The 274,647-nt window shown below is 44.3% G+C and overlaps 11 protein-coding genes and 1 pseudogene across 16 annotated transcripts; 5 read left to right on the plus strand and 7 right to left on the minus strand.

Moving 5' to 3' along the window:
• Positions 1-26,298: 26,298 nt before the first annotated feature.
• LOC127197890 (U6 snRNA-associated Sm-like protein LSm6) lies at positions 26,299-26,543 on the plus strand (annotated as a pseudogene).
• A 3,066-nt stretch (positions 26,544-29,609) lies between these two features.
• Positions 29,610-41,478, plus strand: Plet1 (placenta expressed transcript 1). Its single transcript, XM_051155727.1, has 4 exons — positions 29,610-29,859; positions 34,882-35,083; positions 37,142-37,200; positions 40,282-41,478. The coding sequence occupies exons 1-4, from the start codon at positions 29,676-29,678 to the stop codon at positions 40,692-40,694; spliced, it is 858 nt and encodes a 285-aa protein (XP_051011684.1). The 5' UTR covers positions 29,610-29,675; the 3' UTR covers positions 40,695-41,478.
• Positions 41,479-57,600: 16,122 nt separating this feature from the next.
• On the minus strand, positions 57,601-64,585 carry Pts (6-pyruvoyltetrahydropterin synthase). Of its 3 annotated transcripts, XM_051156406.1 has the most exons (6): positions 64,461-64,548; positions 62,694-62,773; positions 61,383-61,405; positions 60,830-60,886; positions 58,018-58,088; positions 57,601-57,831 (listed from the first exon to the last, which is right to left on the minus strand). In XM_051156406.1, exons 1-6 carry the CDS (start codon positions 64,538-64,540, stop codon positions 57,702-57,704), a joined length of 441 nt encoding a protein of 146 aa, XP_051012363.1. In that variant the 5' UTR covers positions 64,541-64,548; the 3' UTR covers positions 57,601-57,701. The 3 variants fall into 3 exon arrangements, with proteins under 3 accessions (XP_051012363.1, XP_051012365.1, XP_051012364.1); XM_051156408.1 differs by lacking the exons at positions 61,383-61,405; positions 64,461-64,548 and adding an exon at positions 64,186-64,364 and having other exon boundaries at positions 57,604-57,831; XM_051156407.1 differs by lacking the exon at positions 61,383-61,405 and having other exon boundaries at positions 57,605-57,831; positions 64,461-64,585.
• Positions 64,586-68,928: 4,343 nt separating this feature from the next.
• Positions 68,929-94,242, minus strand: Bco2 (beta-carotene oxygenase 2). The gene is given in 13 exon segments (XM_051156411.1): positions 68,929-69,346; positions 70,407-70,517; positions 71,202-71,384; positions 71,934-72,071; positions 75,666-75,833; positions 76,743-76,903; positions 77,837-77,965; positions 80,508-80,610; positions 81,348-81,463; positions 81,863-82,028; positions 82,031-82,076; positions 87,764-87,965; positions 94,103-94,242. Coding segments are annotated over 13 exon segments (1,653 nt in total). The 5' UTR covers positions 94,119-94,242; the 3' UTR covers positions 68,929-69,232.
• A 910-nt stretch (positions 94,243-95,152) lies between these two features.
• Tex12 (testis expressed 12) lies at positions 95,153-100,550 on the minus strand. The gene is made up of 5 exons (XM_051156409.1): positions 100,143-100,550; positions 98,440-98,518; positions 97,450-97,561; positions 97,313-97,364; positions 95,153-96,439 (listed from the first exon to the last, which is right to left on the minus strand). Exons 2-5 carry the CDS (start codon positions 98,497-98,499, stop codon positions 96,295-96,297), a joined length of 369 nt encoding a protein of 122 aa, XP_051012366.1. The 5' UTR covers positions 98,500-98,518; positions 100,143-100,550; the 3' UTR covers positions 95,153-96,294.
• A 13,548-nt stretch (positions 100,551-114,098) lies between these two features.
• Il18 (interleukin 18) lies at positions 114,099-120,746 on the plus strand. Its single transcript, XM_051156412.1, has 5 exons — positions 114,099-114,177; positions 115,491-115,502; positions 116,955-117,089; positions 118,319-118,452; positions 120,492-120,746. The coding sequence occupies exons 1-5, from the start codon at positions 114,099-114,101 to the stop codon at positions 120,714-120,716; spliced, it is 585 nt and encodes a 194-aa protein (XP_051012369.1). The 3' UTR covers positions 120,717-120,746.
• Positions 120,747-133,857: 13,111 nt separating this feature from the next.
• On the minus strand, positions 133,858-143,974 carry Sdhd (succinate dehydrogenase complex subunit D). Its single transcript, XM_051156405.1, has 4 exons — positions 143,811-143,974; positions 140,438-140,554; positions 138,093-138,237; positions 133,858-134,230 (listed from the first exon to the last, which is right to left on the minus strand). Exons 1-4 carry the CDS (start codon positions 143,860-143,862, stop codon positions 134,065-134,067), a joined length of 480 nt encoding a protein of 159 aa, XP_051012362.1. The 5' UTR covers positions 143,863-143,974; the 3' UTR covers positions 133,858-134,064.
• Positions 143,975-144,008: 34 nt separating this feature from the next.
• Positions 144,009-145,191, plus strand: Timm8b (translocase of inner mitochondrial membrane 8 homolog B). The gene is made up of 2 exons (XM_051156410.1): positions 144,009-144,110; positions 145,015-145,191. Exons 1-2 carry the CDS (start codon positions 144,027-144,029, stop codon positions 145,180-145,182), a joined length of 252 nt encoding a protein of 83 aa, XP_051012367.1. The 5' UTR covers positions 144,009-144,026; the 3' UTR covers positions 145,183-145,191.
• A 2,210-nt stretch (positions 145,192-147,401) lies between these two features.
• On the minus strand, positions 147,402-157,233 carry Nkapd1 (NKAP domain containing 1). Of its 3 annotated transcripts, none has more exons than XM_051156414.1 (6): positions 157,070-157,233; positions 155,280-155,356; positions 152,508-152,608; positions 151,067-151,216; positions 149,907-149,960; positions 147,402-147,946 (listed from the first exon to the last, which is right to left on the minus strand). In XM_051156414.1, the coding sequence occupies exons 2-6, from the start codon at positions 155,346-155,348 to the stop codon at positions 147,442-147,444; spliced, it is 879 nt and encodes a 292-aa protein (XP_051012371.1). In that variant the 5' UTR covers positions 155,349-155,356; positions 157,070-157,233; the 3' UTR covers positions 147,402-147,441. The 3 variants fall into 3 exon arrangements, with proteins under 3 accessions (XP_051012371.1, XP_051012373.1, XP_051012370.1); XM_051156416.1 differs by lacking the exon at positions 157,070-157,233 and adding an exon at positions 156,510-157,063 and having other exon boundaries at positions 147,402-147,943; XM_051156413.1 differs by lacking the exon at positions 157,070-157,233 and adding an exon at positions 156,510-157,063.
• A 1,032-nt stretch (positions 157,234-158,265) lies between these two features.
• On the plus strand, positions 158,266-165,737 carry Pih1d2 (PIH1 domain containing 2). The gene is made up of 5 exons (XM_051156417.1): positions 158,266-158,798; positions 159,988-160,111; positions 161,380-161,625; positions 162,048-162,313; positions 165,398-165,737. Exons 1-5 carry the CDS (start codon positions 158,622-158,624, stop codon positions 165,530-165,532), a joined length of 948 nt encoding a protein of 315 aa, XP_051012374.1. The 5' UTR covers positions 158,266-158,621; the 3' UTR covers positions 165,533-165,737.
• Positions 165,738-171,571: 5,834 nt separating this feature from the next.
• Dlat (dihydrolipoamide S-acetyltransferase) lies at positions 171,572-197,363 on the minus strand. The gene is made up of 14 exons (XM_051156418.1): positions 196,994-197,363; positions 196,493-196,594; positions 195,747-195,871; positions 195,412-195,568; positions 191,568-191,694; positions 188,615-188,802; positions 188,189-188,330; positions 181,277-181,344; positions 180,552-180,644; positions 180,148-180,255; positions 175,623-175,738; positions 173,396-173,558; positions 172,937-173,073; positions 171,572-171,706 (listed from the first exon to the last, which is right to left on the minus strand). Exons 1-14 carry the CDS (start codon positions 197,267-197,269, stop codon positions 171,577-171,579), a joined length of 1,932 nt encoding a protein of 643 aa, XP_051012375.1. The 5' UTR covers positions 197,270-197,363; the 3' UTR covers positions 171,572-171,576.
• A 7,553-nt stretch (positions 197,364-204,916) lies between these two features.
• On the minus strand, positions 204,917-268,422 carry Dixdc1 (DIX domain containing 1). 2 transcript variants are annotated; one of them, XM_051156421.1, is made up of 20 exons: positions 268,047-268,422; positions 250,215-250,344; positions 245,272-245,397; positions 242,064-242,295; positions 240,910-241,017; positions 233,444-233,556; positions 231,114-231,262; positions 227,790-227,879; positions 226,180-226,233; positions 224,971-225,021; positions 222,895-222,999; positions 222,425-222,478; positions 221,373-221,465; positions 221,224-221,295; positions 219,919-220,008; positions 219,425-219,592; positions 218,929-218,995; positions 209,074-209,179; positions 207,681-207,789; positions 204,917-206,916 (listed from the first exon to the last, which is right to left on the minus strand). In XM_051156421.1, exons 1-20 carry the CDS (start codon positions 268,104-268,106, stop codon positions 206,836-206,838), a joined length of 2,058 nt encoding a protein of 685 aa, XP_051012378.1. In that variant the 5' UTR covers positions 268,107-268,422; the 3' UTR covers positions 204,917-206,835. The 2 variants fall into 2 exon arrangements, with proteins under 2 accessions (XP_051012378.1, XP_051012376.1); XM_051156419.1 differs by lacking the exons at positions 240,910-241,017; positions 242,064-242,295; positions 245,272-245,397; positions 250,215-250,344; positions 268,047-268,422 and adding an exon at positions 237,356-237,839.
• Between the last annotated feature and the right edge of the window lie 6,225 nt (positions 268,423-274,647).

Consider the following 274,647-nt stretch of genomic DNA (forward strand, 5'->3'; position numbering starts at 1 on the left):
TCTTCCGACCTCCATGTGCGTCAGGCATGCAAGCTGCGGTGCATACACATTCATGTAGGCAAAACAGTCAAACACACAAAATAAAATCAGTCTAAAAAAATAAATAAATAAAATGAGCCTACACTGATCTCTGTGAGTTCAAGGCCAGCCTGGCATACAAAGCAAGTCCAGGACAGCCACGGCTACATAGAGAAACCTTGTCTCAGAAATAAATAAATAAATAAAATAAAATAAAAAATGAGCCTACAAATTCTATCTCATACAAAGCATTAAGAGTCTGCCTACTAATGTAATACCCACCAGCAGCAGCAGCAGCAGCAGCAGCAGCAGCAGCAGCAGATAAACCAACCCAGATAAAGTGAGTTCCAGGAAGCAGCCTGCAAACAGACCCAAGTGTGATGGGGATGTCTGAGTCATAAATGAAGAATGAACCCAGTCATGCAAACAAAGGTGAACTGCTTCCTAGCAGCACTCACGGCTGGAGCAGCACCCATTGGCTGAGCCCACCCACTCTGAGGACTAGACACAAACACAGCCGGTACCCGTGGCCCATTTCTAGTTGGGGGGAGGGAGCATAGAGGGAGAAGCATGGCCTTAACTCTGAGTCTAGGAGCCTTTGAAGCTTTCGACTAGGCAAACACCAGTCTCTCCTGGAATAATTGGAGGTGGAGTGCAACATCCGTAGGAGAAGGCAGGACTGGGCCGCAGTGTTCTCAGTGTAGTGTAGTGCAAACGTTTCCTGCAGTGTGTAGATACTGAGGAACCAGACTTGTGGTTGCAGCTGCACGGTGGAGCAAGAGTGTGGCAAGGATGCAAGGCAGGAAAGGACATGGTTTCCCCTCCAGACATGATGGGCGTTGAGGGCATGGGGCAGGGTACAGTTCTTACTGTCACCTACAGCACAGCAGCACTTCCTGTGGCTTCCTGCCAGAAGCAAACCTAGAAAGGTCCATCTACAACCAAACTTAAGCAAACTGGTCTTCTGGCTTACCACCCTCTAAGGAAACAGACAGGCTTTCTTTGGTTGTTTTTGGTTTTTGAGACAGGGTTTCTCTGTGCAGCCCTGGCTGTCCTTGACTTGATTTGTAGACCAGGCTGGCCTCAAACTCACAGGGAGCTGCCTGCCTCTGCCTCCCTGAGTGCTGGATCACAGGCATGTGCCACTACACCCCGCTCAGGCAAACCTTTTTTATTAATTTTGGAAAAGAAAAAAAAAATGCCATTACATTTTTTTTTTTTAATGCTTGTTAAAATCTCTACAATGGCCGGGCATGGTGGTGCACACTTTTAATCCCAGCACTTCAGGAGGCTGAGGCAGGCGATCGCTGTGAGTTCGAGGCCAGCCTGGTCTACAAAGTGAGTCTAGGACGGCCAAGATAACATAGAGAAACCTTGTCTCAAAAACAAACAAACAAACAAACAAACAAACAAAAACCTCTACAATGGCCAAGCATGATGATGAACACTTATTCCCAGCACCCAGAAGGCAGAGGCAGGAGAATCTCTGTGAGTTCAAGGCAAGCCTGGTCTACATAGTGAGTTCCAGGACAGCCAAGGTTATTACACAGAAAAACCCTGTCTGGAAAAGAAAAATCCAAAATAAATCTCTACACTGGTCTGATTTGAGAGGCAATTGATATTTTTTTAGTAGGGCTAGAGAGATGGTTCAGTGGTTGAAGGCGAATGCTGGCCCTCCAGAGGACCTGAGTTCAGATCCCAGCTCCTACCTCGTTCAGTTCATATGGGGAACAGCTCTAGGGGATCTGAAGCCCTCTTCTGGCTTCTGAGGGTGTCCAAGCCTATGAGCACATAGTACACACCACACACACACACACACACACACACACACACACACACACACATATTAACAATAAAGTAAGTGAATAAATAAGATAGGCACTATAGAGCTCTGGGTAAAGCTCAAGCACAGCCTCAAGGAGGTGGGAGTGCGAACAATTAAGGTGGGGAATGTCACGCACATCTATAGTCCCAGCACCTGGGAGGCAGAGGTAAGTCATCCTGCTTTAGCGGGACTACATCGTAATACCCAGCCTCAAAAGAGAAGAAAAGGAAATCTAAAAGTGGCAGGTGGATTAAGAGGCTCTTCCCACCATCCAGTAGAAGTTCCAGAAGGAGACGAAAGGAATGTTGAAAGTCCTCACGCCCCACATCCAATCCACTAGCAGAGTTTCTTGCCTAACCTTTCAAAATACAGGACTTCAAAAAGCTGGACAGCTCCTTTGCACATCAGCTTCCACTTTAAAGAAGTAATTATCTTTCTAAAACATCATTGAAGAAGAAGAAAATTTAAACTCAAAACAACACTGACCGTAAAGTTAAGGATTAGAAATGTGATTGTGTGGGAATTAAAATGCTTATTCAAAAGCCTATGCCACAAAGTGAAGTAAAAATAAGCCACACTGATTTAAAATTTTTTTTTACAATGTCAAACACGAGTACTGTTTTTACACCACTTTTTTCCTCTTCCCCTCCAGCTCTTCCTGTGCCCACCTCACACCTTCATAAATCCATGACTTCTTCTTTATTAGCACTGTGGTACACACATCTCACACACACATCTATGTGTATGTGTGTGTGTGAGTGTGTGTGAGTGTGTGTGTGTGTGTGTGTGTGTGTGTGTGTGTGCGCGCGCGCGCGCGTGCTCACAACTTACTGAGTCCAGTTAGTGTTGTTCTGGCTGGCAGCAGACTTCCTGGATCTCTGGATTTTACAAATTAGCCACACTTTAAAGAAAGATATATAATTTTTAGTGGTTAGTATCCAAGTAGAAAAATAAACAAAGATATGTGCCTTAAAAAACAGAAATCCAAACTGTAACATCATATGGCAGAGAACATCCAAAGCGCGTATTCACTAATGTGAAGAAAATTCACTATAAACAATCAGTCTACTTTGCACAGGATTTCCGAAAATCAAAGCCTGACGATTCCAAGAATTAACAAAGCCATGAAGCACTGCAGTCGCTCCTGGGAGGAAGTAGCATTGAGGTCTGAAAACTGAGAAGCTGAGGGAAGAACTTCTAAGAACTCTGTATGGGGAGGCCTTGAGCTTTGGAGGAACCAAGAGAAGAGCCATGCAGCTGGTCAGCCACAAGAAACACTGCTGAACACAGTGAGGTGGGGAACACAGCACACAGAGAAGGTCTGTGACTGGATGACAGACCCATGACGTGTTAATGGAGCTGCTAGTGACATGCCCATCTAAGCATGTCCCTCGCCACTTCCTCATTCTCCATCTCACAGAGCCAGTATCATCCAGATGACATGAGACCTGAAGCTTATCCAAACAACCTGAAGGACCCTCCTTACTTTAGAAAAAGTTTCCATATCATTCAGCCATAAAGAATGGAATCCTGGTGTTCGTGGTTGTTTGGATGGAATTGAACAACACTGTACTGAGTGAAATAAGCCAAGCACGAAGATAAATAATGCATGATCTGTCTAATATGTGGAAGTTACAGATCCAGCTGGGTGCCATGGTGCACACCTGTGAACTTAGCACTCAGCATGCTGAGGCAGGTGGATGGAATGTTCGAGGCCGGCCTGGGCTACAAACATGCAGTAAAAAAGAAAAAAATAGAGTAGCTGAGTGAGATGGAATCATGATTTCTAGAGTCTGGGAACAGGAGTCTTACAAGACAAAAGGTGGCTGGATTTCAGGATTGCGCAGCACGTGCTGTGTGCGTGTGATGAACTCTCACACTGGACCTCACTGACACGTACAATTAGTCCCTGTGAGTAAAAAAAAAATCAAATAAGCCGGGCGTGGTGGCACATGCCTTTAAGTCCCAACACTCGGGGAGGCAGAGGCAGGCAGATCTCTGGGAGTTCGAGGCCAGCCTGGTCTACAAAGTAAGTCCAGGACACCCAAGGCTATACAGAGAAGCCCTGTCTCAATAAATAAATAAATATTTTTTTTTACATTCCAAAATCACACATTCAAAACAGTTGAGTCTGATGCAAGCGAACGCCCTGAAGACAAGGCAGTACTAGCTTCATGGTAAGTCTGTTTCTGTCTTTACACATCATGGGCTGTAATAAAAGGGTCATTTTGCCTGCCTATACCACTGCCCTGGATGGCCCTGTTGAGGAGCAGTTCAGTTTTGCTCCCCCACTAAGTGCTTACCACAGCACACTGATGGGTCTCGGGGGCTAAGTTACATGTATGGAGACCACCAGCTCCACAAAGTAAAAGTAAAAGCCTTTGGGACCCGTCTCTACCCTGCTGGCTCTTAGCCCCACCCTACTTTCCTCGGTTGTCTCCCATGATTGCCCCTACCTTCTCCCGGAAGACTTCCTGAACACTCTCCCACCACTGTCTTTTCACCGGTGTGCCCAGACCACGAGGGCCCAGGCCCTTGGAGCAACTCCAACATGGACTATATAATGGCCAAAGGCCCGCAGAGATCAGCCCAGCCACCCACTGTGGCTTTGATGGATTTGTAGTCCTTGTAGCTATCGCAGTTGTTTTCACTCCTGGCTTTGTGTCCAAAGCAGGAAACAAGAAACTCAAGCCCTTTCCACTTGCGAATTTGACAGTGAGGTGGGATGCTAGGCACTGTGCTTCTGTGCTCCTCTTACTCTGAAATTAAGTTATGCAAAATGAAGGAGACCACACGCGGAGATGCAGTCATTACTTCTCGGCAAGAGCAAATACTGAGATATGGGTCTGTAAATACAAGAGTCCCTCTCCCAAGGACAAGCTCCCTAAGGAAGGACCGGTTTCCTCCTACCTTAACCACTAGCCCTAGGGAGAGTCTTATCTCGAAGACTCTGGGAAGGCCTGAGTGAGAAAACCATCAAACAGATGGCTACTGATCTACCTGAGGGCCTGGCTATGTATTTGTTTCACAATATTTATTTAGGACCTACATATTTAAATTGGGTGCCAGAAAGCAATACAAGAAGGACATGCTTGTCCAGGAAACTGGGGAAAAGTTCTGAGAAAGGGCTTTAGTATAGACCTGGGACCTGGAGAAAAGCCTCAAGGACATGTCAGGGAACTGAGCTAGTGGGCCAAGGTGAAGCTGGGATTGCCTCAGGCAATAGCTCCTGAGGCCTATGTGCCTGTTGCCCTTTGGAACTTGAAACCACGATGGAGGAGAGTCCAGAAACGCAAAAAACTTCCTTACCACTCATCTGTTCCCTGGCCTTTCACCTCCCACATAGCACACCCTATAACCACCCCCCACAAGGTTCTAGCCAACAAGGAACCAGGAACCTAGAGTCTCTGGGTAAATTGTTGAGTTCCAAGGCCGGAACCACCTTCCCATCAATCAGAGTCTCCAACAGTGACCGTTGAGCCAGCCCACATGTGCTGAGGCCTCTGTAGCTTTAGGCCCCATTTTGCACCTTCCTTAGGACCACCCTGATACATGTAAGTCAAGCCATAGGAGGGAGACATGTTGGTTTGACAGAAGGGTCAGTCATTTCATCTACACCCTTAAGAGTTGAGTGCCAGCAAACAGTCAACAAGCAAGGCATGTTTGTCCAGGACACTGGGGAATGTATTGAGAAAGGGCTTTGTATAGGTCTGAGGTAAAGCTTCCGTGGCTTATCACTGAGCTGATCTGATGGGCCAAAGTGAGACTGGGAACATCCTGGTACGTGAGGGACCGAGAAGTCAAGCCACAGGAGTTCTGTCTGTTTGACCACTGAAACAGACAGGTAAATCATTTCATCTACACCCTTGAGAACCACACGTTTCTTCTGTTGATTTTTGCTAACTTATTTGGCTGCCACTTCCTGTTAGTGCGAAGGCAGAATTGAGCATATCCCTTTGGAGGAAGCAGGGCAGGGTTCTGCACGTATCGAATTCGATAACATCAGCAGACTCCCTCTTCGCCCCCTATCTTATATCAGGAAATGGCCAAACACATCGTCCACTCAGAACACTCATGATGGCTTACCTGAAGGCAAACACTGGCTAAGGCAGAGAGACACACGTGTGAATTACGTCATGCTTGGAGTAGCTCACCAATGCCAGAAAAACCCCTGGCTCTCCGAGGGTGAGAAAGCTGATGCTTTCCCAAGATGACTCAGTGATTATATACAAATATAATTTCCATGCATTAGTTTCTGCTATAAGACATGACTCTGCTTTTTCTGTTCTTAGAGAGACAGAGATCCTTGAGATTAAGAAGCTGGGGCAGCTGACCTAAAGACTAGATAAGGTTTATGTCACAAGGAGACACCCTGCTTGGTAAACACACTCAGCTGCCCTATTTCGAAAGAGCACTGGTGGGGAGATGTCTGAGCTGGGAGCTGAAGGGCAGGTAGGGGGAAGAGATCTCTGGCAGATGGGAGAGGCTGGGGGAATTAACTGATGGAGGGATTTGTTCACTCCATTCCAGCATCTGTGTGAGGCTGCAGAATGACTCACAGGGGTCTGTGCCATCAGCTTTGCCTCAAACCACGCTCTCTTCTTGGTCTGGATGGGAGACCAGCAGGGACAAAAGGCAGTGAGGCACGTTAGGAAACAGTGTCATGTAGGCTGAGCAAGAAGCACCAAATCCTAAAAACACCAAATATTACATAAAGTGCCTCCCGAGGTCAGCACTGTGACTCACTGCTCCCCAAGGTCTTAGACAGTGGAGGGTGGGGACAGCCGCCTGAATTCTGCAGCTGGCATTTCCCAGGGCTGAAGACAGGAGAAAAAACAGGTTTGGAAAGGAAGTTCATAACTGCCTCTTAGACACATGAAGTTGGTCACACGCATAGGACGCCTACCTCGGATGAACAGGTGGGGCTGGCCTGAAAACATCACAAAAAATTTTCAGTGATACAGTGTTCCCAAGTGGCTCACACCTATAATCCCAGCACTCTGGGAGGCAGAGGCAGGTGGATCTCTGGGAGTTCAAGGCCAGCCTGGTCTAAAAGTGAGTCCAGGAAAACCAGGACTATATAGAGAAACCCTGTCTCAAAAAACGGAAGAAAAAAAAAAAAAAAAAAAAAAAAAAAAGCAACCAGACACTGGAGTGGTAACTTGCTCAAACCTGTACAGAGTGCAGCTGTGGATTTTATCTGCCCTGCCTGGAGAAGGGAAGGAGGCAGCAGTCATTTCCTGGGAGAGGCAGGAAGAGACATGCCTCCAGGGACACAGGGTCATCAGGAAGTCTGCAGCCCCACACTCTAAAAGATAATGGGCAGGGGTGGGAGGACTGAGACACTAGCTCAAGAAACAAGCTTGAAACTTGCTGGTTATTTCCTTAGACAAGCCACTTTCCCTCCCAGAGTCTATAGAACTGTAAAACAAAGTTACACAGATGGTCCCTATAGTTTCATATCCTTAACACACACACACACACACACAAAAAAAAAAAAACAACTTGGCTCTTTAGTTCTTTCTTTCTTTTGAATGATTTTTTCCCCTTGCAGTACTGAGAGTAAAACCCAAGCCTTGCTCTAGGCAAACATTTGACATCAGCCCCAGCCTTAACTCTGTTGTTTTCTTAAAGTAAACCCAAGGACTATGTCTTTTCTAAATGCTTTGGTTTTGTTATATATTACATGTATTCGCTGTAAAAAAAAATTTTTTTTAATGGTAACAAGAGAGAACTCAAAGGAGAAAATAAAACTACTCGAGTAATAACCAGTTAGAGATGGCATGCTAACATCTTGCTGTGGTTGCTTCCTGTCTTTGGCTGTGCAAATATTCTTGCGCTCTGCTCCCTGCCCTCTCCAGAGAACTGGGGAATAACACCCAGAAGCAAGCACCTCTGCTGCCTACGCGACGCTGGACTAAATGCTGCACAAACAGCTGATCTTCAGAGCAACGGTGCAAGGGAGAGGTCAGCGCTCCTTTTAACAAGAACACTGAGCAGGGCAGTGGTGGCGGCGGCGGCGGCGGCGGTGGCGGCGGCACAGGCGGCGCACACCTTTAATCCCAGTACTAGGAAGGCAGAGGCAGGTCACAGCACCAAGTAAGAACAGACTAGCAGCCCTACCAGGCAGCTCTCTGTGCTGTCTTCTTTTGTAACATTTTCACATCATCTTCAACAACTTCTTACTTTTCAAATACTTGCATGCCATGTTATTACAAATGGCTTCAAGCTATCACCCACATAGTGCCTGACTGATACGCATTTGAGATATTTTCCACTTTCACCAAATTGGAGGGGGCTATGATTGTCTTCCCCCTGCGTCACTTTCTCCACTCAGCAATGGTTATTTCTTTAGAACAAACCCCAGAGAGTTTGAACACGTTGGCCAAAGGGTTTGTGCATTCTCAACACAGCTGACAAATACTAGCCACACAACGGAATGGACATTCTTCCTTTTACAATTCAAGTGTTCCATTTGTCTGCAATCCTACCAATGTTGAGAATTATCTTATTTGTATTAATATTCACTGAAGTTATGAAGTTCTTGATTTCTAGGATCAAGAAAGAGGTTTTTTTTTTTTAATTCTTGATTCCTGATGAAGTGGCAATTTTTTTCTAAAGTCATTAATAATTTCATAATTCATTTTAGTAAGCATGTATACACAATCCTTGAGGGATTCAAGAATTAAAGGAATATGATCTGAGAGAACAAAAATTAATTTCATTCATCTAATAGCAACAGAAAACCAGCCAGCTAGCACACACAGGGATTATTAAAATAAGTATAAACAAACAAATATTGGACACCTACAGTATACTGAATACTTACTCTAAACACCATAGGAGCTACAAAAGGAGACACGTTGTCTGTGCTCCAAGAATTTAAACAACAGTTGGGAAAGAAAACAAAGCAGCAATAGGAGATGTTTTAAACTCAGTTACCCTCTCCTGTCATCTTTCCTGGACTGAGTTTCCACCTCCCTTATGGCCTGGTTGGACCAACCTCAAACCACTGTTGTTATCCACAGGCCTCTCTGTTCACATCACCTGGAGCTCAGGACAGGGGTGGCATCTTACTCACAGCTATGTCACAGCATGCCCGTGAGCAGTTTCACTATGCCTTCCTAATTACTCAGTGATATACATGAGGAACAAGCTGCCACGTCCCCAACCCACTCCCTGCTGCCCACTCCCGTATTGTAAGTTCACTGTGCACCTGAAAGTACCCGGAGCACAGGCCAGACACTCAGACATTCTGTGATAGCAACAGACATCAAATTACCATCAACAGCATCCACCTTCAGCTTGGCCGAACCCTTTGCCCTGCCGAGTCAGGGGGTTTCCATCTGACAGGTGTTGATGCTGCAGATTCTGGGGGATTAAGAGTTCTGGTGTTTACTATTCTTATCTCTTGCTGATGTCACAGCCCCTAAAAAGCACGTGATTGCCACAAGAATGCTTAGGAAAGAAGTCCTCGGACCCAGTCCATTTCACTGCCTTCACCGTACTAGTATTAGTGCTTTCTCCTTTTCCTTGCTCAGCTTGTCCAGACACTTCACCAGCTCTATCCCTCTGCCCTCTCAGGTCCGCTGTGGCCCAGCCCCTTTGAGGTCTCCTTTTCTCTCAGTCATGTCTCCCATCACCACAGACAAGTTTCCTCTTAAGCACTTACTAATGCGTAGCCTCCAGGACCAGCCTGCGAAATAAACACCTACTTAACATGCACATATATTTAAAAAAAAAAAAAAGCTTTTTTAAGGGTAAATGTGCCTGAAAGCTAAATAATAATGTGAGCAGAAGGTTTTTTCCCAGCATCCCCTTCTTTCCTCCACTCTTCCACCTCCGTCTGAGAGGCCTTTCCATGTGGAGAGAGAGAAAGACACCAATCCCCGTTGGCAGCACAGTGCACCGAAGGATGTGAGGTGAGACAGGCAGGTCTGTGTGCCTTGCTTGTGGTGAGGGTAGCAAAGGGCCTGAGGTTCAAGACCTGTAAATGTCATGCATGTGATCCTATCCCTCTCCAGTATGGTAGAACCTTCCTTCTGGAGAAGAGTAAGAGGATAGAGGGAGAGGGGAAAAGAGAAGACCACTAGAGCAGGAAGCCAGTTCCCAGGGGTGTGACCCTGAGTTTAAAGAAAGGAGTGGAACTATATCAGTCCCCATCCCATAATGCATCTCAGCAGAAAATGAAGCCGTCTTTCAGATAACAGTCTTAGGCATCTTCCTGAGTGCCAGTGTGTATCACAGCCATCGCTGACCACACTAGCCCCACACAAGGCACTGTGTCCTCGGGACCTCACAGGACGGCCACTAGGCATCGTATGTCTTCAGTCCTTCCTTGATCCAGGCCAGGTCGGGCCTGTAATCTCCAGGCTTGGAACCGCTCTTCGTCACTTTTCATTTCTTATCTTTCCCGCCGCAATAAAGTGTTTTACACTCCAGTTTACGACATGTAAAAGCAAGTACGGAGCTGGAGAGCTGCCTTAGTGGTTACAAACACTTATTGCTCTTGCAGAGGACCCAAGTTTTGTTCCCAGCATCCACATAGTAATTGCACATCCATCTATAACTCCAGGTCCAGAGGATCCAGTGCTGTCTTCTGTCTTCCACAGCATGCACATACTGCACATGCATACATTCAGGCAAAATACTAATACACATAAAAGAAGCAAACCTTTTTTTTTATTATTAAAAAAAGCAAGTACAAACTTGCCACACCTATTATCCCAACATTCAGAACACTGAGGTAAGAGAATTATAAGTTTATGGTTAGCCTAGCATAGATAGCAAGACCCTATCTCAAAAATGGATGGATGGATGGATGGATGGATGGATGGATGGATGGATGGGCAGATAGGCATTCAGATCAAATATAAAACTTCCCTTTACATGGGAATGAAGGAAGAGAAATTAGGCAGTTAGGGACTGGTCCCAGTGTGACTCTGGCCCTAATCAACTGGAAAACTTCCCTGATGTCAATTTTAAATGCTCCACGGATCAAAGCCCTCTACTTAAGGTGCTCCACGGAGCAAGGCGCCTTGGCTCAATAGCCTTCAGATAGTATACTAGCTCATAAAAGAGCTCCAACACTGGGAAGGTATTCTTTCCCTGTCTTGTGCACCACAAGACAAAGCACCTTTTCACCAGCTACCCACCATTGTTTTCTTTGTTCTGTAACAAAGGACACATCGCCCTTTCCAGGTGAATGAAGTTCTCACTTGGAACCCCTCCTGCCTTGGGAGTGTCTCTTTCCCTTTCTTTTCTAATTAACTCCAACAGCTTCAACAGTGTTGGTTGAAACACTCAGCTCTAGAGGCTTCGGGGCTTCGTTCTTCATCATCCAGAGGACATGATCGAGCAGTCACAGTAGCTACAACCTCTGAAGTTTTCCATCTTCTCTGTTACATCCCCAATCCCACTTCATCAGCTGCCTCCCACACCTGCTCTCCCCACTCCCCTGCCTCAGTTTACCAGCTCAATCTGCTGCTGTCTGAGTTCATAATCACCCCAGGCGAGGCCAGCACCCACCACTGTCAGATCCAGTGGAAAAATTCACTGCTGTCAACAGTGTTTCTCACTTTTTCTGTCCTCAAACTGTCCACCCTCTAGTGAATGTAATGCTACTCTCTCTGTCACTATGGGTCCCTCTGGGACACTACATTCACGTGCCATTGGTCACGGGTCAATCAGTCCTTATACCACTGTTTTTTGTTTTGTTTTGTTTTGTTTCTTTTTGGGGGGGGGGCGGTTTTTTGAGACAAGGTTTCTCTGTGTAGCCTTGACTGTCCTGGACTAACTCTGTAGACCAGGCTAGACTCAAACTTACAGCGATCCACCTGCCTCTGCCTCCCGAGTGCTGGGATTAAAGGCGTGCGTCACCACTGCCTGGCTTGTTTTGTTTCTGGACAATAGCACTCTTGCTGAAGTTTTCCTTGTCACCTCTAACTCCCAGATTTATGTATCTAATTTGGACTTTCCTCTTAAATGACAAATTTGCATATGCAATTGCAAGCTGCACATCCCTGTCATATTTGCCAAGGTCACCTCAAACTAAACTACCTTGCTCCTCCCAGGATCCCTGTCTTACTCAGTGGCACTACTCATTACCCACCTATCCAGGAAAACTAGACAGCCTGAGTCATCCTTAATTTCACCCTCTGTTTGGCAGTCTTCCTCTAAGCTATGCTTCTTGAATAGCCCTATTCTTTTCCATCAGTTCCCAGTCTTGTGCTTGTCCCTGACTATTTCGTGATGCCTCATCCAGAGTATTGCTGCGCCCTCGTCATGAGAGCCACTGGTTCCAGAGGGAGCACCCTGTCACCCATTTCCTTATCCAGAGTCAGGAAGGTGATTGATTACCTGGTCCCAGATCTAGATATGTAATATTCTTACTTTAAAACTCCCTGCTGCCTGTGGACAGGATTCAACATCTTTAGCATGACTCTCCCGTGACTTGGTCCATCCCTCTCTGGCACCCGCACCAGCACCAGCCTCTCTTTGTCCTGAACACCTACCTACCCACCTGTTAGTCATTCCTGACTCACACTTCACTCTTCCACAACCCACACCTCTCTCTTCAGGAACACTCACCCTTTCTCTTCCATCCTTCAAACCAGCTCACCTACTCTTTATTCTAAAAAAGCCTCCCAGCCCTTCCCTCACACTCCTGAGGTGTTCTCTGCTTACCTCTACCCGAACGTTGGCCTGCTATTTTGAAATTACCTCTTGATAGGCCTGTGTTGCAACATCAAACCAAAAGCTATTGAAAAGGAGACTTACAGGGGCTGATATAGTACCTGCCATATGTTATGCCCTCAGAAATATGGAAGTGAGTAATTCTTACAGGAGGAAGATGGGGGGTGTGCACATGACGAGACTAAGTCTCCGACGGTCAGTGCACTTTCAACTATAGCCTGGGAAACATGAGCCAGGCACAAAGATAAAAATGAAAGTGAGATGGGCCCTCACTCAGGAAGATGGTCTCTAGGAAGAATCTAAGGAGGAAATGAAACAGGGAAGATTCTAGAGAAAATACAGACTTGTGGCTTTGGCATTGTTGGTTTCTTTGGGTTTTCCTCTTTCTTTCTTTTTTTTTTTCTTAAAGACAGGTTTTTAACCATGTATCCCCTAAGCAGGCATGGAACTGGTGATCCCCCTGCCTCAGCCTCTTGAGCATTGAGATTCCAAGAACGTGCCATCGCATCCAGCTAAGTTCATCCTTTCTAGGAAGAGCCCTGAGACACTAAACTACCAGACCAGACCTACTCACCTCCTAAGTCTAGATGCTGCCAGCTTGGACACAGCCAGTTTGCCTATGAACAGCCACTCTGAATCACAACCAGCTTCTCCCTTGCACTTACTCAATCTCTGCTTGCTGAACATGCAGCCGTCACCTCTCTGACACTAGCTTTCAGGAGATTCCTGGTTTATGTCATTACAGGGAGTGTCCACAGACTATCCAGGTGGATAGCAGGTGCATGCGCACCGACCTCTGTAGACAGGAGCTGCTGTCCTACCGCCTCTCCTGAGAAGACTCCATCTTCTCCTAACCTACTTCACAGCAGCCTTCCCCAGCAGGAAGACAACACAAGGGTTCAAGAGGCTGAGACATGAGACAGCCAAAGACAGCTGAAGCTCAAGACCTCAGAAAAATTAAGCAACATTGTGAGACAGCAGCAAAAGAGACAGAGCCAATAATCCCCACGCCAACACATGGCAGACCTCGGCCCTTCCCTGCACTCTTTCCTCAAGGTCCTATGGCAGAAGGTGTCGCTTCTGGATGAGTAAGACTAGGGTGCTAGGTTGGTATAACTACAGCTAAAGAAAACTAAAACTATCATCTTATCTCTACAGAACACAAAAGAAGGCAGGGGGTTATAGATGAGAAAGGATAAATATAAGGTGTCCTCCTTTTGTAAACCCCAACCCAAATGCAAATGAAGAGACAGAGGTCCTTGTGAGAACATGCTACCTACCCTCTGTCCTTACTTAATTCTCTGACAACCAATCGGATGTCTCACCTCCTCAAGATGTCATATTCTTGCCTTAAAGCCCAGGGTCCTAGGGACGGAGAAGGTGTTTCCCACCTGGGGAGGGGACTGATCAGAAGATTTCTATGCCCCCCTCTACTGCAAACAGCCTCAGCCCTGCTCATATTTTTCATATATTTTTCATTCATCTGTTGAGACCTTCAGACTCCTATCCACCCACCCTCGTTTTCCTCCAAGACTGAGATAATGGCCTTTTGTTGACAAAGTTTCACAAGAAAATGGAATTTGTTTTCCTCTCTTCCACCTCCCCTTTGCCAGATCCACCCCATGTCAGCTGCAACAGAGGACACCAGCTGGCTGGGCCACATCTGGGTGTCTGTGAGGAGGGTATGAGCCCTGACTCACCTTTCATTGCTCAAGAAGGGAAAGAAGTCTGGGAAACTTGGGGTTCCCCTCCAGGGAAGGAATAGGCAGCTCCCAGGCACCACCTCAGTAGAATCTCTCCAGTAATGAAAACAAACATTCGTTGAGTGTTTTCTCTTTGCATATGTTAGCTCACTAATAGCTCCCAACAAATGGGAAATCTCTGTGATAGAGGCAGGAACTAGACCATGAGATGCTTAGAGGCCACACAGGTAGCAAGCGAGTCACAGAGTCACAAACACACATCGACTTCAGAGATCCCACTGTCACCAACCACTCAGGGGCTATCCTTGCTCTGAAGAGGAACCTCATCCTCTTTTCATGGACGGTGATGGTGCTCCTGTTATCCCATGGGAGTATAACTCTCCCAAGATTCGAAACCACCTTGTGATAGTGTCTTGGGAACGGCAGCAATATACAATGCAGGCAAATCAAACCACATTTAATAAGTGTGATTTATTGACTGCTATTGAAATAGTATTTCGTCTGGTAATATTTTTCCTCTACAGCAAAATTTTATGATTGCAGGGTTACTGACATTTCAGTCCTTTGTCATAAGGACTGTTCTGTGTGTTGAAACACCCCTTGACCTCCACTCCCTAGATTACAGTGGTACCCTCAGATGCCACTTTTGTGACAGTTTCAAATACCCACAGACATCACCAGATACTCCCTCGGTGGCAAAAGTCACCTTCACAAGTGAGCACTTTTGCTCAAGAGTAAACAAATAAATAGACAAAGACAGCAAGAAAACTTACTTCTGCCTCTAACCAAACAGCCTTTACTACTCACAGTCAATAAATGAAAATTCCTGAGAGCCATTGTAAAAGCCCCAGGGTGTCAGTTCCAGAGAATGAAGACATATCTTCCTGCTGTTCCGAACCAAATTGTTTTCTGTCTTTGCAAAGTATCATGACAGGAAGTCACGAGCTACAGGAACGCATAGGCAGCTAACCCTGGGTACACATTCCACTCCATAGTCCCAAGTCACTCTGTAAGGAGGTGGAGCAGAAATAGCTATCCAATTCTCAGCCCTGCGCACGCTGGCTCTGCTCGGTTCACTGGGTGTCTGTCCCCTCACCTCCATCTCACAACAGCTCACAGCTGGGGGGGACCACATACAATGGGTGAAAGCAACTGTTTACTACAGTGTGTCTGAAGAAGTCTTGAAAATAATCACTTCTTTCCCTCCTCCCATTTGTCACCAGACCCTTGAGGTCATCAGGAACTTTGGTTTGTTTGGATCTTTCTTACATGAACTAAATCAGAATCTCTGGCTCGAGGGTACATAGCATAACTATCGATATATATATATATATTCATTCATAATAAAATAACATTATCTTTCATGTAATTTTATTGATGCCAAAAGTTGATAGTATAATATGCGCGTTAATTCTAAAAACGTGCTATTACATTAATCATTTTCTGCTTGAAAATTATATATTGCCTATGCGAATCAGTACATCTTCATACGCCGTCTACCATATTCTTAAGATGAGAATATTTTGTTAAAACGCTTGTATATTTGTATATCTATCTATCCATCCATCTATCTATCATCTATCTATCTATCTCTAGATGGGGTCTTATTTATTCACTGTGTTTGTGAGGATGACCTTGAACTTTTGATTCTCCTGCTTCCCCTCCCAAGTGGTGTTGGAATTATAGGCGTGCATCACCATGGTCAGTTTATTTGTTTGCTGAGGATCAAACCTAGGTCTTCTTAAGCAAGCACTCTACCAACTGAGTTACATCCTCAGCCGGAATGTTTAATGATTATTCAAAAATTTTATGATACTAGTGAGCAAAACCAGAAATGGGTTATATGGAAATGTTTATGAAATAATGCTATAAGTACATCAAAAATTATAAAGAAATGCTTTTAAATAAACAGATACTTTTAGGAAATTATTAAATTTTTATATGATATAAATAAAAACTTACTGTTAAGTGGTAAAGACAGCACAGAGCATGATTCTTCATTTAAGTCTTTCTCAGTAGTTGGGGGAAACAGTCCTACAAATAAGTCTGAAGTTAATGTATCAGTAACAAATTACATGCATAGCACAATTGCAGCTGTGCCTGTGTCTAAAAGAGGAGCTGTTTGTCATCAGGAGAGTAGATGCTGTCATTTGTTCTGGTTCACAGGATAGATAAGCTGGCATACAGTGATGACATTTGAATGCTCCTACACAGTATCACATCAGCACCAAGGGAAAAACCACAGTTGACCATTAATGGCAGTCACTAGTTGCATTGAAGGCAATAAAATGAATTCAACGGTCCTCCTGTGATTCTGTTCATGAGATGATACTTCACAGAGATGATTTGGGACTGGACTCAAGACTGCTCTCCATAGCCAAGTTGTGACTAATTGGAAGTGTGTGCACATGACATCACACAGCTCTTGGGACCAGGGCTTCTCTTCTTCTCCCAGAGCCAACGACGGCACCAAACCCAGAGACATTTGGCAAACACTTGACAGGATGAGTCCTGTTCTTCCCATGTATTCTTATCCCTCCTACCTTTCTCTTCCCTGTACTCTTAAGTTAACACGTTTTAATCTAGTGTTTCTCTAAGATATCCAAATACCACCTGTCCTAGGTAGGGTTTGGCCAAAGGCAAGTTGGGGTCTATTTTAATTTACAACTCACTGAGGGAAGTCAAGGCAGGAACCTGAAGGCAGGCACTAAAGCAGACGCCACGGAGCTGCTCACTGGCTTGCTCTCCTGGCTTGCTCAGTCTGATTTCTTATAAAACCCAGGCCCACATGCCTACGGATGGGACCACCCACAGCGGACAGGAACTAAGAGGAGCCTTGCGTTTTTGGTCCAACACCCCCACCCCGGTATGGTTTGCTTAGCTCTCTGCAAAGTGCTGCGACGAGCTTCTCACATTCTGGCCTCTAAAGGAGGAGGCCACATACAACTGGCCTGGGGTGTCCAAGCAACCACTCCCACCCTAACTCCTACTCCTCCTCTAATGGGTGACACCTGTCCTCCTTCCTCTTCTGTTTGGGAATGGGAAACACAGAGCCATGACTTCTCTTGTCTTATTTCACTTCCTCACCAGCCAACCCACACTCACCAGACCACCGGTGTCCTCAACGTTTCAATGTCTGCCTTAAAATGAATGAAATCAACTTCCTCTTTCAGGGAGGCTGTGGCATCTAACCTTGGGGAGACATGAGACAGTGAATATCCTTTCTGAGACACAGACTTCCAGCTCCTCCTTAAATGCCACACATTCCCTTTGCCACAGCAACACAGGGCGTTTCTGAATACTACACAAGGCAAACTTTTAGGTTCCTGGTTTCTAGACTGTGGATATCAAAGATCTAGATTTGGCACCAATTTTTCATTCTTTCAAGTTAGGACATTAAAAAATAAATAGCTAATTTAAAAGGGATGAGCATTCAGACAAAATTCTAAAAAGCTGAGATGAAGCATCAAATGGTCAACCCTGAAAATATGCATACAAGAACTCGACAGGTGATATTTAGTAACATATACACGTACATACACAAATGCAGTTTCCATGCCATAACAATTGCTGAAAAATGAGGCCATGAATTTGAAGAAGAGAGGGGGAGGGGTATATAGGAGAGTTTGGAGGAAATAAAGAAAAGAGAGAAATGTTGTAAGTGAATTATAATCTCAAAAATAAACATACAGAAAAACTGGGGAGAGCAAGATGGCTCAGCAGGGGAAGCTGGCTGACACCAAAACTGACGCCTGGAGTTTGATTCTTTGGACCCACAAGGTACAAGGTGAGCATGGGCTCCCCAAAGTTGACCTCTGACCTCCACATTTGTGCCATGGTCTGTGTGCCCACACAGCTACATATACACTTACTGGATAAACAAATAATTGCAACAAAAGAATTTTGAATGTCAAAAACCTTCAACTTCAGAGTTCCTTCAGACTTCTAGTGTAATCTAGCACTCGGGGAGACAGAGGCCAGACTGGTCTACAAAGTGAGTCCAGGGAAGCCAAGGTCACACAGAGAAACCCTGCCTTGAAAAACAAAACAAAATCCAGACTTCTAGTGTTGCTACATTACAGAACCTGTGTGGTCACTCCACAGAGACACCTGAGGACATCCAGACCCAAACCTAACTAATGAAGACAAAGAGGTGGAGACTTTTGCCTTTCAGCGGAAATTGTCCCATCCGTGTTATTGATCGTCAGTACTTTCCACTCAGAGAGATTTTCTTTTGGAGCTCATTTCTAGGTCATCAGACATTCTAGATAAAATCAGATATGAAAGTTTGATAGATCCCAGCCCTACACTCTGGGAAGGAGTCACACATTAATCTTGTTCTCAACAAACAAGTTTAAACCCTCACCACAGTGGATTCTAGAATTGGAGTATCTAAGGCCAATTTGGCTAATAACCTTGGCACTACCACTAAGCCTGGAACCACAGCCTTCAAGGAGACTTTGCAGGCTGGTGTAAACATCTGTATGATTAGCCCGTTGGGTGATGGTTTTTATTCTCTGTATTTGTTTGCTAGGGAAATGGCTATGATCATCAAACAGGATGATGGGCACCATGCCTGGGAACCCTCAGCTGGGGACCATTCGCAGTGAGGACTGGCCGAGGAGACTGTTCAGGTCTTGAAACTAAAGGTACCCTATATTTGAAAGAAGACCGGACAGAATACTAGCAGGAAAGAATTATCAAGGAGGTTGCAAAGAAACATTCTCAGGTAATCAACTGTCTCATTTCTCTTTTCAAGGAGAACAAACAGGATAAAGAAATCAATGGCCATGCGGTTGAAGAAAAGGCAGAGGGGTAGGGAGAAGAGAAGGAAGAGAAGGCTGGGAGGTCACCTGATTTAAACCAGAAATAGTGTTGGTTCTGAAGAAGGAGAAGGAGGAATGAAGGGAGAGAGAAAGAAGGGAGGATGAAGAGAGGAAGGTTACAAGAAAAATCGGATTACGGAAAAGTCCACTGATCAAGAGGAACTCAAGAAAACAAAACCTATTTGGGCCAGAAATGCTGATGACACGAGGTGCAGTGCCTGTAAGAGCCAGACCCACAGCTGAGTAGAGCCTCAGAAGGCGGAGCATTTTTCTGCTGAAGGATGTTGGAACCCTGAGTACTTTTTTGTTCCCAGATCCGATCCTTTTGATCCATTTGAAAAGAGAAGGGGGGAAGGGAAACATTTTAAGTTGTGTGTCCACAGGGTTCCTGTTGTGTATAAAATATGAGAAGCCAATCCTTGTGAGCCTGAATTTTATCAGAGGAGTGGTGGGTTCCAAGGAGTTCCTGCTAAGGAATTCCCATGAAACATTGGGAAAAAAAAAAAAAAAAAAAAAAAAAAAGCAAAAATTTGAAAGTTGTCAGAAAGGATTTAATGGGAAAATAAATGCTTAGAACTATCCATTGAAGTGGAGAAGATAAAAAGGATGGCAAGTCTGTGAGCATTTCTCTAAAGACCCTGGAAGTCCTGGAGACTCCTCATGTCAGAACAAGGTTTTAGAGCTGTGAGACTGTCTCGGGCTACACACCTAATACCGAGCTCACTGGTGAGTGCTGTGCTCAACAGCTGAGGAAATTTAAAGGGAAGACCTTAGAGTCAGTCGCCAACACAGCGACGAAGGGTAACCAGGCAGCAGAGACACCCTTTGCAGAGGCTGACAAGGACAAGTCGGTGAAGGACCTTGTCATCATGCCGTATAGAACTGCATTCTTGTCCACTGGCTTCAGTGTAGAAGCTCCCCAGGACCTTGCTGACAGGACAGTCAGAGCCGCTCTCAGACCACTGCACTGTGGGCAACTGACTGAAGGGTGGCAGCCCTTCACAAAGATGGCAAGACATCTCACATGAAGCAGGAGACTAAGATTCTCCAGGAGAAACAGTCACATACTTGTTCGGGGCTTACCTTTATTCCTTCTGATGATGTTTCCCAGAATGCTTTGCTCTGGTTTGTGCTGGCCTGCTAAGGTTCTCTGAGGCATGATACTTGAGAGGCAGATTGGATTTCTTTCTACTTTCAAGTAATACTCCAAGCCTTAGGCAATAAAGCAAAGCTAATAACACTTTTTCCAGTTTGATTTAGCTTACTTAATTTATAGCTTACTCTTTTAGAATTTTATATACAATATATTCTGATCACATCTGCTTACCTCCCTGAACTCCTCGTTTGTTGTACAACCTTTTTTGATAGCCTTATGCCATTGTATGAGCATTTTTGCCTGTAAGCATGTCTGTGCCTGTAGAGACCAGAAAGTATCAGACCCCCTAAAACTAGATTTACAAAGAGTTTTGAGCCATCATGTAGTTTCTAGACCCTTTATTGTAAAATTTAGTGTGCGATCTTATTTGCCTTGTGGTCGGAAGTGTTTTGGTACCAGTGGATTTCTTGGTAGATCAAATCTTTTGTCGCCAACATGTTCTGAAGTACATCTTAATTATTAGAAGAAAAAAATAATTGTTAAAATGGCTTGAGTCTTATCCTGTAGGATCCACTTGTTAAAGCTTCCACCTCCTGTGGTTAGTTTAGCATGGATGAGTACTTTAAGAATAAGTTAAACTGAAACAAGTTTGTGGGAGGGATTCCCCACAGCTTCTTTTCCTCAGTAAAGTATTGAGGAACAAAACCCTAACTCCCCCATGACCTGTCAAACTGGCCTGGGTGAGAAGTAGCTGAACCAGGCTTATGAGTGGAAATGTCCTGTCCAAGTCACATTCCACTTTTAAAAGGTAAATACAGCAGAGTTCAAGGAGAGAGAGACAGAAAAGAAATAAACTAGAAAAGGGGGCAGTCAAAAGTTGTCCATTTCAAATAAACAAAATACATTTTGCTTTCTTTAAAAAAAACAAAAACAAAAACAAAACAAAAAAACTCGCCACTGTGTTGTTGTTTTCATCATTCTACAAAGACAAGCGAAGAGCTTCCCAGGATGACTCTGGGGGGCGTGGCCAGCCTGGAGCCTGATAAGGGACTATAGTGTCTCCTTAGACACCGTGAACTTGAGCAGCTCACCTAACGCCCAAACCAAGGACCGCAGACACAAACCCAACTGTCAAAGTAGACCGTCATGTATATCACACTGTGCACTTAATTTGAAGTCACATAAAATGGAGACACAAATGCAATCAGAGAAATCCTTATAACAACTGGCTGTTGTAACAGCAAACATTATTAAGGCCTACAAACAGCAAGCAGGCTAGGTGAGAGTCTCAGATGTTCTAGAAAGCACATACATGGCAAGTTAAAATATGCTGTGGTTTTGGCTGTATTTGGGAATAAAAAATGCTAAGCAGAGCAGACATGTGCTAACTAAGCAACCAGCAGAGTTATTAGAAGAGGACCTGTGTGGTATGGAAGCTATACAGTATGAGAGCTATACCATAAGTGAGTTATATTGGAGCTATAACATATGGGAGCCATACAGTATTGGACTTATATCATAGGGAAGCTATACAGTATGAGAGCTATACCATAGCAATCTATACAGTAGAGGAGCTATCTAGTACAGGAGCTACATAGTAGAGGAACTCTGGCCAATAAGAAGAGTCCAGGATCCATGGACTTCTACCTGGGGCTTTCATCTTTCTGTGCAGTTTCCTCCATCACATAAAGGGGCAACACGACAATTATTCTTAGGAGAAGATGAGATGGAACTTGTTAATTGGCATAGAGAACTCTGTTGGGAAATGAGAAGTCTAGCCTGCATCTTCTAAAACACAGACTACTGCTAGCCTTGAAGTACAGAGGCCGCCCTCATGACCATAAATACCACCACCATAAAGCAACAAGGGCACAGTTAAGTCAGTAGCCATGGACTTGAAGGTAGAGGCTCTCTGCCTCTGTCCCCTCAGACCATTCTCCCTAGAGTGAGCACAGTGACCTGCTATGCTGAAAAAAAAAAAAAAAAAAAAAAGACAAAAAAACAAAACCACCTACCCCAGAGAGGGCCTCACTTGGAGCAAGCATATTGTGTTATGGCCTTTAAACCTGAATACTATTCTCAGGGAAAATATGGTATTCGCATAGGAATCAGACAAAAGGTTCAGGCAGGTTAACTGAAGCCTCATGTTCTCAGGCCTGTGTTCTTAGCCACGCCATGAGCACACTGTTGACATACTTAGGAGAAGAGATCAAAGCCCCAGGGCTCCTCAGTCCAGCAATCCCAGCCTCAACTATCAGCCACTTCCCATGGATTTAAGGGACTCCCTTTTTAAACTTTGACCTTGGAAGGATAGGTGCTCTCTAGTCCCTGATGGTGGTCTTTCCCAGAGGACCAGTGAGGTACTGCACCAACTCGTGAACTTCCTACAGAAAGAAGAGTGAGAGAGAGGAAAGAAAGGAGGAAGGAGGGGAAGGTGAGAAAGAAAGAAAAAGAAAATTAACTTGTTTAAAACTCTTAAAATACTGTTCTGACAGCCTACCCAACTCTTCAAAACAATTCACACATAGTTCTCATTAAGCATTCATAAAAGTATCCAGAATTGGTGTTATCACCCCAATTCCCAGAAAAAGAGATTTGAGCTGGAGGGATAGCTCAGGGCAAGATCCCCATCCTTATTACTAAGGCTCTGGGGTTAACTTCTAGACCTTACCTCACATGTAAACTACTGTCCAACACCTGCTACTAGCCCTGTCTCCATCATCACCCCAGCTCACCTACAAAGCACACAGTAAAAATGAAAATGTACATTGAGAGGAAATTCACAGGCCATAAAATTCACCCTGGAGGTTTTAGTTCACTCTCAGGGGTTTCAAAGTTATTACCAGTTCCAAAGAAGCAGCAATTAGCACCCACTTCACTTCCCTCTCACACCTTCCCTCAGGCCTGAGGACCCGGCCTGGCAACCACTTCCTGCTTCCTTATCTGCAGAGTTGCGTACTCTGGACATCTCACATAGGGAAATCATACAGCACGCAGCCTTCAGCATCTAGCTCTTCCAAAGTATAATGTACTCAAGCTTTCTCCTCTGGCAGTGCATGAATCTGTAGTCCAGTCCTGCTTTTAAGTGACAGTTCACTGTAAAAATATACCACATGTTGTTTATTTATTCAAAGTCAACTTGAAACTACTGGGGATAATGTTTCTTTCTTTCTTTCTTTCTTTCTTTTTCTTCTTTCTTTCTTTCTTTTTCTTCTTTCTTTTTTCTTCTCTTGTTCTTTCTTTTCTTTCTTTTATTTTGATTTTTGAAGACAGAGTTTCTCTGTGTAGCCTTAGTTTTCCTGGAACTTGCTCTGTAGATCAGGCTGGCCTTGAACTCACAGTGATCCTCCTGCCTCTGCCTCCCCAGTGCTAGGATTAAAGGCGTGTGCCACCACCACCCCCCACCACCTAGCTCACACACATTATTTCTATCAAGTATATAAGATTCATAAATATTTTTTTCCAATAATGTGAACTATCTTTTCACTTTCCTTTATAGTGTCCTTCAAAAAACAAAATATTTTAGTTCTGATAAAGTTCAATCTTTTTTTATTTTTTTTAATCTTTTCCTACTTTTGTCTTGGGCAGCCCATCTAAGGAGCTATTGTTCCAATGAATGCCAGAAAGATTATGCATTTTCTACACGTTTCATAGCTTTACATTTAGATATTTGGTTCATCAAGAGTTAATGTTTATATATGACCCACCTTCATTCTTTTGTACATGGATATCCAGTCAGTAACATTTGTTGAAAACACTGTTTTTCCCCCTTGAGCCATTTTGTTCCCTTTGTTTAAACAGTGGTTGGTCAAGGTTGGGAATACAACTCACTGTTCCAAACACACATATGCAAACCCTGGGTGTGGGTCTAAGGACCAGAAAACACTAAATAAGTCGTCTGCTCATAAACACGAGGGATGGCTTCTACTCTGCTGATCTACATGGCTATGTGTAGGTGATTACTGTCCTGTCCCATCATAGATTTGCCTTAAGTTTTCGCATCACTCAAACTGCTGTGTTTCGTTTTTCCAAGACCATCTTGGCTATCCTGGGTCCTTACAGTTTTTCCAGTATATAAATCTTGCACTCCTCTCGTTCACTCTATTCAGGTGAGCAACCTTACAGTTTACTAACACTTCCTACAGACAGTTGAGATCTGTTGTCCAAGCTTAGTAGTTTTTAAATAACTTATTATTAGGGGTTGTCTTAGTCAGGGTTCTATTGCTGTGAAGAGACACCATGACCGCGGCAACTCTTACAAAGGAAAACATCTAATTGGAGCTTGCTTACAGTTTCAGAGGTTTAGTCCACTTCCCTCTTGGCAGCACACAGGTGCTGGAGAGTAACTAAGAGTTCTACATCCGGATCTGCAGCCAGCAGGAAGAGAGAGACACTGGGCCTGGCTAGAGCATTTGAAACCTCAAAGCCCACCCCCAGTGACACACTTCCTCCAACAAGGCCACGCCTTCTAATCCCTGTCAAGGAGCATCATTCCCTAATGATCAAGCATTTAAATATATGCATCAAACACCACAGGAGCAGGTGGTTCTCTCTCTGCGAGCTCAAGGCCATCCAGGGCTATAAGTTAATTAATTAATAAATTTACTATTAGAATTTTAACTGCAGAACTTCTATTTGGTTCTCTGTGTTTTAAAAACCATCTCTATTAGCCTGGAGAGATGGCTCAGAGGTTTAGAGCACTGACTGCTCTTCCAGAGACCCTGAGTTCAATTCCCAGCAACCACAAGGTGGCTCACAACCTTCTATAATGTGATCTGACGCCCTCTTCTGGCCTGAAGGTGTACATGCTAGCAGAATACTGTATTCATAGTAAATAAATAAATACATTTTTTAAAAAAGAAAAGAAAAAAAAGCCAGTTGGGGTGGTGCACAGCTTTAATCCCAGCACTCGGGAGGCAGAGGAAGGTCTCACAAATCTCTGTGAGTTCAAGGCCAGTCTGCTCTACAAAGAGAGTTACAGGACAGCCAGGGTTATTAGAGAAACCTTGCCTTAAAAAAAAAAAAAAAAAAAAAAAAAAGAAAAGAAAAAACAGCTCTGTCTCTTTATTGTTACTCTATATTTGGTCAGACACGGTCTTATGTCCCTTCAACTCTTTAGACATAATTCCTAATTCTTTAAATATATTAATATTTTATCTACTAAATTCAACAACTGGATTTCTTCAAGTACGCTTTCTGCTTACGGGTATTTTTTCCCCTTCTTAATGGACCATAGTTTGGTTTTTATGTTTATGTGTATTGTAGTTTTCTTCATTTCTCCCCCCAGGGCCAAGAATCAGACCCAAGGCCTTGGGTATGTTACGCATGCGCTCTACCGCTGAGCGACACTCCCAGGCCCCATCTGGTAACTCTGCGCTCAAGAGTGAACATTCAAAACTATGCTGTGTCAACTCTTAAGTGCATGACTCCCTTCCCCTCCCTGCCGCTGTAGTAGGCTGCTGCTGCGGCTGCTGCTGTTTTGTTTCTGAGCTTCTTGAATTGAGTCTATGGTGCCCGGATTCTTTAGCATGCATGGCGGTGAGAGGCTCCATTTAGTTAGCTTACTGGTCAGCTAGTGAACCAACAGAAATTCCCTTCAATGTTTTAAACAAGATTACTCCCAGGCTAGCGCGGAGCTAGCTCTCTCCCACTCTCTGCATATGGGGCATGTCTTCTGTGGCCAGCTGCGCAGTTTTATGGCTCTACCTTAGCCTTTTCTTCCTGTTTGTGAAAGCCTCACGTGTGTCAAAGGTGAAAGAAGTTTCCCTGGCCCCTTCCTAGGCACACGTAGAGCCGTGTGTGCACGCAGCCTAGCTATCCGGGAATTTGTTGGAGCGTTCAATACTCTCTACGTATATCTTTTCCTTTTTTTTTTTTTTTAAATTCAATCCCTTGGTCCCAAAAGGAATCACTGCCTCGAGACAGTATTCAAAAATCCCCACGTGAGGTTTCGGTTTTCGCCAACTGCGCTGCTGCGTCAGCGGAGGGCCTGCCTTTGAGGGCTCAGGATCCAGCTGCAAGACCAGCCTGGGGCCGTGACAGGTGAAATGGTGAGGAGTTACCCAAAGGCGTACAGCCATTTAAGTAGCAGAGGAGATTAGAACTCAGGTTTCCTGCCTCCCAAGATTATTAAAAATGAGTCTGCGGAAGCAAACTCCCAGTGACTTCTTGAAGCAGACCATCTGGCGACCAGTTGTGGTGAAATTAAATTCTGGTGTGGATTATCGAGGTAGGGTCCTGGCCTGCCCTGATGGCTACATGAATATAGCACTGGAGCAGACGGAAGAGGATGTACACGGGTGTCTGAAGGGTAGGTAAAGGATGCGTCCATCCGAGGAAACAACGTGCTGTACATAAGTGCACAGCAGAGAAGGAGGTGAAGAACAGCAAGCAGTTCTATTCAAAGTTGGATTTTGTTTTGTTTTGTTTGTTTGTTTGTTTGTTTGTTTGTTGAGAAAGGGTTTCTCTGTGTAGCCTTGGCTGTCCTAGACTCCCTCTGTAGACCAGCCTGGCCTGGAACTCACAGACATCCACCTGCCTCTGCTTCCATGAGTGCTGGACGATATATTTTATTATGAAGTGGTTTTTCATTCTCTCATGACTTATCTGACCTATTTTCACAGTGGTTGGTGGGTTTGGTTTTGGTTTTGTTTTTGTTTTAATTGATATTGGAGTACGTTACAGATTGAATCTTAAACTTTTCACATTCTCCTCCTTTACTTCTGTCTTTACAGAACGCTAAAATTAAAAAAAAAAAAAAAAATAGTGTCTCCAGGATTATTTTACCTAAGGTTCAAAAAAAAAAAAAAATCCCCACTTTGACCAACACCCTATTAATAAGGTTGTTCATAGAGAAAGTTCTGAATCTAGTCACAATAATTGTAAGTTCCAAGGACGTAACTTTACAGGCAGATGCCAGAATTGTCACACAGACAATTCGCCAGAGATGCGATTATTTTGGAAGACCCATACCCTGATTCTTCCATCAGTTGCTAGTTTTCTGGTCTCCACACTGCCACAGTAGCTTTGTCTATTTCTGTGGCCGCCATGGAGATGAAGTAAGAGAGTGGGTCCGCACAAGATAATATGCCACTGCAGTCACTTTTTACAATGACATCCAACTACTCTGTTTACTTAAATACACTTCCAGATTATCCCACAAAAAGACCAACAGAGCCAACTAACCAGAGTTCTTCCCCAGGGGCAGGGGAGGAGGTGCAGAAACTAAAGCTCCAACCAAGGACCATACATGGACTGGACCTAGGTCCTCTACATAGATGTAGCTGACGGGCAGCTCAGTCTTCATGTGGGTCCCTTAGTAAGGAGAGCAGGGGCTGTGTCCGACATGGACTCTGTTGCTTGCTTTCGATCACTTCCCCCAATGTAACTTGATGTGTTGGGATGAGTTGTGGGGGGGGTTCCCCTTTTCTGAAGAGTAGAAGAGGGGGGATGGGGGAAGAGGGAGGGCATGTGGGACCAGGTGGAGAGGAGGGAGAGGCCTATAATCAGGATGTAAAGTGAATTAATTAATTAATTAATTAATTTTTAAAAGAAAACCTTTGATTAATTTCTAAAGGTTTCTGAAAAGCAGGTCTCAAACTTATTGCTGATATTCTCACTGCTAATGTTGAGCAGCTTTTTTTCAGAGGTCCTCAAGCCAAGACCTCATGTTTCTCTTAAAGGGACAGTTAAGAGTATAACTGTGACTCAAGACCTACAAATGCTTCTGCAGGTAAAGGGTACTTGCCACCAGGCTTGATGACCTGAGTTCAAGTCCGAGAACCCTGTGGAGGAAGGAAAGAACTAATTTCCACAAGTTCTTCTCTGATCTACGTGTGTGCACGCATGCGCGCGCGTGCACACACACACACACACACACACACACACACACATTAATTAACTAAAAATTTTTAAATTGTTGCCTTGTTTCAATAGTATTTTTATTTCTTTTCTACCCACAAACTAACCTACTTCTTCTCCTTCATCTCCTTCGGTGAGTAAATTATAAAATGTTAGGAGTAGTGGGGATATGAAGAGTTATTTTCTAACTTAAAAATAGTTTTCCTGTGCTCTGGCTCTATGAAGGGAAGTTTCAGGAACAATGTGGACCTAAGTGTTTCCTTCCAAATAAACAAATAAAAGTACAGGTGTTGAGTATGTGTCTCAATTCTTTCAAGAAGTCCTGGATCCCACCCTAGTACCTTATCAACTGGGTGTGATGGTGCACCCCAATAATCTCCAAACTTGGGATGCTGAAGCAGGAAGAACAGAAATACAAAGTCCTAGGCTGCAGCGATGACTCAGTAGTTAAGAGTTCACGCTGCCCTTACAACAAAAGACAGGAGGTCCGTGCTCAGAACCCATGTCACAACTGCCTATAACTCCAGTTCCAGGAGATCTGACACCTCTGGCCTTCCAGGGCAACTGCACCCCCTCTCCTCCATCTCTCTCTCTCTCTCTCTCTCTCTCTCTCTCTCTCTCTGTCCAAATACACATGCATGCACACACAAGCGTGCACACACACATAAATATGGAATTAAAAATAAAATAAATCTTGGGTATGGTCGTACACTCCTTTAATCCTAGCACTCAGGAGGCAGAGGCAGATAGATCTCTGAGAGTTAGAGGGCAGTGTGGGCTACATGGCAAGTTTCAGGCCAGCCAAAGCTACATAGTGAGAACCTCTCTCAAAAAATAAATAAAACAAATAAATATATATTTTTAAGATATCCAAGGCCATCCTCATGTACAGAGGACTCAAGGCAAGCCTAGAATGCATAAGACCCTCTATCTTAAATAAATAAATAAATGAGTAGGGCCGGCAGGAGTAGCCTTTGTGACGAAAAACATCTGCCACTAAACCTAACAGCCTGAGTTCGATTATAATGGCCCATATAATGAAAGGAAAGACATGACTCCTGAAAGTTGTTCTCTGACCTCCCCCGACACACTATCTCCTATCTCCTCAGCCGCCACACAAAGTCAACAAATGTAATTTAAACGTAAGTAAATAAATACCCAGCCATTCCAGCTCTAGGCTAGTCTTGAGGTGGTGTGGAAATTGGAGGAGATAACGAGGACACCCATGCCCGAGTTTCCGCAGAGAAAAAGCAGGGCTTCCAAACAGACCACCTACGTGTAAGTACTTCCACTTTCTGGCATCTACCACTTCTCGCCAGCCTTTTCCACTTCTTCAGATTATCAGGCGCTGAGCTGAGGGACATGTGAAATAATTTGCCAGTGTTCTTGAGCAAAACTGGAATTGGTAAAGTTGTATTGGTGACACAAAAGTGGAGGTTGGTGATTCATTCAGGTGATGTCTTGGGCCAAATTCCAGAAGGCAGTATTTTCAGGAGGGAGAGAGGGAGGGAGGGAGGGAGGGAGAGAAGGAAATTTGCATGCATGACCTCACCCAGAAGCCCCAGCCCCCGAGCATATAAACAGGAGAGTCTGCACTCCTAAGTCAGTCAGTCTTACTGCTCCCTGGCCCAGCAACCCAAACAGACAGGACCATGGTTGTGCTCCGTTCCTTACTCCCACACCTGGGGCTGTTCCTGTGCCTGGCTCTGTACTTTTCTCCTGCCTTCTCTGCAAGTAATAATGACTCCTGTGTGATCGTTGATAAAGCCTCCGCCTCCGACAACTTGGAAATCAGCACTAAGGCTAACGTCTCTGGTGGGAACACAGTCTATACAGGTGAGGCAAAGCCATTCATTCTGCCGTCCTTTGTTCTCTGAGGACCGACCGGTTAACCAGACTCTCAGGACAGAGGCCTCCTTCGCTGCTCTCAGTGTGTGTGTGTGTGTGTGTGTAAAAGATGGGAAATGAGGAGCGGTGATTACTATGTGAAAGAGCGGATTAGAAGGACAATTTCTGTATCCTGAGTCACGGGTGCTATAAAACCCAAGTGTTCAAATTAATAAGCGCCAGCCAGAGCACACCTGGGCAGATATGGGCTGCATTAAATGGGCACTGTGTTATTTTGCAGTCTACAGTCTTTTCGCATCCACTTGACAAAATGACTGTGCCCCACAGGACACCAGGAAGGACGATTTGCGTTTAGTGTATGGGGAAAGCCATGTGAGCTAGAGGAAAACATCTGTAGAGAAGCCTGGAGCCCAGAGGTGCTAACCGACTTGCTGGGGACCCACCGCCGGGAAGTGGCAGAGGCTCTGGGAACCTCAGTTGTTCAACCCTAATCTAATGTTTCTCTTACAAGTTTCTGAAAAGCATTTTATAACTTTCCCTTTTGGGATTCAACAAACCTACAAGTTAAAGAATATGCTTTCTAGCTGGACGTGGTGATGCACGCCTGTAGTCCCAGCACTCAGAGAGGCAGGGGCAGGCATATCTCTGTGAGTTCGAGACCAGCCTGGTCTACCAAAGGAGTCCAGGACAGCCAGGGCTACACAGAGAAACCCTGTTTGAGGGGTGGGGGTGGGGTGAGGGAATGCTTTCTAATTAGTCAAGGAATATGCTTTCTATATAGCTTTATTCTTTTTTTAATCTTCAATTGATTTTTTAATTTTTTTATAATGTGCATTCTTTTGTATATGTGTGTATTCGTGTGGAGTCAGAAGACAACTTTGTGGAGGTGTTTCTCTCCTTCCACTATCCTGTGGGTTCTGGGGCTTGAACTCAGGTCACCAGGTTTTGAAAGCAAGTGCCTTTACCCACTGAGCCCTCTCAGTTGCCCCCTACCATACACACACACACACACACACACACACACACACACACACACACACCTAGTTTAATTACAGTAGCAACATTTTCTTTGGCGTCTCACAGAGGAGAACATTTAGTCCTCATCCCGACCCCGGAGGCAGACCTGTTGCTATCCCCATTTGGTAGATGAGAAGCCAGACACAGACCCTGAGTGACTTGCTCCAGTCACAGAGCTGCGAAACAGTGGGACTAGGTGTCAATCCACATTATAATGCTAACACAGCTTGCTATGTGCTGGGCTTTGCTCCAGGGGAAAAATACTAATATTGACCTCCATGTTACAGAGGAGAAAGGCAGCGTATAGAAGCCAAAAATTTACCTGAGGTCACTAGGATGTAACCAAACTAACATTTGAGCCTCAGCACTGCCTTCTTGCCTCCTCTGTCACCCTTCCCCTCTTAAAAGTCTAAGCAAAACTTTGCAGAGATCACCATGGTAACAGCAGTAGTCCGCAGAGCCGCAGCCTCACAGGTGAATCACCACGCCATGCCTTCCCACACCCACCCTGCTTGTCTCTCTACTGTTTCCTGGGGGCTGTCACTAAGCAAGCGCTCCTGCTGTAACAGACCTAGGGGGCCCACTCCCTGGAGAAGTGGGGCTTTTCATGCCAGAGCAGGGAAGATAAGTCGGTAATTCAAGATGAACACCAGGTGAGTATGTGTGTGAATCCATTACTGCAAGAGCGAGTCCAGGCCTCTGATGAAAGATGGCAGGAGACAGACCGACAACGACGAAGGGTCTGCTGAAAGAAAGAGATGCAAAGTGGGGCAAGATAAGATGAAGACCTGGGAGCCTTTCTGAAGGGAGGGAGGCAGGAAGCAGGAAACACAGACTACGAGGACAGGGAGGAGGGGGAGGGCAACCACAGCAGTTCCAGCAGCCTCGGGGAAAGAGAAGTCAGCTTCCCTGCCTGCACTTTCCTCCTTATCAGATTCCATTTCAAACCAAAACGCATTTGAGGTAAATCTGACTCATACTGTAAATTGAGGGCCAAATGTCCATGAGGGTGAGAAGGGCCGAATGCCACACCTACAGTTACAAAGAAGGCCTTACAAATACCTTTGTAGAGCGCGCCTTGGCGTGTTGGCGTGGTGGCGGGGACTCAGGCCTCCTGGAGACCCTGCGTCAGCCACCATTCCTTGCTTTGGTTTGAAATCCTTTTCCATTTCAGCCTTGTGTCAACACTGGTAAGCAATGTATAAATGGCTTGGCAGACCTGAGAGGCAGCTGCAGCTTAGCCAGTGTCTCAGAGCACCTTCCAGACCTGTTAATGAAAGAAGCCTTTAATATTTATTTACACTGAGACACTGCTCGGTCAGCCTCTGCCCTGTTTGTTGGTCACTTCTATGGACATGAAGGATGTAATTTTCTACTTCCTGAACTTTCCAGCTTCAAGGACATTGAACTCCACTGGATAAAGGTTTTTGAGGGTTTTTTTGTTTTTGTTTTTGTTTTTGGTTTTTTGGGGTTTTTTTTTGTTTTTTGTTTTTTGTTTTTTGTTTTTTGTTTTTTGTTTTTTAGAGCTAGAGACAGAACTCCAGGCTTTGAACATTATAGATAAGTGCTCTACTACTAAGCTACACTCCACCCCAGCCCCAGGCCCGGCTTTAGAATCAATCAAAAGTAGTTGCTTAGTGACCAACACTGGACTACCCAGATGCTGGCCGACGAAGCTCTAAAATATAATTAAGTATTCAATTCTATAGAAAGGGTGTGAGATTTTTCAGCTATGAGGGGGAATAGATGTGAGCAAGATCTGGGTGTGAAAGTGGGGGTGGGATGAATGAAAGCAAAGGAGGAGAGCTCCAAACAGGCACCCAGACATGAACAAACACCGGGCGCAGGTGTGGGAAAGATACGACCAGCTGCATTGGCAGAACAGCTGGGAGTGGGGGAGGTGGGAAACAGCTGCTGACCTGAAAGTAGAAGGCAGATGCAGACAGAGGGAGGCTGGGTTCCTGGAGTCCTGAGATATGTGCTGGCTCTGATCTTTGATGGGGAAGAGACGGGAGTATGAAAGCAGAAATGTTTATATTCTCTCGATGGGCAGGCACACAGCCCACTTGACAGGTTATATGAGGAAGTCTGGTCTGACCACGGCATGTTGCAAGGCATCCTGAGGGAAACTGAGGCCACCGATCCAGAGAATGCAAGTGTTTAGGAAAGAAGGACAGCTAAGCCCACAGTGAAAGGGGGAAAGCAGAAAAGGACCAATCAGGAAAACACCATTGGAGAGCTGAGGGGATGGCTGACCGGCTATCTAAAAGACTCACCATTGTGCATCACCTTCCGGCACACGGTGATGCAAAAATGTAGGGCAAAAGTCAGCTCCTCTGAGTGAGTCAGGACATATGGGACTTGGGTCAGCTTCTTAGCAAAGCAAACTGGGGCAAGGAAATGCAATGTGCTTCAATTAGTAATTGCAATCACAATTTTTTCGATATGATCCACATGTTAGCATTTTCTCTTTTAATCCAATCAGGAGTCTTTACTGATAGTTAGCATCAACCCAGACGATGAGGGGTAATGTCATTCTCCAGACCCGGAGTTATGGCCAGCACAAAGTGGGAACTTCAAAAAAAAAAAAATGGTTAGAGGTCAGTGATTGAGTAAAGAGGATGAGCTAACTGGCAGTGAAGCTACAATATATAAATGCAGGCTTATTGGAAGCAGAATGGGAGGGGAAAAGGAAGGGGGAGCGCATGCTGGGGGTCGGGTGGAGGGGGCAGGGAAGAGGGAGTACGGAGGTTAGGGAAAAGGGGCGGGGCTGGAACCAAAATGTCTGGTTTATATAGTGAGTCTCTGGGAGAAGGGAAGCCCCGCCCCTAGGTAGAAGGCAGGCCATGCCAGCCACGCCCTGCAGCAGGACCTAACAGCCAGGGATGTAGCTTAATTAGCCAGAGTGCTTGCCCAGCACATACCAAGTTCTGGGTTCAGTTTTCTGCATTTCATAAACCAGGAATGTGCTACACATGTGGAATGTCTGCACATAAGACAGAGAATCGGGAGAACCAGGGGTTCAAGGTCACCCTCAGCTTAGGATAAGATCCTATTTCAAAACACACCGTGGTCACTGAGCAAGAAGCCAGAGCTGGAAGAGCCCTGTCCACTCCTGAGTAGTACAGCCAGGAGACAGACCCAGACAGTCTGACTGTTACGGTGCATGATGCACTCGCTTTGCCATGTGAACAAGTCTTAGAAGGAGTTTCAGAGATCTGAGGTGCCCCAATATTGAGGAATTTACTCATGCAGGTTCTTCTAAGGGAAAGAAGAAAAATAAAACAACAGAGAGTGAAATATCCTCATATTAAAATTAACAAAATGTCAGCAAAGTCCCCTGTAAATGCAGGCAGGCTGGGTCACATGGGAAGACAGAATGCCCCAAGTTGGTAATTTGGTCTCTGGGTTAGGACTCTGTAGCTCACACCTCATCACCATCCTCACCTTCCAAACCCAAGAGGCCAAGAGGATCAGTAATTCTGGGTCAGGAGCAGGGCTTTGCTTTTACTTAGCAACAATACTCCCTGTATACCTGGAGTACTTCCTAGGAGACCTCCTAACTCTTTGAGGGGTCCCTACCTTTGAGGAGAGGTTAAGCCACTCACTCTTAGGATCTGTCCCCGTGTAGAAAAACCAGGACCAGAGGATGGTCAGACTCATATCCACCTTTCACTGTAGTGTACTTGGGGGGGGGGGGGCGGGAAGGCATGAAGAGGAATATTAAATTTGTCGTAGCCCAGGCCGGCTTTAAGCTTCTTTGTAGCTGAGGAGGACACTGAAGTCATGGTCCTCCGTCCCCCACCTCCAAGTGCTGGAATTCCAGGCATGTGCTACACTGGGCTCCCAGTTAGTATCTTCATACTGTCTTCCAGGCCTTCTTCAAGTGTTTTGCTTTGTTTAGCAGAAACATGGCACTTTGCTCACGCTCTGCTCATACCTCATTCTGGTCTCACTCAGCTCAGCTAATAGCTTCTCACGCTCCCCTTCTAGTGAAGGTCCCTGTGAACGAGTCAGTCAGCGCCGTCATCCTGAAGGCAGTGAACCAGAGCAACGACTCAGTGGGCATCTGGACTGGAAAGTTCGAGAAATGCAATGACACCAGTGTCTATCGCTTGACACCCTCAAGCAGCACAGACTTCGAGGCGATGTTGCAACTTCCCAATTCCGAGGACGTGACTAAAATCAACCTGCAGTAAGATCTCATTTCACTTTGGGCTAGACTGCGGGTGCGAGTGGAAAAGCACTTCTTGTCTACCTCGGCTTCCTTTGTGGTGCCTTTCATGCACACACACACTCACACACACACACACACACACACCCCAGTGCACAGTGCTCTGCATAATCAGGAAGACTGTACACTGTTTCTCTTTCTAGTTCTCTGTATTCAAACTGGAGAATTCTTTTTTTCTTTGCTCCTAGTCACCCCCACTTTTTCTTGTTCCCCGTCTCCTTCAGTTATTCCCCCTTCTACTTTCATACGTGTGTGTGTGTGTGTGTGTGTGTGTGTGTGTGTATAATATGTAAATCTAGTGGATAATCATTTGTAAAACATACACTCACTTGGGAAATGGGTAGCTATGAGACAGCTGAGTAATGACACTAGTGTCTTCCTGTCCTAAAAAAACAGATGCCCTGAGGTTCTAAGAAAAGGTCACCTAGAGGCTAGCAATATACTTTCACAAATGTCTCTCACTTGGAGGACCTGGCATTGACTTTAGAAACCAATTGTTGTGAAGAACTTATGCTCCTGAAGGGGCAACCCTGACGAGTAGGCTGTGTCCACTGTCAGCATCCTTGTCTATCTGGAAGCTGGTGATGCTGTCAAACCTATTCCTCCCTCTCTTGCCACACTCTGGACCTAGCCAGGCCTCATCACTTTTGGAGGAGGAACGCTTATGCCCATAGAGGGATGAATGAAAGCAGAATCCAAAGGGAGCTACTATTAGCAACCCTACCACAGCAACAGTTGCTTAGAAACCAGCCAGATCTACTTAGAGTAAGGACCCTGACCACACCGTGCACCAGCAGGTACAGTCAGCGGTGACAAAGCAGAGACAGCCTACAGGAGAAATAACAAAATCTCGCTGACAGTGCGGGCTGCATCCTCACTTGTACACTATGAGACAGTAGTCTTTCTGTTTGTTCGTGCATACACTCACGGCCTTGATCAGCAAGGCTGACCCAAGGAGAGGGGACACAAGAAACCGGACCGGGGGGACACTAAGCTAAATAGGGTACAAAAGGATGTCAAAGGTCTCCGCCCATGGGCTTTACAGTGAGTTTGAGGAGCACTGGGTGAAATGCTTCCTCGGCTCTCCCTGAGCATGTAGATTCAGAACTGTTACGCACTCCCCAGCCTTCCTCTACTCCGTCACACACATCACAACTGTAAGTGTGATCTCCACAGCCCCTTTAATGAGCTCCTAGCAGCCTCAGCCACTGTCTCCACCATGAGTTTCCACCAGCTTTCCACAAAGTGCAAACTCCAGGCTCACACGTCCCCCCAGACTCTACCTCATTGCACATCCCACAACCGTAACTGACTCCTTGACTAGTTATCTGGCTAGTCACCAAAATGTGTCTCTGGAGACGCTATAAATGCCACGGGCATGAAAGCCATGACAGTTAGGTTCACTGCTGTCTGCTCACATCAGGCACAGTGTGTCCGTGTGCATATAGACTGTGTCCTTTCATTAGTGACTCACTGGATGTATAGACAAAGGGGCTAATATTCCAATGGACCCATTGGTTTAATAACATCAGAAGCATCTCTGAGGATAACCGAATGAACAATAAACACCTCCAATAATACGATAAGCATAATTCGCAACAGTACCCGCCCTCCAGGAGCCAACCCTGTAGTGGGTAGAGAAGCTCACTGCAATTCAGTGTAACAAAAAGGTGCGAGATCTGTCCAGGTTAACAATAAGGGAGACCATTGAGTTTCTGAACAGATGTGTCCAGGAAAGTTATTACAGACAGAGACACCCACCTGAACAAGAGCCAGCACTGTGGGAGTTCCTAATGATGAAGCTGGTGGGGGTGGGAGGCCTGTTTGGAGTTAAGACCCTGGAGGAGTTCAGTCAAGTCAATACAAACAAGTCAGTGTTTAATGGTCTGCTTATTGTGCCATATAAAAAATATGCTCAAAGGAGATTGACAGGATGGGGTGATGCAGAAAAGCAAAGATGGAGCCTGTAAGCTGCACGGACAAGATCCTCACCATTTCTCTCACCGATTTGTTCCCTAGAGTCTTCATCGTCGTCAACCGCACAGCTGCAATGGCATCTGTGAGACTGAATCAGTCAAGTAAGTTCTGTTGTGAAATCTTTGTATATCTGGCAGTAAACTCAGGCAGTCTGGAAAGTGATTTTACCCAGCTATTGGTTGATTGAGTTCCCCCACCCTCCTGGAACCTGTGTGAGACTTCCCCCATCCTCCTGTTTTATGCTGTGTGGAAGACAAAAGCCCTCTCAACGATTTGTGCAACTTTTCAGAAATCCCTGCGGTCACGTGCAGCTCCAAACCCCTGCTTCCCCAGGGGCTGTGTCTGTTCAGTGCTACACAGGCATCAGCATGAGAAAGCAGCACTACTCTGTTTCCACACACAACCTGAAACCCCACTCACACAAGGCCTTCACACGGTCAATTTTAACCAATGAATCTTAAGGGAATTTCTTGGGGGGGTGGGTGTCACTAGCTATACAAAAAGAGTTGGTATCACAGAAATATCAATAATGTCATCCTTGTTAGCACTTTCTATTTTTGGAAGGTAGATTGAATCTAGTGCCTTGGCACAAGCTAAGAGAGTACATTATCCCTAAGCTGCATCCTGACCCCCCCCCCTCTCTGTGTGTGTGTGTGTGTGTGTGTGTGTGTGTGTGTGTGTCTGTCTCTCTCTGTCTCTGTGTCTGTCTGTCTGTCTGTCTGTCTCTGTGTGTGTATGTGTCTGTGTGTGTGTGTGCGGTGTGTGTGTGTGTGTGTGTGCATGTGTGTATGTGTGCATGTGTGGTCAATCTCACCTCATTTTATGAGACGGGGTTTCTCATTGGCCTGAGACTCAGTGATTTCAGGGATCTCTATTCTTGGCTTTCCTGGTGCTATGATTACAAGCCTGTGCCATCACACCTAGAATGTTTGTGTGGGTTTAGGCAGAACAGAACAGACTCAGGTCCTCATGCTTGTGCAAAAGAGTTTTCCTGACTAAGCCAGCCCCAAAGCGCTTTCATGAGTTCCTAACAGCCTCTGCCATGGGCACCACCACCAGTTGTCCAAAGGGTACCAGCCCAGGCTCACACTTTTGCCACCAGCTGTCCGGAGGGTACTGGCTCGGGCTCACACTTTGCCACCAGCTGTCCGGAGGGTACTGGCCCGGGCTCACACTTTGCCCAGCTCCTTCTCTCTACTCTCTTTCTTCTTATCTCCTTGTAAGATGCCAAAGCATTCAAAACTGAAGTTCAGAAGGGGTAGTGAACTTGCCTAAGAACATGGAGAAAGGCTGTAGCAGAGCGAGGGCTCCGATTCTACGTCTTATCCATGCTTCTACTTTCCTTAGACTTACGTCAAAACTAAAACGATCGTTTTAAGGCCAGTTTTATTGTAAGATTTAGCCAAGAGCATTGTGAGGCCATGAATTCAAATCTTCAGTATGAAGAGGAGAGAGAGAGAGAGAGAGAGAGAGAGAGAGAGAGAGAGAGAGAGAGAGAGAGAGAACAGGCTTCCTGGTGTGCTGAAAGACAGGCAGCATGCTGTGAGTTTTCTGCAAGTCATTTACAACAAAATTCACATATTTATTTCCAACAGCAAATTTTAAAGTATGTATGCCTAATCAAACTATTACGAGACACTCTGAACTGTTCCCAATATGGTTTTCCCCTCTGTGAGGTTATTTTCTTCCTCAAGGACAATTTTGAGAAAAACACTTGCAGAAATGCTGCTAATAGTAGGGAAATGTTTCTCTCTAATCAGTTTAAAAATCAGGGAACATGGGTTTGGGAATTTAGCTCAGTGGTAGAGCGCTTGCCTAGCAAGAACAAGGCCCTGGGTTCGGTCCCCAACTCTGGCGTGGGGTGAGGGGATGGGGGGTAGGGGGGCGTGGAAGGGAGAATCAGGGAACAGGCCTATGTGCACCTATGTTCCCAGCAATTAGGAGGCCAAGGCCAGAAGATCCCAATTTGAAGGCCAGCATGGGCTACACAGAGAAAGACTCTTGTCTCAAACAAAACAAAAGAATAAAAGGAAGAGGAAAGCATGGCTATAATCTGCTCTCTAACTGCATGGAATGCCAGAGAAACACTTGTCCTGGAGAGATGCTGGAGAGAGCAGATAGTGTCTCCACCACGGGGGTTTCTTCCAAGGCAGGCAGAAGGAAGCCTGGGCCAGTAACAATTTCCTTCTTCCTCTTGTAACCAAGTATTAAAGGGGAAGAAAATGAGTGAGTGAATATATGAGTGTGTGTGTGTGTGTGTGTGTGTGTGTGTGTGTGGTGTGTTAAGAGTGTCATATAATAGTTTGATTAGGCATACACACTTTAAAATTTGCTGTTGGAAATAATTATTCCATCTGTGAATTTTGTAGTTGCCCTCCCAAAGGACCCAGGTTCAATTCCCAGCACCCACATGGCCCTCACAACTATCTGTAACTCCAGTCCCAGGGAACCCGATGCCCTCTTCTAGCCTCTGAGGGCACTGCATGTATGTGGTGCACATATATACATACATACATACATACATACATACATACATACATACATACACACACACACATACATACATACACACACATATACACACATACATACACACACACATACATACACACATACACACATACACACACATACATACACACACATACATACATACACACACACATACATACATACATACATACACACACATACATACATACACACACACATACATACATACACACACACATACATACATACATACATACATGCAACACATCTATATACATTTTTTAAATAAATAAGCAAAATAAAATGAAGGAACAAAGATCATGTAGACTTTAAGGACAGAGGCTCAGCTACTTTTATTGCTTAACAATCTGAACCTTCTAGCTGCCTACAGCTCCCTCCCCCCAGGTGGCCCTGGAGAAGTGTTGACTGATGTGTGCTCATGGTCTCTGGCTTTTCTGTCTTTAAAAATTAAAACCCTTATTATTATTGTGTGCGTATGCAAGCAACTTTTCTGTGAAGGTCAGAGATCAGTTTTCGTCTTTCACCTCTGTGTGAGACTGAATTCAATGACAAGTGCTTTCACTAGCTGAACCGTCTTGCCAGCCTTTAGCCTCTTTCTCTAATGCCAGCCACCTCTATACAAAAGTAAAATTGTTCGTTGTTCGTTTGCTTGTTTGTTTGTCCTCTAGTACCTGTAATCTTGACCCCCACCCCACCTACGATTTCTGAGACCAGCCAGACCACAGCTGAGACCATAGCCAAGACCACAGCCAAGACCACAGCCAAGACAATAGCCGAGACCACAGCCAAGACTACAGCCAAGACCATAGCTAAGACCATAGCCAAGACCATAGCCAAGACCACAGCCAAGACCATAGCCAAGACCACAGCCAATGCCACAGCCATGACCACAGCCAATGCCACAGCCATGACCACTGTCAAGACCACACCCATGGTCACAGGCAATGCCACAGTCAAGACTACTGCAAAGACCACACCTATGACCCCAACCAAAAGCCTGGCTATCAACATTCTCGCCAGCCCCCTCACAGGTGCCCTCCACATCCTGCTTGTTTTTCTCATCAGCAAACTCCTCTTCTGAAGGAAACTGAGGAAGCAAATCTCCAAGCTCCCAAACTCATTCCAGGCTAGTACTTAAACACATGTGAACGAAGGCTTTATGTTCTCAGTGTGCAACGCCACCACCTCTGACCGCAGACCTGTGACACTCACTGGTGCATTTGAAGGACACAAATGTTTTTCTGGACCTTTCAGGGAACAAATTCTGTTTTTTTGTAACTGCTTAGACCACCCTACTTGTGACCTGGAGTTCTGACTCTCAGGTTAACATGTTGACAGTCAATCTGAACTTGTGGTTCTTGCCAAAGGATTCCCATGAGCCTCCTGGGTTTCAGGGTGGGGAAGGAATATCCTTCTTTACTTTCAGGCTGACTTCAGATTTCTGGCCAAACCTACTCAGGTTACAAAGAACTTCTGTGACTTATGTGACTGAAGGAAAAAAAGAGAAATGAGTGATAATCCTGTGGCTGCTAGCAGATTCCCATTGTGCCCAGACCAGTAGGTTTTGAAGAGTGAAAGCATATGAAAACTATGCCTGAAAAGCCAATGACAGGACACATGACTTTTTTTTTCCTAAGTCAAATAAATGATACATTGAACAAGAATAATGAATGTGCTAAATTGAAAGTAAGCCTTGGGCATGGAGGGATGGCTCAGAGGTTAAGAACACTGTCTGCTCTTTCGAAGGGCCTGAGTTCAAGTCCCAGCAACCACTTTGGTGGCTCACAACCATCTATAATGCGATCTGGTGCCTTCTTCTGGTGTATGGGTGTACGTGCAAGAAGAATACTGCATATATAATGATAAATAAACAAATATTTTTTTAAAAGAAAAGAAAGTAAGCCTTAATGAGTGATTAAAAACACAGTGTTATCTAACTTGATGTTTTTAAAACTATGAATGAAGTATGTCTGTTTCCAAGGACAGATACAAGGTTAATTTATCTCAATTTGTTTTCCAGTCAAAGCTGGTTATTTCTTCCTAGCTGATAATTTCACAATAAAGAATAAAGTTTTCCTTTAATAATTAATTTCGCACACCATCCAGGACCACCTTCTCAGGGGTGGCACTGCCCACACCAATCAAGAAAATGTTCCAAGGATGTGTAGACATCAGGCCAATCTGATGGAGGAATCTCCTCAATTTAAGCTCTCTTCCCAGATGACCCTGGCCTGTGTCAGGTTGATATAAAACAAACCACCGCTCAATGTAAAAAAAGACTCCCTCATGACAGCGTTCTCCTCTGTGTGCCGACTCTGTAGCTGCTTTCATGTGTGCTGCATGTGCCAATCTCACAAAAAATGTGCCATCCTGAAAGTTTTCCAACATTCGTAAAGATAAGCTGGAGGGGTGAGAGAACGTGGGAAACCAGCCCTAAGCACAGCGCCGGGCACGGCAGCCTCCCCCTAACCCCAGCCCTCAGCAGGCAGGGGGAGAGGACTGTTGGTAAATTTGGGTACAATCTGGTCTCCTAGTAAATTCAAGGGATTACGTAGCTAGACCCTGTGAGAAAGGAGGAGGCCAGAAAAGGACTAAGAGGCCACAGAGATGGGGAGAGGCAGAGTAGGAACACAGATCTGCTCCAAACGCTTGCTTTCCCACATAACCACAAGGTTCTGAGCTGGCCCTGCCCTTTAACGAAAGTGCCTTTCATGGCAGAAACAGCAACCACAGAGGCAACAGAAGGTAAGATCACAATGTGTCTCAGCGAAGGCCCCTCTCTTTTTTCTTTCTTTTTCTTTTTTAATTTTAATTAATTAATTAATTAATTTTGAGACAGGCTTTCTCTGCCTGTGTAGCCCTGGCTGTCCTGAACTCGCTTTGTAGACCAGGCTGGCCTGGAACTCACAGAGATCAGCCTGCCTCTGCCTCCTGGATTGCTGGGATTAAAGGTGAGTGCCCCACGCCGAGCTTCCGTATATGCCTTTGTGTTTCCTCAAGTTTGCTATTTTCTGAATAGAGACAGACACTCATGTCTTCTTGGTTATTTTCCATCCATATTTCTTTGTTCTTTCCGCTTCCTCTTCTCCTTTCCTTCTGGAACTCCAGCTGTATATATGCCGGTGCATTTTTTTTTTCTTCGTTTTTTTTTTTCTTCCTCCTCCTCAAACTAGATCATTTCAACTGACCTGTTATCCTGCCTCTTCAAGTCTTCCAGTTAAACCTCAATTTTAAAATTTTACCTGTTACATTTTTCAGCTCCAATGTTTCTATTTGGCTTGTTGATATAATTTCTCTTTGCTCACCAGCATTCTCTGTTCAGAAATAATTTCCATGGTTTCAGTTCTTGTCAGGGTTTCCTTTCCACTCTGAGCATAATTAAGGTCGTTGGCATCAAGTCTTTGCCTATTAGGCCCAATGACTGGCCTTCCTTGGCAATAATATCTGCTTTTTTTGCCCCTTGAATTGGCCATACTCTTCAGTTCTTTTGTATGTTTTATAAATTTTTACTGAAAACTGGGTGTTTTGCCGAGCATGGTGGCACACACCTTTAATCCCAGCACTCCAGGAGGCAGAGGCAGGCAGATCTCTGTGAGTTTGAGGCCAGCCTGGTCTACAAAGGAAGTCCAGGACAGCCAGGGCTGCACAGAGAATCCCTGTCTCAAAACAAAAACAAAACAAAGAAAAGAAAACAAAACAAAACTGGGTGTTTTGAATATTACAATGTGGTGACTCTAGAAACCTGATTCCCTCAAGATCTCAATAAACTGGCGTTTGTTGCCAACTATAGCTGCAGACTGCGTTCCTGTGTGGTCACAAAACTTTCTGATTTCTCAGCAGTGAACCAGTGGCCTTGTAGATTTTGCTAATGCCAAAATTTAGCATTTTTACCCTGATAGCTGTTTTTTGTTTGCTTGTTCTTTTCTGTTTTGAATAGTTTGGCTGGCCTTGCTATCTTAATGCTTAGTCCAGTGGAGAGAGCATCGTGTGGAACCTCCTGCTCCTTGCTTTTCTCCTACGTCACCTGGTGTTGACTAGTGACTCTGCCAGCCCTTGTGCTGAGTGCTGTACATGAACCATCTCATTTAATCCTTACACCAAGGCAGGGGTGGACATTCTACTATGTTCCCAGCACTCCAGAGCCTAAAACAAGAGGATTGCCATGAATTTGAGGCCAATATAGGGTACATGAAATACCCTGAGCTACAGTGTAACACTTTGTCTCAAAATAAAAACAACAACAAAAATGAGAGAGAGAGAGAGAGAGAATATTGTCCAGTCAGCAAGAAAGTAGTGAAGCTGGCTTTTAAAAGGCTTGTCTCTCTCACTTCTGAGTCTGCCCTTAATCAGGACACCTTGGGGCTCCTGAATAGCTCCTAAATTACCAGGGATTCCCCCAGAATAACTAGCTGACTGGGTCATATGATGAGCAGGTGTAGGTGTCCCTTGCTGCCACATACGCTGTATTCTCTGACATGGTTTCCTCAGGCCCCACTGCCTGGTACCATCTCCAAAACAAACACTGGTGAGCACTGACCCAGCAAGCTGGGAGCAGTTTCATGTTTATCTTTTGTGGCTCAGCCTGTCCTTCATCTCGGGTTCAATGTGGAAGGTGTGACAGATGTTGACTTTGTTACAAGGTGCTGCAGTCCTGGCAAAAGAATTCTCTGAAGATTCTTAGACATGAAGAAATCTGAGTAGCAGAATTCAGCCAGGCAGCTGAGAAAAAAAAAAAAAAAGAAAAGAAAAGAAAAGAAAAGAAATGGGATTAGGCAGCCCGAGCCAACACGTCTGACCTTCTAATAAGTAGGAAGGTGAGCGAAGACAAACGGCTATGCCGCCTCGGCCTTGTTTTCCATCTGTCAGACATGGCTCGACCCTACAGTCTTAGCTCTCTCCACTTGGGTTTCTCTGTTGTACTCAATCCGAATTCTTCTTTAGAAAAAAGAAAAAGAAAAAGAAGAAAAAGAATTTCAATTTTTATTTTACTGTATGTATATAAGTGTTTGCCTGCGCAAATATGTGTGCGCCGTATGCATGCTTGGGACCTATAGAAGTCTCAGAGACCGTGGAGCTGAAACCATGGATGGTTGTGAACCACAATGTAAGTGATGAGAGCTACTGAGAGCTAGCTCTCCAGACCCTCGGTCCTAGTCAGGGAGAAATATAGGTGTTACCTTATGCCACATCTGGCCAGCTAACAAGGGCTGCGGGAGAACTGCTCAGGACCGTGAAGCAGGTTCAGAGGTTCAGAGGAATGCAGTCGTCCACAGGACTCGGGAGGCAGAACTGGAGCGGCCCAGGTTCTAGGCAACTGCCATGCTTGGTTGCTCTATAGTGGAGCTCGTATAAGCAGCAAGCGCAAGGCAACAGAGTTAAGTGCAAGTGCTGAAGTGCTATGAAAAGTTAATGTGGTGTGCGCATAGACAGTTTCAGGAACTGAGAATCCTGGTCTCCTATTTATATGCAATCTTCTGCCCCCCCCCACCCCTCCCGAGACAGGGTTTCTCTGTGTAGCCTTGACTGTCCTGGACTCGCTTTGTAGACCAGTGATCCACCTGCCTCTGCCTCCTGAGTGCTGGGATTAAAGATGTGCGCCACCACGCCCAGCTCTGATTCTCATTATCTGGAAACTGACACCTTGCAAATGCATGTACAGAGCTGCAAGGAAGCCCGAGGGCTGCAGCTCACCCACTGGAGGAAGAAAAGACAGGAAGTGAACAGTGGCCACTTCGCTGCCTCACCTTGCTTTCCCATCTGTGTGCTTTGCTTATAGCTTCATGCTTTATAAAGTCAATATAGTTCAATCAATCATCAGGAACAAATTGTGGACCCACCTAAAGGATGTGACCCTTCTTTCTGCGAAAGGAGGAAAAAAGAGTGATGTCTTCCAAACTTAGTTACTTCCAAGATCTTCAGAGAAAGTCCCAAACCAGATCAGCAGACCAATTGTTACACCAAGAATCCAAAGCAGGTAGAAAACCTAGCACCATGGATCATTAACCCTTAGTTTTTTATCCATCTGACCAAGGCTGGCCTTGGGCCCCTCATACACTTTCCTTCCTCCTCCTTTGTAGTGCTAGGATCACAGTGCACTGCCATATCAGGCTACTTTTCAAGAGAATGCTTAAAATACTAGTGATTAAGTGGAAATCTACTCTTTCATAGAATGGATGGCATGCTAAGTGGCTAAAAAAAAAAACACCTGAGTCCAGTCTGTGTGGTTCTAATTAACTGTCGGACTTGGCTTCTTTGCATCAGGACAGTCACAGCCACCCAAGAGGCGTCTGTGAAGGTGAAGTCACACACAGCAAGCACCTAAGACGTGGCTGGCACCCAGTGTACACCATCCAAATGTTGTTCTCTAATGCCTAAAAAGGTATCAAAGTAGATACTGGTACACAAGATGACCAAGTATTATAAACAATAAAATATGCACAAAATGATGTCTGAAACCAGGGCCAAAATTATAAATGTGTAACTTCTCAAAGAGCTGGCTAAGGCAGGATGCTGTGCCAGTCTTCCGGTCCTCCAGCCCCAGCTCCGCCTCTTCCCTCTTCTAAACAGAATGTTCTCCAGTTGTCTGGCTCAGCTCCTGGCCTCTGTCCTTTTATAGAGAATTCAAAGAATGGATAACGGGAAAAGAAGATTAAATTGTTCTACATAATTAAGAGCTGATGTGGGAAAGGGGTGGGGGGGCGGGGACAAGGCCAGGTGAAAAGAACAAAAGCAAACTTTAGACTGAGTATTTTGAGATGCAGAGTTCAGAGTCAGGGAAAGAGACCCCGGGGACTTCTCAGAGGCTGCCGTGGGTCACAGACTGGCTCTCCCCGGATGCCCTTCAATGGGTGCAAAGGAAAATGAAAACTACTTGACTTCTGATTGCTGAACTGTGTTTCCATGGATATGACTCAGTAAAAACCAGCACATATGCACTGTCCCACACTGATTTTATGTACATTACATCCATGTGAGTAGGTATAATGAAATTACATATATACTCGATAGAAGTGGAAAATGAATTAACATATGCAAAAATCTCCATATTCATTTCTGTTTCCACACACAGATCCTGTAAAAATAACTGTGGACAGAAGCTGTAGCCCAACGAACTCAAAAGGCCTTTAAAAAAAAAAATAAGATATGCACGTAATACATATTTAAACAGCTTGGAAAGTTTTTAAATAGTCATTTTAACTACTATGCTTGGAAGGCATGAGAGTGTGTGTGTGTGTGTGTGTGTGTGTGTGTGTGTGTGTGTGTGTGGTGTGATCATCCACATACACTTGTGCAACCTCACTCATGTTTTAAGCAAAAGAGACCCAAGTTCACACTTACAGGATGTCCTTCAGTAAGACTCTGAAGTTGGCAAGGTGCGGCGGCGGTTCACTGAGATTCCAGTGGTTGGGAGGGAGAGGCAGGAAACCCAGGACCTCAAAGCGCTCCAAAGCGACAGAGACCCTGTCTCAAACAAAGAGGTTCTTAATCTTCTTGAGCCTCAGATTCATCAATAAACTGGAGGTGACTGCTCCCCTAGAGAGCTGAAGTAATTGACTGAAGCATAGCAAATGCATCACGGATGGCACAAGACTCACACACACGCTGGCGTGCCAAATCCTGAAAGGGGCAACCTTGCAACAGCACAGTCTCAAGTGTCCTTATTACCCACACCTTGGCTTTCTTTTCTGTTTATTTTTTCTTTACATTGTATTTATTCAATGTATGCATCTTAGTAGGGAGCTCTTCGCAGGTGAATGGAGGTCAAAGGACAACTTTCAAGAGTCCATTTTTTCCTACAATCTATAGGTCCCACCATGTGGGTCCTGGGTATTGAGCTTAGATCATCAGGTTTGTTGGCAGAGTCCTTTACCCTCTGAGTCATCTCGAGAGCCCCATTTTCTTTCTTTTTTTCATTTCGTGTGTGTGTGTGTGTGTGTGTGTGTGTGTGTGTGTGTGTGTGTGTGTTCGGTGTGTGTATGTGTGTAAGCATGTTTGCATGTGTGTGGACACATGCAAGCATGGATGCACGGGCCTACGGAGGCCCAAGGTTGACATCAGGATCATCCCCAACTGCTCTTACTCACCTTAGCCACTGAGGCAAGGTCTCACAATCAAGCCAAAGCTTAGCCATATGGCTAGTCCCAGATTGCTCTGGGAATAGATTTTGTTCCAGATGGGCCACTATGACCACCCAGCATGGGTTCTAGGATCTGAAATCCAGTCCTCAAGCTTGTAAGCTCTCCAGTGAGCCACCCCACCTTAAACTCCACCTCTTTTCCTTCTTCAAGAATGGAGTCTTGAGCTGGTGGGATGGCTCAATGGTTAACTGCCCTCACTGACTGCTCCTCCAGAGGACTTGGATGTGGCTCTCAGCACCCACATGATGGCTTACAATCATCTGTAACTCCAGTTCCATGGAATCCAATGCCATATTTTGGCCACCACAGGTGCCAGGAACACATAGACATACATTCAGGCTGATACTAATACTAGTGCTAGAAAATCACTGAGGTGATGGTCATGGTCAGTATGGAAGAAGCCAGGCCCTTCTTTGCTGACAAAGCACATTGCCTTCAGCTCAGCGTTACACAAGACTCCTTGCTCTCTAGGCCAGGAATAGAGATTGTCCCAGGCTCAGCTAGAGCAAACCTACAAGAAGTTGGGCAAGAGCTTGCCAGTGCCACTGCTGAAGCCTTGCCACTGGATCCCGCGGTAAGAGGAGCCCTAAGTCAGGGCTGCTAAGGCTGGTGTGGATGTAAGGAGTGCGATGAAAGACAAGAGACTGAACACTCCAGATGGTTGTTGTCCACGTTGGTAGTTAAGGACCAGAAGAGGTTTGACTCAGAATGGAAATAGAAAATTCCCAGGCAGGTAGAGTGAGCTGGACAAACAGATTTGAAGGGACTCTTGGGGGCTGTTTTCTGAAGTACAGAAAAAGTATCAAAGGATGTTACCTACTGCTCGGGATGGTTCTCAAACACCTACCAAGCCAGGGTCAGCCAAGTTTTCAGACAAGGCAAGTGTGTTCATTATTCAGTAAATGAGTGGACTCGGGCCCTGTGTCTGTGGTCCCAAAACCATGGGTTTGACCAACTACTGATCAAAAAATGCCTTGGAGGAGGGGACTGCATCCCTTCTGAACATATACAGGCTCACTAAACAAAAACAGTGCAACAGCTACTCACCAAGGCCTTTGTGTTAGGTATTTTTTTTAAAACTTTTTTTTACATTTTATTTATTTATTTATTTATTTTTATTGCATATGAGTGCTTTACAGAAGAAGGCACCAGATCTCATTATAGATGGTTGTGAGCCACCATGTGGTTGCTAGGAATTGGACTCAGGACCTCTTGAAGAGCAGGTGGCACTCTTAACCACTGAGCCATCTCTCTAGCCCCCTTTGTGTTAGGTATTACAAGCCTACAGACAACTCAAAGGCTACCTGAGGGTACTCATAGGCCCTATGAAGCGCTGGGCTCTATAGACTTTGGGAGGCAGAGTGGAGTTTGTATTATATTCTGAAAGTAAGAGGGTGCTTTCAAGAGGGCCATGTGGGGGAGAGAGGAAGATCTGAATCACTTAAGTGGATGTGTGAGCCCCAGAAGAGGAAGTGGGAGCTCCTGGAGCTGGGGTTACAGACAATTATAACCCAAGCTGGGTACATGGGTGCTGGAGATCACTGTCTAGCCCTCTGGAAGAGCAGTACGTGCTCTTAACCCACATTGCTCCAGCCCCTGCACCACTCTTTAGAAAGGAGCATGAGAGAGAACCCAGTAAAAGCAGGCTAGGAGGCAATGTCAGAATCTAGGCAAGAAAGAACAGAGGTGGGTTCTGTTGTTTTGTCTTGTTTTTGGAACAGGGTCTCACTATGTAACACTGACCGACCAGAAACTTGCTACGGAAATGAGAGTGGCCTTGAACTCTCAGAGAACTGCCCGCCGTTCCTTCTGAGTGCTAAGATTAAAGGCATGTGTCAGGATGCCTGGTATGGTGACAGTTTTGACTAGGGTGACAGCACCAGCAAAGGACCACTAGACAAGAAGCATTATACATTTGGGAGGTAGAGCTAACAGTACTCTGATGGGTTAAGTGTAGGAGGTGAGACAGTGGCATGTGGTGGGAGGAGCGTCAGGACAATGCCCAGATTTCTGACCTGAGGAAAAGACTGGATGGCAGTGGCACTGGCAGACTGGCAGACAAGGAGAAATTAGAGTTCTGTGTTGGCAGAGGTTAAGTTTGACACATCTGTGAGATAGCCATCTGTAGTTTTGTGATCAGATAAAAATGGTAATGGTTAAGAAAATAATAACACCGTCTCTCCCATTTCTTCCAGGTGTTCTGACAATAGTCTTATTTATTAAAATACGATGAGAAGTAAAAGGAGTTTGAAATGTTGGCTCACGCTTATTATCCAACTGTGCTGGATTTTCCAGGGGGGGGGAAATCAATGTACTAAATGAAGATGAACTTGGGCAGAAGAAATGAGAACTTGATGTCATCTCTTAACATATGCGTACATAAGACATATAAGGGAGGAGAAAGCTGTCCCCATCACTGCTCTGACAGTGTTCCTGTGCACGGGGCCCCTTGCCTGCATCCCCTCTGTGTGCTGACAGATCTCTCTGCAGCTACATGGAGACTTGAACTGTTTGTCTGCAACATTTTCCAAAAATGCACTGCAACAGAACCTTGCTATAAAGTGAAACTAACAGTGGTTCCTCTGCATGGAAGGGAGGCTGGAAATACCTAATACCACAGCATCAAACCGAGCACAGTTTGTTTCCCGTCCTTAAGGTCCTTTTCGTTCCAGGAAGAATTTAAAAGCTAGCATGTTGCTGGTAGTTTAATGGTATGGCCTAATAAATGTTTATTATTAGGCTTATACTTATTATAGTAGTATTTGTTTACCCACGTTCACAATCAATAAAGACACAGATACCTGATATACTTAAGTCTAGCCCTATCCCCTGGGGCACGGCAGGTACTACCTCCTAAGCTACCTTCTATTATCTCCCAGCCTTCATCCCATGCCGTCTGCTTCTAATAATTTCTATTTCTGCTACCTCCCACTCATATCCCAAAACACTTGCTAAGGTTGTCCATCTGAGCCGTTTCCACGTGGAACTTCAGAGGGATTCTCCTCCTTCCTCCTCCTCCCATCTTCCTCCCACCTGCTTCTCCTTCCCAAGATCCTTCTCTCCCAGAGCCCCCATGAACTTTGGCCACATCCACTCCATTCTTCCCAGTCCAGGTTTTGGCCTTTTAATCAGTCAATCCGAAATAATTTCTTAGGCAAGGTTAAACACATAGTTGGGGTATGTGACATTTGTTCGTAAACAGTAAAAATCTCAGGGTCAAGCAATTAACAAATACAAAGCGGCAGACCATACTCCAACACCAGGAGTTTGAAAGTCAAAGCAGCTGTGTACTGGTGGCCACCTGTACAACACTGGTCAACACCCACCTGGTCTTGTTCCACTGTGCCCAGCCCTGTCTGGCTATTTTCATAACTTATTTGTGTTTGCTACAAAACAATACAAACCGTGGCGAAGCTCACTTATTATGCCCACAGCTATGGTAACAAGCCAGGCAGGGTGGCTCATACCTGCAGCCTCAGCCCTCCGGAGGAAAGCCATGAGTTTGAGACCAGCCTTGGCTACTGACAGACCCTGTCTCAAAAGGGGGCAGGGGTAGGAAAGGCATGAATAAATGGCTCTGTCTGTAAGGCACTTGCCACACAAGCATGAACAGCCAACCCAGAGCCCACATAGAAAAGTCCAGTGTGGTGGCACAGGTTTGTAATTCCAACTGGGGAGGAAGAGATGGGCAGATGGCTGGGTCTCACAGGTCTGGCCTACTTGACAAGCCCCAGTCAGTAAGAGACCTTGTTTCAGAAACAGTACTTGAGCTTGTCTTCTGGCTTCCACAAGTGTTCTTGCTCATGTGTGTGTATGCATGCACATGTACACACACACACACACACACACACAGACACACACACACACACACACACACACACACACACCTCTACCTCAAACAAAAAACAAAGATACAGTGATTACTTCTTCTCAGTTTCTCACTTTAGAGTTTTTGTTGTTGTTGCTGTTGCTGCTGCTGCTGCTGCTGCTGCTGCTGCTGCTGCTGCTGTCATCTCCTCTCCCAGCTCACCCACAACAACTGTTTCTCTGTATAGCCCTAGCTGGCCTGGAAGTTGCTCTGTAGACCAGGCTGGCCTCAAACTCATAGAGATCCATCTGCCTCTACCTCCCCAGTGCTGGGATTAAAGATGTGTACTAGAATGTTCAGTTTTGGAGTGTTTATTTCTAAGAATTGTGCTTTCAAAATTTTTGTTTCAAAATCTCCACAGTGGGAGCTGGAGAGATGGCTCAGAGGTTAAGAGCACTGTCTGTTCTTCCAAAGGTCCTGAGTTCAATTTCCAGCAACCACATGGTGGCTCATAACCATCTATCATGAGATCTGCTGCCCTCTTCTGGAGTGCAGGCACACATGCAGGCAGAATACTGTATACATAATAAAGAAATCTTAAAAAAAAAAAAAAAAATCTCCACAGTTTTCTTTGTAAGCAACCATTGCTGATGAGACTCCTACCCCACTGTCAAAAAGTCAGACTACACATCCTGACCACCTTTCCAAGCTCAGCCCTAATTATCTCTGTGTGATAGTTTGTTTACCCACTAGCAATGCGTGTGATTCCTTCCTCTCAACTGTAGGCTAGACCCAGTGACATGCTTGTAAAGAATAAAACACAGAAACAGTGTGAGATACACGCAATGGTGACTGGCTTTTTGACAGTCTCCCTTGCTCATTCTGAGGAAGCAGCCATCATGTTAGGAAATGCTTCAAAACAGGAAGTGCCTTAGGTCTAAGTTCAACCATCCTGAGGAGCTGGGCTCAGCCATCACTGCCTGAGTGAGCTGGGAAGTAGATCCCTCCAGGCTAGGCCATGTGATGCCTTGTATGGAACCCTGAGCCAGAAGTCACAAGCTAGCCATCCTTGGCCTGCTGGCCCACCGAAACTGAGATAACGACAGAGCACTGCGTTGAGTCATGTGTAAGCTATGCTATTTGTTATGCAACAGTAGATAACTAATATGTTAGCCCAACAGGGTGGTTACAAGGATAAAATAATACAAAGCACCTAGGCCAGGTAGTCACATGCCTGTGACTGGGGTTAGAGGATCCAGAGTTCAAGGCCATTCTTGACTACACGGGGAAGCCTTGTCACTTCCCTAAATTTTCAGTTTTGAAACAGGGTTTTAAAACCTGGGGGGGGGGGGGGATTGTCTAGATAAATACCTGACGCCACAGAAGGCACTTCACAGTGTCTGCTCCATTCTCTTCCCCCATCTGTATTACCAGCCACTACCACAGTACAGACACCCATAGCTTCACAGCTAGATCCCTACCGTGGCTTTGCACAGCTTTCTTGGCTTTGTTGACATCTAGTTATCTTTTTAAAATGTAATAATGAAATAAAAATTTCAAAGACTTTCTATTCCTGAAAGGAAATAGACAAAATTACCATTCAAAGCCCTGCAGGCTGCCCCATCCTATATTGTTGGGGGAAAAAAAAAAACTGATTCCTGAATGTATTTCTCTATCTTTCCATGCACACCATAGCATGTGTGCCCCAAAAACTGAATAAATGTGAAATAAATGATTATGTTTGTTGGAAATTCTAATCTTTGCAATAAAAGAAACAGAGGGGCTGAAGAGACGGTTCAATGGTTAAGAGCACTGGCTGCTCTTCCAGAAGGTCTGGGTTTGATTCCCAGCACCCACATGAGAATCCCAAACTCCAGTTCCATGGATCTGTCAGGAAATGGCCCTACTGAACAGCAGCACAGGCTAAGAAATAAAAAGCCTGGCGCCAGAGTGGCTTACCTCTTTTGTAGCTGTTGGCCAGTGACTTCCATTGCTAAACATCACAGGGTATTGTCACTGTTCTTGGTTATCCTCCAGAATTTGATGATAAAAGCCTATTGCTGAAGACACAACATGCTTGAGTCATAAAACATGATGAAACCAAACTGGTACTGACCTGGAAGCTTCATCGCTACGATCTAGCTTTCATAGTGCTAGAAAGCGCTATGCACACTGTCCGAGGGAGAAAAGTAATCCTCTCCAGCTGCAAACCCTGCAAGCTACAACAGTGACTGGCCTGCAAAGACATGCATTGGAGCAACCGCTGGTGCAATCACAGGAACTGTGGTGGTTTGAGTGAGAATGGGCCGTCACAGGCCCATGTATTTCATGCTTAGTCCCCAGTTGTTGAACTGTTGGAGACGGAGTAGTAGGTGTGGCCTTGTTGGAGGTGTGTCACTGGGAGTGGGCTTTGAGGTTTTAAAAGCCTGTGCCAAGCCTAATCTGTCTCTCTCTCTCTCTCTCGCCTGTCTCTCCCTCCTCCTCCCTCCCTCCCTCCCTCCCTCCCTCCCTCTCTCTCTCTCTCTCTCTCTCTCTCTCTCTCTCTCTCTCTCTCTCTCTCTCTCTCTCTGACTCTGTCCAGATCAGGATGTAGAGCCCTCAGTCCTCTGTCCGTTTGCCACCTGATCTGCAGGTAGGACAGAGAGACAGGACAGAAAGACTCGGCTTGGCATGGGCTTTTGAAACCTCAGGGGTTTCTCTTCATAGCAATAGAACAGTAACCAGGACAATAACCAACCACTTTCATATTGGATTTAAGTCCTGCTTCACAAGATGAAACCCATACCTGGTACCACTATCCAGCTACAGCTAGACAGGTCGTGGGCCCTAGGAGAGAACACACTACTTTTCTTCAGCAAGTCTGGGTCAAGTGAAGCTCAAATTGGCGCTTGAATTCCTGACTCTGAGATTAAAAGTCTCACACTCTACTGACTGAGCTATCCAAGCACCTGTCCTTTTGGTTGTGAACCTAGCCTTTATAATGGCTGAGCCATGTTTCTAGCCTTAGACTGGCCTTGTCAAGTCCACTCCCAGAGAAGAACACAGGACATAAGGAACTTTCATTAGGGCCCGTAAGAAAGTCTTGGGTTAGTCTGTCTCCCCACAGAAAAGCAAGCCACCTTGTAGTATCTTTGGTCCTTTCAATGAACATTCATTCACACACTCATTTGCTTTATAGAAAGTAGACAGACAGACTTTTGTTTTGGTTTGGTTTTGGTTTTTTCCAGACAGGGTTTCTCTGTGTAGCCTTGGCTGACATGGACTCTTTGTAGATCAGGCTGGCCTCAAACTCAAGAGATCCACCTGCCTCTGCCTCTGCCTCTGCCTCTCCAAGTGCTGGGATTACAGGCATGTGCCACCATGCTCAGCTCAGACAGATTTTAATGGGAGGGCAAACTGAAAAAGCAAATCTATCTTTGGGCCTGCAAGATCACTAAGTAAAAGCACTTGCTGCAAAGCCTGCCTTGAGGTCAGATGTCCACAGAGACTGGGAGGAGGCACATGGGTCCATGGAACTGGAGTTACAGGTTGTGGTGAGCTGCCTGATGTAGATGTGGGGACCAAACTCCAGTCCTCTGGAAGAGCAGCAAGTGCTCCTAACCGCTGAGCCACCTCTCCAGCCCCTAGAGACTAAATTTCTTAATAGATTGAGTGCCCTTAATTACTTGTAGTTATGTTAAAGGCACAGGTTTCTTCAGTGAAAACTGGACACACAAATTATGTGAGGCAAAGACTGATATACATAATGACAATACATCAAGGCTGGTGGAAATGCTGTCTTTACATGCATTACCCACTATAATCTTGAACAGGTTACTGAAAAGTGAATTTTGAACAGCTTAATGAAATGTGAGCTGCTACTGTGGAACCGCTTATCAAATATACCATCGCTGTCAGGAAACGACTTACTTAGATTTGTCTGGAATTCCAGATGTCATGGCCACCTGCACAATTTTAATTTAGAAGACTTCATAGTAACCACAAATTGTATGCCTTGTTTAAAAAAAAAAAGTCAACACAAAAGAGCTGTGCTACTCAGTAAAGCCTCTCCTAAGCACGCTCTTTTCCTGATTGACCCTGCTTTGCTCTGATCACTAAACTTACTCATAAGCTGAACTATATTCCTGGTATTCTTCACTATCTTTCTTCATGACCAAATTCTCAAGAATGTATTTGCTTGCTCTGCACAAGCAGCTCTTATCTTGCACCCTGTTTGTATTCTACATGTCTTAAACATAGGACTGTGTACATCTCTCCACATGACAACCAGTACACATTGGATTCTCAGAATGTTGCCGCCTAATGATTCCTGAGAAGACTTATGCACTGATTATGATTCTAGAAACATTTGCAGAAAAACAGACCTGTGGAGAATAAACAAAGGACTTTCATTGCAAATTTTGATTATTCCCTGCCCACTTAGCTAAGTTAGAGTATGTTTTAGTTGTCAAAAATGTTACTTATGTGCAACAGTTTGTATTGATTACTTGAAAGGCAGAATTGCTGCTATTACTTTGAAAGGTACTTTGTGTTTCAAATCTTACAAATATCATTTAGGGAAGGCATTTTTTCCCAATTTATTGATAAGAAGTTTAAATTTAAAAATATAAGCTATTTGTTTAAGACCACTTAACAAATAAATTGCAAACGGGCCATAACACCAGACTGAAAAAGAAAAAATATATATAATGTATATTACATATATCATCACACACAATTACAAGTAACTAAATATTTAAAAAGAAATATAGTCTCCAAACTTTGTTCCCCTCTAAATTTTTTTCTCCAAAATATTTTTATTGGTTATTTGGGAATGTTACATCATGAACCCTAAGCACACTCTCTTCCTAGTTCTCCAAGGTCCACCCCTACACCCTTATGACTTCCTATCCCACCCCACCCCCAAAAAAAGAAATAGAAAAATTACAAAAACAAAAAATAAGTTCAATTTTTGTTGCCTATATATTCACTGGAGCATGGTCAAACTCCGAGCAGACAACCCCTTTAAAAAATGAGTTCTTCCCCACCTGCACCCCCCAGACCCCTGCCAGGAGCCATCAACTGTGGAGAGCTACACTTCTGCATCCTTATAACAAGTTGGCTTTCTGTCTAAGCTGTTACTGTTTGGCGGGGGTGGGGAAGTGGGAGGGTGGGGGTGAGGGTAGAGGTTGTCACAAAAGCCTTCCATGTCCCTGTGAGTCTGCAGTCATCAAATACCATGGCACAAGTTTCCTTGTCCTTTACAGTCAGCAGGAGCTTGGATCATGGACTTCCACATGGTTTCTGGAGGCCGACATCCACATGGTCTCTTGAGTCATCATGTGCCATGGTCCTTAGCACAGTCTCCAGTGGCAGTGCAGACCACCAACATCAACACGGCCCTCTGCCACAGCAGGACCACAGACCCAGACATGGCCCTCAGTGACAGCACAGACCTGGTCATCACCAAGGCCTCAGGCAGCAGCAGAGGCCAGTAGATCATTACGCCCCACCACCACCACGACCACCACAGACCCATACAGCAGGCAGAGGCCCAGAGCAAGGACATCTGGATGGCCTTTGGTGGCACCTTGGGCCAGGGACATCAACACAGCTCCCAGCTGCTGTACGGACATGGACATTCTGTGGCCTGGCAAAACTGCATAAACATTTTTGTTATTTATAATACACAAAACAAACAAACAAGTGCTGAAAATAAGGTAGACACAGTGAATACAACAACAACAACACAACAACAACAACACAACAACAACAAAATGGGTTTATTTTACCTTTAAATAATTCCACACCAAAACATTTAGCTGAGATGAAATAAATTTGAACCTGTCAGTAAAAGATTCTCTAGCGGGCACGGAGAGGACTGGGATGCGTTTCAGAAGTCTATGCCTGCTCTGCGTGTGGGAGGCCCTGGCTCCAACCCTCAGCTCTACTCTGCTTCCTCATGAAAATTACATCCAGGATACACTGCAAGTTTGATTTTAAATACAATACATTTAAGTATGGACCTTACAGTTGTTTTAATGCTCAGGTACTCCAGACCACAACATGAAGACAAAAGTACGTGGTAACTGCTGTGTATTCTAAAATAATGAAGAATTTTTTCAAAAATGGAAAGAAATTAACCTTTCTGCAATACTAACCCTCAGATCTGTTCCCCTTTATAGACCACAATGTTGTTATCAGTTTCATACACTTTTACTTTATAAAGGGCTCCCATTGGAAGAAGTTTTTGGAGGTTTTCCCAGATATAGACGGCTACATTTTCTGTCGTGCTGAAGAAAAAGAATGAAAGAAGTTTAAAATACAAATAATGAACAAAATTTCAAGTTTAATATATAGAAAAAACAGGAACTCCAGTAACAAAACTTACCATTGCGCTGATACTTTAGAAATCACATGATAATTACAATGTTAATTTGTTTCATTTCTACTGCCCAAGGCGAGGCAGTGGCACTCACCTTACCACATCTGCAAAGTACGGCACATCCAGGTCCAGGTTCTTGTGATCAAGGGGCTTCATGATGGCCTCCTGCAGACAGAGAAAAGGAACTCCGCTGACATGGTTTAGGACTCAGACTTCAAATGGTCCCTTACCCCACAGTCTCTGAGCCTCCAACCACCCCTCCACACACACACCCTCCCCCTTCCCCTCCCCCTCCCCCCACTCAGCCAAGACTGGCCCCTGGGAAGCATCCCTTCCAGGCTCTACAGAGAACCCTTACAAGGTTGTGAAACAAGGTCAGAGCTAGTTCCCTGCGTTGACTTCGTGTCCTTGCTCCTGAATGCAGAGGGAAGAAACCACAAAAACAGGCAGTTCCTGCTCTTTCTAGAAACAACCACCATGAGTCACAGCTCAGTTCAGCACTTCTAAATCTGTCTTCAGTTACCGGACACATTCTTCCACAGCACAGTGCTACCTACAGAATGGTCCCGTGTCACTAAGACCTGGTCTGAAAGCCGGGCGCAATGGCACACACCTGTAACCCCAGCACTCGGGAGGCAGAGGCAAGTGGATCTCTGTGAGTTTGAAGCCAGCCTGGTCCACAAAGTGAGTCCAGAACAGCCAGGGAGACACAGAGAAACCCTGTCTCATAAAACCAAAGAAATAACAAAAATTTTTTTACTTTTTTTAATTAAAAAAAGACCTGGTCTGAAATGATGGATGTTTTCTACATTTCTGCTCTGAAGAATAATTTAACAATGATCTTCTGTCTTAGAAGAAAAAAGTAAACATGTAGAGATGATCACTTTCTAATGTTTACAAATATTAAATAATGTTCCTTTGTCATTATTCTTTCTAAATTTTTACCATTAGCTCTAGAACAAAAATTTAAGTATTTGTGAAACAAACTAATTTTCCACTTGGCATGATTTCAAGAAGGCACACTAATAACCAGTTTTCTTCATATAAAAAGAGTGAGTTTTTATAAACTCCTAAATCAACTAATCTTTAAAAACAAATCAAATGAGACATGTGAATACCAAGAAAATAAATATCTCTGCTCTATCTTGGATCCCAGTTCTGACCCCAACATCTCCATCGAAGTTTCTACAGGACTTTTAACTTCACTCTGTGGCCACAGAAGCCGCCTTTACTGGTAGGAGTGTTTAATAATTTAGGCTCCCAAAAGAGGAAGAAATCTCAAAAGCTTCCTAAGTATCTAATCCTTTGACTGCTGAGGCTCACTGTTGTCTTATACATAGTATTGTGTGTATATGTTCTGTGCCCCCCCATAAATGCAAAGCCTTTTACTTTAAAAGTTCTCTAAATTAATAAGCACAGAGCTATTCATCATTCCCTTATTTGTTTATGTAATAATTTTTGACCAATTACTATTCTTTACCTCCTAGGAAAGATAATGTATATATTCTATGGACTATGTCTCATTCACTCATCTTTGTATTTCAAATAATTAGCTTTTAAAATGATACAAAGAGACAAATCTGTTGACTATATGAGCAATATGAGACGTGGTCATTAGTAACCTGAGAATAAAGAAAGCTGAAATGAAGACTGAACAAGCAGGTTCAAATGGTGAGATGGTGGGAACAACCAGATGAGAAAAAAATTCCCAATTCTATGAACAAGAAAGACCACATAACCTGGGGCAAAGGTGCTGACTGTCTAGCATCCCTCATTTTAATCCATGGAATAAAGAAACTGGGATAAGTAATCTCTAAAATCTCTTACAGCACAAGAATTTTACAATGACACAGCCAAGAAACTCCGGTTTTTTGAGACAGGGTTTCTCTGTATAGCTTTGGCTATCCTAGAGTCACTCTGTACACCAGGCTGGCCTCGAACTCAGAGATCGCCTGCCTCTGCTTCTCGAGTGCTGGGATTAAAGGAGTGTGCCACCACACCCGGTACAGTCGAGAAACTCTTTAATGAGTACTTTCTGGTGTTATCTCTATCATGAATTGCCTCAGTAACTTAGCATAAAGCCACAGTTGCTAAGTAAGTGTAGTGTTGGGGCTACAGAGATGGTTCAAGATTAAGCGGCTAAGAGCACTTGATGTTCTTTCAGAGGACCCAAGTTGGGTTCCTAGCATACACAACAGACAGCTTACAACCATCTGTAGCTCTAGCTCCAGAGATCTAAGGCTTCCAGCCTTTACAATCACCTACACTGGTATATTTATGGGGTTATGATTCATTCATTCATCTTTGCATTTCCAATACTTGAGCTTTTAAAAAATGACTCATATAATTAAAAATAATTCCTTTTTTTAAAAAAGGAAGGTGTTGTATTTAATTTTTTTTTTATTAATGGTACAACATTCAGAGAATGAACAAAGCTTCAAAGAAAGAAGGGTAAAATCTGATAAATAGAAAAAATGAGGGGCTGGAGAGATGACTCAGTGGTTACAAGCAGTGTCTGCTCTTCAAGAGGACCTGAGTTCAATTTCCGGCAACCACGTGGTGGCTCACAACCATCTATAATGTGATCTGATGCCCTCTTCTGGCCTGCAGGCATACATGCAGATAGAACACTCATACATTAAATAAATTAGTAAATCTTTAGAAAGAAAGAAAGAAAAAATGAGCCTCCTCCAATAAAACCTAGGAGGTGAGCATGTGACATTTGTCCCCATATCACGACACAACTTCGCCTAGTTCTGCTAAGAAGGCCAATAAGCAGAGGCTGTGCTCACTCTCCCTCCACCTTCCCCGACTCACAGTCACGGCCTCTCACAAGGGAAGGGGAACGGGGGACTACAAACTATACAGAGGGGACAGCACATGAGGAGCACCCAAGATGGCATTACCTCCATGTAATCTTTGAGGTCGGTCAAATTCATAACCATCCCTGTAGCAGGATCAATCTAAGGAAGAAACAAGGGTGATTAGCACTCTAGTAGGCCCTCCGTGGGTCCACCTTCACAAAGCTGGGTGGGTGGCTCATGGCTATACTCCCAGCCCTGCTGAGACAGGACCAGGAGGCTCTGGAGTTCAGAGCCTTTCCTGGCTACAGAGGAAGTTCAAATACAGCCTGGGCGACATGAGACCCTGTCTCAAAAGTAAAATAAACTTCTCCGGTTACTAAAGGCTGTAAAACATGCAGACTGTGCCCACGTTCCCTCAGCCTAGACACACTGATTGGTCTCAGTGCTGCAGCACCATGTACTTCGAGCACCCTGTTCACTGGACGGCTCTCTCCTCATCCACATGCAGCACAGAGGCCTGGCATGGCAGCAGCTCACCACACGAAATGGCCAGCAGTGAAGCACCTGACACACAAGCTCTCGCCACAGACTTCCTCAGTGTCTGGAAGATGGCCCCACAACCTGAACACATCCACACACCATTTCCAGCACGTACCTCTCCATGAACTGTCACCACAACTACAAGAAAGGAAACAAAAACACCAACAAGAACATATGACTTCAAACAGATTAGTACATAAGACAAGTTAGCAAAATAAACCGTCATATCTCTAGCCCACAAGTCTATACTTCAATTTTTCTCCAAATATCTATATTCTTTTAGTTAAAAATCTCTTTCTCAATCAATGCAAGACTCAACCGAGACAGAGGAGCTTGGCAGAAGTGTTGGCTAGGCAGAGAAAATCAACCTAATCCAACACGGTGTGAAAATGTTCTGCTTGTCAGGTTGAGGTCCGTGGGAGGAGGGAGCTGTTACTCAGTCTCTGCCTGTGCAAGTGGGGTGCGCATGTGCATGCTCAGCTATGCACTAGACTGGCCTGTTTCCTCAGAGCCAAAAATACTCATCTTCCCTTTCAAGAACGTGTACTCGGCTCATAAAGCAGCAGGTGTTCACATGGAACGCTTGAAAACTTGGTCAGTACCTTTATAAATGAATGCCTTTTACACATTTGTATTTTTCCCCCATTCCACACAACCACCACCGGTTATTGGATGGTGAACAAGTACACTGAGGTAGAGAGGTGACACAGAGAAGAGCCATGCGAAGCCTTCTGCAACCCTCGCCCGACCTCACCACACACACTCCAGGGCTTATGCAGCGTGTTTTGAGGCATCAGGTATTTCTCAAAAAAGCTTGTCCTTTTTCCTCCCACAAATTACTTTCTTACAATACTACCAGCAAAGTTTTATATACAAACTACTTTTCTGCCACACAATACACCTCTTTCATTGGCCACTATTTACTCAAAATAATATTTTTTTTATTTTGCTATGAAGTTTTAAAAATTTTACATTTTAACTGTTAACATAAAAATATAAAAAGTATATATAGATAGGCACTGTTTTGACATTTCAATTCATACATACATAGTACGATGTTTAAATCAGGTTAAACATATCTGTCTCCTCAAACATTGATCATAATCAAATTTTAGCATTAGTTTCAGCCCTACATAATTAAAAGGAAACAGCTAACAGCAGTTTTATTATGCATTCAAATGTCAAAGAAAATGCTTTAAATCATTTTCGTTGTTGCTCTACTATCTTTCACAGAGTACACGGCCGTGAGGTAACCCATGAGGTAACCCATGAGGTAATGCATCCAACAAGACGACGATAGCTCTTTGTGTTGAATTCCTACTGAAGGGCTCAGAGCCCTGACCCTGTCTGCGAGGCTTCTCCTCATGCCCCCTGGGCTTACACACTCTTCCATGGGTCAGTCAGGGTTAGCGTGCTCTTCCCTCACCTTTATAGTTGTGCCCATGGCCATGTGGATTGCTGCATTTCCCAAACACTTTCAAGTTCTCTTCATCGCTCAGAGACGAACTGACAAAAGGAAAACAGAAAAACTCAGTGTGACGCAGTCAAGACACCCAGATCCCTCCATCAGCTTTGCTCTGGGTTCTGAAAACCCTGTAGTCTGATTTCACTTTACATGATCAACTGGACAGATCACTTGGACTTCATGAGCCACATTTCCATCACCACTAATTAAGCCATGGCACCACAAAAATAACCAGAAACCTTCACTTCAACCCACTTACTCCACAGCAAGATGCCAACAAACCTGCTCACAGCCGTCACTTGCTCTCCCGCCCTCTCTCTCCTTTGCCCAGGCCTCCTATATGCGAGGCTGGCCTCCCAAGTTACTGTGTAGCATAGCATGGCTCTGAACTTCTGATCCTCTTGCCTCCACCTCATGAGTGCTGGGATCTGCTACCACACACGGACTTATGTAGGGCTGGGGCTGGAGCCCAGGGTGTAATTCATGGTAGTTAAGCTCTCTACCTACTGAGCTACATCCCACCTCTGCTTTTCCATGCAACAAACACTGAGTATTAGCTATGGGGAAAGCACAGAATGAAGCAAGGAGCAAAGGTGAGCACACAGATGCTTGTCCATCAGCAGCTTAAAAACTTCTTTTCTCCTGAAAAATAATGCCCTCGGGCTCTTCTTTTAACAGCCTTGCTCTGCTCTGCCTCAACTGTTGCCTCATTGACACGTTACTAATATGTTCAAGGGCACTCATATTAGGTGAAACTTTAAAATTACTACACACAGTTGTCATTGACTTAATGAATATGTGTATCTGTTCCAACTCAGCTTATCTTGTGCTTCCTACTGTCCCTTTGCAGGGCTGGAAAGATGGCTTGGTGGTTAAGAGTGCGTGCTGCCATTACAGAAGACCAGGGTTCAGTTCCCAGCACCCAGTGGCAGCTCAGAACTGCCTGTGACTCCAGTTCCAAGGTATTGGATGCCCTCTTTTGGCTTCCACCGGCTCTTTCATGCAAGCTGTGCACACGACACACAAGCACACACACACAATTTTTAAATTTAAATTCTTTAAGGTATTTCATGTTCCCTTTACTTCCTCCTACTGTGCGCACCGGAGCACTACAGTTCACAAAGCAAAAATGACACTGTACAAATGACACTGTACAAAGTTGGCTACATTTTAAACTCCACACAGGGGACGGTGACATTTGTGTGCTGTTCCCTGCAACATCCTAGCATGGAACAAAGCCTTGTCCAGTAAAGAGTGGGTAGATGCTGTTGGAAATGACTGTTCTAAGACGATACGTAGGTTCAGAGAGTAGACCTAGTGAGTAACGAAGCTCCCTTCTAAACCAACTCTCAGGTGTGATCTTGTGTGTCTGGGATTCACTTCCCGACCGTGTTGCTCCTTGGGAAAGCATCAAGGCTGGATTCATCTTTGGTAAAAGGGGGATAAAAGCTACCTTGTGTTGCACTCTGTAGCTCATGCTCCTGTCATTTTGCCTTCAGGATGCTCTAGGTGCTGAGTAATGCAAGGCAGCCTCTCTTGAGTGGGGCCTCCGGATCAGAGCTCTACCGCCCTCTCCCGGATGAGGCCCGTAAGTGCGGCTACGCACCCTCACCATTTCCTCTTCCGCCTGCCCCAGCTCCGCTAGAATCTAAACGTTTGGCCACGCCCCCCGGGGGGCATAGCGGTCCAAGCCCCGCACGTGCGGCGACACACGTGGGCACACCCCACCTGTGCAGGCGGTGGCTCGCGCTGAAGGACACGAGGCGCGACAGTCGCGCACGGCGACGAACGCCGCCCGCCTCGTTCATGGTCTTCAGGCCAGCGACCAGGGAGCGACCGGCGCTTCCGGCTTCCGGGGCGGAGGTCCGTCCCGCTCTCTGCGGCTGCGCAGTGCAAGCTCGGCCTTCCCCGCCGGAAGCGCTCCTGGGGGTGGTTTCGGGGCTTGGCGCCCCTCCGCCCGCCTGGAAGCGGACACTAGCGCCTCCTGCTGTTCAATCTTTGTTAGGCAATGAGAAATACCCTGGGCCAGTGGGTGGATGAGGCCTGCATTTTTAAATTGCCCACAATAATGTGTGTCTTCCCCTTTCACTCCATTTTTGAGTTAGAATAGACAGACCCAGTGGCTGGGTGCCCTTATATAATGAGCTCCAGCCAGGTACCAAATTAACAGTGTCCTTAACCAAAAGCCTAGCAAAGAATTACGAACTTTCCTCAGAGTTACTCCAGAAGCTGAGGCGGGAGGGTTGATTTTAGGAGTTCCAGTCTGTCCTAGACAACACAGTAAAACACGAACTCAAGTGGAAAACTTGGGCACCTCAACACACAGGTGATAACTTCAGGATGTAATCTGAATAAATTATAATACATTAAAAATTTTAAAACAACAAAAATAAGAAAGTGAGGGAATGTCATGCAAAGACCTCCTCAAACCAGGCGCAGCCTGAAAACAGATTGACCTTCCAGAACCCTGAGAAGGAACAGCGAATCCTGCCTTTAGGTTGCTGGCTTTCAGTGTTTCGAAACTGAGAGACATTCCACTGCCCAGAAGGTTAGCATCTATTAAACGCTGTCAGAGTCAAGTATAGCATATGTCTATAATCCCGGCTGTGCCCAGGGGGATGGTGAGCTCAAGGTCTATTTCAAAAAATAAAACCCTATAAGTAATTCAAATAGACACCTTTGGCAAGGTAGTTGAGATGAAGTAAAAGTTCGTGGCTGAAGTTCAGGCCTGTGTGCTTCCCGGGAGTCAGAGAGCGCACCCACCTCCATGTCTAGACAGGATACATTAAACTTCCACATTTTGTCTGAGGAAATGCATGGAATGCTTTTTCCCACAGACTTCTGTGAACATCAGTGGAGGCATCCTCTCCAGCTTCTCAGCTTCCACGCTCCTTCATCTGCCGTCTTAGCTCTGTCTTTGCATCGTGTTCTGCCTCTCACAAAAGTGCCCATGGGACTTGGCCCTATAAATCACCGTCTTGGTGCAAACTTCCACACAAGGCGTTTATATGTAAAGTACACTTCGCTGAAGAGGAAAGGGTTTGATGGAGTTTGGAACAGCCCCTACAAAAACCTAAAGAAAGTGACATTCCAGGACTGTGCAGAGAAGCTAACTATAAATTGACTGGTGGCCCAAATCACAGCTTGGAGGACTTCTTTGGTCCTCCAAGGACTGAACCAGGCAGAAGGACACTGGGTAGTTTATTTGCTCCAAGATTAAAGAGAAGAGAGAAGGCTATGCCAGCCACAGCATCAAACACAGAGATTGGCGCTTATGTCTAAGCAACCTTAGGCAAAAGCCACGGATGCATCTCAATGGAGGAGACGCTGCTGGGAAGGTGGCACACTTGCTGTTTCAATTGCAAAGAGCTAAGAGTTGCAGCTCGGAGCTGAGGGCGAAGTCACCCCATCTCAGGCGCTTCGACCCCAAGGTCTTCTCATGTGCTCCTCCTCCCCCCAGATCTGTCTGTTCTTCTCCTCACCTTTTGTATCTCCGTCTTCAGTGCTGCACCAGAGGGCAAAAAGATGAAACATCATCTTTTCCTCTCTTGCCACATTCCCAGGCTTTCTACTTGGGCAAACAATCTTGTATGTGTGTGTCAGGGGGTCCTTTTGCCTGAAAACTTTTTTTTTTTTCCTTTTTCCATTCCTAGAATGGAGAGCTGATGAATAAATTAATAAATGAATGTACAGAGGCATAAAAAATAGAAAGAAAGAAAGAAAGAAAGAAAGAAAGAAAGAAAGAAAGAAGAAAAGAAAGAAAAAAAGAAAAGAAAGAAAGAAAGAAAGAAAGAAAGAAAGAAAGAAAGAAAGAAAGAAAGAAAGAAAGCTCGGCCAAGGGCAAAGGAAAGGAAAGGAAACAAGGCATTCTGGGGGCTGTGGTTGACTTAAAAGCTGTTAGTAAAATTTGAAGACTTGGAAATGTGAAGATTATGTGGTCTCTACTGCCACCTGCTGCCCAATCACAGAAATAACACCTTCACTTTCAGCTATCTCTGGAAAATTCCATCTGGAGATTTGAATAAATATCTGCTTTTAACAATGTCCCTTGAAACAAGCAGTCCTGAAGACTGAGCTGAGAGAGAGATGGGATGATAGTTGGCAGTCTGCAAGAGGAAAACTAAAGTGAATTGACATAGCATCTGCCACAGACACGAGAGAAACATCCGGTTCAGAGGCCACCAAACACGATAGCACTGGCTTCTTGTCCCAGACACCTTAGGGCCAATGATAACAGATGGACTGCGACCTGTCACAGACTTGGTGAGGGCTGAGTGCTGGCCTAGGTTCTAAGTTAGTGCTTTTCAGCACGTGCATCTCGGCCCCTTTGGGGGTCAAAGGGTCCTTTCACAGAGGTTGCCTGAGACCATCAGAAAACACAGTTATGATTCACAAAAATTAGTGATGGAGTAGCAGCAAAAACAATTAATTTTATGGTTGGGCGTCACCACAGCATGAGGAACTGTATTAAAGGCTCGCTCACAGCTTTGGGAAAGTTGAGAACCACAGTTCTAAGCCTACTACTGTCCTTGGCCATTTGTTCTATTCCCAGGGCCTCTGATCATCTACGTGGCAGTAGTAATGACCTAATTTTAGTCTTTTTGTGTGTATTCCTTTTTCAAAAATTGTGTGTATGTGGGGGGTGGGAACAACACGATTGCCGCTGTACATGTGCAGGGTCAAAGGTAACCTTGTACAGTCAGCTATCTCCTTCCATCTTCATGTGGGCCCAGGAGCCAAGTCCATGCCATCAGCTTGCACTGCAAGCACCTTTACCTGCTGAGGCCTTTTTGAGGTGTTCTTCTAGCTAGACAAAAGCATATTCAATAAATGTCATACTATCCTCAAAATATTCTCCAGGGCTTGCTAGATTTCTCAATGGGTAAGCACGCTTGCCACACAACCCTGTTAAGCTGAATTTGATCCACAAGCCACAAAAGGCCAGATGCAATGCCTTCTATCTATAATCCCAGCACTCCGATGTGGAGACGGGAAATAGAGAGTAGAGAAGCCCCAGACGTTCCCAGGTGGAAGGAGGTAACCTCCTGGAGAAAGCTGTCCGCTAGCTTTCTGCACATGTATACACATGTCTGCACATATCTACGCATTGTCCATAGACACACAGTAATAACAAATAATAAGAGAAACTTTAAATGTTTTTAATTTCCATTTATTTATTCAGGAGACAGGAGCTTACTATGTAGACCAGGCTGACCTTGACCTCAGAAATTTGCCTGTCTCTGCCTTGGAAGTGCTAGGGTTAAAGGTGTGTGCCACCACACCTGGCTCTGCAAAAACTTTAAATATTATACCAATGCTTGCTTGGTGGTTTCAAGAAAAAGCCCTGAAACAATATAAAGGCAGGGCTGAACAGATCACTAAGCAGTTGAGGACATGCATACGGCTCTTACAAAGGACCTGAGTCTGATTCCCAGCCATGTATGGGGCTTCAGGAGTACTTGTACTCACACGCATATACCCACACATGTAGTCGCACACAAAACATGAAAACCCTTAAAAAATAAGTATAGCAGCTGGAGAAAAGGCTCAATGATCAATAGTACTTGTTTCTCTTCCAGAGGCCCTGGGTTCAGCCTCCAGCACCTACACAGTGGCTCATAGCCATCTGTAACTCCAGTTCCAGGGGATCTGATGCTCCATTCTGACCTCGGTCACCAAACATCCATGTGGCACACGTACATACATGCAGGTAAAACATTCACACACACAATACATCTCTTAAATGGTATTAAAACATATATGATCATAATTACCTCACAAACTGTAGAGGTTTTTTTTTTTCCATTTAAAGATTTTATTTATTATGTACAGTGGTCTGCCTGCAGGTGTGCCTGCCTGCCAGAAGAGGGCACCAGATCTCATGATCTATGGTTGGGAGCCACCATGTGGTAAACAGGAATTGAACTCACGACCTTTGGAAGCCAGTGCTCTTAGCCTCTGAGCCATCTCTCCAGTCCCACAAACTGTGTTTTAATAAAAATGTAAAATCATACATCCAGGGTTTTGCTTTTTTTTTTTTTTTTTTTTTTTAATGAGTTCTTTTACTTCTGCTGCTGCAAAACAAAAGCAAACCTAAACTGACAGAACAACTTAAGATGAAAAGATTTCCTTGGGAGGATCTCAGGGGATTCAGTCTACCACCATAGGAGGGAGGCATGGTGGAGCACCCCATCAGCTGAAAGATGAGGCGCTTAGGGTGAAGGCTATTCACATTGTAGTGGACCAGGAAGCAGAGAAAGAGCATAAAAGAATGGGGGACTTCAAAGGCTGGTCTCTGGTGCCTAGAGGGCCTCACCCCCAAATGTTTCCACAGCCTCCCAAAATAGTGTCACAAGCTGGGAACAAGCATTCCAAATATGAGTCAGTGGGGGTCAGGGTCAGGTCCAAAGCACAATAGTTTGGGGGTAAGACCCACTCTTCTCTCTCTTCGGTAGAGTGCTCTCCTTGGAACCTGCTTCCCAGACCTCATGGTCGTGGCATCAGATGGGCACAAATGTGCCATGGAAACCGTAAGGCATCTGCACAGGCACCTCTGCTCGCCCCAGTTCTGCAAAGCTCTTGGCATCCAAGACAAGGAGAAAGTTGCTTTCGTTCTATAAAAGGAAAGCAACACTGAGTGTTCCCTCTTCATCTGAGAACCCATCTCCGCTGGTTCATACCTGGTCCTGCCACCTGCCGCAAAGCCTCACCTAGCCACCCATTAAATGTTTGCCCACTTGCTGGGCTGGATGGAAACACCAAGACTAAAGAAGTTCACGCCCTAAAGCAAAAAAAAAAAAAAAAAAAATAAGGCTGTTCGTGCCAATCCTCCCCATAAGACATCTTTGAGTCTAACAATATTTCTACTTGGCTCTTTCCAGTCTTGAAAAGTACATGGAGATTCTTTTTCCCAAATTAGAAATGTTTCCATTTTTGTGTTGCTTAGGAGCTGGTACAAAGATCAGCATTGTAAGTCAGGCTGGGGTTTATGCAGACCTAATTACTAGAGTGCTAAGTGCATGGAATAAGCCCCCGGCAGACATAACTAATTGATCACAGCCTTTTTTGTTTTTTTTTAACTAAACCATTAAAGGGCTCCTCACCCAACACCCAGGTACCACTAATAATTGATCAAAGCTGGTCTTGAGGTGAACACATTTGCTGTAAGATTGCCCAGACAAGCCAGTAAGTAGCATTAGTAAGATGCTCACCAGAGTTTATGATATTGGACATTTTTAGGTCAGTTCACTGAAATTAGAAACACAGATGATGGTATGAACGTCAGGCCAGAAGCCACCTGGTTTAAGCACTGGCTTTACCACTGTGAGATCAGACGCAAGACGCCTGCAACTTCTTGAAGTGACAACGTGCACATAAATGAAATAGTACCCCGCAATTTTTAATAACTACCATAATAGCTATGAAAGTACATTATATATAACAAATTCCTAAGAAAACATCATGCTGTTTTGATTCTACAAATAAGACCTTAAAATGTGATAAAATGTGGACTCTATGATTTTTTAAATGAAGAATGTTACACAGTAAAAAAAGGAAGAGGACAAAGAAGATGGCATAAGGCATCAAAATAAATTATGGGCTGCATCACTACATATCATGGTCCAGTAAATCAGTGCTGTACTTCTAATACTAATGACTGGGTAGTAAGCTTACCTGGTTGGGAGTGATCACCACAGAAAGTATAACCCCACTATCTTCCTCATCAGCTCCTGGCACTGGAACAAAAGTGGGCTCGGAGGGATAAAAGCCGTCCTCTCTCCAAACCTGCAAGGTGCCCGCAACACACACACAAAAGACATCTGAGGAAAAGCGACGTGAAAGTGGGGATATTCTATAGCAGTTGTCACTCACAGCATAAATTGAGCTGTCAACAGAATGCTCCAACAGTGAACACAAACCCAGCCTTGCTGCATTGAATACATGTAGGAGAAACCTCTGCTGCCTCTAGATCGCCATTTAAGAAATTTCCCATCAATCTGAAATATAGGGGTCACTACAACCTTCACCTCTAAAACTGACATCAATTTTACCATTATTCTCCCCGTTTCTTAGGTGATCCATGATTTTTAGACTTATGGAAATAGCTGAGCTGTTGGAATATTAAAGAATCCAAAGAGATAGGCTCAGAGGCAGCTCTGCAGTACGAACACTGGCTGCTCTTCCAGAAGACCTGGGTTTGATTCCCAACAGCCACATAGCAGCTCACAATTTCCTGTAACCCCAGATCCAGGGGATCCAATGCCCTCTTCTGACCTCCAGAGGCTCCTGCATACATGTGGTGCTCCCCAATATACTCAGGCATACACACGCGCGCACGCACACACACATCAAATATTAATTTTTTTTGAGAAAAATAATACATCTGAACACTACCTTAAACAAAGCAGAAATTAATTCAAAGGGCAAAGCAGGTCTTTGAAAAAAAACAAGAAAAGTGATTTTCATTACCGTCAGTGTCTTGTTCACCACGTCAACCTTAATCAGAGAATCCCCCACCAAATGCCGAAAACCACAGCCATAGAAGAAACTATACTTTTTGCCATTGAATCGGCCATAGTTGATCTGAGGAAATTCAATACCCCCTTCCTCTTCCAGGTCTTCATGGTGTAGATTTTCAGGAGAGCACCAGATCTAAGAGAGATCCCCAAAGGTTAGAAAGTGGACATTTAACTCTCTTTATCTTCTCCTACTTCCCTTTCCTTTCTTTGGTGTACGGATACACTCCTCTGCAGCTTGTGACAGGATTTGAGAGCTGAGGCTTTACGTCATCGTTCATGCTGTTCCCCTTTTCATAGTGAGGGTGCAAGTAGATGACGTTGTCAGGTGCTGTGACTAAGATGTCAAGTGGCCCAGGAAGTAGGGAGCTTCCGTATTATTCTGCTAAAAGTAAGACATGTATAGTTGCACAGGAAAGGTCAGGTCAACCCGAAAATCTCACACGTTCCACAACCATGGGCAAGTTGCACAGATCTGGCTCAAGGCACACAAAGTATGGTCAAACACAGTGCCCATCCCACCCAGCTTCTGTTAACTCTCGTGCAAACAAGTTTCCACCACCTTGCCCGAGCTCAGCCACGTGTTATGAAATCTGCAGGGCACCAAACATTCGGAGGGCAGCCAAAGGATAAAGTGACATCACTGCCCTCCCAATCCTCAGTCCAACGTCCACCAGGATCTTACCTCTCCCTCCGCCTGCTTCACAGCGCTGGCTGAAGAATAGCACAGCGGACTGAGGTTCTCTCCCTCTGGGACATCCACACTGACATCTAAGGGCAAGACAAATCTCCGAGGAAAAGATTTTGCCATTGACTTGTAGACCTGTTCGGAAGAGAGGAATGAACAGATGGGGGGGGGGGCGGGGAGTCATCTCTAGGATAACAAACTAGTAGCTTAAGTCCGGTCGTTACTAGAATTGTACAAGTAATGATTCCCGTTCGTTCATTCATTCAACAGTTACTGAGTACCTACTGCAGGCTGAGTATTGTTTAGACACTGAACATGAAATTTAGATTCTAGCAGTGGAATAGTAACTATAAAATGAAGTATTTATTAGTTAGCATCAAATAAGGAAATGATTATATAGGCAAAGGTCCCAAGGACCAGACAGTAACAAGAGAAGGCCCCTTTTTGTGTTTGCTGATTCAGAAAAGGGCCAGCTTGGCAGACTAGGATTGCTCAAAACCCACACAGTCTTGAGCAAGACCAATTTTCAAGACTAAGCCTTAGCTGCCTCCTACAAGCTGAGTTCTTCTTAGACTCCTGTATCTGATGAGAGTGTGTGAGGCTTTGCATGACACTGTGTAGTCAATAAATGCAGTTTGTGATAACGATGCGACTTTAAAAGCAATACCTGGGGGCTAAGGATGTAGCTCGATGGAACAGTGCTTGCCAAGAATGTACAAGACCCAAGGCTTAATCTTCAGTGAAAAAGAAAAAAAAAAAATCAACATCTAGGAGTCTGGAACTTCAGGGCCTGTGGTTAGCTGTGTAGGCCTGAATACCTACATGCCTGATCCCGGAACAGCCAGGTCACTAACAGGAATCTAACAGGCCACACATGGTGTCAGGACTCCTTTAGCTAGTGGAGACCAGCTGCAAGCTCGAGCCTAGCTCCATCCCAGCCTTTTTTTCATACTCACTTGGCAGTTGCGCTAAGCCTTGTGAGTCTTCCCCGTGAACTTGGATGCTGTGGACGATCCCAGGAACTTCAAAACAGCCTGAATGCTGAGATGGAGTCTAAGCAGGAGGTGCGAAGGGAGCCTGCATGGCTCCTGTGAGCACATGCTTTAAGCACACTTTTCTCTCTTGGAATATTAATAAGATAGAAAACCAACTGCACCATTTCCTTGGCCTACCTACCCAATGTCACCTCCATCTTACACAGAGACGTTTTCGCTGAGGAAAATGCAATGATGTTCTTTATTTGAATTTTTCTGAACCCTCCAGAATATTATTCTTAAGCTTCATGAAGCCTCTTTAATATTTATCTTTGATCAACATTGTTTTCTTTTGTAAAATCTTCCCTAAACAAAAAGATACTTAAGGTTGGGTCAGGTGATGCAAATCAACTATTCTTTCGAGAAGAACTACAAAAAAAAAAAAAAAAAAAAAAAAAAAAAAAAAACTGGATTAAAATGTTTAAAATAGGTGCTTGGAGGCAATGATGAGCCAATAGGGCCAAGATTTAGGAGGAAAAGAAAACCTACTGATGAACCAGGTGTTAGAGATCACTCTTTCCCTGGGGGCCCAGCAAGATGCACAAAAACATTAGTCATTGAGAAATGTAAATCAAAACCACAAACACAACTTCACACCCATTGGGATGTTTATGATTTTTTATAAATTTTTTTTGGGGGGGTGGGGGTTCTAGACAGGGTTTCTCTGTGTAGCCTTGACTGTCCCGGACTCCCTTTGTAGACCAGGCTGGCCTCAAACTCACAGAGATCCACCTGCCTCTGCCTCCCAAGTGCTGGGATTACAGGCATGCGTCATCACAGCCAGCAGCTGGATGGCTATTATTTTTCATTTAAAAAACCCAAAACAATATTGATGCTTGGATAAAGGCACTTGTTAATGCAGGGATTAGGGCCTGGTTTGAGTTGCTAGAATCCATATAAAACCAGGGTTCTCACAGCACAAACATCTATTATGCCCCAGAGTCTGCTGGGAAATGAGAGGCAGAGACAGGTGAATTTCCAAAAATTGTGATCTTCTTGCCTCAGCCCCAAGTAGCTACAATTACAGGCCTGTACCACCAGGCCCAGCATAAACTTTATTCTTTTGAGACAGGGTCTCACTATGTATCCTCAGCTGGCCTGGAACCTATAAAGATCCAACAGTCTCTACTTGGCAAGTGCTGGGATTAAAAGCATCTGCCAGTCTACATAGTTTAAACACTCTTTAAAAGGAGGAATCGCCAGGTGTGGTGGTGGTGCATGCCTTTAATCCCAGCACTCAGAAGGCAGAGACAGGCTGATCACTATGAGTTTGAGTCCAGCCTGGTCTACAAAGTGACTCCAGGACAGTCAAGGCTAACACAGAGAGACCCTGTCCCAAAAAACCAAAAAATAAAAAAATAAAAGGAGGAATCAGTGCACTTCATCACACCACTAAAATAAGGAATAAAAGCCATGTGACACTCTCAATAGAGAGGAAAAATATGAAATGCTACATCTATGCATGATGAAAATTCTTAGTAATATAGAAATAAAAAGAGAAGTCTCCCAATCTAACAAAATATACATTTAAAAAAATCTGTGGCTGGTTGTATTGGCACATGGCTGTAATCCCAAAACTTGCAAAACAAGGGCAATAAAACCAGGGTTCAAGGCCAGTTTTGGTTATACAACGAATCCAAAGCTAGCCTGCATTTCATGAGACCCTGTCTCAAAAAGATATTTATTGACAATTTATGTTTACACGCAATCTGTGCACAAATGTTTATAACAGCTTTTATCATATTCACCAAAATTGTTCTTCAATCATCGAATGGATAGTCAACTAATATAACCACTCAAGACACTATTGCTCAGTAATAATAGTAATAATAATGATAATAATATCGACACACAGCGGAGCAGTGGTGGTGTGCACCTTTAATCCCAGCATATGAGAGGCAGAAGCAAGTGGATCTTTGTGGGTTCGAGGCTAGCCTGGTCTACAGAGTGAGTTTTGCGATAGCCAAACCCTGTCTTAGGAAAAAAAACTATCAACATGCAATAAGGCATGGAGGAACTATAATTTCATACTACCAAAACCAAAAGGAAGGAGAGAAGGAAGGAAGGAAGGAAGGAAGGAAGGAAGGAAGAGAGAGAGTTGGTTTAAACTGGGTGTGGTGGTGTCTTGAATGACAGCTATAATCCTGTCACTCAAGAGGGCGAGGAAGGAAGATGCTGCATGTTCAAGACCAGCCTGGACTACAGACTTTGTGAAACATACAGAGAATAGAGACAGAAGAGTATTTAACACAATGGGTGAGCCCTAAGAACTGTGGCCTTCAGTTGGTAACAATGGATCAGTACTAGCTCATCAAATATGGCAAATGTTTTACCAATGCAAGGTATTGGGCTAGTGAGATGGTGGCTTGAAGGGTAACATGGTTTGTTGTACAAGCCCAACAGCCTGAGTTCAATTCCCAGGCCGTGCACACATACCATACATATAGTAACTATAAATAAAACAAAATTTAAAACGTTGATATTGAAGAAAGTAGGGAAAAGAAATATATAAGAAAATGTTACATGCTTTCTGCTTGTTTTTTTTTTTTTATTTAAACCTAAGTTTATACTGTTCTATACAGACAATTAATTAATATAGAGCAAGCAACATCCTTAAAAGTAAATGTTAACATCAGGCATGGTGCCACTCACCTTTAACCCAGCACTCAGAAGGCAGAGGAGTCAAGCTGTTTACCTGATCAAGCCCTTCCCCGGCTTTCCTGAGATTCTGTAGTTGGTAAACTTCTAGGCTTCTCCCATCATCCTGACAGCACATGTCAATCACAATACAGCCCTGGTCCTCGAAGGCATTGATTTGGTGAAAGGTAACAAAAGGCTTGCTGTAGTAAACTCCTGGGAGGGGCTGCAGGGCACATAAACAACACAGAGAGACACTCAGCTCTCTTTCCTCTCACCTCCTTTCAGAAATAAATCAACAAAGCTCAAATTAGGAGACTATGCACCCCACTTACAAGCAATGGTCAGTAGGGATAAAGAAAAATATCAGAATATGCACCCTACTTATAAGCCATGGCCAGGGATTTACACCCCACTCACATACCATGGTCAGTGGATATAAAAGAAGAAAAATCAGAGTATAAAAGAAAATATACTTTGATTTAAGCATTGCTTGCTTAAGTCATCTCACTTCATTTTAATCAGTGAACTGAGGCTGTTTGACACAAACGCATCTATTGTGACTAACTTAAAAGTCCTCCTGAAATGTGGTCTAATGTTTTACAGGATAAATAGGTCCTAGACTCTAATTACAAGATTAATAGAAAATACTGTTATTTATGATCCTTATTATAAATTAAGTGACTAATTGAAAAATATACTCATTATTTAATTATTTTGTAGGGAAATTGGGGTAAATTAAACTTAGGAAGCGGGGCTGGAGAGATGGCTCTGAGGTTAAGAGCACCATCTGTTCTTTCAAAGGTCCTGAGTTCAATTCCCAGCAACCACATGGTGTCCTCTTCTGGCATGCAGGCACACATGCAGGCAAAATATGTATAAATAATAATTAAATAGATCTTTTTTTAAAGTGTACTTCAATCCATTGAAAAACATCCCCCACTATTCCCCAACATGCAGCATCCACTGTGCTAATTAATAAACAGCCAAACCAACCAGCAGAAGAAAATAACACCCTTAATTAGAACCATCTTTTAAAATAATGCCCATGAAGGTGAAAAACCAACCCTGCAGAAATTCATCTTCAGGGGTTGGGGGGGCAACATTTTCATTATAATACGCTCAAATACTCAGCCTGTCCGGTGTGTTTATCCACCACATGAAATCGTGTGTTATACTGGGGCTCCCAGCTTATGCTATCAGCAAAGGCCTTTCCCCGGATTTTAGAAGTGACGATTTTCCACAGCTTCATCTTTAGAGGCTGTTCGATGAAGATTATGTAGTTTTCTGTCATCCCTAAAAGGTTTCAGGAAACAATAAGGTGTCACTTGGCAAACTAGAGTGAGCTGAAGTGTGGCAGGGAGGGGATGCATCTGAATGACTGCGCATGTTACTGCTGACCTAAGCAGATGCCATCCAGAAATACCTCGCTGTTTCTCAGCTCAACTTGACATATTTCCTGTTTCTACACAGAAAAGAGAACTGCTAGGAGTTCTTGGGTTAATGTCTTTAGTTGTTTTGTTTTGTTTTCCATTTTAAATTATTTTGGTTTAAGGCTAATAGAAAGTAGTAAATTATTAAAGTGCCACTTATGCTCAGTGCATTTATCCCTTAGTCCTTGGCTATCATCCTTTATAACACATAAAGTAAGGGTTCTGCATAAAGACTAAAACATCTCAAAGGTTAACAAAGCATTATTTTTAAAGGCTGAAACAATCTGGGAATGGTGGCACATGCCCTTAATCCCAGAACTTGGGAGGCAGAGGCAGGCGATCTCTGTGAGTTCAAGGCCAGCCTGGTCTACAAAGTGAGGCTAGAACAGCCAAGGCTACACAAAGAAGCCGGGTCTCAAAAAACCAAACCCCCCCCCAAAAAAAGCAATCTATGTAGAATATAAACTTACATACACACACACACACACACACACATCAGATCTTTTCATCTGTGACTATTATTTTACGACTTTGAAATTGACTAAAAGTTTTAATTATCAATTAATGTTTCTAGTAGCTACTTATATTTAGCATCCATTCTCTCTTCAAGCAATCTGCAGGGCAGCATAAGGAATACATGACTAAACAGAATAACTTAACTGGTATTAATGCAATTCTGATCTCATTATCACAATGCTCCTATAAATTATTAACATGACACTTGTCAAAACTAATTCTTCTGATACAGAAGCATTAAGGCAAAGCCCAGTGCAACTGTCCTCATCTCTGGACTCACCGAAGCTGTGGTAGTAGGAAGGCTTCATTGTCTCCTTGGAAGCAATAGAACACAGCACCTGTGCTCTGTGAATCGTCTCCCCAGGCTCTTTCTTCTCTGGAGGAACCCGAATAACATTATAGCAAGAACCTGGACAACAAAAGTGTTCTCCCTTTACTATTTTTACTTACATTCTAGAACGAAAGATAGCCCATGCCTTTGCAAGGGCTTGGTATTTAGTGAACATACTATAAATAGTTATTGGTAGATTAACTGATAGCATATGTTTATGTAGCTACTCAGTGAATGAATAAATATTTAGGTAATGCTGAATTATCATCCTGGTATTACAATTTGCAGTGTAAGACATGATGAACTTGCATAACACGGCCTTTCACAATCGCCATTGCTCCTTAGGAACAAAATAACCACTGTTTTTTTTTTTCCTTGATTCATTTATTCTGAAGCCATTTAATGGTCATCAATCATATTCCAAACATTATTCTAAGTGTTCTAAACGCTATATCCCAAACTCTTATATATAGTAGTACACAGAACATATAAAATAGGTTCATCTCTAAAACTCAAATTCTAATAAAACATATGAGCAAAAATGCATCCAATGGCAATATGAGCTGCATGGTAGAACAAGCCAAGAATGCAGACTGTAGTGGTTTTGTATGGGTGCGCATTCCTGTTCGCCATTCTGAATAAGGTAGTCTGGGGAAGACTTGGGAAGTCAAGCGAAGACCTGAAGAAGGTGAGGAAGATACTTGAGCATATCTGTAAAAAATATATTCTGGCAGAAGAAAGTGCATATGCAGCCAGGAACAGTTTGTAGTGTTCAAATAACAACAAAGAGGCCAGTGGAGTTCTGTGTAATAAGCAAGGAAGAGAATCTAAAAGATGAGACTAGAGAGGTGGGTGGGTTAAGAGGCCAACTGTGGCCACCATGTTGAGACAACAGGAAAGTAAGGTGAAGGAGGTATCAAAGAAACCAATTAAAAGGTTAGTTCAGCAATTTTATTTGTGAGAACACGGTGGCCATGGAAGAGATGATGTGAGGTGGTTGTGGGAGTGGCAACATGAGGTGCTGGATTTTGAAGGTATTTAGGGCAGTGCTGAGATGAATTTTTGATTAGCTGGGTGTAGGTGTGAGAGAGAAACATGACGAATTACATTCTAATTACAGGAATCTGAAGGCAGTCCAAAAGAGAGGCATCTAATGCACTGAGGAATGCAAAGGAGACCTGCCTTGCTCAGCACCTTGAATCAGATTTTGGCAGAGTCTCCCAGACTTTACAGAAACTGGAAATTGAGGTAGAGTAACAAGCATGGGCAGCCATGATTGGTGCCTGAGTTTCTCAGTGAGAGCCAGAGGCTACTGGGACCAAGCTTCCCTGGGGTCCATAGGTTCCCTGGGGTACAGATTCTCAGCCTCTTTTCAGTTCTGCTAAACCAGAATTCCTACAGATGGATGGAGCCCAGTGACCTACCCTGATAGCAAGCGTTCTAGATGATTCTTAGATGCATGAGGTTGAGATTGATGATCTAGTCACGATTTTAGGCTATATAACTAAAAATGATATTTTCATATTACAAATAAGTTTCAAAATAAACTACTTGCTTAATAGAGTTAATAAGAAGTGGATTTTTTAATAATCAAAAGTGATGGATGGAACAAAAAACAAACAAAAACCCTACAGAGTCACTATATCCATTGAACTATTTTGCCAAGAAGGATCACTGCTGTCTCCTATAATAGTTTTAAAGAATCAAGGGTAAAGAATCTGATAGTAAGGAAAACAAGTTGGGCCGAAAAGTATCGGAGACATTCTACCTGTACCTAAGCCAAAAAAACTAAAACTGCAGCATTTGCCTTAATACTAGGCCCTTCGGGAGTTGGTGTGTATGGATTAAAGAAGAAAACACAGAGAAATATGCTTATCCCTAGCCCATCTTAGATACTCAATAAACACTAGCTATAATTTTTTAGCTATTGGAACGTTCTGGAGCAGATTGGTAGCAACTTTGGAAGTGTGTAGATGATCACCAAGGTGGTATGGTGTAGAGTTGTGAATGTCATCCAGCTGTGACTCAATTTACTTTGTAGTTGTTACTGCTGTGTGACAGACAGTGGCCCTCCCTACATATCTTCTCTGCAGCATTTTACATTTCTTGATTTTACAATATAGTGTGTCTTTAAAGTTCATATACTAAAAATGCCTGCAATTCTTTTGTTGGTTTGTTTGTTTTAGGTTTTGGTTTTTTTTTTTTTGTTTTTTGTTTTTTTTTTTTTTTTTTTTTTTTTTCTGTATAGCCTTGGCTGTCCTGGATTTGCTAGGTAGACCATATTGGCCTCGAACTCACAGAGATTCGCTTGCCTCTGCCTCCCCCAAGTGCTGGGGTTACAGGCGCGTGCTACTGCTCCCAGCTCTACAATGCTTATAATACCTGAAATCACGATGGATCATAAAGATGCTGAAACCGACATCTAAGAGGCCAGGTACAAAAGGATCTCTGAGCACATACTTAATAAGAAATCGTGTATTTTAGCTTGAGTAAAGCCTCTTTGGAGGCTGCTTTCTGAACCCTTCAAATAACATTTCATGCTTATAATTTAAGCATAATGAAGCTTGTAGAAACAGTTTACTCTTGATTATATCTAAAAGTACTTCCGTCTTCACATCACCTGTTGGTCCATAGGAGTTCCCCATATTGTATGCTGTTCCATCTGGGTCGTAATGAGGGTGTGCAGTCGCTCCATTCACAGCAACAAATTTGCTCCAGTCCACCTGCAGGTTTAAGACCACTTGAGAATTGTAAACGATACACGATATATCTTTATTCACATAAATTAGCATAGACCATAGAAGCATGTCATCTATATTTAAAGTATGATGTGAGAAATCTAAAAAAGAAATTGTCTTACTGTTCAGGAAAAAGAAACAGATGAAAAACAAAACAATAAAAACCAGCAGTACCGTGGCTACCAGCACAAAGTTCAAAATAAGCATAGCAGTTACAATCAAAAATAAAATTAAAAATTTTAGTCTGAAGTGGTGTAACACACCTGTATTGCCAGTTATTGGGAGATAGAGGCAGGAGGATCACAAGTTTAAAGCCAGCTGAAGGTACATAGGGAGTTCCAGGCCAAAGTGAGCTACAGACCAAGAGCAAGACACAGTATCAAAAGCAAACTTGTCCTGATATTTTATTAATTAATGTGCCAAGGCAACCTCTAGTCTGATAGTCATTGTGTCTAGGAAGAACATGAGCCTGTCAGGGCTATTTCCCTTATACCCTGGCCTTGTGATGTTAAAACTAAGTTAGAAGTTTGGGATTGTCATTAAGAAAACCCCACAACCCATTCTAATCCCACCAGAGGGTGATGGTAGTCTAAATTACTGGGTGCCTCTGATGCTGTGGGGATAAGCCTCTGATTTCTTCTTTAGCTACCAAGATTTTACAAGGTACTCTGAATAGAAAGAAAATTAGGGTCTATGTTATTCATTTTGGGCCCACACATTACCTTTTCTGTCCTTTCCAGAGTTTCAATGTCCACTTTATTTATAAAATTGGTCTCAGTGCTCATGTAGTAGTCACCCTTGTACTGTACAAAGTTGACACTGGTGTTGTCAGTCATCGCTGTAATCAAGTAGCAGACATTGAGTGCATTCTCTCTCTCTGTCTCTCTGTCTCTCTCTGTCTCTCTGTCTCTCTCATACATATGTACACACACACACACATAGACACACACTGTATATTTTTTTCAAGGGCTGGAAAAATGTCTCAAAACTGAAGAGCACATATTGCTCTTCCAGAAGACCTGAATTCTGTTTCTAGCACCCACACAGGGCAGCTCACAACCCTCTGTAACTCCAGCTCCAGGAGATTTGACATCGTCTTCTGGCCTCGGCAGACACCCAGAATCACAGATACATATACGTAAACAAAAATATCTTTTTTTAATGTATATTTTTCAAGATTTGTATTTATAAGATACTAATTTTAAAAATGATCACTGTTATTTTAAGGGCTGCTTACTGGGTTGCTCAAACCTTGACATGAAACGTTCAAAGATATTCTTGCATGGGTCAGGGAGGGCCAGTGTGCCAAATTCTGAGATCACAATTCTATCTCCAGCACTGTTGGCCTTGTATGTGTCACTCTGTAGAAACCTGCTCTTGTATGTCACTGTGCCCTTCTCCATTTTCTGAACTGGTGAAGCAAAGCCATTCCATCAAACCAATGATTATATCTGCAAATGGGAGGAAAGAATAGAAATTCACTTATGAGTATGAAAAGCGCGGATCAAAATGAGGGGTGGAGGGTTATTCCTGCCACCTAAATATAAAGATAGTAGAGGCACCTGTCCCAGAGCCACCCAATCACTTAGAGAGCCTGAAATTAAGGAGTGACAGTTTGCCCTGTCAAAAATCTCTGTTTCCAATGGGCTAAAGTAAACTCCTATAGTGGTGAGCACACAGGTAATTATGCTCATTTCCCCATGGTTAAGAGCACAGAGAGAAAGGATGACATTTTCCAAATCAGAAACATTCATCATCTTATCTTCTTTTATTATTTTTCTTTATTATGTATTTTATTTATTATATATTTTTAAATATGGCTTCCCAAGTACATACAAACTTTTGTTTAGAAAGCAAAAGTTTTATGAATTCTTTTCTCTATTAATCCTCCCGAATGTCTCCTCTAAGAAGATGAGGAAACATTTTGTTTCCTCTACAAGACACACCATGTTATTATCCAGCATTAAAAAGGAAGGAAATCCTGTCATGTGTTACAACACAGATGAACTTTGAGAATCATTATGTTAAATGAAATAAGCTAGTCATCAAAGTACAGACACTGCATGATCTACTGATATAAGGCATATAAAGTAGGCAAGAGGCAGGAGAGCTGGCTCAGTGGGTAAAAACTGGCAAGCCTGTTACCTGAGTTTGATCCCAGAATCCACACAGCCAAAGGACTCCTGAAAGCTGTCCTCTGGCTTCTACGTGGATGCCATGTGTGAGCATTTACACATGCACACTAAATAAATGTACTTTAAATTTTAAAATAAAATATTCATGTTTATAAAAACAGTAATAAGGTGAGTTAGTGGACTTGGAGAACGGGAGAAATGACAAATCACTAGTTAACCACTTAGTTCCAATTTTGCAAGATGAGAAAATTCTGAAAATGTAGCACAATGTAAATATATGTGACACTACTGAACTGTGCAGTTAAAATGGTTGACTTGACACTAGTGAACTGTGCAGTTAAAATGGTTGACTTGACACTACTGAACTATATAGTAAAAATGGTTGATTTAACACTACTGGACTGTGCAGTTAAAATGGTTGACTTGACACTGCTGAACTGTGCAGTTAAAATGGTTGACTTGACACTACTGAACTGCAAGTTAAATTTTACATGCTGCATACTTTACCACATTTTTAAAATTCATTTATTTATTATCTATACAGTGCTCTGCCTGCATGTACACCTACAGGCCAGAGGAGGGCATTAGATCACATTCTAGATGGTTGTAAGCCACCATGTGGTTGCTGGTAATAGAACTCATGACCTCTGGAAGAACAGTCAGCGCTCTTAACCTCTGAGCCATTTCTCCAGCCCCTTTACCACATTTTTAATGTAGAGAGAAAAAATGCCCTCTTATTCCCATGATTTCAGATACCATCTTTAACAGATAGTGGGTCTGTTTCTGGGTTTCCTTTTCTGTCACCTGTTCACCTGCTCATGAACCACTGCCATAATGTTTCAATTGTAGAGGTTTTACAGGTTTTTTTAAAGATTTTGTTTATTATGTACTCATTGCTCTGACCACATATACACCTGCACATCAGAAGAGAGCATTGGATCACATTATAGATAGTTGTGAGCCACCATGTGGTTGCTGGGAATTGAACTCAGGACCTCTGGGAGAACAGTCAGTGCTCTTAACCTCTGAGCCATCTCTCCAGCCCCAGTTTTACAGATTTTTAATGTCTTGTAGAACACTAATAATTTTCATTTTCACTGTGGTCTTGATAATTCTTGCATATTTATTTCTCCATATGAACTTTGATAACAACGAATCTAATTCCCTGTGAATAGCTTGCTGGAATTTTTACTAATATATTGTACTTATAAGAAATGGGAAATGATAATCCCAGCACTCGGGAGGCAGAGGCAGGTGGATCTTTGTGAGTTCAAGGCCAACCTGGTATACAAAGCAAGTCCAGGACTTGAAGGCTACACAGAGAAACACTGTCTCGAAAAACCAAAAAACAAAACAAAAGAAAAGAAGAGAAAAAAGAAATGGGAAATGAACCTTTAAAATGCTTTCATTCTGTTCAAGAACAAGAGATGATTTTTCCATTGGTCCAAATGTGCCAAAACCCTGAACCTCTTCCCTGGATATAGAAAAAACATTTGTAAATTCAATAAAAAGATATTCATTTAGAAAATAGCTATGGTCTTTAAAATTTTGCTATGAAAAGCACAATGTGCAGAAGTTTTGGGAACGCTGTAGTGGATTGCAAGACTAAAACCTAAGGAAAATACATTGTTGTCAAGTGTTGCTAAGTAAATGCTTTGTTGTATGTTGAAAGCCCAATGAAAGAAGTATCTGTTATTTACAACCTTTGAAACAAATGTTACCAATGTTTGCCTATTTCGGTGAATTTAATTCATTTTTCTAGGCTTTTCTCAAGGTTTTCATGGTGTTGTGTAGGACAGAAGACATCTCACCCTTTGTGATGGACTTACTTCTGAGAGTGCCTGTTAAAACATCAGAGGCACTTACAGCAGTGTGTCACCATACTTGAAAACATTTCCATTTATTGTATCTGGGAGGAGGCTTTTTACCCTTAATTTGAAAATTGCTTAAGCTTAAAAGATATTTCAGTCAAAATTGTCTTTTAATAAAGCAACAGAAAGATGAAAAAAAAAAAAAAAAGAAAAAGAAAAAACATTTGTAGCAATTCCCAATTTAGCCTTACTATTTTAGCATAAAGATACAAGCATAAAGAGGGAGATGAGATATTACATATTCATATGTATATCATGTGTATATCATATTAAGAAACTATCTGTTAAGTCAGATTTTCCTGTAATATTTTATGAGAAACAGGTGGTAAATTTCTTTTTCTTTTTTTTCTTTTTTTTTTTTTTTTGAGACAGGGTTTCTCTATGTAGCCTTGGCTGTCCTGGACTCGCTTTGTAGACCAGGCTGGCCTCGAACTCACAGCGATCCGCCTGCCTCTGCCTCCCGAGTGCTGGGATTAAAGGCGTGCACCACCATGCCCGGCTAAATTTCTTTTTTTCTTTTCTTTATTTTTTTGTTTGTTTTTTGAAACAGGGTTTCTCTGTATAGCCTTGGCTGTCCTGGACTCACTTTGTAGACAAGGCTGGCCTTGAACTCACAGTGATCCGCCTGCCTCTGCCTCCCGAGTGCTGGGATTAAAGGCGTGCACCACCACACCTGGCTCAGATGGTAAATTTCAACAAGAAGACTTCCCAGCACCTGTGAGAAATTCTACAATTATTTTTCCTGAGGCAATTACTAATGTGACATGGGTACCTTTCCTAATGATGAGCCAGCTTTGCATTCTTGGACTTAATTCCACCTTATCTTTGTGAATTTTATTTGTAATGTGATGTTAGATTGTGTTTGTTAATAATTCATTGGTGTCAAATTACTGTTTTATATTTTGTTCTTTTGTATATGTGTTTATAAATATAATTAGTCTGAGGTTTCCTTTATTGCATTGTCTTTATATATTGAAATGAGGTTCCTTCACAAACTCAATTGGGACATCTCCTTCTATTTCCAGTGGCCTAAGATAATTTATAAAGCAATATCAGGCTACCTCATATATAAATTTTTGGTAGAATCATCTTTGAAATAATCTGAGCCTTGTGCCTTAAAAAAAAAAAAAGTATATATATATATAAAATAGGTGCCTCTATTTCAGCTGCCATTGACACCTGCAAAATCTTACAGTTTTTTTTTTTTCTGTTTCAATGGCCACTCCTTTGTTGTCTCTTATTTTTTATTTATCTATGCTTTCTCTTTGTTTTCCCTCTGTTATCTATTGGTTTGTGTACTTTGACTTTTCTCCACTTGCAGCCTCTACCCAGGCTGCCATCCTCCTCTCCACCCACTGCACTCTGACCTCTAAAGGAACTTCTTCTTACAGGCCTCTTCCAGCAGCTGGCTGGGGTGCTCTGCTGCCCTTCATGCATGCAGGATATTCAGTGAACACAGGGCTCAGCAAATTGAGATGTATTTGGAGGGAAAGGAGGGAAGAAAACAAGGACTTAACTCTGACAGAACTATGTTCATTTCTGTAAAATGAAGCGAGTTCTGTGGATGGATGCAACAGTAGTCGCACAGCAGGTTGAGCGAACTCAATGCCACTGAACTGTACCCTTGTAAATACGCATAATGGTAAGCGTATGCTAAAAATATATTGCCCAATTTTTAAAAGGTAATAATCCCTGGAATATTGAGTCATTAAAACTAACGACCAGCTCTGTTTTGTAGCAGCATAAAGGTATGGCAGTGTGAATTTCTAGGTGTGGATGTCTGTGTATACACATATGCCACAGAACATGTGCAGAGGTCAAAAAATGACGCACTGGAATTAGTTCTCTCATTCAGCTGTGTGAGCTGCACTCAGCTCCTCAGGCTTGTTAGGAAACACCTTTACTCACTGAGCTAGCTTGCTGCTGGGATAACAGAAAATTTTAGAAAGCAGAACAACAACTCCACTGATGATTGCAATTCTTATTGAGTTTGGTTTGGATGGCTTGGTTTTATTTTATGTGCACTAGAGTTCTTGCTTTCACGTATATATGTGCACCACATGCATGCCAGATGCCCAGGGAGGTCAGAAGAGGGCATCAGATCCCCTGGGACTGGAATTACAGGTGGTTGTAAGTTATCATGTGGGCCCTGGAACTTGAACTCAGGTCCTCTGCAATAGCAGCAAGTACTCTAAGCATCTGAGCCATCTCTCCAGACCCCAGGATGGTTGCAATTTTAAAAGTAAGTGCATGTGGGCAGGCGTGGTGGCACACGCCTTTAATCCCAGCACTCGGGAGGCAGAGGCAGGTGGATCGCTGTGAGTTTGAGGCCAACCTAGTCTAACAACCAAGGCTGGGGAGATGGCCCAATAGTTAATAGTTCTTGTGGCTCTTACAGAAGACATGTGTTCAGTTCCCTGCATCCACATGGTGGCTCACATCATCCATAACTCCAGTTCCTGGGGATCCGACACCCTCTTATGACTCAGCGGGCACCACGCATATACATGATACATATACTTTACAAGTAGACAAAACACTCATACAAATAAAATAAATGATAAACAGGTCACTAAAAAACAACAAAGGAACAAAGGAAACGGGCACTAGCGACAATAGTACAATGCAGAAAACTGGCAATACAGTCAGCCTTGGTGTTTTTAAAGTGAGAAGTCACAGGAGAAGTCAAAGAAAGTGAGATCTGAGATCAGAAAGACAGAGTCAGCCCTGGAAGATGAGGGAGGACAAGTAAGAGATCATCAATGCCAAGATATGAACAAAGCCATGAGGAACTGAAAGAGGTCATTGTGACTGGGAGGTTCAGGGTGGCAGAGAAAGAAGAAGGAGGTGAGGGCTGTGCCCTTCCTTCAGGACCTTGTGGTGAAATACCTCAGTAGTCTCACAGAGAACCTTGCGTGGCATAAACCCAAAGAAAACTTCAAAGTCACAATTTGAGCTGGAAATGAGAGCAAAATGGTTTAAAAAAAAAAAATTATTTTCCCTTCTCTAGGCAACAATTTCCCCTATCTGAAACCACAGGGCCAGAGGGGCAGTAGTCACCTCAGGGAAGAAAGAGAGTTGAGTGCATAGTCTGAAGGCTCAAACCACACATTCTCCAAAACCTAGGCTTACTTGTCCTTTCCAAACTCGAATTTCCCAGGTCCAACTCGAAGTAGATAGCCATTGAGCCATTCAGGAATGTGTCCTCGGACCTGAGCAGAGACGGTGCTCAGAGTCTCCTCCACTGTGCTCAGCAGTGGCGCGATACACGGCAGACTCTGCCGTGGTCCCAACATGGCTTTCTGGTGAGAATCCCCTATGTGCTTCTTCAAAACTGTGAAAGAGAAGCAAAATGCACACGTGTACACACACATAAACAAGTATGGATGTATGTGCACACACACACACATATACACACACATACACACACAATATTCACACACACATACACACACACATACATACACTACATACACATACATACACACACACATACATACACTACATACACACACACATACACACACATACATACACTACATACACACACACATACACACACACATACACACACACATTGTTACAGGATCTCTTGTTAACAGGCTTATTCCTCCAAATTCCTCTCTTTTCTTCCTCATTCTCTCTCTCTCTTTTTTTTTTTTTTTTTTTTTTTTTTTTTGTCAAGGTACCAACATGCATTCTCCATTCTGAAATTCTGAACCAGAACAATCCGTAGCCACAAGAGTAAAATCCTATCCTATAATCAGGAGCAGAGCATCATCCCTGTTACTTCATGCTTAAAAGACTTCACAAGCTAGCATTCACAAGTACAGAGAGGTGTGGTCAAATATAACTTTAGTTATAACAAAGTTATTTGTAACTTTGGCTACAATCCTTTACATCGTAGACATTATCAATGGTACAGGAGTCTAGACTAAGAAAAATTAACAGATAAACTTATCCAAAGACAAGAGATCTATGTTCTTTTGGCGATTTATTTTATAGTATATGATTCAATTTCTTTGAAATATTAAATTTGGAGCACACGTGACCTTATGCTTTCCTAAATATAACCATTCAGTGAGGCCCAGCTCTTTCTTATTTTTCCAAAAAACATTCATTTCACCCTGAATGCCCCTCCCGAAGCCTCTCCCTAAGAAAATGACAGGTGAGGATGTGGACCGGTGGCAAAGTGCTTCCCCAGCTTGTACAAGGCCCTGTGTTGGATTCCAACACTGAAAAATAAAATAAAACACACAAGAAGAAGGTTTGGCAGTTGTGGTGCAACACAACTGTAATCCCAGCACTCAAAAAGTAAAGGAGGAGGAGTAAAAGGGGCCAGCCTGGGCTAACAAGGAAGACCCTGTCTCAGAAGGGGAGCGAGCAGGGAGAAGTGGAAGGACCATAAGGTAGCTCAGCCAATAAATCAGTTGCTAGATACAACCCCAACACCCACATAGTGAACTACAATAACAAAACACTGGGCGCAGCAGCAAGCCTTGTTATCCTAACGCTGGGAGAGTGGAGGAGTCCACTGTTTACTGGCGAGCCGATCCAGCTGTGATTAGCTTCAGGGTCAAGGAGAGATCTTATCTCAAAAAATAAAGGTGGGAAAAAAATCGAGGAAGACAACTGCTCTCACCTCTACATCTGTGGAGAGGGGAGGGAAGCAAATTCTACCTATTGCTCAAGATCTGACTCAAATGTTAGGCCTTGTCTTCCTTTAAAGACTATGGCTAGAGAGTCTAGGTTCAAATCTTAAGTTTCTTCCAAAAGGTTTTCGACCTTACTGTGCCTTTTCTTCTTTTCTAAGACAGAGAAAAAAAAAAAAAAACTCTTATCATGCCTAAGGTTATAAGTGACCTTGCAAGTTTATGGAAAGCTTTAGAACACAATACGTAGCCCCAAAATGTTTAGTGTTGATTATCTAACTTTTAATGATCAATACAATAAGATGCACTAAGGGTTTTCTTTTTTTTAATTATCTTAGTTTTTTTCAACAGAGAGCCAGACACTGCTAAGAGACTGAAAAGCCTCCAAACTCAACAAGAGGAACTTGTTGCCCAGGGGGTCAGATGAGTCATTCCAGCATCATGTCTCTGTCCTGTCTGAAAATTATTTGCAACAAAAATATAACCCATTACTCTCTGTTACCGGAGCAGAAATACCAAGTCCTAAACTACATTCCACACCTAATAGTACATAAGTCTCTGGGGTTCAGCAGGCAGGTGTACTGAAAAGCAGGAGCAATAGGTACTACTAGAGGTACTAAGAAAATGCTTTGACTTACACCCATCGGAATGGCTAAGATCAAAACTCAAGCGACACTACATGCTGGTGAGGATGTGGAAAAGGGGGAACACACCTCCATTGCTAGTAGAAGTATAAACTTGTACAACCACTTTGGAAATTAATCTGACACTTTCTCAGAAAAATGGGAATAGCTCTACCTCAAGACCTGGCTATAGCACTCCTGGGCATATATCCAAAAGATGCTCTACCATACAAGGGCACTGGCTCAACTATGTTCACAGCAGCTTCATTCATAATAGCCAGAATCTGCAAACAACCTAGATGTCCCTCAACCAAAGAATGGATAAAGAAACTGTGGTACATGTACACAATGGAATACTACTCAGCTATGAAAAAAACAAAGAAATCATGAAATTTGCAGGCAAACAAATGGAACTAGAAAAGACCATCCTGAGTGAGGTAACCCAGATGCAGAAAGACACCCATGGTATGTACTCATTTAAAAGCAGGTCTTACCCATATAGAACAGGATAAACATACTACAATTCACAGACCAAAAGGTAAGTAACAAGGGAAGATGATTAAATCTCACTCGGAAGAGGAAATAGAATAGAGAGTGAAAGTGGCTAAAGAGAAGGAACAAGGTAGGAGAGGGAGCGCAGAGAGAAATGAAAGTGGAGATCAGAGCTGGGGACAACAGGGGCAGAAGGACAGAGGGCCTGCAGAGAGGAGAGAAACCATAGGTGGAGGCATCTCTGTGACAAGCTGGAGGTCCAGGACAGGGTAGGCTTCTGGGAGGATATGGGGGTGACTCTATCTGAGACTGCTAGTAGTAGGGGTCATGGAGTCTAAAGGTCACCCTCTAACCAGACAGGGCTCCTAGTGGAGGGAGGGGAACACTAACCCACCCACAAAGACTTCGACCCAAAACGTACCCTGCCTATAAGATGTGCAGGGAGAAAGATAGAGCAGAAATTGAGGGAATGCCCAACCAATGCCTGGCCCAACCTGAGACCCACCCCATGGGAAAGAGACTGACACTATTAACAATAGTCAGGTAAGCTTGCAGACCGGAGCCTAGCATAGCTGTCCTCTGAGAGGCTACACCCAGCAATGGATCCAAGCAAATATGGAGACTCACAGCCAAACATTGGGCAGAGTCTAGGGAGTCTTATGGAAAAGTGGGGGGATGGACAAAAGGATCTGGAGGTGACAGGAGCTCCACAGGAAGCCCAGAGAGGCTTTCGAAGACTGAAGCACCAAGCCAAGATCATGCATGGACTGGACCTAGGCCCCCTACACAGATATAGAAGATGGGCAGCTCAGGCTACATGTGGGTCCCCTAGTAAGGGAAGTGAGAGCTATCTATGACATGGACTCAGTTGCTTGCTTCTTAATCACTCTCCCCTGGTGGGGCTGCCTTGCCAGGCCACAGGGGAAGAGGACAAACTCAGTCCTGACACAAGTTGATGAGCTGGGGGGAGCGTCCTCTTTTCTGATGAATAGGGGAAAGGGAATGGGAAGGGGAAGGGGGAGGAAGGGTGGGTGGGACTGGAAGGAGAGGAGGGAGGGGCCTACAATCAGGATGTAAAGTAAATAAGTCAATAAACCAATAAAATGTCAAAGATTTTAAAAAAAGTGCTTTGAAAAAAAAGGTAAAGAGAAATCTAGACTTATTTTACTCTCCCCAGTGGTGAATTTATCTGATTCTCCTTTTAGATTAAAATTCCCTGATAAAAAGCAGATTAGCATCCGGGCAGTGGTGGTGCATGCCTTTAATCCCAGCACTCGGGAGGCAGAGGCAGGTGGATCGCTGTGAGTTCAAGGCCAGCCTGGTCTACAAAGTGAGTCCAGGACAGCCAAGGCTACACAGGGAAACCCTGTCTTGAAAAACCAAAATAAATAAATAAATAAATTAATTAATTAAAAAGTAGATTAGCTATTTCACATAGAGTTCAAGTGAACAGCCCAACTAGATACACACGAATTGGAAGTATTCCACATTTTGTCTTTGTACCATATGCATGCCCGGTACCCTCAGGAGTCAGGAAGGAGTGTTGGATTCCCTGGGGCTGGAGTTAAGAATGGTTATGAGCCACCATGTGTATACTGGAAATCAAACCCAAGTCATATGGAACAGCAGCCAGTGTTCTTAAGCCCTGAGCTGTCTCTCTCTGGCCCCTGCATTTTAGATATTTACGTTATCTGTATGCTCTACCCTCCACGATCCTGACGATCTCATACTTGATATGGCTGCCACCATCTCCCTACACCTGTTTCCACTCTTGGCTATTTTAACATTTGATTATGGTTTTCACTTTGCTGCCCTCTGACTATGCTGCTTTCTGTCAGCTTCCTTATGCGTTAGCTGGCAACCTTAGGCAAGCATCTTAACCCCATCGAACCTCAAGTTTTTCCAAGATAAAATAAGGATTAACAGAGGTTAATGATTCCTGCTTCTATCTATCATCGTATTTAAATATAATGATACTTTGCAAATGTTAATCTCCTCCTCCGATCCTGTCCCTCTTATCACCACATAAATGTCGAGGTATATAACCTTGGACCTTTACTCTTTAATTCCAACTTTTTCCCTTAGCGATTGCATCTTGGCTCTTAAATTCTCCAGTTATGTCTTAGACGACTCTTCGATCTCTCTCTTCTCTTCTGAATCAGTTCTTCCGCCAGCAAACATCTCCCTTCACTGTCTCTGTGGGCGCGGAATTCATCTTGTTCACTGCCCTTACAACGCAGTTCTGACCACAGTGGCACAGGCCAGTAGGGGGAATTTGAAAAAAAGATGACTTCCGTGGTCTATGCACAAATTTCCCAGGCTCAAAATTCTGCATGAGTCACTTTATTTCCGCTAGTCTCTCCTTCCTGGGACTACACACTGTTTCCTAGCCTAGGCCCATCTTCCTCAGCACTGCTGCCTCAGCTCCTCCTTCCTGTGTGTCACCTCCTTCCCACTGCCTAACTCAGACCCTTGACTCTTAACTGGATGAACAACAGCCTCCCAATTGGAGGAGAAGCTGCAAAGAGAGACTCGGTGAGGAATGAAGCTTCTTCTACACACCAGAGCTTTCTCCTAAGTGAGTGCCTTGAGCCCTTTGGCCATCTTAAGGGTTAGAGACCTCAAACGTTTGCCTCCAGCTCTACATACCTCATCAGGACTTGAGGTCCTCATGTATCTGGATGAGCAGGGAAGATGGCTTTCCACCAGTGTAATGATAGGAAGAAGGCAGAGAAGCACTATGACTAAATTAAGTGTCCTACATATGAACCTGGCTACATCATTTACTCCTCCATTACGCAACCACCCACTTGTCATTGTTGGAACTGCCTGACCAGGCACCTGAAGGCCTTGCACGGTCTCAGCCCACGCTAGCTGTTCACGCCAGCCTAACTGAACTACTCCCCAGCCTCTTCTCAAGGCCTTTCTTCACCTAGGCTATTTCCTAGCTCCTCCACATGAAATTTGCATATTTAACTTAGGCTTCAAGCTCCAGGGTCCCGGCCAGCCGCTTCCTAAGCGCTGCATTCCCATTTCCTACCTGCAGGTAGCTGTCCTGGGCTCCTTACCTTGCTGTTTTGTATGATAAAGATAGGCGCACTTTACAACCTAGCAGTACTCCTTGAATACAAAGTCTAGCCAGTCCTCCCTCTCCTAGCACCTAACACGTTGCCTTACATAGGGCAGCACTAAGGGATTAGATAACTTTATAATTTACTGTGCATATTGGAGACATTTCTGGCAGTTCTATATCAACTAATTGCTGAAAATAAATTCTGGAAGTAGTAGCTATAACTAGAAAACTACAAAATGAAACCCGTAGGGTTTGAGACAGTTTCCCAGAATGCAAATAGGAGAACCAAACATTTATAGCAGACCACAAAGTAATGGTTTTCAGTTGGGAAAAAAATCAGAATAGAGAAAAGCCCTTCCTATGTGGCATCCAATATCTCTAGACTCAATCTCGCCCCAGTGCGTCACGGTAACTGGGTGAGCGCAGTGGCTGTTTCCATAATGAATACAACAACTCTGTGGTTGGCAAACCAAGCCTTCTTTCACTTCTTCCCCCTTGGCGTGCTGCCTGCATCACACAGAGGGAGAAGCTGTCTCAGCCTGAATAATCCTCGGGACTCAGGCACAGCAGTCCTACTGCCACTAGGTAAGAAGAGGGCCAGGAGAGGAAGGGGTAGAGGGGCGGTCCCTACCTGGAAGCCGGTCCATCGCCACAGAAAGAGCCGCCACTGCAGTGCCAGGAAGGCTGCTGAGGAAGCAGAGTAAGAATTACGAAAATGTATTTAACTCAGTTCAGGGCCGGCAGCAGGTCTCAAGGGTGTCCCAATCCACAGCCACTGGCCTTAAGTAAATAATGAGCCCGGGTTGTCCCTGGATCTGTGACAAAATGCGACTGGGGAGGGGGGCGAGGGAAGAGGAAGGCAGGGGTGGGGCCTCAAAGCACTGCTAAGCTTAGTCTCAGTGCTATGCCAAGTATCCTAACCAATTATAAATAAATCTTTGACACTAAAATCAGACAAAAAATAGTCTCCCTCCTTAACCATCCCTTTCTGGAATGTTCCCCCACCTGTAGTTAAGTCCATGGAACCGGAGTCAGGGGTTCATTACACAACGTCTCTCCTCTGAATGGCTGGGACAAAGAATAAAGTCCAGATTTAGCCTGGCAGGCAACAGGTGGCCCTTCCCCCTCATCTCATCCCTCTTCTCTTACATCCATTAGTTTTATTACAATCATTCTCTCAGAATAAAGTAGAAACAGGACACCATGAAAATATATAACGATACATGATTTTATTAGTTTAACAAGTATCTTTGAAAATCTAAATAGCAAATATTGCTAGGATACAAAAATACCAAGAAATAGAATTTAGCACTGAATTCCTCCTCCCCCTCCCACCATTTTTTTCTCTCTTTTAATCCCAACAATCTAGAAGCAGAGGCAACTGGAACTCTCTGAGGGCTTGAGGCAAGCCTGGTCTACATAGCGAGTTCTAGGCCACCCGGGGTTACATAGATCCTGCTTCAAACAAACAAAAAAGTAACTTGATGAAATGAAAATTTATTTTAAAGTTTACAAGCAGCAAGGCAAAAAGATACTAATTTAAGATTACAAGTTCCCTGTGGTGCCCTATGTAAATGCATCCATGTTATAATTGCTTATATTGGAAAATATACATATGGAAGACCAAACTGTCTATATGATTAAATGTGGAGACTGATTTTTTTTTTATCAAACTATGTATTTATATATTACATAGATCATTTTGAATTAAAATCATAGTTGTACTTTATTTGTGTCAAAGGAGGAATTTTTCAGTATGATATGAGATCCTCTAGAGCCGGGGGATCAGGATCCCTTTGGGGGCAGAATGATCCTTTCACAGAAGACTCTAAAACCATTAGAAAACACAGATATTTACATTGCAGTTCATAACAGTAGCAAAGTTACAGCTATAACGTGGCAACAAAAAATAATTTTATGTTGGGTCACCACAACAGAAGGAACTGTACTAAAGGCTGCTGCATCAGGAAGGTTAAGAACCACTTATCTAGACCAAACTCAACTTCACGTTATCATAGGATTGAAGTGGCCTGCCAAAGCCATGTTCATTTAAGCTGACTTCATGAGCTCCATATTACTAATTACCATCTCATCCACCCTATAGCTAAAGCATCTAAATATAGTTCATTAACTTTACAAATCAATGTGGTCAATGGGTAAAAAGCCACTCAAACAGCCAGACTTAGTGGTACATAACCTTAGTGTTGACACTAGGGAGGCTGAGGCAGCTATGCCATGAATTCACCTGGACTCCATATAGCATGACACTTAAAAAATAGAGAAATAGCCAGGTTACAGTAACTTCCAGTTTTTATTTTTATCACAAGAAATATTTTAAGCCAAATTTTTATTAGTCAAATATAATGGTTAAAAGTAAAAATAACCAAATGGGAATATTAAATGGCAGTAGCACATTGTTATATCTTTATTATATGTTGGCAAACTGGACAAATTACTTTTAATGTTTTTGATGTTCTTTTATAATACTGACCAAGAAAAACATTTTCAAACTATCTCCAAAATTATCTTCTATTTAAACAAATATTATTAGGCATAATCTAATTAACAGAGTCCTCTTTCACAGCTTAAGAAGGGCTAAGCTATTTAGCAGTAAAGGATAAAGAAAAGAGCATGTATATAATTTTAATTTACATTTTATATATTGTGCCAAATATTTGATCCTCAAAGTAATTATTACACACTTCCTATTAATGTCCATCTTAAAGCCTCTTTTAAATTTAGAAGAAGTTACAGCTTATTACATGTTTCCTTTAACAGTAGAACACAGCAGTAACAGGAGCACCCTCAGCTGGTACAGGCACTTTACTTGTGCAGGGTGTTGGTGATCGCCGTAAACCTCTGCTTTAGGAACTCTCTTTTTTGTAGTAGAAAGTTTTCAATAGTGTTGGCTTCTTTGAAGAGTCCATCTATCTCGTCGATGTAAGATGCATCTACTGCTGCTCTCTCACTAATACGGAAAAAGTTGATATTAAAATAAGTTAATAAAGTCTAGACACACCATCATTGTCATGCTCTTTGTGCTGTACCTGCTAGCTATTTCATTTTCATGGCTTTGCCATGAGAGAGCTTCATTAACTAACTAATATTCTTCAAGAAAATGTTAAAACAGTCTACTTAAAACACAGAAAGTATATCTATTATACAATAAATATAATTATAAATTACATAAATTATTAAAATTAAACAAACTATTATTCAGATAGTTTATAAAGCACCTTGTAAAATTTCATTTTCTCAGGCCAATATTTAGATTCATTCTTCAAATGTATAGTGATAAAATATAAATATGTTATTTATATTTACTCTAACCCATTAACATTAATTTCACCAAATAATACTATCATCAAAGAAAGACCTGTATAAAATGTAAAAGATACTATGATTTTGAGACCAAGATATATCCACTCTGGCGTTAGTACTAGAAATATGACAGATGATATTTGGACAAGTTGGGGATTACTCCCTTAAAATAATCAGCTCATCTATTTTAAATAATTGAAACAGAATTGTAAAACTTCACATTTTTAGTTACCAGATAATTTTTGTTTGTTTGTTTGTTTGTTTTTTGTTTTTGTTTTTTCAAAACAGGGTTTCTCTGTGCAGCCTTGGCTGTCCTGGACTCACTTCTGTAGACCAGGCTGGCTTCGAATTCACAACGATCCACCTGCCTCTGCCTCCCCAAGAGCTGGGATTAAAGGCGTGTGCCACCATGCCCAGCACCAGATAAATTTGTAAACCATGAAATTAAGTTTTTCACTACTGAATTTTTAGGAGAAAAGGATTTCTAACAAAAATATTCAAAAAGACCATAATTACTTGCCTTAAAATCTTTGCATATGTAGACAACATTAGATTAATTTCCTTGCTCATATCTGTTAAAAAAAATTGGGGTTATAAATATAACCAACCTCCATGATACAGTCAACATGCACAAATACAAGCATTGTTATACATCACCGCTCAAATCCTTCTCCAGGGCTTCCTCTTTATAAAAGAGTCCAGAACACTCAGAGATAGATGAATCTGATTTTCCAAGAGAGGGTACCTGTGGACTATCAGACATCTGAGGCTAAGAAAAGAAAGGAAACAGATCAATGTAAAATCTTTGAGACATATATATTCTCCTTATTTAAAAAGCAAACCAAACATTGTTCAGAGGGGCTAGGGACACAGTTCTGTACAACAGTAAACACTAGCACACTTAAGGCTGTAGGTTCAACCCCAGAACTTCAGGATTAAAAATGAAACTCTATGCTTAAAGTTGGTATTAGTTCAGTGGCAAAGTACTGGACTCAGTTCCAGCACTGAAAAATTACCAAAATACCTAAAACAAAAAAAACAAAAAACAAACAAACATACTAGAGATTACAATACCAGTTCTTTACATTTTTATCTTCAAAGAAACCCTTAGACTCAAGAGATATCTTGCTTAAAATATTAAATTTTCTTTTAGATTTTGAAAATGGCTTTTAACTCAATGAAAAACATCCTGGTATCTTGCAACCGTGGATATTTTTATAATAATACAGTAACTGTAATTTAGACAACAGCCAAATACTTGCAAATTTTTGCAATAGAGAGACTGGTGAGATGGTTTAGCAGTGAAAGAAAGCAGTTAGCACTAAATCTGGTGATATGAGTATTATCCTGACCTGTCCGTAAGAACTGTACCCATCTTGGCAAATAACTGCACATGTAAGTCCTGTGTGCCACAAAGACATGTGCTCACTCTGGTTATAGTTAAGGCTACAAGCTACCAAGAAGAAAGTCCCCAGTACAGCTGTTCTTAGTGAAAAAGCTAGGTGAAGTCAACATAGTTCCTCCTACCTGTGGGACTATGAAAACACTAAAGTCTAGTGATCACTTTCTTGAAGAAAAAACAAAACAAAAAACCCCACCAGAAATAGGTAAAATACAGTAAGCAGCTCCAGAGGGCATAAAGCTTACCTCCAAATCTCTCGACCTCTTGCAGTTTCTAGAGTCGGGTTTTACAAAATGGTTTGCCATAATACTCTGGAGACACAAACTATAAGGTTTAGAGAAATGCCAATTTTGAGTATAAACTCCACACGACAGTTCTCTTCATCTGTGCCCTTTCCCCACTTCTGTTTTTAACTTTTGCTCTCCTCATCCTGCCTCCTAAAGTTAATTTCTCCCCTGTCTAATTCATCCTACTTCTGAAAACTTTTCATTCAAATACCCTCTGGGTCAGTAAACTCAAGTTTTATCACGTGGCCTCCAAGGTCCTCCATCTGAGCCCAACTTACCAATCACACAATTTTCAACTACTAGCCTCTACTAGCCATTGCAAGTCTATCTTGTTTCAGCACTACAACATTTAAGAGTCTTCTACCTTTATGAAACTTTAAATGTTAAAATTGTAAATTGAAGCGCCCCTCTTTCTGTCCTTCACTCTTTCCAAATGAGGAAATGGGCAGAGATGGTCGGCCATGTTTAAACAAATAAAACTAGGCTAGCCCAGAAACAAGATCTCTTCATTATTCTTGTCTGACGTTGTTTCCATTGCTCTAGCCTTACCTTAATATGACACCACATTGCTTTCCCATAAATCCTGAAGCTATTTTCCTAGGGATTTGATATGTTATGGTTTAAACTTGAACAACATTGGAACTTAAAAGGACAATCTCTACATCTTAGAATTGAAGAACTATTTACATTCAAATTATCTCTGCCCCCACCGCCAGCCAGGGTTTCTCTGTATAGCTGTCCTGAGTGCATTTTGTAGACCAGGCTGGCCTAGAACTCCGCGGCCTCTGCTTCCCTGAGGGCTGGGATTAAAGGTGTGCAGAACCATGCCAGGCTCCCAATTCTAAAGCACAGTACTCCCGTGTGCTTACCCTTACCTTCACAGTACTAAGCTGAAGTGCAAAAAAATAATTGACTAATTAATTAATTAATTAAAATTAAAGTTAAAAAAAAAAAGACGTGTGAATACACTGATGTTCTTAAAGGGTCAAAAAGTATCTCAGAAAACCAACACGAGGAAAACGTCTTCTTCCTCTTTCAAATTTCCCTTTTCTGCTTCTTCTTCTTTCCTTTTTCAAACTAACAACGTATACACACATCCGACAAAACGTCTATCATTACATAACTCTGTATTTGTAAAAGTGACTTCTGTCATAATTTACAACTCCTGAATAGTCCAAGTCCAGGCTAACAGGCTCGTCCTAACCCTGTGGAAATCTCAGTGACCTGCCACTAGGCCATCTGAGGCGTCACATTGCACAACTGTTTGTTGTTATTTCTTTAGTTTTTTCCTCTGCGGGTTTGGTCTCAGGTTTGCTGGAGCCGAGACTCACTAGATAAACCGAGCTAGCCTGGAACTCACTGGGTAGCCGAGGCTGGACTGAAGCTCACAGGAATCCTCATGTCCCCGTGCCCTGAGCGCTGGGCTTACAGGCGCGGTCAGCGCTCTCTTCTGCCTTTACAACACTATTGTTGCCTCACGCCATTTCCCGCCTCTTTCCCTCGCCTCCCTCACACCTTCCGGTTGGTGCTGCTCCCCGGCGCCAGGCGCCAGGCGCCAGGCCCCAGACCCGGAGAAGCCGAGGCCGCCGCGCCCATCCCCACTCACCGCTTCCTTTCACACTCGACTTCCCCTTCGCGCGCGTCTGCGTGCGCGCACTCACCCTCTTGTCCCCCTCGCAATCGGAGATTCGACCACGATCGGCTTCCTCAGGTCAGCGGGAGGCGGCGAAGCCTTCGTGCCCCTCTGCGCAGGCGCCAAGTGCACACCTCCCAGCAGGCAGCGCGCGGGTCACGTGAAGGCCTCGCAGGCTTGGAGCCTCTCTACCGTTTATTTTCCCGCCTGTTTCTCTCAACTTGGAATCTTCGAAAAACAGAAAGCGTGCTTCCCACACTGTGGAGATGGAAGAGTAAACTTCAAAACTGGTTTCCAGGGAGGAGAGAGGCGTTGCCCCAGGGAACATTAAGTATTTCTCTCAGGAACGGGCATGCTCAGCCTAGCGGGTGCAGACAGGAGGAGATTCAGCCAGTTCCTCTAGCCCACAGTCTCCATTTGTGTCAGGCTTTGTGGTGCGAGAAACTCTCTGAATCACACCCTTAAAGAAAACTTTGTGTGTGTATGTATGTATGTGTGTGTGTGTATACATACATACATATATATATATATATATATATATAATAGTTAGGTGACTTAACTAGCGTTCAAAAGTACTTAGTAAATCACAAGGTCCACACACTCGTAGCTTAGCATTATTAGACACTGTCACATGCCAACTTTGACCTGCAGTTTCACAGACAAACTTCCTAAATTCTTTCCGGTTAGTTGACTTGGTGCAGAAGCAAGTATATTGCCTCATAAAACAAAGGTCAATGACATGCCTCCATGAATTCTAAGCATGTAATTGTACACTTTAGAAAGCTGTTATTTAACACTTGGGGTTTTGTTTTGTTTTCCTTTTGTTTAAAGATTAGCATCAATGCTGGGAAGTGGCTAACTAGAATGTTCCTTCCCCATTATGGGATGTGAGGGGTACTTGAAATTGTGGTGTCTGTTTTGAAACTTTTTACAATCTGTAGTGTAATGATGGACAAGTAATACATTTTTCATAAAGTTGATTGTGTTCATTTTATAGGACTTTCCTGGCCTGGGATTCCTTTTCCAGCACCCGTAAACCAGTGCACACATGTACACTAGGAAGGTGGAGGCTAGAGGATTCTAAGTTAAGGCTATCCTTGGCCACTTTTGGGGCTATCCTGGAATACATGAGACCATTATCAAAGTAAAAAAAAAAACCCCATCTATTAGAAGACTATGGCTTTTCTAAAAATTTTTGGTATGAACATGAAATTAAAATGTAAGGATTTAAAATGTCAAGCATTCCTATTTAGCAAATTTAAAGGTCTCCACTCAGTATTTATTTGGGGGTTTTTGTTTGTTTGTTTGTTTGTGGGGTTTTGTTTTGTTTTGTTTTGGGGTATGTTTTATCTGTTTGGTTGGTTTCTTGTTTTTGTTTGTTTGTTTGTGAGACAGTCATGCTTTCTAGTCCAGGCTAGACCAGAATTTATAATCCTCCTGCTTCAGTCTTAGCTATTCTATATTATTATCATTAGCATTGTTGTCTTTTGTTTTGGTTTTGGTTTTGGTTTTTTGGCTTTTTTGAGACAAGGTTTCTCTGTGTAGCCTTGGCTGTCCTAGACTTACTTTTTGGATCAGGCTAGCCTCAAACTCACAGCAATCCACCTACCTCTGCTTCCCCAGTGCTGGGATTAAAGATGTGTGCCACTACTCCTGGCTAGCATTGTTATTTTTAAAAGTCCATTAAATCAAAAAGTCTAAGTGATATTGGTCTATTCCCTCTCCCAACCTTCACCTTGTATTATTTCTAAGCAGATAACTATCCATTTGGTTCTTAAAATATATAAAGAAAAAAAACTATCCTAAAGCATAATTTTTTTGTTTTTGTTTTTGGAGGCAGGTTTTCTCTGTGTAAGCCTTAGCTGTCCTGGGCTCACTTTGTAGACCAGGCTGGCCTCGAACTCATAGCAATCCACCTGCCTCTGCCTCCTGAGTGCTGTGATTAAAGGAATGTGCCACCACCCCCATAATTTTTTATCAGATTAAAAGAAAACTCTAACATGTTACTTTATTGTCTTAATGTTACCTTCATTAATGGGGAGTGAGAGGGTGTGAAGGGTTAGAGTTAGCCAGTGTTTTAGAATCTTCCAGGGACTGCCAACAAGTCTATACAGAAGCATATAATTACTCTATATTATAGAAAAAAGAACCTTGTATACAAATTGTTACTCTGCATCTCCAGAACAGAAGGAAGCTGGCATCTGCTTCAGATCTTCTTCTTGTGTGTGCTAGAGACTGGACCCGGGAGCATGTTCTTGATAGCCCAATGCTCTACAGTTGAGCTAGCCTTGCTGATCACTCTGTGACTAGGAATCATTTAGTCTTTCCTGTCACTTGGAGAATGAAAACGTGCCATTTCAAATTCAGTCACACTCCTGTTCCTAGCACATTCTTTAAACTGTTGCTTTTTCTCCTGGTACTTCATCACACCAAGTCCCTCCAACCATCTCAGCACACACTCTCTGTAATCATGGTCATGATGTTTTCATGACTAGGAAATGACAACTCTACTCTGTTTCTAAAAACCTTCAAAACTACCTACTTACACAGCATTTTATATTTCCTGGCTTTAAAAGCCCTTTTACAATTTCTGTACTGGCAAAAAAAAAAAAAAAAAAAAATTCCATTGCTAACAAAGCAACAATTTTAGCTGGAAATGAGTAAAAAGTCCCTAAGAAATACTGCTATTATTTCAAGGCTACATTTATATTCCATTCCTTAGAAGTAACATTTTTGAAAACTATATCAATAAGTTGTTTTGAAGGCTGTATCAATGAGTTAAAAATAAGGCTTAAAAAGTAATCTCCCGCTGGGCGGTGGTGGCGCATGCCTTTAATCCCAGCACTCAGGAGGCAGAGGCAGGTGGATTTCTGTGAGTTCAAGACCAGCCTGGTCTACAATGTTAGTCCAGGACATCCAAGGCTACACAGAGACAGAGAAACACTGTATTAAAAAAAAAAAAAACTCCCTAAATCATATTTTAAATATTTTAATCCAGAAATTTGTCATCAGCCCAGGAATAAATGGTTCTGTTTAGTGTTTGCGTTTGGGGAGGGGAGCCTACAGGTGCTCTAATGGCACAGTATCAGACAAAGGACAGCCTAGAGTATCTTTGCCAGGCATAGCTCAGGCAGCCCAGCCCTAGAGCCTCTGGGGATCCTCCTGTCTCCACCTCTCATTTTCTGTAGATGCACTGGGATTAGACACTAAAGCTATTATGTCCAGCTTTTAGTCAAATTTTTACTCAAGCTTTTCATTTAAAAAAAAATTCTAATGGTGGGGCTGAGCAGACAACTAAGCCAATAAAGTCCTAGCCACACAAGCAGGAGGACCTGTACTCAATCCCCAGCTAGCTCACATTAAATAATAGTTAATAGTAACATTCAACCCCCTACACACACACACACACACACACACACACACACACACACACAACAGAAAACAAAACCAACCCCCCTTTTTAGACTTATTAGCACGATGCACTCACTTGTAATCCTAGCACTGGCTGGTGGGATAGTCAGGTCCCTGGGTCTTACTAGCCCATCAGCTTAGCTAGCCAAATCCTGTGAACCCTACATCCTAGTGAGAGACCCTGTCTCAAAAAACATTATGGATAGTTCTGAAAACAACACTTGAAGTTGGCCTTTGCCTCTACATAAATGTGCAACTCCCACACACCCACACATGCACATACACAGACAAAATTATAATGATATAGATATTGATATGATAGTGGGGGGGAAATGGACTGTTTCCAGGCCATTGAGAAGTTAATCTGTGGCAGTGGCTGCACATGCCTTTAATCCTAGCATGCCTCTCAGGAGACAGAGGCAGGAGGATCTCTATGAGTTCAAGGCCAGCCTGGTCTACAGAGTTCTAGGACAGTCAGAGATATACAAAGAAAACCTGTCTTGAAAAAACAAACAAAAGAGGGGAGAGGTAAATCTGAAGAGCCTCTCTCAAGTGTCTTATGACACCATGTTAAGCTTGGGAAGATAAAAGCCTGAATAAGGTCTTAAAGGGGAAGAAAGAAAATACTATACAAAGATATTTATTTCCCCAAAGGTATATGTTAGGGACTATATTATAGAAATTATTCCAGTACAACTGATTATTCACTAGTATTAGATAAATGTATCTCATGCTAAAATGTGGCAAGAGCCTCAAAACAGACACTGGTGTGAGAAAGGATGCTCTACTTAAACAAACAGGTTCATTTCCTTACTCTGCTTCCCTTACCTTCTGAAAGAGCCATGTCCTTTGGAAGGGCCAGGCCCCAACTTTTGCAGAAGAGATGGCTCACTAAATAGTGCCATTTACATTAAAGGAAATGCCTGTGTTTCTAACATTTACTTCGATTTTTCTCCTGGAAAAGAGGCACTATTTGAAGGCGGGTCTGAGGCGTGCCAGGCACAGTCTCCTCCCTTTGCTGCGTTCTTCCTCATTCCTCAGGTCTCAGTCCTTTCCTTGAAGACACAGATTCTCTGTGCCTCCATGCTTTCAGCTCTCCTGCCTGCCTGCTCCAGCCGCCACCTTCTGCAACATCCAGTGTCAGGAAGAAGAAAGTGACCCCAAAACCTTCCTCTTGGCCCAGGTAAGGCCTGCCCCTCTTTATTCAGACACAGTGGCATGACAATTAGAGGTAAAAAAGCTAAAATGCTTCTGAGAGGAATTCATCTCCTCAACCATCAAGTCAGGTAGTCAGTAACCGCAGAAGGAACAGGGGAAGAGAACACGTTGTTTTCCTCTGTCTTTATTAGATGTGGGAAAGTGTCACTTCAGGGCAGAGAATCTCTTTTTTCTCTTGAAAATTATTAAGGGCCCCAGAGAGCTTCTGGTTCTCTTGGCTACTTATCATATTACTGTAATAGAAAGTAAGAGGAATTTTTAAAAGTTACCTAGTGGGTTGTTGTTGGTTTGGGTTTTTTTTTTTTTTTTAAGAAAAGTATATTATATATATACTTAAATAACATTTTTAGAGACCACCATCTATCCTGAACAGCCTTTTGTATATTTACAACTCCCTTTAATGTTTGGCACAATGGGAGACAGCAGGCTTCTCGCTTTGTCTTCAGGCTGTTGCACTGGTACACAGAATTCGCCTCTAAGCCTGACTTGTCCACTTGTAAGAGTAAGAGATCTAAAAGGCAAATGGCGACCAGGATTACCAGAAACAGCTTCAGCTGCTCTGTGAACCACTGAGAACCTCTGCTTTGGAGCATTGAAACAAGTTTTTATTTCAAGGAAGTCTCAAGTCCAAACGAGTTCTGTCAAAGCAAACAAGGCCTTGTGCAACATTGGTAATCAATAGGCTCTGCAGCAGAAGACTTGGTCTGGTCTGTACTTGATAATATTTTAGTATTTAGACTTTATTTCACAAGGGAAGGGCTGAATAAATATTATCCCTATTTTGAAGTCATATAACAAAACCAATTAAGTTGTCCCACTCTCTTTACTTGCTGCCTATTTTCAGCTGACCAAATTCTATGCCACACTCCTTCAGAGTATCTTCCTTTTAGCTGCAGTGCCTTCCCGCTGCTGTTCAGGTCATAGTCTGAGTCCTTCCGCGACACCCTCCTTATCCTCCTCTTCACTTCAGGATAGAACGGCCCCACCCACCATCCCATCCCCACTGTACCTCTGTTCCCCTCTCACACCAGGGCTCTTCCTGGATGCCCTTCTCCCACTGGCAGATATGGAGCATCCATCCTCCATCCCCACACACCCATTCCAAGTATGTCAGTTGCATTTGACTTTTTTTTTTAAGTCTATATTTAACAGTTGATTAAATATACCTGTCATTAATGATCTAATTTCCTGTTGTGTTCTGCCCTCATCGCTTCCACGTCCCACATACAGACATTTGTGAGACGGCACATTTAATTGTAGGGGCTAACTGGGCTACTGAACTGAAATGTCAGCTGGCCAGTAAGATGGTTCAGTAGGTAAAAGTGTTGTGTCAAAGCCTGCTGAGCTGAGATTGATCCATGGGACCTTTACAAAGATAGAAGGAGTCCCTGGCCTCACACATGTGCCATCATAAACTCACACACACTAAATACAGGGGTTTTGTTGTTTTGTTTGTTTGTTTTTGAGACAGGGCCTCACTCTGTGTGCAGCTCTAGCCGTCCTGGAACTCTATAGACCAGGCTGGCTTCATACTCAGAGAGCTCTGCCTGCCTCTGTCTCCAGAGTCCTGGGATTAAAGGCATGTGCTGCTACACTTGTTTTGTTTTGTAAAGAACCGAAATGTTAAGTGCTGACGTGGCTGGAGTCAGAACGACTCCCCACCTAATCGTAGAGATTTAATCACGCAGCTGCCTCCCTCTGTCCAACCCACACACCTATTCCATGGGACTGGAGTTCCACAGTCAGGACAAATGGAATCAGACTTGCTTTTCAAGTCCAAGGCATTTTACTTTTAATACAATACTATGTTTTTAAACTCCTAGAAATTTAGAAATATTGTCTGAAAAATACTCTATAGTTGTGTATAGCTCTCCAGTGGCTCTCAACCTTCCTAATGCTGCGACCCTTTAATACAGTTCCTCATGTCGTGGTAACCCCCAACCATAGACTATTTTTGTTGTTACTTCATAACTGTAATTTTTCTAGTGTTATGAATTGTAATGAAAATATCTGTGTTTGCCAAGGAAAGGGTCAGAGGACTCTCAAAGGGGTCTCTACCCAAGATTGAGGGTCACTGCAGGAGGAAGTACCTGCTCAGGCATTGGCCCCATATAAACAACTCTTTCCTGGCAGCTTCAACTATAGCCTAGAATTGCAGAATGCTGGGGCTGCAGAAAAAACCTTTAAGATTGACATCCAGCTTCCTTGTTTTCCAAATGAGGAAACTGAGACCCCCCCTCAAGTTAAGTAACTTGTCTCAGGCAAAATTGGAACTCATGTGACCTAATTTTCATCATGACATTCTGTCATTCCCTCTCTGTGGGCTAATTTTCAAAGGCTTAAACTACAATGTTTTTGTTTTGAAGGCCCAATTCTTCCTATATACTCCTGGGAAGCTCTTTATGGGAATATTAGATGAAGGCTGGAAAAGTACACAAGGACCTGGGTTCATGCTCCAGCGTGTAAATTGAAAAAGCAAACAAGCTGGGTGGTACAGTGCTAGGGTGACAGAAATGGGTGGGTCCTTGACTCTTGTTGACCATCAAGCCTGACCAGCAGACACATTCCAGGACACTGAGAGGTCCTGTCTCAAAAAAAAAAAGGGGGGGGTGTGGCTCAGAAGATAAGAGTGTCTGCCACAATGCTGGCCCCAGAAATGACTTCTGCAAGTTGTTCTCTGACCTTAGACATACAGACACACACAAAATATTTTTTCTTTTTAAAAGAATGAATGGTAGTTAATGAATAATACCCACAATTGTCCTCTGACCTAGAAACTCTCTCTCTCTCTCTCTCTCTCTCTCTCTCTCTCTCTCTCTCTCTCAGAAATTTATACACACATATATGTGCCAGAGATTATTAGATAAAATGTTCAAGGCATTCTTATCCACTGGGGACTGTACTTCGTAGTTTAGAATTGAGAAGGCTAAGAAACATGAGTGAGAAAGAATCAGAAAAACAGGAAGAGGAAGGAAGACTAGAAAGACGATTCTTGCAATCACGGCCCACTGAGAGCTAACATACGTGGGGACAAAGTAAAACATTCAAAGTAAATACATAAAGCAAAATAAATTAGAAAAAAAGCAGAGTATTTGAGAAAGTCTTTTATCTTGATTAATCTGTTTTTAGGCCTCCTTTTTTTCTTTTCTTTTCTTTTCCTTTTATTTTTTTTCTTTCACTGGGTTTTAGAGAAAAGTTTTAAGGTCTGTCCCCTGAATAAAATGTATCAGCTGCACTGTGACCCAGGTAAATTTCTAAAACTCAAATTTAACCTGTCTTTCTCCTACCTAACAATATCGAGCCTACATAAGCAAGATCTATTACCTGGATTTCCTTCCCTGGTTTTTGTCAAAGAAACTACTCTGCAAGTTCCTCAAAATTAAACTGGACAAAACTGAAATAATGTCATAGGAAAATAATGGTTTTAACTTTATATGTAAATGGAAATAATAGGAATGTTTTCAAAGGAAACACTTGGCTAGATTGGCACAATTTCAGAACTGCTAGGCCAAGGGGCTTGTAAACTGTCAGCGTTATTGCCAGGTGTACCTGCCTCCACCACTACGGCATAAGTTAAACTATTTGTTACATATATCAGAATCTCTCCCACTGAGCCCTAGCTCCAACCCCTCTGCCCAGTTTTTACATTTTTTTTTAATTTAATTTGGGAACAGGAACTAAGTTAGCTAAGCTGACCCTGAACTCATCTGAGTTACCCAGACAGGCATCCTATTTCATCCATCCTTGTAACTGGAGTTACAGTCCCATGCCATCAGACTGGATTATAATGCTGCTATAAAAGTATTGTTTTATTGCAGTGTGTGCATGTGTGTGAAACGGGTGTGAGGGAGTCAGAAGACAGTTCCTGTGGAGTCAGTTCTCTCCGACGTTATGTGCATCCTGAGAACTGAACTCAGGCCCCAGATATAGGTGGCCAATGCCCAGAACCATCTCACCAGTCATATAATACTATTTGTGATCATAATTGTTTCCTTTTTGCCTTTTTGAGACAGGGTCTCACAAAACCCATACTGGACACTAATGCACTATGTAGCTGAGGATTACCTTGAATGCCTGACCTTTACCTACCAAATGTGATTACTAGTGCACACCAACACGCCCAGATTTAAACATGTTCAGATCTGATAACAATGTTATCAAGGTGTTAAGGGGCATTGCTGCTATTTGTGATATGAACAATCTCTAAGTATACAAGCAAGATGCAAGAATTCGGTATGAAGGGGGCCAAAGTGCCACCATGATAAGCTGTGAGGGGAAGGCACTCTACAAATCATTGATAAGAAGGCTGAGAAGTGGGTGGAAGGTCCACGTTAGTGACCGTCCACACGTGCACCCCAAGAATGGTGCCCCCGTGCTGTTACACTTGCTACCAAGGAGCAGAATAACCTTGGAAGTATGCGGGATCTTCAGAAAGAGGTCCTTTCTGAAAGCTGTGACTACATTTACAGTTTGTATAGTAAAACGATGAGACCTTAAGCAAGCCTTGGTCTCCCAGCCTCCGCACTCCCTGGTCCTCCTTCATAGAACCGCCCTCCACCCTCCCTCTCCACTGCACGAGGCTGCTTCTTTGTCCGTGCTGCGCTAACAGCGCTGTGAAGCCTTCTCTAACGCCTTTTGAAACTCCAGCTCCTACAGCATCTGGCTCACCGTGTTCTGCCCACGGGCATCTGAGTCACCCCGGAGACAGGAGCTAAGCCCACAACAGACTCATGCTGCTTAGAGAGTGATGGAATGATAAACAAGTGCGAGAACTGTGGGAAAGAGTGCTTTGCTTGTTTCACTGTTCTAATTTTTACATTTTAATTTGTTATTCTAATTTTTAAAGGGTAAGGCAGAGCCTTGTGTGTGCCAGGCAAGCTCTCAAACACTGAGCCACACCAATGACCTGGTTTTGGTTGGTTGGTTTTTGTTGTTGTTTTTGGTTTTTTGGCTTTTGGGGGTTTTATTTTATTTTATTTTGGTTTGGTTTGTTTTGTCTTGTTTTTTTTTTTTTCCTGAGACAGGGGTCCTCTATGTCACCTTAACTGTCCTGGACTCACTTTGTAGCCCAGGCTGTCCTCGAACTCATAGAGATCCGCCTACCTCTGCCTCTGCCTCCCGAGCGCTGGGATTAAAGATGCGCACACTATGCCTGGCTTCTGACCTCTGTTTTTGGAGACAGGATCCCACTGTGTGGCCCAGGGAGGTTTCTCTCTGATTCATGATCCTATAGCTTTGGCTGTTCAATGTTGGGATTACAGGCCCATCTAGGAGTAGTTAGTTAATAATTAATTTATCTTATGTGTATGGATGTTTTGCTGGCATGTATGCCTGCTGCCTGTGGGGTCCAGGAAGGGGCATCAGAGCCCATGGAACTGGAGTTACAGATGGTTGTGAGCTACCATGTGGGTGCTGAGAATGGACCTGGGTGCTCTCGAAGAGCAGCCAGTGTTCTTAAACCCTGAGCCATCTCTCCAGCTATATGAGTGGTATTTTTAATTGAATCTTTCTCTAAGGTCATCTACCTTGTGATTAATTACATATCAAATCCCATTTTTGTCCACTGTTTGCTATATTCCAGGCAAATCACTTTTGAACGATGAAACCATAAGCAAACCTTGGTCTCCCAGCTTCCCCACTCCCTGGCCTTCCATCCCCTTCAGATGTCTATTTTATTTCCTCTTCTGAGTGAGATTCCAGCGTCCTCCCTAGGGCCGTGCTTGTTACTCAGCTTCCTTGGATCTGTGGATTGTAGCATGGTTACCCTGTACTTTATGGTTACTATCCACTTATAAGTGCATACATACCATGTGTGTCTTTCTGCTTTACCTCACTCAGAATGATCTTTTCTAGTTTGACCCATTTGCCTGAAAATTTCATGTCTTTATTTTCAATAGCTGAGTAGTATTCCATTATGTAAATGGTTTCCTGATGAGAGGTATTCTGACTGCGGTGAACCAGAAACTCAATGTGACTTTTATCTAAGATTAATTTTTTATTATGTTAAAGTGTGTGTGTGTATGTGTGTGTGTGTGTGTGTGTGTCGGGCATGTGCATATGAGTATAAGTTCCCTCGGAGGCCAGAGATACCAGATCACCTGAGCTGGAGTTACAGGCATTGTGAGCTGGCTGATTTCAGTGCTGGGAACTGGACTCAGGTCCTCTGCAAGAACAGTACATGCTCTTCACAACTGAGCCATCTCTCCAGCACCTCAATGTATTTTTAATTTGTATTTCTCTGTTTGTCAAAGATATGTATCTTTCTTTTTTGTGCATGTGTATTTATTAGCCATTTGTACTTCTTTTGAAAACTGTATATTCAGTTCATTTACTCATTTATTGATTAAAATATAAAATATATTTAACTACTCATAAGTAAGTGAAGCTAGATCAAACTGTTAAAATATCTATCAAATAACAAATACTTTAGGTTAGCTTAATTAAAATTAAGTTTTTCAACTGAGTTTTAATTTCTTTCTTCTTCAACTGTAAGAACTAGGCCTTAGGTTATGCTAAAAAAAAAAAAAAAATTAGAGCACAGAATTATAGATTCTCCCCTAAATACTACTGGTTTAGTCAGTTTTCTATAGGTATAAAGAACACCTAAAGCTAGAAAATGTTTTTGGTTTTGTTTTTTTTTTTTTGTTTTTTGTTTTCCAAAACAAGGTTTCTCTGTGTAGCCTTAGCTGTCTTGGACTCACTTTGTAGACCAGGCTGACCTCAAACTCACAGCAATCCGCCTGCCTCTGCCTCCCGAGTGCTGGGATTAAAGGCGTGCACCACCACTGCCCAGCCTTAATGTTTTTAAAAGAGGTTTATTTGTGTCTCTCTATTCAGGAGCTAGAAAGTCTAAGCTTAGTAGTCACATCTGGCAAGGGCCTGTACTGCTTCAACTCCCGGTGGAAAGGAGAAAAACAACCAAGCACCTAGAAAAGAAACAAACAGATGAGTTGGCTCCACCAACTTTCTCTAGGCTAGAGAAAAGGCTCTGCAGTTAAGAGTGCATACTGCTCCTGCAGAGGACTGGAGTTCAGTTCTGAGCACCCACATCTGTAACTAGAGCTCCAGAGGATCAATACACACGCGCGCGCGTGTGCGCGCGCACACACACACACACACACACACACACACACACACACACACTTAAAAGTAGTAAAATTTTAAGTGCCCTCTACTGAGGAAAAACTACTAGTCTATTCATTTCCTGTGGACTCCACTTTAGTTATCTAAACATCTACGCAAGGCCCCACCTCCAGCACTGACGCTGAGACCAAGTCTCAACAGGAGTAAAAACCATACAAACTTTAAGAGTTGTAACCATCCTGGGAGCTCCACCCTTTAAGTGCCTATACCGTAGGAGACACCAGCTATTCTCTGGAACACAGCTGTGGGGTGGGTGGGTGGGGTGGGTGGGGGAGAGAGAGAGAGAGAGAGAGAGAGAGAGAGAGAGAGAGAGAGAGAGAGAGAGAGAGAGAGAGAGAGGATTTTCTAGGGTAAAGACTGGAACTCCTAACCCTTCTTTCTGTCTCAGCCCAACCAGGACTGTCAAAAAACAAAACAAAACCTTTTACAATTTTATATAGTGTTTTTGTGCTCCTTATTAGTACATGAAGCAACAAGGACCTATCAGTAATTTCAAAGAGATAAAGAACTCAATCCATATTTTAAGAGTCCTGTAGCAACTGTAGCAATATGTGAGCATTTCTATTAGTAGCAGGGCCATGAATACCACTGCAAACACTGTGGTTAGTTTCACACATAACACTAGGAGGGGAGCTACATTTAAGCTTAGAAACTGATGAGAACAAAACGTATTTTTTTTTCTACCCCAAATCACAGACAAACGCTTACACCATGACAAAACTCTGAAAGCGCACGCACGCACACACACACACACACACACACACACACATATGTGTAGGGTAAGGTGTTACTTGTATTTTTTAAATCTATTTTATTGGGGTTCCTTATGCCTTTACCTCCACCTCAATCTCTTCCAACACCCCAACACCAGGTCAGAGAGAAAGGAGGTTAGTGGGGGGAGGGGGCATAGGTCTCTTCAGCTACTTCCTGATGGTTAAGTTCCTTGGGTCAAGTCCTTCATAGTCAGAATACCTTCCAACTTCTTCTCATCAAACTGCATCAACAGCAACCAGGAGCAGCAGGAGGGAAGAACGGCAGCCAGCAGCCACCTTCTTCTTCCTCTGACACGCCCTCCTCTCCCCTGCCCCTCTCCCCTGCCCCTCTCCCCTACCCATCTCCCCTGCCCCTCTCCCCTACCCCGCTCCCCTGCCCCACTCTGGGCTCTGGCATTTATACCCTCAGAGACCCCAGAATTAAATTATCCGCTGCTGGCAAAGATCATGTCCCTCTCAGAGCCCACATGAGGCAAAAAAGTCTGCTGCTGTGGACAATCTAAAGCAGCCCCATGTCCCACATCTGGGATTAAAACAAAAACACGTTTATGTAACATAACTGAGTTTTTAAAGACACCAGAACTCCCACAGAAGGAAAAGAAAAAAGCAAATATTTGGTATTTTTTTCAAATCCTATATTATTTGAGTTTTCGCAGAAACATATTTATGTATTACTCATACACAAACATAGATAATGCAGATTTCAGATCAAAAGCTACAGCTGCCTGGGAAGGGAATTCACCACAAGCCAAAGCCTTTCAGCCTTCTCCCACCCTGCCCCAAACACCAGGTACAAATACCAGTTTTCATCACCACCTCTCCTTTACCACTGTGACAGTGAACTTATGAACCTTCAGCGTCTTATCTATGGGAGGCCACTGGGTTTTAAGTTCAGACAGAACTGGGTCCCACGTAAGGGCATACTTCTAGCATCCTCCGCAAACACTAGACTAATAACTCAAGAGTGAGCCATACAGTCACCCTTTAAAATACTCTTTAATGAAACAGCACTCTCCTGATTCCAAATAGCTATTGATTTTTAAAAGAATCCCGGACACCCGTGTTATAGACTGACTCTTCACCTATATTAAGCATCTGCAGTATTCATCAGCATGCAGGATGATAACTGACTTTCAGATTTGGAGGCTTAGAAGGTAGCCTTAGGGGACTGGAGAGATGGCTCAGCAGTTAAGAGCACTGGCTGCTCTTCCAGAGGTCAGGGTTCAATTCCCAGCAACCACATAATGGCTCACAACCATCTGTAATTCCAGTTCAAGGGTCTGGCCTCCATAAGAACTGCATCTGGTGCACAGACACATGTGTCAGCAAAACACCAAAGACATTTTTTTTAAAAAGAAAGAGGTTCATTCATTTTTTTGTATACCAAGAGCAGTCCTTGCCTCTTTATAGGTGACTCTTTGCTTTCATTAGGAATAATGATGTCTGCCATACCAGAAGAAGGCTCCTGCATCAACTTCAAGGAAATGATGCTTATTGACAACACACTTTACTTTATGCGTAAGTCTAAACCTGTAAGACAAATACAGGGCTCAGACCCTCGTATTCAACTAGAAAAAAATCATAAAGTGAGTGTAGACTCCTGTTTGTCATCAAATTCTACTATAATGTTAACCACCACCACCCCTCTAAAAATAATCATGCTGTTGGCAAGGTCCCAGTGGGACTCTGACAGTAGCTCACCAAGATGGCATCTGCCCATCGTGAAAATGTGCCATTGAGGAAACACCGCTTCCCAAAAGAATGCAAGTCATTACACCCCAGGCCTAGAGTTTTTCATATACCAGTCTTGTGTATATACTCAGAGACAGAGATAGACAGAGACAGAGAGAGATTCTTCTAATTATGTCTCCATGGACAATTTGATCCTTAGATGTCTTTCCACTTAAACAATAAATTTAAAAGAAATGTTTGCCACTTTATTAAAAAGCACTTTATCTGTGTACTGAGAATTACAAATTGTGGGTTTTGGTTTTTTTTTGGGGGGTTGTTATTGTTTTGTTTTGTTTTGTTGTTGGTTTTTGAGGTTTTTGTTTGTTTGTTTGTTTGTTTTAGGCAGAGTAGCCCTGGCTGTCCTGGACTGACTTTGTAGACCAGGCTGGCCTCAAACTCACAGATATCTGCCTGCCTCTGCCTCTCTGAGTGCTGGGATTAGAGGCATGTGCCACTGTACTTGGCAGATTTAAATCTTTTAATTATTATTTATTTTATGTGTATGACTGGTTCTCCTGCACGTATGCCTGTGCACCACATGCATTGTCTGCCCATGGAGTCCAGAAGAAGACATTGGATCCCCTAGAAGTGGAGTTACAGATGGTGTGAGCTTCCATGTGCATGCTGGGAATCAAACCTAAGTCCTCTGGAAGAGCAGACAGTGCTCTTAACCACTGAGCCATCTCTCCAGCTCTGGATTTAAGTTTTATATCTAACATATCTAAATGTGTTAGCATACATGAATAAGCTTAGTTTTATGGGCTCCTGAATACTTGTCGTCTGATGTTCATAATGGAGGTCCACAGAGCCCATCCCTATCGCACAGAGGCTAAGGGATGAGGAGGCGGGCCAGGCATGGTGGGAACGTGTCTTCAATCTCAGCACATTAGGGGGTAGAGGCAAACTTGGTGCGTTTGAGGCCAGTCTAGTCTATAAAGTGAGTCCCAGGACAGCCAGAGCTATATAGTAGGATCCTGTCTCTCGAGAGAGTTGGGGGAGGGGGTGGAAGAAAGAATAAAGTAGCAAAAGAGCAGTGGACGGGACACGTTAAGCTGAACCATATAATTTACCGTGTTGTGTTTCTTTTTTCCTCCCTTTAGCTGAAGATGATGGTAAAGTATAAATTTATTTTTCTTTCTTTGCAAATTAGAAAGTGCTTGAGACACATCTACTGTCAGCTGGGAGAAACTGTCCATAGGGCTGTTTGCTTGGTAGTTATTAACTGCAGCTAGATTAAATTCATATGGTGAGAGCATAATAAACCTTTAATTCCCCAGCAGATGGACTTATAATATCCCATCGTACTATTCTCGTTTACAGCGTCCTTGCAGGATTCCTGGAGGTTTCTGTTGTTGTTTGGTCTGGTTTGACACTGGTTCTGACTATACAGCCTAGACTGGCCCAGAACTCACTATACTCCCTGGGACAGGCTTCAAACTTGTGGTCTTCCTGCATTAGCGTCCCGAGTGCTAGTCACACCCAGTAGTAGCATCTTTGTTCAACAGTGTTAGCACAAAGTGTCTGACTGTTCAGGATTAAATCAAGAAATAGAAATGCCAGCTTGACAGAAGAGAAGGAAGAGTTGGCAAACCAAAGTTTCAATCCATTATAAACAGAGTGCAAGCTGGCTCTGCCTCCGATGTGGGGGCACTTTTTTCTGTATCTTTCTTTGGTAGAGGAAAAGAACTGATCCTACCATTAAGTTTATAAGTATACTAGCAAGATGTAATTCCCTAGGCAAGCATGGTGGTGGTGCACACCTTTAATCCCACTTGGGAGCCAGAGGCAGGCAGATCTCTGAGTTCAAGGCCAGCTTAGTCTACAGTGAAAGTTCCAGGACAGCTAAGACTACTCACAGAAACTGTCTCAAAAAATAAAAGAGAGACAGGGAAGAACAGGGGAGAGAAAAGGAGAGCAGGAAAAGGGAGAGAGGGAGAGAGAGAGAGGGAGAGAGAGAGAGAGACAGAGAGAGAGAGAGAGAGTGAGACAGAGAGAGAGAGTTTCTTAAAAAGAAAATTAGAACTGATAGGGTAAAGACCCTGAGAGCAACAAGACTCGAAACTACAGCTGTGGAGTGTGAGAGACAGAGCTCAACTGAAAAACAAAGTATTGTCCATCGATGATCCTGTGCTGGTGCAGCTCTTACATCTGCATGAACAGGTTAAGGATTTAAGGTACTAACAAATGCTATAATGAAGCCCAAGGTGCAGTTATGAAGGGAAGGGAGGGAAGGAGGTCAGCTGGGAAGAGCTCCCAGAGGCAGGAGATGGGAGGGCATGGTGAGGTCTAAGGACAGAGACAGCAGGAATAAAAGCATAAGAAAACAAAAGGCTAGGAGACTGGTCAGGACAGAAAACATTTGCACCTTCGGAGGGAGAGTAGTTCCAAGTGCAAACAGGAAACGCAGGTGTGCTCTCAGAAACAGATGAAACACAGCCAGCTTGCTGCTCTTTGCTGCTTCTAGAACAGAGGGTTGAACTGACTCTGGAGAATGGTATTGCTAGGTCTATTTGTTGATCTGAAAAAAAAAAAACTTACTGTTAATGATTCAATATGTGTTACAGGAGACCTGGAATCTGACCACTTTGGCAGGCTTCACCCTACAACCACAATCATACGGAATATCAATGAGCAAGTCCTCTTCATTGACAGAGGAAAATGGCCACTGTTTGAGGATATGACTGACGCTGAGATAGGGGGTACCTTTCCCTACTCTTTTACAAACACAGAGTTGACTGCCCACTCCTTCCCTCTCTGTTTTACTGCCCACATTGTCAAATGTCAGACTCCATCCTTAGATGGGGAGTCACAGTAGTAAATGCAATTTCACCTTGGAGAGCACCCATGTTTTTAGTTGGAGTGAGGAGTTGGATCCAACAAAGACACTGGTAGAGGCCGTGGCACCCCGAGCCTCCATGTGGATAGCCACTTCCCTTCTTTCAACTGTCCTCCCTGTAGATGAGCCCTGGCAAGTTAGATCCTTCCTCCCCACTTCTCAGCTCAACATACCGCTGGCATCATCAAAACTCAAAATGAAAAGTGAAACAGAAACATCCCAATGGACCTGTCTTCCACGAGACCGCAAGAGTGCCTCGGAAGACAAGCAAGCTCACTGTGCCCCTCGAGATATAAGCTCCAAAGAGCACAGCTTGGGGCTGGGTTGAATATATATTCTTGAAAAAGTCCTATCCTAAGATTTTTGCCTCAGCAAATAGGTTTTTAATATTCTGTTGAACATTCAACAGTTAAACATAATCTTTAGACTCAGAATAACGGTCTGTTTGGGGGATGGTTTTGTTTTTGTTTTGAGACAGGATCTCACTATGTAGCCCTGGTAGGCTTGGAACTCACTCTGCAGACCAGGCTGGCCTATAACTCAGAGACCCACCTGCTTCAGCCTCCTGAACACTAGAATCAAAGGTGTGCGCATACATACTGGGCAGGACTTACGATATCTTTAAAGCACACACACACAAATCAGAATATCTTTAACACATTCAGAATATGGGTTTTTTTTAACGGGCATTGGTGTTTCACCTACATGCATGCATGTCTGTGTGAGGGTGTCAGATCTTGGAGTTCTAGACATTTGTGAGCTGTCATATGGGTGTGGAGAATTGAACTCAGGACCTCTGGAAGAGCAGTCAGTGCTCTTAATCACTAAGCCATCTCCCCAGCCCCACTCAGAAAGGTTTTTTTTAACACACGTATGTTGCCTACCCATGTTTAATAACACCCTGTGTGTTTTCAGGAGTGTCTGGCTAGCTGCACATCATGTCTGTTGACTGTCTGGCCAAACTTGAGTGCAGGGTAGTGGCCAATCTATTATTATTAAAGGAGATATACCCTTTGGGTAAATTTCTAGAGATATTGATCGGGGAGGGGAACTGTTTTAATTTATGGCCTCACTTATTGACATGTATTCCAGCGAATGGCCCCCAGACCAGGCTGGTAATATACGTGTATAAAGATGATGAGAGAAGGGGGCTGGCTGTGGCCCTCTCCGTGAAGGACAAAACAGTGTCAACTCTCTCCTGCAAGAACAAGATCATTTCCTTCGAGGTAAGATGAAGCTTGATGTTAATAGACAAAAGTATAAAAGCCAGATATCCTCAGACCAACCTTTTATCTAGAGACCAAAGAGCAGAGACAAGCACTGACAGGGCTGGTTTCGGGAATCATCAAGCCCTGCAGCCTAGTGTGATGACGCTTTCGGACGTCTAATTTTGTCCCTGAGGCTGTCAAAAAGGAAGGGACAGCTGAGTGGTCTTTCCAGACAAGAGTTTCTCGTATCCTAGACTGACCTCAAACTCAGTGTATAGTTCAGGGTGACCTTGAACTTTTAACCCTTCTGTCTCTACTGGCAGGTGCTACTTTTACAGGTGTCTGTCATTGTCTCTCTGGGTCTCTCACTAGTTCAGATCTTAGCCACGGTGGCCATAGATAAGACCCAACTTCATCTCCCTGCCGTACCACTAGGGCTTTGGAGCTAAGGGGTTACTTCTCCAACTTTAAGCTTCAAGTTGGTCCTAGGTCATCTCCCAGAGCTTAAAGGCGCTCCCTAAATTGTGATTTACCAGGAGCAGCTTCAGAAGCAAATGCTGATGAGACATTAGTTTACACTACCATCACCTCATGGCCAGTCAGGTTGCTAAAGGACAACGGCGAAGAACTATGGCTGTCAGTTCTGTAACTAGTTTAGTTGAAAGCCACCTCCCCACCCCACCCCCACACCTAGCCCTCTATGCATCTTAGGAGGGTAGGATGCTTTTTAATTCTAGCAATTTCTCTATCAGTCCATAGGATCATGAGGATCTTTGCTACCACGGGGTCAAAATTAACTCCAAAATATCAAGTCTGTGATTAACATGGCAGAACCTCAGGCAATGCCCATATTTTCTAACCCTAAAAGGTAGGCAAGATGTGAGAATAGGAAAAGCCAGTCACTCCCAGCAGTTCCAGGCCCAGTGTGAGGGACTGCAGCTTCCAGACCCCAGGATTAGTCCTGATAGGACCCTGACATCTGAACAAAAGACACAGGAATCAGCACTTGGCCTTTCTGGCCTGGGCCCAGCCAAAGGGACTAATCTCAGGACAGAAAGGAAAGACTACTGTGCACTGTCACGCCTGGCAGGAAGGCAGGGCAGGGGTCACAGACTGTGCCAGCACAGCTGGGCTACCAGGAAACCCAAGACTCAGCAGAAAACAACTACTGGGTCTAATCACTACAGCTTAGTTCCAGGATTCATAGAAAGAAGAAGCAGAGATTTTTTTTTTTTTTTTTTAAGACAGGGCTTCTCTGTGTAACCTTGGCTGTCCTAGACTCACTGTATAGACCAGACTGGTCTCAAACTCAGAGCGATCCGCCTCCCTCTGCCTCTGCCTCCCGAGTGGTGGGATAAAAGGCGTGCACCACCACGCACAGCTTCCGAGACTCTTGACAGCTCCTGCCTCTCTCGTGGCTGATTCAGAGACCAGAGCCATTGCGCTTAAAAGGGAGGAGATCGTCAGTGTGGTTAGCTATGGACAACTGAAGAAGACAAAAACGGAAATGAGCCCAAAGAGGTATCTGGCTTTGCTGGAAGTTTACCTCGTTAGCAGACACAAACTTCCACGTGGTGAAAGAGAAGAGAAGGATGACAGCTCTCCGGGCATAAGGGAACCAGGAGGCCTGTGGGCTGATGAGCATTCCGCAGTGGAAAAGGACTGAATGGATGGGAAGACAGGTTAGGACATAAAGAGAGGCAGGCATTCTCCTGTTACTCCTATATTCAGAGGGTTTTTCCTTAACTTATGCAAAAACTAAAGCCGCTTTATGGTCATTTAGTAATACACTTCCAAATAAACTGCACATATTCAAATTGTTAATATCCTCTTAGAAAAAAGATTTCCTGTGTGCAAGTCTGTGTGTATGTGTGTTTTTTCAGAGGTCAAAAGGGGGAGTCGGAGCCCCTGGTGCTGGAGATGAGACATTGTGAGCTGCCCAGTGTGGGTGCTCAGAGCCAAATTCCAGATCTCTGAGAGACCAGAGCAGCTAGCGCTCTCAACCATTCCAATTGTTCACATTCCTAAAAATTGTGTATTGTGTGTTTTCTCCACAGGAAATGAGTCCACCTGAAGAAATTGATGATACAGAGAGTGATCTCATATTCTTTCAGAAACGTGTTCCAGGGCATGATAAAATGCAATTTGAATCTTCGCTGTACAAAGGACACTTTCTAGCTTGCCAAAAGGAAGATGATGCTTTCAAACTCATTCTGAAAAAGAAGGATGACAGGGGGGATAAATCTGTAATGTTCACTGTTACCAACTTACCTCAAAATTAGGTATTAAGGTCTTTGTGTTCCAGAAAGATGTTTATCATGCATGAGCTTCATGAGGATCCATTTCGGTGTTGCCATAACAAAACACCTGAGGCTGCATCATTTATAAAGTGACCAAGTTTATTTGTCTCATGTGTCTAGCCCAATTTCTACTTCCTGGAGAATGGCCCTGGATGCATCACCACATGGAAGATACAAGGAAAGGAGTTAGCCACATGTGAACTTTACATGGGTGAGCCTCACATCACAGAAGCTCTGACACCTTCTTCTGGTCTCCACGGGCACAACACACACACAAATATCTTAATTAAAAAGAAAATAAGCGAGGCGCTGGTGGCACACGCCTTTAATCCCAGCACTCAAAGAGGCAGAGGCAGGCAGACTGCTGTGAGTTTGAGGCTAGCCTGGTCTACAAAGTGAGTTCCAAGACAGCCAGGGCTAAAACACAAAAAGTCTGTCTCAAAAAAAATAATAATAATAATAATTTTTAAAACATTAAGACAGAGAGCAAATATGGAAGGTGGAAATCAGATGTGACTCCATTGGTGGAGTGCCTGAAGTATGCACAAACTACTAGGCTGAGTCTCTAGCATCACATAAAACTAACCGTTGTGGTCCACTCCTGTAATCCCAGGAGAAAAAGCAAGAGGATGGAGAAGTTTAGGTCATCCTTGACTATTATAGCAAGTTTGAGGCAAGCTTTGGCTACTTGAGACCCTGTCTAAAAAAATAATAATAAGTTAAAAGTTAAATAATAGTCTGTGTGAGTTCAAGGCCAGCCTGGTCTACAGAGTGAGCTCCAGGACAGCCAGAACCACACAGAGAAACCCTGTCTCTTAAAAAATAAAATAAAATAATTAAAAAAAATTTTTTTTAAATAAAATTAAAAATACATATCAGGGAAAAAAATCTTAGTTTCTCCTAAAAATTCAGGCAATAAAAACAAAGTTCAGGGGAGAAGGCCCACTGCTGGGTGACCTTTCACTGAAAACATGTCACTTAAGTCTTGAAAACAAGATTTTAAGAGACACATGTGAGGAGGGGCTGTTTCTTCATAGCTTGTGAACACGGGACTCACTAGAAGGTGCTCTGTGTAGGACAGAGGGCTACCACAGACTGTGGGGAAGAAACACAGCATCCTCTGTGTTTTCATTTCTTCTCCATATTCTCACCATTCTGAAAGCAGTGGGAACTAGATTTTAGAATTTTTTTCAGGATGCCCCTCTTTGTCCAGGGCTGTATCAAAGTTCCATTGGAGGATGGTGGGGGAGGCAGGGCAGGGAAAGTACCAAGGTATCAGGGATGGGATGGGTAGGGAATTTAGTCCTCAGTTGTCACCACACTGTGGCATCGGCTGAGAAGGCTGAGACATCTACCACTCTCTTTTGGTCTCTGGCTGGCTGCTACAAAGTTACTCTTAGCAAATTCTCATTCCTGCCCATGCAGGAATTTGGCTGCCTCCACCTGCATGGTTGGCATTCTTGGTCACTGCTCCCGGATCCATTTTGCCTCCCTCCTTATGCGTGCAGGTTGCTCAGGCCATTATGTTGACCAACATTATCCCTCCTGGCATTATCCCGCCCTCATCTTCGTGACAGTTCCTCACTCACAGTGGTCCTTTGAGGGTGAGTGTGCACCTCACCCCTAGAACAGGGACGCTCTCATCGATCCCCTCCCACCTCTGCTGGAGACTTGCTTTTCCAGGAGGTGCCTGAGCCTGTGCGTCCTGTACTTCCACATCGCTGGGTGCGGAATTACACATCATTTGGGTCCCTTAATGTTCCATGGCTGGACTGCTGGTACAGTGTGCAGTGAAACAGGCCATGGCGGGTGAAGGAAGGACGAACAGGGGTTCGAAGTCATCCTCAACTGCTTAGCAAGTGCAGATCTAACCTGGGATACATGAGCCCTTTCTTGGGGGGAAAAAAGGAAAAGAAGAAGAAGGAGGAGGAGGAGGAGCTGGCAACATGGCAGTTTGCTATAGGACCTGGTGACCTGAGTTTGATCCCCAGAGCCCACAAGTGGGAGGGAAAGAACCAACTCCTGTAGGTGCCTTTAACTATTTTAATGGGTTCTTATAGCTTTTCCTCCCTTCCAACCCTTACCCACCCTAGGCAGGAGAAAAAGAAGGGGAGAAGGGGTGTGGGTCTCTTACTGGTTAGGGTCCTTGGGTTCCTCGGGGCAAGTCCAACAACAGCCAGAAACAGCAGCAGCCTTCTTCTTACTTGGAGCCCCTGACCCCACCCCCAACTCCCCCAACCCCTACCCTGCCCCTGCCCCTGCCCCCAGCCCTGCCACACCCTTGCCCTGCTGTGGCTATTAAACTATCTGCAGCTGGTGAGAGCCCACATGATGCAAATAGTCAGCTGCTGTGGACAATCTAAAGCAGCCCCATAACCCACACCTGGGATTAAAACAAAACAACATTTACATAACATAACTTAGTTTTTAAGACACCAGAACTTCCACGACAAACTCCTGCAAGTTGTCCTCTGACCTCCACTTACTTGTTATGCTTTGTAACATGAGCATGTGTGTACATACACACACACACACACACACACACACACACACACACACTCAAAATAAACAAACATAACTAATAACATTTAAAAGTTCGCAAGCCTTCAAAGCTCTGAAGTCTTGTGTACCCAAGTCAAGAGCCTAGACTGTGCTGAGGGGCAGAAGGTGACATCTGTCACTTAGGCTTTGCTTGTCATTTATCAGTGGCAGGTAGCCTCAGAATCTTGCATGGTTAAAGATTTACTATGGAAAACAGAATGCCAACACCTTCTGGCCTAAAAGTGGTGAAATCACCAGTACAAGCTGCACACAACGTGCAGAACCAACACGTTGGCCCTGCCTGACCAACATGCCTCTTCCACCTTGATAGCACTGCACACCCAAGTCTTCCAGTAACTGTGAAGGCGCCGCCCTTCTCTCCTGGCACCTTGACATGGAAAGTTGAACCTAGATAAGGGATCAAGCCTGCCCATACTAAGTGCACTGCTACATGCCAAGCAACGGGTCATTTACTGCACAGATGGCCATAAATCAAGTTCTTAACTCGGTCTCCAAGGGCAAGCTGATCTCAGGGAGGTATGCACGTGTAAGGAAGCAAACACCTGAAGGCTAAATGTAAGAGTAGCATTTTCCCGCTTCTCTAAGTAGTCATTAAGCCTGGTAGTAGTAGTAGTACATGTGTGTGTGTGTGTGCACATACACACGCGACTGTGATCACATGCGATCCACGTGTGTGGAAGTCAGAGGACAACCTTTAAGAGTAAAGTGGTGACCTCGGGTCATCAGGCTTGGCAGCCAGCCCCTGTAGCTGGTAAGCCATCTCATGTGCCCTCCTACCTCAGGCTTCCCAAGTTCTAGCATTACAGCCATGCGCCCACCATGCCCAGCCCAGCTATGTGTTCATTTTATGTTGCATAAAGGTCATAACTTTATCTTATTCAGGAAGTCATAACTACACAAAATAGAGGAGTGACCTAAGAAAACAGGGTAAAGCAAGGACATGAAGACGACAAATGTCCCTAGTAAAACAAGAGAATGAGTCACAAGTCGGTTCCCCTGAAAGACTCAAAGATACCAGTTCTTTTTTTTTTCCCCCATAGATGTTGTTCTTTTGGGTTATAGCCTGCACGTTTGTTGGGGAAACACATTTAAAAACAAAATCCTGGGGCTGGAGAGACGGCTCAGCAGTTAAGAACACTAGCTGCTCTTCCACAGGACCTGGGTTCAATTCCCAGCACCCATGGCACATGGCAGCTCCAGTTCCAGAGGATCTGACATCTTGTTCTGATCTCCCTGGGCACTACACACATGTGGTGCACAGACATACATCCAGCCAAAAAACCCATACACATAAAATAAAAATAAAGGGAAACAAAGGCAAAACTCTTTGGTCGGAGGGAGAGAACTGAATTGCACACGTTGTGCTCTGACTACCTCACAAATATGGGCCCTTCACTCACTCAAATAAAAAAAATAAATAAATGAAAAACATCTTAGTGTTGGGATTCAGACACAGGACGAGCAGCTGAGGTGAGTATTTAACCAAAGCGGACCTGGTCTCCAGGTTCTCCCAGCATCCCTCAGTCCCTACCTATTACAGGGCATGGCTGGCATGCCATGCCCTCTACCCTGAACTTTTCAGCTCAGGGACAGAGCTTCCTCTCCCCGTGAAGCTCTTCACTATATAATCCAGACATTTTGGGTTATAAAATGATTGGATTCCGCCCCTTCTATATCTCCTCTCTCCCCTCTCTGCACATGTGCTTTCTCTCTCTGCCCCTGCTTTTCTGTCTCTCCGCATGGTGACTTCCCTGACCTCCTCCTGTGAGATCAGTGAACTTGCCTGAGAGCTGCCCCCCAATAAACCTGCCTTTATATACTTCAATTTGGCTTGAATTGGCTCATTTCTTTGGCGGAGAATTCATAGCCCATAACAGACATTCCTGAAATGAATGGTAACTAACCCTCGACTAAGAAATCTTGATTACTTGTTATCCACAGCTCATCCTAGTCTTCCTAAGTGGTTTGGGCTTTCATTCTGTTGCTGTGATGCAGCACGCAACAGAAATAGTGGGGGAGGGGCTGGTACTTGTTCAGTTACAGATCACAATCCATTAATGAAGGAAGCTGGGCAGGAAATCGAGGTTCTCTCCTCTCTCTCTCTCTCTCTCTCTCTCTCTCTCTCTCTCTCTCTCTCTCTCTCTCTCTCTCTCCTGTCTCTCTGTCTGTCTCCTTCTCTGTGTTCTCTGTGTCTCTCTGTCTCTCCGTCTCCATCTCTGTTTCTGTCTCTATCTCTCTCTCTCTGTGTGTGTGTGTGTGTGTGTGTGTGTGTGTGTGTGTGTGTGTGTTTTGAAGCAGGGTCTCCAATAATCCCAGGCTGATCTCAAACTCCCTATGTGGCTGCAGCTCCTGATTCTCTTCACTCAGCCTCCCACATCCTGGAATTTGGGCATGAACTGCCCTCCCCAACCTTATGAAAACAGTATAACAGTATCTGCTCTGGGTGCTTAAATGCCTCAGCTTACGTCAAGATGCAGCATAATCTTAAACTTCTGCCTCCCCAAGCATCCAATTACACTTATACTTTATTAGTTTAGAACTTAGGGGGCTTTGGTTGGTTGGGCTTTTTTGTTGTTGTCGTTGTTTTGTTTGTTTGTTTGTTTTGTCTTGTTTTTGAGACAGAGTTTTACTAGGTAGCCTTGGCTGGCCTGGAACTTGTAATGTAGACCAGGCTAGCCTTGAACTCACAATGATTTACCTACTTCTGCCTCCTGAGTGCAGGATTGAAAGTGTAAGCCAGCATGCCTGACTTATAAAAAGAAAAACATATTTCCAATCCTCAAATTCTGACCCTTAAACTTAAAGCCCATGTCTTTGTCCCATGATCAGGCCACAATGGATCAGACAAACAAAGGAGCCCAGTTCGGCCATCAAATGTCTGACTTCTTCTCCACACAAAGAACACCCCACTGGTCTGTGCTGCTGAGCAGTAAGGGTTCCTGAAGAAAAGGTTAATCCTCCTTACAATGAAGAAAAGGAGATTGATTGTTTCCCTGTTTCCATTTTGGTGTCTATGTGTGGTGTTCATATATGTTTGCATGTGTGTAGGCACACAGGCGTGTGGACGCATGTACATGTGTGTGCATGTGTATGTGGAGGCCCGAGGTTGACGTTAGGAGCTATCCATCCTTCATAGCTCTTCCACCTCATTCATTGAGGCAGAGTCCCTCAACCAAAGCCGGAGCTTGCCAGTATGGCTACTCTCACAAGCTAGCTTGCACTGGCTATCCCATTTCATCCTTCTAAAGCTGGAATTACAGGCAGGCCACATGGGTTCTGGGGATCCAAACAGCAGTCCTCATGTTTGCAAGGCAAAAGCTTTACCCACAAAGCCATCTCCCCAGCTCCTGATTTCTATTTATTTTTTACAAAAATTTTGAGGCAACCAGCATCTCATTAAAACTCAGGCTGACCTTTAATTCATGTCATAGGCCAGAAGATCCCCGTGCCTCGGCCTGCATACACAACCATACCCACCCAGTGTAAATTTAGATTTAGAAATGGACTCTGTGATGGCTGTTCTTTGCTGTCAACTTGACTACATCTGGAATAAACTACAGTCCAGAAAGGAAAGCACGCCTGTGAGGTATTTTTTGCTTGGTTTGCAGTAGGTGAGTCCACTTCTAGTCCAGACCTCTGAGGCAGGAAGACACTTGTCTTTAAACCGGATCTTCATATGGGAAGAGATACCTTTAATCTGGGCCACACCTTCTGCTGGAAGACAATATAAGGACATGGAAGAAGGATGCTTTTGCTCTTTGCTTCACTGCCCTTGCCTTGCTAACAAGTCCATTCCTTCCTTGGCATTAGAGCCCACTTCTCTGGGATTCCAGAGTCTGCTGAAGACCAACAGGGACATCCAGCCTCACTGAGGGACTGAGAAACTTCTGGATTTTTGGACTTCCTGTTCATACGCAGTCATTGTTTGATGAGTTAGACCATAGCCTGTAAGTCATTCTAATAAATCCCCTTTACATGTGTGTGTATACGTGTGTGTGTGTGTGTAGAGAGAGAGAGACACAGAGACAGAGAGAGAAACAGAGACAGAGAGAGACGGAGACAGAGAGACAGAGAGAGACAGAGAGATCCATTCTGAGTTCTGCTACTCTTAAGAACCATGAAAATACACTGAAACTTTTACACAGTTTATTACTGACTAGTTGTGCTGACAATTCATTGGCAGTCCCATTCTCAACTCTCTGTCCCTTTGTTTAAGAGCACAGAATGTATTCCTTCCAAATCACCTCGAAATTAGAATTAAACTCTTTCAAAACATCTCCCCCAAAGAGTTCCGCCATGTTTCTGGGTCCTTTATACTTGGCTATTACAACACTCCCAGTTATTCATACTGATTTTCAGCACAAAGAGTAAAGTTCCAAACAGAACGGAGCAGCTCCTGGGCACCCACCCTACTTGCTGCAGCTTGCTCAGTGCTCAGCCCCTGCAGCCAAACTGAGCAACAGGTGTGGGGATTCCCAATTGTCAGTGGAAATGACCCGAAGAGAAAGCTGTGTTCACGTTAGGCAGCTGCACTCTCCCTGTGACTAATATGTTTTCGTAAGTTTCACAGGATCTACTGACTCACCCCTCTACTTACGGTGTTTATTTCCTGGAACACTTAATAAGCTTTAGAAACTTAAGTGTAACACCTAATGCAGCCAGAATCCATTCTTGTTTTTGAACGATGCTAAAATTACAAGACTGCCAGAGAAAAGCTTCTTCCTGCCCTGCTCCATCTTTTTGTTTTTGTTGAGATGGGGGGGGGGGGGGCGGAGCGGGGGTCTCACTGGGTAGCTCAGGCTGGTCTCAAATTCATAGTTCTCTTGTTTCTGTCTCCCAGCTGCTCGGATTATAGGTGTGTGCCACCACAGCCTGTGTGTGTGTGTGTGTGTGTAAAGCATAGGGGAGGGAGCACATCCCCATCTCACTTTCATTTCTCCTCGCTTTTGCCTTTGCTTTCTGATGCACTGGCTTTAAGTGGGGCTGCTCCTGTGGGCTTGGAACAGGGCTACCCAGTGGCGTATGAGTAACTCACCAATGCGTATGTCACTGAAGACGATGCCACAACACTTTTGATTACATGTATTAGATAAAACAAAAGGAGCGAAATAGAAATGTATTGAATTGTACAAGCGTCTAGGAGCCAGTAGGAAAAATCTTTTTCAAAAGAATAGTGAATAGGCACAAAGATCTGCTGTAAGAGCCTCGAGGGCAAGCAACAGTGACAGTCTGTGAGCGAGTGACAGTCAGTCTGAAGGAGAAGAAGCCGTGGCCAGGACCACCAACAGAGCTGAATCATAGCGCCTCTCAAATCATCAGTTACACCCATCTCACGCTCTCTTTTGTTTTTTGGGGTTTTTTTTTGTTTTGTTTTGTTTTGTTTTGTTTTGTTTTTGAGACAAGGTTTCTTTGTGTAGCCTTGGCTGTCCCAGAACTCACTCTTGGCCAGGCTGGCTTTGAACTCCAAGATCCATTTGCCTCTGTTTTCTGATTGTTGGGCTTAAAGGCATGCACCACCACTGCCCAGCTCACACTCATTTCTTCAAGAGAATATTTAAACCAGAAATAAAGCTGAAAATGGTTTTTTAAAAAACATTATGTGGGCCAGGCGGTGGAGGTGCACGCCTTTAATCCCAGCACTTGGGAAGCAGAGGCAGGCAGATCGCTGTGAGTTCAAGGACAGCTGGGTCTACAAAGTGAGTCCAGAACAGCCATGGCTACACTGAGAAACCCTATCTCTAAAAACAAAAACAAAAAACAAAACAAAACAAAAAAACGTTATGTGGGGCCGGGCATGGTGGGCGTGGTAGCGCACGCCTGTATTCCCAGCCCTCAGGGAGGCAGAGGCACGTGGTTATCTGTGAGTTTGAGGCCAGCCTGGTCTACAAAGTGAGTCCAGAACAGCCAAGGTTACACAGAGAAACTGTCTCAAAAAGAAAAAAAAAGTCATGCGTATATGTGTGTAGGTGTTTTGTTAGCATGTATGTCTGTGCACCATCTGTGTATAACACCCAAAAAGGCCAAAAGAGAGTCTGATTCCCCTGGAACTAGAGTTACAGAGGGTTGTGGGCTGCCATGTGTGTGCTTGGGGTTGGACCTGGGTTTTCTGGAAAAGCAGCAAGTGCTTTTAACTGCTGAGCTAGCCAGCCAGCCCATGCTGTGCTTCTTTATTCACATCTGAAGACATGAACTCAGTAACAAGCAGAAAAAATGTGTGTGTGTGTGTGTGTGTGTGTGTGTGTGTGTGTGTGTGTGTAGAAGCTGTGACACAAGGAGAGGAAGAAAATAACACAATAAAGTCAAAAGGTGGGTGTGGTGGCACATGGCCACACTCCCTGCACTCAAGAGACTGAGGCAAGAGGAGCAGGGAGAGTTTGAGGACAAGCTGGGCTGCACAGTTGAGTTCAAAGGCAGTCTGGACTATGTAGCAAGACCCCTGTCACAAAACCGAAAATTCAAAAAGCAAAACTAGGGGCTAGAAATGTGGTTCGGTGGGTAGGATCACTTACTGTTAGAGCAGGAGGACCTGAGTTCAAATCCCCAGCCTCCATATAATGTTAGGTATGGCAGTATTCCAGTCACCACAGTACTGAGAGGAAGGAGCCTATGAGCTCACTGGGCAGCTAGGCTAGCCAAAATTTAGTGAGAGACCCTGCCTCAAAATATAAGGTAGAGAGAGAGAGAAAACGATCCAGCATCTTCCTCTGGTCTCTACACGTGTACGAACATGCTGACCCCCAAGCACATGCACACAGCGACAGAAGATAAACTTGAATAAATTCCACAAATATAGAGGTTAAAGATAAAGATAGAAAGCTATGTTCACCACAAGACAAAAACATTTATCACATCATTATTCATGAAAGAAAATAGATTCAAGCTAGAGATACACAAAACAAAAGGGCCAGGTAATGAATGATGAAGCATCCACACACACTAGGTAGTTTCCTTTTGGTTGCAAATAATAGCACACTCACCTACTCTGGAAGAGCTGCGCTGCTGCAGAGAAGTGCACGTAAGGGCTGTCTGCAGGGAGGCAGATGCAGACTGCAGACGGAGGGGGGAAGGGGGCGGGGACGGGGCAGATGGGGGACACGGACAACAGTGCAGTGATGTCATCTAAGACCCAGACTCTTCTGGGCTTGTCCCCTTTAGCATCTTGACTTGTGCTCACGGTAGTAATGGGGGCACAGAGTCCCCTTACACGCTCTTTATCTCACAGACGAAACCATTTCGAAGCAGAAGGGAACTTAAGGACGGCTAGCTAGAGTCCTGCTCTGAGAGTCGGGGTACAGATGTGAGAGGAGACGGAAGAGGAGGTAGAAAGTCACACTTTTAATAGAGTAAAAGTACACGCTGTACTTTGTAGACTATATCTACCCTGGTGAACACACCAGGAAAAGAGGACTGGCGCCCAGAGGCCTTTGTTCCTTGTAACTATTACTCCTCAAGGCCACAGCACTGCCTTCCTCCTGGGGTGACGTGCACCTCTGGCAATGAACGCAACATTCCATCCTCTCAGGCCAACCAAGGAGGAAATGCATCCTAGTCTTACTTGGGAGGCTGGATGGCCCACTGGGTAAGAGCACTTGTTCCCTTCTTTCCAGAGGACTCTCACTAGAAGAGAGGGAGAGAGAGAGAGAGAGGGAGAGAGAGAGAGAGAGAGAGAGAGAGAGAGAGAGAGAGAGACAGACAGACAGACAGACAGAGACAGAGACAGAGACAGAGACTGGAGTATGTGAATCTGGTGCCCTCTTCTGGCCTCCATGGGCATTGCACGTACAGTGGGTTTTTGTATGTGTGTGCACTTGCATACACACATGCCGGTGAAACTCACATACACAAAACAACAAAAAATAACTGCACCAGGTCCTCTGTATGGTATAGCTGTTAGCTTGGTGTTTTGTGGGGCTACTAACAGTGGGAGCCGGTGTCTCTCTGACACTTTGCCTGCTCTTGGTTGAAACTTGACTTCCAATTGGGTTGCCTTGTCTCTTAAGAGGGCTTTCATCCAGCCAGGCGCAGTGGTGCCCACCCGTAATCCCAGCACTCAGGAAGGCAGAGGCAGGGGGATCGCTGTGGGTTCGAGGCCAGCCTGGTCTACAAAGTGAGCCCAGGACAGCCAAGGCTACACAGAGAAACTCTGTCTGGTGGGGGAGAGCTCTTCTACCTGGTCTTACTGTATCTTGTTTTTATCCTATCTAGCTGACCTTTCTTGGAGGCCTGCTCTTTCTGAAGAGGAAAGGGAGGGAGGGGGAGGGAGGAGAGGGGAGGTGGGAGGAAGCCAGGAATGGAAAGAGGAGAAATTGTGCTTGGGATGTACTGTATGAGAGAATCTTTTTTTTTTTAAATCCGGTTTAGGGACAAGGAGATGGCTCAGCAGGTGAGGGGCTTGCTGCTGAGCTTGATGACCTGAGTTGGGTCCCCAGAACTCCTGCCTTCTCACCTTCACAGGCATCCGAATGCAGAAAAAATAAATGTTTCAGACTCCTTTCTGGCTCACCTGGTGTTAAGGATCAGTGCCTACAGCATCGTCACTATTTACTATTGTTACTGACCCTTTCGCTGTGGTTAGGAAGGGATCGCTAAAGTGTTACTACCTCAGTTTCCCTTTGACCTGTGCAGCAGGCAGGCACTGCTCGTTACAACCACTGTACTGTTAACAGTTGCGTTAGCTTTGTAGTTATTTTGAAGACCCTACTATCGGGTCACCTTTATCCTTCCAGTTGGTTACCACCAACTGTGAAGCCTTAGCACTGACTACAAGGCCAGTGCTGGCTCACTTTGAATCTGGCTATAGAAAGACAGCATTTAAAAACATGACACAGGCAGCTGAGGCTCTGTACCACAGTACCTAACTCTGCCTTCTTACTTTGTTACTATTACACTTCTTGTTTGAAGAATGGGCCATTTCTCCCTCCACCCTGTGGGTTCTGAGGCTCATGACATGCTGGGCAGTTACCCTCACCTACAGAGCATTCTCGTCCACCTCGTTTTAATTATATTAGATCATGTGTGCCGCAGCACACCAGCAGAGATCATGGGACACTGGGGGCCATGTTTCCACCAAGTGAATCCCTGAGATCAAACTCAGGCAATCAGGCTTGGCAAGCAAGTGCCTTACCCACTGAGCCATGCCTCCAGCCTCTCTTTAGTTTTCCCATCCCAGGTTTTAGTGGCCACTGATGAAGCCACCTGCCATGCTGATACAAGTTGCAAACAATGCCTGGAAAGCAGATGGCGCTTCCCAGGCTCGCTGCCCAGTCCTCCCCTGGGAGAGAGATGTACAGTGTTACTCCTCATCAAGCCTTAGGCAGTGCATACAGAACATGGGATTCAGAGAGTTTGGTGCTGGCAAAACACTCTAACACTAATACCAATAGTTCTCACACCTACTGCTCAATCTTCATGTTCTATTCAACTTAAACGCCCATTTCTGCCCATTGTGCGTCCTTTTTGTACTGAGGCATTCTATGTGAATTACTTGCTAAACCACACAAGGTAAAACTCACATGCAACACTTTTTATTATTGTTTTTTGGTTGTGTTGAATAAGGGTTTCACTATGCAGCCCAAGCTGGCTTGGAACTATGTTGGCCACAAACTCACAGCAATCCTCCCCCAGCACCCTGGAGAGCTGAGGTCACAGGCCTGTACCACCATACCTGGCATAACAAGTTGTAATGAGTAAAACTACAGCCAGGCATGGCAGAACGCTACTCAAGAGGGAGGCTAGACAGAATGACTTGAGACAGGATTTTGAAGCTAGCCTGGGTGACAAACTAAGGCACCACCTCAAAGTAAAATAAAACAAGTGACCTTTGCAGTTCAAAACTGTAACTCCGGCACTTGGGAGGCAAAGGCACAAAGACTGCCACGAGCTTGAGGCCACCCTGGTCTACCTAGCAAGTTCCAGCCTGGCCTGGTCTAGTCTACCTATAGGGAGCTCCAGATCAGCATGAGGCTGTAAGGCTCTATCTCAAACTAATAAACACCCAAGCAAGAAACCAGCCACTACAGAGTATTAGCACATAAAAAAGCACAATGCGTTTTCATTACATAATTTTATTTAAAAATTTGCTTTTTTGGAGTACACTTTCCATTAACAATTCCCACAGTGGGAAGACACTTCCTTACTTAGTCTTGTATTTATGGACAGCTCATTTCTGCACAAGTGAAATGCATCTGAAGAGTTTGCAATCATCTGTGATATTTAACCCACCTACAAAGGAGAGCTCCCTTCACTGACCTCTAAATCCAGCTTTCCTTGTTTTCCTTCCTAAGATTTAAGAAATTAGTAATTTGAGACATCAGCATCTCCTAATTTCAACTTCTCTAGAGACAGAGCCGTCAACAGCTGCCTGAGCAGGGTGGAAGGTTCCAACTTCATGCAACGTCTGACTCATGAATGAACAGCCCTCCCTCCCAGTCTACATAGTCTACTCTTATCCTGAGAGGAATGAGCTGACTCTCCTCAAGAAAAGGTCGTTAAAGGCAACATAAGCTCATGAAATGTTCAGTCACCAGGAGTCACATGAGTGGCAACCATACTCAGATATGGGATATGGAACTCAGATTCATGACTACTTGAATCTAACTCTTCTCAAAACTTTTCCTCAACAAACAAATTCTTAAAATAGCCACGTAATTATAAGAAAGAGATTCTGCCCACCGATGGACGTATCCACCACTCCCTCCTCATTGTGAGTTGAATGGCATCGACAAAGCAGAGGCAAAGAGGCATATAATCTAAGGCTGCACCAGAGAGGTCAGAGTTTCCACAACATGGCAACTGCTCTGCAGATGCCTACATCGTGGTAGTTGAAGTAGCAAAGCCCAGCAAAGGTCAGAGCTGAGACTGCCAAGAGGCCCACCTTCGCAGCCTTCTGCAGTGCGTCCCCATGAACGTAGTCAGTGACCACTTGTCCAAGGCCCCTAAAGAAAAGAAAAGTCACAGCATAAAGGCAGTTAGAGGCCAAGCAGATAAGTTAAGTACACCACCAGGCCCCAAAATACCAAGTACCCCGAAATACAAAGTCTTTATCTATTATTCCAATAATTGCTTGCATCTTCCAGGGATTCTGTGTAGCTACTCTCACAGGTGAAAGTATTTCTTTGCTTTGACATAACAACCCAAAGCAACTCATGGTTTAAAAAAAAAAAAATGGAACCAAAATGCAATCAGAAGTTGCTAGTAACCCAGCAGTGGCAGTGCAAGCCTTTAATCCCAGCACTCTGGAGGCAGAGGGGAGTGTGAGGCCAGCAGGGTCTACAGAGCAAGTTCCAGGATGGCCAGGGCTACACAGAACAACCTTGTCTCAAAAAAAATAAGCAAACAACAACAGGATCTCATCCTGTAAACTTGCATTTTCAGAGCTATTCTACAGAAACTAAATGTTCCTCTCTGTATAAAATCTTTTCATTTTTAACCAAAGCAAGTGCTCTACAGAACCGTCACTCATGAAGAGTGTATTAAGCAGGCACGGTACGCCACAACATGTCAGGAATGCTGAGGGTACTTAGGTAACAGATGCTCCTTCTGGGTAGGAATAGACAGCTTAGTGAAACAGGAGGGAAAAAAAAAGTAAAAGTAATTACATATGCAGCCCGAGGAAGGGTGACTGAAGGAGATCAGCCAAACAAAATGACAAGGGCCTTGGCATCTCTGAGGAACAGTAAGGAAGTTAAGGAGGCTTAAGTCTATGAGTCAAGTAAAAATCAGAGCAAAGCAGGGGCAGACTGCAGAGCGCCCTAAGAAAATACTGACAAGAAAGCTTAAAGCAATGACTTTACTATTTTTATAGCAGTTTTATTTTAATGTAATTCACACTACAAAATTAACCTTTTTAGTGGTGTGCCATTCAGTAGTATAGCAGTCAGTGAGTTGTGAACTATCATCACTAATTCTAGAACATTTTCACACACTCAAAAAGTTATTATCAATGACTGATTTGCTTATTTCTACAGACATGCCTATTCTGGCATTTCATACAAATAAGATGATGCACGACATGCCCTTTGTGCCACACTTTTTAGCATTTATTTTGCTCAATGTTCATCTACATTGCAGCACACCTCAGTACCCCATTCTTTTATATGGCTGAATAACACTCTATGGTATGTACATGACACCATGTTCTATTTAGGCCAAATGGATGGTTTCCACTTTTAACTAATTTAAGTAATGTGCTATGGTATTCTTTTTTTTTTTTTTTTTAATTCAGTTTTTTGTGGGTTTTTTTTAAGATTTATTTATTTTATATAGTTGAGTGCTTTGTCTGTGTGTACACCTGCATGCCAGAAGCGGGCACCAGATCTCATTATAGATAGTTGTGAGCCACCATGTGGTTGCTGGGAATTGATTGAGCTCAGGACCTTCTGGAAAAGGAGACAGTGCTCTTAACCACTGAGCCATCTCTCCAGCCCTGGTATTCTTGTATAAGTTTCAGTGTAGACACATCTTGTTTTGTTTTTTGTTGTTACTGTTTTGTTTTTTGAAATGAGATCTTGTTAAGTATCTCAGGTAGACCTCAAATTTGCTATATTGCTAAGGATGACTTTGAACTTCTGATTCTTTTGCCTCCTCCTCCTCTTCACTGCTGTGATTGCAAGCAGGCACCACCATGCCTCAATGGTGGGGAGAGAACACAGGGCCTCACAAATGCTAGGCAAGCACTTGACAACTGAGCTCCCTAACCAGCTCTGTATGTGTACTTACACTACAGAAAGGGAAGGACGGAAAGGGACAGTGCACAACATAATACACAGATGATGCAACAGACGAGGATGCAGTGAGAACTCCTAAGAAAACAAGGGAAAGATGACAAAGCCAGAGTGAGTAAGTACTCAGGGAAAGCTCTGGTGACAGCGTGGTGTTTAAGATCTTGAGATGGGAACAAGCCAGGTGCATAACTAGTAATAGCTTCAGACAGCACATGAATAGAGTGAAGACCAGGGTGGAGGGCCCCAACACATCTGAGGAATAGTAAGAAAGCCAGCACGTATGAAATGAGCAGTTGGAAATGAGAGGAGTGGGTGTGTATGTGTGTATGTGTGGGGGTGGGAATCGAGGTGGGGTAGGGAGGGGGGGTTAAAGGCTCTCAGGGCAGTCTTTTATTTATTTTACCTTGAATGTGTGTGTGTGTGTAAGTAGTTTTTTGTATGTGTGTTCACTGATGTTTTGCCTGCATGTGTGTCTGTGAGGTAGTCAGAAGCCCTGGACCTGGAGTTACAGACAGTTGTAAGCTACCATGTGGGTGCTGGGAATTGAACCCAGGTCCTCAGAAGGAGCAGCCAGTGCTCTTAACTGCTGAGCCATCTCTCCAGCCCTTATTTTGGTTTCTTGAGACAGGGTCTTACACTGTTGCCTAGACTGGACTGGAACTTGCTATGTAGCACAGCTGGCCCTGATTCAAGCTGACCCTCTACCTCAGGAAATGCAGGCATTACAGGCATGTTCCACCACACTTGAGAATTTTAAGTTTTTAATAGAGACAAGTCTCGGTGTTGTTGCCCTGGATGACTCTGAGCTGGCAATCTTCCTGCTGCTGCTCCCTGGAACGGACAGGATTGGTGGCATCTAATACCATACGCAGAGTCCATATAGAACTTTAAGGATTATTTTAGTTTGAGTAAGATGAGATGGAGGCTTTGAGAGAGAGTATCTATCCCACTTACCATATTAACAGGATCACAGGAGTGATCCCCACAATGGGGATCAATTAAAAGACTGCTGCTACAGCCAAGGATGACCACCAGGTATGGGGGCTGAACAAGCAAGAGCTCAATGGAATGGCAACAGTTCCCATAGAAAGAGGAAGAGCCCAGTGTGGTGCTGCACACCTGTAATCGCAGGACGAGGGAGGCAGAGATCTCTAAGTTCCAGATCAGCCAGGGCTGCAAAGTATAACCCCATCCCAGAGAAGTGTACAGGAGGAAGCCCAGACTTGGTGACACGGGTCTATGACTCCAGCAATTGTAATGTGCTGACAGGAAGATCAGGAATTCAGTGCCACCTTAGCTATATGAGACCCTATCTTTAAAAAACCCAAGGATACAGGAGGAACAGATTGAGAGACAATCAGAAGCTCGGCTTTACAAACACTATGTCCAAACTGTCTATAAACATTATTAAAATTATGACAGCAAACAGCAGAGGATACATGTGAGGCATGCTAGTTGTGGTGGGTTGAATGAAAATAGCGTCCACAGACTCTTGTATTTGAATACCTGGGCCCCAGTTGGTGGATCTCTTTGGGGAGGATTAGGAGGCATGGCCTTGCTGGAGGATGTGTCACTGGGAGTGCCTTTGAGGTTTCAAAGGACTCTCAGTGTCTCTGCCTCCTACTGATAGATCAAGACATAAACTTAGCTACAGCTCAGTACTGTGCCTGCCGGCCGTTGTGCTGCCCTATGATGGCCACGAACTCGCCCTCTGAAGCCAGAAACCCCAAACAAACTCTTGGTCACAGTGTCTCTTCACAGCAATAGAAAAGTAGCTAAGACAGAGGCACATATATGTAATTCCAGCACTTGAGGCTGAGTCAAGACAATTTCAAGTTTAAGGCCATCTGAGCTACATATTAAGACTTTGACTCAAAAAAACAAAAAACAAAAACAAAAAACCCACATAACTTCAATAATCTACTCACATACCCAGATTTATTTAGCCATTGATAGTTGTATGTTTTTAAGTTTTCTACAAGTCTTGAGAATGTCACTCAATGTTCCTTTCATAAACAGACAAGCTTGCAGCAAACAGAGCAAGCAGACAATGCAGAAGGACTGTGGTACTTGCCAGTGACTGTGCAGGGTGAGGGCTGCGGCCAAAGAGTAGTCCACCACCGAGCAGGGGTTCAAGTACCCAGCTGGAATCAGGCCCAAGAGCAAAACACTGACAACCCTCTCACTGCTCCAATGGAGAGATGCAGCCTTGGAACCAGCTACAAAAAGAACCAGATTCACAAGAGTTGAGACAGGGCAATTCAATCACATGATTACCAAGCTTGTCAGGATGGTCAATAGTATACAGAGCAGAGTCAGACAGCATATCCTCTGTGTCCCTGAGCAGAAGACACACTTTGTGGATAGGCAGGGGCAGACTAAGCATCTGTGAATGAAGGCAGTCTCGGACTTCAGTGAAACAGGTGTCATGAATCCAGCAATCCCTAATGGAACCCCTTTGGAATAACAATACTAATAGCTGTCTGCTATTTGGGGGAAATGTGGTATGTTTTAAAAACAGCTTAAACCAGGGTGAAAAAGAAGCAAAGGTCTAAAGCTACTTTTTAAGGTCATGGTCCCTCTGTCCCTTTACAACTCAGTGCCAAACAAATGAAACATGAAGACCGCTTTTAGACAAGTGAAAACCAACACAGGCCCTCAGCATGTCTAAGACATTATGAACTCCTTAGAGAACCTGATAGAAGGATGGAGTTCCTATCTAAAATAATGCACATGGGCATATACACTAAAATCTATACATACAACTCCAGGGGAGTTTCTTCAGTTCCATGTACTCTAAACCTAACAAAGAAATCCAGAAACAAAAAGGTTTTAAGCCGGGCATGGTGGCGCATGCCTTTTGTCCCAGCACTTGGGAGGCCAGCCTGGTTTACAAAGCAAGCTCAGGACAGCCAAGGCTACACAGAGAAACCCTATCTCGAAGAAACCAAAAACAGGGCTGGAGAGACAGCTCAGAAGTTAAGAGCACTGACTGTTCTTCCAGAGGTCCTGAGTTCAATTCCCAGCAACCACATGGTGGCTCACAACCATCTACACTGAGATCTGGTGCCTTCTTCTAGTATGCAGGTGTACATGCAGGCAGACTACTGTATACTAGTAAATAAATCTTTTTAAAAAATTAAAACAAACAAGCAAAAGGTTTTAAAAGGCAGAAAAGCCCTACAGCTCAAATCTCTCATCACTCAGATGTAACTATAAGTGGCTGACTTAAAAATCAAGGAGGGCCAGGCATAGTGGTGCACAACTTTAATCCCAGCACCCAGAGGTAGGCACATCCCTGTGAGTTCGAGGCCAACCTGGTCTACAAAGCGAGTTCCAGGACAGCCAGGGTTATTACACAGAGAAACCCTGCCTCAAAAACCAAAAAAAGAAAGAAAAAGAATCAAGGAAGACTGAACGGCAAAAACTAAAAGCAGCCAGGCATGCAGACACACAGCTGTAACCAAGCACCAAGGCTGAGGTAGGAGGCCTGTGCAGTTTGGAATACAGTTCCAGGCTAGCTACAGTGAGCTTCTGTCTCAAAAAAGTTAACAAACAAAAAGGCAAGTCAAACTTATGATTTCAGGAAGATCACTGCAAGTTTGAGGCTAGCCTGGACTACAAAACAATTTTCAGACCAGCCAGGAAAAATAAATATTTCTCTTTCCAGACTTTACTGAAAACACAGTAAACTCGTTATTCATGTCCAGATTGTCTAATGTGAACATCCACACAGTATTTATCTAGGAAATTCGTATGATTTTCATCAACTTAAAAAAACTCCAGCTATAAATCCACGATTCAGTCCACAAGGTAAGATTTTATGCACAACTGGATCCTCTCCACTGGCTAAACAAACACCAGTAACTAAGCTGCATTCAATAGACTTCCTACAGAGTTGGTTTTTCCTTTTCTTTTCTTTTCCTTTTGGTTTCTCTGTGTAGCCTTGGTTGTCCTAGACTCGAGTTGAAGACCAGGCTGGCCTTGAACTCAGAGAGATCTGCCTGCCTCTGCCTCCCAGAGTGCTGGGATTACAGGTGTGGGCCACTGTGCCCAGCTTCAGAGTTGTTTTCTTGATAATAATGTAGCACATTTTGAAGAGTTAGGCCAGAAAGCTCTCTGTGAGTGTAAACAGCATTATTAAACCATGTTTGCAGACTGGCTCTTTATGTAACTAGTAGGTGTGAGTCTCCCTGAGAGAAATCAAGACCTGCCAAATATATGATTAGCCAGGTAACGGTAACCGAACCCCCAAACAGTAGCAGTGCACACCTGTCCTTAACCTCCTTCCAGGGAATCCTACACCCTCTTCTGGACTGTGCATCAGGCATGCAAGTGCAGACAGACATGCAGGCAAACAGATACATACTTAAAATAATAAATAAAATTGTTTACAAAGCACAGACAGAGAGAACATACAACAGTGGCTTGGTGACAGGTGAATGTGCTGTCTGCCACACCATCCTGGGGCAGGCTGGTCCTGGAGAAATGCTGAGACAGAAGCAGGTCTGACCACCCGGCTTCGGAGTAACAGAGCTGAGGGAAGAAAGACAGGGATCATAAGCACTTCCTAAGAAGACCATGAACATGCCACTCAAATCAAAAAATTTTCACTTTATAGGCGTGTGACTGTGCCACCACACCCAGCTCAAATTTTTACTTTTTTAAGGATTTATTTTGACATATATATGAGTGGCTTATTTACATGTATATCTGTTTACATGTGCATGCCCACAGACATCCTTCCATATAACTAGTTGTAGCTATGAGTCACCATGTGTGTGCTGGGAAGAGAACCCAGATTCTCTGAAGAGCAGCAAGTGCTCTTAACCTATGAGCCATCTTGCTAATCCCACCCCCCCCCCCAAATCTGTATTGGGGATGCAGCTCAGTTGCTTGCCAACCACACAGGAGGCTATTTCTAGGATAACAGAAGTTCAAGGTCATCCTCACCTACATATGGGGCTGGAGGTCAGCATGGATCTCATGGGACCCAGTTTCAAAAACAAACAATGAAAGGGCGTGGTGGTAGAACTTGGAAAGAAAAGGCAGGCAATCTCTGTGAGTTCAAGGCCAGCCTGGTCTACAAAGCCAGTCCAGGACGTCCAGGACTACACAGAGAAATCCTGTCTCAAAAAACAAACAAACAAACAAACAAACAAAAAACAAAACAAAAACAAACAAACAAACAAAAAAAACCTACAAAAATCTGCGGACTCCTAATAGTAAGTCACATATATAAAAAGGCCTCCCTTTACTTATTCACCTAGTTATCTAGTATTAAGTACATGCAAGACTGTGTTGGTAAGGAGCAAGAAAGATGAGGACAAAAGCCTTTGCCCTCAAGAGAATACAATTTAGTTTAGAAAGTTCACACAGTGTTCTCTTCCTTTTCAAAACCAAATCACATTTGTACCCTTGGACCCCTTTGGATCCTGCCTCTTGGTTAAAATAAGACAGACTGATGTTCGCCCAAGTACATCACAGATTAGCCATGGGATGATGATAAGCAGTTAACACAGTCAACAATTGCATTTACTTTGTAACATTGCTAAAATCTAGGCAAAGGATTAATATGTTCCCAGAACGCTAACTGCAGGGCTGGAGAGATGGCTCAGAGGTTAAGAGCACTGGCTGCTCTTTCCAAAGGTCCTGAGTTCAATTCCCAGCAACAACATGGTGGCTCACAGCCATCTATAATGTGATCTAATGCCATCTTCTGGTGTGCAGTCCTACCTGCAGGCAAGGCACTATATACATAATAAATAAACAAATCTTTAAAAGAGAAAAGAAACAGAATGCTAACTGCATATATACACAAAAAGATAACTTAATATTTTCTCTCCCAGCTTTTTTGGGGGAAAGAGGTGTGTGTGTGTGTGTGTGTGTGTGTGTGTGTGTGTGTGTGTGTGTGTGTGTGTGTGTGTGTCTGATAGAGGGTCTCACCACGTAGCCTTGGCAGGCCTGGAACTTTTCTGTGCAGACCAGGCTGGCTTCTCACTCAGGAGAGCTGCCTGGCTCTGCCTCCCTTGCCCATGACCTTGAAGTTGTTGCTCCTCCTCCCACCTCTACCTCCAAGCACTAGAATTACCAACTTGTGCAAGCATTCTACCAAGTGAGCTAAAGCCCCGAGCTCCCCTGCTTCTGGGAAGTGTTACCTAAATTACCCCTACTTCGCAACCACTCAACTCTAGAACTTTCATTTATACTCCCCATGTCTGTTCCAACAATCAATGATCAATTAACTCCACACAGCCAGATCCAAAAACAGCCAATACCCAGTCAGGGCTCTCTCTATATAAATCATCAAATCCTACTGACATATCTCCTTAACATTTCCTGAAACTGCCTTCTCTTCCTTGTGCCTTCCAAGCTCAGGACTTCACCCACCTGGCCTACCATACAGTGCTTATGACTTGTGTCTGAACCTGCTCAATCTCCACTAAGGCCATCGACTACGCTGCTACTAAACCTAAGTCTAGGCTGAGAGTAGATAGTTGGACAACAGGGGTATGTGCTTAGCAGCCATGAGATGCTGGGCTCAAAAGGAAAACACTGCCAGGCGAGGTGGCGCACACCGGCTACTCAGGAGGCTGAGACAGGACAAGTTCCAGGCCAGCCTAAGCAACAATAATAACACCACCAAGAATAAACCTAGATCGTAATCCTACCAAACATTTCTATCTTACTGCCAACCTGAGCAACACAGAGAGATTTTTATCTTCAAAATAGAATAAAATAAGTTCTGTGGCTTAGTTGCATTTTGCCTTCCCGGGCTAATTTAGCACTTTGACTTTCACAAATATTAGTTTATTTTTTCCATTTTGTCTCACACTAGGGCACCTTTCTATCCCTTCACCGTTGCTTTTGCTGCTCTCAGTTGCTATAACTATAACACGTAGCACCATGGCAGGTTCGTCCTTCCAAAAAAAAAGTTCCTCAAACTTTCTCTGAACTCCTATTAACAATGTCTATATTGCACGGCAATTTTAGCTTTACTTTTTACCTGTACCCCTCCGCTGCCCCAAGAAGTTCTCCTGAGGGTAGAAACTGTATTTTGGTTGGTTTTTGTTTTGTTTTGTTTTTTTGTTTTGTTTTAAGATTTATTTATTTCTTATTATGTATACAGTGTTCTACCTGCATGTACACCTGCATGCCAGAAGAGGGTGTCAGATCACATTACAGATGGCTGTGAGCCACCATGTGGTTGCTGGGAATTGAACTCAGGACCTTTGGAAGAATAAGCAGTGCTCTTAACCTCTGAGCCATCTCTCCAGGCCCCTAGAAACTGTTTTATTCGTGTTTGTATACCAGCCTCTTCCGGGCCTGGTATAACCAAAATTCCTGGTTAAAATGATTATCGACGCCTTGAGTGGTGGTACAGGGCTGTCATGCCAGCACTCGGGAGCCAGGCAGGAGGGTCCCGGCAAGCTCTACGTTATTTCTGGTCTGCAAGGCTAGATTCCAGGAAAGCCAGCACTACAGCGCAACACACTCTCGAAACAAAAAGATTATCAAACTGATTCCTTCCACCGACACTCAAACAGGAGACTGAGTTCACATTAGCACCGTACCAACACACCCAGCCCAGAGGCTCGGGATTACGACAAACATTTGGGCCTTGAGGCTACAACGGTCACCGCTGCGTCCTCATTGGCACCTCATAGGCTGGAGAGGAAATGCCTTCTTCTCAAGACGTCCCACCACCCGGTCGAGCCCTCATCCCTTCCCTTCCCTTCCCTTCCCCTGCTCCAGGCCACAACAAGAACCTCTGATGGCCAAGACACCTCACCTCGTCCTCCTTGGCCACTGCACAAGGCGCCCAGCTTTAAGAGAAGCGCCATGTCGCTCTGGAAGGCTCAAGGTCACCCAACAGCCCGGAAGCAGTTAGGTAGCAAGCCCCGCCCCAAGTAAAAGAACATTAAGGCAGCCTCGAGTGAGCCGGAAGACTGAAGGCGGGGCGCTGCTACCGCGCGTGCGCACACCAGCGAAGCTCCTAACGCTGACTATGGCCGAGCTAGGCGAAGCTGGCGAAGCCGAGTTACAACGCCTGGTGGCCGCCGAGCAGCAGAAGGCGCAGTTCACTGCGCAGGTACGAGGATGAGGAACTGAGAAAGGAGGGTGAGGCGCAGATCCCGGGCGCCCAAGCACTGAACACTGCGCCACAGAGAGCCCCCCCCCCGACTCGAGGCTGGATCTGGGCTGCGCCTCCCTCCCGCGTGGCCTACAATGCTCGGTGCCCGGGAGGCAAGCGCTGCGTGGGAGGAAAAGCGGTGTAAAGCAGCGGGAAGGTTTGGGCGACAGAGCAGGGTGGTCTTATTAGCCAGCCACTGCTCCGGAATGGCGTTCGAAATCTCTGGGTTCTGACCTTGGAGGTGACGTGCTGGCAGGCAAGACACAGGTCTTCACCGTGAGTTCTGGGTTCGTTCTTGCCCGCTCCTCTTCGATTGAATCATGTGATAATAATATATTTGGAGGTGATTATTAGAGAAAGGTGAGCTCGACAACACTCAGCGCACACACAGTTGGTGTGGTGTGTCTCACTAATTTTTCAAACCAGGCTCCTAACCGTTGCCGACTTTGGAAATACGGGCTGCTTGCTTAGTACTTAAGCTTGGCAAGTACTACCGTTAAGTGTCCTGATCTCAATCAATTTTATAATAGTGCTAGTTGCTTTGAGAATTGTAAAAGTATGCGGGTTTTTTGTTGTTGTTTTTGGTTTTTGTTTTTTTGGGTTTTTTTTTGAGACAGGTTTCTCTGTGTAGCCCTGGCTGTCCTTAAACTCAGGCTGCCTCTGCCTCCTAAGCGCTGGGATTAAAGGCGTGTACCACCACCGCCTGGCAAAAGCATGCGTTCTAAGGAGAATTTACTGTCTGTAAGGATGAAGACCTGGGGTCAGTACTGGTGACAAAGAGTAGACCCCGTAGTGATCCCACGATATGCAACTAAAATGTATGTATAGACTCTAAAAGATTAAAGTTTTTCTCTCCCCTTAGGTGCATCACTTCATGGAACTATGTTGGGATAAGTGTGTGGAGAAGCCAGGGAATCGGCTAGACTCTCGCACTGAAAACTGCCTCTCTAGCTGCGTGGACCGCTTCATCGACACCACTCTTGCTATCACCGGTCGGTTTGCCCAGATCGTACAGAAAGGAGGGCAGTAGCCACACCTCTCAGAGTGAGGGACCAAGACTTGAATGGACAGTGGAGAAAGAATCGTTGAGGTGTCGGGTTAGCATCAGGCAGTTACCAAGTCTGTTGGTGCTAAAAAATAACAGATCAAATGTTCAAAAGTGGAATTTTATTTATTGGAATTCAGTAATTCCAGGTTGTATCTATCACACCAGTTAATAAATGTGAAGTCTCTAATTCTTTTTCTTCTACATCCCAGTTTAGGATTCAACATAGAGATCTCTCAGAGACACTGAAAAGCAGTGTTCCTGGGCTGATAGTGCAAATGCACAGGTTCTGAAACGCCACCCTAAGCCATTGTTAAGGGAATCAGAGGAACCAACAAAGCCTTAGACTACAGCATGTAAGGGAATTTAGGGGTAAGAAAGGTTTAGAACAGAAACAATTTTATTGCTTATGTGATCAAGAAAAATATGAACATGGGGAAACAGGAAAGTTTTTTTTTTTTTAAAAATCAGACAGAATGTGCATTCCTGGGGAAAAGATAAGTCTTGTTAGTAGGGAGGAAGAAGGTCAGGACTCAAACTCGGAACTGCCTTATTCTGAAAGATAATTTTCTGTGCTTAGAATCAGGACGTTTGTAACACAACCTTCCTTTCAAAATACATGCCCCAAACTACTTCCAACAGAGATGTCACTTGCTTCTAGAAGGTTATGAGGTAGTAACTAGATTCTCTCTCCACTAAACCCAAGGAAAAGAGACACCATGGGACATTGACATTTGAGTACTAAAGTTATCAGTGTTTCTCGGTATCCCAAAAGACAGCACCTGCTCATAATCAAGGGATAGGGCACATCTGCCAACCGTGTATTTTAAGAACAAGCACTTTATTAGAAATATGTTCTGTAAAGAGCACAAATTTAGAACTATAAAATGCCACTTCATGGAATGTCAGCATCGTCTTCTATTGCTGGTGTCTGTCATGCTAACCATGAAGTGTTTTTGTATTTCACATGCAAAAGTAAGGCCAGGGAGGTTAGCTTAACCTGCGCAGAACTCATTTAGAGGCAGAACCATGACCCACAGTCTGAAGTCCGAATTTTCACGCTCTTCACTCAGGACCAAAAGTGACCTCAAAACCAAAGAACCCTGACAATGTCACTTTATCTTTCCTCTTAATGAAAAGTCAACTGTTCGGTCAGCCACTTTGCAGTGGTATTTTGGTTTTTTGTTTTTAATATCAGGATCACAGTATGTAACAAGGGGAAATAATATGTTCTTGATAATTAAACACAAAGTCAGACTGGAAGAAGCAGGTATGTCCCTGAGAAGTGTTTCATTTTGGAATTGATTCAACTGGCTTCAGGGAAAAATCTAAAATTCATTAATAGAATTAGAAATGAACAAGAAAAACAAGAGGGCTGCAGTTATGGCTCAGTGGTAGAACACTTGCCTAGTGTATGCAAGGCTTTCAGTTCAATCCCAAACTTAGGCAAAAAGAAGAAAAAAGAAAAGAAAAAGGAAAAAAAAAAAAAAGCTGACATTTAGATGGCTGTTGCCCAGAATCTCTTTGAAAGGATCATTGGCAACATGACTACTTCCTAATTCTTTCCATTTGATAAACAACTAATTTCAACAAGCCCATTTGGGTAATATGCAGCAATGGAACTAAAATACCATTTTCTATCCAGTTGTTACTGTTACATTTGGATTATACTAAATGTAGCTGTAGACCCTGGCCAGCAGGGAATTAGGCAGAAAGCAGTCATCTGTGGATATTCCCACGAAGGGAAAAGGGTTGTTTTTCTAACAACTTCCCTGCTAAGTAAACTAGATAACTGTAGGGCCAACTACAGAAGAATCAAAGCACCAAAGCTGAAAGCAGGGCACTCCTGTGCAGATAGCAAGTCTCCCTGTCACTTTCTATCTAGCACTACTCAGGTCTCCTCTATCCCAGACCCTGGATTTCCCCCAAGTCCAGCTTTCCAATTGGTATACCCAGGTCATTATTGAGTTCATCTTTTTTTCTGGCTTCTTTAATTTGCTGTATAGGTATTCTACCCTAAGTGATTAATTGAAAAAAATAATCTCTTCAAGAAACCTTAACAAAATACCAGATTCCCTATTAACAATGAAAGAGGATGGAGATTAACAATCCAAAGTAGGAAAAAGGTATCTGTGGCAGGACAGCTCTACCTCAGACTCCTGTGCTGAAGGAGTCACTGGCAGACCCCAGTTCTAAGAGTGGCAGCCAGCCAGTCAGTGGGGGTCAGGACTGTGGTCTTCCAGCTTAGTCATCCTCTGAGCTTTCAGCAGATCTTGCATCGGTAGCCACTTTCCAATTCCTGCGCTTGCTCGTTCTCTCCTGCACTTCAGGGTTAGCCACGGGAACATGAACACTTTTCTCTTTCTTTTTCCTTTTGGTTTTCTTAGTGTCTCTCTCCTCAGTTTCCTCAGAACTGCTAGATGCTGAATCATCTGACTGGGAAGTATTGCTTTCTCCCCCTAAAGGTAAAGATTTTTTAGGAGACTTTTTCCTGGATTTTTTCTTGCTCTTGTGTGGTTGCTTCCTTTTCCTGGTACTAGAAGCTCGGGTTTCTTCTGAGCACTCACTTGAGGAATCTGCTGTTACATCTGTAGCTTCCTTTTTGTTTTTCTTCTGTTTTTTGTGTGACCGTTTTTTCTGCTTCTTTTTATGGGACTTCTTTGACTTCTTATGTTTTCGGGATTCGTGGGCAGATGATTTTACCCCAGGAGATGTTTTTTTCCCATTGGTAATGTCTTGCTGATCACTACTAATAAAAAGTAAAGACAATGCTTTTATGGAGGAAAGAAAAAGCACATTTATATTTAATATTCTGTACTCTAAGTAAATTACTAAACTTGGACTTTACATCAGAACTTTGAGCTGACTGTGGTACACAGCTGTAATCCCAGCATTCAGAAAGCAGAAGCAAGAAGACCTCCCAAGCTTGAGGCCAGCCTGCTCTACATAGCAAGTTCAAGGCACACAGGAGACTTTCCTTACCAGGCGTGGTGGCACACGCCTTTAATCCTAACACTGAGGAGGCAAAAGCAGGTGGATCTCTGTGAGTTTGAGGCCAGCCTGGTCTACAAAGTTGAGTCCAGAACAACCAAGGATACATACACACATACCAAGCAAATGAGATCTCTGACAATATTACTGTGGTGATTATCTACTTTATTATTCTCACAAAGGTTTTATTTCCTCAACTTTAAAGCCCTAATTTGAGCTAAGCATACTGGTACATACCTGTAACCCCAATATTTGGAAGGGTCAGGAGTTCAAGGTCATTCTTGGCTACATGGCAAGTTCAAGGCCATCTTGAGCTATAGGAAATCCTGTCAAAAAACAAACTGATCTACTATGCTGAGTTACATATTAAGTACTAAACACCAGTGCTCCCTTATTCATGGTTTCATTTTCTCTGATTTCTGTCACCTAGGGTCAATTCCAGAAATAATCCATAAGATTTTTTTGTTTTGTTTTGTTTTTTTCTGAGACCGTTTCTCTGTGTAGCCTTGGCTGTCTTGGACTTACTTTGTAGACCAGGCTGGCCAGCCTTGAACTCAGAGCCACATATCTCTGCCTCCCTAGGTACTGGGATTAAAGTACTATGCCACCATGCCTGGCTAGTTCATAAGATTTAAATTGCGCATCATTCTGAAAAAAAGGATGAAAGTCCTCATATTCCACTATGTCCCACCTAAGACCTGAACCATCCTTTGTCTAGTTATCAGCCCTCTTAGGTCATTTACTAGCTATCTGGGTTATCAAATCCACTGTCTGGTATAGTATATTTTATTTCACATCAACCCCAAAGTAAGTACTGTGTTTATAAGAAAAAGACTATGGGAGTCAAGGCCAGCCTAGTCTACAAAGTTAGTCCAGGACAGCCAAGACAGAAAGACCCTGCCTCGAAACCCCACTCCCTCAAAAAAAAAAAAAAAAAAAAAAAAAAAAAAAAAAAAAAAAAAGAATATGGAAGATATGCAGATATAAAATCTCTAAGGTTTTGGACACCTTGGAATATGTTCACTACAGATAATGGTACATAGTTTCTAAAGCCCTTAGCTTATAGAACAAACCAGTCAGGAAAGGTACATAAGAATTGCCTCCCAATTAAATTCTCCTTGTTTTCTTTGTTTTATAGACAAGACTTTACTATGTCCCAGTCTGGACTCAAAGCAATCCTCCTGCTGAGGCTCCTGAACAGCTGGGACTACAGCCATGCACTGCCATTCCAGGTTCTAGTTATATTTTTTCCTTTCTTTTCTTTCTTTTCTTTGGTTTCTCTGTGTAGCCTTGGCTGTCCTGGACTCCCTTTGTAGATCAGGCTGGCCTCGTACTCAGAGATCCACCTGGCTCTGCCTCCCGAGTGCTGGGATTACAGGCGTGTGCCACCACTGCCCATATATATATGGTTTTTTCCTTTAAGATTTATTTATTAAGTATACAGTGTTTTGACTCCAATGTGTGTCTGCATGCCAGAAGAGGGCACCAGATCTCATTATAGATGGCTGTGAGCCACAATGTGGTTGCTAGGAGTTGAGCTCAGGACCTTTGGAGGAGCCGACAGTGCTCTTAATCTCTGAGCCATCTCTCCAGCCCCCACTGCCCATATTTCAATGGCAAACAAATACTTTGTTCATGTTAGGAACTCTACTTAATGGCACAATTTTATACTCATCTCAGTTTTTTTTTTTTTTTTCCCAGCAAGTGTATTTACCTACCTGTCTGTTTCAAACTCTTCAGGATACAATTCTTTATAACCACTGTGACCCCATCTGTAAAGTAACATAATACGTGTATTTTTATAAGGCAATGAATATCAATTTTTGAAGTTAAGAGTTTTGGACTACATGAATATACATATATGCACAGAGAACAAAGAAAAAAGGGGCACAGTGAAACCACACAACAGCTCAGTGAACTACTACTTTCTCGTCATCATCTCAGACACAGGAGACACTGGTTTTCAGCAGACATGTTAGTGCACTCCTTTGCACTTTTCTTCAGCAGTGATGCCTTCCCCCAGACTACTTTATAACATGTCATCTACTCTGAGAAGTGATTCCCTTGCCAAGTGCAGCCTGTAGCCTAAGACAGGCTTGAATCTCTGTGTCTCTGGATTATCCATCCTAAACACACCACAAAGCAGAATCAAAAAGCATATGGCCTTTGTATCTGACCTTTCATCATTTGTACCATATTCTAGGTTAAGCATGTATAATTGGCACTTATCCCTTTTACACCAAGTACTAGTCCACTGCATGGAAAGCCTACATTCTGTTTAATGCATTCATCAGCTGCAGCTATTTGGATTTCATTTCCTAGCCATAGTAAGTGCTGCTGCTATGCATACCCGCCTACAAGCTTTTATGGGGACAATCTGTTTTGAAGATTTACTTTTATTTATGTGTTTGAGTGTCTTGCCTGCCTGTATATGTGTACACCACATGCATGTCTGATGTCCACAGAGGTGAGAAAAGGGTGTCAGATCCCCTGGAACTGGAGTTATGGACAGTTATAAGTTGCCTTATAGGCTCTGGGAACCAAATATGGTTCCCCTATAAGAGCAACAAGTAGGGGCCGGAGAGACAGCTCAGGGGGTAAGTGCACTGACTTCTCCCAGAGGCCTCGGGTTCAGTTCCTACCACCCACATGGCATCTCACAACCGCCTAACTCCAGTTTCAAGGGACCAGACACATACATCCAGACAAAACACCATGCACATAAAGTAAAAATAAATAATTTTTAAAAAGAAGAAGAAAAAACAACAAGTGATCTTAACCACTGTGCCATCTCTCTAACCGTAGGACAACTAAATTTCAACAAATATATATACTCAAGCCAAATATCATTAGAGGTTACAAGAATATAGTCACAAACCTGTCTGGTATATTAGATTCATAATCATATAACTTCTTGTTCCAGGATTTAGCCTTAAGAAAATCATCTTCCAGGGCCCCAGAAATTTCATTTTTTGGCCTCCAGTAGTCTCTCTGACTTTCTTCATCAAAACCATCACTTCTCATCCGACTGTAAATGAAGTGACAAACTTTTAGATTTAAAAGCAGTCTGTGATGTCACTTTATAAAGTGTCATGAACACAACTCATGGAACATGCTGAGACACTACCTTAGCAACGCGTTACACTGATACCAGTCACACTCAGCCAGTACTACACCAACGTCCACTTACTCCTAACACCTCACTTGCAATTGTTTTCTTTCTTCTAATGATTTCCCTAGCTTTAGACTCAGATTTCTAGCTTTAGAAATCAAGATTATAACCTATCTTCTGTACCTATCTATTATACTTAAAGAGCATAAGAGGCCTTAGAGATATTCCTAATTACTCATAAAATACTCTACACCTCCTACAGAACACAGTCAAGCATGCAAAATCTTTTAAGTCACACTCAAATAATTACAAAGTAATATGAAAGCCCATAGACCTGGCAAAGACAGTGAGTAAGTGTGGCTTTTAAAAAGAAGCCTAAGACTGGAGCTATTGCTCAGTTAAGAGCATCTGTTACTCTTCCAGGGGATGCTAGTTCAAATCCCAGCACTCATGTCAGGCAGCTTACAATTGCCCATAACACCAACATCAGGGCATCCAGTGCCCTCTTCTGGCCTCTGGTGACACCAACAGACATAGAGACATATATACATAAAATAAATAATTGTTTTAAAAAGGTCTACTTGACTAAAGGAGGAACAGTATGACTGAGTGAATTAATTATAAGACTCCAGGAATGGCTAGAGGGCTAAATAGGTCAAAGCCCGATGACCTGAGTTCTATTCCAGAACTCACAGTGGTAAGAGAACAAATTCCTGAAAGTTGTGATCTGACTTCCATGTATACACTTAGGTGCACCCATATATATTTATGTTGTTTTTTGAGACAGTCTTTCTTTGTAGTCTTGGCTGGCCTCGAACTCAGAGATTTATCTGCCTCTCCCTCCTGAGTGCTAGGATTAAAGGCATGAGGAACCATGCCCAGCAAATCGTACAATTTTTCTAAGACAAAACAAGAAAGATGCTCCAATAGAAAATCTTAAGTTATAAGCTATTAGGCAAGGTCGGAATCCATAAGATATAACATTTACAGTAGTCCAAAAAGAATGTTTTAATTTCCCATCGTGGATGAGTACAGTCTAGTCATCAGACGTCACTGTTATGGTCGGACCTAAATTTAGGAAACAAAGAAATCTTACCTATTTGCTGAACTGAATTAACCGATTGTTAACATACTAGAATGTTTTAAAGCTACAGTTAGTAGTTCTGAAAGGATGAGAGTTATTTCGGCTCTCAGAGGCACACTTCACCTTGAGCCACCGGGCGCTGTGTCCCCTCTAGTCCCCTGGTAAGCACCCTCCATCTGCTTCTCCAGTTCCCTGATTTTCCACATGTCGGACTCCTCCTGAATCTAGACAGTGTCAAAAGGGAAAGAAACAAAAACCCATCACTAAAAATAGCATGACAGAAAAATGAACTAACTGAAAGTACACTATGGAGTTACAGACTAGGGTAAGATCTAGAAAGTAAATTCTGGTTTCACTATGGAGTTTAAAAAGTGACTAAGCAGTCCACTGCAGTAAATCTACAATTAAGCAACAACAGGTTTTGAGCCCTGCAGAGACTCACTGGTTACTTCAGCTTTACAGTCCTGCTGCCATCAGGTAAGAATAACCCTACATGGTTCTGAGATGCAACATGATCTCAATCACAACAGTAGATGATCTTACAGGAAAGTAAAGCAGGTGCTATTAGAACATTTTACAAAGAGGCCACAAAAGCTCAGGGACCTTACCAACAATTTTTTTCCTGGTTTTTTGAGACAGGGTTTCTCCGTGTGTAGCCCTGGTTGTCCTGGACTCACTTTGTAAAGCAGGCAGGCCCCAAACTCACAGAGATCCACCTGCCTCTGCCTCTCAAGTGCTGGGATTAAAGGCATGAGCCACCATACCTGGCCTTACCAACATTCTTAAAACAGACAGGTTTTGTTTCTTCTTTGGTTTTTTTTTTTTGTTTTACTCTGTTTTATTTTGTTTCATTCAAGACAGGGTCTCTCTATGTAGCTCTGGGTGTTCTGAAACTCTCTCTATAGACCAGGCTGGCCTTGAACTCAAGAAATCCTACCTCTGCTTCCTACCAGGATCAAAGGCGTGTGCCACTACCACCACCAGGCTAGAGTTAAATTTTCTTAGTTTTGCTTTTCTCAGTGTAGTATGTACTCTTACCACTGGCCTGGTCCCACTTCCCAACCCTTGCCTGATTGTTTTTGTTTTGCTTTTATTGTTCTTGTTGGTGGTGGGTTTTTTACTTTGTGGTGTTAGTGTTTTGAGACAAAACCTAAATTACTTAGGCAGGCCTTCAACTTTTGGTCCTCCAGCCTGGCTCAGCCTCCTGAATAGCTGAGATCATAGGCATATACAAAGGCCCAGGAGGGACAAGTCTGTAATTTCCCTAAGCACATTCTCTTTTTACATTAAGAACAAGGGATAGGTGCCAGGCGATAGTGGCGCACGCCTTTCATCCCAGCACTGGGGAGGCAGAGGCAGGCAGATCACTGTGAGTTTGAGGCCAGCCTGGTCTACAAAGTGAGTCCAGGACAGCCAAGGCTACACAGAGAAACACTGTCTCCCTCCCCCCCACAAAAAAATTAAGAAAGAAAAGAAAACGGAATAGATAAATAGGTAAATGATAAATTTTTACCTACTTATTTTATGTGTTTATGAGAATGAGAGAACAAGCAAGAAAAGGAGATGGAAAAACATGCATGCATGACACACACGTGGGGGTCAGAGAGAACTTTCAAGTTCACTTTCAACTTGACTTCCATCTTACTGAGTCAGGTTCTCTCTTGTTTTCGGCTGCTATACTATGTACTCCAGACAGCTGGCCCTTGAGCTTCTGGCCAGTTCCTCCATCTCTACCTGGACCCTGCTGTAGAGTACGGGGATTGCATACTTGGCATCCCTGCATCTGGCTTTTCACATGGGTTCTGGAGATTAAACTTGGGTCATCAGGCTTGCGTAGTAAGTACTTTTGCCTGTACCATTTCCCACCCCATGTCACTGTTTTTAACTTTTGTATTACTTTATGTGAATGGGTATTCTGTCTGTGCACTACATGCATGCAGTACCCACAGAGGCTAGAAGACAGTGTCTGATTCCCTGGAACTAGAGTCACAGGTGGTTGTGAGCACCATGAAGGAGCTGAAAACAAACCCCAGACTCTCTGGAAAAGCAGCCATCCCTTTTTGTTTGTTTTTGGCATTCCTGCCACACAGTATATATATTTAAGCAAACTTCCCGACTCTGTCTCCTACGTGCTGGGACTACAGGCATGCGTGTCATATCTAGCTCACATTAAAATTCTTGTCACAAACAGAAACAAAGCAACATAGTTGCCAGGAAATTTACTGCCAAAAACAACAGTGCATTTTATTTCTAAGTCCTCCTGCACAAATGGATTAAACCTAGGCTAGAACTACACTGTTTTTAGCTGTCACTCTCAATTCCAAGATCCCTATACAAGTAGAAGCAGAATTAACACAGCTGTGGAGGTAACAAAAGTAACTGTTACATCTCCATCCACAGTAAAGAAAACTCAAGCAACAGCTGAGTCTGCAGTCATTGTCACTGGGGAAGGGAAAAGTTCAAGGCCTGCCTGGATAAGGAGTACAATCAAGACCAGCTAGACAAGAAGCTTAGTGACGCTGTGTCACAGGTTCAATCCCAACTGCGTAAGTCATATGATACTGACAGTGACAGTAATGATCAAGCCAGTAGTGAAGTTTGCCCGTATTGTGCATGGTGCTCTCAGTCAAAAACAATGCCTCTGTTAAACTTACATCCATTCATCAAGAACAAGTTCAAATATCACATTTCAAATGCCATTCATTCTGTGAACTCTAATTTTCTCAAGCAGACTTCTTTATTTCTTCCTTGGTGCTCTAAAGCACTTTATAGCTGTCTTTATGATATAGTACTTTCAAACTATGACTGTTTCTTATATATCTTCATTATCTCCCAACATAATTCATGGTTTACTGAATGCTCTCCAAAACTGTTGGGACAATGGTATGGACCTACCTTATTGTGAGCATCTGTATGCCGGATGACATTCCTCAAGAGGACTTTCCCCAGTGGAACCCGGGACATTCTTTGATCTGAAATGAATCAATAACATGTAATAAATTTATTTTTATTAAATTATAATGAAACAAAAAGTAAAGGGGGAAAAAAAATCACTGAACTTAGATCATTTAAGGGAGAATTTTCCTTTCACCATCATGATGCCAGACCACAGTGCGTGCAAGAATGAAAGGGAATGATGTATATTAAGTCTTTAAAATTGCACAAGGCTGCTCAAAAGTGTTTCTATGAGAACCATTTTATCTAGTCCTCACAATTCTGTTTTAAGAGTTAAGCAGTCCCTCAAGATCTACTTGATCAAGTCCTCAAGGCAGATTGTTCCAGGGCCTTTAAAGGTAACTAAATCCAAGTGCAGGCTGGGGATATAGTTCAATGGTAGAACATTTGCATAGCGTAAGAACCACCCTGGATTCAGTCCCTCCGTAACATATACACACCCACACACAAGACAATCCTAGGGTGTTCACCTCTCATTTAGAATGAAATGGTATTTGCATATAAACTATACTCCTGTATGTTTTAAGTTATAATTTTTTTTTTAGCCAGGGTCTCATGTAGCCTCAGCTCTTATTTAACTCATCCTCTTACCTCCACCTGCCAAGTTCAGAGACAACAGGCATGTTGTACCACATTTAGGGTGAGTGGGGTATCTAGATTACTCATAATAACTAAAACGATGCAAATATTATATAAATATGTTCGATGTAGATTAAAAATAATGACAAAAATGGGAAAGGTCTGTACATGATCGGTACAGATGCAATTTGACTCCCCAAACAGTTTCAGTTGGCTGTGGGTGGGTGGGGGATCCAAGTTTGGACTCTAACCCCACTCCTATTTTGAAAATCAAGTTCCTTAAAGCTGTAACCCGCCCCCGAGGCCGCATAGACCCAGGCAAAGGATTATGTCAGTGTCCCGGTTAGAAATCAAAGCTCAAATTCCCCAAAATTTGCTTGCAACGAAGTAAACATCTAGATTTGAGGGTACCAAACACCACATATGTCAACAGTAATAAAAACTGAGTTATAAAAAAAATCTTAAAATGACCTAAATAGCTCAGGACATTTTGTTCCCTACATCGTACAGAACTTTGCAAAACCCAGGGGACAACGATATTCACAAGTGTAGCTAGCAGGGCTTGGTGCCACCGTCCCGATGCTCACTCACCCCTCGATCCTGAGGAAATCAGGCATCCTGTTAGTGTGAGACGAAGAACCACTCCATTACAAGATCTCCTCCGACCCAGGAAGCCAAGGAGTCAGGGCTGAAAGGCAGCTCTGCAGCTTCACCCGAGTCCTTCGTGAAAACGCAGCCTTCCCACCGGTTACCGTGCCCTCACCCGAGGCCCAGGCTACGGCTGCCTTCCCCGAGGCGAGCCCGCCAGGCGGCTCTCTCTCCGGGACCCAGGCCAGAGCGGGCGCAGGCGCGGAACGCGGCCTGCAGGCGAACCCGGGCATTCCCCGCTCTCGCAGGGCTGGGACGGCGCCCGGCGGCTCGGTTTTCAATCCCGGGACAGAATGGGGAAACTGGGCATGGGCATGGCCTTCCGTTGGGCCCCGGGAACTGTCTAGCGTGCCTGAGGGGGAGCGTGAGGTTTCCAAGGGGAAGTAAGGGAAAGCACCCCCATGTCAGTCAGCGGGCTCCCTGCCCCGCCGCGGCCTCGGCGCTCACGGCTGCCTCCCCTCGAAACGCCCTCCCGACACAAACACACACAAACACACCCATACCGTGCGCCGCAGGCTCGCGTGGCGGGGTGGGAGAAAAGGCGGCGGCTTCCTTCCGGGCCGGAAGTCGTGCTCCCGTGAAACGCTTCCCTCCTACGGGAGACTACCAACTGAGCGGGCTGGCCGGTCGCCGTGGAAGCTGACAGGTGCGGGATGGAAGCCGACTCTCTCCTGAGAGAGAAGCGAGACGAGCGCGCTGAGGAACTAGTCCGGAACTGGAGAAAAGATCCCGGAACTGGCTGTAGAGACACCGCTCTACTTTGCGCTCTCCGGACCTAGTTAGATGTGGTACCACCGAGCCTGGTTACCATGGTAACCGGAGTCGCCGTTTGTTTCCAAACGAAGAGAAGAAGCGGGTTCCCTCAGTTTTGGACTAAGTGTGTATTCGTGGCCTGGAGTGGTGGCGCACGCCTTTAATCCCAGCACTCTGGAGGCAGAGGTAGGCGGATCCCTGTGAGTTCGAGGCCAGCCTGGTCTAACACGGGAAAGCATTATCTCAAAAACCAAAATAAATAAAACAAAAGGGTGGAGAGTGTGTATCCATTGTTTGTTTAGTCTAACCTTAATACATAATTTGAAGACTCTAAACCTCTTTTAAAAATATTTATGGAAACTTCGCTGTTGAGGGAGGAAGGTAATGACAGGATCTTAGAATATTACTCTCACGCGGTGTTTATCAAGTGTTCAGCTTTAAGTATTAGTGTATTTCTTGTTTGGTTGGTTGGCTGGTTATTTGAGACAGGGTTTCTCTGTGTAGCCTTGGCTGTCCTGGACTCACTTTGTAGACCAGGCTGGCCTCGAGCTCACAGCGATCCGCCTGCCTCTGCCTCCCGAGTGCTGGGATTAAAGGCGTGGGCCACCACGCCCGGCTCAGTATTAGCATTCTTAATCCTCACCTTTATTTTGAGAAGATTGAGTGTATATATACATTACTTGCTCAAGGCAACATAGTTGTCCGTAGTAAGGAAGAACTTAAGCATACTGGCTCCAGTACCCCTACTTTTTTAACTGCTTATCTGAGGATTAAGGAAATTAATGTGGCTCTCTGTGTTTCTCCTCTTCCCCTCCCTCCCTCCTTTTTTCACCCCGCTCCTTGCTTCCGTGTCTCTTTCTCTCCCCCCCGCCTCTCTCACACACACACACACACACACACACACACACACACACACACACACCTCAGAATTTCAGATCTGGAAGGGGCACGGCACCTAGTCAGCCAATATCCAACTACTGGAACAAGATCACCAGGAAAAACAAGACTTTAAAAGACCTTTTGTTCCCACTGTGTTTGTTGAAGACCAGACAGAGGTACAGGTACAACATATGAGTTTAGGAAGGGGTTCGCCTTGGGGACTGTAGAAGAGCTAAGATAGAGCAGTGTGCGTGCGCACCCTTTTAGAAGTAGGAAGCAAGAACAGTTGAGATCCTCCCCCAAAGCAATTCCGAAAGCCTTCCTTCTTCCCTGAAAGAGAAAATAAGGCCGTAGCTACACAGCCATGTCTTTTCTCAAGATCTGTCTGTCCACAGGTTCTAGGGGCCTGTCTTGTCACCAATCATGAAGGCGTCCTCAAAGGGTCTTCTCACCCAGATTTCCCAGTTCTGGAACATGCTCGATGATTTGGCCGAGAATGATCCTGCGCGTTACAGAAACTTCATTGAGCAGGAACTGAAAGATGGAAAGGAGTTCTATGTTGACCCAGAACCATGGCTCTGTCTACAGACCAAGATCCTAGTATGCAGAGTTGGTGCAAGGGGTGGGAGGTCTTCAGTACAATACTCTGGGATAGCTAGAGGATATCTTACCATGCTCTAGCGCTACTTTAACACTAGAGAAATTTATTAAATTCCCTCTCTAAATAGAAAGGAAGAAAAAAAGGAACATTCACACTTGGTATTTTTTGAAATCCCCAAATGCAGTGTTATTACTTTTTTTATGTGTGTGGGTTCAAGAGAGTGCATGTGCAAAGTCAAAGGGTGAATCCTGGGAGCTGGCTCACTCCTTCCTTGATGTGGGCATAGAACTCAGGTCACTGGGCTTGGAAGCGAGTGCTCTTATCTACTGAGCCGTCAAACTGCCCCTAATGGCATGCCTATGTGTTGAGACATTTGGTCTCTTTATGTAGTCCTGCCCCTCTGATGCTATGTAACCCAAGCTGGCCTTGAACTCAGAGACCCTCCTGCTTCTGCATCCTGACTGCTGGAATTAGAAGTCCCCTGGTTCTGATGTGATCATTTAATATGACTCGGGAGTTGGAGATTTTTTTCAGATCAAGAACTTACTTTGTTGGTGAAATGACGAAGCTGTGCAGTGGGGTCTGGATCATATCGAGAAGTTGTTCACTTCTGCTCCTCCTTCTGTCCAGTCCCCCTGGGAGGGGACAGTACTCGGATTTAGGATGAAAAGCCAGCAGCTTTGGGGAAATCAAGTGACAAAAAATGTGTCTCGGTGGTAGAATGCTTGCCTAGCACGTGAGGCTCTGAGTTGGAGTTTAATCCTGGCGTAGCAAACAAATGAATGAGTGAGTGAGTGAGTGAATGAATGAATGAACCAAAACACAGATCTTCAAGTCACATAGTTTCCTTGGAAATTCTTCAGAATGTCAAGCACAGTTTTAATATGAGTTCGAGGCCAGCCTGGTCTACAAAGTGAGTCCAGGACAGCCAAAACTACACAGAGAAACCCTGTCTTGAAAAACAAAACAAAACAAAACAACAGCAAAAATAAATATATCAATGAGTTAGTGGCCAGAGTTCTCCGTCTTGGTGGGAAGTCTAGTTTAGTATTAGAGCACTTGCCTAGCATGTGGGAAGGCCTGGAAAAAAAAAATGTAATGACTTGCTTTCAGGATATTATCATCAAATATCATTTAAAAAGCAAAACAAAACTAAGTTTGGTAACATCAAAATTATTTACTTCCTAGAAACCAAAAGAAAAAATACTTTTTATCAACCTATGTCAATGGAAAAGGATCCCCGCTCCTCAATCAGCCACTCACCCTGTACCTATAAGTGTTGGAAGACCAGAAGATTTTTCTGAGGCATCAGGTATAAAGAATTAAAGAAAGCATTGTGTACTTTTTATTGAACATATTCATAGATCAGAAATTACTTAAAAGCATTTTAAGTAAAATATTACATGGGATGGCAATATTGATTATTAGTAAATAACATAGTAAATAACATTTTAATTATATTGATATAATAATTATGAAATTATATTTATAATTACTGACAATTTGGTATGTTTTGTACATATTTAATATGGTTTCTAATAGTATGATCTGCTTTTAGCCCACATAGAGATGCCACCATAGACTGGAACTTTGTGTAGATGCTGGTGCTAGAACAGGGGCTTGCATCTCTAGGCCAGATCCTACAGCCTGGGTCAGCCCATGCTTCATGCTGGGACAGAGTTAAGAATCAGTCTGTGCTGTGACTTGACAGCTTCAATTCATGATTTCCTGGCTCTTCCATGACATCATGCACACACTACTGAAGTAAACTTTGTCACGTGAAACTCACTGTCGCTCCTAAACGGTTATAAAAAGCCAGCTTTTTCTTTTGTTCTTGGATTCTGTTCATGGAAGCGCTGTGAAGCTGCTCTCTTCAGGACCCCTGATCTTTCATATGGCAGCTAGCTTTCTCTCCCACTCTGCAACTCAGTCTCACTCTATGAAGCTTCTCTCCAGGCTCTGAAGGGAAGCCATAGTTCCCTTGAAGGCCCCATCATGCTTAGCTCTCCGTAGACTGCACTGTTCTTGTCAAAGGCTTTTCCTCACATCAAAGCCCTTTCTCCTAATAAACTGTATTTCTTCTGCAGGTAATTTTGTGTCAGCTTCCTTTTGGGACCAGCCACTTCTGGCTTAATAGTGCTGCTGTGACTGCTCTAAAAACACAGGGATTGAGCTGGGCCGTGCCACACTCCTTTAATCCCAGCACTCACAAGGCAGAGGCAGGTGGATCTCTGTAAGTTCGAGGCCAGCCTGGTCTACAGAGAGAGTTCCAGGACAGCCGGGGCTACACAGAGAAACCCTGTCTGGAAAAAACAAATCTGGGTATGGTGGCACACACCTGTGATCCCAGCACTCAGGGAGGCAGAGGCAGGTGGATGTCTGTGAGTTCAAGGCCAGCCTGGTCTACAAAGAAAGTCCAGGACAGCCAAGGCGACACAGAGAAACCATGTTGAGAGACAGAGAGAACACAAGCCGCACAGGGATGGACTCTCTGCTCTCTAACTTTACTAACATGGGTTAGTATACTGTCTGACAAAGATCCTTACAGAAGCAAGCGAGTCATCTCTGGATTACACACAGGTGCCTACACTGTCATTGATGTTGCCTACAATCCTGGTGTTTTGCAAGCAGCAGAAAAAGACCAAGAGGTCAAAGGTCAGTTAATAAAGATGGCCATACATTGCATTGAGGAGCGGCTCCAGTTCACGCTTGCACATTCATACCATGTTACTAGTTTTGGAATAAAAGGAAGCATTCAGAGAACGAAAGCAAACCTGATGGGCACTAAAACTGACTTTACAGACTTCAAAGAAATATTGAGAACAGGTAAGTCGATGGCTGTAATCTGAACATAAAGGAATGTCAGATTTTGTTTTTATAACTTGTGTGTTTTTTTCAAACCACAAATCTCTATCTTAAAAGAATGAGAAACTTAAAGAGAGGAAAAAATACATTATTAGAAATGTCACAGTATCCAGAAAGATGTTGAAGTCTTGCGGGATTCCCAGGCAAATTATTTGGCTTGAGGTTCTGCGTATTTGAGTCTGTTTGTTTAGCTGTGCCAGAATCAAGTCCAACCCAGAGCCTCACACGCTAGGCAGCTACCCTGAGCCGCATACCCATGCGTTAGAGCTAATATTTCCAAACTAATGGAATTGCAGCTTTAATAACTGTCTCTGTGAATGCTACCTATCTTAAAGCTCACAGCCTGATACTATTTTTATCTCCCTTCCCCTCTTTTCATAAAGAAAATACTCTTGAAAGGATCAAAAGCAGTACCATGAGTGAGCCAAGCCACCTTCCTCAGGTGCTGTTGACAAAAGACCAGGCGCTGGCCAAAGGACGGTGTCTCATAGAAGAGATTTCCAGCTCAGAAGTCCAGGTGGAGGCTGAGAAACCAGCCTACGAATTAAAGGTGGCAAAGGACCAGAAGGAGAAACCTCTGAAAATTGAGCTGAAAATCGAGTTGCCTGGGATTACCTCAGTCTCTCTCTGTGATCTTAGTGTTTCTGAGGTAAGTTAAGCAGATGCTGTGGTAGTTCCGAGGCATCTCTGGGGGCTTGTTTTCAAGAATCCTGCAGATGAGAAGACCCATTGATGACCAGTTTTTTTTTCAATTGCAAATAACATTTGCACTTGCATGTACTTGAAGTTACTTCTACTACTGAGTAGCATGTAAGTGCTGTCACATGGAATTGTGCGTCAACTTTGCATAACTATAACAAACACCTAAGATAACTTTAGAGAGAGAAGGTTTGTTAAGGGTCCTGATTTCAGAGGTTCCGGCCTTGTTCAGATAACCGTTTTCAGACCTGTGTTGAAGAATCAAGTACATCATGACAGGAATATATGACAAAGCAAAACCACCCATCACTCAAGACCAGAGAGAGAAAGGAAGTGACCCGAGTCCCACAACCCACTTTCCAGAAACACACCCAATGATGCAGGTGGCACTAAATTCCACCTCCTGTATGTCTCAGCACCTCCCAATAACACATCTGTAGTGGGGGGGGAGCACTTGGAGCTTTGGGGAACAGCATGGTGGAGCACATCTTTAATCCCAGAATTTAGGAGGCGGAAGTAGGCAGATCTCTGTGATTTTGAGGCCAGCCTATTCTACATAGTGAGTTCCAGGAAAGCCAGGGCTATGTAGAGAGGCCCTGTCTCAAACAAACAGATCCAAACTATACCAAGCTGTATTAGTCTGTACTGTATCAGTTACAGACTAATGAGAAAAAGAAGAAATCTGCTACATGTTCAGTGTAGATGCAATCACTGTACGCCTAACTACTTTCCAATACAAAGTAGGCTGTATCCAGATGTAGAACCTTCAGCTAGAGAGCCAATTAAACAGTAAGTCTGTATATTATGCTGCAGTAAGAACAAACTCCTAGGACTGGAGAGATTGCTCAGAGGTTAAGAGCATTGTCTGCTCTTCCAGAGGTCATGAGTTCAATTCCCAGCAACCACATGGTGCCTCACAACCATCTATACCCTCTTCTGGCATTCAGGTATGCATGGAAATAGGGCATTCGTATACATAAAATAAAATTTTTTAAAGTTTTTTTTAAAAGAAACTCCTAAATTCAAAGGCTTATCCTAATTTGCTCAGGTTGGGTATTAGCAAGACCTGCTCTGATTAGGCCTGAGCGATGCCATTCTTATGGTGGAGGGAAACAGAAATTGCTGCCCCAAGTCATAGAGCTAAAGCTTCCATGTATATATAGCATGTCTCTTCCAATTGCATCCCATTGGCCCAAGTACACCACCAGGCAAAAACATCAGTAGGACTGGGAGTCACAGAAAGGGATATGTACATTGCAGATGTATAGAGAGAATTCTCTTACTTCGCAGAAGGGGAGCAAATAATTGGGACATCTAGTCTACCCTCTTGTGCAGAGACAGTTGCTTCGTTCCTCAAGGAAAACAAGCCTAACCCCAGCCTCAGATTCCATAGTGCAGAATTTTGTCATCGCAGTCTGTTCTCCTTTAAGCCAGACCAATGACATAACAAGACAAGTGATCTACTGTGAACCCCACCCACCATACGTGAGAGAACTATAGAAAAATCTCTCTTCAGAAATGATCCCAAAAGTCTGGTTCCTGGGGAGCAGCAATCCTGAAATTCTAGCAAGAAGACCCTGTGCAGGGGCCTGCATGGGTTGGAGAATGTTCTTTAGATCCTTTGAGGAGGCCCACTGACTACCTACCTTCCTACCCCATTGTTAACACAGCTAGCTCTAGCCAGGCATGGTGCCACAAACCTTTAATTCCAGACCTTGGGAGGCAGAGGCATGCAGGAATAGCTGTGAGTTCGAGGCCAGCCTGGTCTACAAAGTGAGTCCAGGACAGCCAAGGCTACACAGAGAAACCCTGTCTCAAAACAAAACAAAAGCTCTCTTTGGGGGAATTTTTCCTGTTCAGCATCCACACTGGCCACATATATAAAAGGAATATCATAGAATGTATCATTCTTGGGTGCTTAGCATCTTTCTCATGGGTTGCCTGTTTACAGGATGTTGAGGGCCCAAAAGATGCTTTAGACTTCGAGGGCAGTTCCTTTGATCCCACTGTGCCTGTTCCTTTCCCAAGACTAGCTACTCTAAACTTTTATTTTAAATTAATTTTAGGTTAATAAGTAATTTCCACTATCATGGCATCTACTGATGTTTTTGCCTTGTGGTGTACTTGGGCCAATGGGATGCAATTAGAAGAGATATGTTATTTATACATGGAAGTTTTAGGTCTGTGGCTTGGGGCAGCAGCTTGTTTCCCTCCACCATAAGCATGGCATACCTCAGGCCTAAGAATGTACAGAGTGAGTTAATGCATCAGAGCAGGTGTTGCTAATACACAACCTTTAAACTGAATTGCTGTCTTCTTAACCAAATGTAAAGATTTACTGACATCAACCTTTGTCCGTTCACGGGCTTTTAAACAAATGCCACTTAACCTTTGTCTCCATCAGCCACTGTGTCAGACACTGCTAATGGCAGTTTCTTAATTTTATCCTTTCTGGATTAATTCCACTTTTCAGCCTTCAAGTCTTAGAATTTGGAGGCTGCATATAAACTAGTTACTGTCTGTACTCACTTCCTCTTTGTCATACCTTATGAAGTACCCAATAAGAGCACACACATTAATAACACCACTTCCCACTTCTTCTAAAGGCATAAATTAGCTGAGTTCTTTATTTGCATTCGAACCCCTCAGCTGAGCTCACTGAGGGCATCATTACCGTGAATGGCTAGCCTTCAGGCCCCAGTACATTCCTTGTCATCTGATGGCAAATCCAAAAACAGCAACAGTGTTCAGGTGGCAACACTCTACTTCTGGCACTGTTACCAGTTAACTTTTTTCCCCCTCCTGAGACATGGTTTCTCTGTGTAACAGAAGCCGGCATGTGCCATCATGCCCAGTTCACCAGTTAGTATTTAATGTGTTGTGTTAGTAATCAAAATCTCAAGAATCTGCAGCAGCCATGTTGTGGCAGGAACTAGATCTTCATACAAGAGAATGTGGCCATCAAAGACCATAACCTTTAGGCTGCAGTTGTCTCGTATCATGATTTTAAAATCTTTTTTTTTTTTTTTTTTAGGTTGATTTATTGGTTGAGGTTCCCGAGAAGTACCGATTATATCTGAATCTTCCAGAATTGGTTAATACAGAAATGACTACAGCAAAATTTGTCAAAAATAAATCTGTATTAATCATTACAATGCCACTGGCATAAAAACAGCACATTTGGTGTTTTCATTGTTCCAGCTCTTTTGAGTTACAGGACCTGCATTACGGGCAGGTGTAGTGCTTTTTTTCTTTGGCTGGTTGGTTTTGCTGTTTGTGACAGGGTCTCACCGTGTAGCCCTAGCTAGCTTGAAACTTGCTATGTAGATCAAGGTAGCCTCAAAAATATAGATCTGCATGCCTCTGCTCCTGGATTTAAATTTAAAGGCTTGTGCCACCACACCCAGAAATATGTATTTTTATCTTTGAGAAAGGGTCACTTATAGCCCTAGATCACGTGCCCTCAACTTGCTACATAGCTGGGGATAATCTTAAGCTCTGGCCCTTCTGTCTGCAGTCTCCAAGAGCTGAGGTTGTGGTGCTATGTCCACTTCCCATTTATTTTACCTTTTTGAAACTTTGAAACTTACACAGACACAAACATATGCAACAACTTAAAATAGAAAACGAAAACTCTTGAAAAAAACAAAGAAACATAACTTGCATTGACCTGAAATTTAAAACTTTATAATCACAAGATTATAAAAGATTTTTTAAGATGTTTATAGCTATCTCGGGCAATTTAAAATGTCATTTGGGGAAATTCCAATTGTTTGCAAGAATCTTAGGGTTTCTGTTGATGTGGTAAGATGTGAACAGAAGCAACCTGAGGAGGAAAGCGTTTGTCTCAACTTCCCGTGCTATCACATCACCAAAGGAGGGCAGGGCAGGCGCCGTCTATACCTCCAGTCACTGGAGGCCGGAACTGATGCAGAAGCCATGGAAAACTGGTCAGTGGCTTGCTGCCTAAGGCTTATTCACCACAAATTTACCTGCCCAGGGGTGGCATTGCCTACAGCAGGCTGGGCCCTCCCACATCAATCACTAATTTAAAAAATTCACCAAACTTGCCTATAGGCAAATCTGATGAAGCATTTTCTCAGCTGAGAGCCCTTCTTCTTAAATGACTCTAGCTTGTTTTAAGTTGACATGAAATTAGCCATAGCTGCTACTCTAAGTATCATGTAAGAAGTGCTGGTTTAATCAAACAAACAAACAAAAAGATTCCTAGTAAATTTTTACATCAGGAAAAACAAAACAAAAAAATCACTCAGATCTGGACACTGGTGGTGCACGCACGCCTTTGATCCCAGCACTTGGGAGGCAGAGGCAGGCAGATCTCATTGAGTTCAAGGCCAGCCTGGTCTACAAACTAGTCCAGGACAGCCAAGGCTACACAGAGAAACCCTGTCTCAAAACAAAACAAAACAAACAAAACAAAACCACTCTGACTTGGAACAGGATCAACAGGATGAGCTGTGGCAGTTAAAGTGTCTTCCAGCAAGATACAGGGCCAAGTGTAGCAGGCTCCATGTCTAAGCCTCTGTGAGTCTCTGTAATGTAATAAAACATCTCTTCAAACGATCAGCCAGACTTCTGTCAAACATGGACTTGTCTATGAGTTAGATATAATATTTGGAGGATATTGCACAGCAAATGCAAAATATATGCATCCCTAATTTGAGAAAGATGTAACTGACTCAGACTAGGTGCTTCCTTCTATAGAAATGAAGTTAATATTTTTTTATCTTCATTTCTAAGCTGTAAAAAAAAAAAAAAAAAGTACCAACCATCCAATTTGCACGGAAAAATAGCAATTGGCAGATCAAACTTTAAACGTCCCTTTGCCTTTTCAAGGTTGAACCCAGGCCTTACAAACACTGGGCAAGGCTCTACCAATGGAGCAACCTCACAGCCCTACTATGTGACATTAGAAAGAAAATATAATGTTCTAGAATCAGCCTTACACTAGAATTCTACTGGTAAACGGCTAATTTTTCTTCAGAAAATATTCTGAAGTTCTATGATATTCTAAATAGTTAATAAATATTTTCACTCTCTAATACACTTGGAAAGCCTACACTTAGACAGCCATGTTTCCTAGAAAATGCCCTGACCTGGAGAGATGGCTTGGAAGAGCACTGGCAGCTGATAGCAGTCTATACCTCCAGTCACTGATGACTCACTGCCCTCTTCTGGCCTCCAGGGGCACTGCAAGCATGTGCTAAATAGATAAACTATGCAGGCAAAACATTCATAGTTTTTAAAGGACTTTTTTTTTTCCTTTTGGTTTTCTGAGACAGGGTTTCTGCTGTGTAACAGAGCCCAGGCTGTTCTGGACTCACTTTGTAAATCAGGATGGCCTTGAACTTAGAGATCTGCCTATTTCTGCATTCTGAGTGCTGAGATTAAAGGTGTGTGCCACCACTCCTGGCAAAAAATAATTTCTAAAAGAATAGTGTCTCTTGGTTGGTTAAAAAAAAGAAAACGTTACTACCCAATGAGTAATCTACTCTCTAATTTATTAAAAATATTTTTTCATTTGTGTCCACACACATATGCATGCACGCACGTGGAGATCACAGAATACATAGATTTCTCCTTTTATTGCATGGGTCCCAGGAATCAGGCCTCCAAGCTTGGCCACAAATACCTACCCACTGAGCCATCTTGGCAGCTCTTACTCTCTACTTCTGCCCCTAACATGCAGGTGCTACCTCAGTTCATACTGTGCAAGCCTGACTGACACCCTAAATTCAATCCTGCACCTCAGGGAAGCAGAGAACTGATTCCCAAAGTCGTCCTTTAACTCTCATTCACATCACCCTAAAAAATAAAAGCTTAAAAAGTCCAGTTTATTAAATTGCTTTTTAAACTGATTCCTAAAACTTCATTTCAGTGAATGTTATATTGACAAAACCATACTCCTTTAAAAGTGAAGTTGACAAAACCATACTCCTTTAAAAGTGAAGTTGTTCAGGAAGGGCATTCATAATGAAATGTCGAAAAGCTTAAAGCTGAAGGTTCTTCATGTGTGCCCTTGTATTGCCCACCTGTACACATGCGTACCGCATGCGTGGCTGGTGCTAGAAGTGGGCTTCTGATCCCCTGGGACTGGAGTTGCAGAAGGTTGTGAGCTGCCATGTGGGCTCTGGGAACTGGATCCAGGCCCTCTACCAGAGCAGCAGCCGCTCTTAACCATGGAGCCATCTCGCCAGCTCTTCAAATATGAGTAAGTTTTTTTCCTGAGACGCTCAGAGCAGGCTTTTCTATAGACTTGGTTTCTACCATAAACTGCCAGTGTTTATGATTTTCCAGCGTTTTCCGGGGTTCATGCATGACTAGGCGATACTTAGAATACTCCTATTCCTGTCGTGTCTCTCAGGATGTTGTTTCTCTTGCGGTTCATGGCAAACCATGACTCCACACTCACGAACCCCAGAGTGGGAGTAAGTTATCTAACAGAGCTAGACCCCACTCTCCATCCTGCCAGTAAGTACCATGCTGCAGCATGGGGTTTTTCTAACCCTTTGGGCTGCCGTTAAACTATGGCCTGATGACGTCACTCATCCTGCCAGTTACACAACTCAACTTTCAGCTGTACTGGGAGCTTTGAAGTATGCAACTGACAATGGATATTAATCATTTAATGTGAAACAAATCACAAATAGATAAAAAATGAGTTCAGACACACTGAAAACACGTTTAATTTTTAAACGATTGTTCTTGATCCAAAACACTGTTTCTAACTTCTTTCAGTACTATGCTGAGTCCAGATTTAGATTACAGGTGAGATTAAGTCTTAACTGAGAACATTTTGTCAGATGACAACCTTTTATTTTTCTTTCAAGGGAACAATAGAGCATTAGCAAAAAAATGAGTCATTTCTCAATTCCACATTTGATCAGATTTAGCTCATACTAATGATGGTCCCTTGCGGTAAGCATGTTCTTTCTGTAGAGTTTTCAGTGCATCCTAGAATAACCCAGTGCTGAGGAGGCAGGCCACTGCACTGGACTGGCTTTACAGTAACACAGCAATTGGATGTTTGTGGACTGTTTGGAGTGTCACTTGTGCACCAAGTGATAAAGAACATTTAGAAACAGTTCAACACCAATGAAACATTTCCAATTATCTACATATTACACAAAGTCAGGGTTATTTTAAAGTCACAAATAAGCCCAAACATTTATTAAAATACATCACATCAACAGGAAGTCTGGAATTGCGGTACTGTTCCCAGTTCATTTCTACTACCCTGCATATCAGTCCCCTCCCTAGAAGAAAAATAAAGCAATAATAAAATGAAAAGAGCACTTAGGCTGCTAAGGGAAACACCTACTTAAGTTTTCCCTCCAACAGGGTCTTAGGGCTCTTATGTACATGAGACAAGACTGGGGCAAGAAAACAAACACTCTCGAATATACACTTTTTGTTTTGTTTTTTGTTTTTTGAGACCAGGTTTCTCTGAGTAGCCTTCGCTGTCCTGGACTCACTCTAGACCAGGCTGGCCTCAAACTCAGAGATCTGCCTGCCACTGCCTCCCTGAGTAATGGGATTACAGGTGTGCGCCATCGTGCCCAGCTGAATATACATACACTTTTTAAAAAACTATCCAACCAAAAATCATGTTGTTTTGGGCATCATTTTTGTTTGTTTTTATTGAGATGGAGTCTTGCTATGTTGCCCAACTATCCTCCCCCTTTACTGTTCTGTGTAGCTGAGGCTACAGCGCCAGGTGCCTATTCTAGGCACTGTAGTTAGCACAGTGAACTGCCCACTAATATCCTCTCTCCCATTTCTTTTTTTTTTTTTTTTTTTTTTTTTTTTTTTGGTTTTTCGAGACAGGGTTTCTCTGTGTAGCCTTGGCCATCCTGGACTCACTTTGTAGACCAGGCTGGCCTCGAACTCACAGCGATCCGCCTGCCTCTGCCTCCCGAGTGCTGGGATTAAAGGCGTGCGCCACCACGCCCGGCTCTCTCTCCCATTTCTTTGCAGACAAGATCTGGTGATAAATGGACTTTGGCACATATACAACTCTAAAACCATAAATTACATATGTACACATCTCCCATAGTCATTCCATAGTCATTCCAGAGGTCTCTAATTGAGTAATAACGTGATAATTGAGCATTTACAATCAGTGTCCAGTTCATCTCAGAAGGAAAATTCTACTTTTACAACTTGTTCATTTCAATAAGCAACGTTCTTTTATTTGGAGGAAACTGCAGAATTCTCAAATTATACATTGAAGTTGTTTATAAATAAATACATAAATTCTCATTTATACCAAGAAGCTAGCTTATATCTTTAAGGAGGGGAAAGCTACTTTATATAGAGATTCATATAAAAATAACAGTTGGTTGAAGAGGTCTAAAAAATGCTGACTCTTAAAGTTTCACTTATTTTCCTTGAAGTTCTCATGAAGAATAAACTAAGATCAACAAAAAGGAAACTAGCTGGGCATGGTGGCGCACACCTTTGATCCCAGCACTTGGGAGGCAGAGACAAGGCAGATCACTCTGAGTTCGAGGCCAGCCTGGTCTACAATGCTAGTCCAGGACAGTCAAGGCTACACAGAGAAACCCTATCTCAAAAAAAAAAAGAAAAAAAGAAAAAAGAAAACTTTTAACTAGGGTTAGATTGCAAAATAAACTCTTCCCATAAGAATCAATTCTCATGACTTGGTTTCCCTCACACTAAATAAGTTGAATCAGTTAAACTCTAAATTGCAAGGTGTCATCCAGGTTACTTTTATGAGCCAGTCTTCAGGAAGCCACAATCTTGTGCATTCTTGTACCCTCAGGAAGGTTGTCTCACCAAAAAGTTAGGCCACACATCCCTTCACTAGGAGTATACAGCTTTAAGCTGATATTTGATTATTAAAGGGTACAATATTTGGGTGTAACAGGCATTTTTAAAAGATTCATTGCCAGGCGTTGTGGTGCACGCCTTTAATCCCAGCACTCCAGGAGGCAGAGGCAGGTGGATCTCTGTGAGTTCGAGGCCAGCCTGGTCTACAAAGAGAGTTCCAGGATAGCCAAGGCTACACAGAGAAACCCTGTCTTGGGGGAAAAATTCATTAATGCCTATTACAAATAAATTATCTGGACCACCTCAATAATAAAATTAACTAGTGAAACTTTAAAAGAACCACCTGTTTAATAGCATATAAATATAATGTCAGCAGACAGTGTAAAGTTCTTGGGTAAATTATAACAACATGGTTATAGGCTTCTCAAGGTACTTTTTGAACTCAGCAAGCCACTGGGCTCCAACCGCTCCATCCACAACTCGGTGATCACAGCTGAGTGTAACAGACATCATGCTAGCCACATCAAATCTAGAAAGGAGAAACATCAGTGGGTATTCCGAGAGAATCCAATGAACCCGAGACAGCAGCCACCATGTGCTGATTCCACCCATAATCCTACCCAGGTGGATTATTTCCAATTCATTCATCCATAGGACTGACTTTAGGTTTCTTATATGCTAGGCAAGCACTTTACTACTGAACTATATTCCCAGGCCTCTCTATTTAAACACAAAAACTGGTTTTTAAATTTCTAATACAGGTAACCAGGTTGATCTTGAACTTGCCATGTAAGCTTAGAGCCTTTTGTTTTGGTTTGGTTTGGTTTGGTTTTTTTTGAGATAGGGTTTCTCTGTGTAGCCTTGGCTGTCCTGGGCTCCCTTTGTAGACCAGGCTGGCCTCGAACTCACTACGATCCGCCTGCCTCTGCCTCCTGAGTGCTGGGATTAAACTGTTTTGTTTTTTCAAGACAGGGTTTCTCTATGTAGCCCTGGCTGTCCTGGACTCGCTTTGTAGGTCATGCTGACCTGGAACTCACAGTGATCCACTTGCCTCTGCTTCCTGAATGGTGGCTTTGAACTTCTAACCCTCTTGATTTGGGTCCTAGAGTAGCTGCGATTATAGATCTGTACATGAAAACTGGGTCCACCCATTTTTTTCTTTAGTGCAAACTGGCAGCTTGAAGGAAAACTAAATACATCCCTGGGAACGTGTTCTATACCACACAGAAACCAAAGTCTGCTTTTTGTCTGTTTTTGATGTAGACCTTGTTTTTTGGTTTTTGGTTTTTTGTTTTTCCTCCAAGACAAGGTCTCTCTGTGTAGCCTTGGCTGTCCTGGACTCACTTTGTAGACCAGGCTGGCCTCGAATTCATAAAGATCCACCTGCCTCTGCCTCCCCAGTGAGAGTGCCGAGATTACAAGCATATGCCACTGCGTCTGGCTTAGAGCTACTTTTTTGGAAGTTATTAGCGTATTGTTTTTTGCATGCTCTTGTAGTAAAATGGCAAGGACTTAACTTGTTTTCCTTTGCATTTCATGCTATATCTATGTAAAATACCCTCTCCACTTTTTTTTTTTTTTTTTTTTTTTTGGTTTTTGGAGACAGGGTTTTTCTGCGTAGCCTTGGCTGTCCTGGACTGCTTTGTAGACCAGGCTGGCTTCGAACTCACAGAGATCCACCTGCCTCTGCCTCCCTGCATGCTGGGATTACAGGCATGCGCCACCATGCCCAGCTGTACCCTGTCCATTTTCTACTCACCCTTTTTCATTATCTGCTGGGACCAGCTTATCCTCTGAAGCACCAATTGCCAAAATACATGCCTGGGGTGGGTTAATAATCGCAGAGAAATTCTTAATTCCAAACATCCCTAAATTGGAGATTGTAAATGTTCCACCCTAAAGGAAAAAGTTTAAAAATAAATTACAATGACAACATATCCCAGAAAAGAAATTAAAAATATTATTTGAAAAGGCTGTGAGATAATCTTTTATTTAAGAAAGTCTTGAATAGGACACACATGACAAACCAAAGTCAATTGTACTGGTTTTTTCATGCAATTATGAAAATATGTCTATCAGCTCTTCCCATGTAACTCGACCACTTTATTTTCAAGACTAAGTATCATAAGTGTAAGTAGCAAAATCAAAATAAAAAAAATGCAACAAAAGAATGACTTCAAAGTAATACATGTCTTACAGCTCAGGGATGGCGTCCTACCTGGAACTCGTGAGGCTGAAGTTTGCCCTCTCTTGCTTTGGATGCTAAAGAAACAACGTCACTAGCAATGGTTTCCAGTCCTTTTATGTGCGCATTAAACACAATAGGAGTGATAAGTCCTGCAGGAGTACTGACAGCAACGCTGACATCAACCACGTGATTTCTGTTGAAAAAGAAAATGGAATCAAACTCATCATAGCAGCAGGGGCCTGGAGAGATGGTTCAGTGGTTAAGAAGGCTGACTGCTCTCCCAGAGGACCTAGGTTCAATTGCCAGCATCCACATGACAGCTCCCAACTGTCTGTAACTCCATTTGCAAGGGATCTGACACCCTCACACAGACATACATGCAGGCAAAGCACCAGTGAACACAAAAATAAATAAATCTTTAAAAAAAAGCCAGCGATCTGGGGGAGGGGGCGGAGGGATGTCTCCCTCAGTTCTTCTACCCTCTGCTCTGAAAAAAAGAAAGAAAGAAAGAAGCAAGCAAGCAAGGAAAACAAAAACAAAAACAAAAACCCCAAAGAAGTACCAAGCTGAATATGGATCTTGGCTGTTTACTTCAAACACTGTAGGTGCTTAGGATGTAGCTTAGTGGTAGAGCACCTGTCTATACACAAAGTCCCAAGTCTGATACCCTATACTACTAACCAGCGCCCCCCCCCACACACACACATGCACGTACACACACGCGCGCGCGCGCGCACACACAATTTTGGAAGCAATTCTGCTATGGTTCAGAGATGTCTATCCTACGTGTTAATAGCTTGATGTATTTTCTCTTTCACTTGAACTTTTCTCGATGTTCTTGATTAACACACCACGGGCTCACAAATACATCATCATAGTCAGCATGAAACAAACTGGCCTTTCTGGGTTGTGAGCACACTGGCTGGATAAAGTCTCTGCAACAAAGCTTGAGCACACGGAGCGAGTGAGAGGAGGGTACGCTGTGGAGTTGGGGATGGCAAGATGGCTCAGTGAGTAAAGGCGCCTGCAGCCAAGCTGACAACTTCAGTTCAATCCTGGGCCCTCACGTGGTGGAAGGAGAGCCAGAAGTTGCCCTGCAGCTGGTCATGGCTCACATGTACATCAAAGGGGGGGGGTGGTGGTGAGGCAGAAGGCAGAATGATTGGGAAGTAGAAAGAAAGGGACGGGGAGGGAGGAAGGAAAACAAAAACAGCAGAGACACCATGGGTGCCCAGGACACAGAGGTGACCATGCCTCAGGAGAAACTTGAGGTAGGACTCCCAATCTTTCCTAGAATACATCAGCAAGGGCCCTTAACCTGAGAGGAGCACCTGACTTTTATTTGTTGAGACATGTCTCTCTCAGTAGGTTAGGTGACCTAAACTGTATCTGTACCCTTTGTAGAGCTTTTTTCAGTAACACAGTACACTTGAGTATTTCCCTAACCTCTGTGACTTGTCCAGGTAAAGGGGTCATGGGAGCCTGTTTGTAGTCAGTTGCCAGATCTGAGAGCAGCATCTAAAGAGGATCAGTCATGTGGGACTGAGGCCGAATCTCTGAGGCCTGACACTGTCTCCAGGTACACAGACTGAAGCACCTAGCTGCTGTCCACAACACTCTGACGACATGTGAGTGTGTGAGCATAGAAAAGAAAGGGAGAAAAGGGTTTTTTCTTTTAATAATAATTGTAATAATACTAGGGCTGGAGAGATGGCTCGGTTCAAAGCATCCACTGCTCTTGAAAAGGAACCGAATTTGGTTCTTAGCATCTATGTCAGGCAGCCACTCTAGTTTTAAAGGATTTGGTGCCTTGGATCTCCTTGGGCATCAGTGCTTATGTGCACATACCCAGACACAGAGACACCTTAAGATCATAATTAAAAATAAATTTAAAATCTATAAAAGTGCCTACCTACATACTAGAAAAGGCCTGAGCTTGGGCTGGAATGCTGACACTGATCAACTTGCTGGCCTGGGACAAGCTACAGAACTCACTGAGCCTCCATTTCTTCATCTAAAAAATGCAAGTGAAAATAGTTAACTGATAGAGGGGTCCCAAAGACCTAATGAAATGTACCAAGCCAGCCATGCAGCTGTACATCCACAAATACTTTTGCGTATGGTCACTATATTGTCAAGCACTACCTCAAGTAGTTTCATGCTTACGCATTTACCTGATTACCCATGGCATCAATCTCCCCCCCCCCCAGCTGCAGTTAGCAGACACAAGCAAACTGCACATTCTCCAGTCACATACTGTCTTATGACTGTGTCCATCCAAGACGAGTTTGCTTCGGGGACTTTCAAACAAGCCAAAGCTGAAGCTTTTATGATGAAGTCATTGACGGAGATCTTCCCTTTTCCTTCAAGCATCTGTTAAGACAACAACCAGCTAGTTGTATTATACTCTCCCCAATAATCAGGTTCCTTTATTTGTTTAATGGAGGTCTTAGGAGGTTGCTTCACTGCAGCAGCCGAACACTGTGACTTATGGTACTATTTTCATTCAACTGAACCAAAATGGGTTTTTTTTTTCTTCTTTCTTTCATTTTTGTTTGTTTGTTTGTCTGTTTTTTAAGACATCACCACTGCCCAGTGGCGTTTTCTTTTTAAAAGGTCAAGTAAATGACAACCACACTAACAAATGTTTGGTTGAGAAAAAGGAAACAGAATCAAATTCCTTATATCAGGAATGAAATGGAGGACATATTATTTCTTCAATAATAAGTATTACAAATACCCAATACCAATAAATTAGACAGCCTAGATAAAATGCACAAGTTTCTGGAAAGAAACAACCAATAAAGAGTATAAACTCAGCCAGTTGTGAGGCAAAGGCAAGTGGATCTTTGTGAGTTCGAGGCCAGCCTGGTCTACAATGCTAGTCCAGGACAGCCAAGGCTACACAGAGAAACCCTGTCTCAAAAAGCAAAAAACAAACAAATAACTAGAGTATAAACTCAGAATAAACATAATCATGAGATGAAGCTGGTGAGGGAATCTGCTCACACAGAAGACTAGATACAGATAGCTTGGTTTTTTCAAGACAGGGTTTCTCTGTCCCGGAACCAACTAGTTCTGTAGACCAGGCTAGCCTAGTACTCACAAAATTCTGCCTCCAGAGGCCTGGGATTAAAGGCATGTGCCGCCACCACCCAGCAATTTGCCAATTTCACCAAACATTTAAAGGCTAGCATAAAATCTTCACCTAGCCCTCTAAAAAGAAAATGGAAGAGCAACGTGACAATTTCCCAGTGTTAGTCTCATTCCAAAATCAGATAAAAACGCAATAATTAAAACCTAGACATTATTTATGAATATAACAGAAGAGCCCTTAACAAAATACTAGCAGACGGGGGCTGGAGAGATGGCTCAGAGGTTAAGAGCACTGTCTGTTCTCCCAAAAGTCCTGAGTTCAATTCCCAGCAACCACATGGCTGCTCATAACCATCTATAATGAGATCTAGTGCCCTCTTCAGGTGTACGGGCAGAATACTGTATAAATAATCAATGAATAAATAAATCTTTAAAAAAAAAAGTACTAGCAGACAAAACCTAGCAATTATGTAGTAAGGGCCATTAGTTATGGCCAAATGGGATTTGTCTCAGGAATACAGGCCCTGTAACATCTAAAGGCCAACTGCAGTGTGCAGAGCAGCAGGTGACCACAGTCCAATCCACTCAGGAGGCTTAGGCTTCATATTGAGAAATTATGGACAGAACAGAAACACCACACAACAGCCTCCACAGCCCGGAAAGACAACAAAATTCAATACCACAAAAACTGAACTTGGAGGAAACCTCCTGATGATTAAAAAAATACAACCCCTCATAACTATCTCTCCTCATACTTTGTGGTCGACAAGTTACTCCCCCTAAGATCACAATAAGACAAGACATCTCCAAGGGAATCTGTCACCCTCTTATGGCTGGCCTGCACACACACGTGCACATATATTTGCACAGACACAATACACACAAATAATAAAGTTTTAAAAAAAGAATAGCTGATACATGCTACAACATAGCCACACCTTGGAACACATGATAAACGGCAAGCATCCGGTAAAGACTTGCTATGAGTCTAGTCAGGGAATCCCACATTTACGTACTGGTAAATCTTCCAACACACAGATGTAAGGCTGAGGAGACTGGAAGGATTGAGAGATATGGCAAATAGCTATTTGGGGCCATGAAAATGTTTCAAATTTACCCCGGTAACTTGAATGTATTCTGAAAGACCCTGAGTGGGACACTTCAAATGCATGAATTGGCCATGGCGTTAGCATGGTATGAATATTTTAAAAAGTCATTCAAACCAGTACACCAACTACATTGGATACATGCATCTGTTTCAATACTTTGAGTTTTAAAAATATTTTAGTTGTAGCTGTGCAGTCGTAGCACACGCCTTTAATCTGAGCACTTGGGAGGCAGAGGAAGGTGGATCTCTATAAGCCCAAGGCCAGCCTGGTCTACAGAGTGAGTTCCAAGACAGCCAGGGCTACAGAGAAACCCTGTGTCGAAAAACAAAACAACAAAAAAATTTCAGTTGTGTGTGTGCGCGCGCGCACGTGCATGAATATACATATGAGTATCACATGCAAATAGAAGCCTGTGGAGGTCAGAAGAGGTGCTAGATCCCCTGCCAGTGAAGTTAGGGACAATGGGAAGTTGATGTGTTTATACTGGGAATTGAACATAAAATGGGTCCTCTGCAAGGACAAGTGTTCCTAACCCTGAGCCATCTCTTTAGCCTGTTTCTGTATTTGGACAGTAACTGTCAATATACCATCTTTAATTCCCGCAACCACTTACAGCTCTGCTGCTGATTCACTCATGCAATCAGTTATATGCCTCACGTGTGTCCACTCTGGGCTGGGTACATGTGTATGAAGCAGCGAACAGTAAACAAAACGCCTGCTCTTGTGGAGCACACCTTCTAAAACGGTGAGCAACAGAGAGGCATACGGTATCTCAGAAAGTGGTGTGGAACAGGGGGAGGGAGAAAAGGCTGTAAATTTAAGACCAGCCAAGGCTATACATGTCAAGTTCTTTTTTGTTTTGTTTTGTTTTTTGTTTTTTTGTTTTTTTTGAGACAGGGTCTCTCTGTGTAGCCTTGGCTGTCTTGGACTCACTACATAGACCAGGCTGGCCTCAAACTCACAGCGATCCGCCTGCCTCTGCCTCCCAACTGTTGGGATGAAAGGCATGCACCACCACACCCAGCCCACATCAAGTTCTTAAGGAGGTGAAGGAGGAAGCCACGTGGACACAGCAGCTTCTACATTGACAGAACACAGTACAGGGTGTAAAGTAGGGATACTGAGAAAAAGCAAGACAACCAGTATGTCTTTTCAGTGGTGGGTTGCAAATACCCTGTGAAGGGCCCTGCAGGCCACTCTAAGGAGTTGATGGAGTTCTGTTCTATCATTTTATTTTCATTGTTATCACCATTATTATTTTATTTACACTGGTATTCTGCCTCCATGTATGTCTGTGTGAGGATGTCAAATCCTCTGGAACTGGAACTACAGACAGTTTTGAACTGCCATGTGGGTGCTAGGATTTGAACCTAGGTCCTTTGGAAGAGCAGCCAATACTCTTAACCACTGAGCCATCTCTCCAGCACCCGTTGTATTTTTTAAAGAATTTTTATATTTATTCATCTTATGTGGTTGAATGTCTTCATCACTCACTCTCTGCCTTATTTATTTATTTGTAAAGACCTATTTTATATACATATGTGTGTGTGTGTATCATGTGTGAGCCTGTTGCTTACGGCAGTGAGACATCTAGACTTTGGTTGATGTTTTGTGTTAGTGCTGAGAGCGCCATACTTGTGCACCGAGCACTTCGCAGACCTCCGTCCCCGACTCTTATTCCTACTTTAACCTTCACAATTTTTAACTATCAGCCTGAATTTTCTTCAACTCTCTGCCAATCCCATATTTTCCACAGTTCGGCCACATTTGTCTTGCAGCACTGTAAATTCTCCAACTATCATTGGTCTCCATCAACTCTGGTGAGCTCTAGTACTGAACACACAAGCATGATTCAGAAGACAATCAAGAGGCAGCTTCATAAAGAGCCTGGTCTACAAATGAATACGTCACCTTCATAGAACCTTCCTTCCTTGTGACATTTAGTAGTGCCCCAATTCCATTATAAACTCATGATGAAGACAGACTGCTTTCTGCTCTCAATTCCCAAAAGTGCCTTGCACTGAGCGAATTGTGCGTGTGGTGTCTGACTATAAATACATGAATATCATTTCTTAGCTACCAAAGCAGCCTTAAGCATCAAATCACAGTGAACTTGCTGGACTAATATCTATTCATGGCAAAGTGAGTTTTAATTGCTAACTTCTTTTTTCTTTGAGACTGTGTAACAGTACTGGCTGGCCTCAAACTCAGAGATCCACCTGCCTCTGCCTCCCAGAGCGCTGGGATCAAAGGCATGCACCACCTCACCCAGCTTAAATTCTAATCAAGGGTTAACAGATAAGCTAACAGGTAAGCCGGACAAGGTGGTGCACTCCTGTAATCTGAACATCTTAGAAGTCTTGGCAGGAGGACCGCAAGGTCAGTGCAGACTTCAGGTATACGGAGTTCCAGGTGTGGGCTACATAGTGAGACACTGTCCAGAAACCTGCAACAAATAAAAACGTCCAACGAGCAATTTCAAGAGACAGTAATTTTCCATCATTAATGGTTTCTAACAGCAAAGCACAAGGGCCATACTGTAAAGCATCGTGGGACGACAGAACTGCTGGATTTTACCTTATTCAGTTCCTTCCGTACCAACAGCACCTCTCCCATATTTACATCAACAGAAAGGTAATAATGAGGTATAGTCTGCTTCGACTGCATCAGCCTCTGCGCAATCACCTGAAACCAGAGATTTCAACATCAGTTCTCAGGTGTCACCAGACCTTACCTAACTCAGTCTGCTTAGCTCTTTCTTCCTCAGCTCCCTGGTAGCTTATTCACAGAGCAAGAAAAAGGACTGCACCTCCTAGTAGGTTAGCCAAAACAGACTCCTTCACCCCAGTCACTCAGCTGACCAAATCAAACTCCCTTAAACTAGGAATCTAGCATGTTCCACATCAAGGTCCTTCTCAGAGCTCTCCAGCACGGCACAACTACACCCACAGCTCTGGCTCCAGACTGCGGTGGCTTCTTACTCGACGAATGTTGCTGATGGGGATATCTGTGAAGACACCCGCAGGAGTTGCTGCAACTGTTGGACCCGGGGGAGCGATGGCAGCTGCTGCAGCCTAAGAGGGAAAAGACAAAGCACTTAGTGACTGTGGCTCAACCTCGGCATGGACTGGAGAACCCCCTGTGACGTGCTACTGCTGTGGAGGACTGCAGGCAGAGCGAAGCAGCCAAGGTAAGAGAGTGTCCGGCTCCATGCCCACAGACGAAAGGGACTTGAATTGGGCTGCTTATTTAAGCGTACTGTTCTTGAGCCAGGTGAGGTGCCCAGCGCCTGTGATCCCAGCACTTGGAGAGGCAGAGGCAGGCTGATCTCTGTGCGTCTGAGGCCAGCCTGGTCTACAAGTTGAGTCTAGGACATTCAAAGCTACACAGAAAAAAACCCCGTGTTGGGGGGAAGTTTGACTTCAAGTTCAAGGTTAGCCTGCTTCCTCAGTATAACCAGGGAAGGTGGAGGGTGTGGTGAAGAGTACAGAAAACAAAACATTTTTAAATTAAATAATTAAAGAAATATAAAAATAAAGGCTGTGGGCCAGAGATCTAGCTCGGTTGCAGGAATATTTGGCAAGCATGTGTGGAGCCTTAGATTCAATTCCAACAACAATAACACTTTTAAGCTAAGTATGGCTAAAACCAAATAAATAAATAAATAAATAAATAAATAAAAATTTAAAAGCCAAATGTAACTCACAGGAGCAGCCTTAGAAGGCACAAAAGAGTCAATGTCCTTCTTGGTGATTCTGCCTTCTGGTCCCGTCCCTAAAAAAACATATATAAATATATATACACACACACACACGTATCACATGTGACAACACACCAATAGTTCTCCAAGGTCAACACTGTAACCCTGAAAAGACTCCCTCTCTCTTAGAACAGTGGCTTTGTTAATTACTCATTAATCCACAGCCCTGGATCATCCTGTTCTTTTTTTTTTTTTGGATATTTATTTGTTTAGTTGGTTTTGAAGACAGGGTTTCTTTGTCTATCTCTGGCTGCCCTGGGACTCACTCTGTAGACCAGGCTGTCCCAGAACTTAAGAGATCTTCCTGCCTCTGCTTCCTGAGAGTTGGGACTAAAGGAGTGTGCCATCACCACCTGGCCAACAATGGTTCTTTTTAACTATTTCTGGAGCATAAGATGACTTTTTAACCCCGAAAAACCCATGCCAAAGTCGGGGTCTGCAAATAGACACATGCCCAAGCCTGCTGCACAGGGTGTGCATCGGAAGAGGGGCAGTCTTATATGGCGAGTATATTCCAAACGCTATTTTAACTGGAAATGTTGGGGGTCATCTTACACACTGGAAAATACATTATTGTAAATAGTAACCATCTTTCTTTTGTAAAGTTTCACACAGTTAAACTAAACTTTTTTTTTTTCCATTTTCTTACTTTATTTCCTTACTTTTAAGTTGGGAAATACTGACATAAGCATAACACTGATCATAGTTTATAAATCTAAAAGGAAAATTAGCTGTTGGCTGTGGTTATCTTAAAAGCAAAACAAAACAAAAATCAACAACAAAAATAAAACAGAGAACCCCCCAATTTGGAACCGACACTTACTTGACCATAAAGTATTTCTTTGTGTAAGGTTGACAATTTTTTAAAAAAGATTTATTTATTTATTATTTGTACAGTAAGTATTCTGCCTGCATTTGTGCCGGCAGGCCAGAAGAGGGCACCAGATCTCACTATAGATGGTCCTGAGCCACCATGTGCTTGCTGGGAATTGAACTTTGGAAGAATTGACAGTGTTCTTAACCTCTGTCTGAGCCATCTCTCCAGCTCGGTTGACAATTTTCTAAAGAAAAACTTTTTTACTTCAGAATATCATGAATAATGTGTAACTGCAATGATCTCATCTTTAGAATCATTCATTTTCCATAATTTATAGGTTTTTCACTCCAACCAAAACCAAACCACCCATGTCACAAACCAAGGAGGAAATACTACAATGCCTTTAAGTTCCCTCATAGGCTTAATTTATTCAATTTCCCCTCCCCCTCCCATCTATAACTCAGGGTTAAGATTAGGGTTAGGGTCTCAGGTTTAGGCTTAGGCCCAATTACATCATCCTGGCCTTGAAGCAAATTCAGAACTTAGTTATAATACCTTTTACACTGGCCCACTTCTAGAAAAAAATTGGTCAAAATGGTTCATCTTCCCCCATGGCAGCCTTTTAAAGGATTCCCGTTGTGTGCAGTTCTTCCCAATTCCTTTCCTTCGTTATGAAAACAGAGTTGGCTAGAACTGTTTATCCTCACCAGGAGCTCTAGAACACAGGCGGCAGGTACCGCTGTTAGATTCCTCGCCTTTTAAGCACACAGAAACCACAACCTCCCCTACAGCCAGGGTTGGCTTGATGCCACGACCCTCAACCCCTCAAGAGGAACCCGGCCTCCCACCAGTTTGCTGAGCTAGCCAATGCTTTTCCTCGCTTTGCCAGGTCCCCAAGAAAGCACAATAGGTGATCATAAACCAATATGGTATAAAGGGGAGAACTAGACTGGCTGTAAAATGCAGGTTCTGTCAAATCAGGCAGCTAACTACAGTCACCTGTGGGATGGAGTTTACAGCACCAGCCCTGGTGCACAGCTGTATTGTGAAAACAAAATGGGACAGTGAGGCAAAAGGTGCTGTGCACCAAAATACACATGGCCACCTGGACTCAACACCAGAAGCCTCAGCAGCTTCTTCCTCAGTAGGTAACATTTTTGGCTAAGTTTACTAAGCACCCTGCCCTCGCTATCTGACTTGGTTCTTTTGTTTCTTCCTTTCTCTTGCTCCCTCCCCTCCACAACCTTAGTAATAAATAAATAAATTTAAATCCCCTGAAATCCATAACAAGTTCTTACCATTGCAAATGGTATTTGCTTTTTTCAGTCATGCCTCTTTATATCAGTCACAGCACAGCTAATGAGGTAGCAAAGGAGCGGGCTTCTGAATAAGGGACATGAGCCTTGTTAGTCTCTAAAGACCAGACACTTGGTTAAAGTGTGGTAACTTTCAATCTGCTTTCCACTCTCCCTCCCCATCTCCTCGTCCCTCTCCTGCTTCCTGCACCAGTTCCACTAAGGGGAGAGAGACTGGAAGCTGCTGAGTTCAGTGACCACTGGCCAGTGATTCACTCAACGTCTTTATGATGACACCTCATGAGAATTAATGCCTTGAGATCCGGTGAGGACAGCAACGAGACGGCAAGCCTGGAGAGTGCCTGGATGCTCGGTGCAATCCTACCAACACGCCTGCCCCAAGCATCTCTTCCATTGGCTGTGTGTGAGCTGCATTCTTTGCAATAGACAAATGATAGTACATAAGGTCTCAGTCATTTAGCTAATTATCAAACCCAAGGAGAATTGGCAACCTTTGATTTACTGCTAATGAGTTACACTAAAAGGAATCTCAAGTCAGAGCTGCCTTCACCTGTGGAGTCTCGTGCTAACTTTGGGTCATTACAGTCAGACTAGACCGAACTGTTGGACATGCAGTTGGTAGTAATAGTGAAAAAACTGCAAACAGCACCTAACCATGGATCCTGAGCTCACTGAGCCACAAAAGCCTGCTTCAATTCCCAGAACAAAAACAAAAAATAAGTAAAACAAAGGAGACTCCAGTCCCTCTGCTGAGCCTCATCAGCCCTGACCTCATTCCTTTGTCCCTCCCTTCCTCCCCCCACATCACATTCCTCAGACTACTGTGCAATTATTTCCGTGCAAAACTCTACAGTGTGCTTATCTTCTCACTAAGCACCATGGTGACTCGGTGCTGCTTGGAATAAAAAGCTTGTGCTTGTTTGACTCAGCTCAGAACTGAAAATCTGAAACAGATGCACACAAGTTTCCCAGAAACCTAACTGTCCTTTTAAATTGTTCCCAATCCCTAGGCTATTTTACTACTATCTATGTATTTTCGGTTTTTCGAGACAGGGTTTCTCTGTGCAATACCCCTGGCTGTCCTGGACTCCACTTTGTACACCAGGCTGGCCTTGAACTCAGAGATTCTGTCCTCTACTTCCTTAGTGCTGGGATTAAAGGCATGCGCCACTACCTAGCCCAGCCCCTAGGCTACTTTATAATCTCTCTAATCTCAACCCATCCCAGACTTTCCAAACTGATAACCTAATTTACAGATTAAACAATACCAGAGAGGGACTCTTTTTTTTTATAAAGATTTATTTATTTATTATTATGTATACAGTGTTTTACCTGCATGTATGCCTGCAGGCCAGAAGAGGGCATCAAATCATATTATAGCCGGTTGTGAGCCACCATGTGGTTTCTGAGACTTGAACTCTGGACCTCTGGATGAGCAGTCAGTGCTCTTAACCTCTGAGCCATCTCTCCAGCCCCCAGAGAGGGATTCTTTTTTTTTTTTTTTTTTAAGAGAGGGATTCTTATCTTCCACCACCAACCATCTATAATCTCAAAGCAGATAACGCCTTCTAGATTATATGAAAGGTCATTCTCACTTCTCAAGAATTCTGTTTTCTGCCAAACCATCCTACTCTGTGTCATCCTCTGGCAACAGCTAGAGATACCTTTGTGCTTCAGGAATGCTACTGAATTCACGCTAGACCACTGTGCACAGCCCCAGCCACCTCGGTCCGGGAGCCCAGCAGGCCTGGCTTCTTGTGACTCTTCTCACCGCGGTCTTCCAGTCTACCCTTTGCTCTCTGTGCTCCGCTATGTGCTGCTGGCCTACGGCTGTGTGCCAAAATGCCTTCCTCTAACACTTCATAAGGCTGGCTCACAGATGAGCCCGTGTCTGGAGATGAGGTCGTGTGTCACCTCAGAAAGATCCTCCTCACCCACCCTGACTAAAAATCGTTGTGTCCTGTCTCACTGACAGGTCTGTCACTGAGTCTATTTCTTTTCAGCTCTGAAGTCACCTCAGTTCATGAAACTGTAGAGCCAGGACAGCTAATATGCTTTCTCTACACAAACACTGCGTACTTACTGGTCTTCACAACTTATTAAGCCAGAGTCAGGAAAAGTCACACTGCTAGCATAAGGCAGAGCTAACATTCAAACCTGAGCATTCTAGCTCTGGACCCCATTCTTAACTACAATGCTAGACTTCTGCTCACTTCATTCTCTCCTGCTGGCCAGTGAAGCCAGAATGCGCTCCATCTTATAAACATGTATTGGATGCACAGATTATACTTGATGCTTAGCTAACAGTATATGTGCTTAGCTAACAGTAAAGGAACCACATAACCAAGCCTGTATGAAAACAACACTGGTGTTCTTCAACTTATTCGTCTAGTAGAATAAACAGCATGGTTCTTCAGGCATAGTTATTAGCTCAGCCCCTCTGCTCCATGAAATGCCTTAACTCTGTCTCTGACACTAAGCACAAATGTGTAAAGGATGGCAACAACAAAACAGCAGCTTGGCAGTGGGCAAGAACCAGCCTGAGGGCACACAGCCGCAGACCTGCGAGACCACTCTATCTCTCTTCAGTGACTATGGCAGCAGGGACGGGCAGCACAGGGTAACGGGAACAATACAGGACTTAAACGAGGACCCAGTGGCTCAGGCCTGTAATCCTAGCTACTCAGGAGGCTAAAGATAGAACATTGAAAGTTCAGGGTCAGTGTGGGCAATTTATTCTCTTTTATTTATTCTGAGATGCTATATCAAAATATAAAGAGAGGGGCTAAGAATATCCATGAGTGTTACAGTGCCTGTCTAGTCTGAATGAGGTCTTATGTTCAACCCTAGTACCTCCCCCTGCTGCAGAAAAAAAGAAAGAGAAGAACTGGGCTGTGAGAAGGCTCAATGTGTAAGGGTGTTGCTGCCTGGCTGGTAACCTGAGTTCAACCTCCATGCATGAGGTGTCACACTGTACATAGAGGTCAGAGGACAGGTGACAGGATCAGGTCTGTTTCTGCCATGTGGGTCCCAGGGATAGTACTCAGTCAGCAGCAGCAAGCACTTTTACCTGACGAGCCATCTCCCCAGCCCTGTTTGGCTTATTGCTACACTCAGTCAACCTATTACACAGCCAGGTCCTATCACTCAGTATTGCTCAACAAGCACATATTCTTTTGCCAACCATTAAGTAAGACAGGATAAAAAGACAGGTAAATTGTGGGTCAATGAGAAGGGGAAGGCGCCCTCACAGACAGAAGCCGCTCCTCTCACCAGCTGAGAAGCAAGAGTTCTAATAATTAGCATCTAAAGGCCGATTCTCCTCCCAGTGATAAGCCAGCAAATTTCTAGGGAGCTTACCAGAAGCCCCATTTATAGTCGAAGACTCATACTAAACCTTGTGAAACCTTGTGGCTCCTGGTTTTATCTCTCAGCTAATAATTCCATCCACTGAACCTCCACAGCCACCCTATAATCTCACTTACAAAGAGAGGGAGCGGGAGAAAAGAGCCACCAAAGTGGTATATATGGCTAATGGTGGGACATTTAACTGCAGCTCTCCCTGGGGGACCCATATTCACAAGTATGTCTGACTTACTCTGACTCTCCCTTAAGAAGCCCATGCTGACAATTGGGTGTGTCTTACTTCCCTGAGCATACTTCTCTTAACCCATGCTTAAAGTCTTCATTAAGAGTATCTTTTATACAAGTAGAACAATATGATAGGCAGATTTGGGCCCAGGGGTCCCGCTCAAACTAAGGCACCAGCCAAGGACAATACAGGAGGTAAACTTTAAACCCCTTCCCAGATCTAGCCAATGGTCAGAATATTCTCCACAGTTGAGTGGAGAGTGTGATATGACTTTCTCACGTACTCTGGTGCCTCACATTTGACCATCCCCTGGAGGGGGAGACCCGGTGGCACTCAGAGAAAGGACAGCAGGTAGCCAAGAAGAGACTTGATACCCTATGAGAATATATAGGGGGAGGTAATCCCCCTCAGGAACAGTCATAGGGGTGGGGAATAATGGGAAAGTGGGGGGGGGGAGGAATGGGAGGATACAAGGGATGGGATAAACATTGAGATGTAACAAGAATAAATTAATTAAAAAAAAATTCCCATTTAAAAAAAAAAAAAAGAGTATCTTTTAATAGACTGCACTGTTTTTTTGATGGGCTTTCCTTTGTGACCACCTTTCTTCTTTCTCCTTTTGTTTTGTTTTGTTTTGTTTTTTCAAGAGTAGCTCTGACAGTCCTGGACCTCACTCTGTAGACCGAGCTGACCCTGGGATGGCCAGAGATGTATCTGCCTCTGCCTTCCAAGTGATAGGATTAAAGATGCAGGCCACCATGCCTGGCTTGTGAATGCCTTTCTACTTTTAATAAAACTCCAATCCAGCTTCTTTCTGACAGGCCCTGGAACTCTACTCTGCATCAACAGCACAAAGCCTGGGTTTGCCAGATCTGAGGTCCCTAAGATCAAGGTAGCCCTGAGGGCTCTGAGGACAATGTGGGGCGATGCTTCCTTTCCTCACCCCTGCTGTTAAAGGCTTCCTACGCATAGCAGGGGACATTTAAAACACAGGCACACTAGGCAGGCCAAATGAAGCACAGCATGCTTTCCCCACTCCACGAGCAACCCCACGCAGCTGTATCTGCTGCTCTTGCAGCCAGCATTTAACTGAACTTTAACTGTATAACCTCTTCTTTCAAATAGAAACTTACCTTTAACTTGGGTGAGGTCAATCCCTTTCTCTGCTGCCAACTTCTTTGCAAGAGGGCTGACGAACACTCTTCCCTTTGGTCCAGTAGGAGCAGCTGAGGGTGTGGGTGCTAAGGGCTGCGGAGTGGGAGTAACAGCTGCCACCTTTGGGAAAAAGTTAGAAAGCATCCACTCATCACTGCAAAGACAGTCTGAAAGAACACAATCCATATTTTATAAGGTAAAAATCTTCATAATCACAAATGATGTTTGTGAGCTTTCTTGGTTTGACTAATAGAAAATGGCAACAACACTTTCTGTCAGAGACAGAAACACCTCAGATTAACAGATGTCGCTGGTCACTTTTCCACATGTAGGATCTGGAAACACAGGAAGCTCAGCTGTCACCTTGCTGAAAGGGTCATTTCCCAATTCAGAAGCGTACCTACCGGGGGTGCAACAGGTGGGGGAGCTTGTGGCTTTAAGCTGGTCACTTCCGTTGGCCTGTAGTCTGCAAACGCTGCTATATCCTCCTGTTTTTCTACTATGATACAAAGTGGGGTTCCCAGGGGAACATCTCTTGTGCCTTCAGGGACCAAGATTTTTGCCAGATAACCTTCTTCTTGTACTTCAAAGCCTTAAGTAGAAAGAAAAATATTATGGGACTCAAGACTCCACCATCCGTACACCCTCACTAGGGTTTCAGGAAAAGGCTTTTCATATTCATTGGGTTTTTTTGTTTGTTTTTACAAACTACTTAATCTCCCTGTGCCTCTGTTTCTCTTTCTTTCTTTGTTTCTTTACTTAATGTTTTGATTTTCGATAGGGTTACTCTGTAGCCTTGGCCACCCTGGACTCAATTTGTAGATGGGGTAGCCTTGAACTCACAGAGATCTGCCTGCCTCTGCCTCCTCAAATGCTGGGATTACAAGTGTGAGCTATCATGTCCGGCACCATTTGGGAACAGGAATAGTACAGTCAACCCTCTGTCCACAGGTTCTGCATCCCTAACTCCACCAGCTGTGAGTCAGATTGTTGCTGACACGTACTATGAGGTTAGCCCATGGAGATCTGAACTTAGCACATACACATTTTATTCCTGCAACAATTTCCTAAGTAATATAGTGTAACACCTATTCACACAGCACTGTTGTATTAGGCATTATAAGTAACTGGAAATGATAAGAGTGTACAGCGGCAGAGGCATAAACAGAAGAAGTTCTACTAGTTTGCTTGAGGCCCTGGATTCAATCCCAGTAACCTCCCACCCCACCCCCACTTACATAGGGAACTTGACTCTATAGATTTCTATCCTTGAATCAGTTTGCCAACACATATACCAAGGAATGACCATCCTCACATAAACATTATGGACTTAAGTCAGTTAATGCTTCTTAAGTACTTAGAAACAGCACCCCACACAAAGTAAATAAAGTGCAGTTGGCCCTCCAAATCTATGAGATCAAAACAATTTGGGAAAAAACCTGCACCTCTGCTTACCACACAGATGAGTTTCTGAAGCCAATCTTTGTGGATAGTGACATAACTGTGTCTGTTCTACCAAGACTGCAGACAGCAGCTCGATCTGGGAGTTTCTGAAAACACCTCAAGGGCGGCCCTTATGTGACACTCACGGGATTCTAAGATGGTATCAGCTGTCCTGCTCCAAGAATTACGTGGAAGCCAAATTACGAGAACTACCAAGGAGGATAGTAACGTGGGGTTTCAGCACTAAAAGTTTTCTAGGAGCTTCTCAAAGACTGTACTTGACGTTACACTAAATATTCCGGTGTGGTGACGTACAGCATCTCTGGGCTTTGCGTCGACAGCTTGTTATTCAGCTGCCCTTAGACTTATAAAAGCAAAACCTAAGCCTGGGTGTGGTGGCTGTTTTCTTGTAACCACACCCCCAGGAGGCTGAAGCAAGAGGAAGTCAAGCTCAGAGGCAGCCTGAGCGACCTAAGTTCAAGTCCAGACTAGGTTACATAGCAAGGAGTTCCCTATAAAGAAATAGCAGCATGGCATGATGATGCCTTTGAGCCTAGCACTCGGATCTCTTCTGAGTTCCAGGGTGAGTGGGGCCCTGTCTCAGAAACTAATTAATCAACTACATGTTAAAAAGTAAAAGCAAGTAGCTGCCAGCGGCAAGTTCTGCCCGGAGGATCTTGCTTTCTGCAGTTCCGCCTCTCCTTGGTAAACACATCTCCAACGAATCCTTCCATTTCCCAACTGCGAATACTCAATTAAAAAATGTGTTGAAGCTGGACAGAAATAGCCCACACCTTCGACCTAAGGCTTGCCAGCACCTTTACCCACACCAAACCATCTTGTTGGCCTTTACTTTGTCCTTAAAACAGAACCATTTCTACTAGTGAAAGCTATGGGGAACCAGGCACAGTGGAGCAAGCCTGTAATCCCAGGACTTGAACTTGGAGGCTGACACTGAAGGACTGCAGATTAAAAGACCAATTGCATCTCAAAAGAAAAAAAGAAAGAAAAAGAATGAAATAAAAGAAAAAAATTTAACTATGAAAAAGTATAATATGTGAAAAAATAAGATGAAATTGCTCTGGTGGGAGGGGAGGGCCTTGTCTTTGATTCCTTTTGGCCCTAGCTGCCATGAAAACAGCAGGTGTGAAGAAGCACTGTCTGTGAGCACTGCTGCCTGATGTCTCCTATGTCCTGTCGTGCCGATACGGCATGGATGGACCTCCTGCCCCTGTAAACTATGGAAGAACATCAAGACGTTCATAATGCCTAGGATTATCAATAAATACAGGCACAAATTCATGCCTACACAGTGGGTTCTGTTTCAGAGAATAAAGTAAATCAATGAAGGGGGCACATGGAAACGTGATACATGTGACGACTGGCGTTCATGTCACTTTCAAGTGATGAGAGTAATCTACATCCTGGGTACTGTTTTCCCTCAAAGTCATCTGAAACCCGTTGGTATTTCCTGCCCTAGCAGGTGTGACTTTCTTCCCCCTCCCTCCTTCTTTTCCTACATTTAGACTCTGGTTACCGTAAAGATGTAACTGACAGAGCAAACCTTGGCCTAAAAACAGACCTCAAAGCCGGGCGTGGTGGCGCACGCCTTTAATCCCAGCACTTCGGGAGGCAGAGGCAGGCGGATCGTTGTGAGTTCGAGGGCAGCCTGGGCTACAAAAGTGAGGATAGCAAGGACTTGTCTCCAAAAAATAAAATAGACCTTGACATAACCTCGATCAATGAGCATAGCTCAGAACTGACACATGTGGCTGTACATGACTTTGATGTAAAATGTCATCCCCTAGACAGTAAATCCCAGGAGTTAGAAACTTCCTATCATCACTCACTCAGTACAGGATAGGATGGCCATTCTCCTCCTCACTCAACTGCCAACAGCTGAAGAAATCTCACCTATGGTGGCCTTGTCAGTCTCTATCTCCGCCAGTAAGTCTCCTTCACTTAGCTTCTCACCCACTTTCTTTTCCCATCTCTGGATGGTGCCCACAGTCATGGTGGGGGACAGGGCAGGAAGAAGTACCTGCAGAAACAAATATGTCACTGCTTAGGCAGGAAGCTCTGCACACAAAAGCACCCAGGTAAGCGCATGCAATGTCATGCAGTGAGAGACTGGTAATGCAGTCACTCATCGCATCAGACCTGGTGGCATTAATCTGTAATCTCAACGCTCAAAAGGCAGAAGGGAAGGATCATGGGCTTGAGACCAGCCTGGACTACACAGTGAGACCTTGCCTCAAAAGTTAAACCACAACCCAAAACCAAATTACCCAGCACAGCAAAGTCCTGTGCTTGATCGCTCTCTAGGTCAGTGGCTCTCAACCTTCCTAATGCTGCGACCCTTTAATATAGTTCCTTGTGCTGTGGTGACCCAGCCATAAAGCTGTATTAGTTGCTATTTTATAACTATAATTTGGCCACTGTTATGAATTGTAATGTAAATGTCTGATTTGCAGGAGATCTTGATATTCAACCCCTGTGAAAGAGTCCTTTGACCCCTCACGGGGCTGCGACCCACAGGTTGAGAACCACTCATCTAGGTTAAAATGGATACTTTTCATTTTCACAGAATGATCTGGGTCTAGACAAAGCACTCTGTTGAATTTGCTGTGTTCTGCAATGAACATCAACTTGTCTTTCCACACATAGAAACCACACTTTTTTCACACCTATTAGATATAATGGTTTTTTTGGTTTTGTTTTGTTTTTGTTTTTTCAAGACAGGGTTTCTCTGTGTAGCCTTGGCTGTCCTGGACTCACTTTGTAGACCAGGCTGGCCTCAAACTCATAGCGATCCAAAAGCCTCTGCCTCCCCAAGTGCTGGGATTAAAGGCGTGTGCCACCACGCCGAGCCCTGCATATAAGGTTCTTGTTGTTTTTAATTAGGCCGATGTTTCAACAGTTAAAAGCATTTGCTGCTCTTGCATACGACCCAAGTTCAGTTCCCAACACCCACTTGGGCCAGCTCACAACCACCCGCAGCTCCAGCTTCAGGGGATCCAGTCCCGCCTCGGGTAGTACCAGCATGCACATGTGTACACACACAATTTTTAAGAATGAACATTAAGAGCTCTTCTTGGAGAAAAGGATTAAGTTTAATAGAGGAGTACTTGACTAGCATGTATGAGGGAAAAAACATAAAGCCAAACATCATTCTTCATGAACTACAGTAAGAATACATTGTTTTTGAAAACTGCTAAAATAATTTCTGGTGTGTGTGTGTGGTGTGGACAGGTGTATGCAAGCATGTAGTGCAGAAGCCAGAGGAAGATATAGTGTCCTGTGCTATCTCCCTTGTTTCCTTGAGATAGGCCCTCTAGCTTACGTCAACAGCAAAGCCTCACTCTCCAACTGTCCTGCCTCCGCTCCCCACAGCACTATGGTTAGAGAAGAGAACTTACTCAGTAAGTTGTTTTCTGACCTCCACACATATAAGCACAGTGTGCCCACTTACACACTAAACACATGTTAAAAAAAAAAAAAAAAAAACAAAGACTTTGGTTTTGTTTTTTTGAAACAAGGATTCTGTGTGGTCCTGGCTGTCCTGGAACTCTCTCTGTAGATCAGGCTGGCCTCAAACTCAGAGATCCACATGTCTCTGCTTCTAGAGTGCTAAGATTAAAGGCGTGAACTACCACACGTGGCTAATACATGTAAAAATGTTAACTGTATTCCTATTTATATGATTGTGTCCACTGAATTTGGTTCTCAGTTAATATGGACTTTATTTGCTTTCGTCTTAGTCATTTAAGTAGCAATAGCCTTATACTAAGGAAAAAATAGTTTCAGTCAAAACTGTCACTAGAAGTGGGGAAAAAATAAAACAAGGCTTAGAAAATTCTTTAAAAATCACTTCCTGCTCAGAATTTATTGTTTCATAATCACCAGTGAAGTAAATTAAAGTAGCATCATGTGACACAACTGAGTCTTCAAAGAAACCAGAAATCTCCACTTCAGCACGAGTGTGTGAAAGTCTTAGGGGGCAAGCCCACCATGGTGGCACACGCCCTTAATCCCAGCACTGAAGAGGCAGAGGCAGGTGGATCTCTGTGAGTTCGAGACCAGCCTGGTCTATAGAGGATTCCAGGACAGCCAGGGCTAAAACAGAGAAGCCGTCTCGAAAAACAAAAAACAAAAAAAATTCTTAGGGGACAATTCTAACACTTGAACACAAAGCACCATAAAAAGAAGAAATGAGGTCTTGTGTAATAAAATAAGGCTGCTGAATTAAAAGAAATAAACTGTGAAAGCTGAAGACCAGGCAACATTTCATGACATGATCGTTACCAACAGATTTGGAACATGATTTCCAAAGAACCTGATTCATTCAGAAAACTTCTTATAAAATTAAGGAAAGGTCAAATCTTTTTTTTTTTGAGACAGGGTTTCTTTGTGCAGCCTTGGCTGTCCTGTACTCACTTTGTAGACCAGGCTGGCCTCGAACTCACAGCAAGCTGCCTGCCTCTGCCTCCTCAGTGCTGGGATTAAAGGCGTGTGCCACCATGTCCCAAGAAAGGTCAAATCTTAGTCCTTTAGATTATTTACTTCCAACATCAAAGTCAAACCCTAATTTCTAATAAAGTGATTTAGTGGATGTGCCTTGGCATCTGTATGGGTTTTCTGTGGTTTTTTTTTTTTTTTTTTTTTTGGCTCCTTTTCCCCGGTTTGTTTGTTTTGCCCAATTCTAGTTTATTTTTATTTTATTATTGTTGTTTTCTTTTTTAGATGCCTGCTTGTTTCCTAGAGAGAAAAGAAAAGGGTGTGGATTTGAATAGGTAGGGAAGTAGAGAGGATCTGGGAGGAGTTGAGGGGTGGAAACCGTAATCTGATGAAAGGAAATGTCGCTGGGCATAGTCGTGCACGCCTTTGGTCCCAGCACTCAGGGAGGCAGAGGCAGGCAGATCTGTGAGTTCCAGGCCAGCCAAGGCTACACAGAGGAACCCTGTCTCAAGAAACCACCCCCCCCCCAAAAAAAAAAAGAAAAGAAAAAGAAAAACTGTTATTTTAAAGAAAAGCACAATTTAGTTTCTTAAAGATTACTTAGGTCTCTAGAAATGGTATTTATGGCCACTAGCTTTGTTACCATGTTATCCTGTATACTTATTCCATACTTCTTTTTAAATCATTTATTTTTATGTGCTTGATGTTTTGCTTGCGTGTATGTCTGTGTAAGAGTGTTGGATCCCCTGGAACTGCACCTACAGACAGTTGTGAGCTGCCGTGTGGGTGCTAGGAATCAAAACCGGGTCCTCTGGAAGAGGAGCCAGTGCTCTTAACCACTGAGCCATCTCTCCAGTCCCTTTATACTTATTCTTTATTGTTACTTTTCTCATTTATGAGTATTATTGGAATACTTCACCTATGCTTGGAACTGGGCCCCTCTAAACCAAAGAAAAACTTTATCTGGTGACTTTCCTTCAACCAACAGCACCAGCTCTCTACTTAAATTCTACTTGTATAGGAAAAAAAGAAATCATTTCCGAAACCGTGAATACCGTTTTTTGAGGGAGAAAAGTCCAGCATTGTCCTGTGTCCTGTGCTAAGGCTGAGAAAAGCCAAGGAAACTGTCCAAGCTCACACACTTAGAAACGACAATCAAGAATAAAAGCTGTCAGTTTCACAGTTAAATCTCTGCTGAACGACAAGCGCTTATCATATTTAATGACAAATTCCTAGGATGCAATAACAAATGGATAAATAACAAGTCATGAGGAGCCAGCACTCAGACGCTGAGCCTTACCTGCATGTGAGTAGGTAAGGAGCTACCAGGGGCTGCAGAAGGTGCGGCTGGTGCAGCAGCTGGAGCTGGAGCTGGTGGGGCTGGGGCTGAGGCTGCCTGGGGGGTAGCTGTTGCTGAATCCAACGTATAATTTTTAAAGGCCTCAATATCCTCAGGCCTGAAGGAAAAGAATACATAAATATCGAGATTACAAAGCAAATTCAGTCCCTCCCCCCAGCAAGTCTTCAAAAGTCTTTAACTTCCAATTGGGGTTAAAATGCTCTTAAAGTGCCAAATGTTCTCAAATTACACGGTTTTTGTTTTTGTTCTTTTTGTTTTTTGTTTTTTGAACTCACTTTTCAACTGTGATGCAGATGATGGATCCAACTGGAACATCTCTGGTCCCTTCAGCAACAAGGATCTTTGCCATATAGCACTCCTCCAAACTCTCAAATCCAACAGTGGCTTTATCAGTTTCAACCTGTTAACACAAAGCAGTAGCTCAGGGTTGTACTGCCAACAAACAGTTAATAATTAGAATGGGTCTAGAATTCCATATGAAAAAATAAATAAGCCCACTACCACAGACTTGAAAAAATGGTTTAGAAACAGCCTGAGTAGTAGCCAGGCATTGCTAGCATTCAGTGGCAGAGGGAGACAGATTTCTGGGACCTGCAGAGCTTCCTGGTGAAACTCTGTCTCAAGAACAGTTAGTTTAGGCCGGGCATGGTGGCACATGCCTTTAATCTCAGCACTCGGGAGGCAGAGGCAGGTGGATCGCTGTGAGTTCGAGGCCAGCCAGCCTGGTCTACAAAGCGAGTCCAGGACAGCCCAGGCTACACAGAGAAACCCTGTCTCAAAATAGTAATAATAATAATAATAATAATAATAATAATAATAATAATAATAATAATAATAATAATACAGTTAGTTTAGCTAGCTGCTGTCAACTTACCTAACCAATCATTTCTAATAACGGGGGGGGGGGGGGGGGAGAAGTTTCTTAAAGAGAAAGAAGTAACTACCCACCACCAGAAGGCAAAGCCTCGGTCGATTTAACAAAGCCACTCCCTTAGAATCATCTGCATATTTTAAAACTTACCTCTGCAATTAGTTCACCCTCATTGATTTTTTCCCCTTCTTTTTTTTCCCAGCGGGCTATGGTGCCCGCCTGCATTGTAGGGGAAAGGGAAGGCAATGGGACCTGAGAGAGAAAAAAGAAGCACAAATTTAGACAGAGATACTTAACTCTCGGCGTGGTTTAGAGTTTCATCCACCCAATTCCGTGCAAAGTATTTACTGAGTCCCCTTACAAACCGGTCACTGGGGATACAAAGGGAGTTAGTGCACCCCAGAAGTGGCAGGTTGATTCCAGTCAGTCCAAGTGGCTCTGAGAAAGCACGTGAGGCTCCGCAGAGCTTTTAGCATAGAGCCAAGGCTTGGAGCTCTTTTTCAATGGAAAAGATCCCTACTGGGAAGGTCTTGGGCACGGGACGGTAATAGATCCGGAAGGGACCTGGCTCCCGGAGGCCTCTCAAGGAGGAGTCCCCCACGCCAATGAGCCGGCTCTGAAGGACAACCGGGTCCGGGGTGGAGCACTCACCTTTTGGTGCGGAGGGAGGCTGTAGGAGCGGCGGCTGGGCGACCCCAGGAGCTGCCGCAGTAAGCGGTTACGCGGCACGGTAGCCGAGCCGGAGCTCCAGCCGCACAGCGAGCGGACCCCATAGCTCGGGGTCCCGTTGCTGCAACGAGCCTCAGCGAGGCCGGCCCGCGGGCTCCCGCACGGAGTCCCGGGACCTTCTTTCAAGGCTGCCCACCGAGCCCCGAGCCCGGCCCTGGGGACTGCACTCTGCGCCCGCCGCGCACAGACGCGCCACATACTGCCACCGACCCCCCAAGCCCCAAAAGCTCCGCCGTCTCCGGAGTGACCTCTCCAAGAGCAGCGCGGCTCTGCCGTCAGCCGCACCCTGCCGTCGCGCAGTGTCGTAAAAGCGGCTCCTTGGACCGGCGACCGGAACGCACGGAGCCCGCGCCCCTCTGCGGAGAACCGGCCGTGGGTACCCGGGAGGGACCCTCGCCGCCGGTTAGGATCCGAGCGACAGAGTCACTTCGAGGCAGCCGTAGGCGGCGCACGTTTGGAAGAACGGGAAAGGCTTGGGGATGTGGGAGGCCCTAGCAGAGATGTCTCAAAGGGTGGGTAGTACGGCCCGCTCGAAGGCGGTGACCTAAAGGGACAAGAGGGTCGCGCGGTCAGGGAGGCGGTGCCTCCTGGAACAGCTTTGCTTTGACAAAAAGCTGAGGAATGAGCCCAGACCGACCACAATCCAAAGCTTTAGGTTAGTGGTTGTGGGCGCACAGCCGAAAGTTAGAGGAAGGAAAGGCCCGCGAATGACCTCTTGGGGTTCAGGGGGTGTCCCTTGGCTACAGACCCCGACCCACGCAGTCTGTCCTAGGTCCGGAGCCCGCAAGAACCCGGAGCAGCAGGGTTTTCCGCCAAATGATATGAAGGGCAGCGAAAAGAACGGCATATTTTCTCATTTTGAGTTGGTTTCAGAGGACTAATTATGTTCTCTATATAAAGATATTTTTTGCAAAAACAAAAAACCAATTATATTACCCCCCCCCCAAACTACCATCTTATCCTCTTAAATAGCGAAAATATTTAAGACACACACCAGACATGATGGCTCATTTAATTACAGCATTTCGGAGGCAAAGGTAAGTGGATCTCCAAGTTCCAGACCAGCTTGGGCTAATGTACCAAAACTGTCTCTCAAAAAAGATTTAAGATAGAACTTTTCGAAACACGCTGTTCCTCTATTCTGCAGTTATGTGAACTCAATAGAAACCACCTTTCTTGAGCGCCGGGGTAACGTTGTGGAGCCAAAAGTTTCTGAACACAACCACCTTCTGATTGATGTTTGCCTACACTGCAGCCGTGCCTCTGAGGACACCGGTGCCCTTTGCACTGCCATGCCGTCGGAGTCACACAAGGCCAGCCAACAGTGCTTGAAACACTTTGGCACAGATCCATCACGTCTTGGTATGATTCGCCCTAGTTTTACTGTACAAAGTTTTCTGCTCTTACCTGAACATAATGGCTTTGTTTCAGAAAACAAAAGACATTTCCCCACACCTATTCCTGAGCGTGTAAACGTTATAGTAGTGTATCTTTGGGTTGGGTTCTTAGAATATTTGAACTGTTTGTTTTGTTTGTTTTTCGAGACCGGGTTTCTCTGTGTAGTCCTGGCCGTCCTGGACTCACTTCGTAGACCAGGTTTCCTCGAACTCACAGAGATCCACCTGCCTCTGCCTCCCGAGTACTTGGATTAAAGGCGTGTGCCACCATCCCACGTCCTGAATATTTGAATTTTAAAATTGCTTGGGGCTGATTTGAATTTCACAGAAAATCATTCAATGAATTTTGGCTTGAGATTAGAACAGACTTTCCAGAAATTTCTGAAATGTCCCTAAATATACATCTTATGTTATATATTTTCTGTGTTATGTGCCAACATGCTTAACCTCTGGGTCATCTCTCCAGCCCCACACTGAGCTATCTTGCCAGGTCATATGCTACATATTTATGTGAAGCCGCATTCTCAATATGGGCAACTATAAATCAAAATATTAACCGAATCTGAAAAACGGTACTTTATGTATTTATTACAGTATTATATACTGAGCCAAGATTTACCTTTTTTTTTTTTTAACTCACACATCACTCTTACTGCAGCACAATACACACACAGTATCTCATGTATAGGACTAAACTATGTGTCCATCCTAAAAGAATGGCTAACTAAAATGTGGTACATACACAATGTAATTTCTTCAGTCTGAAGTAATGGAGTCTTGTCATTCGCAAAAACGGATGTAACTCAGTTAAGCAAATTAATTCAGTCTCAGAAAGATCAATATTACATGTTTTCTCTCATCTGCGATCCTAGACTTTATACTCAAAACCGTGATATGTATAAATGTTAAAGAAGTAGACGTGAAACAGGAACAAAAGGGTTAATAGGAAGGGGAAAGGAAAGAAGACGACAGGTGAAAAATACGCCCCAAACACATTCTATAGTGTTTGATAATGTCTCTATTATATACTCACCTCCATATATAATGAGTTTATACTACGGCATGCATGTGTCTACATACATACCCAGGAACAAGTACATTTTTAAAAAATATTAGGGCTGAGAATGTAGCTCAGTTAGAAAAGTGTTTGCTGGACTGGAGAGATAGCACAGTGTTTAAGAGCACTGACTGCTCTTCCAAAGGTCCTGAGTTCAATTCTCAGCAACCACATGCTGGCTCACAACCATCTATAATGTGATCTGATGTTCTCTTCTGGCCTGCAGGTATACATGTATATTCATACATTAAATAAATAAATCTTTGTTTTTTAATTAAAAAATAAAAAGAGAGAGAGAGAAAAGTGTTTGCTGAACATACATCAAGTTCTGAGTTCAGTCCTTAGCAACTGATGAACTGCGTAATCCTAGTGTGTGGGAACGGGGAACAGAAAAATCAGAAGTTCAAAGTCATCCTCAGCTATGTCACCAAGTTCAAGGCCAGTCTTGGCTACATGAGACCCTTAAAATATACATTATATACATTATGTATATATACACAAAATATGTGTTAGTAAAAAGGAAAGGTATATATGTAGTTTTGTTAGATTTTGCCATATTCTGTCCCCAAAACATTTGTACTCCCCATCAGCAATGTATGGATAGATGGGATTGCTTGGTTCCCCAGAGCTCACCACAGAATGTGTCCTTAGGATTCCTTTTGTGGGGAGAAAGGGTGCCAAAAATGTCATAATTTTTTATTTGTAGTTTTTAATTTATAAATTACATTTATTTATTGTGTTATGTGGCCAGAGCACACATGTGAAGGTGGTCAGAGGACAACTTTTGACAGTCTATTTTCTTTGACCTTATGCGTTTCCAGCAAAAGAACCCAAGTTATCAGGCTTTGCAGCAAGCACCTTTACCCCACTGAGCCATTCCTCCAGCTCATGATGTGTGATATTCATAGATATTGGTGAGAAATTATAGTTAAGGCAGAAGTGTACACCTGTAGTCCCAGCACTCAGGGAGGCAGAAACAGGTGGATCTTTGTGAGTTCAAGGCCAGCCTAGTCTACAAAGTGAGTCCAGTACAGCCAAGGCTACATAGAGAAACCCTGTTTTGAAAAACCAAACACAGCTACGTGGAGGCAGAGGCAGGCATATCTCTGTAAGTTCGAGGCCAGCCTGGTCTACAAAGCAAGTCCAGGACAGCCACCGCTGTTACATAGAGAAACCCTGTCTCAAGGAAAAAAAAAAAAAGAACTTTTTAAAAATAAATTTATTTGTAACTTATATACCTCTATACTTGGGGATCATGTGAAAGTCCCTCACAGAAGAAATACAAGTGGGAAAAATTCAAGAAGCCATGTCACAGAAATGACTACATTCACATAAAGAGTGATGGCTGCAGTGTCACTGAGCAATATACACACTTGGTGACATCTCCTTTGTATGTTGTACAGTCACTAAAGAACATTCATATGTGGCTCCATAACTTTATTTTACAGCAAAACTAATTTGTAAGCCAGTTGAGGAATCTTATCTGTTGTTTTTCATTGTCTTCTGAGTTAACAATAGATGCTGACTTTTGAGTTATTGACCAATGATTTATGTGCAACATGTATTAAATATACATCCATTGTATGGTTGCATAATCAGAAAGCCTCATTCCTTAACTGAAGGTGACATTAAATTAGGTGGAAGCATGTGCTGTATCTATACCAATCCCTCAGTGTGCAAATGGTCAGAGAACACCAAGAACACAAGAAGAAATTGTAGGAAGAAAAGCTAAACTGACAGCCAGTGTGGTCTACATGAATGTTCCAGCACCATGAGACCAGTTTGAGGCCAGCCTGGGCTACCTACGCGGACTACAAATAAATAAATAATAAAATTTTCTTGAAAACTTTAGCCCTTGAGAGGTAGAGGCAGGTGGATCTCTGTGAGCCCAAGGACAGCCAGGTCTACATAATAAGACCCTGTCCCAAACATAACAGAACAAAGTCAGAAATATATTAAACAGAAGCCAAGTGAAAGAAAGCATTCAGAGCTAACGATTGAAATACATCAAACCTTTAAGTCGAGACAACTAAAGTGGTGAATGAAGCCTGCTTGAATGTGGGGTTGGCAGCCTTTAAATTGGTGAATTCTGATGGGGTGGTAGTCCACGCCTGTGGTCCCAGCTAGCTACTCCAGAGGTTAAGGAAAATGATTAAGCATCTGAATCTATCAGTTTGCATAACACAGTGAGATGCTGTCCCAAAACACAAAAGCAAATCTACACTTCTGGCTGGGATCCTGAGTGGCTTAAGTGGTAGAAATTGTGCTTAACGTGCACAGAGCCCAGGATTCTGTCTTAAGTAAACACTTCTGCGCTAATCATGGTTCGAATTGCATTGGAAGGTTATTGTTATAGTTCATACTCTCAGGTTCATATGTGTTACACTTACGTATGATTTCAAAAGAGGTGCAAAATTAGCCAATGCTTTATAATTACCTTGTGCTTATATTAGAAATACCGACAGTAAAATATCTCCAGCAATAAAACAGTCCTTATCTTGACCCGATAATGAGCAAACATGCTACCAGGGAGACAGATCAGTGGAGGAAATTTACCTTCACTAAATGTAAATGGCTTTACTAGCTGATCTCAGTTACGAGGTCTAAATGAAAAAGATGAAGTGGAGGTAGTTTGCAGACTCCATTTTGTTCATAGTGTGTGTATGTGGTTCTGACTTACTCACAATTCTGGTACATTCCAGAAGTTAAAACTGGCTAATTGATAATCAGAAACCTCTCGCATAACAAAGTCTTTGTGAAAACATTGTAAAACAGGATACATGCTAATGACCTCTGAAAGCAATGGTTTCAAACACCCATGTTTCTAAAAGAGTAGAATTTTACGTATTTATATTTTAAGCAAGCTACAACTCTTGGCAAGTAAGTGTGCAATCACGATGCTTATTAATAACATGAAAATTTTAATTACTATGAAAATGCTTTTCAGTAACTGAATACTTTTGAATTGGATGTAAAGCATAAAGATATTTTCCTAATTTAGTCATCCCAGTCAAAAGAACTGAAAAGTAAGTCCAAAAGGAGCATTGCTATTGCCAAATGTATTTAACCCGTATCGCTATTTTTCTTTATTTTAACCAAGACACTGATCTCATTGTGTAACCCAGACTGGCTCAGCCAGGTATCCCTCCCTCCTCCTCAGCCTCCCAAACCTTGGAATCCCAGGCAGAAGCTTTGCATACAAACTGCCTTAGGGAACTGAGCAAGAAGAGACACTCTTCAGCTTTGTTTTGTTTCCAAGACGGGGTTTCTCAGTGTAGCCCTGGCTGGCCTTGAACTCAGATCCGCCTGCCTCTGCCTCCTGAGTGCTGGGATTAAAGGCATGCACCACCACTGTCCAGTACTCTTCAGTTTTTAAATAACTAAATTAGCATTTGAGGCCATTTTTAAGGTTTATTTTTATTATTTTTTTATGTGTATACAGGTGTCTGTGTAGATACATTCTTACACATTAGTACTTTTGTTTTTGTTTATTGTTTTCAAGACAGGGTGTCACTATGTAGACCAGGCCAGCCTCAAACTCAGAGATTTCCCCTGCCTCTGCCTCCCCAGTGCTGGCATTAAAGGAGGGAGCCACTATGCCTGAAATTATTTTATGGACTCCTTAACACTTGAATGTATTTTCCCCCTAAGGAAATAGAATGTCAGCAATGGCAGGATGGACTAGCCCAGGCCAGTAACACTAGGGCTTGAAAAAGGCACACCTGGGCTGGAGAGATGGCTCAGAGGATAAGAGCACTGATTGCTCTGCCAGAGGTCCTGAGTTCAATTGCCAGCAACCACATGGTGGCTCACAATCATCCATAATGAGATCTGATGCCATCTTCTGGCCTGCAGGGGTACAGCAGGCAGAGCACTGTATAAATAATCTTAAGAAAAAGAGAAAGGCACACGTTCTCCTGGAGCAAACACTGTGACCTTTAATACAGTTCCTCATGTTGTGGTGATGTAATTTTATTCTCCTGGCTTAATTGTTATCTGGGAGGCTAACTGCCTCCTGCTAACCTAGGCCTAGTCCTGGAAGCTTCTAGCCTCTGTGTAATCTAATCTAGGCCTAGAACATTTTAGCCTCTGAGACTTACTGCTTAATAAACTCACCCTTACTTGTTCTTTCTGAGCTCTGGGCTGGCTGGCTCAACTAAGCTGTTCTGGCTCAAACTCTTCTCTCTTAACCCAGAGTTTCTCTGCTCGGCCTCAAACTCAGCAACATGTTCTAATCTTCTGGCTTCTCATTTTCTGGTTTGTTCCATCTTCACCTGAGTTCTCTCTCTGCAACTCCTCTCACTATTGTCCTGGTAAACTGCCTCTTACGTAGCTTCCCTTTCCACTCTCTTCTTGTGAGAGTTGGGCGTATCCTATTCTGTCAAATCTTCTCTGATTCGTCACCTTTTCTGCCACTCAATTACATATCACTTTCAAACATGGGTGCTTCCTTCTACAAACTTCTACAAACTCCCATTGTTTGGGATTAAAGGCATGTACCACCACACCTGGACCCATAACCAGAAAGCTTTCTTCTTCTTCTTCTTCTTCTTCTTCTTCTTCTTCTCTTCTTTCTTCTTCTTCTTCTTCTTCTTCTTCTTCTTCTTCTTCTTCTTCTTCTCCTCCTCCTCCTCCTCCTCCTCCTCCTCCTCCTCCTCCTCCTCCTCCTCCTCCTCCTTCTTCTGAGACAGGGTTTCTCTGTGTAGTCTTGGTTGGCCTGGACTTGCTTTGTCGACGAGGCTGGCCTCGAACTCACAGAGCTCTACCTTCCACCTTCCTCTGCCTCCTAAGTGCTGGGTTTACAGGTGTATGCCACTGTGCCCAGCTTCTATAAAGTTATTTTCATTGCTACTTCATAACCATGATTTTGCTAGTTATTAATCATAATGTAAATATCTGTGTTTTCTGATGGTCTTAGGTGACCCCTGTGAAAAGGTTGTTAAACCTCCAAAGGGGTCATGATCTATATAGGTTGCGAACTGCTGTCCTAGAATTTAGACAAATAGATTATTCAAAACAGAATTAATTCATGCTTGCTCCTGCTCTGAAGACTCCAGATTATGGACTGAAATGCAGATCCCTGAGCTGTGTGTACAGGAATTAGTGAAACATATTCTCCGGTAGAGATGCTTGGCTATTGTATACATGGTACATGAGATTACTACACTCCATTGCATTCAACCAACCTCTGCTTTTTATATAGGCTCTAAGACCACGTGGGTCCTTTTCCAAAAAGAGATAAAAATAAAACACGATTTAGAGGACTTTGAAGTTTTTTCTCTGATTTAATTTTTGCTGAAAAGTTAATTTCACATAATGTTAAGACTGCTGAAAGAAAAAGGACAAGGAAAATCAGATTTAGGAGACACACATCCAAGGTAAATTATACCCGGACTACAGTAATGGAGTTTTGCCTGATCACCTTCATGCTGTCAAATAGCAAAACATTAAAATTCATGCAACAGAGAAACCTGTGATATACGAACTTTTTATCCCTCCAGTCGTCTTGAGAGAAAACGGAAATAATACTGTTTTCTTCTTTTGGCTTTCACAATGAGTTGTTCTTGCTTATGGCTGACTTTCCTGAACTTTCCTAGTTACAGCTGATGAAAATTGTTCTTCAATCGAAGACCAGAGTAGTGTGCATGGAAGACATCAGGTCTTTTTGATCTCATGTCTTTTTGAAGAGCAATCAACTAGATTTAAAAAGAAAAAAAGCCTCCAGCACTAAAAGCACAGAGAATTGGACAGGAACTAACCACCATTAGTACACTCATAACAAAATAAGGTGTATTCTGAAACCACAAGAGGTGGTAAGAAGAGACGTAGAAAAGCTATTCGGAGCTCTAGAAAATGGATAGAGAATAGGGAATGTGAGATTACACAGAAATCACTCTTAAGTTATAAAAATAGACATGGTTCTCAGACAAAAAGCAACCAAGTACAAAACAATTCTCAAACATGAACTATTTTTAAAAGACATGTCTATATAAAACAATAAGATGTTATCTCGGCGTTCCAAAGGGTTGTCTGTTCAAATGGCTGAAAACAGGACACAGAGACAGGCGGATCCCAGAACTGACCCATCTGCTCGTCTCTTCTGTTTGGCAGTGTACAGTGTGGTTCCAGACTGCTTTGAAGGACTGTATAAATAGATAATCATGGCTGACTGGTAGATGGTGCTAGGTGAGTGAGAAAACCCAAGTTACTGAGTAACCTCTAGAAGTTGAACTCTTTCGCCTCTACACTTGACAATGTTGCAATGAGAAATGACTCTTCGCCTTGAATCAACCCTGCCATTCACAACTCATGCTCCATGCCCCATGGGTTCCACTATGTCCTAAGGGAACAGCCCGGGCTAAATTATATAATAGAAAATAACTCCAGTCTTGAAATGAGAAGCAGACCAGTAAGTCATGCTAATACTCAAAGCACAAACACAAATTAATGGTCTGTCCTTGTAAATGTGAAGATGATGCCATGAGTTCCAGTCAGAGAGATACGGGTAGCAGCACCTTTCCGTATCCTCCTGGATTTTTAAGGAGCCTCTTTCTTCTTATTTTCAAACACAAAGTTTATCTGCTAGAAGAAAAATAAATGGCTCTAAAGTTAAAGAGTCCCCAGAGAAAACCAGCAGTACATGAAAACACCTTCAGTGGGCTCAGGACAAGCTGCTGAACCAACTAAAAACAGAAGAGGCAGCCCAAGGCCTTAATTACAGTTTTGGCATAGTATAGCATAATATGGGCAATCCTTTCACCACCCAATCAACAAGTCAGCATCACCCATGTCCAGGTCAATATATGCAAGTGGGCTTTCATCTTTGGCACCACCTCACAAGTTCCTCCTGGTTTGCAGTGTCTGCAAAGACGCAGAAAAGTTGGTACCTTTGCCTTGTCTGTAAATACAAATGCTGGGACTCTGATTGCTGCAACCACTGAGGCCAATTAAACAAACACTGAAACACGAAGGAGTGATGCATCCACTTCCAGGTTCCAGATCATAGCAGCCATGTCCCTACAGGAGAGGGAACATCCTTTCCTGGTGTTTAAGGCCTTTGGTTTGGTGTCCTCAGAGTAGAGTAAAACACTGTTCCCAGGACAAGGAGCTCCAGATGAACCCATGGACCATGTTTTGGGCACAGACTTGAAGTACCAGATATGCCAGGCACACACACACACAGGACTGGCCCATGACCATCACACTTGAAGAAGCTTCTTTTTGGCAGCATGAGTCAGAGACTTCTCAGCATACTCTGGTGTTAAGTCCTCTTTCCTGAGAGAAGTAGCCAGGGAGTGTCCAGTGTCCAGTTAATTCTCTCTATGGTCCTCTTCCACCCAGGCTACAATTTTCCCTTCCCATCCAGGGATGGCGTCATCATCATGGAAAACCTAGTTCAAAAATAAATAAATAAATAAAAGCCATAATGGAAAAATACAGCCTGACGTGTGGTGCCTACCTATAATTGGAGAGCCCAGCAGGCTGAGCTCAGGAACTCTGGAAGAACATTCAGTGCTCTTAACCGCTGAGCCATCTCTTCAGCCCAGACTATGTGGACTTTTGAAGTTGGACTGTATGAGTTTTGCATTATGATATGGTTACAAGCCTAGGGGGCCAGGGAGTGGAATGTGGTGGTTTGAATAAGAATGGCCTCCAAGGGCTAGAGAGATGGCTTAAGAGGTTGAGAGCACTGACCGCTCTTCCAGAGGTCCTGAGTTCAATTCCCAGCAACCACATGGTAGCTCACAACCATCTATAATGAGATCTGATGCCCTCTTCTGGCCTGCAGGTGTACATGCAGGCAGAGCACTGTATACATTTAAAAAAAAAAAAGGCCTCCAAAGGCTCATATAGTTGAATGTTTAGACATCAGGGAGAGGCACTACTTGGAAGCATTAGGAGGTGTATCCTTGGTGAAGTAGGTGTGGTCTTGTTGGAAGAAGGAGGTCACTGCAGGTGGGCCACCCTGGGTGCCACCATGCTTCCTGCCACAGACTAAGCCTCTAAAACTGTTAGCCAGCCCCAATTAAGCACTTTTGTTCGTAAAAGTTGCCATGGTCACGGTGTCTCTTCACAGCAATAGAACAAACACGGACTAAGATGGGATCTCAGGTACTTCTGGGAGCTACTTCGGGAGTGCCCCTGGACTCTGTACCTCCTCTTTGACAGTGCCAAACTCAGGATCTAGGGCTTTGAAGTGATACCGGTGATTCCCTTCTCGATCAATAGCCGCTTTAAAATCCTTCAGTGTCACCTCCCCTAACCTGTAACAGAAGAAGAGTGTACCAAAATAGCCTGTTAATCAATAGGCTGGGAAGGTAATATGTTAGCTTTAAATCCAGGCCAAAGTCAACATGCAGAACTAGCATGGCTTCAGTACTGGGTCATAGCCCCTGATAACCAAGATAGCACTAGACTAGAGGTTGGGCAACCGTCATGGGTAGGAATGAGCATGGCATTACACATCAGGTGATCAGAGAACACAAATCCATTGCTTTCACTGTTTTTAATTGGAAAATAGAATATTCAAAATAAAATTTGTTAAATAACCATAAGTACACCTAATTTTTCTCAGTTTCTCCCCTAACATATGGTCCAGTTTTCTTAGGCTGATAAATTCATCTGGTGTTTTTGTTTTTTATTTATTTAGTTTTCTGAGACAAGGTCTCTCTGTGTTAGCCTTGGCTGTCCTGGACTCACTTTGTAGACCAGACTGGCCTCGAACTCACAAGGATCTGCCCTGTCTCTTCCTCCCGAGTGCTGGGATGAAAGGCGTGCGCCACCATGCCTGGTGTTTCTTGTTTGTTTTTGACTGGTCTCACTCTGTAGCCCAAGCTTGCCTTGAATTTGCTAGGTAGCCTAGGGTGGCTCAACATTCACAATCCTGTTTCAGGCTTCCAGGTGCTCAGATTACAGGTAAGGGCCACCCAGCTCAAGCATCAGCTTTGCCTCTTGCACATGCCTTTAATCCCAGCAGTCAGCAGGCAGCCGCAGGAGAATCTCTGTGAGTTCAAGACCAGACTGGTCCATATAGTGAGCCACCTAGAGCTACATAGTGAGACCCTATCTCAAAACAAACAAAACCTCCAAAACCAAACCAACCAAACAAACAAAACAAAATAACATACAATTGTTACTCCTGTACCTAGCAGTAGCTCCTGCCTGTCCTCTATAATGCCCCTGGGGGCCAGGTGTGGGGGTGCACGCCTTTATTGCCAGCAGAGGGAAGGCAGAGGCTGGAGGATCTCTATGAACTGGAGGGAGGCCAGGCGGATCTACATGGAGAGTACAAGGCCAGCCAAGACTGCACGGCAATACTCTGTCTAAAAAACCAGATGAACAAAAACCTGCCAAGCTGGAACTCGAATCTCTATGTCCTGGGCTCTTGTTTCAGCACAAGCTGCTTCTCAAACACCTTTCAGCTGCTTGTCTGGGCAGTGGCTACCGGCTCTGCTTTCTTTCTTTCTTTCTTTCTTTCTTTCTTTCTTCCTTCCTTCCTTTTCTTTCTGTTTGTTTTTTACAGTGAAATAGTGACATGAATGTCTCACCTCTTTGGTATATTGACCATGAAGGGCGTGAGTGACCGGTCCGTGAAATAGAGCACTTTGGTGCAGGTGCTGCTGACGGCTGGAGAACTCTGGGAGTGAGGCAATGCTGCAATCAGAGACTCTGGTTAGAACATTCGATTTGATCCAGACCACTCCTCCTTTTCATTTACTCAAAATGTCTCAGGAGGCTGAAGCTGCCCGAGGCCACAACTCCTCGGTCAGCCTGCCAAGCACTGTGTCCACAGAGCATGGCTCATGATCACCACGAGGACAAGAGGTGTCTTGGGCATGGGTGTCATCCTGGGGACCTCATTTCTCATTCATTCCAGGGATTTCTGGGGGAGGGGCACCTCCTACCCTGGCAGCAGGGTTGCTAAAGAGTATATTGCCTGCCCGGGTTTCAGGGGACTCAGAGCAGACACCCAGCAGGACCTGCAAACTGCCTACATTTAGATTGTGGAGGAAGAATATTCAACATGACCTGTGAAAAGAAAGAACAATGGGAAAAGCTCAGGGCAAAAGAATCACCATGGTTCTGATCCCAAGAGTCTGTACTCCAGTCTACAAAGGGGTGGCCCTGTGCTGTGTGTGAGTGTGTGTGTGAGTGTGTGTGTGTGTGTGTGTGTGTGTGTGTGTGTGAGAGAGAGAGAGAGAGAGAGAGAGAGAGAGAGAGAGAGAGAGAGAGAGAGAGAGAGAGAGAGAGGACAGAGACTGAGACTCATTGTGTGCCCTATGTAGCTTAGGACTCATGATAAAGACCAAATTGGGTACTGGGCATGGTGATGCACGCCTTTAATCTCAGCACTCCAGAGGCAGAGGCAGGAGGATCTCTGTGAGTTCGAGGCCAGCCTGGTCTACACAGCGAGTCCAGGACAGCCAAGGCTACACAGAGAAACCCTGTCTCTGAAAAAAAAAAAAAAAAAAGGCCAAATTGGTCTTCAACTGACAGAGATTTTTCTGCTCACCTCTGCCTCCTGAGAGCTGGAATTAAAAATGTAGGCTGCCATACCTAGCCTTGCATTTATTTCAGTGTAGGGTGTGTGGAGGTAAGAAGACATTTTAGGAGTCAGCTCTCTCCTTCCAGCGCATGGGACCAAGGATTAGCCTCAGATCGTCAGGCGTGGCAGTAAATGCCTTCACCCACTGAGCCAGCTTGCCAGCCCTTAAAACCTCCAATATTTTACTGCACGATATAGATGATTCTGTTATCATCCACCCAGTAACCAAACAGAATCTGTACTAATAATCAATATGGTGAAAACAATCAAGGCAAACAAATCGAGCACATATACTTTCACTGTGGTTTCTAGCACTTTGTCCATTGTCAACCTCCACCTTTTTTTCTTTACCTCCACCTTCTAAAACAAAACGTAGAGTCAACAGCTGTCAGAGAAGGAAAAAGAGAAAGAAGAGGAGGGAGGAGGAAGAAGGAGGAAGAGGAGAGAGGGGGAATTCTAGGAAAAATATACATGCCAAACCTCAGATACCTTTATAGGAAAGGAATTTTGGACTTTGCTGTTGTTGTTATTACTTTGCCAAATAGACTCTTTGCTATTAAGCTTCTTTATTTATAGGAAAATATAAATTGGTGTAGATTCTGAATTTACAAAAAGCCTTAAAGTTCAATAAAGAACCAGGAAATATGCCTTAAAAATAAGAGTTGGAGCCAGGCAGTGGTGGTGCACGCCTCAGAGGCAGGTGGACCTCTGAGTTTGAGGTCAGCCTGGTCTACAAAGTAAGCTCCAGTACAGCCAGGGCTACACAGAGAAACTCTTGTCTTCAAAACAGTGGGACTGGAGAGGTGACTTAGTGGTTAAGAGTACTTGCTGCTCTTCTAGGAAACCTGGGTTCCCATAACCCACATGGTCTTGTTCCAGGGGTTCTGATGCCCTCTTCTGGCCTCCTGAGGCACTGCACATATGGTACACTAAATGCAGGCAAATACTCCCACATTAAATAAAAAGTTGTTTTTTGTTTTGTTTTGTTTTGTTTTTTTGAGACAGGGTTTCTATGTGTAGCCTTGGGTGTCCTGGATTTGTAGGCCAGGCTGGCCTCAAACTCACAGAGATCTGCCTGTTTCTGCGACCCCCCCCCCCGCCCCATGTTGGGATGAGTGTTGGGATGAGTGCTGCGATTGCATGAGCGTGCCACCAAGTCCAGCAAAAACAAGTAAATCCTAAAAACAAAATGTAGAGAGGCTGGAGAGATGGGCCAGCAGGTAAGAGCACTGACTGTTCTTCCAGAGGACCCATGTTCAATTCCCATCACCCACACGGTAGCTCATAACTGTCTATAACTCCAAGGTCTGACACGCTCACATAGATATACATGCAGGCACACACCAATGCACATAAGATAAAGATAAACAAATTATAAAAAATATAGTGTTAGACACGTGATGCACACCTTTAATGCTTGTACTTGGAAGGCACAAACAGGCAGATCTCTGTAAATTCAAGCCAGCCAGGGCTATATAGTGAGTTCAAACAGGCAGATCTCTGTAAATTCAAGCCAGCCAGGGCTATATAGTGAGTTCTTGTTTCAAACAGCAACAAAAAGGGCACTAGAAGATTAAAGACCCATTAAAAAAGAATTTCATACTATATAGAAAAAATGGCTCTAAGTTAATCATAAGCATAAACTTCAAAGCTACATATTGCTGGGCTTGGTAGCATATCCCTTTAATCCTAGCACTGGGCAGGCAGAGACAGGTGTATTTCTGTGACTTTGAGAGGCCTAGCACACGTAGTAGGTTCTAGGCCAGGCCAGGCCCTGTCTCAAAAAAAAAAAAAAAAAAAAAAAAAAAAAAAAAGCTTGGTGTCATTTTCTCCATTTCAGTCATGTTAAACTACGTTCTTCCTGTCAGAGAGAGTACTCAGGGGGCTGCCCCTGTGAAGGGGGCAGCTGCATCCTATAATACTTCTAGAACCTCGATCTACTCTGCTCTAGTTCTGTTACTTTCTGTCCCATAGTTCTTTGCTTCTTCATGTTTAAATTTTGCTAATTTCTTTTTTTTTTTTTTTTTTTAAGATTTATTTATTTATTAAGTATACAGTGCTTTTGCCTGCATGTACTCCTGCAGGCCAGAAGAGGACACCAGATTTCACTATAGATGTTTGTGAGCCACCATGTGGTTGCTGGGAATTGAACTCAGGACCTTTGGAAGAGGGCAAGCTATCTCTCCAGCCCAAATCTTGCTAATTTCTATAACCATTTAAAAATTTTTTTTTTCAAGACAGAGTTTCTCTGTGTAGTCTTGGCTGTCCTGGACGCACTCTTTAGACCAGGCTGGCCTTGAACTCATGAAGATCTGCCTCTGCCTGCCTCTTCCTCCCAGAATGCTGAGATTACAGGTATCTGCCACTGTGCCTGGCTTATCCACACATTTTTATCACAACACTGAACACATTAATCTGTTCTTTACAATTCCTGGTCTCATGGTTTCAACATCCTTGTCACACTTGGGCTTGGCTTAGCTGACAGATCTGGTTCTTAACAGTGGCTCCCCCCGCCCCCTTTTCTTTTCTTTTGGGAATGTCTCTTAATTTTTTTTAAAAAATGTGTTTTTATACAGTCCTGGTTGGCCTGGAATCACCATTTATAATGAAGCTGACTGCAAGTCTATAATAATCTAGTCTCAGGCTTCTGAATGCTGGGATTACAGGCATGTACCACCATGCCCAGTTCTTTTTACTTTCCAGACAGTGTATGCAAAAAACCATTTTGTTTCTATGGTACAAGCTGTTCTATTTTTTTCTTTAGCTGCACATGCTTTTTTTGGAGGGGGGTGGGTGGGAGGGGGCTGTCCTGGACTCAGTTTATACACCAGGCTGGCCTCAAACTCACAGAGATCTGCCCATCTCTACCTCCCTGAGTGCTGGGATTAGAGGTGAGTGCCACTGTGCCTGGCAAATAAATCTTAAAAACACTGAAATAATTGTCATTTCTCCTCATAAGTCAATGACAGAAAAGGAATGTGCCTAGGGCACAGCCACGGTGGAATGGAAGAAGTTCTGGACCCCTTATCACTGCCTCACATGCCTGTGCACCCCAATATGTTGCAGCGGCTTTCAGGTGAAGTATAATTTAATGCTCAGATCTGCCAAGAAACTCAGAAGCAGAGCCATTAATTAACATTGTCTGCAGCCATACACTGTGGAGTGGCAGCCCCAAGACTGAACTTCAGATGTATCCGATTTTATATTCTTTATTTTCCTACTCTCTTAGTTTGCATTCAGTTTGAAGCACGAATTCCAAGTGCCTCTGAACTTACAAAAAGGGACATCTCATTGGCATTCAAATACATACACTGGAAGCTCAGAAAAGAGCTGGGATTAGAATAAACCTCTAAAAGTAATCCACACACAAGAATGCTTGAAGCCACATGGAATGGAAGGATCCCGAAAAAGACTGAGACAGTCTGGGACGAGGCCTCAAAGGGCACCATGAGGCATATACAACAGCCAAGGGCTAGGAAGAGGAAGACATGGGGGGTGTCAGAATTAGCATTCATAGAATGTAAGGAAATCAGAGGACTCTCAGCTCAGCCCACTGCAATGAGAAGCAGCACCAACACCACCTTGTTGCGGTCCCCATCTGCACAGTAGACACTGGTGGTTCTATCAGGAGTCAGTGCTTACCTCTCAGTCCTGGGACTGATGGTGGAGAACGTTTCCTCAGACTGCTCAAGGACCTTAAGTGCTTTTGGAAAGACAGTGGGAGGCAAGGCTTGAGATGCAACCAGTTGACTACACAGGAGAATGTCACTTGTAACCCAACAATGAGAGTAAAAACTGAGTAAAAGTAAGGATGAAGTAAGATTGGGTGGTTTCTGGAAGGAAGAAAGGAAAGAGCCAGAGAGATGGTTGAGGAGGTAAGGCTGCTTGCTGCAAGGCAGGATTTGGGTCCCGGAACCCACAGGGTAGAAGGAGAGAACCAACTCCTGCAATCCTCGACATGTAGACTGTGGCACGTGGGCGTGCAAACATATAATAATAATAAATGTGTTTTAAAAATTTTAAAAAGAAACACAGAGTAAGTATAGATCTCTTCAGAAGTCTGGTGTAGGAGATTAAAAAAGGTAAGTTAAAGGGCTTCCATAGTTGCACAGGTTTTTAGATTTGATGAGATGAGGGACACACTGGCCTGTTTGTAAAGATAGATGTCACTGGAAATTCTGGCTTAATATTCAAACCTATAAGCAACTGCAAACTAAGCCTAGTGGCTTAAGTGGCACTTTATATGCATGAAATAATTGGTCTAAAGAGGAAGGAGCTTATTTTTTAACTTTATTTTTATTTTATATACATTGGTGTTTTTCCTACATGTATGTCTGTATGAAGGTGTCGGATCCCTGGAACAAGAGTTATAGACAGTTGTAGGCTACCACAGGGTGCTGGGAACTTAACTGGGTCCTCAGGAAGAGCAGCCAGTGCTCTTAACTACTGAGCCATCTCTTCAGCACCCAGGAATTCATTATTTTAAAAAGAATTTCCAAAAATTTAGAACTTGTACATTGGTAGTTCCTATTAACCATCAAAGAGGATAATACTCAAATTAAAATCTTAAAGAAGCACATGGACTTTAATCCCAGCATTTGAGAGGCAGAGGTAGGTGGATTACTTCAAGTTTGAAGCCAGCCTGGTCTATATAGGCCTACATACATACCAGCAGTCTTAGCACATGGGAGACAGGAGGAGGCGGATCAGGAGTTCAAGGCATCTCCAGCTATATAGCTTGAAATTAGCCTGGTTTACATGAGACACTGTCTCAAAAAACAAAACAAAGTTAAAAACAAAAAACATGCCACAGAGTAAAACCCTTAAAATACTTGCACAAGTATAAACTGTAAAACAGCTTGCAGAAGCTGGGTGTGGTGGTGCACACCTGTAATCCTAGCACTCAGGAGGCAGAGGCAGGGGGATGACTGTCAGACTAGAGGCCAGCCTAGTCTACAAAGCGTGTTTAGGGCAGCCAAGGCTACACAGAGAAACCCTGACTCAAATAAATAAATACATAAAGAAAGAAAGAAAGAAAGAAAGAAAGAAAGAAAGGAAGGAAGGAAGAAAGAAAGGTTCTAGTCAGTTATTTCATCTTCATATTAACTGTTTGGATTCTTTAAAATTGGTTCTGGATTTAAAAAATGAGAAAATTCAAACATTACTGAACCTAGACTGAAAATGTGTAGCACAGTGAGAATGGCCCAGAGGAGCAGTTTTCCGAGAAGCAGAACCAACCTCAGCTAAATGGAAGAGTGCACAGGAGCTGGTTCAAACTTACTTTCTGTTTTGTTTTGTTTTTTGTTTTTCCTGACAGGGTCTCTTATTTTACCCCTGGCTATCCTGGATCACTTAGTAGATCAGTCTGGCCTTGAACTCACAGAGATAGGCCTGCCTCTGCCTCCAAAGTGCTAGGATTTAAACGTGTGTGCCACCACCTCCCGGCTACTCAAACATACTTTCTAACCACGACCACTAGGTGGTGCAAATACTTATCAGGCCTTAAATGAATGACCTGGACTCTCAACAGATTTAAAGAAAATTCCCCCCAAATTAAAGTCCACACCCCTAAGGAAAGTAGACATTTGCTTGTATGTGCTATTGAGACTAGAGTGATCTAGATACGTGTTTGTTGCTCTACAGATTATTCAGCATTGTTGGGATAATCTTTCTGTGTAGTGTGTAAAGATTGTCTTTCTTCTGACTCAAATGATGCTTTCTGTACCAGCAGAGAGCTGAGTATCGGTTGGCTTTGGTACAGTTATTTTTATGAAGCATCACCTGTCTCAGCATTTTGTAAACACACTTTTCTCACCTTCTGATTGGTTTAATAAAGAGCTGCTGGCCTATAGCTGGGGCAGGAGAGGGAAGGCAAGACATTTGGGCAGAGATAGGAACTGTGGGAAGAACTGAGAGGAGAGAGACTCACCAGCCAGCCAGGGAGGAAATTGGACTTAGGGGACTGAGGCGAGAGAAGGGGCCACATGGCAAACGTGGACTAGTATAGGCAGGGTTAAGTTACACAAATTAATTAGGAACAAGCCTAAGCTATGAGGCCTAAGCTTTCATAAGCAACAAAGGTCTGTGTCATTATTCCATCTACTGGGGTTCTAAAGAAAGTCCCATTCTATAACATGAATGCTTTGAGCTTGCACAGTCTTCAGATAGTTCAGCCACGTCAGCAGCACCCTCCATATGGCTAGTGGTGCTGACATCATGAGTCCTCATAATAATACGGCTAATGTGCCTCTAATTTATTAAGGAAAAAAAACCTTAAAAGTGAAGCACTGCACAAAAAAAAATGTCTACCTAGAAGTTAAAAGTATGAAAATAACAAAATTTCTGATTGGCACAAAAATAGACATAAATCCACACACCTATGGACACCTGGCTTTTTATTTTATTTTATTTTTTATTTGTATTTTTTTTATTTTTCTTGGTTTTTCAAGACAGGGTTTCTCTGTGTAGCCGTGGCCATCTTGGACTCACTTTGTAAACCAGGCTGGCCTTGAACTCACAGTGATCCGCCTGCCTCTGCCTCCCGAGTGCTGGGATTAAAGGCATGCACCACCACGCCCGGCTGGCTTTTGATTTTAAAAAGACATAAATAGACACTAGAAAAAAAAAGACAGCATCTTCAACAAATGGATGTCTGCATATAGAAGAGTCCAAATAGATCCATAATTATCACTCTGCACAAAACTCAACTCCAAGGGGGCAGGAAAGATGGCTCAGAGGTTAAGGGCACCAACTGCTCTTCCAGAGGTCCTGAGTTCAATTCCCAGCAACCACATGGTGCCTCACAACCACCTATAATGTGATCTGATGCCCTCGTCTAGCCTGCAGGTGTACATGCAGGCAGAGCACTGTATACATAATAATAAATAAATAAATGTTTAAAAAAAAAAAAACTCAACTCCAAGTGGACCAAAGACCTTAACATAAGGCCGGATACACTGAACCAGACAAAGAAAATGGGGAACAGCCTTGAACACATTGGCATGAGAAATAACTCTGAACAGAACAACATTAGCACAGGCACTAAGACCAACAATTAATAAATGGTACCTCCTGAAACTGAAAAGCTTCTGCATGGCAAAGGACCATCAAAAGGACAAAGAAAGGGCTGGAGAGATGGCTCAGAGGTTAAGAGCACTGACTGCTCCTCCAGAGGTCCTGAGTTCAATTCCCAGCAACCACATGGTGGCTCACAACCATCTATAATATGATCTGATGCCCTCTTCTGGCCTGAAGGTGTACTTGCTGGTACAACACTGTATACATAATAAATAAATCTTAAAAAAAAAAAAAAAAAAAAAAAGGACAAAGAACGGCAGCCTACAGAACGGGAAGAGATCGCTACCAACTACACATCCAAGAGTGGGATAATGCCCAAGACATATAAAGAACCAAAAAAACTGGATATGAAGAAAACACAGTAAAAAAAAAAAAAAAAAAAAGGTACAGGATCTAAACAGAGAATTCTCAAAAGAGGAACCTCAAATGCCTGAGCAACACTTAAAGAAATGTTTAACATCCTTAACTATCAGGGAAATGCAAATCAAAACTACTTTCAGATTTTATCTTACATCTATCAGAATGGTTAAGATGAATAAAGCAAGTGGTGGTGAGGATGTGGAGTACGGGAAACACTCCTCCACTGATGGTGGGAGTGCAAACTTGAACAAACGTTATGGTACTCCATGTGACAGTGCCTCAGGAAGATGGGACTCCATCTACCTCTCGATCCAGCTATACCACTTTTGGGCATATACCCAAAGGATGCTTTATCCTCCCAAAGAGACAGGCACTTAACCATGTACATTGTTTCTCTATCCATAATAGACAGAAGTTGGACTCAACTGAGGTGCCCCTCAACAGAAGAATGGATTTGTTGTTGTTGTTATTTTTCAAGGCAGGGTTTCTTTTGTGGTCCTGGCTGTTCTGGACCAGGCTAGCCTTGAACTCACAGAGCTCTGCCTGCCTTTGCCTCCCGAGTGCTGGGATTAAAGGTGCATGCCACCACACCCTGCTGGTAGAATGGATTTTAAAAGTATGGTACATATACAATGAAATATTACTCTGCCTTTAAAAAGAACGAACTTATAAAATTTTGTAGGTAAATAGAGGGAATGAGAGGAGATCACCCTGAGTAAGGTATCTCAGGCCCAGAAAGACAAATACGGTGTGTATCCACGTATGTGTGTATATTAGCTGTTAAGTCAATGATAACCAAGCTACCATATGCAGAACCACAGGTTAGATCTCCTTAGGGAAGGGAAATAGAAGAGATCGTTATGGATGGCTCCTGGGAGCTAGAATGAGGAATACACAGAGAGACAGCTATAACTGAGGGCCATCTGAGGAGCAGTGTGGAAACTAATGTAGAAGGAAACCTCCTAAAATATATACAGATATGGAGGTAACTTACATTTTAATGAAGTTTCCAAATAATGAGGGAGACGGAGCCCCAACTGGACATTTCTTATTAGCAAATGAAGCTTCTAGTCCCAGGATTGGGTTATACCTGAGTTGTTGGCCAAAGAGGTCCCATGGGAGTCCCAAAACAACCCAGGTCATTGCCAAGCCTATAGGTTGTTCTCCCATAAACTGACAGCCAGGCCCTGCTGCTCAAGAGAACACCTACACTGCACATGGAGAGGTCAAGCTGTGGTGCACATGGAGCCTTCACCCCATGTGCAGAAAGGCACTGTGCACCCTCCCAAAACACAGACAAACGAACAAAACCCAAAAAAGTGGGGAAGGAAGGAAGGAAGGAAGGAAGGAAGGAAGGAAGGAAGGACGGACCAATTTCTGGCCTAATATTCTAGGCATGTTTGTGAAAATAAGTACTTACTTGAATTAGGGGGCCAGGATGCCCGGTATTCACTACTTGCTTGAGTTTTGGGTGACCTCCCCCGAACCTGGAAAGCCACAATGATGTCAAGAGTTATTTATGATCAATGGAAGGATTTACTGACAAAATTTAAAACAGGAAAAGAAACATAAATTATATATCGTCTCTTCTACAACATACGGAATGTGATGTATTTATCAGAACAACATGCACAGCTCTGACAGGCCCTCTACTGTCTAGGACACTTCCCATTTGTTTCCTCATCCAGAGCCAGCTCCTCCTGGAAGGTGGCAGCGAAATAAACAGCAGGGATCCCGGGAACCACAATTCCTTACACAGCTACAGGGCTGCTGAGGGCAAGTTACCACGCATTCCTTCCTTAAACTGTCAGACCCCTGGGACAGAGGCCCAGCTGGAGCCCCCTGCACGGTCTTGCGTTCCCTCATCAGACCAGACTGCCTCGAGAGCTCGCCTAAGCGAGCCACCACGGCATCACCTTCCTTTCCTGCTTCTTCTGTGTCTCCATGGCACGCAGACGCTCCATGAGGCTGGAGATGCCCTGCTCCAAGCTGTCAATGGTGTGGTGCTGAGGATCGTGGCCACTGAAGCTGTTGCGCAGGCTGCGCAGAGCATCTCGGACCAGCTGGAGGTCACTGGTCTGTGGCTGAAAGGAAAGGGCTGGTGGCATGGTGCAGTGCCAGACTTCTATCCCCATCCCAACTGCTGAGCTAGAGGATTAAAGGAATCGTTCCTAGGATAGAGGCTTGCGGTCTGTGGAGGAAAACCTGCCTCCTACCGTTTGCCCGCTAATTAATTCTTAATTTTTAAAAATTGATTTTTTTTTAAAGTCGTGGATGCTGAATGCCTTGCATCTGTACACACCCATCAAACCACAGGAGTCAAAGGCCTGGAAGAGTCAAAGCTTAGCCTGCTGGTGATGGCTGGAGCTCTGCTCTCACTTCAGCTGGTTCTTCAGTTCTAGGAACCTACCCCTCTGTGGGTGACAGTAGCGGCACCTCTCCCAGCCATTGGAAGGACAAAGCCATTGCGTTGAGAGCTGTGACTGTTGTAATTTGTCACCTAGAGCATCAAGAAGAAACGATGATTGTTAACAGGAGGATCCCAAACCAGGACACCTTTTCCTGTACACTGCTCACTTTCTGACCCAGCATGTAGTTACTGATCAGTTTCCTACTTATATTAAAAGTGTTATGTGCAGGCCAAGGATATGGCTCAGAGAGTAAAAGGTGAAAGCCTGAGTTTGATCCTGAGAACCCATGTAAAAAGCCAGATGAAATGATGTATATACGGAATCCTCACACTTCTACAGTGACGTGGGGGTTAGAGACAGGAGACCACCCAGAAGCTCATGGGCCGGCTAGCCCAGAGTGTGCAGCACAGTAATAGAAACAAAAAGAGACCCTGTATCAACGAGGTTGAAGATGAGAACTGGTTTGCGCGTGTCCACACGCGAACACCCACAGATGAAAACAATGTTTATACTGTCATATGTGGAGCTGTGGGCTCCCTTTTCCCCACTGCTGTACCAAGGCCGCAGTTGACACTTAGTGGACACTGTGAATACAGCATAAATGACATGGAAACCTTGGCCTGGAAGCCCATGGCCACTCTAGCACTCTTTTCTTTGCTTTAAGCAATCACGAATGCAAGAACGCATTATCTTTTTTGCTTTGTTTTTTGAGACAGGGTCTCCCTGTGTAGCTTTGGCTGTCCTGGACTCACTTTGTAGATCAGGCTGGCCTCGAACTTACAGTGATCCATCTGCCTCTGCCTCCTGAGTGGGATTAAAGGCGTTCACCACAACACCTATTTTTTTCTTTTCTTTTCTTTTTTTTCCCCCCGAGATAGGGTCTCTCTGTGTTAGCCTTGGCTGTCCTGGAGTTGCTCTGTAGACCAGGATGGCCTCGAACTCCCAGCAATCTGCCTGCCTCTGCCTCTGAGTGCTGGGATTAAAGGCATGTGCCAACACACCCTGCATGAACCCACGTATCTTAAAGACAACTCTGGCTAGGTGGACTTAGTAGGACTGTATTCAGTTGCTTACATAGTTCAATCCTCTTTATTATAATAGAGAGGGCCAGTGTTACTTTCATATTTCATTTCCAAATTTAGAAGTTAAGCATCACCCCATCCCTGCCCCCTTGGTGCTGGAGAGCAAACTTGGAGCCTTGAGCACACCAGGCAAGTGCTGTACCACTGAGCTACACGGCCAGGCCCTGGAACCTGTCTGCACTCAATGCCATCTCTACATAGAATCCTAGCATTCTGGGTTACCTCGTCTGCCTCTCCTTTCATGCAGTGAGCCAGAAGGACATCTTTATGCTCTAGCTCCCGTTCTAGATCCACCTGAAAACACATCAAATCAGGAAAGTGTTTCCTTCAGGCCAGAGGGCCAGGCAGGTGAGTGGCTGATGCATCCTGACCTGCTGGTAACTGGCATCTGAGAGTTTCCGGAGCGCTTCCTCCAACTTGGCCTGCTGCTGCTGAATAAGGCGGTCCTTCTGTCCCAGCTCTTTCTGCAATGGAGATAAGCCGTCAGGGGTATGGGCAAACACAAGAATCTCAAGTGGTTCGCACTCTGTAATGCAACCTAAAGAGCCTGGGAGGGGAGGGGGGGGCACAGGCTTTCTACACTCCGTACCCGGAAGGCTTGCCACACCGTACAGTCTTACCAGGTGCCAGGATTCTTAGAAAGGCAAAGAGGGAGCAAACTGCCTGTGGGAGGGCCACTACGGGCCTTCCTTGACACTGAGATAGAGGTGAGCCTACCACTGGCTGTGGCCAGGCTCCCGAGCTATGCTCCCTTCCAGAGCTGTGCTATGTCCATGGCCAGCCTCCCGAGCTATGTTCCCTTCCAGCGCTGTGCTATGTCCATGGCCAGCCTCCTGAGCTATGCTCCCTTCCAGCGCTGTGCTATGTCCTTGGCCAGCCTCCCGAGCTATGTTCCCTTCCAGCGCTGTGCTATGTCCATGGCCAGCCTCCTGAGCTATGTTCCCTTCCAGCACTGTGCTATGTCTATGCCAGCCTCCTGAGCTATGCTCCCTTCCAGAGCTGTGCTATGTCCATGGCCAGACTCCCAAGCTATGCTCCCTTCCAGCACTGTGCTATGTCCATGGCCAGCCTCCTGAGCTATGCTCCCTTCCAGCGCTGTGCTATGTCCATGGCCAGCCTCCCGAGCTATGTTCCCTTCCAGCACTGTGCTATGTCCATGGCCAGCCTCCTGAGCTATGCTCCCTTCCAGCGCTGTGCTATGTCCATGGCCAGCCTCCCGAGCTATGTTCCCTTCCAGCACTGTGCTATGTCCATGGCCAGCCTCCTGAGCTATGCTCCCTTCCAGCGCTGTGCTATCTCCGCTTCAGAGCTAACAGAACGATTCCCTACCAGAGAACAAAGACAGAGCTGAATACGAAAGCCCTCTTTGAGCATCAGCCAACAAGGGCTGGTCACAAAAAGTCACCTGGAGGGCATTTCTTACTTTATATTCTCCTAAGAGCCGGTTCCTCTCGTCTAACTTCCTCTGCAGATCCACCTGCAAAGGTAAGAAAGAATTCAGCGGCAAGGAGGCATGATGTACAAAGCCCCACCTGCTAACCAGAATCAACAGGCAGCTACCGTATACAGCAGGGAGAGAGAGGGTAGGCCATGACAGAACCACACACGGCAGCTCTTCGCACCTTTCACAAAATAAGCAGACTTGAACAAACACAATTTGGCCTTAGTGTTCTCCAAGCTGAGCCAAGGACTATGCAGGGTGCTGTAGGCTTAGGTGCTATGGCCTGAGACCAGAAACGAGTCTTCTCGGGATAAAAATAGCTACAGACACGGAAGGTAGGCATCCCAGGAACAAAATAAGAGCGATTACAAGGGCAGATCAAGCAGTACTTCATGTACCATCCTGTTTGACTAATGGGTTCTCTGAGGTCAAAGTTCACATATTTAACTCACATTCTGGTTGTGCAGCTCATCCTTGTCCATATTTGCCCTCAGCAGCTCTTGCTTGAGCTGAAGAACAGATGTGTCCTGCTGAGTCAACCTCTGCTGCAAGGCATCCTGGGGGAATAAGGACATCCACTATTACAGCCCCAATCCATCACCCAGCAGATAGGACTTCTTATTGACCCCTTCACTGTGTAGCGAGCACTAGTTCTGGAAAACCGGGAGAAGAGGAATAGCAAGGACCTTGGTAGAGATTTTTCTTCCCTTTTTCAAGATTCTATCAGTCCTTGAATTCACAGGTGCGTAGCAGGCCTAATAGGGAGCGCATTTTTAATTATCCAGCTGACAGGACAGTGCATGGCAGAGACAGTCTAAGATGTCCCTGTCACCACAGGACAGGTGCTAGTGAATGACTTAGGAAAAGGTAGCCACACTGGCCAGTTATCCTAAATGTTTTCAGGACAACAGTTTCAGTTTTCAAAGTTTTTATTTTTATTCGTCTGTGGCGGATGGGAGGGTGGGTGTCTGTGTATTTCTCTCTGTGTGTGTGTGTGTGTGTGCCTGTGTCTGTCTGTATCTGTGTGTGTCTCTGTACATGTATGTGTGTGCCTGTGTCTGTCTGTGTCTCTGTGTGTCTATATGTATCTCTGTATGTGTCTATGTATCTCTGTATGTGTCTATGTATGTGTGTCTCTGTGTGTGTGTGTCTGTCTGTGTCTCTCTGTGTGTATATGTGTGTCTATGTGTGTCTCTGTATATGTCTATGTGTCTCTGTATGTGTGTCTCTGTGTGTGTGTCTGCCTGTGGAGTTGAGGTCCTCTTTAGAAGCAGTATCCTCTCTTATACAGTGAGAAATGTCTCTGAGGCCAGGCTAGTCTCTTTAAGCTATACCTTCTGGGGTCTTTCAGTGTGGTATTATTCACAACAAATCTTCAAGTCTATCAGGAATTTCTCAAACTTCATTGACCAAAGGGCACATTTCTGTTTAGGAATACTTCAATGCACTGAGGTTACTAAATATTCTTTGAAAAATGTTACTGAGTTAGTTTTGGCTAGTCGATGACAGTATGTGCAACAAAGAGGGGAACAGTAGGAGCCTTAGATGAATTATAATCCCATCGGGGTGAATAACATATATTCAAGCATTGTAGATGGCAGCAAAATAGCTCCCTCAAAGTAGCTAGTCTAAAATACCACCAACAGGAGAATGATTAAATATATATTTAAATATATATATGACTATTATGGGGGCCAAAGAGATGACTTAGTCCTTAAGAGCACTCCAATTCCCAGCACACACATAGAGCCTCACACCATCCATAACTACAGTTCCAAGGGATCCAACACTCTCTTCTGGCCTCCTTGGTTACCAGGCAGGCAAGTGGTGTAGATTTGCATGCAGGCAAAACACCCATACACATAAAAAATGCAAAAAGAACATTATGCAAGTATAAAGAAGACCTAAAATGGTCTTTACTAAAATAGAATAATCTCCCAAACACAGTACTAAGGGAAAGAAGCAAATATCAAGCTGTGTTTGCAGTATTCTCTTATGTGGGTTGAAAAGCGGGAGAAAAATCATAAACAGACATACTGGATAACTGGTAAGTTGCGTTAAGGAGGAAACTGGTTGTGGTGGCAGTGGAGGTGGGGTGGGGCAGGAAGAGCTGGTGGGGCAGGAGAACTTTCGTGGTCTATCCTTTTGTGCCTCTAAACCATTTAAACGTTATTAACCACTCCAACACTGCTCTTTTCTCCTTTTTCCTAAAAAGGGTATTCTTGTGAACTGAGAGAGTGCTTTCACATAGAGAAAATCAAGGTGGCACACAGGCAAGTGACAGCACCATGAGTCACAACTATGAGACATAAGCCACAGCAAAACAAAGACAGCTTCCTCAGCATGTCTCGCTACCCACTACAAAGGCCTTTCTATGCTCCTAGCCCCAAGCTTCATGAAGACCCCTAACAAAATTCCAGTAGTCCCACGAGTGCCCGGTTCTCAACACTCACCAACAGATCACTTTACCTCACAGAGGCTTACAAAAAATAAAATTAAAAAGAAAGAATTCAATGTCTTCCTTTTACCTTTATCCCCTGTAAGTTTCTGGCTTCTTGTTTGTATTTCAGCAGCTCTTTCTACAAACCAAATATAGTGAGATCAGATGGTGGCATCTGAGTTGCTTCATAAGCATTACCTCATCCTGACAGCAAGAAGACCAAACCCAGTTGGCCATTCTATGAAGCTTAACCCATCAGCTGAGGCACAGAGCAGATGTGACCCTGTAAGCAGTAAAGACTGACCCTCTGTTCTCTATACACCATCCCACCCCACCCCCGCCACAGAGATGCCCAGGTAGAAAGAAGACACCCCATCTGTCCCACAGGCTCTCTACATGCCACAGCAATCTTCACTAACAGAGACACAGGATCCCACAATCCGCATCTGCACTGCAGTCCTTGCTATGCCTGTCTTTGCTGCTGCTGAACAGTGATTCCGGTTTCATGTGACTGCAGCACAGGGTTGGTTGGTTTGGCATGCTTCTGATTCTCCAAAGGGCTATTGTTTTGTGTGTGTGTGTGTGTGTGTGTGTATAGACTGGGCCTATTGTTCTTTGTGGTCCAAACAAAAATGAATTTTAGATTTAAGAAAAGCCAATGCCTATTACTGAGACTTGGGTCATTTGCTATTATGTCACATAAATGACCCATAATTAGCTTATCTAAAATGGGCTCCTGAGTCCGGCCTCCAACGCATGGGGGCTCAGATGTTACCAAAAAATGCACATCTGTGTGTGCATGTATCTATACAAGCGTATTTCAGGGGAGAGATATGCCCGGTCACAATGCTCTACCACTGACCTATAAGAACTCTGGAAAGTAGTCATAAAAAAAGAACCACACTAGTATTAGACACTTTCCCCCTTTTTTGAGGCAGGGTCTCGCTATGTAGTTTTGGTTGGCTTGGAAGTCAGTATTTGGACCGCACTAGATTCCAATTTACGTACCACCATGTTTTTCTCTCAGTTAAAAAAGAGATCTAGAAGTATTTCAACTTTACAGAAAGGTACACCACAAAACTGCATAGATAACTACTACATAGGATTAAGGTTAAAGAGGTGTCACTGTGTAACACAGTTCAGCTGTGTCTCTCTCCTCCAAAGAAGGGCATAACACAGATAAGATTCAGCTAGGTCCTGACACTGGACCCCTTTCCCTCTCCAGACCTGTCCCAAAGCTGACACATTATATCCCCACATTTATTTCCAAAGGGGAAATGTACATGTCCTATCCTACCTTAAGGTCCTGATTTTCTTCCATACTCTGATCCAGACGGCTTCGGATTATGATCTGAATATGAGACAGAGATGGTCACACACCTGTACTGATGTTCGTAGGCCGTTCACTCCACAAATACTTGTTGAGCACCTACTGAAAACCACTTCTGTACTGTGAAACATACACCCTCCTGATACAAGCATATGCCCAAAATGCATGACGTAAGGCAGTATGGATGAAGTTCAGAGTAAGTGTGTGTGTGTACTAGGAGAAGCAGTTGGAGTCAAAGGAAGAAGAGATGAGGTTAAAAAGGAAAGTAGGAATAAGACAACCAAGGGCCAATGAGGACCATGGGGAATTAATACCACATCTTATTTTGGTTTTTCCAAAGTATGTATGGTTAGTGTTTATCATTATGTGTACCTGTGTGTGTCCGTCTATGGGTATGTGCATGTGAGTGCAGTAGCCTTGGAGGCCAGAGGCAAAAATGATCCCCTAGAACTGCAGGGGGCCATCATCTGGCATGGGCGCTGGGAACAAAACTCCAGTTAAGTCCTCTTCACCACTGGGCCATCTCTCCAGCCCCATCAGTGAAAAACTTTATACAAAGGGAAGAGAAAAATAAAGCGATCCTTACATTATTCTTGCAATTTATTGAAAATGAGCTAGCAGAGGTTAGAGGAAGATTCTAGATTGAGGAAAACCTGTTTGGAGGCTGCTAGGATGTTACACGAAGGCCTGAACTAAGTACTGGTGACCTTGGATATGAGGAGAGGATCACAAAGCATCCAGGGGTGGTACCCTGGATATGAGGAGATGATCACAGAGCATCCAGGGATGGTATCCTGGATATGAGGAGAGGGTCACAAAGCATCCAGGGATGGTACCCTGGCTTCTGTTTGAGGCATCCGAGTAAATGAGTAGATGTGAATACCCGTACAGCAGGCCAAATAGAGTCAGTGGTTATGAAGAGGACCCGCCAACATTGAGCTATGCACCTAGCGCATGACCACAGAGACTATAATTGAGTAGCTGTAAGCTATATACAGATGCCCACAACTCTGTAGAGAGCCTGGGAAATTCTTCTGTAAGAAGCAGGTGACACGAGCCAGGCGTGGTGGCACACGCCTTTAATCCCAGCACTCGGGAGGCAGAGGCAGGCAGATCGCTGTGAGTTTGAGGCCAGGCTGGTCTACAAAGTGAGTCCAGGATGGACAAGGCTACACAGAGAAACCCTGTCTTGAAAAACAAAAAACAAACAAACAAACAAAAAAAAAGAAGCAGGTGACACTGCCCAGTGACTGGGTGAGATTGATGAGGACCCAGATAAGGGTGCAGAGGAGCACTCACATCCTGACACAGAGAAAAGAGCTTGGGGGACCCGACCATAAACCCTAAAGGGGAGTAACGCCTTCGGTGTCTTTGCTCTAGCACCTTGGAACTGTGTCCGACTCAAAGAGTCAGCACTTGCAGGATATAGGTTGACTAGATCAATAAAGAAACCAGGAAGGAGTAACCAAAAATGGCAGAGAAACCCCAGGAGTCAGGAAAAGAAGAGCTTTTCAAGAAGATGAAGTCAAGGGTGAAAACAAGCTGGGCCTAGTACCCAGCCAGAGGCTGGAGCTCACCAGCTGTTCCTCAGGGTTGACTCCCGGTTCGCAGAGGGCCAAGGGTCTCTCCTGTTCATCTTCAGGTAACGATCCATTGAGCAGTAAGGCCTGGATAAACCACAGAGAGAGGAAGAACCTGAAGCCCCTGCCGCCTGATCCAGTCTGGAGTCAGGGCTTAGTAAGTGTATCACAGGCAGAAATCACCAGAAAACACAAACACAGTTCTGAAGGAAGCCAAGGGATAAATACCCTCTGCTGTATCCAGTGGCCCTGGTTGCACACAGCTCCTTCTCTAGGTCTCTCTCTCCCCAATTTGAAAGTCTCACGCATCTCAAGCTGCCTTCAACAGCAAAGGATGGTTTTGCACTCCTGGCCCTCTTGTCTCTATCTCATGTGTTGGGATTTCAAGTACGTCCCACCACGCCTAGTTTACAAAGCAACGCAGATCAGACCTAGAACTCTGAGACCGCTATGGCGGTGCTGTACCAACTGAGCTACTCCCTAGGCCCATGGAGCACTTTCAGCCCCATTGACCCTCTGCTCTGAGGATTCTTGGCCTCAGAAGAACTAATAACAAACCTCCCCTTTAGAGATGTCCAAAGATCTCAAAGCTGAGCTGTTGAGGCGCAGCTGGGCCAGCTGAGAGGGCATCTAAAACTGCCTCAGAAATGTGTATTACAAAGGAGCTGCTTGAAATCCATTGAGAAAGCATGGCCTTGGGACTACTTGCTTTCTGTTTGTTTGTTTTAGTGATTCTGCATCTTCAGCCCCTGGGGCAACAAGAATAGGAGAAAGAAAAACCTTTACAGAGATGGCCTCATGCATTTCAACTCCAGGCTGGTTTCGTTAGAGTATTGGTGAGAAGAAAGGGGGGCAGACACACCCAGCAGCTCAGGTTCTGGGGCCCTAGTGCACTGCCTCCCCCAGGAACCCATGCCTGACATTGTATTAGCCGTTTGTAATCTCATTCCCTTCCTTCAAAATGTATTTTGAAATTTATTTTTATTATTGATTGATTGAGATAGGGCCTTGCTATGTATGTAGCCTTAGCTGGTCTGGAATTCACTATAAAGCCCAGGCTGGCCTTAAACTCTCTGCCTCCGACTCCATGTACCACCTTGCTCTAGTAAAGATTCCTTTGATTTTTAATGTCTCTGTATGGGTTTGTGCACATGAGTTCAGTGTCCACAGAGACCAGGAGAGGGTGTTGAATAGCCTAGTGATGGAGTCACTGTCTGATATGGGTGCTGAGACACAAACTCGGGTCTTCTGTAAGAGCAGTGCATGCTCTGAAGAGCCAAGCCACCTTTCTGTTGTGCACATCCATGTCTATGTGTGGGGGTGCCTGCGAGCCACGGTATACTTGGGGAGGTCAGAAGACAGCTTCCAGCAGTCGGTTCTCTCCTTCCATATGGGAGTCCCAGGCATCCAAGCTGGATCCTCACTCTTGGCAACCCACGGCTCTGCCTGCTGAGCCATCTCACCAGCCTTGGATTCTTATTCTTAAAGCGGCATCCTGGTATAATTTAGGGCCCCAAAGTTAGATCTGCCTGCTCAGATAGGTATTATGAGATGCATCGGATGAGTTAAAGATGGAAAGTCTGTCCTCATCTTTTCACAGTTTTGTTTCAACTTGAAAGACAGCTTCAGAGGTTAAATAAAACCTGTTTGAATGAATACAACACAAATTCATCACACATGCTGATGGAGAATGTTTAAAATCCAGCCAATGGTTCCTCTACCAAACACTAATAAAGCAGCTTGAGAAAATCAAATGAGCTTGGTTTTCCTGTGGAGTCATGGTGAGACGGATGGGTGGGCAGGCACAGAGCCCCCAGGGCAATGCTGGTGGGAGGCTGCTCGGTGGTCTCTAATTACAGCAAGCTTCTAAGTCACAAACACTGGCTGTGGCCTGACTTACAACTTGCTCATTACTGAAGTAGTTCAGCAGTCTGGTGGATGCTGTGAGCCCTTTTGTGCTCCTCAGTGAGACTGAATCTTCACTCCCATCACCCAGCAGTGAATCAAAACTACTCTGTCCGCAGGAAGTGTTAGGGCGTTGCCCTTCTGCCTGTCAGCTTTCTTTCTTTCTTTTTTAAATTTTTGATTCATCCATTAATGAATTTCTTCCCAACTAAGGAACACAAATCAAACAGAGCCAAACTGATAGTTATCCATCCCTTATTCTAAAAATGAAAATTATCCCAGGGGAAATATCTGATTAGGTAACCTCTTCCCCCAGACATTCATGGAATACTTCCTATTAAAACAACAATAAAGGGAGGGGGCTGCAATCAGGCTGTAAAGTGATGAAATAAATAAATTAGTGAAAAAATATGTAAAAGGAAAAAAAAAAACATTAAGTAGTCCTTATTGGAGTGGCAGAAAAGGATCCAATAGGATTTTTTTTTCTTTCTTTCTTAAACACAGCAAGGAGCAGACACCATAAACTTCTTTGATAATGTTTAGGATGTAAAGCTTCCTCCAATTGGCCTGGGTTGCTGGGGCATACATTATGCAAATCGTTTTACTGAAGCACCAATGTCCTTTTTTCTTTAGGAACCCTTTGTGTCCCCACCCTGTTGCGGGCTGGCTGGGAGCACACCCTCCACCGCCTGCCAGAGCCTCACACATAATGTGGGCTTTGTTTATGTGTCCATAAATATTTCACAATTCAAAACCAGTGCAGTTCCCAGCACAAACAGAATGGAATATTCCTAGGCAATTTCAGAGACATCAACATACTACAAGGGCTCCTCCAAACAGAGCCAATCGAATAAGGACAGAGGACAGAGGGGGTTATGGGGCGGACTCTGTGTCAAGTGGGTCAGCCCGTCTCTGGGGGAGATTTCCCCAGCAGATAGCACAGGTACAGGAACAACTGAAAGGCTTTGTTTGTTGTTCAAGGAGAACCTCCCCTACCAGAGCACTTGCCTTGGCATCAGTTGCTGATGTGTTAGGAGGGAGCCCAAGACCCTCAGCTGCACGGACCAAATGGAAACCTGGTAGCTTTGATGCCTTTTGCACCTTTCTGCTGCAGGAGTCCTGAGAGACAGTCTTTGCTAGAAGCTGCAGCTGCAGGCCCCGTACGTGCATAAAAGGACAACTACCTACAAGGCAGGGGTCAGCCGGAGCTCCTGAGCTTGCACAAAGCCTAACAGCTGGACTGAAAACAGGAGTCCCAAAGTCCACTTAAAACATTCACAAACAGGGAATTTTCACTCTTCGTGAGGACTTGCACACAACTAAAGTGTGGGGGGGGGGTGTTCTTTTGCCAAATGATACTACTGACTTAAAAGGGGTAACTGACTAGGGAATCAAAAACACCCTGGGAAGAGTTACCTGCAGTCCTGAAATCATTTTCTTCGCCTCCTCCATTTCTTTTTCTAAATGTTCCTGCTGCTCCAGGAGCTGTTCTTCCCACGTGGTTTCCAGGTAGGTGCCGGGGCTCCCAGGTCTCCAGTCTCGGGATAAAGGAGAGTCTGTCTCGTCTGCAAAATGAAGGGTGAGTGCACAGTCCATGTTGAAGAAGAGCGATTTCCGGCAGACGGGGCTGAGCGGACTTCACAGGTTCAGGTCACTTGCCTTCCGAACCTGTCTACACAGAGAGACTGGCCTCTCCACTAGGTGGGGTTGTGAGGCACAAAGAACTGGCTGTTAGCTGGGGTACTGGGGCTCAGGACAGCAAGCACTCAGTGAGGAAGTCCATCCCCTTGAGCCCCCTGGGAAGCGGCAGGGCTCCTGCCACGGAGACCAGTTAGGGCTCACAAACTCCCAACACTGGAATTGACATCCCAGAGTCTGATGTATAAGCAAAGAAACTGTCTGATGCAAATGAAAACATAACTTCGTTTGGTGATCCTGGAGCTTCAGACAGGAGGCTGTGGTTCAGTATGGAGCTGGTTGGTTTTGTTTTGTTTTTAACTTGACACAAACCTTCACACACCTGGGAAGAGGAACCACAAAGGAGAGACTGCCTCTGCCAGATTGCCTGTGGGCAAACCTGTAGGGCGTCTTTCCTGATTAATGATTGGCGTGAGACGTCCCAGACCACTGTGGGTGGTGCTATGCCTGGCCAGTTAACCCTGGGATGTATAAGGAATCAAACTGTGCAAGCCAGTAAGCCATGTGCCTCATTGGGATCTGCTTCATTTCCTGCCTCCTCTTCCCACCCTGAGCTCCTGCCTTGGCTTCCCCTCATAATGGACTATGACCTCTAAGCCAAACTAACTCTTTCCTCTCCAAATCGCTTTTGGTAGTGGTGTTTTGTCTGTCTGTTTGCTTTTATCACAGCAATAGAAACCCTTTGAGTCATAACTGAGCCCTCTTCACACAACATCACGTGAGTCATCCTGAAAGGAAATCAGTAAAGCGAACTCACAAAACATTAATATTACTCCTCGATTTATTTCCTTGGCCTTAAGACCTCTTAGCACTGGTGCCCTTGTGTGCTTCGTACTAATTACCTGCATCACCATTTCATGTGCACTGTGGAATACAAAGGGCTGGAAACTCTTCGAGCAAGTGTCTCTTTCTCGAGGAGGTGCATTTTAATCCTCTGAGTTGTGGGATTAAAAAACTTTAATGCAAAGATTAAAAGAGGTAAGGCACCAAAGACCCAGTAGTATCCAACAGTGCAAATATTCAATAAATACTCCTCCTCCCCCTCCATAGCCTGAAGAGTTTGACTGTTGGTCTGACTGTGAACTCACTAGGTAGTCTAGTTGGCCCCAAATTTGAGATCCATCCGTCTCTGAGAACTGAGATTAAAGGTGTGCACCCCCACACTCAGGCTACGGCTGGTACAAATGCTCCGGCTTGAGGGGAAGCAGAATGAAGAAGAATTTCCTTTGAGTTTTTCTTTTGCAGGGTTTAAGGTCATTGTCACCTTTATGGGATGAGCGGACTTCAACCCAGTGCTTGTTCTTTGCTTTATCCACGTTTCTTTTTATGTTTAAGTAGGGGGAGAAGAAAAAGAAGGTAAAAGCCGTGCATGGTGGTGCATGCCTGTAATCCCAGCACTGGGGAGGCACAGGCAGGTGGATTGCTGTGAGTTCAAGGACAGCCTGGTCTACAAAGTGAGTCTAGGAAAGCCAAGGCTACCCAGAGAAACCCCATCTCAAACAACAATCACAAAAAAAAAAAAAAAAAAAAAAGAAAGAAAGAAAGAAAGAAAGAAGAAAAAGAAGATAAATGAGACAGACTCAGAAGTTTAAGCAAAGAGAACCTTGTGGTCCTTTCTGTAGCCCTCATACCAACACCTGTTGTCTATTGTGTGTTTTCATGGTTTAAACTATGTCTTTCTGGCTCCAACCTAAGTCAGTGACGCACCAGAATTACCTTCACAAAATGGCAATAACAACACTATTTACCAGGATAAGGCTTCTGACTGCCCCAATGCCACTGCCTAATTTGGAGGCAGCCAGCTAAGGAAGGGCTCCTCCAGGCTGCTTCAAGCTTGTCTGGTAGCTCAGTACCAGAAAGGACATTCTGTAGAGGATAACTACATTAACTCGCTCGAAGGCAGTATAACTCCCCTGAGCTGACCCCACATACACAGACCATGAAGACAGACATGGCCAGGAAGCTTAGAAGAAGATAGTCAAGGCAGTGACGTCAACAGGCTTTGAGAGTCTCCCCTGAAGCAACCCAGGCAGGTAAGTGGACAGTACCTGTTCTGTTCTCTATTCCTTCGGAGGGAATAATCACAAAATCGGCCTTTTCCTCTGACTGGGTTATAATGGATTCACTCTTTGCACTATGGATTGGACTGGGTGAAGTCAGACTGTAACCAAACAAAAGAGAAGAGAAACAGTTATTATGAACAGGCATATAGGAGTCAAGTGTTGACAGTTCACCCCAGAGCTATCTTATTCACACCGTGCTTAACATGGTACCTAGCTCACAATGGGAACAAATGAAATAAATGTTGAATGAAAAACTAGTTCTCAGGAGTATTTTCATTTTCATGTTATTTAAATATTTTATTTTTAAATTATGTATATGTAAGTATGTCTGTATGTGAGGGAGCAGGGGTACATGTGAATACAGGAAGGAGAGGTGTACAGTGTGGGCATGGGGTGCATGTGAGTGCAGGCAGGGGCGTGCAGTGTGGGGGGGTGTGTATGTGAGTGCAGGGGGTGTGCATGTGAGTGCAGGAAGCAGTGTGCAGTGGGGGGTTGTGCATGTGAGTGCAGGCATCGGTGTGCAATGTGTATGGGTGTGCATGTGAATGCAGGCAGTAGTGTGAAATGTGTGTGGGTGTGCATATGAATGCAGCCAGGGGTGTGCAGTGTGTGGGGTGTGCATGTGAGTGCAGGCAGGGGTGTGTAGTATGTGGGTGTGCATGTGAGTGCAGGAAGCAGTGTGCAATTTGTGTGTGTGTGTGTGTGCATGTGAATGCAGGCAGGGGTGTGCAGTGTGTATGGGTGTGCATGTAAGTGCAGGCAGGGGTGTGCAGTGTGTGTGGGTGTGCATGTGAGTGCAGGCAGGGGTGTGCAGTGTGTGGGTGTACATGTGAGTGCAGGCAGGGGTGTGCAGTGTGTGTGGGTGTGCATGTGAGTGCAGGCAGGGGTGTGCAGTGTGTGTGGGTGTGCATGTGAGTGCAGGCAGGGGTGTGCAGTGTGTGTGGGTGTGCATGTGAGTGCAGGCAGGGGTGTGCAGTGTGTGTGGGTGTGCATGTGAGTGCAGGCAGGGGTGTGCAGTATGTGTGGGTGTGCATGTGAGTGCAGGCAGGGGTGTGCAGTGTGTGGGGTGTGCATGTGAGTGCAGGCAGGGGTGTGCAGTGTGTGGGTGTACATGTGAGTGCAGGCAGGAGTGTGCAGTGTGTGGGCTGTGCAAGTGAGTGCAGGCAGGGGTGTACTGTGTATGGGTGTGCATGTGAGTGCAGGCAGGGGTGTGCAGTGTGTGGGGTGTACATGTGAGTGCAGGCAGGGGTGTACTGTGTGTGGGTGTGCATGTGAGTGCAGGCAGGGGTGTGCAGTGTGTACGGGTGTGCATGTGAATGAAGGTGCCTGCTGAAACCAGAAGAGTGTGTTGAGTTCCCTGAACCTGTGGTTACAGGTAGGTGAGCCATTCTAGGTGGGTGCTCGAACTGAACTTGGGGGTCACTGGAAGAGCAGGAAGCTCTTTACCACTGAGCCATCTCTCCAATACCCTAGGGAATCTTTTCTATAATAAGGCTGCCTTTAAGCATAATTCATTGAAATAATATTTATCAGAATAGGCAGTAAATCATTAAAAAAAATTTTGTGTGTATCCACCACTATCAGTTCCTAGGCCCATGTTCAGAGAGTGATGGTTGCGTTTGGGGCCAGATCAAAGTCATATTTCCAATAATCTGAGTCTCACAAGAAACCAGAGATCATCTCTAAGCTAATCCCAAAAGAGGAGTCATGGCAGGGGATAGTTTGGGGGTAGAGATTGCTGGAGTGTATGCCGTGCCAGGACAGGCAGAAGCCAGAATATGGTAAGAAGAGTTGGGACTGGCAGGATGATTTATTGGGTAAGAGTTCCTAGCACCAATGTGGTGGCTCACATCTGCAACTCCAGTTCCAGGGGATCTGACACCCTCTTTGGACCTCCACAGGCACCAGGCATGTATGTAAGACACGGACTTAGGATGCAGACAAAACACTCATACACACAAATAAAGTAAATCTTTTTTTATAAATAAGAAGAGTGGTAGGACACAAGGAGAAACCTTGCTAGTGGCTGCTGAATCAAAGTTTACTTGATTAGCTCTTACTGAAGAATTGTTTCGTTATCTCTGCTATAGTTTCAGATCATCTCGAGGCACCTTTCAATAACTCCTGACCTGATGTAGATTTGGGAGGCGATGTTCGGAGTTTCTGGGAGGCAGGTTTTAAACGTTCCCGTGGACAAGACAAGATGGGAACAGGAGGCTAATTCTCTGGTAGGGATAGAGGAGTCTGGAGCCCTTTCTCCTCACAGCACACTATGAGAACGTCAGCACTAACACAGTCTCAGGCGCTGTGGAGTCTACAGCACAGCCCCCTCTCAGGAATTCTTTCCAAATCCATCACCCAGACAACAGTGAAAGTGTCTAGGATTCATTGACCCCCTTAATGTGCCCCTGAAGTCTCCCAGGCTAAAACCTCACAACCACAAGCAGGAGGTAGCATTTCCTCTCCCCAGAAATCAGAGAAAAACTAGAGATAAGCGCAGTAGAAGTAGCCAGACTTCAAAAACCGTGAACCAGCAACTCCCCAGTGTCCACAGTTGAAGAACTTTGGTGGAAACGATCTCAATTAGTGCTGTGCTCTCTTCTTTCTTAAAAATTATAAGAAAAAAAAATTAAAGTTCCACGTCATTGCTGATCAAAGTAAGCTGCTTTATCACAACTGTAGGTGCACAGATCAAACAGGTGAGAGAAGTGAGGGCTAGCAAGTAGTATTCAGAGATGTTGAGTGTTTTCTAGAACTCTCTTATCCGTTTTCAGTATGTAAGCAATCTGACCTCCAGGCCAACATGAATTCACAGCCGGGGAGGCTCTCATGTAAAGAGGTTGTGTCCTTGATAAAAAAAAGGGATTTATGAGTACCCAGGCCCCAGCATTCAGCACTTACAAAGCTGGGAATCCAGGTGCACAAAGCCTTTGTCAGCTGCTCCTCTTCCTCAGCTGACAAGGTGCAACGGATAACAAGTCCCACTGCCTGCATCTGGCTGGACCGCAGGAGGAATGTGCAAGACAAACCAGAGGGAGGGTGCGGTGGGGATCTAGGATGCTGAGAACCGGCTTTCCTAAAAGCATAGACGCATGCTCCGTTCCACCTCGCCCCTCCAAGTGAGTTGCCTCCCATATAAGGGCAGAAGGAGGCGGACGTCTGGATGCCCAACCCCACGGGGGAGTGGCAGAGCAGGCAAAGGAAAACAACATTTCTTTTTCTTGAGATGAGACTGCCAGGGTAAGGCCACAGGAGGTAAGCCCAGGAAACTAAATGGCCACGATTAGGGACCTCGGAGGGACGAAAATCCCACCCAGAGGCGTGTGTCAGGGCAGTAACACCCACCTGGACGAGGAAGGCGCTTTTAATCCTCTGCCTCTGGCCAAAGAAAAGTATCTTCATGGATTAATTGTTAGGCTTGGGCTCCTCCCTAATTAGCTCAAAAGTCACACTTGACAAACAAATAATCCCTATTTACCACCATAATCCTCTCTGAGGACTATAATAATCCAGGCAGAGAACTGCTGATTATAATTAGATATACATACATTTCTTAATCTACTATCTCACCAATATTAATTTATCATACCAGCAAACCCCAACAAAGATATTGCCGAATTAGACTTACATTAAATTTTTAAATGGGTAACAGAAGAAAAAAGTCCCTTCGCCCCTCGAAGTGCCTCCATAGGAGACACACAGGGTGAATCTGTGTGTGGAGCCTCGAATCAGCTCCAAATTCCTAAAATCACTCTCTATTTTGTAGTGCTAATCCCAGATCAGCAGCCTGTTCTCACAGAATAGCGCCTCCAATCATCTCTTGTCCCGGCCAACCATGTCCCCAGGCAGGTTTCCCCGCATTTCCCCACCTCAAGGGCCAAAGAGGCAACATCTCACCATTTGACTTGTGTCCCTCCCATGGTCCCCTCCTGGCTTTGGCTTCAGCAAGCCTGCTTCCCTGGGTGAGGTGGGAGGCTGAGAGTCACATCGCTCCTAAATTTTCGCATGTCCCCCCTGCGCCGGGGCTTGAAGAACGGCTCCAGAGATCAGTCAGCCAGCGGAACGGTTCGCCCGGGTCTCCGGAGAAAGTAGGAAGGGCAGAGGTGGGCGTCTTGGCCCCGGGGACCGAGATGCTCCTTGGGATGAAGCGTACTGTCCCGCTAGCTCAGACTCCGCCGCAGCCGAGCTCTGGCGGAAGCCGCCTCCCATCACCAGCGGCCGATCCCAAGCAGCTGCATCTCCCTCCCTGCCGCCGTGCGGCTCCGAGCATCCCCCGGGGCAGCCGCATCTTATCCCATCTCCCTCTTGTCGAGAGGCTACGATGGCTCCAGTTGAACGTCGAGTGGAGTCCTGCGTGCAGTGCTCCCACTCGGAGCCGCCTCCCGAGCCCTCCCTACCTCCCCCTCCCTACTACCCCCACCCCCCTTCCTCAGGCTGTCACACGTGGCCAGGCAGCGCTGGGCTTCGACCCAAGCGCCGCCGACTGTTCTGGGCTAAGAGGTAAGGGTGCCGGCCAGGGGCGCGGTCCGGTCCTGGCTGAGGGCGACCGGAGCCCCGGGAGCGGCGGGGGATGGGCGGCACGGCAGCAGAACCTCGTGGATCTGATGGTCCTGGTGCGGAGAAGCTCAGCAACGAAGACGTTGTTGTTGCTCCTCTCTGACCCCTCCCTCAGTGAACCTGCGGTTTCAAGACTAATCTACACCCAAGAGCTCAACCCTGGTTCTCCAAGGAGTGAGAGACGCTGGCAGGAGGGAGACTGGAACTCCCCCCCCCCCACCCCCCCCCAACAGCAAACCTGCCGAACGCCAGCCCGTCTGTCGTTCCTACCTTCCTTCTCTAGCGGTTCAAGTGTCAATCCCTCCCCCGCCTCCCCCGTCCCCCAACTAAAAGATCGTCCTGCTTGAGTACAGTGAGAGGCTGGCCTGTTTGCTGGAGCAACAGGAGGGTACAGCTTTGCCAGAGCATCCCTGAGAAGCCCCAGGGGAAGGCGTTGCGACACCACAGGAGGTCTATCCTATATTCGCAACTACACCCCACCCAAAGCTGCACAATCTCCAAGATTCCTGGTTCTTTCCGGGGTCACAGGGCCATTAGGTGGTGGTGGACGTGGGCAAATGGCAGAGCCAGCTAAAAGCTCTCTCCTTCCCTGAGGGATCAGCGAGGAAATAGGCAGAGGTCTGACACTATCCCACAGAACATGGCAAAATAGGGAAGGAGAGGAAACCGGGGAAATGTACTCTTCTTAGACACATCTACAAACTGCTGCCATCAGCCCAGCACTGCCTTATATCTGGTGGGTCCTCACACTGATCTCAGGCTCCAGCTGCAATCTGAGTCCTGTCTAGAGGAAGGAAGCAGTCACCCTTAGGACACTCAGCCGCCTCTCCCCTCTCTAACTCACAGGCACACGCCAGGAGAGCCAAAGGCCAGCAGGCATGTAGGAAGCAATAGACCTCACTCTACAACAGAACAGCCTTTGATTCTGTACTGAGCCATAGATAGTTCCAGCCACAAGCAGAAAAGCAATGGTTTAGAGTCTCATTAAAAGCACACCTACTGCTTCATGGTAGAGTTTCTTTAGGGTCTGGTCAAAATGCCTTCTAACCAGATAGAGACAAGGTATACACAAATTATAAATGTACTACACTGAATGCTTAATGGTGAATTGTGTATTACAGATCCATTTCAGAAATAGGAAATACATCCACTATATGTAAACATTTTAACACTGAGCTAGGTTAACAGTATATTAAGACGAAGGAAAGAGTTCCACAGGATCTCAATAAATCAGCAAACCATCTGTCAAAACAGGATGGGATTTTTGAGGGAAAAAAAGAAGGAGGGAGGAAAAAAGATGGAAAATACACATAAGGCACTATTAGACTTCAATAGATCAGATGATAGTGGATCAGAGTAGGAGGGAAAAGATCACTAGGGGATACACTAAATACAATTCAGCAACAAAATCAAGTTAGCAAGTAGGCTGCGGATGTGTTTATAGAGGCATGATCTCCATGAGCCAGGAAAGTCAGCTTTGTCTCCACAACACTTGGAATTGGCCAGGCCTTTATGAGAGCAGAGTGTCCTGTTCTGGCCTCTGTGCCTGGCTCCAAGGGAAGCAGATACCCTCTTGACTGGAGTCGCTAACACCCACAGCCCACTTAAATGCACACTGTGATGCGCCCCAATTCCCTGGCCTATAAATGAATGTGGAAACAGTAGTCAGACAGTTGTGCAGATTTCCACTCTTGCTGGGAGCTTCTTCCAGCCTTCTGTGGCTTTAACTAAAGACTCAGACTCTGGCCTGCAGGACAGCGCCAGGGAGCTGGCTCTCCTAGACACTAGCAGCTGATACACAAACACAGGGCTGGGCTGGATGCTGAAGATCCCAGTCATGCCCCCATGTGGCCAGAGCTAACTACTGTCACTGGGATGCTGCAGTTTCTGTTTATGGGAAATTCACTAGCATTGTATTCCACGCTTCTGCCAACACAGAACCCACAGGCAGTGAGAGAGCTAATCCTTGAATGCCAAGCCTAAACTGAGGGAAGCAGAAAACGTTAGGTGCGTTTTGTTTTTCAATACTGGGGGTTGAACCCAGGACCTCTGGTGAGGCAAACCCTCCATCACCAAGCTACACACACACCCAACTGTGGGGAGCTGAGGGAGCCCTAAGTGACTATGTAGAGTGGATAAAGTCCTGAGGGAATGTATACTACTCACACGAGCACTGTCCTGTCAAGAGCCAATGCCTCATCCCCATGGAAAATTGGCAAAGCCTTCCCCAGATTGGTCAGGCTCAGAACTGGAAAAGCCTTCCTCTGATATGAGAGCGAATGTTGACAAGTCCGAGTGTGAGCATTTACTGACGACTGACCATTGCTGGATGATTACAGCCTGAGACTGTTCACTTAGAGACCTACCAAGACTAGCCTGTTCTTCCCCTCCGTGCTGTACCTAATAAATACACTGGGGTTCCAGGTTGCATGCAGTAGATGGTGCCACTCCATCAGAGTATGCACACCCCACTTGACCTCAACGTCTTGGTGCATATGTGGGTCATTTCTTTAGTGTCTGTCCTTTCTTTACCCCCTCACCACCCCAGTCAGGTTTCTAGACCCAAGTCTCGAGGGATATGGTACTCAACATCACAGGTACCTTATTGCTTTTGGTTTTGTTACTTGACGCTTAGAATCCCCCCCTCCCCCGAAATGCAGCTTTCTGCCAAGACTGTAAAAGTAAAGAATGTAAGACATAGTGGCACACGCCTTTAATCCCAGCACTCAGGGAGGCAGACACAGGTGGAACTCTGCGAGTTCGAGGCCAGCCTGGTCTACAAAGTGAGTCTAGGACAGCCAGGGCTCCACAGAGAAACCCTGTCTAAAAAAAAAGAAAGAAAGAAAGAAAGGAAGAAAGGAAGAAAGGAAGGAAGGAATGTAAGACACAATTACCTGGAGCAGCTGGACTCAGATGGGGCCCTCTGTTGCCCTTCATATTGCTGTACAAGTGCCCGCACACTCCAGTATGGGTTTTCAATCTCCTCATCCATGCTGCTGTTCCTAAAGGCATGGGGGAGGCAGTGGGGGGAACCAGAAAAAAGGACAGTGTTAGCCCTGCAGTTCAGGTCAACTCTGCAAGTACAGACATGCTGCCACTCACTGTGCCTCACAGGTAAGATGAATAAGGCAGCTGGGCAGCCATTTCAGCATCAGGAGGGGGAGGCAGGAGGATCAGGAGTTTGAGATCAGCCTGGGCTATACAGATAGCACACGTGCGTGCGCGTGCACACACACACACACACACACACACACACACATTTAGAAGGTGAACAAGTACAAATGCCTTCTTCTAACACACTTGAAACCTAGCAGGGAAGGCAAACACAGAAACACGTGATCTTGCCAAGGTCTGTGACACCTTGGGGTCATGTTCTCCATTAGCAACTGTACCATCCTCAAAGCGCTTCCTACCATGCAGTTTCAAGGCAGGATGGCCTTGTGAGTACATCCCAGGACACAGCCTCCCTCAGACAGAGTACATAGCTCCCAGTGAAGAAAACACACTGTCCAACCACATACATTTAAATATTGGGCATGACAGCAAACTTGTACACGTGGTTCCTTGCATTCTGCTAGCTGCAAAATAAACACCTCAAAAGAAAAGGCTTATCGTGGCTCACTGGTGTGGGCCTGTAATCCTAGCTGTTCAGAAAGCTTGGGCAGAAGAAGGACAGTTCTCAGCCTGCCTGGATTAAGAGTGAGTTCAAGGCCAGACCGCACAACTTAACGAGACCCTGTCTCAAAAAAGCCCTAAGAAGGCTAGGGATCTGATATAGCATAGCATGTGTAAGGTGCCAGGTTCACTAGCCAGTATCATCACCATCATCATCATCATCATCATCATCATCATCAACATCATCATCAACAACAACAACAAAAGGCCAAGATGTGTTCTCACTAAGATTTCCCTCCCAAACCTCTGTTCTGTCCGGTTCTTTTCTGCAATGTGGGGCTGTGCGGTTGGTATTTTATTCTACTTGCACTGTAACTATCTAAGCAAAGAACTGTCAGAGAGAGGAAGCAACCCCCCTCCCCAAGAGTTTTACCTCTGTCTATACCGGAAGACATCCCGTCCTGACCGCGACATGTCATGGCACACATCAGCCAGTGCAGCAGCTGCTCCTTGGGCCACAGCGGTAGCACAGTGTGGTTGATGGCTCTGCACAGAGGCTTTGGGGTCTTGCCCCTGGCTCACCATCCTGCTAGAGCCTGGTTTAAAATGAGCTGCCAAGGCAAGGACCAGCCTCATGATGGACTTCAGGTTTCCTTCTACAATATCTAAAGGACAAGACAGGTCAAAAGGTGCTAAGTGGGACACAGAGGCTGCGGATGGATGCTTTAATATACATCGCTGGGGATACAGTAAACTAGGCAGTCTCCATTTTCATAAAACCACGGTCATCAAGGGGCACGAGAGGTTTAAAAGCAATGGTAAAATGGTTGGATAGGAGAGGTACAGGGGTTGTCAGGAGTTTGTGGGGAGTTACCTTAGAGGTGTCAAGGATATAATATAGAGGAAGTGATGCTTCATTAGCTAATAGGAGAGAAGGAATAAGAGCAATCCAGAAAAATGTACATGCAAAGCTCCAGAGATCAGTATAATATGGTGACATGGTCTGTTAGGAGAGCTGCAGGCCAGTGTGGCTCCTAGGCACCTCAATGTCACTACCCTGAACTGAAATATGCTCTAAAGAAGGTACTGTAATTAAGTTTTAAGTAAATACCTTACACACAAACATGCACACACACACACACACACACACACACACACACACACACGGGAATGCAAAAGATCTCAGACAATATAAAAATGGGATGTGGGGCTAGAGAGATGGCTCAGTGATTAAGAGAACTGAGTACTCTTTCCAGAGGGCCCAGGTCTGATTCCCAGCTCCCACATGGCAGCTCACAATCATCTATAACTCCAGTCACAGGGGATTTGATACCCTCTTCTGGCCTCTGAGAGCACCAGGCACACACACAGTGCACAAACGTACATGCAGGCAAAATAACTGTACACAGAAGTGATCGATCATATTATGGGCACACTGGGTTAGATAAAATATATTATTAAAGTTATTTTTAGGGGCTGGAGAGATGGCACAGCAGTTAAGAGCACTGGCTGCTCTTCCAGAGGTCCTAAGTTCAATTCCCAGCAACCACATGGCAGCTCACAACCATCTGTAATGGAGTCTGAATCCCTCTTTGGGTGTTCATGAAGACAGAGCACTCGTACACATAAAACATAAATAAATAAACCTTTATAGGGTTATTTTCAGCCCTTGCTGTTTATAATGTGGCTTTAGAACACATTTAGGTTTTTATATGGCATGAAGTGTATGTCTATGGAGCGGCATGTGGTGGAGAAAGTGAAAGAGGTCAGCATGGTGAGAGCCCCAGAGCTCAACAGAAGTGAAAGCTGAGAAAGGACAGGAATCAAAGGCTGGGAAGGGTGGGGGCAGGAAAGCTATAGGAACGATGCTGGGTTTCATCCAAGTGATCTCCAGACGCACAGTGGTGGCATCTCATGTGTGCTCTTCGTTCCCTCCAGCTAAAGGGAGAGGGGAATGGATGCAGTAGAACTAATTAGGAAACACTGAACTTCTTCAGGTAAAAGACAATGATGCCTAAATGGAGTGTTCCCTTAAAATAGCCCACTTTACTGGGCCAGATCCCCAAGCCCACTCCACACGGGGACCAGATCAAAGCTATCACCGCACTCTACATTCTGCCCTAGAAAAAAAGAGGAAAGAACACACACACACACACACACACACACACACACACACACACACACACACACACGGGAACATGCATTCGGTAAGTTCTGGTTAAAGTTAATGCAAGGAAATGAATATGGATCCATTGTTCGGCTTTCTAGCCCTTCAAATGTACAAAGCCCGCAAAAGATTATTTGATGTCTTCTACCAGATGCTCTTAATGGGCACTCTTGGCTCACCTGGGTAAGTTCAAACGCACAGGACACCAATAACCCAACATGCAAGGCTTCCTCCTGCCCTCATTCTCAGCAGAGCAGCCCACAGACAACAGACCCAGAAGCTGGTGCTGAAACAGAGCCAGATCTAGTCAGCTGTAGAAAGGCATCAAAGGAGAAGGAGGCCTGTGCTTTCTAAGGACCCTGCATGGCTTCTTCCTTACAGCATGCGGAAAGGGTCACGCTGCTACAGAAGACAACATGCAAAGGCACAGAGCCTCTTTTGTCTGCAGGGAATGTTCTCACAGCCAAAAAAAGAGAAAAGAAGTGCTACAAAAATAATTTCCTTTTAAGCCAAGTGTGGTACACACCTCTAGCCTCAGAACTTAAGATACAAAGAGAGCAGAAACACCTAATTTGAGGAAAGCCTAGGATACAGCAAATTCCAGGTCAGCCAGGGCTACACAGTGAGACAGACACTCTCTCTCTCTCTCTCTCTCTCTCTCTCTCTCTCCCCATATATATATATATATATATTTAAAATGATATGTGGGTAAGGGCGGGTGGGTGTATGTATCTATGTATATCTCCAGCCTAGGAGGCATTAGAGATGTGCCTCAGTTGATCTTATGCTTGCCTAGCATTCACAAAGCCCTAGGTTCAGTCCCCAGCATTAGCTGGGTGATGGGGCAGTTTTGTAATCTAAGTACTGAGGAGGTAAAAGCTGGAGGATCAGAAGTTCAAGGTCAAAGTCCTTGGTTACATAGCAATTTCAAGACCAGCCTGGGCTTTGTAAGACCCTATCTCAGAAAATAAAGAAAAAGAAGAAAGGAGGGAAAATTAGAAGAAATAAGATAGTTTCTTCAAGGAAGTAGATTGGAAAAGTGTAAGTTGTAAGTTATGATGGTTTGTAATAGTGCTTGATCATAAACCCAAAGAACTTAAAAAAAAAAAAACTGCACTCTATCTTCATTCCTGATAATTTAAACGAGACACTCCAAAATTAATGTCTCAATTTTGTCATTTTTTTTTCTTGTACCATTAATTTCCCCACACACATTCAAGTAGAACTATATTCAATTCAAATTGCTGGACAGCTTCTGCCTCTAGCCAGGTCTCTGGAGCACTGGGATTTCAGTACTCAGTCAGTGTCCTCCAAGAGGGTACCTGTCTTCACAAAGAAAGGATGTAAGACTGTCATCGGCCTAATCCTATTCCAGTCTGCTCAGAGCCGCTGGCCATATGGCCAGGGAGCTCTCGAAGTGGTTGGCACTTGTACGCTGAGTGTTTCTTCCCCCAGGAAGAGGTACCTAACTAACCTTTAGCTGAAGTCTGATGCATACGAATCCTTTTGGAAGCCACAAACTGTAGCACTCTCTCCACATTATTCTTCATCTCTTGTTGGTTACTGGGACTCAGCTGTATTCCACTCAGTCTTTCTCCTGCTGTTAGGAGAAGAAAAAAACACACATGACATCACAAGGGAGAAAATTATCACGGTTTCGTGGCAGTCAGGCACAAGGGAGGGGATGCAGACACTAAGATTCTCCATAAATCAATGAGTGGGTTAAGTCCTGGTGTGCGCACCAGGGGAAGTGGTTGGAGAAGAGAAAATTGAAAGACTTTCAGACCGCTTCTCTCTTTCAAATGTAACCCTATAGTCCTGTGACGTTATTTGTGTACATTTATTAATTTGATGTTATTTGTGCACATTTGTTATTAATTCAGCAAATATTCACGAATACCCTCTGTGTGCCAAACACTGTTCTAGGCACTACAGAGAGCCGGGAACAAGGTAAATAAAGTCTCTTTCCTCCTAGTTTATATCTACAATGTCACAAGTCCATGTTTAATGTAATTTTGAATAAGAATAAAGACTGAAAAAATAGTGATCATGGCCTGTCTGAGAATATAGTTTTGCAAAGTCTGAAGAAGAGATGTTTATTCACAAAGTGCACAGGCCAGGCTGAAGAGCCATATAGACCAACCCCAGCATGGGATTAGCTCAGACTACCTGAGGGACAAAAAGACACTGTGGCTAGTTAGGCATGAAGTACATGCCTATGATCTCAGCAGCTGGTAGGCTGAGGCAAGAGGATCAGGAACCAAATCAGGTTAATCAAAGTTATCCATGGCTACACAGCAAGTTCTGGGCCAGCCTGGGCTACATGTCTCAAATGAAAAGGAAAAGACCAGTGTGACTAGAGTGGAATTATCAGAGTCAAGACCCAGGAAAGACCACAAAGATAAGCAAGGCCGGCCACACAGGGCTTTGTGGAACACAGGAACAATCCTCAATTTTATTCTAAAGGTGATGAAAAGCCAGTGGGGACTCCTAGACAAGGCAGTGACAGCATCTAGTTTGTGTTTTCCAAAGTTGACTGTGTCCAGGTGGAGACCATGAAGGGGGTGAAACAGATTAGTGAGAATGACAGTTGAAATGCTCAAGGCAAGAGAGAAGAGTGGTTGGGGGATTACATGGACAAGGATGGCTGGCCAGAAGTCAGAGAGTGAGCGTATTTGGAATGCAAAGCAGAAGGTACATGTAAGAACTGGCTGCAATACAGGAGGGGAAGAAAATACTCACGGATGACTTCTAAGTGTTCTGCTTAGCAAGGGAGAGAATGGTGACACAGGTGCTCCTTGACAAAGGCACAATGTGGGGATGAGCAGGGAGAGGAAAGAAATGAAATCTACGGGTGTAGGTAAGGAGGTGAGGAAACCAACAGTTCCGGTGAGCTGTCAATAAGCCATTGGAGCCACAGTGGTGATCAGGACACTGCATGGGCACGTCTAGAACTCAAGGAAAAGCTGCAGGCTAAGTGGATAAAATTAGGGAGAGAGTATGAGGTTCTCTCCTTTTTCTCATGTATGTGGGAGTGTGCGTGAAGTGTGTGGTGTGTGTGCACCTGGCTGTGCACGGCTGCACATCAGGAGGAAGCCGATATCTTGATCTGTCCCCATACTTTATTTTGTTTACCTGGAGTTATGGTGGCAGTCAGCAAGCACTGGTGACCCTCCTGTCTCCACTCCCCCCAGTGTTGGGAGCAGTGACAGGTGCACCTGTGGCCGTGCATGGCTTTTTAAACATAGGTCCTGGGGATTCAAACTGCCAATCTCGTGCTTGAGCATGAACCATCACTGAGCCGCCTCCTCCACTCCTGAGGTTATTTCAGGCTGGGATATACCTTAGTTGTAGACTGCTTGCCTAGCAAGCTCAAGGCCAAGTTCAATTTCCAGAAATACAACACACACACACACACACACACACACACACACACACACACACACACACTATTGCTTCTAGGTTCATAGACTATCTCTGGAAATACCACTGGCTGCCACAATAGAGGCTGGGTAGCTGTGATGGCTAACATTGATTATCTATCAACTTGACAGGATATAAAATCACCTAAGAGACAAGTCTCTCCGTTGAGGGACTATTTACATTAGGTTAGCCTCTCTGGCCATGTCTTTGAGAGGGAATCTTAATTAAGTTAATTGAGGTGGAAATGACCCATTAAAATGGACAGTACCATTCCCTGGGCTAGGGTCCAGGACACATGGAAAGGAGAAGGCAAGCTGAGCGACAGAGCTCATTGCTCTCTCCTGGATGTGGCTGCAACTTAACCAGCTGCCTCAAACTCTTCCCCCACTGTGGTGGACTTCTCTTCAGACTATAAGCCAAAATAAACCTTTCCTTCTTTTTTTGTTAATTTATTTTTATTTTACGTGCATTGGTATTTTGCCTGCACCTTTGTCTGTGTGAGGGTATCAGATCTTGGAGTTACAGACAGTTGTGAACTGTCATGTGGGTGCTGGGAATTGAACCCGGGTCCTTCAGAAGAGCAGTTAGTGCTTTTGACTGCTGAGCCATCTCTCCAGCCTCAAACCTTTCCTTCTTTAAGTTGCTTTTGTCAGGGTATTTTTGTCATGGAATCAACACAAGTACTAATACAGAATCTGTGTGTTAAAGAAATATTGGTAGAAGAGCTTTTGGTTTTAACCCTTTTGTGCCTAGGTTTCCTGCCAGTTCACATGTAACGTATTTAAATACAGAAAAAAAGGAAAGTGCTTTAAATGGACTTTGGGATTATTTTTTCATTTTATTTTTAGTTATGTGCATGTGTGTGCACTGGTGTATGTGTGCCTGGGCGTGGGCGTGTACATAAGTGCAGGTGAGCTTGGAGACCACAAGAGGGGTGGCCCAGAGCTGGAGTTACAGAAGACTGGGAGGCACCCTAATATGGATGGTGGGAAGCAGACTTGGGTCCTCTGCAGAAGCAGTACACACACTCTTAATAGCTGAGCATACCTCCAGCCAGGAGTCTGAAATGAAAACAGCTAGTCTGCACCTCTACCTGGATATGTAAAGTTACGTGAACATGTGAGGTTGCTGAGCCTCGCAGACTCCATCGGTAAAATAGCACAGGTCGATCACCCATAATCTAAAGCCCTGAACTCACAAATGCTCCAAAATCTGAAACATTGCTATAATTTTATGTACATGCGTGTAAGTATGTCTGTACATGCCTGATGCCCAGGGAGTCCAGAAGAGGGCATCAGAGTCCCCAGAACTGGATTTGCAGAGATGGTGGTGAGCCACCATAACTGAGTCCCAGAGGACCACGGGACTCAAACCCTGAGCCTCTGGAAGAGCAGCCAGAGAGCTCAGCTGCTGAACCATCTCTCCAGCCTAAAAATCTGAAATGTTTAAAGCATCATACTGGTGCTCAAAAAAGTTTCTGATTTGGGGGTATTTGGCTTTTCTATAATGCTTAGTTGTAAGTGGTCAGCTCTAATTAAAAAAAAAAAAAAATCCATCATCCGAAGCATTTTCAGTCCATGACTTTTAGATGAAGGATACTCAACCTGAACTCAAACCCACATGCCAAATAAATCAAAATAGCAGGCTTGCACATACTTCTTAAGTACACGTTTACTTATTTATCTGTAGAGCTTCCCTTTTGTTTCCTCAAAACAGGAATAATAATACCTGATTCCTAGGGGTGTGGTGGCCAAACAAATTCACATAAGGTTAGAAAACATTCTACCCCTGCCACTGTTATGCTCATTACAAATGAATAATCAACCATGAGCTGTCTCAAAAAAAAAAAAAAAAAAAAGTATTCACAGATAGGCTGCCTCTTGCAACCATCCCCTTCCACACCTCACACCGCCGGACTCCAGCAACATCAACTGACCAATAATAAGTGTTCAAGGCTCATTCTGTGCACTTGGCTAGGGTTTGTGGAAAGTAAATAGAGTGTCTCATTCTCTTCAATAGCTCAGTCTATACTATGACTAATTGTCAGCCAGTGAGAGAAATCATAGCAAAGCTGTGGACAAGCACCATGGACATAATGCTACAGAAGCCTAAAAGAATGACACCTGGAAATAAAGAGGAAAAACTCTTCCATGAAAGCACATGGGTCTGAATGGCATAGAGGGAGGCGTTTTTGCTGGAGACATGTTTTCTTTCAGCCTGAGTGCTACTCCCTTTCCTGTTTGGGGTTTTTGTTTTTGTATTTGTTTCTCTGTCTCTCTCTGTCTGTCTCTGTCTCTCCCTCTCTGTCTCTGTCTGTCTGTCTCTCTCTCTCTCTCTCTCTCTCTCTCTCTCTGTGTGTGTGTGTGTGTGTGTGTGTGTGTGTGTGTGTGTGTTGTTTTGTCTGCACGTTTATTTGTGCAAAAGAAAATGTTGGTTCCCTTGGGACCGGAGTTACAGATGGTTGTGCACTGCCACATGGGTGCTGAGAGTTGAACCCAGGGCACCTGGAAGAGCAACCTTTGTTCTCAAACCACTGAGCCATGTTTGTAGCCTCCCTCCGCCCCACACTCGCCTGCCCCCCTGTTCTGTTTTCAATTTAGACAGTAGTTCTTCTAGAAGCATCATCCCCTATTTAGACATTAATTCATCTGGTCTACCATTCCCGAACCCCCGAGAACTAAGGCAGGGCGTCTCTTCTCTACACCCTCTCTGCTCACTTCCATCAGAATACTAAGAATAGTAATAAAATGGACCTCACTTTCCAGGCTTTCCAAATTAGACTGGGAACCTCTGAGGACACTGACCGGGTAAACATCTTCCTATATACTACAGTGCTTACTGACCAATGTGTGAATTAACCTGGGCAAGTATTTTGGCTCTTCCTGACTTCGCGGCCATGTATTCTAAAGAGGAACAACCTGCTTTGAAGGGCACAGGGAGAAGAAAGAAGTCAGTTCTCGGCTACACTACCATCAGAGTCCAAGGCCAACTGACCAACAATCTCGATGAGATAGGCCAGGATCACTCCGTCTCGGAGATCCTGTCGCAGGTCCTGCACAGGCTTCACGGATGGCCTCTTCTTCAGCTGGGCATTCACCCAGGCCACATAGGCCTGGAGCTGCTGCTGGAAAATAAAAGGTGGAGATAAGTCTTATCCCTACCCCTCTAAGGCAGCATGGCATGGTGATATACAGTGGAAAGTCTGTATCAGGAAGGAGAGACAGGCTTTAAGATATCACAATCAGGCCCAAAGCTGCTCCAAACTCCCTAGCTTTAGGCTAACACCCAGGGATAAGCTGATCTCTGACTTATTCAACATAGATAGAGGCCAGCGTTCCCAGATTGTCACTCCCACCTTCTGTGCTCTGTTGATCAAGGCTTGAGTCCAGGACCCCAGCCAGTATTCAGGTACGATCACTGCTGCCAGCAGCCCACCCTGCTTTGCAGTCACAGTTCCTCCTGTATTTTATGCCTAACAAACCGTGACATTTCTTTTAATTCATCTTGTAGAAGCAGACACAAACCAGGACCCAAGCACGGAGCTGCCTCCCACAGGTTCAGTCATCTCACTAGCAACACAAGATTTACCCTCCTGAGCCCCTAATCCTAGGATTGTTACACAGTTTTAATTTGTATTTTATATTGTCAAAGAGGATTTGATTGCTTAAGACTGATGCGGAGAAGGAAAAGGAAACCATAAAGTGGCTGCGACTCTGAGCACAGACGGGCATTTTCCCTTACTTCGTACAAAGCTGGGAAGATGGACTACCAGGGGGCGATGAGGCTTCTAGGTTGGCACATCTAAGGAACCCATCCCAAGCTTCACATGCCCTACACGGCCCATTTTCCATTAAACACACCTTGTGCTCCGATGTTGGGGCTTGGATATCTCAAGCACACACAAACAATATCACAGTCAGGGTGGCAGATGTTTCATGTCTGTATCAGCCCAAGACCCTGAACCTAAAAATTAAGTTCAAGGGCTAATTATATCAAATTATAATTTGGTTAAAGTACAGCTGATTTCTACGTCTCAAGCACTTCCTTGGTAAAAGGATGCTGCTGGAAATGATTACTGGCTGCTTTCCGGGGCTCAAACTAAATCTTCATTAGTTTCTCTGCTGATTTTTGGAAGTCGTCATTGGGCGAGAGGGCTAAGGTGATGATCCATCAGCTGCTTACACTATGGGACTGCAGAGGCCAGCAGGAGTCAGGAGGAGGGATCTAACATGTATTGAGAGCCTGCCACACACTAAACGCCATTTCCGTGTTGTGTTTTGTTTTTGTGGTACGAGGGTTTGAACCTAAGGCCTAGTATGTGCTTGAGCAATATCTATGGCCCCATTTCTGGTATTCTAATTTGATTACTAATTCTGCTGTTCTGATACAAAACGGAATCTTACCAAAGGGTTGATTGTGTTTACATTTTATCTGTGTGTGTGTTTGTACATGTGCTTGTGTGCATCATGGGGTGCAAGTGTGGAGGTCAGAAGAAAGCTAGTGAGAGTCGATTCTCTCCTTCTACCTTGTGGGTCTTGGGGACTGAATTTAAGATGTCAGACTTGGCAGCAAGCACCTTTGCCCACTGAGCCATCCTGCCAATCCTGGTCATTACTATTGTTACCAACATCATCTAATTTGATTCCCCCCAAAAGTGTGTGTGTGTGTGTGTGTGTAAATAAAAGCCACAAATTACCATAAAGCCAAGATTATTTCCATTTTATGTATTAAAATTTAGAGAAGTGACAGAACATCTCCAATGTGCCCAGGTCTAAAAGCCAGTAGACATTACCTATGCATTCACAAAGGCCCCTCGCTATCCACTCACTGCAGATCGACAAGAGTCAGGCCCCCAACCTCGGAAGCAGCTGACACACAGTGTTCCAAGCTACTGCGCGGGGCAGTCAGGCAAAGGGCACCTCTGCAGTGACTGCTCTGGTTTAAGGGAAACAGGCTGAGAGCAGACAGGGCATTAAAAGTGACACTAAGATGGTAAAAGTCCTAAAGGGGAAGTGATGCACATCTGTAATTCCAGGTTTCAGGAGATGGAGCCAGCTTGAGGCTAGCCTGGGCTACATGGCTCCTATCTCAGAACAAAAACCATAGAATTCCTCATCATTTCCCCTGTATCTTTTTCAGTCCTGGCTGGAGTGGAACTAGACCAGGGTGGCCTAGAACTTTTAGAGATCCCCCTGCCTCTGCCTTCCGAGTGCTGGAATTATGGCGCTGTGCCACCATAACCACCCTTAACCCCCTCCTCCAGGCATTCTTGTTGGCCGTTCTTCACTGCTCTCCCGCTGCCCTGAAGATAAATCCCTTTTCTTAGCTGCTGTACAGTAGGGCTGTCTGTTCTGCCTGATGAGGTACTTTGGCTGTGCTGTGGGCGTAGGCCTGGGGCATCTGTGATGACTTGTGTCATCACACCCTATTGCTCCCTGTTATTGTTCAGTCTGTCCAGACCACACACATTTCCCCAAATGCGTCGTGCTTTCTCACCGTTGCACCTCCCTCTGCCTGCCGGTGCTTTTAAAAGTCTCAACACAAGCATTGCCTTTTCGAGGGAAACCTTCCCTGACCCTCTCATATACCTCAGACTCCATGAGGACTCTGTGTGTGTTGTTTAACTGGTTCACCAATAATCTGAGTGCAAGCCATGGAATTACAAAGATCTCACACCTTTACACACTTGCAGGAGGGAGCTGGGGAGATGGCTCAGTGGGTCAACTGCTTGTATAAATACAAGTATAAGAATGTGAATTTAGGGAGAACAATTTAGTTGTAATCTGAATAAATTAATTAAAAAAAAAAAAGAATGTGAATTTGGATCCTGAGCACCCACCTAAAAAACTGGGCACATTGGATGGTGCACACCTAAAACCCTAGCACTGGGTGTGAAGACAAGCAAATTACAGGAGCTCACAGGCTAGACAGTCTACCAAAGCTTGAGGTTCAGTGAAGAACTGTGTCTTAAAAACTACCACAGAGGGGCTAGAGAGATGGTTCAGAGGTTAAGAGTACTGTCTGCTCTTCCAAAGGACCTGGTTCAATTCCCAGCACCTATACGGCAGCTCACAACTGTCTGTAATTCCAGTTCCAATGAGTCTGACACCAGTGCACATTAAATAAAAAATTTTTTAAAACTACCACAGAGAGTAACAGGGGAAGGCATTCCAACAATCGCCTTTGGCCTACACACACACTTGCATACACAAATCCCTGAAAACACACATACACCTACACACACACACACACACACACACACACACACACACACCTGCACATGCAGGACATACATGACATACATGCATCCTTGCAAACACACACCTGTGCGTGCACGCACACACACCTGTACACACACACATACCTGTGCACACGCAACACAACTGTACACACATTTGCACACACACCTTACACACAAACTTGCCTGCTGAAGTGCACAAGGGAGTGCACAGGGTGCTGAGATGGCAAGAGCCCAGCACAAAGGCCAAGAGGTTAAGTAAGGAGCACAGGAGGCAGAGTAAAACATGGTCTCTACAGGGAGCCACAACAGTGCAGAATGATTTGCCTCTTAAAGTAACTAGTGCTCAACAAATACTTGTTTCCTGGGAGAAATCATTTGTCACGTTTCATCAGGCCCATGCCTAAGTTACTGCAGAAGCCTATTGTGCAGGGACAGATGAGTCTTCAGTAGGTCAAGAAGATTCCTTCTCAAGTAGCCACAGCCTTGCCTTGTCGGCAAAGAAGCAAATTGTCTCGGATGCAAAACTGATTTGATGTCCCTAACTACTTCTCCCACACTGAACGCTGCTGGGGTCTTCCGACAAGCGAGGCTCCCCAGCATGAATGGTGGGAGTCAGCACTTTCCAGGACGTCTACTCTGCAGCAAAAGCTATGCTACTTCCCTTAACACATTCTTCTCTCCTGGTAATCTGCTTGATTTAGACGTTCTACCTACTATGACGACTAAATCTAAGTCTCAGATTAAAGTAAAATAACCAAGGCCACCCAGATAGTGAACCATAAATATGGGATTCGAATTAATATCCAAGACAAAATTAAAGTTCTCCCCAGTCTTAAGTTAATGTGTCTCTGAGCTGTGATTCTGGTGAACCTCGAAGGATGCTCTTTAGTCGGAAGCGCCCTTCCTCGGGTGACTCGCGGGTCCCCTGTGCACTGCTCATTTACATTAAGTGGCTCTCTACTGCTCAGTGTGGCTCAGACCAGCCGTAACAGCATCCCTTGGGAATGTGCTGGAAAAGCAGACTCTTGCTACCTCCCTGTCTACCAAAGCAGAACTTGCATTTTGATGGGATCCCCTGCTGTCTGTATGACTATTTGAGGGTGAAAATCAGCAACTCAGACCATTGGGCCTCTCTCTGGATGCATGGCAAGACAACAGAGAGCCATGAGTCGTCCAGTGCCAGAGTGCCCACTCAGCCTAAGCCCTGACTCTTCACACCCGCGGCCATGCGTGTACAGGACAGGTGAGGCTCGCTCACTCATCGCTCTGCTCCCTTTTTTCCTCTCTTTGGTCTCTCCTTCTTCCCTTGTTCCCACCAGACCACACCGCTGACTCACACTGATGGGGTCATTCAAAACCCCTTAGGATAAGCTTTTTATTTAATAACTTTTCATTGTGAAATAATTTCTGGCTTACGGAAAGGTAAATGCGGGCTGGGGATATGATTTTATAGGTAGACAGTTTTCATCCCATGCAGAATTCTCCAGGTTCAATCCCCAGCCCTACATAAAGTGGGCGTGGTAATGGCATACCCATCACCCCCTTCCGGAAGGGGGTCAGAAGTTTACAGCCATTAGCTACACAGCAAGCTTAAGGCTAGCCTTAACTATATGACATCCTGTCTTAAAAAAAAAAAAAAGAAAAGAGAAAAAAAGAAAAAAAGGTAACTATACAAATAGCTCATCTGTAGTTATTGCCCAGGTCACCACTAGAGAAACACAGCACAGTGACCAAAACAGGAAACTACCACTGACATGATCTTTTTTTCTTTTTCTTTTTCTTTTCTTTGTTTTGTTTTGGTTTTTGCTTTTTGCTTTTTCAAGACAGGGTTTTTCTGTGGAGCCTTGGCTATCCTGAACTTGCTCTGTAGACCAGGCTGGCTTTGAACTCACAGAGAGCCACTTGCCTCTTCCTCCCTGAATGCTGGGATCAAAGGGGTGCACCACCACACCTGGCTCCATTGACATAATCTACACACTTCCTTTTTTTTTTTTAATTTTTTTATTTTTTAGGACGCATGTGAGTTCCCAGATCAAACTGAAGTCCTCAGGCTCATGGGCAAGCACTGAACCATATCACTGACCTTTAATTCTTTTTTCCTGGTTTTCTCATGATGAAATTCAAGGTATAGGATTTGGGCAAGAATATTATGCCTAAACTGGGCATGGTGGCACATGTCTTTAATCCCAGCACCCAGAAGGCAGAGGCAGGTAGATCACTATGAGTTTGAGGCCAGTCAGGTCTACAAAGTGAGTCTAGGACAGCCAAGGCTACATAGAGAAACCCTGTCTTGAAAAACAAAACAAAACAAAAAAGAATACTATGCCTTTCTGAAGGCTTTTTGTTTGTTTGTTTTGTTTTGTCTTTGTTGTTTTGTTTTGTTTTGTTTTATTTTGAGATGGGATCTCATGAAGGGTCTCAGGCTAGTCTTGAACTTCGTATGTAGCCAAGGACTTTGAACACACGATACTCCTGCCTATACCCCCAGATGCTGAGCCTCCAGGCAGGTAGCAATGCCTGGTTTTAAGTGGTGCTGAAAATCAAAGCCTGGGCTATATGCATGCCAGGCAAGCACGCCACCTACTGACCCATCAAATATCTCCAGCAGAGGACTTGTGGCAGAGTCTCTGGCGGTGTGGAGACTCTTCACACACCGACAGACTTGGAAGCAGAGAAATGAATTTGGGCGATCCAGGCATTTTCATATTCTCTCTCTCTCTCTCTCTCTCTCTCTCTCTCTCTCTCTCTCTCTCTCTCTCTCTCTCTCTTTCTCTCTTTCTGGACATGGTTTCTTTGTGTAGTCCTGGCTGTCCTGGAACTCTTTCTGTAGACCAGGCTGGCCTTTAAACTCTGAGATCATCCTGTCTTTGCCTCCCAAGTTCTGGGATGAAGGGTGTGAGCCACCTGGTTAGACCCAGACTTCTTTATAAATTAAGAACATCAGTTGACCCCAGCATTAGGGGAGGCAGAGGCAGGTGGATCTCTGTGAGGCCAGCCTGGTCTACAACACAAGTCCAAGACATCCAAGGCTACACAGAGAAACCCTGTCTCAAAAAACTAAAAGCCGGAAGCCAAAAGCTCCATGCCCACACCCAAGAAAAGGATGTCAGTTTCTTGGATGGGCACGTCACAGGCACTTACCAGTTCATGACTTATTACTTTATGTATGGCAGAGTGTTATGAAGTTGTTGTTTTTAATTTTTATTAAGCCTCTAAATTTTGAATCATAGTTAGAAAGCCTAAGAGGTAAAAGACAAATCGACTCATTGTCTCTAGACCTTGTAGGCTTGCATTTTTACTTTCAGGTATTCTATTCAGCTGGAGTTTATTCTTATACATGATATGAAATTCAGCTCTAATTTATCCTTTCCCAAATGGCTAACCACTTGCTCCAGCACCAATTCATACAAACATAGTCCTTCTCTGTCCCATTGATGTGAGATGCCACTTCGTCACATTCCAAACTTCCACACGTTCTTAGGTCTAGTTCTGGGCTTTCTATTCTTCCTCACTTGTCTACACCTACGCAGGCACCAGCAGCAGCACGTCCACTTACTAAGATGCAGTGCCTCACTGTGTGGCCCAGGGCGGCCTCGAACACCTGGTCCTCTGAAGGAAAAGGAAGACCCAGAAAGCAATGCCTGAGTACTGGCCAGGGGGCAGTACTGGGAGGGACAAAGGTGACATGGAGAGCCAGGAGTGGGCAAAGCAAACCCATCAAGTTCTGGGCGCAGTCTGAACTATTTGTAGAACATCGGGTTGGGGATATTTTCTAGCCAGCTGACAAAATACAGCATCAGAGCACAAGACACACATTAAAAAGTATCTACATGTGCTTGCAAGTGAAATCTTAACTATGCAAATGACTACCTTCCACTGAGCGCTTGCTACATGTCAGGTACTGTGTACTTGACCACACACCTCCATGTATTGACTGCCTTGCACACAGTGACCCCACCCAGAAGTAGCATTCCTACTTGATAGATGTGAAAACCAAGGTCATGGGTAACAGCTCAGCTAAAGTCACAGGGTTGGTCAGGGGCAGAATAAAGATTTGAATTCAGTCCTTATTCCAAATCCTGTGTTCCAAAAACATTTCAAAAAGCGAGGCAAAGTGTAAGAAGTCACTTGCTATGTGGAGGGATGGGAATGAGGAGGGACGAGAAATAGGAGAACTCCAACGTACTGAGCGCCTACTCTTGTCATCTCCTTCAGCCTGGTCAGGTGTTTTTGTCAACTTGACATCTGGGAGGAGACCCTCAATTGAGAAAAAAAATGTCTCCATCAAATTGCCTATAGGCAACTCTGCACAGCATTTTCTTGATTAGTGACTGATGTGGGAGGGCCCAGGCCACTGGTGAGGATGCCATCCAGGAAGGTGGTCCAAGGTGGGAGAAGAAAGCATGCTAAGCCAGCCATGAGCGGCACGCTAGTACACAGTGCTCCTCACGGCCCCTGCTCTGGCTCGTGCCCTGACTCCCCTTGATGGTTTACTCCGATGTGGAAGTATAAGCCAAATCAACCCTTTCCTCCCCAACACTGCTTTTAGTAGTGATATTTTATTACAGCAACACAGAGCAAACTAAGTCAAGACCCAAGCATTGAAATTGTTACTACTTATGACATTTTCATATGGGAAAACATGCTCAAGATCACACTACTAAATAGGTAGTCAAATCAGGATTTAAACCCACTCCATCTAACTCCAGAGCATACATTACTGTAACAATGACACCTGGGACTTATCAGCAAGTGATGAGCTCAGCTCAGCAGGTAAAGGCACTTGCTGAACTGAGTTCAATCCCCAGAGCCCATGAAAAGATGGAAAGAAAGAACTGACTCCACAAAGTTGTCCTGTGGCCACCATATGTGTTATGACCTTCTCCTAATCAGAGAAGACCGACTTAAAAAATATAGCTGGGGCTGGAGAGATGGCTCAGCAGTTAAAGCACTGGTTGCTCTTCCAGAGGACTCAGGTTCGATTCCCAGCACCACATCGTGGCTCACAACCATCTGTAACTTCAGTTCCAAGGGATCCGATACCTGTACCTGGTTTCTGCAGGTACCAGACACACATGCGGTGCACAGATACACATGCAGGCAGAACACCCATACACATTAAAAAAAAACTATGCTTTACTAAATTGAAAATCTGAGCCTGTGAGCTGGTCTACCACCCAGCCTAACAGCCCAAGCTTGATCCCTAGAGGCCAAATGTAAAAAGAGAGAGCTGACTCCCCCAAGTTGTCCTCTGACCTCCACATGCATGTTATCATATGTTTACACACTCTAAGCTCCCTACACACACTCACTCACACACAAGTAAGTGGATAACGATGCTACAAATATTTTTAAAACTACTTGGCTTGGGGAGCTGAGGGCACAGCTCAGGGTAGAGCGCTTATCGAGTATGTTGAGACCCAGAGTTTAACACCCAGCAGTGCAAAACAAATATTTAACTTTATATAAGTTACAATTTAAAGAATAGTATAATAAAAAAAAAAAAAAAAAAAAGAGGGAGAAGAAAATAAAACAACCGAGTGACAGCCTCTTGCAAAAAGCGTATAGCGTTTCATCTGCTGTGGCCCAGATGCCCTGATCTGTTAATGTTAAAACCAAGCAGCTGGCAGGGCACAGTGCTGTAATCCCAGCACTCTGGACAGCAGAACCAGGAGGATGGCTGTGGAGGCCAGCCTGGTCTACAAAGCGAGGCCAGGACAGCCAAGGCTACGCAGAGAAACCCTGTCTCAAAAACAAAAACAAAAAACCAGCAGGTGAGCCAAGCTGGGCTGGGCTCACATCACAGGCTCTTCTAAGATTAGCATCTTGGTGGGGAAAGGGGGTGTCCTCTCAAGTATGACTCTGCCCTGCAAGCGGGCTTTTCTGAGGCATCAGCAGGTGCTTGGCAGCAAAGGAGCAGGGTCTGTCTTGTCTTTAGGTGAGAAGTGCAGATATCTTCAGGCCACAGGGAGACTTGATCCCCCAGTTCAGAGGTTGATCTCCACCATGTTAGTGGGAAAGGGTACAGCTCAGATCTGGAAAAGAGCAATCTAACCCCTCGCCTGGGTTGGTTGTCCCGCACAGCTGTGAAACTCAGAACTCTGCTGAGACTCCACTTGACTGCCTTACACCAGCCTGATTAGTGGCAGGAACCCAAATGCCAGCTATTAACTAAAAAACACTGGTTTAACTTAAGACTTGCTTGTCTTTTAAAACAATATGAATCCAAGCATAATACAAAAACAGCCCCAGCATCTTAATGTCTACCTTCCCTTGGGAGGACTTCCGGCAGCCCTTGTCTAGCACTTAGTGCTGCAGAGTAACTTCACTGGCCCACAGGGTCTGCTCCAAATCGCACTCCCTTCACCTTCTCTCTCTCAGCAGATGCTCCTGCCAGGAAGTAATGACTTGGGGGAAATGGGACTAAACTGTGGATTGTCCTCTTCCCACCTCCAGTGACTCCCATAGCTCCTCACTCTGGATGGAAGTGGCCCTGTGGTCTGTTACTCCATCAAATGGCCTTCCCACCCTCAGCTGCCTCTGTCCTGAGACTCCCCTTCGCTAATTTCCCTCCCACGTATTGTTCTGATTCTCCCCATATCTCCTGACACTTCTGATGCTCAGTTCACCGTTTCTCCCTTTTAGAAGCTGTGTACGTGGTGTGCATGCATGCTTGTGTCTGCGCGTGCTACGGCATGGACAGAGACTAGAGTTTGACGTCAAGGGTCTTCCTTGATCACATGCCGCCAAATCTACTGACATCGACCCTTGACCTTGCCCCAGCCTACTCCTGGGAATCCTCATTTCCACCTCCTGGACTGGCCAGCATGCTCACCCAGCTTCTGTGCGGTCCAGGGTTCTGAACTCCTTTCTTTATGCCTGAGTGGTAAGCTGAGACATTTCCCTAGCCTCACACTGGTCCCCCCACTCTTTAAAGTCATGATGATTATGAGGATGGTGATGGTGAGGATGGTGTTGATGGTGATGATGATGATTTTGATCTGGTGAGGGGTTCAGAGCCCAGATGACTCATTCTCTTTTTTTTCTTTCCCCCTAAACCTCTCCTCCAATTTACCTACCACCTTTTTGCACCTGGCTTCTACAAGAACTAAAAAGAAAAGATTCATTGTGTATGTGTGTGTGTGTGCCCATACGTGTGTGTGTGCCTCTGTGTGTGTGTGTGTGTGTGTGTGTGTGTGTGTATGTATGTAAGAGAGGGAAGGAGAGACAGGGAGACACATAGAGACATAGACAGAAGCAGAGACACACAAAGAGAGACAATGTGTGCACCTGTGTGTGTGTGTGTGTGTGTGTAAGGGAGGGAAGGAGAGACAGGGAGACACATAGAGACATATAGACGGAAACAGAGACACACAAAGAAAGACAGCGAAAGGAAGTGCCCACATCGTCCAAAAGAGGTGTCAGATCTCCCGGAACTGGGGCATGGTGGAACACAGTTGCACTCCCAGAGGTGCTAAGATGATGTGGAGACAGGCAGATCCCTAGAAGCTCCCTGGCCAGCCAGTCTAGGCTATTTGGCAAAGTTCCAGGCCAATAAGGGAACTCAGTTTAAGCCACTGGTGAAGGCACTTGAGAGCTGACACCTGAGGTTATCCAGTAGCCTGCACACATAGATGTGCACACATATGCGAATGTGCACCCGCACCCGCACAAACAACACACAACTCAGGTGTTGTGACAAGCCAGCTGCCTGCTTACTTGTGAGAAGCTGTCTGTGGAAGAGGAAAGAAAGACCGTGGAAAAGAGCAGGCACAGAGTTGGGGAGCCTTGCTGCCAGAGTTTTGCTTTTCACGAAGTCTGAAATACTGCTGTGGCCCTGCCCTTCCTATGGCTTAATTTTCTAGATTTTCCTAGGATTCCATGAGTCAGTGAACTCCATTTCCTATTTCTTCTTGTTCAAGTTGGGTTTTGGCAATTGCAGCCAGATTTTAACCACGGGGGGGGGGGGGGGCGGGCAGTTGGCACATCATCCTGCATCCACAACAGGACAGAGCCTGACTTTGTCTTGAGTTTTACTTTTAACTGGTTCTGGAGAAGCTATAAAGATGCCAGTGTCCAGGGCTCACAGCTTAAGGGCACTTGGTGCTAGTACAGAGGACCCTGGTTCGGTTTCCAGCACTTATGTGTTGGCTCACAACCAGCTGAAACCCCAATTCCAGGGGATCTTATGCCTACTTCTTGTCTCCATAGGCACCAGGCACTTATGTGGTGCATATATATATATATATAAATAATATATATGGCACATATATTATACATGCAGACAAAACATCCATATACATAAAAATAAACAAATCATTTTTTAAAAGATGTCAGTGTAGTGGGTAATTCTAGAAAAACAGTGTTGATGATAGCTCTGAGTCAGGCCTCAGAGGAAGGAGAGAGAGCAGCAGGCAGTGTCTGCTATCTAAGACAAGGCCTTAGTCCCCCTCTCCATCAGCTTCCTCCAGGACACTCCACGTGTCTTATAATCTGGGTTCAAGCTCTCAGTGTAGACAGCTCTATCCACATTCTTCATCTAGGCCCTTGGCCTTGAAAGCCATCTTGCTGCCAAATGTAATGCCCCTTCTGTTTTTCTTTAGGCTCTGCCTTTCCTTCCAAACAGCGTCATAAAGTCAGCCTCCACTCGCCGTCCCCCAGGGGCTCAAGATCAAAGACTGCTTCTGCAGAGGATTTGTTTGGTTAGAGCTACAGACGCAGGGGGTAATTTTAGCCATGGAATTCCACGGGACCCACTGTTCCTAGTGTAGAATCATCCAGAGCAGTTTGGCTCTGTGGCTCCCTGCTGGCCGAGGGGAGAGCAGCAAGCTTTTGTGACATGCTAGACACAGTGTGGAAGGAAGCAGAGCTGCGCAGAAAGCCTAACAGGGAGACCAGACACCTGCTTAGAACCGAGACCCTCCAGCAGCAAAAGGTGGAAAGACAGGTGTAGGGACTTCCTCAGACACAAAAGGCCAGGTTAAGTTATCATGGGGCTAAATCATGCCAGTAGGGAGAAAATCCCTACAAGATTGCATTTCTTTTCTAGTAAATATAGTTAGTTAGTTTTTTGTTTTTGTTTTTGTTTTTAAATTTGAGATAGGGTTTCTCTGTATAGTCTTGGCTGTACTGGAACTCACTCCGTAGACCAGGCTGGCCTTGAACTCTGAGATCTGCCTGCCTCTGCTTCTGCCACTGCCTCCATCTCTACCTCCTGAGGACTGGGATTAAAGGTGTATGCCACCACTGCCCAGCTCTTTTCTAATAGGTCCTTTGGTTCTTTGCTGAATCGGCATTCTTTGTTCATTGTACTTGCTGGCTAGTTGGATCAAAATTAAAAAATCATTAAAACGTCCTCTTCCTCACACGGACGAGGCCATTCACATCAATGTCCAGCTTTACAGCCGCGAGAACACACAGAAAAGGAGAAGAGCGAACATTTTTCAGAATGATACCATTTCATAAACTTAACTTTTCCATTAATTATAAGCTCCATAAAGAGTCTCTGTTCCTTCATGAATGCATGTTACAAGGTAAGCGTTCAGTAAATGCACAAGAATGAATCAATGCATCTGCGGTCAAGCAATCTATAGTCTAGGGTGTCTCCTACTTTGGAAATGGAACCTCTGGCCCACCCTCAGCACTTCTCACACTGGACTGGCCCCTTACTAACTGCGGGTCAGCTTAGGGGCTAATACAGCAATGTAGTCAGAAAAGCATGAGTTTGAGCCTTTGGTCCTCACAGCCCAGATGAGGCCCGGCTCCACAGATGAAGTATTCCCAGTACTCAAACTCTCAGAACTGCCTGGGGGAGTGGCACCTGGCAAACTGTGCCCTATGAAAGCTACACATGGGTCTGCCCATCAAGCAGCACCAGGGACACAGGGCTGCCCGAGAGCTTTCAGCCCGGGTGCATCTGTTGAGCTGGCATTGGAGCCAGTGGGAACTAAGCCAGTCAGCCTGGGTGGGTATTGGGGAAATCAGGCTGAGAGGCTGCGTGCTTCCTTCCCTTAAATCCTCAACAGGCCTTTAATTCCTACAGCAAAGCATTGAGGGATGGATTCACTGTGTAAACGCCTGAAAGCCTCTTTTTGGCTCAGCGCTGCCACGTGCTACTCCACAGAGAGCATGAGGCACTAAAGAGGGGTGCTCCCAGCACTAACCTGCCTGTCAGTTCCCATCCTGACTCAGTTTCCCCTTTACAGGATGAGGCCAGACAAAGGTTCACACTCTGTTTCTCAGAAACTACTAAGCTGATCACTTCCCTGCCTCCGACCCTGACCCTCACCCTTCCTTTGAAAACAACAAAAACATTCATTCATTTGTTTGTTTGTTTAGAGGGGAACTGGGGCTTCCAGGTTTGTTTGATTATTTTGAGGTGTGGGTGTACACCTGCCATGGTGTGTGTGTGTGTAGGTCAGAAGACAGCTTGCAGGACTCTGTTCCACTTTTCCATCTTGTAGGTTCTACATACTGAACTCAAGTCATCAGGCTTGCTGCCACATACCTTTCTCTACTGACTGATCGGACACACACAAACACACACACACACACACACACACACACACACACACACACCCTTTTTCCAGACACCTCCCACCTCAACCTGCTGAGTACTGGGACTCCAGCAATGTGCTGCTTCCCTCAGACACGCATACGAACCTTAAGGCGGGCTTTCAATACATTTCTTTCCTACTTGGAGACAGATCTGTCAGTTCACAAGCTCAGACAACTGGCTTCCTGCTGACCAACTCTGTTGTAAGGCATTCCCTTAGCTTTCAGCCTCTCAGCCGTTCACGTCATATCTAGGCAGAAGTTCACTCTTTCCCACAAGCAAGATGTCTATATTACCACAAAGTTCCCAAGTATGATGCTGTCTTTATCTTCAGTGGCCTGTGAGCTCCATTAGGGAACAGACTCTGTTATTTGGCTTCTATTTCCAGAGCCTGGCACAGTGCCTGGTAAACACAGTAATTCAGTGAGCATCTGGTGAGTGACTGCCTGCACGCATATACCAGCCAACCAACGGGAGGGAAGTCTGGCCTCAGTGAACACAAAGGTGGATAAATATTTGCTTCTTTTCATGGTTATATTAATTAGAAGGTATCTATACAGTCTCCTATAAACATTACTCTTTTGTGATATTTATGACATTAAGCATCCTATTGGGCCTTTTCCAGTAGGGTTTGTCTCTCCCTATAACATTTTCTTTCCTTTCTTTCTTTTTGTTTTGTTTGTTTGTTTGTTTGAGATAGGGTCTCTCTGTGTAGCCTTGGCTGTCCTGGACTCACTTTGTAGACCAGGCTGGCCTCTAACTCACAGAGATCCGCCTGCCTCTGCCTCCCCAGTGCTGAGATTAAAGGCGTGCGCCACCATGCCTGGTCCTATAACATTTTCAATAGCTGTATACATTCCCCTCATCCAAGGAAAGAACAAACAAATGCTTATTGGTTAAACCATATTATAATTGGATGTCTATTAAAACCTTCTAACTCCCAGCCTGGTCTACAAAGCGAGTCCAGGACAGCCAAGGCTACACAGAAAAACCCTGTCTCGAAACACACACACACTCATACACACACACGCACAGAGCCTTGAGGCAAATGCAGAATGCTGAAGTAAAGAAGTATAGAAAACCCATCCAAGGTGAGTTACCAATGACAGTAGCCAAACTCTACAGACAACTCCCGGTGAACATTAGCCATGTCAATACAAGCGATTGCTTTAGCATCTCAGACATGAATCAGCCTGTGACTTCTCTGACAGGCACGCTAGGTGAGCAATGTGCCTGAAGGAGGCTCTGTCACACACAGTTATATTTAGTGACATATGGATTGAGAAGAGACCAGCAGTAAACAGAGGGGAGCCTTGATTCAAAGGGCAGGGCTTCTCTCTGCTGCTGCTGGCTTTCCTTATAATTAACCAATTAGGGCCATATCCCTGCTTCCTGTGGGAGCTTGCCCTGCCGTGGAGAATGAGGTCGCAGCCCCTAACCACACAGACCTATAATAAACCATCTAGGTGATGAAGGATAGCTTCAGATATACTTAGATTATTCCCAAGAGGTGGCTGAATGCATGTGTAGTATTCTTAGCCTCAGTAGAAAGAATTTCCCCAAGGAATTAAGTGTATTCTGACACTATCTCTTAAGTGCCCAGTTAGTCTTATCATATGACTTCAACAAAAAGGGTTGAATATTACTGGGTCTATTAAGCAATCGTGAGCCTGGAATAGATCAAACAACCCCTCCCAACCATATCTCACTCATGCTGCTATTCAGTGGTATGGTTACGTGACAGTACATGTGAGGGGAAATCCAGAAAGCGTATTATGTATGTGAAAGATTTACGTTAATCAAGGAATCATTCACATTTAAACTACTAATATTGATATTTACATTATTTAGAGGCACAAAATCAAAAGCACAATTTTGGTTTTTCAGAGTTCAAATCTACCAAGGAGAATCTGTACATTAGTGTTCAGAAAGGACAGTTTATGGGCCGGGCAGACAGTTCCAATATCAGACCTTCAAGGACACAGTGCCAAATTGCTCTTTACAGAGGAATTGATTATAAAGTTGTCTGAGTGTTGGTTTAGGAAGATTCCAATACCACACAGGGGGAAATTATCTTTTCACTCCCCTTTCCCCTTGTTTTGGAAGAACCGAATGTTGGGCAATGTTTATGTACAGGCTCGTGGAAATGACAGCCAGGCAGCTTTGCTTTCACGTGGGTCTTTAACCAGGGCTTGGCTCTGTGCCAGTTGCCTTCTATTCAGAAGAAGGTGGTTCTGACCCCAGAGAGCTGAGGTAAAATAGGAAAGGGGGAGAGGCCACTAGGGGAGCGAAGGAGGTCTGGCCACAACTGGTGACTGAGTGGGATTTACACAAATGAGCACCAGAGATGGCCCAGGGGCCGAGAGGGGGGGAAGGATGGATGAGAGTGCTGGAGGCACTAGAGGAGGTGGCTTCCTGGCTGTTCCGTGGTCACCTCGGCGTCTGTAGCCCTTTGTTAGCGATTCCCTTACATGTGTTCAGTCAGGGGTGATGGGAAGACGAGGAGGGCTGCCACACAGGCAGGATACAAGCTCTGCCCTTTAATGAAAGTTGTGACACCCGTCAGCCAAAGGAAAATTCCAGCCCAGTTGGTCACACTGGCAGAACATTTCCATTGGGTTTTTTTATTTTGTTTTGTTTTTTGGTTTTTTTTTTTTTTCTCCTCCCTCTGTGTGTGTCAGGAACAAGGCTGGGGCACAGAGGCCAGAACTGGGGAAGGTTCTAAGGCAGGTCAGAATGTGGGATTTCTTAATTAGAAACAGGGATCAAGGAGGGAGCCTGTCGTGCAGCTGTAGAAAAAAAAAAAAAAAAAAAAAAGAAAAGAAAAAAAACCCTACATGGAAATTCATGAGAATGGTTGGTTGCCTCAGGGGGAAAGGTTGGGAAGGGGGTGAGAGCAGGTAATGGCACAAAGGCTCTTCCATCTTGCCTGCCATGTTAATATTTAAGGGAATGGGTTGAGGGTGTAGCTCAGAGATACAGCCCCCAGGCATATGCAAGGCCCTAGGCTCAGTCACCAGTGGGCAAGGGATGGAAGGGTGCTTTTGTATGATCGGACTAAAATCTGATTTTAAAAACACAAGTGCTGTCTTAAAGGGTGGAGGAGCAGAGCAGTGGGAGAGCCCTTGTGTATCATGCTGAAGGCACCCACCACCACAAGAAATCCTAAATTTAAGAAATCCACAGAGAAGGGAGAGGTGGACCCTGGGAAAAGAAGGCCGGAAGCCATGACCAATAGCTTACTCCTTCAGGTCTGCTGGGCTAAGGTAACCAAATGGATGAATGAGGGGCAGGGGCAAATAATAATGATCTCAAACAAGAACAGGCTGGGTCACAAAAGACTGAAATGGAAGAGGTTAACAAAATTCTAAGAGAAACTTTGAGTCAACCCTGGCCCTCCTTTCCTGTCAGACTGAGGCTCCCCACTGCAGATCTCACAGAACGGAGCACATATTAGCTCCTGAAACTGGGCCCGTGGCCCAGACTGCTCCTCTCAGCCAACCTTGTCCTCAGTGGTGGAGAAATTTAATGTGCAGGATTCAGGAGATTCGCACGTGGAAAGGGCTCCTCATGTGGACCACCCACAGTCTCCTGCCCTCAAACTTTCTACCAATGCCACGCACCCCTCCGGTGACTCATCCGCGTAGTTTCTGAAATAGAGCTATGCTGTCTCTGTTCAGGGCTTCCCTGGAGGATGTCCCTAGAGAGTTCCTGAGAGGCGCGTGGACCACCTTCCCTGCAAGGAGATGCCTTCTGAGTCCGTTGGTCCTGATGGGCCTCCGTGCTCAGGAAGGTAATCTTCCAGCTGAGAGAAAGGCCCACCGCCCTTCTGGTGTCCTCGGGTTCTGCATCTGCACCACACCTACCACCGTAGCTATTGCCATCCGGCCTCTCCAACTGGGCTCCCCCAAGGATGCAGCCCCAATCCCTCCCACCCCCGCTGCTCCGCCGCCCCAAGGATCCCCTTCCGGAGATTAGGCGGGAGGCGCTAGGTGACGGGGAGCTGGGGGTGGGAGGAGCAGACAGTTACCTCATTGAAGCCCTCCTGCAAGACGTCCAGTAAGTTCCCGCGGGTCAAGCAGGCTAGCATTGTTCCTGCCGTGGGGCTCCCCGGCTGGGGTCGCGCCGCTGCCGCCGCCTCCTCCCTCTGCACACAAAGGCGATCGGTTCTGCTCCCTAGGATCTCTCCTGAGTCCCGCTTGCCACTTACTGGAAACCTAGACCCGAGCCAAACTAGCGGCTTGCACTGGGCATGCTCGCGCGCGGGCCGCAGCCCGAGGGGCCCGGCGCTGTACTGGTTCCTATAGAAACAGCAGGGCGCGCACAGCGCAGAGAGGCAAGAGGGGCTGGCGGGCAGCCCCGGGCGGCCGGTGTGTGCGGGGAAGCCGAGGCGCGCACGCGCGCTCTGGACTGGTGTTCCCTGCAAGCACTCACACACGCGTGCACGCACGCACGCACACACACACACACACGCGCGCGCGCGCTGACACAAACGGGCTTGCCAGCGTAAGCATATGCTTGCAATCACTACACTGCAGGTTTGGAGGCGGGCATTCCCGCGCGTGAGCACGCACACACGCACATAGCGCGTGTACACACACACACACACACACACACACACACACACACGTATTTACTCTGCTCACTTAAGGCTACAAACACCTCACCGCAAGGTGGGTGGGAAAAGGAGTGAATCACAGGATTCCCCCACCCTACCCCAACCCCATTCTTCAGATTTACAGCAACCTTTTCCCACACGGGGCTGGAGAGCGAGGCAACTAAAATAAGAGGAAGTATAGGACAAGAAATAACAACAAAAAGAGGAGTCAGAGGAGAGAGGGTGGGAGTGGAATTCTTTAAGTATTAGAATGTAAGTAATTGAACAGCACTAAACAAATCATACCATCATAAAAGAAACATCCAAGAGGCACCAAGGATGACCAAGGCTTTACCACATGCATCTCTTCTCTCATTTCAAAATAACGGCTAAGTGGGGAGGATGGGCAAGATGGCTAAGGGAATAAAGGCTCTTATAAATGCTTGGCACCTGTGTTCAACCCATGACCCCTGTAAAGGTGGAAAGGGAGAACTCACTCCTCTCTGGTACAGGCAAACACTATGCACACACACACACACACACAATAATTAATTAATGAATTTTAATAATAAAATAACTGCTAAGAGCCAGCATGCTGGTGTACATCTATGATCTTTTACTGAGTGCTAGAGGCAGGAGGTTCAGGAGTCATCTTTGGCTGCATAGCCAGTTTCTGGCTGGCCTAGGCTACCTGAAGTCCTTTCAAAAAGAAAATATGCATATATAGTGGCATATATATATATATATATATATTATATATACACACACATACGCACCAGACCTGGCACTATAAAGGGTGTACCAGGACTTCTCCCTTCTGTGGCCTGACTGAGATCACTGCTTTGATGTTTATTTTAAGAACACTAGTCATTCGAATGTTTGGAGTAACTGATTTTAGAGAGAAAGAAAGGAAGGAAGAAAGGAAGTTGAGAGAGGGCTGGAGAGATGGCTCAGTGGTTAAGAGCACCAACTGCTCTTCCAAAGGTCCCGAGTTCAATTCCCAGCAACCACATGGTGGCTCACAACCATCTGTAATGTGATCTGATGTGCACGGTATATATAATAAATAAACAAAAATTATTAAAAAAAAAAAAAGAAAGTTGAGAGAACGCCCACTTTATATTTGATCTTGTGATCCTACAGAGAAAGGAGAATTAAGAGTGTTAAGACACAGAGAAGGTCAGAGCCTTGTCCAAGGACACATCTGTTCCCAAGTCAATAATCAAGGAATCACAAACCATTCCCAGCAATCCTGGATCCCCCTCAAGCCCCATTGGACGTCAGCAAGAAAGGTCAGTAATGAGCCTATTGAATCTTACTTAACCTAATGACCTCCTCCTTGGGCCACGAGAGAGAGAATAAGAAAATCCTTCCTGGGCAGCCTGACTGGATAACCACAGCTGCTCTTGAACACAAAGTTCTTCTGGGAAAATATGTGCCTCTGACCACAAGAAGCAGGAAGCAGACTGATAGCTTGCATTGAGTCGGTTGCTCTGCTGACTAAGTCCTGAAGGTTCCACTCTGACTGGAGCAAGGGCAAGGGAAAGGCTGAAACACCGAGGCAAACTGATCCTGAGCCGTCAGCAAGTCAGAAGACCTCTCTGTCCTTCTCGGCACAGCTGGGGAGTTTCACTGCCAGGACTTCTTACAACTCCCTCAGCTCTTGGCGGAATGCCACTAGGAGACCCCTGACATCCGTTTAAAGCAACGGGCCCTCTATGATCAAAAGCATAGACCTCCCAACTGTATAGCTCTCCGTGCAGCATGTCTATATACCAATGATGCGAAACCGAAGCATCCAGTTGATGCATCACTTGGGCATCAGAGGGAGGCCTGCAGACTGTCATCAATGCCAAGGGATCACTGTTTCTCAAAAACCAATCTTCGATGAGAGCAGTACCTGTGAGCTCAGTGATTTGGAGGAAAGAGTTACTAAGCAACCAATTGCTTATTGTTTTGGTCTTTTGAGGCAGGGCCTCAGGTAGCCCTGGCTGGTCTCCCTAATAAGCCAAAAATGACCTTCAACTCCTAATCCTCCTGTTTCTGTCTCCCAAGTGCCGGGATTACAGGCATGTGCCACCACACTCAGATATAACTGACTAAAAAAAAAAAAAAAAAAAAGTGTATCCGTGTGTATGTGAAGGTCCCCATGAAGATGAGACACCAGAAGAGGGTGCTGAGTACCCTGGAGCTATTGAGAGCAACCCAATGTGGGTGATGGGAACCAAACTGGGGTCCTTTGGAAGAGCAGTGGGTGCTCTTAACCACCATGCCATCTTTCTGGTCCCCATGCTGGATTTTATTTTATTTTTTTAAAGATTTATTTATTATTGATACAGTGGTCTACATGTACACCTGCAGGCCACAAGAGGGCATCAGATCACATTATAGATGGTTGTGAGCCACCATGTGGTTGCTGGGAATTGAACTCAGGACCTCTGGAAGATCAGTCAGTGCTCTTAACCTCTGAGCCATCTCTCTCCAGCCCCCCATGCTGGATTTTAAATCTCTAAAATAAAGATTTTATTTGGCCCAACTACTTACTTCATATAAGACAGAACCAACACTAAGAGAGATGCTTACAATTTCTCAGTAAATAAATAGAGGGGCTGAGGTCTCTAAACAAAGGCTTTTGAGGCCTGGGCTTGTGTCTCTTGCAGTAGCCCTTCATGCTATGCTGGAGAGAATCATGGTGACTTATTTTAAGGCACATGCCAAATATTGGTACAAGTTTTGAAAACCTAGAGAAGTGGGGTCGATAAGATGGAAATATCTTTTTTTTTTTTTTTTTAATGGTTTTTTGAGACAGGGTTTTAGAGCTCTGGCTGTCCTGGACTCACTTTGTGGACCAGGCTGGCCTCAAACTCACATAGATCCACCTGCCTCTGCCTCCAGAGTGCTGGGATTAAAGGTATGCACTACCATGCCTGGCTTTATATTCTATATTCTATATGCTGCTTAAACCTGTGGCTACTAGCCAGATGTGGCTATTGAATACTTGAAATATAGCTAAATCAGTCAGGTATGGTGGCACACACCTTTAATCCCAGCACTCTGGGAGGGAGAGGCAGGCAGATCGCTGTGAGTTTGAGGCCAGCCTGGTCTATAAGTTGAGTCGAGGACAGCCAAGGCTACACAGAGAAACCCTGTCTCGAAAAACAAACAAACAAACAAACAAACAAACAAAGCTAAGGCAATTAGGCAGCTAAAATTATGATGCTATTTAATTTTGATTCATTTAAATATAGATGATATAATTTCAAAATATTCTGTTCTACTGTCCTATAGATTATTGAGATGTTTCTTCAAACTATCCTAGATCAAATACAGCATCTCTCTCATGATTGGAAAAAGCACAAAATCCTGTTGGGCCATATAATGTAAAATTGCCCTGAAGATATGTTTATCATATCCGGTAAAGAACCGCATTTAGCTCTAAGGAACATGAACATATTCTATCCCAGGTTCTCTACCCTCGTGCTGTTGTGATACAGGTAGAAGAGCTGGGACAGTAAGTGGGTTAGAAGAAACTACGGAAATAGTCAGTATGATGTACTGCCCATATATGGTAATAACCGCAAAGCACTCTGGGTGCTACAAAGCCTTTCACTGCTGCAGGCCTGGGAAGGGCTGTGTTATGGAAGTTTTGGTTTATGTGTAAACATGTTTTTGTTTTCATCCCAGGTGTGGGATATGGGAGCTCCTCCAGTTTGTCCACAGCTGATAACTGTCTCCTGAGAGGGCGCGTGATGTTTGTCAGCTGGGAACTACCTTGTGGGGGGCGTGGTCTTTGTCAACGGGGATAAAAGCCAGACCCAGAGAGGGAGGGAGAGAGAGACACACACAGAGACAGATAGAGACAGAGACACAATGGGGGCTTCGAAAAAGAAGGCCACTGGTGCTCCCCCTGCTGCTTCTGGTCGCTGTTGATGCAGTGTGACAAGCAGAAGTCAGAGATGTCTTGGCACAAGGATTGGACTTGCCCCAAGGAACCCAACAATCCTAAGCAGCAGGAAGCAGCTAAGGACAACTACGCCTCCTGTCTCCTTAACCTTTTTCCCCTCATACCAGATGTTGGGGTGGTGGAAGAGATTGGGGTGGAGAAGGGAGAAAGAGATTGAAGGAACCCAAAATAAACTAGTTGGTTAAAAGTATGCCAACAGTACTGACTGCAGCCAACTGCTTGTCACAGGCTTCTGTTCTGCCTCGTCAGTCCTGTGTCATCTTAGCAGCAATGGCAGCTACTTCCTCCACAAACTAAACGCCACTCAAGTGTCTAATGGAATAGCAAAATTGATTTCATTTTACTATGTTCCAAGTCCTATACGAAGCATCAGTATGCGTACACTTGATGGTCACGGTTAAAATGAACAGTTGCTATTTACATATGAGAAGAGATTAGAGGATAAGCAGTTTGCTCCTGACCTAATTACTAAGTGGTGAAGCCAGGAACTGAACCTATGGCTATGCATGCCAGGCAAGTGCTCTGGCACCGAGGCACAGCTCAGCTCAGGACAGTACTTTTCTATGATGCTGACATCATAGAAGATGCTAACCAAAAAAAAAAAAAAAAAAAAGATGCTAACCAAATGTTCTTAGATGAATGAATGAACCATTAGCAAATGCATTCAAACCATCTATTAATAAATATAATAACATGTTTCCATAATTAACACTTTAAGCCTTAAACAAAGCTGTCATTTGGTGAAAATGCTGCCCGTGACTTCCCTGTGTGTAAAACTAAAATGTGTGAGATTCACACCTATGAAAAATTTAACACAGTCACTACAGGCTGTCACGACAAAAAGAAACAGAAAGGCAGTTTAAATAAACCAATAATTAAAATTATCAATGAAATAATCAATGACCTTCTGAAATTCCTTTTTTTTTTTTTTTTTCCTTTTTTTGGTTTTTAGAGTTAGGGTTTCTCTGTGTAGCCTTGGCTGTCCTGGACTTGCTTTGTAGACCAGGCTGGCCTCCTGCCTCTGCCTCCCCAGTGCTGAGATTACAGGCATGCGCCACCATGCGCGGCTGAAATAATTCCTTAATCTTCCTATTGTTTTCTCATATTATAGCATCTGGGTTCTGTAAGGGCCACATGTTTACTACTACTTTTACGTTTACATTCAGAGAAAGAGAGAGAGAGAGAGAGAGAGAGAGAGAGAGAGAGAGAGAGAGAGAGAGAGAGAGAGGCTTATATACCCAACAGCCAAGATGGTAAACGTGTCCTAGCTTCTAAATTATGCATTTATTTACTGATGTGTGTATTTCTTTATTACAGTGCTGGGGTTGAACCCAGGGCTCATGCATGCTGGGTAAACACTCCATCTCTGTGTGCCGCATACCTAAACTGCTCTTTGGTCTCCTGGTTCTTCCACTGTCGGTCTATAGTCACCATCATCATGATTCTCAGCCAACCATTCATCTTGCTGCCCCAGCGCCCGTTGTCTGGGCACACTTCCTTCCTGTGGCACATCAAATGGAAATTCTTTGTGTCTGGCTCTGAAGGCCTCCCGTGGGATCACCTCAGTTCAGGCGAGAAGGCTCCTAGATTCCCAAGGCTTGTTTTCTCCTCTGAGTTTTCACGCTGAACCTCTGGTTTAAGTGTGCCACACCCTCCTGCTGCCCACAGCATCAGCATGCCTCCTGCAAGCTTTGGTTTCTTCATGAAACTTCTTTGGCCACACCTTTGGGAGTTTTGTTTTTTGTTTGTTTGTTTGTTTTGTGCTGATTTAGGATAGGATTTTTTGCATTTTTTTTTCTTCCTTTTATTGTTGAAATGCAGGACTTTCTGTATGCTAACTGAGCACTCTGTCGCTGAGGTCTGTGCCTCTTCTGGCTACTCTTGTTTTTAATGTTTTACTCATCTCTACATGCCTATGGCTCCTGCTCTTCCTTCATATCCCTGCTCACATGTTCCTTTAGACCCTGGCCCCTCTTTTACTACTCTATTTAAACGATAATCCTCTCTCACACCCACACTCCTGGGTGTATCTGCCTGATTTGTTTTTATTTTTCCCAATAGCCTTCATCA

This window comes from Acomys russatus, chromosome 14 (genome assembly GCF_903995435.1).
Source record: "Acomys russatus chromosome 14, mAcoRus1.1, whole genome shotgun sequence".
NCBI lineage: Eukaryota > Metazoa > Chordata > Mammalia > Rodentia > Muridae > Acomys > Acomys russatus.

Excerpts from the sequence above, each read along its gene's own strand:
- Dixdc1 (XM_051156421.1), bottom strand. The coding sequence starts at position 268,106 with ATGCTAGCCTGCTTGACCCGCGGGAACTTACTGGACGTCTTGCAGGAG. Across the intron at positions 250,345-268,046 it reads TGCAGGAGGGCTTCAATGAG|CAGCAGCTCCAGGCCTATGT; the intron begins GTAACTGTCTGC and ends TTTATTTTCCAG. Across the intron at positions 225,022-226,179 it reads AAGAAAATCAGGACCTTAAG|AAAGAGCTGCTGAAATACAA; the intron begins GTAGGATAGGAC and ends TTTGGTTTGTAG.
- Nkapd1 (XM_051156414.1), bottom strand. The coding sequence starts at position 155,348 with ATGTCCCGGGTTCCACTGGGGAAAGTCCTCTTGAGGAATGTCATCCGG. Across the intron at positions 152,609-155,279 it reads ATACAGATGCTCACAATAAG|ATTCAGGAGGAGTCCGACAT; the intron begins GTAGGTCCATAC and ends GACACTGTCTAG. Across the intron at positions 147,947-149,906 it reads GAAGAGTTTGAAACAGACAG|TAGTGATCAGCAAGACATTA; the intron begins GTAGGTAAATAC and ends ACTTTTTATTAG.
- Timm8b (XM_051156410.1), top strand. The coding sequence starts at position 144,027 with ATGGCCGAGCTAGGCGAAGCTGGCGAAGCCGAGTTACAACGCCTGGTG. Across the intron at positions 144,111-145,014 it reads AGGCGCAGTTCACTGCGCAG|GTGCATCACTTCATGGAACT; the intron begins GTACGAGGATGA and ends CTCTCCCCTTAG.
- Il18 (XM_051156412.1), top strand. The coding sequence starts at position 114,099 with ATGTCTGCCATACCAGAAGAAGGCTCCTGCATCAACTTCAAGGAAATG. Across the intron at positions 117,090-118,318 it reads GACTGACGCTGAGATAGGGG|CGAATGGCCCCCAGACCAGG; the intron begins GTACCTTTCCCT and ends CATGTATTCCAG. Across the intron at positions 118,453-120,491 it reads ACAAGATCATTTCCTTCGAG|GAAATGAGTCCACCTGAAGA; the intron begins GTAAGATGAAGC and ends TTTTCTCCACAG.
- Dlat (XM_051156418.1), bottom strand. The coding sequence starts at position 197,269 with ATGTGGCGCGTCTGTGCGCGGCGGGCGCAGAGTGCAGTCCCCAGGGCC. Across the intron at positions 196,595-196,993 it reads GCCTCCCTCCGCACCAAAAG|GTCCCATTGCCTTCCCTTTC; the intron begins GTGAGTGCTCCA and ends TTTCTCTCTCAG. Across the intron at positions 173,559-175,622 it reads ATGGACACAGTCATAAGACA|AAATCACGTGGTTGATGTCA; the intron begins GTATGTGACTGG and ends CTTTTTCAACAG.
- Pts (XM_051156406.1), bottom strand. The coding sequence starts at position 64,540 with ATGAACGAGGCGGGCGGCGTTCGTCGCCGTGCGCGACTGTCGCGCCTC. Across the intron at positions 61,406-62,693 it reads CCATGGGCACAACTATAAAG|TTGTGGTGACAGTTCATGGA; the intron begins GTGAGGGAAGAG and ends CCTTTCTTGTAG. Across the intron at positions 58,089-60,829 it reads ACCTCAAAGATTACATGGAG|GAGGCCATCATGAAGCCCCT; the intron begins GTAATGCCATCT and ends CTCTGTCTGCAG.
- Tex12 (XM_051156409.1), bottom strand. The coding sequence starts at position 98,499 with ATGGCAAACCATTTTGTAAAACCCGACTCTAGAAACTGCAAGAGGTCG. Across the intron at positions 97,562-98,439 it reads AGAGGTCGAGAGATTTGGAG|CCTCAGATGTCTGATAGTCC; the intron begins GTAAGCTTTATG and ends TTCTTTTCTTAG. Across the intron at positions 97,365-97,449 it reads CCTGGAGAAGGATTTGAGCG|ATATGAGCAAGGAAATTAAT; the intron begins GTGATGTATAAC and ends TTTTTTTAACAG.
- Sdhd (XM_051156405.1), bottom strand. The coding sequence starts at position 143,862 with ATGGCGCTTCTCTTAAAGCTGGGCGCCTTGTGCAGTGGCCAAGGAGGA. Across the intron at positions 140,555-143,810 it reads CAGTGGCCAAGGAGGACGAG|CTCTGTTACTCCGAAGCCGG; the intron begins GTGAGGTGTCTT and ends TTCTTCCCTCAG. Across the intron at positions 134,231-138,092 it reads CTCACCCTGCACAGTCACTG|GGGCCTTGGACAAGTGGTCA; the intron begins GCAAGTACCACA and ends TCTTTTCTTTAG.
- Plet1 (XM_051155727.1), top strand. The coding sequence starts at position 29,676 with ATGGTTGTGCTCCGTTCCTTACTCCCACACCTGGGGCTGTTCCTGTGC. Across the intron at positions 29,860-34,881 it reads TGGGAACACAGTCTATACAG|TGAAGGTCCCTGTGAACGAG; the intron begins GTGAGGCAAAGC and ends CTCCCCTTCTAG. Across the intron at positions 35,084-37,141 it reads GTGACTAAAATCAACCTGCA|AGTCTTCATCGTCGTCAACC; the intron begins GTAAGATCTCAT and ends TTTGTTCCCTAG.
- Pih1d2 (XM_051156417.1), top strand. The coding sequence starts at position 158,622 with ATGAAGGCGTCCTCAAAGGGTCTTCTCACCCAGATTTCCCAGTTCTGG. Across the intron at positions 161,626-162,047 it reads CAAAGAAATATTGAGAACAG|AAAATACTCTTGAAAGGATC; the intron begins GTAAGTCGATGG and ends CTTTTCATAAAG. Across the intron at positions 162,314-165,397 it reads GTGATCTTAGTGTTTCTGAG|GTTGATTTATTGGTTGAGGT; the intron begins GTAAGTTAAGCA and ends TTTTTTTTTTAG.